Here is a 288,358-nt window from a genome sequence, read left to right as displayed (position 1 = left end):
CAAACTGAGCTCCCCCACCCCTTTCTAATTGCCCATAGCAGTTACTGTCTATGTTATATACTTGTGTACTTTATTTAATTATTCATATTTTTCCCTTTTGTCTCTTTAATTATCTGTAAATGCCTATGTGTATGTGTATGTGTGGAGCGGGGAGGGAGTTAGGTATCCTTTTTAGGATATCCCTAGTGCTTGGTACCGTGCTAAGTATAATAACAAGTTAATGAATGCCTATTGAACTGAATTCAGAGGGGATGTGGAATCAATGTGCAGGTCTGATGGTGATGATGATGATGATGATGATTGCAGTTCATGTTTATTTAGCATGTATTATGTGCAAGACTCTATTGCACTACTATTCCAATTACTTGTTTTTCTATAAACTCACTTAAGCTTCATAATACTATCATGTAGGTATATTATCTGGTTTTATTGATGAGGAAACTGCAGCACAGGAAGACGAAATAATTTAAACAGGTATAGGATGGTCCTAAACACCTAAAACATTTAGTGTCCCAAGTCTTTGCCTTCTAAACACGAGTAGTCCCCTGCACCCTGCCATTGTGAAAACCAAAAGATACCTTCACCCACTTCAAAATGCCAGGGCTGGTCTGGGCTAGACAAATGCCAGCCCCTCCCCCCCCCCCCCCCAAACACACACACACCCAGGAGCCTATTACATACCAACTGGCACCATCAGTAGTCCCTGTAGCTATGATTTAAACTAGATGACCCCATCCCAGGCTTCACGACTGCCGTTGGACCAGGGATGTGTACCTAATCAATGAGTGGTTAATTATTATGGTGAGGCCTACCTAAGAAATTCAAGCTGAGTCAATTACATTTGCTCTCCTGGGAATTTGAATAAAGAACTATCAGGCAGGTCAGAGAGGAAGAGAAGCAGAAACTGCAAGAATGCCCCAACAGAGTATTGGGACAACTATGGTTATGTGTAATCTAAAGTGAAATGGGAGTGGAAAATATGAGACTACAGGGAAAGGGAACTCAGCAGAAAGCAGTCACAGCTGGAGGCCAGAGAAGCCTGGCAGATGTTCACAACTGTCTGGGACTGGGAAGACTGAGTTTGAAATTCGAGTTCCCCAAGTTAGGAGGTTCAGTAAACACTTCAAATTTTCCACCAAGACCTCAGAAGAGCTGCACCTGTGAGTACGCATCACTGCCCAGGGCCAGGGGTCACACCCTAAGACTAAGGACAAAATCCTAACAGACATGCACTAACAGTGTCAAAATGGAGGCCTCCAGGGAAGAATGAACTGCACTGATAGGACAGGTGAAGGAAAAGACAAATCCTGGTAGAACAGACCTGGTCTCTAGCCCAGAGGCAGGCTGGGGTCAGCCACAAAACAGCTCTTTGTTTCTCAGGTGGAGTAAGGGGGAGAGTGAGAGAGGAGGAAGGGACAGGGCATTCCACTTGGATAATTATACCTGCAAACAGGGTTGGAGGGCAGGTGCCCAGTGGGGGCTCAATGAGGAACTTGGGAGGGGACCATGCAAGGACAGGGGCAAATTGTAAGTGGAAAGGAAAAGACAAAAGGTGGGTCATGAAAGACAAAGAAGTCATAATTTATGAGTACCTGCTATGTTCCAGCTATATGATTAAGAGTTTTATTTAGATGATCTCATCATGAGACAGTATTATTTCTTTATTTTACAAATAAAGAATCCAAAACTCAGAGAGGTTCAGTAGTTCCTGTTAGGTCGGAGAGAGCCCAGGATCGGATACATGCAGACATGACAAGATAATGGACTTCCCCTGGAATTTCTCACAGATCAAGGTGCCAGACACAGATACCAGCTTCTTCTCCCTGAATTCACATACCCTCACACAGATAAGAACTTCGTCCTGAATATTCTGCCCATTCCCTGCAGCAGAGAATTCCTCAGCTCATGTCCCCGCCCCTCACCCAACCGCACTATAAAAAAAGCGCCCCCCTCCCTGTTGGCGTGAATCCACGTGCCCTGTCCTTGGGGTACGTGGGTCTCCCGGGGACGCAGAATAAACCTTTTCCTTTCCTTTCTTTTCTGATTCACTGGACTCTATTTCTTGCGCCGCCTCCTGAGCCACCTAACCTAACAGTTCCCATCTAAAGTTACACTATTAGTAAATGGTAGAGCTAGGATTTGAACACCAGGTAGACAACAGACTCCAATACTGGCTTCCTCTCCGTAATGACGAGTTGTGACTGTGTAAGGTCAGGCAAGGCAATGGCGCATGTGCTGTAAGACCACTAGCAGAGAATGATAGAGAGCACACAGATTCTGGTAAAAAAACAAGAGTCTGTTGCAGGCTAAAGAAGATAAAGGTATAAAAAGGGGTGTCGCCCTAGCTGGTTTGACTCAGTGGATAGAGTGTCGGCCTGCAGAATGAAGGGTCCCAGGTTCGATTCTGGTCAAGGGCAAATGCCTGGGTTGCAGGCTCAATCCCCAGTAGGGGGCGTGCAGGAGGTAGCTGATTAATGATTCTCTCTCATCATTGATGTTTCTATTTCTCCCTCTCTCTTCCTCTCTGAAATCAATATAGTTAAATATTGTGTCAATTGAGCTAAATATGAACATATATCAAAAGTTAAGTCCTCAAATATAAAGAGAGAAAATTGCAAAAATAGAAATGATCGAGGTGGAACTGAGCTAGTTTCGGAGAGATCATAGGCCACTTTGCAACACTCGAGAGGAGGGCTTGACTCCTAAGTCAAACAATAAACACACTTTGATTACAGTTAGGAGGCCTAATACAATAAGGAACTAAGGATGGGAAACAAAGTTCATCTAAGAAACAGCTGTGGGGGAGGGGAATAGGAAAGACACAGAAACCAACACCAGGAATCATAGAATCAGACTTTCTTTTGAGCTGGAAGTAATTTGAAAGTCTTCCAATCCCTATCATTTCAGAGCAAAAATGCACTTAGAAAAAAATGGCTAAATACCTGGCCTCTCAACTAAAGTCAGGTTTGGTTTCACTTTTATCTGTAGAAATAAAGACAGAGAGCCTGCTCTGTCCACAACGGTGCCCTGGAAATTCAAGTTAAGTCAAGCCTGTGTTAGGAGACCATGGGATAAACCACTGGCAGTTCCAGGGACCTAGCTTTTCAGTCTTCGATGGCCCCTACCACCAGTCTAACCAGCGAGCCTATTCTGCAGGAAACTTAGAAGAGAAACTTTCCACTGAGGAGAAAGGTATGAGATGGATTTCTCAGATGGTTCACAGTTTCTGACTCTAACCCTTATCCCCTGGTCATTACCAGGACTACCCCAAATAGGCCAGAAAGTCTGCTTAGCATGAGGGTAACATACATCATCAAAGTAAAGGTTTATCAGGGAGTCCAGTAATTGCAAAACCAACAACAGCAAAAATACATAAATAAAAATTAACATAGTTCATTTCAGAGAACTAGAAGAAAGAAGACAAACTGGAAAGAAAGAAATAACCTCTACATAATATGACTCTTAATGTCCCCATTTTACAGATACCTTCGTTTAAGGCTCAGGGAGATGAAATAATTTGAATACCTAACTTGTACAAAGCAAAGAAGAATATAAACAATCTTCTGAATTCCATAGGAGTTTTAGTGCTCATCATTCACTTAAGATTCCTGAATGTCAAGGAACGAATAATTTATAAAACAAAGTTAAGTCTTGCCGAAACCGGTTTGGCTCAGTGGATAGAGCGTTGGCCTGCGGACTCAAGGGTCCCGCGTTCGATTCCGGTCAAGGGCATGTACCTGGGTTGCGGGCACATCCCCAGTAGGGAGTGTGCAGGAGGCAGCTGATCGATGTTTCTCTCTCATCGATGTTTCTAACTCTCTATCTCTCTCCCTTCCTCTCTGTAAAAAATCAATAAAATATATTTAAAAAAAACAAAAACAAAAACAAAAAAACAAAGTTAAGTCTTCTTTCCCACCAATGTCTAAAGAAGTGTGGAGATTCAGAGAAAGAACATGTCAGAAAAGTAAATTTGTGCTCGGTGCCTATTAATGCATTTGCCATCCCCATGAGACAAAAATCGTAAAGTAAGAATGGAAAGATACTTGGGGTTAGAGATGAACTGACTGAACCAAGTAGAGTAAAGGAAAGTTCCTATGAGAGCACTGTCTGATTTAAAGCCATGTTACATGTCTATAGCACTACATAAATTCTTGCTCTAAAGGGGAGGGTGGGGGTAAGGGAGAGAGATCAACCAAAAAACTTGTATGCATGCATATAAGCCTAACCAATGGACACAGACACCAGGAGGGTGAGGGCATGAGTGGGGGGGGGAGGGGGGGGAGCACTGGGGGAATAAGGAAACATATGCAATACCTTAATCAATAAAGAGAGAAAAAAAAATTTTTTTTTAAGTGCCTCCCAAAGGAATTAAATCTCTAAGGTTGTTCTCACTCAAGATACACTTAAGAACTCTGGAAGCCCAGGTTCCTTAAGCACACAAGTGTCCTTGTTATAACCACCCCTTTTCATCTATTTTCATGCTTTATATACTTCGAAGAAGACTGCGTTCTTACCTTGGGTTCTCTTCCTGTTTTGCACAAATTCTGAGCATCTCAGGGTGCTGGGTGCTGTGCGACGGAAGCAACTATTCCTTTTCCAAGTTTCTGGGCCATTTACATTTCTCTCTTCCTCTAAGTGCTGGGTGTTATTCTCTAGTGGGGAGCCCTGAGGAACGCCACAGTGAGGGTCTCCTTGGCTTCCCCTAGTCTGTGGATTCCGCAGCATATCCGGGGTGATCCTGCTCCCAAATGCCATCATTCCTGGTCTGTCAATGCCATTATACTCCAAATTCTTCATCCGATGGGGAGCATCTGTTCCCCTGTAATTCCGAAGTTCATACTCACAGTTTTCAAATAAAGAATCATCGACTTTATTTTCTGTCTCAGAATTACTCTGATCCAGGGCATGAGTCTTTGCTTTGGGGTAGATTTTATCATTTTGATAAACATTCCTGTCCCCTTCATAGTATTTGACAAATTCCTTACCTTCGTTGACACCACTCAAATCCACAGGCTGAGCATTAGTGTAATTCCCAGCAACATGATATAAATCATTGAGGTCACTATAATAAATATCAGTTTCTTTACAATCCTCAAGATTATTATTAAAATTCCTGTGGTCCTTATGCCAGTTTTGAGATTGACCAAAATTCCCCAAAGAGTCATCCAAACCCCTGTAGCCAGTCCATTGGTCAGTTTCTTTAGAGTCCTGGGGACTGTAATTCAGATTCTTACAATGTACGTAGCCGTTTGTCTCTCCATATCCCCCAGCTTTCCAGGTTACGTCTGGGCTTCCAGTTCCAGGGCTCGGGTTTCCATAATCTACATTTTCTGATTTCCAATAACCATCACAACCTCGAGTTCCACTTGTGTGGTGCATATAGTCCTTTCCACTTCCTTTTGCTTCCTCGTAGTCCATATAGCTTGCTTCACTCTGCTCAAAATCCCAGTATCCACAATGCCTTTTTCTGTAGGGCCGATTCCGCCTGGTGGTCTGGTACCTGGAATCCAAGTCATCTTCTCTGTAATGCCCATCCAGCACTGTGAGGTCCCTTTTCTGTAGACTCCTGCAATCTTCGTACTCCCAGCTGGAGCCCCAGTGTCCTTTCTTCTCCGTTTCTCTTTCTTTCCTAACCTCATGGGTTTCACACATGTTCAGTGCGCTTAAAGACACAAGTTTCACTTCTCTCTTCCATGGGCCTGGGTTGGGCTGAAACGTGGACAGGGAGTTTAGCCTAAGGCTGTATCTGTCCTTCTCAAAATGTCTCCCAAAGCTGTAGAGTCACTCTTCTGGCTGCTCCCGTTGGAGCACGGAGACATGTGGAGTTATTTCAACCTCGGGATCCAATCAGCGAGCGCTATATCTTTCCCCACGGAGACCAGGAGATAATTAGTAACTAGCATTCATGTGATTGGAGTTGGCAGCCTTGTTTGGTGTTTCCCTCAAGCTGGTCAAACTGGCTTGGCTACTTTATGAACTAGAAGCATTCTCCTGCTCTAAAGGTTTTGCAGAAAAAGCAGTGGGAAAGAGAAACAGCCCCCTTTAAGAGCCTCAGGTAAGGTCATATATCAGTCTCTTCTGCCTCTTTAATCCTTTAGTAATCAACCAGGGGTATGAATACATGCTTTCATGCGCATGTATTCAAATTGGACCTCAACCTCTGTCCTCCCAGTTCAGCTTTCTAATCATGGGACATCTGAAACTCTGGGACTCCCTTCCCTTTAACTAGAGGCAGAACCCTTCCTCCTTTGAGAGCTCTGTTTTATGGGATTCAAGTTACCAACCAGTTAGTTTACACTCAAATCACAAGCTGTTTAAGCTCCTGCCTGCCAACACACTGGACATCCCACTGAAGGAAGAACAAGCACTCCCTTTTACTCGGATCTGTGGTTTGGGTAATTTTACAGTGTGACACTCTTTGCCAGAAGAAGACAGTTATGTATGCTCACACTTTCCTTGATACTTGTCATGCCAGAGAAGCATCAAAAGCACACATTTCCCAAATCCCTTTTCCAACTAATTCATACAACATATTTACGACCCGGATGGAGAATGAGACCAGAAGTCAGAAAGTGGGGTACAAAAATACCTATTCGACTTTCATCAACGTTAGAGAGATGCCTCATATGTGTGAGGCAGTGCGGAAGAGAAAAGGATGACCTAGTTGGTCCATGCCTCTTAGAATGCAGGAGCAACACACCATAAAGCAGGGGTCCTCAAACTTTTTAAACAGGGGGCCAGCTCACTGTCCCTCAGACCGCTGGAGGGTCGGACTATAGTTTTTTAAAAAAACTATGAACAAATTCCTATGCACACTGCATATATCTTATTTTGAAGTAAAAAAACAAAACGGGAACAAATACAATATTTGTATTTGCATGTGGCCCACGGGCCGTAGTTTGAGGACCCCTGCCATAAAGTAAGACTCAATGTGATAAGTGCTGTAATAAACACCAACGGCAAAGGCAACAAAGCAAAGTCCCGGATGGGCCAACTGGAGGGTTCATGAAGTGGTGGCCTTTGAACAGTGCCTTCTGTCATAAGCAGGATTTCCACAGACTTTCTACATACGGAGAACCAGGAAATGGGGAACAGTTTGAAGGCCGTATGTGGAAAAAGTAATAGGAGATAAGGACGGAGGGGTAGGCTACGATAGATCCCAAGGGACATGAATGCCATCTGTTTCGTTCCATGGATAATGAAGAGTCATGGAAGCTTTCTGAGTAGGAGAGTAACATGCTAAGAGACAGTCGTCGTTACTAAGATTATTCTTTTAGCTCTCCGGTCATGTCTAGGAATGATTTCCTTGAACTTTTACTTAATCCCTATTTGTAAAATAATATAAAGCATGCTGAGGAGACCAGGGTTATATGCTCTGTCGATAATTAGATGTTCACCCTTGGGTAACCCATTCATTCTCTCTGGGACTCAATCACCCATCTATAAAATGAGCAGTGGCATCAATGATGCTCCTCATTCCTTCAGTTTTAAAATCTATGGTTCATGTTCCTCACAACTTCCTTGCACTTTCCTCAAATGCCTACTGTTCTATTAGTCACGCCTTTTGGATTCTCTACTAACAGTTACTGAATGACCCTGCGGATTGTCAAATCTTCTCATTTTCTTTCAAAGTCTTCTTGTTCATTTGTCCTGTTCCTTTACACCTTTCAAACCAACAGCAGTAGCAGCAACAGCTTCCATGCTGTGAGTGCATATTATGTGCTAAGTCAGGGCTACAGCTTGGAATTTTCTTTGATCTTCTCCACCCTGCATAAAGGGTCTCATATTATCCTTATTTTACCTCAGCTAAAGAATCTTTGGGAGTTTGAATAACCTGCCCAAGATCATAAAATCTAATACAAGGTAGGGCCACAATTTGAATCCAGATCTATTTGACTTCATGGCCCTAGCCTAGACCAACCATGTCAAACTCAAAGGCTAACACGGGCCAAATAAACGAGGCATGTGGCTGGCCTGTGGGCTGCAAGTTTGACATGCTTGCCCTAGACCAGTGGTCGGCAAACTGCGGCTCGCGAGCCACACTCAAGGGGCCAAAGAGCCGCATGTGGCTCGCAAGCCGCAGTTTGCCGACCACTGCCCTAGACTATCTCAAAATATAGTAAAACCTTAATTTCCCTTAAGACAAGTAAACAAATAAACTCTATCATGGGCCATTATTTCTGAGGCAAGTTTGCCACACCCCTGCCTCTCTTGATTCCTCATCACCCAACCACAAAGAGCACCTACAGCAGTGATGGCAAACCTTTTGAGCTCGGCGTGTCAGCATTTTGAAAAACCCTAACTTAACTCTGGTGCCGTGTCACATAGAAATTTTTTGATATTTGCAACCATAGTAAAACAAAGACTTACATTTTTGATATTTATTTTATATATTTAAATGCCATTTAACAAAGAAAAATCAACCAAAAAAATGAGTTCGTGTGTCACCTCTGACACGCGTGTCATAGGTTCGCCATCACTGCCCTAGACCTACACAGTAACAAAGACTCATCATCTAAAACCTATTGCCTAACCCCAATAAAGATTTTTATTTGGTTCACCAAACCAATAGGATGGCAACATCATTTAAGAGGACAGCTTTTGCCATGAGTTATACAGAGTAACAGTATAAGCTCAATTTCTGCTAATAATCAACTTGTGGCTATGTTTCACTTCTCTGGCTATCAGTTTTCTTACATGTGAAATGAGAAAGCTAACAGTTTCTCTGCCATTTTAGATCTAAAATTCTATGGTCTTACTTATTTCTGGATATAGAGTACAAGTAAAGATTGATTGTTCCCTGTTATGGAAAACGAAGTTCCCTTTAGCACTTTAGTATCTTTGATAAAGCTAGCATGATAAGAAACACACCTAGTAAATCAACAATAAGAAGAGATAAAAAGAGAGGATAAATTATAGGTAAGGAAGGACGGTAGTTATAAAATGACCAAGCAGAAGAAATTACATGAAGCTAAAAGAAATGATCTTTGGTTAAGTGGAGAGCGAATAGCTGGTTACAATACAGAATACCGCCCTCGCCCCCTTTCCTTTTCTAAATCCTGTTGCCAGAGTTGCATAAAGATGTAAACTGCTCAGCTTTACCACCACATTACTAAAACCCAGAACTAACCAAATCTGTGGATGGATTGCTATTTTCATGTGACAAATCTTGTGTGCAAAGCAATGTGGCCTGAGAGAAAGGAGGGAATAACTTTTCTACTTTTCTCAACCCCCATACTACTGGTGACATTCAACCGTGTAGACCGTCAGCTCTCCCTTGACACCCCTCACCCTTTTCAAAAGCCCCAAAGCAGCACTCCACCCTGATGTTTGGTGTTTGTTACTTGAGGGGAGGTGTGGATAATGACTATCGAGGAGGCTCCCACAGTGGACAGAATCCCTCTTGTAAATAGTGCTAGAAGCAGCAGGATTTAGAGGGAGAGAGAAAGGAGGGAGGAGGGAGAGGAAAGGTTAAGGAAGAAAAGGGAGGCGATAGTAAACCAGCAAGGACAGGTAATTCCCTAAATTCTTGTTAATGTCTCTGTAACTGCCTGTGGGCTAGTCACCCCAAGATGTGCTTCTGTGGTGTGTGGATTGTTTTGAGCTAAAGTCAACTGTAGCTGAGGGCTCAGGAAAAACTTCCCCATCAGAGGTAACCTCTTTTGACTCTGGAGAAGGACAAACTTCTATTCACTTAACAACTGTTCTTATCATTCTCCTCTTATCATTCTTCGATGACCCTTAAGGTACCTTACCCCATCCCTAGCTCACAATGTACCCATGTTCCCTTTCTGTCTCTGAACCTCTCATGCAAATGGGGTCTCTGACTCTCTCATGGATGTGGGGTTCCCATACACACAGGGTGGGGTGAAAGTAGGTTTACAGTTGTGAGCATTAAATTTGGTTATTTTCTCTTGCTAATCTGTCACATATCTATTTGATCATTAGGCCAGAGGAAAGAACCTTGAGGGCAGTTTCTTCTCCCTCACACGCCCATGACCTTCCTCCAATCTGATGATCCATCCTCCTCACTTTCTAAGACTCTAAGACTGTGATTCCTAGAGGTCTTGCTATTTTACAGAGAACTGCAAGTATCTCTCACCTTACCTGGGCTACTTTACAGCCATGGGGCACCTAAGTACTGGATGTGTTCTGCGAAATACATCATCGGGTGATTTTGTCCTTGTGTGAACATCATAGAGTGCACTTACACAAACCTAGATGGTACAGCTACTGCTGTAATTGTATGTGCCATAGTTTTATATATGACTGGCAGCCCAGTAGGTTTGTTTATACCAGCAAAGCCCTGACAGTGGGCTATGCTTTTTGTAATGCAAGTGCCTGACTTAAGCTTTGATTGCTGAGGCATCCACTTCAAAGAAGCATCCACTCCAAAGACAGCCATCTGGAATAAACACAGGGCCAGCCACAGAGGAGATAAGACTCAGGCCACCTCTCCCACTGAGACCCCTTTGTTTTAGAGATCTTGGTTGATGTGATAACTGACACTTTGTCCACTTGTTTTCTCTTCCTGCAATTTAAATTCTCACCAATAAAGAGTGAGCCTGCAGAGCCCTAAGCGCTCTCCCCGCCCCCTGGCCCCGATAAAAGCAGACCCCTAGGCCAACTTTCTCTCTCGCCTCCACCTCTGTGTGCTCACTGGTATGCACCCAGGGCATGTACCCTGATCAGAAATCAAACCACTGACCTCTTGGTTCATGGGTTGATGCTCAACCACTGAGCAACACCAGCCAGCCTCTATACTTTTTTTTTAGTAATCTTATAAAGGTCATGGTTTTAAATAATGTCTATGTGCTGTCAAAATTTATTTGTCCGAAATTTATGTCTCTAGCCCTAACCTCTCCCCTGAACTCTGGGCCTATATATCAAACTGTCTAATCAATACTTCTACCTGGATGTCTTATGAGCAACCCAATATAATCAAAACTGAGCTGTCCCACCTCCTCCACCAACCAATATCTCCTGCAGTTCTTGATATTAATTGAGAAATTGCTGGAAACTCCAATCCTTCCAGTTGATCATCCTCAGGGTCATTATTATATACAGTGTGTGTGTGTGTGTGTGTGTGTGTGTGTGTATTTATATATATATCCTATATAATAAAAGGCTAATATGCAAATAGACCAAACAGGGGAACAACCAGAACAACCAAACAACCGGTTGCTATGACGTGCGCTGACCACCAGGGGGTGTGCGTGGAATATGGCAGGTGTCGGCTGCTGTAAGATGATGAAGCAGGTGAGCAGGGGCGCCAGACCAAGGCGGGGCGCCGGTCACAGTCATCAGGGAGAGCCTTTGGTAGTTACTGAAAATTCTTTGCTCCCGCGCACACGGTCTCACCCGGTGCTTGCACCTGCTGCCAGCGCCAGCCCCGCTCGCACCTGCTGTCGGTGTTTGGCGCCATCTGCAGGTGTGAGCGGCAGCTGCTGGCCGCAATCACCCCTCAGGGCTTCTCCACCTCCCTGTTCCTGAGGGGAGATCAGGGCCAGCAGCCGCCTCTCGTACCCACTGCCGGTGACAGCCCCACTCGCACCCACTGCCAGTGCCAGAGCTGCCACTTGCAGCCACTGCCAGTGCTGGCCCCGCTTGCACTCACAGCCGGTGCCAGAGCTGCCACTCACACCCGCTGCCAGTGCCCGGCGCTGGTCCTGATCACTCGGCGCCATCAGTGGGTGTGAGTGGCGGCTGCCAGCCCTGATCGCCCCTGAGGGCTTCTCCACCTCCCCCTGCTCCTTAGGGGCAATTGGGGGAGCAGCTGCTGCTCACACCTGCTGACAGAGCCGGCCGCAATCGCTCTGAGACTTCAGCAGGTGCAAGTGGGCCCAGCATCGTTAGCACATGGGAGCAGCAGTGGTGGAAGCAGGGCTGCCGGCAGACAGGGGACAGGGGGCCATGGCGGGAGGGGCCAGGCTGGGGCCCGGAGGATGGGCAGAGACCCGCCTCTGTGCCTACTGCAGCCTCACGGCCCACAGTTCCTTTCAAGAATTTGTGCACTGGGCCCCTAGTATATAATAAAAGCCTAAGCAACCGTTAAGGCAGACCAACCAGAACAACCAGTCACTATGATACGCACTGACCACTAGGGGGCAGATGCTCAACACAGGAGCTGCCCCCTGGTGAAAAGTTCACTCCCACAGGGGGAGCGTCACTCAGCCAGAAGCTGGGCTCATGGCTGGCGAGTGCAGCAGTGGTGGTGGGAGCCTCTCCCGCCTCTGTGGCAGCGCTAAGGAGCAGTGAGCAGGCAGGCAGTAAGGAGCAAGGGGTCCTGGACTGCGAGAGGGCACAGGCCGGGCTGAGGGACCCTGCCCCCGGTACACAAATTTTGTGCACCAGGCCTCTAGTATATATATAAAATTGATTTCAGAGAGGAGGGGAGAAGGAGAGAGAGAGAGATAGAAACATCAATGAGAGAGAATCATTGATCAGCTGCCTTCCACAAGCTCCACACTGGGGATCAAGCCTGCAACCCAGGCATATGCCCAGGAATGGAAGTTTGACCTCCTGGTTCATAAGTCAATGTTCAACCACTAAGCCATGCCAACCAGCCCTCAGGGTCATTCTTGACTTTTTTTTCCCTCTGATACCTCATGTCTAATCCACCAGCAAGTCCTACTGGCTCTAACTTAAAATAGGCCTAGAGCTGAGCACTTATCATCTCTCCTCTGCCATCATCTCTTGCCTGGATCACTGCAGTAGCCTCCTAGCTGGTCTCTCGTCTATTAGCAACACAGCAGCCAGAGTAACTCTGTAAAGTTGTCAGATCATATCACTCCACTGCTCCAAGCCTTCCCAAGGCTTCTCGATTTACCCAAATGCTGTACTAACAAAGCCCATGCCTTTGCTCGAGCTGAATTGGCCTCCTTGCCATTCCTCCAACACCAGACACGCTCTTGTACTTATCCTGTCCCATCTGCCTGGAACAATCGCCCCCCACCGCCCGCCCAAAAAAATGGCTTGGCTGGCTCCCTACAGTCATTCAGATCTTCCCTAAAATGTCACTTTTCAGGGAGGTCTCCCGATAATTTTGCCTTCTAATACTAGTACATACACAGTTTTACTTCTTGTTTCTCTCTCCCCATGAGGGCAAAGATCGCTGCTGTAACTTCAGAACACTGTCTGGAATATAGCAGGAGCATAACAATATTTGTTGAATAAATGACTGCCCCTGAGTTTTTAGTCTTTGGGTCTCGCTACATCTGGTAGAAGGAGCAGCACGCTCAGATATGGGCCTGGTGGCATGAATGCTGTGGCTGAGGGGTCCCATGCTAGCATGAGAGGGTCCCTTCACTAGGCACTGCAAAACCTCCATGAAATCTGAAACCGATACTTGAAGTCCCTGGATCTTTTCCAATGTCTCCACCTCTTGGCCTGGAGCTGAGGGTAAGAAAATGTTCTGAAGCCATGCTACAAACTTCAAAGAATAGTGATTCACAGGTTAATCATAACTAAGCTAACTATTCTAAGATACATTTCTTCTTGACATACATTAAAACATCTATCCTAAAAAAAACCTAGTTTCTGTCCTGAATTAATAGTCTACTAATGGCTTCTGACTATGATTGCTGTTTTATACCAAGATAAAGTTCATTGGAAATAACTGAGCTAATTTTTACCGAGGCAACACCCCAAACCAGATGTTATACAGTCAAGGATACTTGCTTGCTTTTTCTTATGTATTGAAAAACTAGAAAGAAAGGTTGTTATTTCTTTTACATAAGCCTTTTTTATTTTGAAAGATCAGAAAATTATTTCACTATTTAAATCTATTATCTTTTACTAATTCAAGAAAGGATTTTTATACCTGAAGCATCCCAAGGAGTCTTCAGAATAACAACTTGCTTCAGTACATGGAAAAACCATACTTTCAAAGTTTAAAAATATGTTTGGAATATTATGTATCACTTTAATATAAAGATGTCATTGTTCCATATCAGTAATTCTCCAACTTGTTAATCTAATGGCTCTCTTTATGGGCCTTAGGTTCCACCAAATATCTTGCTGAAAATGCTAATCTCCTGAAAAACGTATTCTGATTTGCTTTGCAACGTTTAATTTTAATTAAAATTAAAAATTACCCCAAGAGTCTCTGGTCATCCTTCCTCTTGGCATTACCTTAAAGGGAAGAGAGAAGTTTAGGGGCAAGGTTCCTGATGCAGAAGAGGCTGACTCACTCTACAGTTTACCATTCACTGTTCAGAACCACGGGGTCTGGCCCACACCAAAAGTAACTACCACGATTCAAAGGTAGCAAGACAGATAGTGAGTAAATGTAGAGGTTAATATCAGTAAAATCACTAGCGTTTCAAAGATATACAAATATGAATGATACAATGACTGTGCTTTTTAAATTAATCAATGCACAACTAGTGGCTGGCTCATAGTATGTACTCAAGAAATGTTTGCTGAGTAAAGAAATGAATGCACAACTCTATTTGTCAGCTGCAGGCAGGTGAACCTCTCCTACAGACAGAAAAGAACTGTGATGTGCTCCAATGAGATTCTCTCGGTGCAGAGTGTAGTCCTAGTCAGGGCTTCCACAAGTAACTTGTGCTGGGAAATCGGAGTATGTGTACCAACCCTGAATGTTTCCACTGCTTCAGAAAGCAACCCTTTTTATCAGATTTGAGGGTATTATGTTTTAGATGCGTACCTTAATTAATTAATTAGCAATTCATTTGATCTGAAGCTCCTTGAGAACAGAGAGCACATCCATGTTCCTTACTGTGGTATATACCCTGCACAGTGCCTGGCACATGGTAAAAACTCAATGAACAGTTGCTGGATGAATGCGTGGTTGAATCCAGTACCATCCTGAAGCCAACAAAGTGACATTTCACTCTCCAACACACAATCAGAAATGCCTCCTAATAGTCTACGCTGACTACATAATGATTCCAAAATTAAAACACTGGCTTATCTGAAACTACTAATACTAGGCTTTCTATTTCCAATAAAGGAAGTTTAGGTTACTTGAGCCCACACTCTCACAGAAAAACAGCTTTAAAAATTAGAGGAAATATAAAAACAAACAAACTTAAAACTATCAACACACTGACAAGATGGTAATGTACAGGCCAAAACCACAGAAACTGCATTGCCCCAGGGTGCTTGCCAGTCGCAGAAAATGGAACTTTTGGTTCAATGGCTCTCTGGGGAGAAGGGGCCCAAAACTCAATGCCAGAGTGGCAAGGGGAGGAGTCCAGAAGGACACCTTTCATGTAATAAGCTAAGATTCCAACAGATTCCTGAGGGTAAGTCAGAATTGACCAGCCCTCTTGCAAAATTACAGCTGGGTCCCTGGCCATCCAAGCTACCTTAAGCCTTGAAGTCAGTTTAAGGTGGAACTGGACTGAGAGTGAATAGTGTTTCCATGTGGGAATTCCTTCTCGGGAAATTTGCCTTTTTTTTTTTTTTAAATATATTTTTATTGATTAAGATATTACATATGTGTCCTTGTCCCCACGTTACCCTCTTACCCCCCCCGCCCCCGCTCATGCCCTCACCCCCCCCCCCCCCCGTTGTCCGTGTCCATTGGTTAGGCCTATATGTCTGCATGTAAGTCCTTTGGTTGATCTTTCCCCCTTACCCCCACCCTCCCCTACCCTCCCTCCAAAGCCCGACAGTCCAATCAATGCCTCTCCGTCTCTGGATCAGTCCTTGTTCATCAGTTTATGTTGTTCATTATATTCCACAAATGAGATCATGTGGTATTTATCCGCTCTCCAGTTCCATCCATGCTGTGGCAAATGGTAAGAGTTCCTTTTTCTTCTTCCTCTTCTTAAAGAATACCTTTCAGCATTTCATATAATGCTGGTTTGGTGGTGATGAACTCCTTTAGCTTTTTCTTATCTGTGAAGCTCTTTCTCTGACCTTCTATTCTGAATAATAGCTTTGCTGGATAAAGTAATCTTGGTTGCAGGTTCATGCTATTCATCACTTTGAATATTTCTTGCCACTCCCTTCTGGCCTGCATGGTTTCTGTTGAGAAATCAGCTGACAGTCGTATGGGTACTCCCTTGTAGGTAACTGACTGTCTTTCTCTTGCTGCTTTTAAGATTCTCTCTTTGTCTTTTGCTCTTGGCATTTTAATTATGATGTGTCTTGGTGTGGTCCTCTTTGGATTCCTTTTGTTTGGGGTTCTCTGCGCTTCCTGGACTTGGAAGTCCATTTCTTTCACCAGGTAGGGGAAGTTTTCTGTCATTATTTCTTCAAAAAGGTTTTCAATATCTTGCCCTCTCTCTCCTTCTGGTACCCCTATAATTCTGATGTTGGTACGCTTGAAGTTGTACCAGAGGCTCCTTACACTATCTTCATATTTTTGGAATCTCTTTTCTTTTTTCTTTTTCAGTTGGGTATTTTTTGTTTCTTTGTATTTCAAATCTTTGACTTGCTTTTTGGGATCCTCTTGTCTGCTGTTGGATCTCCGTAGATTATTCTTTATTTCAGTCAGTGTATGCTTAATTTCTAGTTGGTCCTTTTTCATATCCTCCATGGTCTCACTATACTTATTGAGGGACTCATTAAATTTATTGGCGGTTTCCATAAAATTCTTGAAAAACCTTATAAACGTGGCCTTGAACTCTATATCCAGTCGTTTGCTTTCCTCCATTTCTGCCATTTGTGACCTGTTTCTTTGTCTCCGCATTTTGGCTGCTTCCCTGTGTTGATAGAGTGGCTTTGTGTGCTAGGTGTCCTGTAGGGCCCAGTGGCTCAGCCTCCCCAGTTACCTGAGGTGGACACTTTTGGTGCACCCCCTCGTGGGCTTTGTGCACAGTCTTGTTGTAGCTATGCCTTGGTTGTTGTAGGATCACTGGGAGGAATTGACCTCCAGGGAAATTGGCAGCGAGAATCAGCTGTGTCTGCAGTGGGAGAACTTCTGTGCTGGAGACACCCTTCTGGGGCAAGACTTGCTTCAGTGGGGCTTTGGTGCTCACTGAGACTGCACCCTGAGTGTGTCCCTTATGGATCTGAGGAGTTGTGATCTGGATGGTTCCCCTCTGACCACTGGGTACAGTGGCTCTTGGATCTAAGGAGGTGCTAATTTAGCCTCTGCCTGAGGTTACACAGCAGGAACTACAAAGAGAACTGCAGATTCCCCTTCCTTTTTTTTGGAGTTTGGAAGTGCCCTGATGATGCTCAGCTGTGTAGCAATGCAAGCCGCTGTGGGGCCGTGGGCCTTCTCTTGGAAGCTCTGGGTCTATCTGGCCCGGCTGCGGTTAGGTAATTACAGGTTGCAAATGGCCGGGGCATTCATATGCAAAAGCCTCTGCCGCAGCCTGGGCGGGGCGGGGTCTCAAGAAATCAAAGGGCGGAGAAAGCAGCTATGGCGGAGCCTCAGCCCCGCCCTAAGGAGTCGCGAGTCTCAGTGTCCCGGCAATGGCTGCAAGCACCTCTGAGGGAAAGCCGCTCTCAAGCTCGCCCGCTGCCAGACAGTCCAGTATCTCCCCGTATGAGTCCTGGGTCCCCAGAGACTTCCCGGAACCGGATTTCAGAGCCGTCGGGAGCTTGTGTCTCCCTCCGGATTCAAAAAGACAGCCGCGTCCTCAGGTGCCAGACCCTTTCTGCGCGTGCGAGCCCCCGTACCTCTGCACTCCACCTCCGCAGCTCCTCCCGCTCGCAGTGTGCTTTTCTTTCCTTCTAGTTGTAGAATTTACACTCAGCCAGCCCTCCTGTAGCTCTGGATGATGTCCACCTTGTGTTTTTGATGCATTTATCGATTGTTGTGGGAAGCAGAAATTTCCCGGTGTTTATCTATGCCGCCATCTTAGTTTCTCCAAATTTGCCTTTTTGAATCCTAAAAAGAATCAGCTGAGAAATCTGGAAACGCAGAGAAAATACTCTAATACTCCTGTGAGAATAAAGCTTAACAATTAGTGTAGAGATGTTCCTAGTTTGAAGGAATCCACATATGTTAAGTTGAAAGAAAGAGCAGAAAATACCCACACAGAGTAAAAGATTAAGATTTCCCGGGACAAGAGTACCTAGGAAAGAAAATAATCAAAATCTAACCAGATTGTTTTGCTGGTAGCTGTTGCTATGTTACGTGTGTGCGTGTGTGTGTGTGTGTGTGTGTGTGTGTGTGCGCGCGCACGCTTGAACAGTGAATCATTCTTACAAATAAGGTAAATATTAACAAGGTTATGTGCAGAGTATATTTTGCACAAATCTTATAAGCGATGGTCCAAGAATATCAAGTTTTAGAAGCAAAACAAGGCCTTACATTGGCAGTTCTGACACATCACTACATCCCCAAAGCCACAGCAAGCCCTAGGATTCTCCATCTACCAGTTTTGAGATATACTTCTAAACTATTCCTGCATTAAATACACAGGTGGCAGAACAAAAGCCTCCCACATTCCAGCCAGCAAGAATTTCTCAATAACGATACTTTTGAGAATTCATAGTGTTTCATAGAAATGTTATGTCTTCTATCCTTAAAAATACCATGCAGTGTTTTTCAATGGATATGTGGGTTAATGGACTGGTACTACGCCATGAAATTGGTATTCTTCTTTATTCAACTGATCTTCTTTTCAGGACTAATTGAATATTCGGTCAGTGTTCTTACTATGTGTTTTTTAATTCTAAAAGATTAATATTATAAAAGATCTACAGTAGGTGGGTAGAGTCTTAATCAGAAAGACTTTTCTTTATTTGAATCCACTAAATACCGCATTCAGTGTATTAATGTTGACTTGATTTTCTTTTTTATATCAATTGCTAATATGATGCAATTACTTATTTCTTACAATCACTGACAGAGCCTCTTAAGGTCATCTTTTTCTGTCTTCATAAAAAGCGTATCCAACAATAAAAGTCCCTTGAAAGAGGAGGAAATTAATCAGTTTAAACACCAGGCTTTATTCCCTGAATCCAGTCTCGTACAATCTCTAATCTTGACATTTAAGGCCTAAGATTTAAAGAACTTTTGGTACAATATTTACTTAATTCTGGTTGGTATTATTTTTAGTGTTTCTGTGCCTCTCAATGAAAATGTTCAGCCTATGGAGAAGACAGATACTATGTATTAATTAGTCCAGGGGTGGGCAAACTTTTTGACTCAAGGGCCACATTGGGTTCTTAAACTGGACCGGAGGGCCGGAACAAAAGCATGGATGGAGTGTTTGTGTGAACTAATATAAATTCAAAGTAAACATCATTACATAAAAGGGTACGGTCTTTTTTTTTCAATAGTTTTATTCATTTCAAAAGGCCGATCCGGCCCGCGGGCCGTAGTTTGCCCACGGCTGAATTAGTCAGTGTGTCACTTCCCACACACTGCAGGCAGTAGACTTATTAAATGCTTGATGAATTGAATTTAGTTTAACTGGATGAAATTGAATTGGAGTTGCTTGTTCTAACTCCCAGAGCTTTCAACGATTTCCTACCTCTACAGTTACTTCGAACTTGGACTACCAGGGGGTTGGGGCTGTCAGAGCAGAAATGTCAGTGAGACAAAGTTACTCGGTAGCAAAATAGTCCAGTTCTGCTCCAGACCCAAAATGAAGTTCTTTATTGTAGCTATTTCTGCTTCCCCTCCTCCTCCTCCTTCAAATAAGAAAATGTATGGGCAAATGCCTTACCATGCTTATCACATGGTAGACATTAAATAGGAGTTTGAGAAATTAGAAGAAAATATTATTAAGAATCATTTCTAATTTAAAGACTTAAGTATAAGTCTGAATCTAGTTAGATCAACAGGGAATAAATACATTGGATGAATTAATTTAAGTATGGCATGATATACAGGTTTTCATAATAGTTCACACCTAAATCTATATTAGTCTTTGGGTCTACACCATTGTTCATGTTGCTCCTTCTAAAGACTATGGAATAATTATGAAGGCATGAGGATTCATTTCCTACAAGTTTTATTTTATATTTTCAAATCTGATATCTTACCTTTTATAGTTTCCTGTTTGCTGCAGATACCTCTTAGCTTGTTTTTTTTCTTTTCTTTACATAGGTAATAAGTAGCCTGGTATGATATTAAGTCTTAGTGGGACTGTTTGTGATGCCACCTGGTTCTCCTTAGTGTGGTTTACACTCCCTGTGTGTCTGTCTTTTACTGTGTGCTAGTCCTAGTGTTTGGAAAACTTTAAGACCTGAGAGGAAGGCACCTCATTCCAGAGAGAGAATTGGCACTTGTTTCTTTCAGTTGTTGGTCAGCAGTTTCTAAATTCCGTAAGGATAGCTCTGGTAGGTTTGGCTCAGTAGACAGAGCGTCAGCCTGTCTCAGGTTTTATTCCAGTCAAGGGCACATGCTTGGTTGCAGGCTCAATCCCCAGTAGGGGGCGTGCAGGAGGCAGCAGATCAATGATTCTCTGTCATCATTGATATTTCTCTCTCTCCCTCTCCCTTCCTCTCTGAAATCAATAAAAATATATTTTAAAAAATAAAATAAAATACATTCAGCAAAGAGAGTAATCTTCGGGGTTCAGGAACAAGAAATTAGAATTCCTGGTAATTCCTAAAATTATAAATTATCCTGTATCTTTAAAAACTTTGTATTTACATGTTCTTAAATGATAATAGTAGTGACCTTAATAATCAACACTGAATAATTTTCCTGTGTCAGTTTAGGATTGTACTAAAGTTTTAGAGATTTTTATATCTGTGTATAGATGAGAAATATATATAAAATAAATGAAGTTTATTATGATGATGAACCAAAATATTATGACAAGATTATATATTTTAATGACATGTAGAAGTGTTCTTTCTTTCTTTTTTTTTTTTTTTACTTCTTACCCAAGGATCCTTTCAGAAAATCACTCGATTTCCAGCCTTCTGATAATACTCCTCTTGGGATTTTTAATTATGTTTTTTCATTCACTTTTAGAAATCTAAAGGACGAGGGAATAGGTATGTGTACTCGGTCTGCCATCTTGGCCCAGTCTCTCTGGGCCACCACTCTCCTGCTTTATCTCTTATTAGTATCCTGCAATTTCTAGACCCGCAGAATACTTTTATTATTCACTTTGCTGATGACATGCAGGTGCAGAGCCCTCGGGCACATGCCGAAGTGGCCTGAGGTCAGGTTCTCCTTGGGTCTTAGAACAACTGCTGTTGTCTCACTCTCTTACTCTTCCTACTCTGCAAATTGTTTCTCCTGGTAGCCTGGTGAACATGAATGAAGTCTCCAGAGGCTGGTCACCCCCAAATTAAGGAACAGCATTTAAACGTCTGAATGTGCAAGGTGGGGAGCAGTAAGCTGGAGTAGTGAAAACCATGGGCTCAAATCCTTGCTCCCTGGACTAGTGACTTAATCTCTACAACCTTCAGTTTCACCATCTATAAAGTAGCCATATGAATTATCCCCGGTACCTTCAGGGTGGCTGTGAAGATTCTTTGTGTATGTAAATGATAGCAAATGCTTATAACAAGCTAATAAATGGAAGTTATTATTATTGTTGAAATCTAGTCTATAGACCATAAAAATACAAGATGCAGTTTTCTCATGAGTCTTAGCCTAGACATCTTCAGTCCTTTAGAAGGGCCAGGTTAAAGGAAGTTATATTTGGGGACTTCCCATCTACATGACTGCTATGGATGTCATAGCAGTATAGGAGGTATAAATGTCACTGAGCTGCAAACAAAGTCAGGAGGCCACAATGGTCAAAAGATACATCAAGACAGAGCAGTCTAATTGTGGTGAGAGAAGAAATGAGGTAATGAAAAAGCAAATCATTCTTTGTCAATCCAAGATGGTAACATATCCCTAAAAAATATGGGTAGGCTACTACTTGGACTTATGTCAAGAAATAAGTATATATTATTTCCTCATCACTTACCTCTAAGCTGCTGGAGTTCCATATTCAAATTTTCAATGTTGCTCTCGTAGAATGCTAGATTCTCCAGGGTCTCTGCCCTTAAGGATTCCTCTTGCTTCTCCAACATTAAGTTTAGCTCTTCGTGAGCCCTGCTATACATATCCAAGTCCTGTTCCATTTCCTGAATTCTCACCAATACTAATGGACACTGGGAAGTTTGGTCCAAAGTCTTTTCGATATTCTCAGGGGCCTCCTTTTCTAGGGTCTCACAGGTGGGACGGTTACAGGTTAGGAGTTTGAGGGGTACCGCATTTGTTTTCTGCTGCGCTGAGGGAGGCAGGGGAGCTGGGCGAGAGGGCCGCACTGCCAAGGGTGGCTGGGGTTTCAGGTTCTGGTCCACCAGCAAATGGGGAGAAGTGGGTGCTGGACGGGGTGGCGGTGGCCTTAGGGCCTTTCTCCTCCCAGGCAGCTCCTGCTGGGTGATTAGCTTTGAGGAACCTCGGACAATATCCTTCTCGGAGCTAAAGTCCATGATTGAAAAGTGGCGCAAAATTTTATCTGGTTCAGTGCCTGACAAGCTCTTCTCAAACTCTATCAGCTGTTGTGTCAACTTCGAATCCAGGTCAACGTTGCCGTCTCCCTGTGGAAGGGCCAATGCATCCACAGCGGGCGCCATGTCTTGCAGACCAGGCTTCATCTCTGAACAAAAGCGGGCAGCATTTTTTTCTTTGAGTGTGTGGTACTTTTTGGTACACCTTGCCTTGCCCGGGAGTTGAGGGCTCAACTGGCTAGGCCTGACCACCCTAGAGGCTGAAAGAGAAGAGCCTTCAGGAAAAGGAGAGGCTCGCTTCGTAAGGGTTTTCGGCTGGGAGTATGTTTTCCTGGAAGGGAGGCTGGAATAGTCTCTAGTCCTTGCTTCTAGAGGAAAAGGGTCAGAGAACTGCCCTGAGCTCGGCTGGCTCCCTCCTGCTCTAGAATAATACTGGTTTTTCTGCAGTTGGGGGTGGAAAGGTACATGAGGTTGGGAGGAAACACCATTGACGACCTCTGAAGAATCCTTTGTGGCAGAGTCTTTGGCAAGAGGCTGTCCATGCCCTGTGCCTGGGCTTCTCGGCGGCCCCCTGGAGGTGCCCTCATCCCAGTGAGAGCTTGTGTTTACTGCATATTCAGAGGTCAGATGATCTGGGGGAGAAGCAGATGTTTCAAAAATAATACAGTTGGACTTCTCTTCTTCATACTCATGAGATTCATGTCCTTCTTCTCCCAGTACTAAGGAGTTCTCTGGGCAATCCAAAGACGTTTCAGGGACCCTGCGAAGGCTGCTTTCCTGTGGCAGGACCACAGTTTCCTCCACCTTTGTTTTAGGACATAAATTTACAAACCGATAAGGAAAGATGCCTGTCCTGCCCTTCAGTGATCCTTCCAGCCAGCCATCTTCCAGGGTCCCCAGAATTCGGATCTTATCGCCTACCTCAAAATCCAACTCATTCGGCTCCAGGGCTTGGAACCTGTAGAGGGCGATTCCGTAGGTCCCTGGCTGCTCGTCCTCCTCTTCCGGCCCTCTCTCCTCTTCTCCTGTAGGGGTGTCTACTTCACCATTTTCCATGCAGTCATCATGATTTCCAGACCTCACCGACTCATCCACAGTCCTCAGGGGCCCCAAAAGTTCTACAAAGCCTTCGGGGAAAATGCCTCTTCGACCCTCTAGTTCCCCTTCAAACCAGCCTGGTTCAGGAACTCCGATAATGGTAATCACATCCCCTTCTCTGAAGTCCAGCTCCTCATCCAGCTGGGCAGAGAGCCCCATCAGCGCCCGGGCCTGTCCCATTGAATAGTCGGGAATCTGCAGCAGGGCACTCTGTGAGTGCCACTGCCGGCTCTGTGAGGACAGGCAGAGCTCCCGAACACACGAGGATGGGAAGAAGCCCCGGGCACCCCAGCAGCTTCGGCCTTGCAGCCAGCCGGCAGTGGGAGTGCCATCGAGAATCACGAGGTCACCTAAAAAAGAGAAGCAAAGATAATGGCCCCAGTTATCACCCCAGAAGAATCTACACTAATAAAAGAGAAACATGCAAATTGGTGTCACTCTGCTACACCCACCAGCCAATCAGAGTGACTCTATGCAAATTAACCCAACAAAGATGGCAGTTAATTTGCATACGCAGGCGCAGAGCAAAGACTGAAGGCTCCGGCCGGAGTGAAGATTGAAGACTGAAGACTGAAGAGGCTTGGCTTCTCCGCTGCGGCCGGAGGGGAGAAGCCAAGCCTCGCTGCAGCTGGAGGGGAAAAGCCTAGCCTCGAGGCTTGGCTTCTCCACTGCGGCCGGACCAAAGGCCTGGGTCCCAGGTGTTGGAGGAAAACTGGTGCCGGCAGCCAGGAGAAGGAAGGCCTATTGTACGAATCTTCGTGCAACGGGCTTCTAGTCCTATATAATAAAACCCTAATATGCAAATTGACCAAACGGCAGATCTATCAGTCACTATGATGCTCACTGACCACCAGGGGGCAGACGCTCACCACAGGAGCTGCCCCCTGGTGGTCAGTGTGCTCCTACAGGGGGAGCACCAATCAGCCAGAAGCCAGACTCATGGCTGGCGAGCGCAGAGGTGGTGGCGGGAGCCTTTTCTGCCTCCACTGTAGGCTGGTGGTAAGGAGCGAGGGGTCCCAGACTGCGAAAGCTTCGGACTGCGAGAGCCCCGAACTGCAAGAGGGATATCTGACTGCTGGCTTGGGCCCGATCCCCAGGGGAAATCGGGCCTAAGCCAGTAGGCGACATCCCCCGAGGGGACCCTGCGAGAGGGTGCAGGCCGGGCTGAGAGGGACCCCACCCCACAGTGCATGAATGTTGTGCACCGGGCCTCTAGCATTTCTATAACTAATACTGTAAACCATCATTTTAAACATTTACCGAATTCAAGGAAATATACACCTAGAGTTTTAAAGCAAAGAACACTTTTGACAACTTAGTGAATTTTGACAATTTGATGACAATATACTGAAAATTCCTATAAAACAGTAATTTTCAAAGTGTGGTCTATGGGATCTGGAGCAAGGGGGCCCCCAAGTTCCTTTCAGAGGGTCTGAGGTCAAAACTATCATATTGTCTTCATCTACTTCACTCAAAACAACATGAAAACAGATACATATCTGAGAATCCAGCTTTATTTTATTAAATTAAACATTAAAGAGATCTGCAAAAATATAAAACAACGTTTTAAGAATCAAATGTTCACTGCTTAGAAAACTAGTTATTTTTGCTAAAAGTATACTATTTATATTAGTATGTCATGGCTTTTAAAAAATGAATAAACATTTTAAAATTTCTCAGTTTTTATAGCTAATATGGTAAAATATAAATAGACCCATGTAAGCAAAGCTCTTGTTGTCCATTTGCTAGTGATTCTTCAATTCTAACTATCAAATAAATGAACTATACCTTCCCTCCAAAACAAGCTCCATGCTGCTAACTTCCTTTTTTCCTCTAATTTCTTCCTTCAGAATATTTATTCCATTCATTACTTGCTCTTTGCTTTCACCTTAGTCCAACTCACGTTATCTCACTCTTATAAATCTTGCCCTTAGACCAGGGGTGGGCAAACTTTTTGACTCGAGGGCCACAATGGGTTCTTAAACTGGACCGGAGGGCCGGAACAAAAGCATGGATGGAGTGTTTGTGTGAACTAATATAAATTCAAAGTAAACATCATTACATAAAAGGGTACGGTCTTTTTTTTTTTTAGTTTTATTCATTTCAAACGGGCCGGACGGGGCCCGCGGGCCGTAGTTTGCCCACGGCTGCCTTAGACACTGTCTCTTCCAGTCTACCAAGTGATTCCTGCCCAAGATTATAACCATATCAATTTTATCATATCCTTTCCTGCTCAAACATTTACCCTGAAGCATGAAGGCTTCTTCCTTCTGTCAAAGGCTTCTTCTCTAATAATCCTATTCTTACTGCCTGGAATATATAAAAAATAAGTTTGCTCTGGATACTCTCTAAAGAGGTTTAGTTACTAAGCTACATGTTTCACCTCAGTGTAACTTGGCATTCCTATCCACTCATAATATCCCCTGCTCCCACCCCCAGCTGTCCAATATATATCACCTATGAGACCCTATTTCACACGAAAGGACTCTCATTGTCTCCTAGACAAGCCTCTTCACCTGAAACCTTAGCATGCCACTCTAAAGAACCTAGAAGACCACATTCATCTTATGTAAATGATCATAGTAAATGATCCATATTACTAATTTTGACACTTATATTTTTATATACTACACAGCCTCTAATGTAAAATTTTGCACTTAGTGGTAGGCACCCAATACATTTTCACTGATTTGATACTGTATTCCTGAAAAATAAGGTCTTGGTCCTATATTTCTATATTCCTTTAATTTATGATTCAATGCCCATTGGTCGAGCTTATGGTCCTGATAACTACAAGTGATTTCCCCTCACCAGCTCTATCAGTGCCACAAGGGAGCTCGCTGGAGACAGCTACTGTTCAGACACAATAGGCCTTTTGGTGAATAGGCCTGTTGGTGAATAAGAATAAAAGCATGCCATACCTCCTACTCTACTGGCTTTGAAATGAACTGGACTTCTTAAAGCTGTAGAATTATAGTATTTTCCTTGTTTTTCCAGATCTCCATGAAAATCTTATAATAAGCCTTGTTTTCCTATTTTCAGCTGGGTGACGATCTTACTAAGCTTTATTACTGACTAGAGGCTTGGTGCACAAATTCGTGCACAGGTGGGGTCCCTTGGCCTGGCCAGCGATCAGGGCCAGCCAGCCGGGGGGAGAGACCTTGGGAGGTTGGCCAGCCAGCCATGGGGGGAGGGACTGCGGGAGGTTGGCTATGGGAGCACAGTGACCACCAGGGACAGCTCCTGTATTGAGCATCTGCCCCCTGGTGGTCAGTGTGCGTCACAGTGACCAGTCAACCCGGTCGTTCGGTTGACCAGTCCTAACAGTCACTTAGGCTTTATATATACAGACAGACTGTCATTCTGTTGGTTGTTTCTATATAATAAAGGTGGGGGTTTTTTAAATCACCATTTAGCTTCCTGAAAAGCACTTTAGAGATCATTGTTCAACACCCTTATTTTATAATCCTGTTTGCTGAATTTTAGCACGAGTCTCTCATTTTCATCTGAAAGACCCATGCAGTTATTCCCCTGGCATCCTAGGTGACTCCTTAGGAATGCAGGCTACCTAGTGGTCATTTCTAGACTTCTGAGACACCAACATGAGGAACTCCTGGTGTACAGTGGCCAGATGTCGAGAACAGAAAAATAAGAAGTGTGGTGACTCTTAGCCTGAGCCTGTCACTCACGCACAATTAATCCCAGAGGCCACACTGCTTGTTTCTTCTGGCTGGACTGTTTTATTTAAACAAGAGCTGCATCAGGAATAAATGAGAATGAATGCAAGTCTTCTTAGAATCTGAATACAAAGAATCTGACTCTGAGTATTAGATCCCTCATTGAATCCTAAAGCCCAGGGCACTAAGTCAGGGGTCCTCAAACTACGGCCCGCGGGCCACATGCAAATACAAATATTGTATTTGTTCCCGTTTTGTTTTTTTACTTCAAGATAAGATATGTGCAGTGTGCATAGGAATTTGTTCATAGTTTTTTTTTTAAACTATAGTCCGGCCCTCCAACGGTCTGAGGGACAGTGAACTGGCCCCCTGTTTAAAAAGTTTGAGGACCCCTGCTAAGTGCTGTATGCAGATTAACCATATATTTTACTTATGTTTACATATGAGCGATATCAGAACCTTAATCCTGATATGTCACATCACAGATTTGACTGATAAATATTTGTAAATAAGTTGTTCAGTTTATTTTTTATTGGTCCTTTTTGAGGGATGAGGAAGTGGCCTAGAAACAAAGTTATAGGCAAGGAATAAGCATTGTGTTATGTAGGGCAATGATTAGTGATATTCATCTCCCACTAATTTCTTTTCTCTTTTCTTTGTGATACTCTCATTTGTATGTGTGTGTAGGGGGGGCAGGGGCTCTCTTTTTCCTCCCTCTCTTTATTTTTTGGTATAGTCAGTGGCCCTGGCTGCATTGATCCTTCTAAGACAGCTGTGGGCAAACTACGGCCCGCGGGCCGGATCCGGCCCGTTTGAAATGAATAAAACTAAAAAAAAAAAAGACCGTACCCTTTTATGTAATGTTTACTTTGAATTTATATTAGTTCACACAAACACTCCATCCATGCTTTTGTTCCGGCCCTCCGGTCCAGTTTAAGAACCCATTGTGGCCCTCGAGTCAAAAAGTTTGCCCACCCCTGTTCTAAGAGATAGACTTGTGGCTGAGTTTAAATATAACTCCAAATACAGGGAACAGTCCAAAACAATAAGATAGCCTTGGGAAAAGGAGAAAGGGTGACATCTGCTGGAAGAATCTCTGGGGTTCTAGTTAGAATCTCCCTGGAAAAATGTACATGCACACAAAACTCCTGCTAATTATTGGGAAACAAGGTCCCCCAAAACACCTCTGTGAACTCTAGGAATCCCAGGTTAAGAATAATAAACATAGCCCAGCCATTGTGGCTCAGTGGTTGAGCATCGACCTATGAACCAGGAGGTCATGGTTCAATTCCCTGTCATGGCACATGCCCGCGGGTTTTGGGCTCGATCCCCAGTAAGAGGTGTGGAGGAGGCACCTGATCAATGATTCTTTCTCATCACTAATGTTTCTATCTTTCTGTTCCTCTATGAAACCAATAAAAAATATTTTTAAAAAAAGAACAATAAAAATAGCTCATCTTTGCCCTGGTGTTTCTCAGTGGTTAGAACATTGGACTCTGCACCAGAGTCTTGGTTTTGATTCCCGGCCAAGGGCACATACCTGGGTTGGGGTTTCCTCCCGATTCCCAGTCAGGGGGCATGGAGGTGGCCCTGTCTCCACACCCTCTGACTGGCCTGACTTGGGCCACAGCCCTCCCGTGGGAGGTGAGTAGGGACAGATGAGGTTCCCCGCCATCGCACCTTGTCTATTCCGCCTGCCTTCCCAGCACTGCTTAGCAAGGAAGTGCACAGAACGCAGGCAGAGTCCCAGTGTAAAGTGAAGTGTAAGAAACTTTCAAATTTGGTTTTGAGATTAATATCGAAATGCAATATGCCTTTCTTCTTACTGACCAAGGGTTAAGGAGGTTTGTGAAGTTTCTCTCTCTCTCTCTCTCTCTCTCTCTCTCTCTCTCTCTCTCTCTCTCTCTCTCTCATACGCAATGTTTAAAAAATTAAGCCATACTCAAAAGAGCAAGTAACAATATTAATAACATATCCAGTAAATTCTACCATTTTGAGACCGTTTTCTGAATCATCAAAAATTGCATTGATATAAGTGTCTGTGCTTATGCAGAAATGCACAGGCTACATCAAGTATACTTGTTGAAACACTTAACAGTCCATCTTTAGAAGGTCACATGTCTATTAGAGCAGCGATCACCAACTGGTGGTCCGCGGACCACTGGTGGTCTGTGAGGTCCGAAAGATAGGCGACCGCTGTATTAGAGTACAAAAGTGGGAAACACTTGGAATATCATTTGAGACCTGGCTATGACTATCCATTTTAAACTGCTTCCTTTTAAACTGGTTCTGATGAGAACTTTAATAATGTTACCGAATGTACGGTAGTAAAATGGGCCTATTTTACATCTGCCTCTTAATTTCCATACCACGTCTGCTGCCCTACTATTAAGCATTAATAAATAATAATGTGGTTAGCAAAACCATATCGGTTTTTATGAGAAAGAAGATATATGTAGTCAAGTGTGGCCATAGCATGGGGCAGTGGAAAAACAATGCTGGACTTGTAATCCACTGAAAGGACTTCACATTCTGAGGCCAAAACTTCTCACCTGCAGGTAACATTGTGTGAATCTCATTTTCATCATTTATTAAATGCAGCTAATAATACCCACTTTGCAATCTCCCAGGTCTGTGTTGAGGATCAAATGAGAATGAAGTTGTGAGGAAATACTGTGGAAATTATAAAATGCTGCTAAAACAGAAGGCATTGGCATTATCAGCACTGTCTTAGTATTGCTGAAGACCTTCCAGAAGTTAGCCACTTGTAAAAAGTCCAAAAAAGATCTATTTGTCAAAATAGACCAACTCTACTGATCTAATTTTTTTTTTAAATATATTTCTTTATTGATTTCAGAGAGGAAGGGAGGGGGAAAGAGAGATAGAAACATCAATGATGAGAGAGAACCATTGATCAGCTGCCTCCTGCACGCCCCCCACTGGGGATCGAGCCCACAACCCGGGCATGTGCCCTCGGCCGGAATTGAACCTGGGACCCCTCAGTCTGCAGGCTGATGCTCTTTCTACTGAGCCAAACCAGCCAGGGCTCCACTGATCTAATTTTAAACAGTCTACTCTTGATCAACTTACCTCGATAGAGGGGAAGACTGTTCAATTCTTGGGATGTGAATTCACAGGTACAGACAAACAGCCTCTCTCCTTGTTTTAGGCTGGGGATGGTCACAATTTCCACAAAACTACTGGGGAACTGTCCTGAAAATAAAAGCAAACATTTTGAAAAAAAATTTTTATGCCTATGTTCCAGGACAAAAATTGTTTTTCTGAGCCCATTAATAGGGCCCAATTAAAAACTCAGTGAGAAAAGGCAATTCCAGCCAATGAATATTTACTGGGTGTCACTTATGCAAGGTGCACTGCAGAGGGGAGAAGGATTAAGACAGTCTCAGCCATGAGAGATCTGAAAATCTAATTCAGACAAAATCTAGTTCAGACATAAACAAAAATTCAATTCTAAAATCCAGCATCACAATACAGGTACACAAATTACTATGTGATTTCAGAGAAGGGAGAGAATGTGTCAGGAAGAATATGAAAAATTTTATGAAAAAGATAGCATTTGAGTCTAAAGATGGGTAGGTTTTAATAGGTAGAGGTAGACGAGAGACAGAGCCTGTCAGTTGGAAAGCATCAGAAGGTTTAATTGACCCCACCTTCTAAATGTCTCTGGTACCTGTCCACTTACCCCCAGACCCCCCACGTTGGGCCAAGCCATCAGCATCTCTCGCCTAGCTTACTGCACCAACCTCCCATCCCGCCTCCCTGCCTTTGGTTTTGCCCCTTGCTACCATCGTTCAATTGGCAGCTGGGAGCTTTCTAAAAATCTGATAAATACCTTAAAGCACACGAATGGTTTCTCATTTCTGTGACTCCTTACCATGGCATAGTCTGTCCTCCATGATCTAACTTCTGCTCATCTCCCAAGCACTACCCCCCTCCTCCACCATTCACACTTCATGCCATACTGAACTTTTCTCAGTCCCTCCGTGTTCTCTCTCATTCCAGGGCCTTTGAACAAGCAATTCTCTCTGCCTATCCTCTTTGCCTTGCTAACTCCTACTCATCATTTTGTCTCAGCTGAGATATCATTTCTACTGGGAAATAACCGATTATCTAACACATGTGGGCTAAGTGTCAACAGGGTCTGCTCTAAGGACTGAATAACATACTCCAACCCAGAGTTACATAAACATATGTAAGTTAGGATGGCATTTCACGTAGACGCAGAGTGTGTGTGTGTTGGGGGGGGGGGGGGAGGGGACTGCCATCTTTCCCTAAGCTAATTAATGAAAGAAATTAGTGGTAACTTATATTGTAAAAAGCAAAAGAAAGGAAACCAGATGCATGGAAAACAGGAGGTAGGTGCCTCTTACCTGTAACATCCTCTTTCTTTCCTAGAAGCCAAAATTCATCCACCACTGCCAACACCTCAATAACATCCCCCACAAAGAGGGGCAGTTCTTCTGATACACTAGGGCAGAAGTCAAAGATGGCTCGAACCACTGACCCAGCCTCCATGTTTTATCACCTGGCCAGAAAGGTCAAAAGAAATGGGAAAGCATAAGTATTTAAGACACTGTAATATAGACAGATATCTTGAGAATGATATAGCTTAAGATATAAAGATACTTATAATAAAGTCAAAGCTAAGCAAATAAAAAGTTTATACTTAAAATTATCAAAGTAGTCTCATTTATTTCTTATAAAATAATTATTTCCTCATACATTTCCCTTGGACATTTTTCATTTGATTCTCAAAGTCATTCTGGAACTGGGGGGGAAAAAATGTGACCTATATCTGTGATAGAAAAGATACAAGTTGGGAAATACAGACTTTTCAATATGCCCGCAGAGGGCAATAAGGAAATTAACAGTTTTCAAGTACGAGGCTACAGAGTATTTTTTTTAAATGCGTTATTTACATGGGGATTTTACATGTGACATTTCATTGACTTCCCATAACCATCTTAAAAATAGGATACTGAGGCTCAGCAAGTTAGAAAACTAATTTGTCCAAGCTCCCAGAGTTAGTTCATAGCAGCAGGGCCAGAATTCAGACCAAAGGCATTTGACTCCTACCTACTGAGAATGTGCCTGCAAAATAAATAAATAAATAAATAAATAAATAAATAACGTAGAGTAAATAACAGCAGCAGACAGTGGCTGAGGTTTCAAACATACTGAAAAAGTAAAAATTCGTAAAAAAAAGCCGAAACCGGTTTGGCTCAGTGGATAGAGCGTCGGCCTGCGGACTGAAAGGTCCCAGGTTCAATTCCGGTCAAGGGCATGTACCTGGGTTGCGGGCACATCCCCAGTAGGAGATGTGCAGGAGGCAGCTGATCGATGTTTCTCTCTCATCGATGTTTCTAACTCTCTATCTCTCTCTCTTCCTCTCTGTAAAAAATCAATAAAATATATTTTTAAAAAAATTTGTAAAAAAGAACAAAGACAGGCTATGTAGATAGCACCTCCAGACCAAACTTTGTACACTACACCAGCTCAAGAATATGTTTTCGGTTCAAAGACACCTATGTCCCAACCTTGCGTAGCATCCTTGCATGGATTCGGTGTCATATATAATTGGTCCCCAATTTCACAGGCTCAAAGAGGTGATGTCATTTGTCCAAAGTCACACAGTAAGTCAGAGATGGAACTGGGAACCCAGATCTGCCTGTCTCCAAAGTCTAGGACAGGGCTGGTACAGCAGGCGCTCTGTAAATGTTAGCAATGATTACTACACATCATTGCCATAACCAGCTACAAGCTCAAATCTGTGTCACTGATATGGCATCACTAGACAGTGTGCTGTTTCAAGTTTATAAACACTACAGAATTTACCATTTCAACATGTCAAAACTTGGACCAGGTTTAAAAGGACACATTATGTATCTCTCGGCCTTCTTCAAAAGACACTGCACATGGCTTAATTCTTTGGCTGATGGATACAAGTGCATTATGAAGACCATACATTACTATACTGTGTTGTAACACATCACACCAGTGCTGTACAGCTTCTAAGTCTTTCTCTTTTGATGTCAGCCTTCCCTCTGCTATCAGTTCATCTTCTCTGTCAACTTTCCCAACCTCTTCCTAGATGGTTGTTTATAATCTCCCAGGGCAGGGGGACCACACATCACCGCCAAAATTGTTCGAAGTTCCCAGATAAATAAAAAGTAAACAAGCTCCAAATGAGAGGCTCCCAAACTCTCCTGTGATGGTAAAATACATGTGTTCCTGCTCGCGTTTTTCAAGTTATTTTTTATGTGCTCTGAGGCCCTGTGCTTAGTTTCTGGCCGGCTCCCAAGGAGCTAAAGCTGCCAGATGTCAGATTTCCACAGAAGGGTGTGTCATAAATATGTGTTTTTTTTAAAACAAACAGAGTATTTTGCAAGCCTCTTAGCCATCTATACATTATTAAAACAACTCCCAAGATTGGGACAAGGTGGATATTATTTTCCTTCTGCTACATTTTCTCACTACAAATTCCATCTCACTATCTGACTAAATACATACCTCGTTCTCTACAATACCAAGTAAAGAATAAGTATAAGCCCTGAGGATGACTGAGAGAGCTACCCATCGCACTGAGGAGTGACCTTTGTCATCTGAAAGAGTTAAAGCTTCTCCCTGAGAACGTCTTTGCTCTACCCGAAAATGACTCAGAAGCAGAGGAGGAGGGTCTGGCTCAATAAATACTTTTACTGACTGACCTCCTACCCTATTGGAATGAGTGCATAATCGCCGAGGGATACACGCCCTGGAAGGGCGCTGAAGTCAGAGCCTGGCTAAATTACAGGATTCGTGCATGAGACAGGAAAGGAGACCTCAGTGTCCTCTGTTTTATGTGGAGTTTCATGAATTTTCTCTCAGTGTTCTCTGCTCATAGAATACGCTATGAAAAGCAACCATCACTGTTCCTATCCGGCCCATTTTAGAAGCCTGAACATACAGTTTTCAAACAATCATAAAGAGCTTATATAAGTTGTTCCACCAATTCCAGATGGAAGGCAAAAGAACTGCAGAGGAAATCAGCACAGATGGGCTTGAGAGAAAGCAGAGGAAATGACTGCCTTCGTGGCGTGGCGTCAGGGGCATCTGAAGTCTGCCGGGGAAACAACACCTTCTCCTGCTGTGAATGCCTGCAGTTCCACTGCTGCACTCATCCCGCATTGGGGACATACAAATCCTTAATTCTTCAGACCCTTGTTGCATGTAAGACTGTATAAGGAAAGAGATTTTTGTCGGTTTTATTCACTGATCTAGAGCAGTACTCGGTACATACAACACTCTCAAATATTTGGTGAGCAAATGACTTACTGAACTTTAGGAGAATACATGAGACTGTTTATATAAAAATCTCTACTTCCACTTATCTAACACTAAACCGTCTCTTCTCTTCCAATTTGTATATAAATCTTCCAGATCAAACATTAAAATCTTAAACTTCATTCATCCTCTGCAGCCCACAGGCGGTACACTAATGAACGGCGACGGCTATTATTTGAGAATTTATCACATGCCAGACATGGACAAGGAGCTTGCAGCACTGCAAGTACAGAGAGACCAAAGCACTAGAGCCAGGCTGCATGGGTTCAAATCCCAGTGCCACCGCTAAGCAATATACTTAACTCTCTAGAGCAGTGGTTCTCAACCCTCCTAATGCCGCGACTCTAATACAGTTCCTCATGTTGTGGTGGCCCCCAACCATAAAATTATTTTCGTTGCTACTTCATAACTAATTTTGCTACTGTTATGAATCGTAATGTAAATATCTGATATGGAGGATGTATTTTCATTGTTACAAATGGAACATAATTAAAGCATAGTGATTAATCACAAAAACAATATGTAATTATATATGTGTTTTCCGATGGTCTTAGGCAACCCCTGTGAAAGGGTCGTTCGATCCCCCCCAAAGGGATCGCGACCCACAGGTTGAGAACCGCTGCTCTAGAGAATAGCAAAGCCAGAACCAGACCTCAGGCCTGCTTGATTCCAATGCCCATGTTCTTTTTACTATAAACACTGCTTCTCTTAAATCTCAATGATTCGTCCTTCAAAATCTTTTAGACTTCCATTTTCCTCTTTGGTTCTCTGACATTTTATTATGAAAAGTTTCAAATAGTGAGGTTAAAAAAAATTTACACCCACCTCTTAGATTCTATCAATATCTTACTGTGCTCCTTGATCACTTATCATCTATCTCTTTATCCATCTATCAACCCATGTTATTTTTGATGCATTTAAAGTATTTTTTATTTTATTTCTGATGCATTTAAAAATAAACCACAGATATTTCTCCCAGTACGTCAGCATATTTATCTTAACTGGAGCTTATTATTTGTTTATAGAGGTTTTTGTTTTGCTTTTTGGAAGTACCATTTTCCTCTCTTCTTGGCCAAGGACATAATTCTTTTCTCCCCACTAATCTGTCAGTGAACTGGTTAATCTTTTAAACTGCCGATTTTTATTGGTTGCTTAGGAATTGACAAGGTCTTCCTATTTTCACATATTCAACAATGTTTATCAAGCCAAATGGAATCAAATTCCCATGCAAGCTAAAAATATGGTTCTACTGGATAGGCTAATCAACTGATGACATTTAACCCAGAATTCTTTAAATACTTATTCTCTAATCCTGTTGGTGGTTGACAAGAGCATTTAGAGACTTCTCTTTTGTCCCAAGCAACCGGACTCCTATCCCAAAGTATCGATCTCAAATCTACAAGATAAAATAAAACCCTGCAGATAACCCGACCATTGACCTCTAACTTCAGAGATTCTCAGGCTAAATTTAGAGAGACAGAGAGCGAGACTGACTTGAGGAAGGCTAGCAAGCATATTCTGTCTTGGAAGGACAGAAAACATGCCAGTATTTGAAAGACTGAGACAGTCGTGCCAAGAACCTTTTTAATCCAGCTTTTCTAAACTTGTCTGGCACAGTATACTTTTTTTTAGGTAAAACTTCAAAAATGTTTAACTATCTCACCCCACTTATTCATAAGTAGTCCTCTTGGTTCAGGCCGATCCAAGCAAAATACTCTCCGCTCCCATACAGCTCTTTCTGTCCAGAACTTGTTCCTTTGTTTTCATGCTGTTTCTTTTATCCATGATGGGTTCTCCTGTCTTTCCACACATTTATACTCCCCACTCTCCACTTCCTCCAAATGATGCCCACCTCGCCTGCTCGAGCCCACCTCACCTTTCATGTCTCAGCGCCTACAGCCGTGCTCTGACATCATCCTGTAGATTTGTGAAACACCAGGCTAGACATGTAAAAGGTAAAACCATGAGAGTGAATGCATTCATACGCAGAAATAGAATAACATTTAAAAGCGTGGGTCATGCAACCTTTGACAGATGAATGGATAACAAGATGTGGTGCACACATACAACGGGATAGTATACACAAAACGTGGTGTGTGTCTACAATGGAATATTATACACAAAACGTGGTGTGTGCCTACAATGGAATATTATACACAAAACGTGGTGTGTGCCTACAATGGAATATTATACACAAAACGTGGTGTGTGCCTACAATGGAATATTATTCAGCCTTTAAAAGGAAGGACAATCTGATACATGCTACGATATGAATGAACTTTGAGGACATTATACTAAGTCACAAAAAAGACAAATACTGTATATCTTCACTAACATGAGATATCAAGAATAGTCAAGCTCAGAGAAACAAAAAGTAGAATGGTGGTTACCAGAGGATGTGGGGGGGGGGGGGGGGGAATGGGTTTCAGTTTGAGAAGATGAAAAAGTTCTTAAGATGGATGGTGGTGCCCTAGCTAATTTGGCTCGGTGGATAGAGCGTCAACCTGCGGACCGAAGGGTCCTGGGTTCGATTCTGGTCAGGGGCACATGCCTGGGTTGCGGGTTTGATCCCTAGGAGGGGACATACAAGAGGCAGCCAATCAATGATTCTCTCTCATTATTGATGTTTCTATCTCTCTCTCCCTTTTCCTTTCCTCTCTGAAATCAATAAAGATATATTAAAAAAGAAAAAAGATGGATGGTGGTGATAGTTGCACAACAATGTGAGTGTACTGAATGCCACAGAAATGTACCCTTAAAATGGGAAAATGGTAAATTCTATGTTATATATATTTACCACAATAAAAAGATCTTTAAAAATGCATGTCATAAAATGTGAGAGTGGGTGAAAGAAGGCCTGGGAAACTTCAGTAATTTTAATAAGCAGCATATCTACAAGTCTGGACATGCTTTACTAAAAAAATCTTCTGAGATCACAAACTATAAACATTTGCTTTGATAAATACTGATATTAAACAACATAAGTAATTTCCAGTTCAGCCTTTTGAGAAAAGATCTGAACCTGGGACAGACTGAGGACTGGATGACAAGCATGTGCTGTGTCTTCCACTTCCCCTCCCAGGTCTGTCCTCCACCCTTCACCTGCTCTGCGCTCCATGAGGCTGACCCATAAGAACTGCATCCAGGTGCCCTTGCCTCTGGCTTCCAGTTGGGTTCAGCCAATGGGTAACACCAGCAGGAGATCGAAGGTAGAGGACAGTGAGTTTGGGCTATGTATCCCCTGGCTGCCTCCCTGCTGGGCTGTCAATTGGCTACACGGTTCTACTAAAGGCCACAGCCACATCAGAAGGACCCCACAAAATAGCTCCTTCTGTTGAGTTAGTGCCCTGCCCCTCAGGCCTCGGGTGGCTCTCCTGCTAACCATGGGGCACAGTATGGTTCTTTGCTATTTTTCCTAAACCTGCCCATTCCATTGTAAGTAAGAGCTCCTCAAATTACCCAATTTTGGTGTGCCTTCTACATTCTGCTGGGCCCCTGAGGGACACATGCCTAAAACGATTTTTAGGATTTATGAGAACTATGCATAAAAAACATGGGGAGAACCTAGAAAACTACAAAATTAGTCCCGAAATCTATCATTCTAAATCCAGGTGAGAGGTAAGAGCTAGAGATATAAATTTTGAAGGCTTTAAAGATATTTAGAAAGATATTGATGCCTCTACCCCCACCAGCCCTCAAATCAGCCCCACTTTTGATGAACTAGGTGCATAGGACCCAGACTTAAATTCTTATTGTGAAATTCTGAGCAATCTATTTTTCTTGCAGAAAAGTAGGGCATAAAAGTGTGAGAGTTTTGAAAATTTACTATATTCTTTCAAACATTCTAATGTTGCCCAATCCATAGCATAAGTCTAAATTCTAGACTTCCAGAAGAAAATATCTGAAGGGGTTTCCTTAGCCGGAAGACGAGGGACTGTGGTTTCTCCTTGTTTGCTTCTACAGAGGGTGCGGGAGCAGCACAGCGCACCTCTGCCTACCTGAGGAGGGCAGGGGGAGCGGGTGCTCCTTGTGGGGACCACAGTATGGGCTCCTTCAGAGGAATATGCGTTCATGGGCATCTGGAAACTTCCATGTCTTGAAATTAAAATCTCCAGAAAACATAATCTTTTGGGAATGGGAATCCATTTTTAAAAAAAAAAAATTATTTTAAATTGATTTCAGAGAAGAAGGGAGAGGGAAAAAGAGATAGAAACATCAGTGATGAGAGATAATCATTGATTGGCTGCCCTTACATGCCCCCCACTGGAGATTGAGCGGGCAACCCAGGCATGTGCCCTGACAGGGAATCAGCCATGACTTCCTGGTTCATAGGTCGATGCTCAACCACTGAGCCACACCAGCTGGGTGGAATTCTTTTTTTAAATTACAAGTCTTAGCAATAAGACTATTTAAACTCAAAAGCAACAGCATAGTTTTCTTACTGTTGGCAATACAAGGCTAAAAAGAACAGCCTCTTTCTTTTGTGTGAAAGGATAAGAGGTGTCAGAAAATGAAGTCTAAATATCTTTCAGGAAGGAAATGGGAAAGGCTAGAGAAACAGCATTTCCTTCTCTGGTTTATGTGGCTGGAGTTCATCTTGGACAGAAGGTCAGCGGTCACTGACAGGTGATCACTCAAAGAACTAGCACCGGGTGGAGAGGAAAAGTGGACCCTGCCCTTCCTCCCCCGATGAGGCTGAGGAGTGTGGCCTGGGCCATATGTCCTCCTGCAGGCTCTTCTGCCAGCTCATACACTCTCCTGATGACAGCAGCGCTGACTCACATGTGCTTTGGCTAAACAGGCTATGGAATGTAGGACTGGAAGAAAAATGGAAAGCCTGTTCTGACTTAGGTGGGATGATTAGAGAAACATGGGAGTAAAAGAAAGGAATCTGCTCTCGGAAACTCTCTTACAATTTATATTATATTTTGCTTCTTTCAAACATCTCAAGTTGGAAGGCAGTAATGTCAGCAAATAGAACAAGATATACATCAGAGTTTCTGTCCTTCAGTCCTTTTCAGGATTTAAGCTGAACAACTCTTGTCTAAAACACCCAGAAACATAGACATTTAAATTAAGGAATTTTCAGGATCAGCTCCTCTGGGATAGCTGTTTTAACCAACCTCAGGATTCCACCCTCACCTCCCACCCCCACATTAAGCTGATGTTTTTAAGCTACTTTTTAAAATTTTGCTTATAAATCTCTACATCAATTTTGTGAGTTTCTTGGCAAAACTGCACTAGTGGAGGAAGGTCCCAAGACCTACCAAATCTGAGGAAATGTACATTAAAAAAACATTTTCAAATGGATCAACCTAAGAATTACTGAAGTATCCTCTCAGATTCACATTTCTTAAATTTGAATGAGATTTCTTGAATCTCAAATATGGGAGGGAATTTAAGAATCACTGATTCATGCCCTAACTGGTTTGGCTCAGTGGATAGAGCGTCGGCCTGCGGACTGGAAGGTCCCAGGTTTGATTCCGGTCAAGGGCATGTACCTTGGTTGTGGGCACATCCCCAGTAGGAGGTGTGCAGGAGGCAGCTGATCAATGTTTCTTTCCCATCGATGTTTCTGACTCTCTATCCCTCTCCCTTCCTTTCTGTAAAAAATCAATTAAATATACTAAAAAAAAAAAGAAAAAGAATCACTGAGTCATAAGTACCGGTAAATACATTGGACATGTCTGAGCTAAGTAGCTTAGTGGCACATTAAAATTAACAGCTCCTTTATGCTGTGTATGTAATAAATGCCCAGATAATACATCCAATAGCAGCTGCAGAAGTGCAGATTAAGATGAAACTAAAATGAAACTTTAGGGTGAGGCTGCTTATAGCAAGGAGCACAGCAAACATGTGAAAACAGGCAGTGTTGAGGACAGCTTCCAGAAAAGGCCAGGCGCACTTACTAACCCAGTGTTCCACGCTGTGAGGATAAATGTTACAGAGATCTGCGAGATAGGCATCTTGTTTCTCTTCCTTATCTGTTTTAAGTACAAACTAGTTTTTCTGCTAAAGAAAAAGATTTAAAAAGACATGAGTTTCCCTAAACTCTGGCCTATCTTACAGTATTAAAGTATTCCGGGTATTTTAGAAGAATCAAGAAAGCAATTCAGAAAACTAGGGAACAACAACAACAAAAAACCTGAGAAAAAGTGGGGTGGGGGTGGGGGGGATGATTTAGATCATTTTAAGGAGCACCAACATCCAACCACCTGGAAAACAGGGACCAGTCGCTTTATACAAACTAATGGCAAAAACTAAAACTTGACACTTATAGAAACTAGAAAAGGAACGTAGAAGGAAAGGAAAATGTACATACAGAATCTTCCAGTTACTATTCAAATGAACCAGAGAGTTATGTGAAGCCACAGCAAACCCACTGAATGGCAGATTCCTTGGATAGTGTCATGAGAAGGATTTAATGTCCTAAATCAGGATGTCCAAACCTAAATTCAACAACGGAGTGGTTCACCTGATATAAAAAAAATCTCTGACAGAAGAGAAGGGGTAACAGTATGATGTAAAGACAATAATAAATCTATGTGGATATCAGGTATATAGGGCTATTCAAATTTTCCATTTCTTCTTGCCTCAGTTTTGATAAGTTGTATTTTTCAAGAAACTTGTCCATTTAACCCAAGCTTAAACTTGCTGGCATAAAGTTGTTCACAATATCCTTTATTAACCCTTTAGTATCTGCATGATCTAGAATAATATATAGGGAAATTTGTGTTTTCTCTCCTTTTTTCTTAGTCTTGCTAGGGGAACTTCAATTTTGAATTAAAATAAACCAAGAATCAGTAAATTGCCACAATTCACAAATCATCCCCAGTTGTCTAAGATCTTTGGCATCCCCTGTCAATTTTTAGTCATTCCTATACCCATGTCCACTCATACCGTGTTCATGTGAGGTTCAGCTACTTCTTGTGCTTATAATATACACTCAGTAGATCAAATTGCTATTCAAAATCTTCACCTTCTTGTAATATAATTATGTATCTATAACCTTTGCCATATAATTATGTAGTGCCTTCCATTGTGGGCAGAGTGAACTTCCCTGAAACATTCTTGTTGGACTTGGCCATGCGACTTGAGAAATGAAGTGCCAGTGGAGATGACATGAGCAGGAGTTTTAAACCACATTTTATGGTTTAGCCTGTCCCCTTGTGTTCCTATAACCTACCATAAGAAGGGCCACTGCCCCTTCAGTCTGCGCCCCTAGTCTGAAGGCAAGGGGAAAAGACTTAAACCAGAATGGAAGCCTATAGAGTTCTGCCTGGCCCAGACTAGATCAACCAAACCTATAAAAATGAAAGAAAATGATTGTTGTGATAAGCAGTTGAGATTTTGTAGTTATTTGTTTATGAAAAAGAGAGAGAGAGAATATAGATGTTGGATGTTTTGACTAGAATAGCTGAACACCTCTCTTCCATCAAATACACATATGTCTCCCTGGCCAGTGTGGCTCAGTTGGTTGGGCATCACCCTGTGCACCCAAAGGTTGCTGGTTTGATTCCGGTCAGAGCACATGTCCAGGTTGCAGGCTCCATCTCCTGCAGGAGGCAGCCGACCCATGTTCCCCTCTCACATCAATGTTTCTCTCTCTCTCCTGCCCTCTTCCTCTCTAAAAATCAATTAAAAAAAAAACAAAAACCTTTAAAATGTACACATAAGTCATCATCTGGATAAACTTCTATGATCTGTTTAGACCCAATTCAAATGATAGCTCCTCTCTGAAGCCTGTGAGATTAGTCCTTACCCCCTGTATGCCCTACAGGGCAGGGATTCTTTTTGCCTCATTTATTCACTGATGTATATCAAGCACTTAATGCACTGCCTGGTACATACTAGTAGAAGGCCCTCCATAAACATTGCAGAATGAATGATTTAACACACTGAACTACTTTAAGTTATATATAAAAATATGTATTCACATTCCCAGTGATCATGCTACTCTTTCCCACAGAGCTGTAAAGGGTCTCATATACTTTAAAAGGGTAACGTTTATGTTATGTGAATTATATCAATTTTTTAAAATGAGTATCTCTGTTTCAGAAATTGCTATGCTTCAAGTAAAACAGTGAAGGCATACATAAATATTTTGCCTTAGAAAAAAGCTAGAAATCTAAATAGCTTATCTATTCTACCCCTCTCCCTCACCCATGAAGTTTTCCTATACTTCATATTTTAAAAAAAGTTCTACACTCGTGTTTTATACTAGCCATAAGCTGGGAATAGGGGGAAGATAATACAGTGTTTTGCCCTAACCGGTTTGGCTTAGTGGATAGAGCGTCGGCCTGCGGACTAAGGGGTCCCAGGTTCAATTCCAGTCAAGGGCATGTACCTTGGTTGTGGGCACATCCCCAGTGGGGAGTGTACAGGAGGCAGCTGATCGATGTTTCTAGCTCTCTATCCCTCTCCCTTCCTCTCTGTAAAAAACAATAAAATAAAAAAATATATTAAAAAATACAGTGTTTGATTACATGGACTTTCACTGGGCAGGAATACACAAAGGGCAAACTTAAAAAAAGAAATCATATATGCTATTAAGTTATATTAAGTAATACTATATTCATTGCAGTGAAGAGCTCAGACTCTAAAGTCAGAGAGAATTAGGTACAGTTGCTGTCTGCCTTTTCTCAAGCTAAGTGACCTTGGGCAAGTTACTTACACCCTCTGAACCTTCCTTTCTTCATCTATAAACTGAAGAAAATGATAGTAATTTACTTCATGGGCAGTTATGAGGATTAAATTAGATAATGTCAGTGAAACATTTAATACAGTTCCTGGCAAACAATAAGCACTCAGTAAAGGTTGGTTACGAGAAAGGTCTGATGACAACGGAGGAGGAGGAGGAGGAGGAGGAGGAGGAGGAGGAGGAGGAGGAGGAGGAGGAGGAGGAGGAGGGGGAGGAGGGCTGTCATCACCACCCAGACCGATTATAACATAAACTAGTACAGATGGGGCAGCAACTTCTGGGTGGGGTGAACTGCTCAAAACTGCCATTGTCTTCTGGAGAGGAAGGGGGGGTACAGTAATCTGTGGTTACTGGACACAAGGACAAGGCAACTGACATCCCCCTCCACCCAAAGCCCTAAGTGAGCTGCGTATTCACAACAGACCCACGAGGATTTGGCCGCGGTTTACAAGTGGGATCCCTGCATTCGGGTCCAAGAAAACCTTTGCCAAATGCCTCCCAGGGATAGAAGAGGGATACGAAATTAATCAATCTACTCTTCTAAAAACATTATCCCGTACTTCTAGGAAAAGTAGTGGCACTACTGTTAAATCCCTTGAGTGCACTGGTCTTTTAAAAATTATTCTTTGGGGCTTGGAAATTACAAATTTGAGATTGGCAGTGTTCTACTTGAGACTCTAGCCATCTCTTCTTTGGGACTGCTGTGACAGCTTCCTAGATGGTAAGTTACCTACCAGTCTCATCTCCCTCTGTTCCACACTGCGACTAGGATCTCTTCTTACATACAAAATCTCAGAACCTTTGCAGATCGTGCAAAGCTCATCATGACCTGGTCCCTGCCTCATTCCTGAACACTCTCCACCTACCACATACCTTAAGCTCTAGCCTCACCCAAACACTGGCAGTTCTCTGCAGGCACAGCTTTATAATACAACACAATTACATCTGCAGATTGCTTCTCAAACATATTATCTCATGTGTGTGTTGTTGCTACCTGTGCTTGGGTATGAATAAGAAGTGCCTATTTTTATTATTAACCGATCACTGCAAGGAATAATATACCAGCAAATCACCTCTGGTTAATACTTTTATTGTGAATAATAATAATATTTTAATTTGTAGATAAGTAAATCCAAGCATAGGTTCACACTTCAACAATTTTTATTCTTTTTACTTTAATATTGAGTCACTGCCCAGCAGAACTATCATATTTGACTAACAGGTCAAGGCAACAAGACTGAAAAAAAAAAAAAAGAAAAGAAACTGATTCTCTTCATGTCTAGAGTGGTCCAAATATTATGATGACTGAACAACATATACATAGAGGCAGCAAAAAGGACAGTTAATACAAATTATGGGTTTAAAAGCGTATGTATCAGTATTATGCTCCACAGTCCAGCTAGCTGCTAAATTATACAGGAACCCAACAAGCACTAACAAAAGTCTGGTTTTAATGTAAACTCATTCTCCTCTTACCTGACCCTCCAGGGATTCTGTTTCCTGATAAGCAGATCTCACTGTAAGACAATAATATCCCAAGGAGGTTCTGGCACTGAGCCCTGCGATCCTTAAAGCAACAAATGCTGTCTGAAAGAAGAAAGCCAGACTACTCACTCACTTCTCAACTCTCTGCCCTAACACAAGGGAGCAGAGACTGCCTTGCCAAATAACAGTTATAAAATTTCTCCAGAGGCAAAATGTTTTTAAATAGAGATGGTCTGCTGTTGATCTCATTCCTAACACCTAGCGCATTTTGGAAGACTCCTCAGAAATGACCTCTGAGCCAGACCAAGCTACGTGGGTCAGCACATCCTTTCTATTTATGGAAGCTGAATAACTTGGAACCTCCTATAATGATCGATAGATGAAAAAGTGAGTTAACTCACCACAGGTCAATAAAGCTTTGTCAAAAGCCACTTAAAAAATTCCAGAATGCGGGAAAGAAAAGCCCAGTTTCTTCAACAAATGTTTTGTAATCAAAACATTCAAATTAAAAAGGAAGGAAAGGAAACTTATCAATTAAAAGCTACTTAAGCTGAATCGGTTTGGCTCAGTGGATAGAGCGTCGGCCTGCGGACTCAAGGGTCCCGGGTTCGATTCTGGTCAAGGCCATGTACCTTGGTTGCGGGCACATCCCCACTGGGGGGTGTGCAGGAGGCAGCTGATCGATGTTTCTAGCTCTCTATCCCTCTCCCTTCTTCTCTGTAAAAACTCAATAAAATATATTTTAAAAAAATAAAAAATAAAAGCTACTTAAGAAACACATAAACTAAATGCAAGGTGTGCACATTTCTTGGATGCCAATTCAAACAAATAAATTGTTTTAAAAAATTGAGATGAATGGGGAAATTTGGAACATTAACTAGATTCTTGATTGCATTAATGACTGCTCCCTTTTTTAGGTGACAATCATGGTATTGTTATCATACGTAAATTAAAGGGAATCTTTTTTTTTTTTTAAGTCATTAGAACCAGAGAGTCTACAACAGGGGAAAGGAAGGTAGAATACAGAAACTAACTCAGTTTTATAGATCTTAAGTTGAGAGTTGGGTACATGGATATTTGTCTTATTATTTTTTATCCATTTTTGAATGAAACACAGAAAAATGGAAAGAAGAAATACTCATCATTATAATTCATAATATACTTATTGCTATCATTATTGTTGTAGGAAAGAAAAAGAGATCCATCTAATTAGAGTACAAAGTGGAGACAGGGAAGTAATTTGAATATATGGTAGATTTGGACCAGAGTTAAGGGCCAGGCAGCAGAGTTTAAGATTTGTTGGGGGAATTGTTGGGTAACAAGTGTCCAGCCACAGAGTAAGAAATTAAAGCAGTCCAGTAACAGTCTATACGGGATAGCACTATGGTGTATGTATGGCAGCCTTATTTTTTTTTAGTGCCCTATACAGTGCAGCTGACGACTTGAGGCCTTGCTTTGTAATAAAGTGAGCGGGCACACGTGGCATGACTGCTCAGCATGACAATCCTGAACCAGGTCCGGAAATGACAGCAAAGCCAAAGGTTTCTGCACTGCTGGGAATGGGAGGGAAGAAAAAACTAGAAAGGGGGAGGGCATGGGCACGAGGCTAGGGAGTTCAGCACAACGCGGCACATCCACTGCGACTTTTCTGCTGATGGGGCGCATCGTTGATCCAGAGAGAATCACCTCAGCAGAACAATGCAGTGTGCTGGGCCTAGAACCCAGGGCCAAAACGTCAGCACTGATCACTCTCCTGGGCCCTACTCCCACCACGTGCTTGTCAGCAACATACACCGCACACATACCACTTTCAAACCGTAGGCTGAGCGGCCAAAACAGATGTAGAGAAATGAGGCCTGTGGCTGGGTTGACGGTTATGCTTACAGGGTCAACGTGGAAATGAGGATTCTACTAGCTTATTGAACCCATGTATTTCAAGGAGGCTACGAGAACGTTCTTTCCTACCCCTCCCTTAGATTTCCCTTCTCTGGATCATAGTGCTGCCTCTTTAATGGTGGATTTGTTTTATGGATCCACCTGTGGAAGGCACACTATGTGCCAGGCACAGCTCACGGTGCTTAAGAGCCATCAGGGAATAAAAGAAAGATTCCTGGCCCTGAAGAACTTTTCCCTTGACTGGAGGGGCAGGCAGACAAGTGCTTTTTGGAAACTGACAGGTGTTCCTGCAAAATGAAGGAAACATAACAAGGTGAAGGGTGGAGAGTGCAGAGGGGAGGGCAGTTTGATACTGAAGCCACCAGCTGATGGAAATACTGACTTTGGAATTCTGCCCCTGTCCTCTATCACCACTCCCCCTCACCACTCATCACACTAGCAAAGGTGGTCGGGGAAACAAGACAATTGTCGGGTTTATTTCAGAGTCAAAAAAATAACTAAATTCAACTATTTCCTCTACACTCTTTTTCTGAAAAATGAAAGCAAATGTGGTCTAAAGAAGGAAGGCACTAACTGAAGTGAAGCAAAGTGATACCAAACAGATTTCTCCTCCCCATCTCCTCCCTACCATAGTCTGTGGCTTGTTGGCATTTATGTCATGAGGGGCCCATGCTGTCACAATGAGCCTGGATCCTTTATGCACAATGGCATAGCCTGTTGGGAGTAATTAGCAAGCTATTACCCAACTCCTATAAACTAATGGTATCTTTCTTATTGTTTTGTGTGGTTTTTTCCAGAGGATCACTCGAAGCAAGTCAAACAAGAGTTGATGGCCTAGCCCTGAAAAAGGAGGGGTGATACAAATTATGTGGCCCAATTCTAAATGCTTTCTCCTCTTCCACAGACATGTCCTCCCACCACAAAAAAAAGGGGGGGGGGCACAGAGAGAGAAAAAAACTATGATTAAATGGGGATTGGTGCTAAAAGGCAAGAGTAAAGATTTGCTTCTCTATATTTTGCAAACTTCTATCATGAAAATGTATAATGTTCACAATTAGGAAAAAACAACCCAACCATATAGAGATACTTGAGAGATAGATGGCCAAAAGATGGCCATGAGGATCAATTGCTCGACACCCTAACACTTCTGATTGCTGAAGAACTACCTGTTGAACTATTCAATCTTTTGTGAGATACTAGTATACACGCAGGTTAGACTTATACCCAGAGTAGAGCCTGATCCACAGAGGAAGAGAACTATAATCTCTCATATCTTATATTTAAATCATGCTGACGACTATAGTTATGATGCTGAAGATGGCTCTCCCATTCTTCACACCAGCTGTTTAAATTTTGACTCTTAACAGCAGGAAGAAAAGCTGATCTAATGGTGAAATAAACTTATACTGGAATCATGAGATGTTTACCATAAATTTATATATAAGGTTCAGAAATATTGAAGACTTATTAATCGTCTTTTGCTTGAAACTTAACCTTGGCATAGGCTTAGGATTTTGGCATGTACACTCTGAGACATGATTCAAAATGGCAACAAAATTATGAAGTGTTTAGAAATTAACTTAACCAAGAATATCCTTCTAGAGTAGACCTTTATAGTGAAAACCTTAAAGTTCTAATAAAAAACTTAAAAATGAGCAGATGAAGTATTTAGGGATAAAGGAGCATGATGTGTGCAACTAACTCAAATGGGTCAAGAAAAAAAAGCACAGAAATGTGGAAAGGGAGTAATAGAGCAAATATGGTAAAATGCTAACATTGGTGAGTCTAGGTGAGGAATATACAGAAGCTCTTTGTACTAATCTTAGAACTCTTCTGTTAGTTTTAAATCTTTTCCAAATAAAACAAAAATTATTTTTAAAAGTTGAGCTGGAAAAAAAAAAGAGAGACACACATTACATGCTCTTGGAGGAAATATGTTAATATCAAAAAGATGTCAAGCCTCTCTTAAATAATTTATAAATTCAATGTAATCCCAATTTAAAAAAATCCTCAAAAATATAATTTTGGAAGAACCTGATAAACTTATTCCAAATGTTATACGGGAAAATAATTATATGAAACAAATCATTTATTCCAGGAGAGCTAAGTAAACTTAAATACAAAGACCAGAAACAGGGCACTTGTTGTGCTGGTCATGAGGACATATTACTAAATCACTGTAATAAAAACAGAACAATAAAAAATATGGAGCAAAAGCTGACAGATTCATGGAACAGAACAGAGCCCTAGAGACGGACCAGTATATCCATGGACACCATATGAGAAAAAGGGTACCACAATTCAATGCAGGCAAGCCTGGGCTTTTTGGAGATGTTATTGGGGAGGGGGGGGGGGAGGGCGGAGGGGAGGAAAGGCTCATTAAATAACAGTAGAGGCTGGATCACTAACACCACATGCAAGGTGGGCTCCAGATGAACTGAAGATATAGCTGTGACCTAGGGGTTGGGAGGGGCTTCTTACACAAAAGTCGACAAGCATAAAACAGTCCAAGAATGTATTTATATGATTACATCAAAATTAAGAAATTTTTCTTGATCAAAGGATAACAAAGGCAACATTAACAGGTGACCAATGAGAAGATATCTGCAAAGTCTATATGTGACAGAGTGATTATCTATATTATAAAATCACTTCTACAAGTCAAAGGCAACACAGATAGCAACGCCAATAGAAAATGAGCGAAGATGTAAGCAGCGGCTGTATCTGAATGCATAAGAGATCCTTAAAATCATTAGTAATGAAAAAAACACAACTCAAAAGGACAAGATCGCACTTTGCACCTATGAGATGAGAAAAGGGAAAGAGCCGCATAAAGCTGAGTGCTGGTGGGACATAACGATAAGGAGCCTTCGAACTCTTGTGGAGGGAGAGAGACGGGTGCAGCGCTTGTGGAGAGGAATCTGGCACTGTTTCCGCAAGTTCTGTACATGCAAACCTATAATCCAGCATCTCCCTTCTAAGTATACATCCCCCAGATAAATTATACGGCGTTATAAGGATACTCATTGCAGCAACATTTTTGGTGTTAGAGAGTAGGGACATTCTGAGTATCTATCACAAAGAGAGCATTTAAGAAAAGTTATTGTGTGCACGCAGCATGGAGGATTCAGAAACAAAGAATTAGATGTACGCATAGAAACATGGATGGATCTTATAAACAGTCTTAGAAAAAAAAAGCAAAATAAAACAGAGCATTAGAAAGATACACATTTAGAAAACAAACATCCCCACTTTGCAAGATCCTATACAGACATAAAACAAAAACAAAACAAAAAAACACCCACATTAACTCCATTAGGATAAGTACCTATGAAGCACAAGGTGAATGGGAAGAGGTTAAGGTGAATTAAAAACAAAAGAAACCTTTTGGACTCCTTGCATGCTAAAAAACAATTCAAATGACCCATGATAAATAGAAAATTAGAATTGTTTCCTTCCCAAAAGTTTCCAACTTTCCCAACAACAAAAGCTACTCTGGTTGCCAGCTCTGTTGATGAGTAACAGCTTTTCATCCTTTTTCAAGCAGGAAGGGAAAATTCAGGGATCAGCAGGGTACTACAGGGATCAGCAGAGAATATTCACGAAAGAGTGTTTTTTGTTCTCAGGACCTGACACCTGACTGGAAAGACCTGATTACCTCTGATTTGCGGTGATTCAGCTACAGGTGTGTCAGCAGCGTCACGTTTTCAGGTCATTTGAAGCTCTCTAATTTTAGAACCTGTTGGCATACAATCCTCTGGCTCCCGTGGAAATGTGCCATACGACTAAGAATCATAAAAATGGAGTATAATTTAGGGTCACACAGCTAGTATGAAAGGGTAGTCCCTTGACCCCCTTCTGTCAATTCTTGCCCAGCAGCTGGAGTGACCCTGTTAAAATATGTCATCATGAGTGCCTTTGTTCCAAGCCCTCTAACGGTTGCTTCCCCCTCACTCAGAGTAAAAGCCAAAGTCCTTCAATGGCCTGCAGTGACGCGCCCCCTCCCACTCCCACCGCCTCTCCTCTGCTGCCACTCACTCCTCACCCACATTGATACAGCCTGGCCTCCATAACCTCACAGTCTCTCACACATGCCAAGCACGCGCCTGCATCCGGAGCTTGGGACTTGCTCATCCCTCTGCCCCCTGCTCTCTCCCTCGTTCACCTTCAAGTCATAGATCAAAAATGATCTTAGTAGAGGCCTTCTCTAACCTCTTTGTATAAAAAGTAACCCCGCCCGCCCCCCTCCCCACGACACACACACACCCTTTCGCACTTAGATCTCTTTCTTTAACGTTCACTGTAAACTTGTGATTGTGCGGCCTTCTATCTGTTCACACAGTTGTTTACAGTCTGCCTCCCCTCCACTAGAATGTCTATTGCAGGAGGGCAGGGCTTTGTCTGTTTCATTCACAGCCGTATCCCTCGCACCTAGAACACTGCCTGGCACATACAGGTGCTCAGTGACTATTTGGTGAGTGAATGAACAAACCAGGAGCAAAACCCATGCCTTCGAACTTCCTAGCACAATGCCCTGTATGCTCCACTGTGCTGCCTGGGTTGTTAATCATATCCTTCATGTTAGAAAACCCTACAAATCTAAAAATGAAATAATACACTTTCAATATTACACTTTCTATGTCTATTTTACCTCCTCCTATGGCTGACTTTTATAGCAGCGAGGATAAAGCCTACAAGCAAAAGCTAAGACCTTGGTTTATTTACTGGCTCTTTCATTATAGACTGTGGTATAATCTGATTTTATGGCTGCAACTTTAGACCTTTTTTGCCTTTCCAGGGGAGAGAGTTAATGATCTCATAATTAACTGCTAATGAACAAGACTAAGTTATCCAATTTTGAATATTAGTCTATTCAAATGTTTTCCTGAGCTAAGAATAATAAAGAAATATTTAATATTAACTGATGTGAAATTTTTGTAAGTATTCTGAGTGAATTTTAAGGATGCTTTAGCTGAAGACCAAGCACACTTGAAAATTTCAGAGCAGATAATCTTGTAATAATGCTATGTTGTCAGTAATTAACTGACTTCAGGAAATGACAGAATAATAAACCAAAAAAATAATTCAAGCCTTATACTTGGCAATAGGCATGCAAGCCTCCATTTGCATTCTGTTTTAATTGTGTTTATCATTTTTTTAAAAGTCTCCATAAAAATTCAACACGGAAGTATCTGTTAATTTTTAAAAATTGCTTTTTGATTAGTTTAGCCCCAAACTGATAAAGTGACTGGGAAGGTTGAGAGTAATAAGGACTTTGAAGGTTCACCACGCATCCTGCAGAAAGGATGTCCCTCTGAGGCAGAAATAAATAACTGTTATTGGCACAGGGAAGATAAAGACCTAAACACCGTCTACCTGAACCAGGGCCTCATGGTGTCTGGCACTCTGTTCTAAAAGTGAATCACCACCATTAGTTTTAGGACATCTTAAGTGGTGACTCAAGATTTACGACTTCCATCCTTTGAGTGGAGAAAATGTAATGTAACTCAGCCAGTGCTTGAAGGAGCTATGAACATTGTCATGTGGGTGAAAGGCACGTGACAAGGGTCTCTGCAGGTAAGAGGGGAACTCAGAAGAAAGGAGCCAGAAAGAAGAAACAGGAGGCAGGGAAGGGTCCGCTTTGGGGCTGCAAGACAAAATAAGTAACTTGCACATAGTTGGACAGATTGTCTATAAAGATTATGGTTATATCTCAGCTGAAAACACACATAATATGAACACTGTTGAAAAGGCATCTTATCACATTTTCTGAGGCAGAATGTTCTCATCCTATTGCAGAAGATATCTGGCCCTGCACAGGCCCCACGCTCGGGTCAGACTTCAGCTGCTCTCCCCCATACACAAAGCGCTCCATTCGCGCCTGAGTTTAAGTGAACTTAACACTGCAGGATCTGTCACTGGAAAAATCACTTTTCACTTATGTTAGCCCAACACTGATAAAGTAACTGGGAGGGCTGAGGAAAAAATAATGAACTTCAAGATTCGCTACGCAGCATGCAGAATTTTAAACCTGTTTTCTTGAAACTTTTTGTTGTCACAATGAGGACATGTTTCAAATTTGTAATATGTAAAATCAGGGAACTTTAGAGGTGGAAGGGGGCGGGGCTTAGAGAGCCTTTAATAATTTAGAGAAAAATGGGTACTAGGAGATTAACTTGCCCACCACAGGGAGTCTATTCATGTTGAGAGTAATCAGTACGGCACTAACTCGGAGAAATCATGCCTGCATGCTGACAGGTACTTCAGTCGTACAAAATACAGCTATGGAGTAATCAGTCCTACTCTCCCCCTGTAACGCAGCTACGCTAACAGTTGAAGCTAAATTATGCGCAAACTCTAAATAGTAGTGCTACCAATGGCTTGCCATGTACAATCAGGAAAAGTTTCCATACACAATGCCCTTCTTACTGTAAAACACACCGAAAGGCAAGGTACCCACATGACAGATTAATGTACCCTACATTATTACATAGATGAGACAATCAAGGATCACGAGATTGCTTTTCAAGTGGAGGGGGTCTCTCTCGCATTTAAAATTTAACCCTATACCCCAAGCATTCTCCACAGCGCCTAACTTGCAGCAGACCTAGCCTGTTCTCAACCCCAATATTTTTTCATTCAACTGCCAGCATCGTCCCCCTTTGCGGGGCTTATGTGCTTTGAGAGACTGTTGCCTGGTGGACATCAGTACCTGTGGCAGGCACGCAGGTGTCTGCTGGTAACTGCACCCCCCCCCCCGCACCCCCACCCCATGATCAACTAGCACCTCTAGCTCAGCAGGTCTCACTCTTGCTTTAGAAACCAGCCCTCCCAGCCTCCGTGACCCAGATTCATTCACTCCTATGGACTGGGTGTGACTCCGGGCTGCAGAAGAAGGTCTCCATCTGTAAACCAAGGAGGCTGGGCGAAGGCTGAATTCTTTCCCAGCTTTCAAATTCCGCCCCATCGCCGGAGGGGCCGGGCGGTGCGGGGCCAGGAGCCCGGGGCTTGCCAGGCACCGTGTAGAAAGCCCACGTCCGCATCCCCCTGACCGCAAGGCCACCGGCCCCTCCGGCTCCCCGGGACCTCGCAGGACCCGACCCGGTCGTGGACCCGAGGGCGCCGAGGAGGAGGGCCCGGAGCCCCACCGCCCAAGGGCGCGCTGGCCCCCGGCAGCGGCCGCCGCGGGGCAGGGGCGGCGCAGGCCGGGCCGCGCGGCGCCGCAGTCCCTCCGGGCGCGGGTGCCCGGTGCCCGCGGCCCCCGGACCAGGACCAGGGCTTCCCGCCCCGCCCCGCCCCGCCCGGCCTCTGACCTGCTCTCCGCCGCTCGGCGATCCCTCGGTGCCGCCGGCAATTGCGGCCGCCCGTCCCGGGCCGCTGTCACCTCCGCCCCGGGCAGCGGCGGGCGGGTCAATCCAATGTGACTCAGAGCGGCCGCCCCGCCCCGCCCCGCCCCCCGCCCAGGCTTCCGCCTCGTGGGCCCCGAGGCAACACGCTTCGCCCGGGCCCAGGCCCCGCCCACCGGTGACGTCAGGGGGCGGTGCTCCGGGACCTCCCCGGGGAGACTGACCCGCTGGTGCGTCCCGGGCGCCCTCTGCTCGCGGGCGGGCGGTCCTGCGCGCAGCTCCGGTGAATAGCAAGTTCCTCTCCCTGCAGTTCCTTCACCCCGCACCCGCCTCCCACCCAAAAGGCACCGTTCTGTTCGGCTCGCGTCTGCGGTGCTACCCGCTGTGATACCCGGGGCAGCTTCCCTGGTCACCGCCCGCGACACGTGGTTCGCCTCTGTCTGTCCCATTTTTCCCTGAGCAGAGACTCCCAGACCATCGTTGAGAATCTAAAAGCGAGGATAACAGAATGCGAGAACTGGTGAATTCCTCTGTGTACTCAATGGCCACGAAGTCGCGCTTGCTTGAATTTCTGATATCTACATAGGAGCTTCTTAGGAATGCAAGAAGTCCATCACTGTGTGTGCATAACAGAGATAAACCTCTACTTCAAAAATCTCACCGGAAAAAATAAATCTCACCGGGACATCCTCTCTCCTTTCCTCTGTTAGGCAATAGGGACACAAAGATAAACTCACGTGTTCCTGAGAGATAGACAACCTTTCACAACTGAGATCAACCCTGTCACAAGCCAAAGAATCACAACCCACATTACCATTCAGTTCCCTACTGTGCTTGGCTAATTGTGATAAAATATACACTGAGTGGCCAGATGATTATGACCACCCCATCAGTACTTCATTGACACTTGCAAAAATACTGAATATTGAAAACTTCCTAAGCAAATACTCTCAAGGTTTTATTACTATTTGCATAACTAATTCACTTCATTGTACTGATGGGGTGGTCATAATCATCTGGCCACTCAGTGTATATACCATAAACTTTATCATTTTAACCATTGTAAGCGTATGGTTCTGTGGCATTATGCACGTTCGCATTGTTGTACAACCATTACCACCATCCACCTCCAGAACTTTTCCATCTTCCCAGACGGACTCCTCATTAAACACGAACTCCTCATTCCTCTCTCCCCCAGTTCCTGACACCATCATGCTACTTCCTGTCAGATCCCTCGCATAAGTGAAATCATACAGTATTTGTCCTTTTGTGACTGGCTTATTTCCCTTGGCAGAATGTCCTCAAGTTTCATCCACGTTGTAACATGTCAGAATATCCTTTAAGTTGGAATAATATCCCGCATTTTGTTTGTCCCACAGCATCTTGTTTATCCCACATCTGCTTTCACCTTTTAGCTATTAAGAATAATGCTATGAGCATGGGTGTTACTGATGTGTTTGAATCTCTGCTTTCAGTTGTTTTGTGTTGTTAACGTAAAAAACCATTGTAACCTGTAAAGAATTTTTGTGAGTTTATTTGAGCCAAACTGTCGACATATGCAGGGAAGCAGGACCTCAACATATTGAGATAATGCTCCGGAGAATGGCGGGTTACATCCGTATTTATACATTGCAATCAAAGGAAAGGGACATAGGTGGGTTACATGAAATCCACTGGTGATAAACTAGAGTGGCGGGAGAAAGCAAAGCAGGGAAACCCCTGGGATTGGATAAAAAGTAAAATGATAGACACATCAGGAATAATTAACATGATAATGAAGGAATTTGTGATATCTGTCCTGACGCCTAGCACATTAGGTTGTGCCCCAAGGGGTCCAGAAAAAGGGAAGTTATAAGTTACCCAGACATTTCAAAGGGTATGTTATTATAGATGCAAAAAGATAGGCAGGCTCAGTTAAGGTAAAGATGAAGATACCGGCCTAGGATGTAACTGCCCACCATAAATGCTTTTAGTTAAAGTTTCATTTCAGACCATCCTTTGTGGTAACTTTAGGTCTTTGAGTTTGCAAGACTGCCATGCAGGCCTTCCCAAGCTTGTCAGGTTAGCATGTGTCCCCTTTCATCCAGAGTGTATGTACCCTGGTGCGGCGTTGGTGGTATAGTGGTGAGCATAGCTGCCTTCCAGAGTGTATGTACCCAGAAATGAAACGGCCAGACCACATGGTAATTCTATATTTCATTTTTTGAGGAATTGCTGTTTTCCTCCTTTGCTAAAAAGAAAAAGCACAACAGAATAAAATCAAATTTTTAATACATGCACATGGGGAATTCACATACTAAGTCAAGTCTACATTAGCCAAACAAAGTAGGGAACTGAATGATAATGTGGATTATGACTCTTTGGCCTGTGACAAGGCTGATCTCAATTGCTTCACACACAATTGTAAGAAGTTGTCTCCCTCTCAGGGAGGAGTGAATTTATCTTTGCGTGCCTGTTGCCTAGCACATAGGTGGGCCTAGTAAATGTTGAATGATTGAGTTTGCTTGAGTTAAGAGTCACAGTAAAATTGAAATGGTATTTAAATTTAATAAAATTGCAATGCCCTTTTGTTGTTTTTGTCCATAACCACCCATTCTCCTTTATTTAGTTACAGTGTTTTGTTTTTTGTTTTGTTTTGTTTTTAAATGGGAACCTGTAAATATTTCTCTCGTCTGTGCTAGAGAGAGGTCGGGTTCCTGAGTAGGGGCGGCTGGGGATTGAGAAAATGAAAGAAAGAGACAGACACAGAGATGGAAGGAAAAAGCTGGGGCCGGTGGGACCACTGTCCTCTGATGGAGAGACAGGGGCTCAGCGCCAATACAATGTGTTTATTTTATACAGAAAAAAAAGGAAGTTTTACTAAAAGTCAAGACAAAGGTGATTATGTGCATTCTTGGGTGGGCCTGAGTCGTATTCATTCCTGGTGCTTGGCTGGATTTAAACAACAAAACCCACCCCCTGGCACCTGGGCTGAAGGTCAATCTCACAACACTCCTGCCTCTGGCAAAGCGTGTTTCCAGACGTGGCTTTGCCAACATCACTGGATTCAGCTGACGATAATTAAAGAAATGCCTGTGTGCCTTTCCAGGCGCTCTCTATAGGAACCAACTGTCCTGTACTATTAGTCGCCCATACTCACACCTGCCTCCCAGGAAGGGGCATATAACCCCCAACTGATCAATCATAGTCAATATGATAGTTTAACGGACAGACACATAACCCAACTTGTGCTATTGAGTCAGGTCACAGAATCAATAGTTTGTTGGTAGGCTGGTAGAATACAAGGTAGATGCTGCCATTGCTCAACTAGTCCTCTCATGGGGAGAGCCAGTGTGAGGCTGATGTCACCACCAAAGACAATGAAATCCAGAAATGGAGATTCTAGAACAGTGGTTGGCAAACTGCGGCTCTCAAGCCACATGCGGCTCTTTGGCCCCTGGAGTGTGGCCACGAAGTTTCAATCGCACTGTATGTGCGCACCCACACGTGGTATTTTGTGGAAGAGCCACACTCAAGGGGCCGCAGTTTGCCAACCGTTCTAGACTACATAACTAGGGCACCTAGATCCAACTGTGTCGGAAACCCCTCTTATCCATTTTTATTTATTTGAGCTACTAAAGGTCCCATTTTTAAACTACTCGGTCACAAATGCCAGTCTGAGATGAATATAGTTACTGTTCCAGCAAAATGAGAACTTTTTTTAGATTATATATTTCCTGACTTTTAGCAATAGAGTACTTGTGAATTGATGGTGATAGTAGATAGTAATTGTATTTTTCTAATCGTCTTTAATAGAAAATTAGGAAGTCCAAAATAGAAAGTTGGTGAACCCTATATCTAACCCTCTGTCTGCTCCAGCTGCTATAACAAATCACCGTAAGGTAGTTTAAATAGGGAACGCGTATTTTTCATAGCATTGGAGACTGTAATCTGAGACCAGGATGCCAGCATGGGCGGATTCTGGTGAGGACCTGCTTCCTGGCTTGTGCATGGCCTTCTTGTTGAAGCCTCACATGGCAGAGGGAAAGGGGTAGCTGTCTTCCTCTTCTTCTAAGGACATAAATGCCATCACGGGGGCTCCTCCACTGCCATTACCTAATTGCCTCCCAAAGTCTCCACCTCCAAATAGCATCACAGTAGGGCTTCAACTTATAAACTTTGGGGGCACAAAAACATTCAGTCCGTGGCATCCTCTATTAAAATTTTGCTATCAGTCTGAAATGCGTTTTCTATAAAGTACAGTGTGTGAAATATACTTTATTTGGATATACAAACAAAAGTGGTAAAATTGCGATCTTTTTATTTCTTAGTTTATTTATACCTCATCTGATTCCAGAAGGGATTTAAAGAAACTCACTCGACTCCTTTGATCTAACGCCCAGGAAGCGCTCTTCATTCCAGAGGCCTCACATGGGACGATCTAAAGGGAAGTCAAGGGGGCCTTTCCTCTCTCCTCCTGGGGAGCAGACATGGATCCAAGTGATCATTTTACTTGCCTCCTCCCCGGGACTGCGCAATAGGAAGCAGTGTGGCCCCGAGGGGTTCTCCTCCACGGCTGGCATCTACCCAGGAATGAACCACGGTCCCTGCTTCTAGGTGATGCTTCATCCCACAAGTGACAGGGCCTTCACGGGGGGCGGGTAAGGAGCACGGGGAGCATGTGGGAACTGGAGAGAGAGAAAGCAGGAGAGGGAAAGATCCTGAGGGGAAGGAGTGCAGGGAGGAACATTAAATGATGAGGGAAGGAATTGGGAAAATAAGAGGGGGAAAAAGGCCTTTATAAATAGTGGAAACTAACTTTTTGGAGGAGGAAGAGAACTGATATTTATTTAGGCACTTGTTCAGGGGGAATGTTTACTCGTGGTTGATAAGCCAGAATGGAGTTAGGGTTAACGTGGAAATATTTCAGGCAGGAGGTGGGCATGACGACTGTCAGTGCAGGATGCGTTGGGGGCGTGTGCATTGTGCAAATCATAGTACAACGTATGCGAAGATGATACTCCAGACACCTGAACTCTGAACTCTCCCATTCTGATGGCAGAGTCCAGGCTGTCCCACTTTCTCAATACTTGTATGTGAAATGGCCAGGAAGATTAGGGGCATTTTCTGCGGACATGGAAAAAGTGAATCTCTTTGGCTCACGTATAACTAGACTTAATGAGGTTTGGATGTTGTCCTGTTTCTTAGACCTATCAGGAAGCTACACACACACACACACACACACACACACACACACACACACACACTTAAACCCAAGAGATGCTGTGGCAAGAACCAGCTGCGCTCATTCCTGCCACAGCGTACTTGAGCTTGCTATTCCTTCTGCCAGGAACTTTTTTTTTTTAATGAACAGATGGGTAGAGATACTTTTATAAAACCAAAACAGTCATATTTCGGATACAATTCTAAATTTAATTTTACGGAGGCCCTTCTCCCAATTCTCCCAAACACACGGAGCTCCTTATGAAGTCAAGTGCCCGTCTGCATCCTGGGGTGACTGCCTTGCATCCAAATGGGCCACAGACACAGGCCTGTGGGTATAGAGAGGACGGAGCAGGGGGCACCTGAAGAAGGAGGAGGAGACAGGTGAGGATGGAGGAGAGGCCACGTGAAGATGAGGGGAGGTGGAAGGGATGGGGCCAGGAGCAAAGGAGCCCCAGGAGCCCCTAGAGCAGCGGTTCTCAACCTGTGGGTTGTGACCCCTTTGGGGGTCGAACGACCCTTTCACAGGGGTCGCCTAAGACCATCGAAAAACACACATATAATTACATATTGTTTTTGTGATTAATCACTATGCTTTAATTATGTTCAACTTGTAACAATGAAATTGGGGGTCACCACAACATGAGGAACTGTATGAAAGGGTCGAGGCATTAGGAAGGTTGAGAACCACTGCTCTAGAAGCTGAGGAGGCAGGAAGGACCCTGCCCTGGAGCCCTCGGAGGGAGCACAGCCCCAGACGCCCTGATTTCAGATCCTGGCACCCAGAATGGAGAGAGCACTTGTTCCTGTTGCTTCAGGCCAGTCTGTAGTCATCCAGCAGCAGCCTCAGGAAATAGGCCCCTCCTTTTGGGGCTTTGACCGGGTTCTGGGAGCAGCTGAGCCCTGTGCCCCGACAGGGGAGACCCCTCACCCCCGCCCCCTAGACCTCTCACTGCAGGGCTCACAGGGAGATCCAACCTTGTGTCTGAGCCTCGGCCTGTCTCCTGCCCCCGGGGGCTCCTCCGCAGTGACAGTGTGGTGGGCACACCAGGCGGCTGCTTGGTGGGAAGCACAGCCACTGGCTCAGGGACTCCCCACCGCCTGGCCCAGGCCCAGCTGCAGGATGAGGCAGCGCTCTCCCCAACCCCGTCCTCACGTCCCTCCCGGGCCTCCCCCAAGGCAGTGGTTCTCAACCTTCCTAATGCCGCGACCCTTTCATACAGTTCCTCATGTTGTGGTGACCCCCAATTTCATTGTTACAAATTGAACATAATTAAAGCATAGTGATTAATCACAAAGACAATATGTAATTATATATGTGTTTTCCGATGGTCTTAGGCGACCCCTGTGAAAGGGTCGTTCGACCCCCAAAGGGGCCGCGACCCACAGGTTGAGAACCGCTGCCTTAAGGAGTCCTGGCTGGGCCTGGGCTTCCTGGAGCACCTGGGTTGACAGGAGCCCAACAGCCGGCTGCCGTGCCCATATTCTAGATGCCAAGACTAAGGCTCAGAGAGGGGAGCAGAGATCCCCACCCCCAGCCCACCTCCCCCTCATCTCAGCCCAGCTGACAGGTGGCTTCCCCAGCTGCCTCCCGGTTGCCATGGTGTCAGCGGAGGAGGTGGAGGGGCAGATTTGTGAATTCATATCCCGGGTCTTTAACAGATAAAAACCTGACAGCATTGTGCTGGGGTCTTATGGTGGTTCAAACGGTGGGAGACTGTGTTTGGCTATAAACGCGGGTTCCTGCTCCCGGTTTTCCTTCCCCGTGTCCTGAAGGCGGACAGAAGAGGGTGGGTGTTATTGTTTATTGATTTTGATCCTTTGGAAAAGAGGGAAGAGCCCTAGTCTCTGGACATGCTTTACATTTTCTCTTGTTTTAGTATTTGTGCCCGTGGTGCTTGTCCACAAGGAAGGAAAAACAATGTAGAGAGAGGGTCAATGACCTGAGGAGAGAATACCCTTTCCAAATGGGGAAAGATACCTTTTCCTCCGCTTTCCTTTTGACCAGAGATGGAGAGATTGGTTGAGAAACAGAAAAATAACGCCGAAACCGGTTTGGCTCAGTGGATAGAGCGTCGGCCTGCGGACTGAAAGGTCCCAGGTTCGATTCCGGTCAAGGGCATGTACCTGGGTTGCGGGCACATCCCCAGTGGGAGATGTGCAGGAGGCGGCTGATCGATGTTTCTCTCCCATCGATGTTTCTAACTCTCTATCTCTCTCCCTTCCTCTCTGTAAAAAATCAATAAAATATATTTAAAAAAAAAAAAAAAAGAAAAAGAAGTCATGTGTGAATCCTCATCTTGAATGGCGTCCGGCAGGGGGTGGCGGTCTCAGCCAGCGCACCTCTGTTCTCTGATGGGCAGGGCTACTTGTTGAGAGGAGCTAACTTGCTCAATGTTAGAAAGGGCTGCTTAGATAGAGGCTAGGGGTGGGGAGTGGGGAGGCTAAGAGGTGGGGGTGGTGAAGCAAGTGGGGGAAACGAACCAGCCCTATCTAACTGAGGCTGAGCCCTGAAATGGGGTACATGCCCCAAAAAATCCTACCAAGCTCTGGGGCCAGGGCGTTGGAACGCGTCATGCCCAGTGGGGGGTTGTGAACTGGTGTGCTGTATGGTGTGTGATGGAAGACTACACATCCGTTCACAATCTTTAGTAACATCTACTGTGCTCAGCGGCACTTTTAGAACAAATGAGTTCGTTCTGGGAAATGAGCAAGAGTGCTCTGTATCGCTGACGCGGGGCAGGGCAGAGCTATTCCCGTTGCATGCCCAGAAAATGTGTAAAGGATGCACAGTTTTTCTCAGAGCATAGGCCCGGGGATCGAAGGGCGGAGGGCTCGATTCCCAGTCAAGGGCACATACCTCAGCTGCAGGTTCCCCAGCCTCGGTAGGGATGCATGTGGGAGGCAACCAATCATTGTGTGTGTCTCTCTCTCTCATCGATGTTTTTCTCTCTCTCTCTCCCCCACCTCCTCCTCCTTCCCTTCTACTCTCTCAAGAAATCAATGGAAAAAAAGTATCCTCTGGTGAGGATTAAAAAAATATATATGCACATTGTTTAACATGTCCATGTACAAAAATGGGTAGCAGTGGGACGAGGTGTTTGTACGTGAAATCCTTTTCTTATCAAGAAACTACTGGCTATTGCTGAAAGGATACTCTGGGATTTCAGATTTGCTCACCGGGTCTTGCTATCGGAACAGCATCAATGGTGGTTCATTCATCGCAGCATGTCAGCTGTTCATTCAGAAATCTTCCTTGAGTACCTATGACGTTGCAGCCTCTGTGCGAGACTATGTGACAGAGTGGCCGGCCAGCCAGAACCAGTCTCTGGATGCATATGGACTGGCACGGAGCCTTCGGGACCTACACCGCCCCTCACAATCGGAAAATCTTACTGAACACCGCTGAGTTTATGTACGACTGCATCAGAGGGCTTACACCTGGAATAGACGGAGACCATCCTGAATTGTCCTGAATATGTTTATATTTAAATATGTCCCAGATGATAAAATAGAAAGAATGCTTCATGTGATCAGAGAGCAGGACCAAAGCCCTTCTGAAGTGCTCCCTGGGCCGCAGTGAATCGCTGAGATTTCCGGCAGGGACTCGGCTGCTGCCATCTCTGTATCTTTTCGCTTGGCTACCCGGGGCTGTACTTGCTTTGGTAAGAGTCTGCCTCCAGGTGCTGCGCCGGGGACTCAGTTACTTGAGGGATGCTTCTCTTGAGTTGGAAGTCAACCTGGAAGAAAAGAAGAGGATGCTAGGAGAGCAGAAGAGGCAGTTTTCGACGTCCTGACATTGAAAGTGGGGGAAGACCTGTCTTGGGCCCTGTTTCATCACAGTCGCAGGTTCGGAGTGCAGGGGACTCAGGAGAATTATCACAGCAACGATCCCAAGCAGCACTCGTGCTGTCATATAGGCTTGGCTAATATTCCCCCCAAAGTGCTACCTAAGGTGACACATAAAGTATACCTGCATGAACTTAATATTCATTCACTTTATATGTATTTGAAAAAAACTATACCTACAACTCAAACCACGATTTTGCCAATACTGTTGCCTCGGACAAGAACTAAGGTTGATGGTGTCATAATAACCCCTTTCCGCTGACTGTGAATCACAGGTGGCGTGCTCCGGCACGCACTCGATTCAGATCCTCAGAACTGAACTTTCTGCCATCATCGTTGAGAAACACAGACTGGAGAGATGAGATAGACTGTTAATATGGATTCTTAAATTCCAAATTGCCGTGCGCATTAATGCATCCTTTCCAGTAATACCTGGGAACTTCGCTTCCGGCTGTGGCACACAGATATGATGGTTTTGACCAACAAGCTGGGATATACTGGCTGCGCAGGAGCTGCAGAACCATCCCAGGAAGTACAGGCAGAGGGAGTGGCTCAGTGTTCTAACCACCCTTCCCTGAGGCACCCTCAGCTTCCAAGCCCCTGGAACAGTGGGAGCTGCTGAAGCCGCTGGGAGTTGAAAAACTTGTGACTAAGAGGGCTCTCCAGGGGACGATTTCTTGCCCCTTCCACAGAAATCTACAGTCAGCTTTTCTGCTAGTTCCCCAAAGTCAGGGAAGTCAGCGCCAACGGCACTAGAGTAATACAGGAATTTAGAAAAGAAACAAGAAGCAACGAAGTGAGAAAAGGAAGAGGGCAATGAGAGAAACATGACATCTAGAAGGCTGTGGGAAAGCAGAGGGGAACCCTGACGCTGGGAGGTGTCTGAGAGGGTCTTAATTGTAACGTGAAAACCACCCAGTCAGGGGTCTCTCCCCACCCCCCCACCCCCGAGCCAAGTGGATCTCTGCTTTAGAATGGGAAGACTCTACTGTGATCACTACGTGGATCCTTAGTTGTTATGGTATCTGGGAATTGTATCCAAGAGACAACATATTAATGGGTTATGTTAATTTATTTAAAGGCCATATCACACAGGAGTTGAAATATTTTGAAGCAGCGCATGTCACTCAAGATTTGCAGTTGGTTGCATTTGGCCCTGAATAGACTTGCTTTATTTTTTTATTTATTATTTTTTTAAATTTAATTTTATTGTTTAAAGTATTACAAATAGTAGTACATATGTCTCCTATTTTTCCCCATTGACTCCCCCCCACCCCCCGGCCCCTGCCTCCCCTACCCTCTGGCACATGCAGTGTCTTGTGTCCATTGGTTAGCGGAGGGTGGGGGGTAAGAGATCAACCGAAGGACTTGTATGCATGCATATAAGCATAACCAATAGACTTGCTTTAATGCAAGACACATGCATACAGCTGCCTAACTGTCATTTGATTTTAGGGTAGGTGAGGAGCAGAGGGTTTCATAAGAAAAAAAGGGAAATTGGGACCTGGAACAGGCTACAGTGGAAGAGTTACTCGGTTTTCTGCATCTGCATGGAAGTCATTTACAATGTGCAGGGGAAGGGAGTGATCACTGAGCCTCTTTGTCTTTAAGATCCTAATCTAATATGACTAGAGCTCAAAAGATTTAGGCTTATAGACGAACACTCTTTGCTTCTCATGTAAAACATGCCATGGAAAGTTGAATGTCAGCTGGTTCTTGCTGAGGCAAGTGGGAAGGAAGGGGTCTGGGCACATGGGGCACCAGAAGGGGGCAGAGTGCCATCTGGTGGTAGTCCTTGCTGATGGCACAGAAGAATGCAACCCCTGGGAACCCATGCATCTGGCAAGGTCTCTGGGACCTTGCGAACTGACATTTGCCAGGCACTTACTTTCTAGGTGTCAGTCACTGTACCGCATGTGCTACGTGCAGGTTCTTATTTCAGTCTCCTGTGAAGGCGGTGCCACTGCCACCAGTTTACAGACCGAAGGTGAGGATGAGAGCGATTGGCTAATGTGTCTACAGTCTGTGGATAAGGGAGCTGGACTGAGAAGCAGACAGTGCTTTTAACCAGTGTGCTGTTAAACCAGGGGTGGGCAAACTTTTTGACTCGAGGGCCACAATGGGTTCTTAAACTGGACCGGAGGGCCGGGACAAAAGCATGGATGGAGTGTTTGTGTGAACTAATATAAATTCAAAGTAAACATCGTTACATAAAAGGGTACGGTCTTTTTTTTTTTTTTTTTAGTTTTATTCATTTCAAACGGGCCGTAGTTTGCCCACGGCTGTGTTAAAGAGAGGAAAAGGAAAAGTCAAAAGGAAGTGGGGAAGGATATAACAGGAAAGTGATGGAAGAAAAATTAGCGAGTGGGAGCAATGAGACTTTTTTATGGCGAAAGAAAAAAGACTGGCAAAGAGTAGAGCTGTGCGACTGGTTGTTTGTGACGCTGTATGAGTGATCTTCACACGCTCGGTAAAAGTCAGCCTAACTCACCCGTTTGGGTTCCCCGGGACCCACGGTCACAGTCACAGTCTTTGGGTCGAACCCAGGTGCCGTGGCAGTGACAGTGTAGGTGCCTGGAAGCAGCAGCCGGAAGTAGTCACCGTGATCACCTAAAGGTTACAAGGATATAACTCAGGCTGCTGATGAGACACTGCCCCAGATATATAGTCTTTATATGAAAAAACGATCTGAGGGTTTCAGCCGACCATAAGCTTGATTTTTCTTAATAGCGTAATGCAGCCGGTTAAGATCTACAGTCACAGGCTACTTTACCTAGAGGAGTATGGGCCTCAGCTTCTGAGAAACAGGAGTTGCCCTGCGAATATGGCGTTTGACTCTAGACCCTGTGTTTTTAAAAACGCATGTCCGGGAAAGGGTCACTGGAGGAAGGTTGAATACCTGTGAATGCCTTTGCTTGGTAAAGAGAATGCGTGCGACCTCGGGTTCAACACCTGGAAAGCCACCGTGAAGAAATAAGCAGGGGGACTTTGGGGTTAAGTTGCTGGGAGGAACATTTTGTTAGACAGAAGCAAAGACTACTGGGACACAGGGAGCTTCCACAAAGGAAATGAACTGCTTTAGGGAATTGTGAGGACTTAGGCAGAGACCGCTGAGGGCGCTGGGGAAGCAACACCGCTGTGCAGTGCACAGCTGCCCCAACGGGCGTGGTGGCCTGGGTTGGACAACCAGCTGTCTCCGTGGTGTCGTTCGCGTACAGTCTTACATTGAGTGGGAGGGCTGGACTGAACGACCACTGAAGGTCTGATTTTGGGAATCCTATTTTCAATATATCTTCCATCACCTCTAAAAGAGAAAAATGAAATTCAAAAAGAGGCCTGTCGCTCTATGGCAGGGCTGTAGCAATTTGGTTAATGACCTCACGTCTCTTTTGAACCAATTGTGACCATGCCTTTACATTTCTTTTTAAGTGTACAGCAATGGATAATTGAAATAAATGCAATTAAGAGTGAGACAGTCCATAAACAGTGAGAAAGTCTCTTTTCTGCCCCCTGTTAAATGTCTGTAATTTACTTTAAAATATTTTAGTAAAAGCAGTGTCTTATTATGCTTATGTTGGACAATTTAAGTCATACCCCAGGGCTATCATTTTCTTAACCAAGGACTCACATCCAGGTGAGGTGGCTAGGACTATATCAGAAAGGCCCAATTCCAATAAAAACTAAACAGTATTTGCACATAAACAGTCATACACTCAAACCCAACATGGTTATTTAAAAGATAGAATACTGAATTAAAGACCCACAGATAAAGGTATCCTTCACCACAGATAATTTGATAGACTTCATCATAAGTAAGTCCACGGGCCCTACTGCTGGGAGCACCAAAATCAACCTCGTTTTCTTTCTTTCCAGTTGACCCAGAGATCCTGTTCTTTCCCTGCTTCGTACTACCATGACATCGGTCAAGAAACCCTCATTGTAACACCATCGTGCGTGAGATGTTCTGAACCATGTCGGAGGTTCTGTCAATCTTGCCCTGCACCAGGTTTATAGGATGCATCTTGCCAGCTTTGTCCTGAATGGAGGTGTCGTGGCACACACACCTGGGTCAGGGACAAGACTAAGCATCCGGTTTACACTCCTTTCTTTCTACCCCTTTCCCACCAGTATGAGAGCTATTACTATTACTAGCTGCAAACCCAGAAAACACCCCTAACAAAGTGACGTGAGGCAGTGGCTCCTGATGCTGAGAGAGATGTGACATTTGCATTTTCCTGGTTCTGGCCTCTTAACTCACCGTTCCCATTTCTGTTACCTTTCCCTCCTCCAGCCCCCCACCCCCAATGGCCTTGATGTCCCTGTGAGTCTCCCTGGCTTACAAGTTGGCCTCCTGGTTATGCTGAAGAAGAGGGAGTGGCTACCTACCTGAGGTGACATCATGGTTAATCCCACTGACAGAAATGACAGCCTTCGGGAGATAATTATTATTCTCATCAAGCACCATTCCCTTGATGCCTTGGTGTACCTGTCGGAAAAAACTTACGGTATAACTGTGATCATGAACATTGTACAGTGTTTTAGAGTCCCCACCGCCCTGTCTCATATGCTTTTGCATTTAACCTCACTAACATTAGCCTAATAACCCCTTAACTGGTCTCTCTGTCCCCTCTCCTTATACCAAATAATCTCTTTTGAATAGAGCAATCAGGATAACCCCATTAAAAGTTAAGTCAAATCGTGTCATACTCAAACCCAACTCAGAGCAACAGTAAAGTTCTTGTGATGGTCTCTAAAGCCACAGCCTCAGTTAGCTGACTAATTTCATCTCCTGCTACCTTCTTCCCTGCTCTTGTAATTATTACAACCACAATAGTGTTCTGGCTTCGTATTTTTTTTTTTATTAAAAAAATTTAAATTGTGATAAAATACATGTAACATACAATTTCTTATTTTAACTATTTTTAGGTGTAGAGTTCGGTAGTGTTAAATATATTCACATTGTTGTGCAAGCAATCTCCAGAACTTTTTCATTCTTTAAAGCTGAAACTCTATACCCACTAAACAAGTCCCGTCACCTTCTCTCTCCAGACCCAGGCAACTACCATTCTACTTTCTGTCTATGAATTTGACCACTCTTTTTAAAAAACATATATTTTTATTAATTTCAGAGCAAAAGGGAGAGGGGGAGAAAAACATCAACGACGAGAGAGAATCATTGATCGGCTGCCTCCTGCACACCCCTTACTGGGGATTGGCAGCAACCCAGACATGTGCCCTTGAGCGGAATCAAACCCAGGGCCCTTCAGCCCTCAGGCCAACGCTCTATCCACTGAGCCATACCAGCAAGGGCTTGACTACTCGTGATATGTCATATAAGTGAAATTATAAGGTATTTGTCTTTTTTTAAAAATATATATTTTATTGATTTTTTACAGAGAGGAAGAGAGAGGGATAGAGAGTTAGAAACATCGATGAGAGAGAAACATCAATCAGCTGCCTCTTACACACCTCCTACTGGGGATGTGCCTGTAACTGAGGTACATGCCCTTGGCCGGAATTGAACCTGGGACCTTTCAGTCCACAGGCTGATGCTCTATCCACTGAGCCAAACCAGCTAGGGCGGGTATTTGTCTTTTTGTGATTGGCTTATTTCAGTTGGCATAATGTCCACAGGGTTTATTTATGTTGTAGCATGTGGCAGAATTGCCTTCTTTTTCTTTTTCTTTTTTTTTTCCCGGTTAATCCTCACCTGACAATATTTTTCCATTGATTTTTAGAAAGAGTCAAAGGAAGGGGGAGAGACAGAGAGAAACATCAATGTGAGAGAGACACATCGATTGGTTGCCTCCTGCATGCAGCCCGACCAGGGCCAGGATGGAGCCTGCAACCAAGGTATGTGCCCTTGACCAGAATTGAACTCAGGACCCTTCACTGAGCCAAACGTGGCTACAGCCAGAATTTCCTTCTTTCTAAGGCAGGATAATATTCCATTTAATGTGTATATCATATTTTGTTTATCCATTTATCTCTCATTGAACACTTGGATTGTTTCCACCTCTTGGCTCTCACGAATACTGCTGCTATGAACAAATATCTCTTTAAGATCCTGCTTCCAGTTTTTTGTTTGTTTGTTTTTTGTTTTTGGGGAGTTTTGTTTTGTTTTGTTTTGTTTTTTTGGTATCTACCCCGAAGCAGATTGTTGGCTCATATGGTGGTTCTATTTTTAATTTTTTTGAGGAACTGTAGTACTGTTTTTCATAGCGGCTGCACCATTTTACATCCCCACCAATAACGTACAAGGGTTCCAATTCCTCCACATCCTTGCCGCCATTTGCCGTTTTCTGTCATTGTTTGTTTTCTAAAGCAGCCGTCCTAATGGGTGTGCGGCGGTAGCTCACTGTGGGCTTGATGTGTATTTCCCCGGTGACTGGTGTGTTGCACCTCGTTCAGTGCTTGTTGTTGGCCTTGCAGTTACTTTTGTGTCCTCACTGAGGTACCCCCTTTTCTCCAGACATCTGCATGGTTCTCTCCCTTCCCTCCTTTAAGTCTGCTTAAATGTCACCTTGGTAAGGCCTCTTCGTAGCATTTAGCATGTTATGAGATTTATTTGATTACTTTGTTTATTGTCTGTCTATCCTCACTAGAATATAAACTCCATATGGACAGGGGTATTTGTTTCTGTCTATGCACAATCCCCAGCATAGAGTACAGTTTCTGATGGATAGTTTTGCTCAGTAATGTTGAATGGATACATTTCATTGGTAGAAGAAGCCCAGATATATTGATGAGTCAGAGCAAAAGTGAGACTTGAGCCACACAGAAAACCTTGCCTGCCATTGGAAAAACCTTCTCTTTCCGGAACCATAAAAGTTAAAAAATTCAATTTTACCTGCTCCAAGAATTGGATTAGGGCTTCCCGATTACCCAGCCACTCGCGCTGTAATTCCTCTTGGCGGGGAAATTTGTCACAACTCAGTTCCAGCGTGATCTCAAAACAGTTGGTATGGAGATAGTTAAAGTCTTGCATTCCTAGGGGAAAGAGCAGGGGCAGATCTGAACAACCAGGTTCCCACCCGACGGCAATTTTAACTCTCTTTAGTCACAGTCTCTCCACACACCTGGTTACCTTCTACCCTACCTCTTGACATTCACTTCCTCCCCTTACCCTTGCTGAGCGAATACCAGGAAGCCCCATTGGTGATGCCATCCGGGAAGTAATCCCCACAGTTCCAGCCATGGTGCATCCATCCATGTGCGTAGGAGTAGACCTTGGCCAGCTGTAGGGAAAGGGGGCAGAAACGACCTTGAGCGTTCCCAACTCACACTGCGATGTTCATACTTAGAAGTTGCGTAAAGCCAAGAAACCCCACTAGGTATAAACTACTGATTATTTGCTTTAGTGAAAGAAAATACCAGCCAACTTAGGGATGGCATGTGTGAGTGTGTGTGTGCAGCGGATTATAGTTAAGCAACCTGAAATCTGATTTTCCACTATCTTGGGACTACATTTCTCCAAGTGCAAAGTGAGGGGTGGCACTAGATGATGTATAAGTTCCCTTCCAGGTGTACACTTTCTTTTTTTATAATTATTTATTTTTATATTTTAAAATTTATTTTTCAATTACAGTTGACATACAATATTATATTTCAGATGGACAACATAATGTTAGACATTAGACATTTCTATACCTTATGAAGTGATCACCCTGGGAAGTCTAGGGCCCACCTGACACATCCATAGTTATTACAATATTCCCTACGCTGTGCTTTAGATCCTTGTGACTGTTTTTATAACTGACAGTTTGTTCTCCTTAATCCATTTCTAGGTGTTCCATTTTCTAGCTGAGTTTTGTCAAAGAAAGAAGCAAATAAGATAGGACTTTGTCAGGAAAAAACTATTTTGAGGGTGAATTGTGTGTTAAGAAAGGAATATATTTAGAATCTCTATTAATTCTCTTTCATTACTATTTTATATCAGTGAAAAAAATGAGATATACTTGCTTTGCAAAGCAAAAACTGGTATTATTCTCTATGTAATTCATTAATTGATAATTAATCATTAATGTTATAATTGTAATAATTAATAAATATTATTAAGTTATATAAATTATATGTTATTAATAATACATTAACAATAAAATAATGTTAATTTTATTCTATTGCCATTTTGAACTATGTGCATAGTCTATTTTCCATTCATATAGCCTTACTACCATAAAATTGCAAATTAGAGCCCCCAAAATTCACATTTAATGCCACTCACTTACCACCAGCACTATTAGTCTTTGGGCATATTTCTTGCTTGTCATTAGCTTAAGTACTTTTTTTACACTGTGGTAATTGTACTCTAAAGCTTTCCTATATGCTTATTTTTTTTCATGACACTTTGGCTTATCACTCAAAACAAAATGCAGTTTTCTAGACTGTGAGCGCCTAATGAGCAAGCAGGGCTGTCCGTTACTTTCTGTGGTCTGTACCTACCAGGGTCCTGTGTTACTGACTTGGCCTGAGTTACTCTCCTGAGTCCCACGTTCCCAGCTGGACAAGCCACCGCTCCGCATACCTTCTGGAAAAGCTTGTCGTCAGGCGTGGGGGTGTTGGCAGTGCGGCGGAAACCCCGGAACCGATGCTCCAGGGACTTGTCATACGGGTAATTGGCCACCACCGCCCCTCCATGGAGATTGGCTGAGAGGACAAAGTTGAGGGAGCGTATCCACTGGATGACGGCCCGAGTCTCAGGTTCCACCTGAGGAGAGATGAGAGACATCTGAATAAGTTTGTCAGTAAGTGGCCTGAGGAGATAGCATGTCCGGATAAGACAGGTCCTACCAGGTATGGAAGTGTAGGTGGGGAAATTTTGACCTTTTGCATGATGGTTTTAAAAAATTAAGTGGATGGCCCTAGTCAGGTAGCTCAGTTGGTTAGAGCATTGTCTCATACACCAAGGTTGCAGGTTCAATCTCTGATCAGGGCACACATAAGAAGCAACCAATAAATGCATAAGTAAGTGGACAACAAATCAATGTTTCTCTCCGCCTCCCCCCCCCCCCCCAGTAACAATAATTTTAAAAAGATTATCTTAAAAAAGTAATTGATGGAGCCCTTTTTCAAAATGAAATCTTATATGGAATCCTAATATATAAAACAGATAAGAAGAGAGCATTTAGTGAAATCATTGTGTATGATACCTGGCAGGATACATGTGTCCAAACCCATAGAATGTACACATGAAGAGTGAACGCTAATGTAAATTATGGACTTTGTATAAGAACGACGAGTCAAGGTAGGTTCATCACTTGTAACAAATGCACCACTCTAATGCAGGATGTTCATGATGGGAAGCGGGGGGGCGGGGGGGGAGTGGAGAACGTATATGGGAACTCTCTGTAGTTCCTACTCAATTTTGCTGTGAACCTAAAACTGCTCTAAAAATAAAGTCTATGAGAGAGAGTGGTGGGGAGGAGAGCGAGAGCGAGAAGGGAGAGAGAGAATGAAAGAGAGAGAGAGAGAGAGAGAAGAGACCAAGCTTGACCCCTCTCTGGCCCCAGGGAAGAGCCCTCCAATTCACCCACTGCTTCAGTGGCTTCGGAGGCACCTTTGCAGAAATTCGGGTTTTGGTGAATAAATGTGGAAAACGCTGGTTTGCAGTAATGGTTGCCAACCTCCTCCTTTCCCTAACACATCTGCTGTGATGGTGACACGGTCATAACCCCAATTCCATGGATGACAACAGTGTAACATGGGCCAGGCTTGGCTAAGAAGTAAAATCCCACCCTACTGATTGCTTATTACAGGGCTAGTGAGTGATGGTGTTCCAAGGAAAGCCACGAACCCCCTGGACTTGCAGTAATTTACATCCTCCCTGTCTTTCCTCCTCTCGGAGTGGATGTGCCTAGAGGTTATGTGGTGTTAATGTGCCTCAGGAGCAGGCCCACCAGCAGGATGAAAGCATTCACATTACCAGGGGTGACAGGACAGGCCTCCTGGGGAGAAAGGCTTGGGACCATCGAATGGGATCCTCTGACTGGAGAGGAAGGGAAATGAGAGTACGGTAAAGTAGTCAACGCTCATATGGAAAGGAAGGAGGAAAAACTATGCATAAGAGTAAGACTCTCTGAATTTCTCTCTACAGCTCATTGCTGATGAGCACACAGTCCACATGCAAGAGAGCTTTCTCTGTAGACAGAGTTCTGTGTCAACAGTATAGGGCAGTAGAAAGAATGTTGGATGAGGAGTGGGGAGACCTGGGTTTTAAACCCGATTCCATCAATTACAGCTGTGAGAACTGAAATTATTTTTTCTACAAGCGTAAAATCTCTAAAACAGAGATGGTAACACTGAGGGTGATCAACTGAGATAATTTTATAAAATACTGTGCAACGTATGACACCGCTTTCACGTCCCTCACTACCATGGCCACTAACATCAAACACTTTGTGAGCAGGTGCCCCTGGGAGGTCCCTATGCTGGGGGAGGGGATCAGTACGAAGAGGCAGTTCTTGCTGCTCCGGGCACACTAACATGGAGCTGAGCTGATGCCTCGTTCTCGCCTCTGTAGTTGATGTGAAGGTTTCCAGAGGAAATTCCAGGTGTGGCTGCACCTGCTTCTGTATGTGAATTTCTCCCGTACCTGGCTCTTCCAGTTGTCTGGAAGGGGCAAGTGGTGGTTGGGGCCTCCGTACTTCTCATTGTAGTAGATGTAGGTGTTGAGGTCGGGGAAGTTGCGGTTCAGGTCCACGCCATTTGCATTGTTTCTGCCAACCAGATATCCAGAAGCGTCTGGGCCCTCGTGGGGAATGGAGAGAGGGAAAATGAAGGTTTCAGACTGAATCCTATATTTGAAGAACCCCTACTTCAAAACAAAACAAAAAAAAGCTTTACTGAGAGAAAACTTATGTACCGTAAAAGTCACCCATTTGAAGTATACAATTCAATTAATTTTAGGATGCTGACAGAGTTTTACAACTGTCACCACATCTAATCTGAGAACATTTTTATTACCCTAAAAATGACCCTCATGCCCTTTTACAGTCACTCTAACTCTTGTAGATTTGCCTTTTCTGGACATTTCACATATGTGAGATCATACAGTAGGTGTTTGGTTTTTTTCACTAGACAGTGTTTTCCAGGTTCCTTCATGTTGTAGCATGTATTAGTACTTCATTCCTTTTTATTGGTGAACTAGAAGCCCAGTGCATGAAATTCTGCACTGGTAGGATCCCTAGCGGCTGCCGGCTGTTGGCCAGGGCCTCCCTCCCTTCCCCCAGCCAGCCCCACCCCCTGGTCCAACTCCTGGACAAACTCCCAGTCGAGGGGACAATTTGCATACTATGCTTTTATTATATAGGATAACTCCATTATATTTAACACATTTTGTTTACCCATTCACCAACTAATAGACTGTATTAGTTGTCTGGGGCTGCCATAACAAATTACCACAAACTAGATGACTTATAACAACAGAAATTTGTTCTCCCACAATTCTGGAGGCTAGAAGTTTGAAATCTAGCCATGCTTGCTAAAGGTTCAGGGGACGATCTTTCTTTGTCTCTTCTAGCTTCTGGTGGCTGCTAGCAACCCTTCCCGTTCCCTAGCTTGCAGATGAATCACTCCAATTCCTGCTTCCATCTTCGTATAGCCTTCTCCCCATCTGTTTGTGTCTCTGTATAAATTTCTTCTTTTTTAAAAAAAATGTTTTTATTGATTTTTATTTTTAGAGAGGGAAAGAGAGAGGAGGGGAGAGAGACAAGGAAGAGAGAGATAGAAACATTGATGAGAGAGTAAAACATGGATTGGCCGCCTCCTGTATGCCCCCTACTGGGGATTGAGCCCGAAACAGGGCATGCACTCTGACCCAGAATCCAGGTGACCTCTTGGTGCATGGGGTGCAGGGGTCGATGCTCAACCACTGAGCAATACCAGCCGGGCAAATTTCTTTCTTCTTCTAAGAACAACAGGCATATTTGATATAGGGTCCACCCTAATCCAGTATGACTTTATCTTAACTTGATTACATATGCAAGATCCTTATTTTTAAATAAGGTCACATTTACAGGTTCCAGGTAGACATGAATTTGGGGGGATACTTTTTCAACCAGTACATGGACAATGGGGTTGTTTCCACTTTGGGGCTATCATGAATAATGCTGCTATGAACACGCATGTACAATTCTTTGCATGAATCTATGTTTTCCTTTCTCTTGGGCAGATACCTAGTGGAACTGCTGGGTCATAAGGTAAGTCTATATTTAACTTTTGCAGAAATAGTTAAACTGTTTTTTTAAACTGCCTGTGCCATGGACACCCCACCATCACTTCTAAAAGTTAGTACACTTGCTTATCTTCTGAATAATATCAACCTCATGCTTACACTTCAGACTTTATCACTTATTTGGTCGTGAATTCATTCATTCTTTCATTCATCCATCCATCCATCTAGTTAACCAACACTTATTTAAGTCCATCTCTGATAGATACTGGGGAAAGATAATGAGACATTATTTTAACATTCTAAGAATTCACAGTATATGTGGAGAGACAGATGTTTATATAAATAACTAAAATAAATTCCATGTAATGTTCTGGGTGGCCTTGGAGAAGGGGAATAGTGTCCACTGAACCCTGCTGAGAGAGTAGAGCCCCATGTGGTGGCTAGTCTTAGAAGGAAGGAGAATGGTTCAGTGCTGGGCAGCTAAAAACTCACAAAGGTACTACCAGTCTCCTATCTTTCCAAGAAATCTATTTTTTCACAAATTTCTTCATTTTCATGGCATCCTGCTTATATTTTATCCTTAGATCTCATTGAGAACATAATGTTTTTTGAAGTTCTCTTACATTTCCTACATCAATGTTGTCCAGTGGAAAACACTTAACTGATTTTTCAGTTTGGAGTTTGATTTTTCACTTCATGAGATAATGATTTTTTCTTATGCCTCTAGGGGTTTTTAACTACTTTTCTATTAGTATCAAATAGCTCTTACCTGTTCATATGAACAGCTATGTTAATTTACCTATCAGTATTACTGCTCACATGAGGCTGTTAGCTAAACAGGCAGGTTCCAGGGATTAGGACTTGGGCGTCTTTGAGGAAGTGGAGGGGGCATTATTCTGCCTTACCCATAGCTGGCTTTTTAAAAAAATATTTTTTTTTTTAATTGATTTCAGAGAGGAAGAGAGAGATGGAAACATCAATGACAAGAATCATTGATTGGCTGCCTCCTGCACGCCCCCTACTGGGGATCGAGCCCGCAACCCGGGCATGTGCCCTTGACTGGAATCGAACCCGGGACACTTCAGTCGGCAGGCCGGCAGGCCGATGCTCTATCCACTGAGCCAAACCGGCCAGGGCCAAAGCTGCTTTCAAGTTTGGTGGCCAGGCTGGTCTTCCACGAAGACAGGTTTCTTCTGGGCGTGGCAGGTAACTCTGAGAGTTTGACAACCTGAGGGGTCCTCTTTGGGTTCAGGCTCAAGCTCTGCTCCTTCTGAACAAGTGCACAGCAGGCAAGCAAAAGGGACTGGCTCCCCAAAGATACCCATAGGATTTAGAGAGCTGGCGGGGTTTCCCCACTTCCTCCCACCCCCACTTCATCCCACAAACGACGTGGGCAGGGAAGGGTCAAGAGAAGGAGAGCAGGCAGGCTGGGGTGCCACCCCCCCCCCAACTCTTTCAAATTTTTCTGCTCTTTTGGAAACTCAGGTCTCAAGGCACCTCTCTGATTTCCAGTGAAGGGAAAAGGTTTTGCTGCTTCATTTGTTACATCAACCAGCAGGAAGTTGGGAGATTGCAAAGGTCAAATTTGTGTTGAGTTCGATATGTTGGCTCCATTCCCCATCCTGTCTCTGCTCACCCCCCAGCCCTACCCTGCTTACAATACTCTTGGTCGTGAAAGGACAGGTACTGTGTGGCTCTACCTGTGCGGGACAGCGTGGCCAGACTCATGGAATCAGAGTGGCGGGTGGCTGCCAGGGGCTGGGGGAGGGGGAGTGGGCACTACTCAACGATGGGCGATGGGCGTTAGGTTTCAGTTGAGCCGGAGGGATCAGTGCCGGGGGTCTGCTGTATGACATTGTGCCTGTGGTTAACAATACTGTACTGTACACCTAAAATGTTGTTAAGAGGGTCGATCTCATCTTGAGTGTTTTTACCACACTAAAATAAAATTAAACAAATTAAGTAAAGCAGTGAATTCTAGTTTTTAAAATGAAAAAAAAATTCAAGCCTGTCCCAAATAAACATATTTTTAAATTTAAAAAAACTTTACACCCTACCCCCCCCCCTCCCCCAAAACAAATCAGGTTCAAACATCGCTTTCAAAGGAACGTGTTCATTGCGTAAGGCAGGTGTTTGGCTTTGCCCTTGAATATTCTAGTTCAGTTGCGGGAAAGGGGTGGACTCTGTATTTCAAAATATTCATTTATGACTTTAATGCACAGCCACAAAAGAATTGCCACTTTAAAATGAGGCACACTGACATTTTGAATTTATGTTCATAAAGTAAAAATCCATAGACTTTTTTTTCTTCTCTCCCCCCTGCAAATGAAACTCTAAAATAAAGAATTAAAAAGTTGAATACTACACTAGTAGAGGGGGGGAAAATCTACAGAAATAAAGTATGAAGAATCTAAAATTAACTCCTCACTTCACAGTTCTGGGAAAAGCTTGATTTCTCTGATCCACCCCCCCCCCCCAAACCCCAATGCAAATGCAGTTAGGGCTCGAAGCTAAAAGTTCCGGGAAGGAGGCCTATTTTGCAATGTCCCTTCATGCCTGCATAGTATTTTCCAGTTTACAAAGTGTCCTCACAAATATTGCCTCATTGACATTTCCAATAAAACCAGCAGGTCAGCTCGGTCGGCGTGTCTCAGTGGCTGAGCGTGGATCTATGAACCAAGAGGTCACGGTCAGGGCACATGGCCGGTTGCAGGCTCAATCCCCAGCGTGGGGTGTGCATGAGGCAGCCAAGCAATGATTCTCTCTCATCATTGATGTTTATCTCTCTCTCCCTCTCCCTCTTTGAAATCAATAAAAATATAAAAGAAAAACAAAACAAAACAAAACAAAACAGGAGGTCCACTGGAAAGGTGTTGAGGGAACTGAAATTCAGAGAGATCCCTCATTCATTGCATAGGGTTTTATAGCCCTGAGCCCAAACCTTCATACTTTATTATATTTCTTACAGTGGCACCGAGAGGACACATTTCTCCTGGCTTTTACTTCATCCCTTAAGATGGCTCTATGCTCTGCACAGCTCGGTACCTGGGCGGCCGCCACCTCGTAGCCATCCGGGTTCATGGACGGCATGATGTGAATGCGCGTGTCCTGGACCAGCCGCAGGATGCGCGGGTTCGCGCTCCGGAACTCCTCGCACAGGAACTCCGACAGCTGCAGCAGCAGCTCGCGGCCCAGCACCTCGTTGCCGTGCATGTTCCCCACGTACTTGACTTCAGGTTCCACTGCAAGCGTGAGAAAGACACGCGGGACGATCAAAGGTGGGGAACGTTTGCAAGCGCCATGGGTGCCTAACTTTGCAAAGGGACCCTTTCCCTCTTTTTCACCAGCGAATCCGAGAAAATCTCATGCTTCGGTTGGGTCTTTTCCAGTAATCCCTGAGCCCCTTTCCAACAAATTGCAATCACAAACGCTACACGAATCCATGCCCGGGAAAATAATGACCTCCACTGACTGAAGCCCTACTGTGTACCAGACATTTGTGCTCACTACTACTAATCTCCACAGAAACCTTGTAAAGGGGTCACTGCTCGCCTCAGGATGAGGGTACTGGGGAGGGGGGAGGTTAAGTAACTTGTCTGAAGTCACCTAGCTCATAATCTGGTAGAGGCCAAAGCCCAGGGAGCATTTACGCAGGCAGCTTGCTGCTTCTCAGAGACAAGTCTTTTAGGATAAGGGCGGGGTTTTCCCCAGACCTGCTCACGTAAACGCTCTAGGTTATACCATTATAGTTTCTAATCATCTTGGTTGAAAACTTAATTTCCCTGGTACTTAGGAAACTAAAATCTCTCCGTAGTATCTGAGAATGTTGTGTTTGAGGCACAGAGTGGGAAGGAATCTACCTAAGTCTCATTCCCTAATCTTCTCATTGGCTAAAGTAACTGCTCAATTAAAGCAAGAACTGAGGTCAGGAAAAGAGCCGCTAGAACCCCTTAAAGAAAATAATTCCAGCCCCTTTTTAAAGGAAGGAGAAACGCTCTGGCCAAGTGATTTATCTTCCTCCCTCTATGATTTCCCTTCCACCCATCTTCCTGTCTCTGTGGTTTTTCTGCTTCTGGACCTCTTCATCTCTGTATTTCCAAATCCCCCTCAACATCCTTGTAGGCTCTGGGGGGCCATCTTGGGCTCTCTCTGCTGTGAGTGAACTCACTGCTGAACTTCCCTTCTATGGTACCTACCACTTTCTACTCTGAGTTTTACCTAATTTTGCATAGGTCCTATTTTCTTTACTGGACCTGGCCTTTCCAATATATACATTTAAACAAATATTTTAGGGCACTTATCTTAGTGTACCTCCAGCAGTCTTTCCCCCCAAAATGTCTATAACCCACAAGGATCATGTAGTAAATTTTCCCTAACGTGTAGTCTTTAATTCTTTGTGCATTTCTTTAATCTTAGATTATGTCTTCCTTACTTTTCTTAGTGTTAAAATATCCCTTCCTTTAAGAAAGGGTGGTGACAGCAGATGGCAGGTAGTATCTTCAACATCCTTGTTCAGTAAAATAAAATTTGGAAAATATATTTTAGTCTCCTCCAATCTCTCTTATTTTAAAAAATGTTTAACTTCTTTGAAATCTAAAAGTGGGCAACTACTGCCCTGTAGAAACTAGCACAGTGCTTTGCCCTTAGTTGGTGCTCCCTGTCAAATTCGTTTGTCGCTACTTTCAATGTAGTATGCGGGATACAACCACTTATAACAACCACTGCTATCGTTTTGGTTTAAGCCTCTACACTCTCACACCTGGATCATTACACTAAATCTCCTACTTGAACTCCCTGCATCTGCCCAGCCCCATTAAAGTGCATTCCCCTGAGTCAACGTTCTGCAAACTTTTATTGTAAAGAGCCAGATAGTAAATACTTTGGATTGGGAGCTATATGATCTATGTCACAGCTCCTCAACTCTTGCAGTCCCAGACAATACAAAAACAAATAGGCGAGGCTATGTTTCAAAGAAACTTTATTTACCCAAACAGATAACTGCTCTGAGTGATCCTTAAGTTTTTTAAGTCAGATCATGTCCCTCTTCTGCTTAAAACCCTCCAGTGACTTCTGGCTTCACTAAAGGAAAAGGAAAAGCCAAAATCTTTACAAAAGCCTGTAAGGCCCTACCCACCCTCCTGTTCTGCTTCCCTGACCTCGCTGCTCTGACCTGTCTCCTGCTCTCCCACTGTTCGCTCTGCTGCAGCGGCAGGGGCCTCCTTGCTGTTCTTCACACATGCCAAGCTCTTACTCTCTTCTCTGCCTGCAGTGTTTTCCTTCCCAATATCAGTTTTAGCACATACTGACATATCACCTAGACAAAGAAGCTTTTTCTAAATAGCACTGACCACTCCCCTACTCTACCCATAGTACTGTATAACCTCCTCTTTCTCTCTTTCCTGGTTTATTTTTTTTCTACAGCACTTACTTTTGTCATATACATATATATATGTAATTACCCATCTATTGCCAGTCTTACCCAGATAGAATTAAAGCCCTGACAGCAGTGTATTCATTTTATTCTCTGTTGTATATTCAGAATTTACAAAAGTGCTTGCATATAGTCATAATCAGTAATATCCTATATAATAAAAGGGTAATATGCAAATAGACCAAATGGCAGAACAACCGAACAACTAATCAAAGCATAATATGGTAATGATATGCTAAGGCTGCTCAACTGCTCGCTATGATGTGCACTGACCACCAGGGGGCAGACAGTCAATCAGTCGCTATGACATGCACTGACCACCAGGGGGCAGATGCTCTGACCAGTAGGTAAGCTTGCTACAGACTGAGCGAGATGAGCCAGACATGCCCTGGAGCCTTCCCGCGGTCCCTCCCCCACCCAATTGTGCCCTGGTGGGATCCCTCAGCCTGGCCTGCACCCTCTCGCAATCTAGGACCCCTTGGGGGATGTCGAAGAGCCGGTTTCAGCCCACTCCCGTGGGCCACTCCCCTTTGGAGGGCGCCAGATGCAGGGCTCATGGCTGGCAAGTGCTGCTGCAGCAGCCTGAGCCTCTCCCAATTGGGACTGATTGGGCGCGAGCCCCCAGCAGGCACAGTGGGGCCGGGATGAGCAGGAGCGGCAAGTAGGAGCTGCAGGTGGCATTGGACTGCAGGTTTCGGCCTGATCCCTGCAGGCCACCCAGAGGGACCCCACCCATGCACGAATTCGTGCACCGGGCCTCTAGTTTGTGGAATGAATAACAAATAAATGAAAGGAACAAGTGGATGAAAAGCTAAGTTACAGGCATCAGAGAAAAGAAGGACCGAAATGAAAAAGCCTGAAGGAAGGCTTGAGTGCTAGGAAGCAGAGGGCGCATCCAGAAGAGGGCATGGAGCAAGGAGGGGCTCACTCCACAATGTCCATTAGCAGCCACAGGCTTCCACAATGGACGCACGACACGAGTAAAAGCAGGTGCTTGCTGTGTAATGAGGCTTCAGAGCAAGGCCCTTATCCTCACTTAATCATTCACTCTGCCTTCCTTTAGCCACCTCCCACTAACCTCCCCCCCCCTACCCATTGGCCATGTAATATTGAAGTGGTCATGGACAGAATCCACCTGGGGTGAGGTTGTCATTGAAGGCCTTTAAGCAGGGGGGTGAGACGATGGTATTAGTATTTAGGAAAATTATTCTGGCATCTCTGTGCTAAATGGAAGGCGCAGAGAGTGGTGGCAGTTCGGAAGTCAGTTAGGAGCCTAGTATAATGGCTTAGGCAGGTTGGGATGAAGTTTGGGCTAGGGGGAGGGTGTGGGAGTGAAGCAGAAAAGAGATTTGAGGTGGACAGTTTGAAGGAGGAACGGACATAACTTGAATGTCACAGTTGTTATAAGTAAAGCAGTCAGAAATTAGAAAAAAACTCAAATGTCCATCAATAAATGAACAGTTAGATACAACCATGCAATGGAATGTTATACAGCCAAACATGATGATGTAGATCTACATTTGCAGACATGGATGCCATTCATAAGAGGCTAGGCAGTGAGAAACGCAGTTGCAGTATGATTCCAATTTTATAAAATAAACCGTGTAAGGGGGTTCTAACTATGCGTAGAAAAAGTCTGGAAGGATATACATCGGTATGTTAGCACTGTCATCTGTGAGTGGTGGGATTACGACTGAGTTTTTTTCCTTGTCTAATTTCTAATTTTAATCCAAACATCACTTGCTTTTATAATAGAAACAAACTAACAACAATAACAAATAATGCAATGACTAAAACTAATACCCCAGACCTCAGACCCTCTCCAGGATACCATACTCTATCTCACCGTCCTTCCCCAAGGAAACATCCCTAAATCCTTCTCAGTTTCCTGGCAGAATTAGAAGGGCTAATGGTGTCTGCTTATGTCTCCTGAGGCATTAGGTAGACTGAGGATGACAGAGTAATAGCCAGGGGGGAGGGGCAATGGGAGGGAAGGAAGCGGGCAGGATGGGGGATGGGAGCAGGGAGGAAGGTCCTGAGCTACTAGAACCTAAAGAAGAGGAACCACCTGGAGCCTGAGCTGAGCTTGCAGCTCCCAGAGGCAGAGGCCATCAGGGCTGAGCAGGAAAAGGTGCTCAGCGCAGGCTGGGGGGGTGGGGGGGGGTGCTCTTTGGTAGGTGGAGGGTCCGGGGCCTCCCCGCCGCCACCCCCGGGACGGGATTTGTAAGGAAGGGTCCTGCCCTCACACTCCAAGGACAGCTCGGGGCTTACGGGGCTCGTGGATCCCAGGGTAGTCGCTGAATTCCAGCACGTAGAGGTGTCTCCCCTTCACGCTGCGCCCCACGCTGTAGACACGCGTGATGTGGGGGCACTCGTTGTGCACCTTGTACAGCGTCCGCACGAGGTCGTCGTAGCGGCGGTGGCGGAAGGTCACCGGGGCCGCCAACTTGCAGAGAAGGAAGAGGTGGAGGAAGACGGAGAGCAGGCCTGACATCTCGCCGGGCTGCTTCCGAGGGAACCGCGCAAGGAGCCACACTCTCCCCCGACCTGCTTCCTCGCCAGCCCAAACCCGGGGGCCGCGAACCAGCTGGGGCCAGCGCCCCGCCAGCCAACGCCCCGCGTGTGCCGGCACCTGGGGAGACGCGCCGCGCTGCGCCCACAGCGGGAAGGCACGTCTGCAGCCCCGGGGTGATCACCTCTCCTGCCCCATCCGCGGCCCCTCCGGACGCAGGAAAACCCTTGGGAGGGTTTCGCACGTCCCCAGGTTCGGCGGCCTCACTGATTCGGGTTTACTGATTAACTGCACTGGAAACCGGCTCCAATAACTAGCTGCTTATAACCCTTTGATTCCCAGAGAATTTTGAAAAACTTGGACGATGCTTGTTCCCTATGTTATAATTTAATGTGTTTTTAAAATGGATTTCAGAGAGGGAGGGAGAGGGAGAGAGAGAAACATCGATGATGAGAGAGAAATCACTGAGGAGCTGCCTCCTGCACGCCCCTCAGGGGAGGTTGAGCCTGCAGTCTGGGCATGTGCCCTGCCTGGGAATCCAACCGTGACCTCCTGGTTCCTAGGCTGCCGCTCAGCTGCCACCTGTGTTATAATTTAAAGCAGAGTCATACAGTAGAGCTGTCTGTCCCTTCCCGTCCATCGCACACACTGCCGCCAGGCCATCTTTCTGAAGCACAGCTCTGTCTTGTCCCTTTTCTCCCCCAAAATCTTTTAACGGACACCACTGAAAAAATGAACAGGTAAGCCACAGGGTGGAAGTAAACAGTCTTAAGTCATATATCTGGTAATATATTCAGAATACGTCAAGAGCTCTTACAACACAATATTAAAACAAACAACCCAAGTTAAAAACGACTAGAAGATTTGAATGGACATTTTATTAAAGTAGAGATATGAATGCCCAATAAGCACATGTGAAGATGTCCAACGTCACTGGTCATTAAGGAAATGCAAGTTAAAACCACTTCGTGTCCGCTAGCACGGCTGTACCAAAAAAAGGCACAATAGCAAGTGTTGGTGAGAACAGGAAGACACTAGCATCCACATATAGTCGTGAGTTCTTGTATTTTTATTTGTTAATTATCTTATTATTTGTATGTATTACGACTGCAAACCTACATTTGACTACCCTGTATATTGCCAATGGGAATGTAAATGGTGCCGCTACTTTGGAAAACAGTTTTGCAGTTTCTTAAAAGATTGAATATGTACTTACTATATAACTCAGCAATTTCACTTCTAGGTATCTACCTAAAAGAAATGGAACATATGTCTACACAAAAACTCCCTCACGCATGTTCATAGCAGTATTATTCACACTAGAAGAAAGTGGAAACAATCCAAATAATCATTGATTGGTGAATGGGTAAACACAGTATGGCCTATCCATACAATGGAATATCACTGACATGAAAAGGATATAACACAATATATCTTATATGAATGAATCTTAAAAATATTATGCTCAGTGAAAGAAGCCACACACAAAAGACCACATATTATATGACCCAATTTATATGAAATGCTTAGAATATAGAGACAGAAAGTAAATTAGAGGTTGCCTGGGCTGGAAGTAGAAATGTGGAGCAACTATAAATGAGCACAAGGTTTCTTCTCAGGATGGGAGATGTGTTTTTAAATTAGATTGCGGTGATTGTACAACTCGGTCAATATATAAAGATTCATTGAATTGTATATTTAGAGCAGGTGAGTTTTATGGTATACAAATTATATCTCAAAAAAAAAAGCTTTAAATGATTAAGAGAACAGTTAACTATAAAAGTTAACTATAAATTTACTGTACAACCCAACAATTTCACTCCTGAGTACCTTATCCAAGAGAACAAAGATAGTTCATTATTTGTTACAGCTTTTCAACATGTACTTAATACACGTTATATAACAAGTATAGGAGGGACTGGGAGTCCAGAAAGAAATAAGGTATTTTCTCTGGCCTGAAGGACCTTATATTTTAATCACGGAAGTTAACACACACACACACACACACACACACACACACACACACACACAACCACCACAACAACAACACAATTATAGCATAATGCCATGTTTGTAGAGAAGCATGCACAGAGTTTTTTTGAAATACAAGGAGTGACACTGAAATCAGACCAGGGGTAAGTGATAGGAAAGGGTTAGAGAAAATGATGCCTGAACTTAGTTTGGAAACACAAATAGGAGTTAGCCAAATGGAGGGAGAGGATATATATGTTCAAAACCTGTCCTCTGTTGGTGTATTTTACTATACTTGTTTTCAAATGGCAAAAACATTTACAGAGACTTTAGAGAGATAGCAAGTTGTTTGGTGTGGTGAGGGGAAAGGAGAGGTGTTGGGGAAGAGGGGCGACCTGACGTTGGAAAGATCATAAACCACAGGTCATGAGGGCCTTGGTGAGGGAGAGAAGTTTGGACTTAACTAAGGAGAATGGAGAACCGACAAAGAATCTGAACAGAGGAAGCAAGTTGACACGATGTGATTGGCTGTGGCTGGCGTGGAAGGAAGACCACGCTGGCTGCAGTGTGACCTGTGCAGAGGGAGGGGTGAAGCCAGGCAGGAAGTCAGGTTCAGGTAAGGATGAATGAGAGCGGGACTGAGGTTCTGGCAGTGGAGGCGAAAAACAGAAGCAGTTAGTTATGAGGATCCGCAAGAGTGGAAACGGAGCGGGCTTAGAGGCTTAGAGGTCGAGTGCATCTGGGACATGAGTGACCAGGAAGAATTTAGAACGGCCCCCAGGTTCTTGACTTGGGCAACAGGTGGTGCCATTTCCCAAGAAGAGCTGCTGGGGGAAGAGATGCTGCAGTCAGATTCAAACAGATGGCATTTGAGGTCCCTGAGGAATAGACAGAAGGGGAAAGCATCCTAGTCAAGGCAGTAAGAAAATAATAAATATGACTACTATATACATCGCACTGGACAGTGTAGCCAAACTGTTGCTGAAAAGCGAGGCAGGCTGAGTGAAGACAATGAGGGGGTGGGGCCCCAGGGGCGTTTGTGTGGGCCAGAGGAGCAGCCTGTTCCTGGAGGGCATTGGAAATCCAGCAGGAGAGGGTGAGCTGGTTCAGAAACTAGAGGAAACCCAGAAGGGTTTACCTTCTTGGAAACCCAAGTAATGGCCCTAATAAAGCAGCACAAAATCCATTAAGGGGTGGCGAGTGGTAAGCTCCGATGTTTTCAACCACAGATTTCATTTTTTTAAAAAAATATATTTTATTGATTTTTTACAGAGAGGAAGGGAGAGGGATAGAGAGTTAGAAACATTGAGAGAGAAACATCGACCAGCTGCCTCCTGCACATCTCCTACTGGGAATGTGCCCGCAACCAAGGTACATGCCCTTGGCCGGAATCGAACCTGGGACCCTTCAGTCTGCAAGCCGACGCTCTATCCACTGAACCAAACCAGTTAGGGCACAGATTTCATTCTTAAGTGGCAATTTTTCAATCCACGCTCTGTAATCTGACACTTAATTTTAGTTAAATTGATCTCTTTCCCACAGTCTGTGCAGGGATGTGTTGGCTCTGTGTTCTCACGGATTAAGTTCAAAATTCTCTTCATTTGGCAGGCATTCTGCAGAGTCTTGTGTTTATAACTTCTCCCTTATTTATTGGAGGGGGAAGTTCCTTTTTTCTTTTTTGATCTTTTATTTTGCTTTCAGTTGGTTTCAAAAGTTGGAAGTCAATTCACAATGTTCCATTCCCACTATCTTCAACCAGAATAAATATTCTTGAATATGCTTTTTCTAAATGCAGCCCTTCGGGGGTTTCCAAGAAGGGAAATGCTTCTGGGGTTTCCTCTACTTTTGGAGTGTGTGTGTGTGTGTGTGTGTGTGTGTGTGTGTGTGTTATCTTCCTTGGTTAAAATATAAGGTTCTTAAGACCAGAGACAATGTTGTATTTCTTTCTGGACTCCCAGTTCCTCTTATACTTGATATATAACATGTATTAAATACAGTTGAAAAGTTGTAACAAATAATGAACTATCTCCTTTTCATTGACATTTTGTTGACTTTAGAACAGGACAGGAAATGATTAAATGGGATTTCAGCAACCCTGGCTCCTCCACATGTCCCCACTAACCCTACTTCCAACAGGGCCATCATTGGCTCAGTGACATGTTGGTTCAGACTGCCCTCTAGCCAATGGAAAGCATGGATGGCATGGACTCTGAATCCATTCTGTGTACCAGTGTTGCCTAATTTGTAAACAGCCTGTACCTGTGTCATCTTCCTTGCTGGAAGTAAAGAGGTTCTTTCTGAGTTTGAAAAACGAATGCAATGTGTGTTCTGATATGACATCATATTGGGTATCAGGGTGTCTGGCAGAGGTTAACTGGAAGAGTCTGGCACAAAGTAATCTGGTCATTGAAAAGAAAGGACTAACATAATTTAGACTCTGAACAGCCCTGTTAAGCAGACCAAACATACTAGGTGGCAACTATATTTCATTGATTCTAAGGTGCTGTTTACTTCACATTTTATTGTCTCTGAAGCTGGAAAATATTTTTTAAAAGATGGCATCTTAGATTCAGAGAAATTCAATATTATCTACACTAATAAAAGAGAAACATGCAAATTGGTGTCACTCCACTACACCCACCAGCCAATCAGGGTGATTATGCAAATCAACCCAACAAAGATGGCGGTTAATTTGCATATGCAGGTGTGGAGCGAAGACTGAAGGCTCCAGCCAGAGTGAAGAGTGAAGATTGAAGAGGCTTGGTTTCTCCCCTGCGGCCGCAGCGGAGAAGTTAAGGCTCCCTGTGGCCACAGCGGAAAATCCTAGCCTCGAAGCCTCACTGCAGCCAGAGGCAAGAAGCCTAGCCTCGAGGCTTGGCTTCTCCGCTGTTGCCGGACTAAAGGCCTGGGTCCCAGGTGCTGGAGGAAAACTGGTGCCGGCAGCCAGGGGAAGGAAGGCCTATTGAGCGAATCTTCGTGCAACGGACTTCTAGTAATAAGTATAAAAGAATTCAACATGTCAATATTATATCAGAGAAATATGACAAATATTAATTGATTGAATAGTGACTAAGCCTTACATTTTCACATTAAACCGTGAAACAGACTGGAAAAAACCATGAATGGCTTAAAAGATAAAATTTGAATTTGCACTGACTATGATAGAATTTTCAACGACTTGATAACACAAAAGCCATCATTTATGAGCCCCTGCTAATTGCCAGGGAAAATACATACATCCTCAACTCCCTAACCTAAAAGGTAGGTGTTGCTAATTTCAATTTGTTTAGATGAAGATCAGAGAAAGTCTGGACCTGCCTAAGGTCACACAGCTAGAAAATGTCAGACATAATCAGCTTTCAAACCTTCTAGCTTTATTCTGTTCTATGTCCATCCTGAAGCAATTGGGTCATCATTGAAGATCAAACATACTCTTACGTGTTAGAAACTAACAGGGAAGATACACAGGCAAGAGGAGCCTGAGCAAGCTTCTTGGACTTGGTCTATAAGAGCCCTGGGAACTGGAAATTTATGGAGGGTTTTCATCCCAAATGACCATGAATATGAAGCTGAATGCAAGTTCACCAAAAATTCAGAGCTAGAACTGACCAAAAGTTATATATTATAACTTTTTGTACTGGATGATGTTAAGTAAGGTCTTTGAGACTTAATATTTGATATCACTAAAATCAAAGATATTTTGTTCTAAACATGTCTTGCTGTGATTGCAAATTTGTAGAAATACTTACTATTTACCACCTAGGACCTATGCATAACTTTCAAGTCATCTCACCCATCTTTCTATTCCATTTCAACATCAGCCCCAATCTAGCCTGAGTTTCCCACTCCCCTAGGAAGTTCTAGATTGAATTGTTCACTCCCCATAAGTAGGCCGATTCCCTCTAGTTATGGTCATGCCTGGTGCTGGGATCTTCCCTTTCCCTCACTGGCCTGTCCCACTTCCATACTGATGTTCCAGATGGCCTTGAGCTGGGATGCTTGAACCTGAATTTTGACTGCTGTGTGCCCTGAGGCAGGGTTTCAAAGATGCCCATTAGCCATAGAGTACTTACTCCTTATTATGCTTCTACTTATTAGGATAATTGTGTTAATTATTAATGATTTTGTGCTTATGCATATGTACTTTTTGAAAAGACAACTTTATTGAGATATGATTTACATCCTATAAAATTCACCTGTTTAAGGATACAGTTCCGTAGTTTTTAGAATATGCAGAGTTGTGCAATCCTCACGACAGCTTAATTTTAGAATACTTTCATCACCCCCAAGAAAATCCTGTGCTCATTTGTAGTCACTTTCTAGCCCTAAGCAACCATTAATCCACTTTCTGTCTCTGTGGATGTCCCTATTCTGAATATTCCATATAAAGGAATCATACGATATGTATGTGGTCTTTTCTATCTGGTTTCTTCCACTGTTTATAGAATATATATGCTTCCCTGTTGAGGCTGAATAATATTCCATTGTACATATATGTATGGTCACATTTTGTTACCCATTCATCTGTCAATGGATATTTGGGTTGTTTCTACCATTCGGCTCTTGTGAATTATGCTCGTAGGAACATGGGTGTCAAATGTCAGGTCAAGTCCCTGCTTTCAGTTCTTTGGGGTATTTACCCAGAAGCTCAGCTCTACTTTTAAAGCTCCCTTCCCCCCAGGGTCCCTGGAGGTGGGGCTGCCTGCTGGTTTTTGAACCATCCTTTTGTGGCAGCTGCTGCTCACAGCTGGGCCACTGCTGGCCTAGTTGCAGCTGTTTTCTGGTCACTGTTCTCTTGGGAATGCTCAGTCTTCCCTTGCAGCTCCTCTTGCTCTTCAACCCCCAAATCCACCTCTCTCCTCTTTCTGAATAGGATGTGGCTGTGCAAAGTTTGACATCTTATGCAAGAAGGCTCTTTGAGCCTGGCCAGTGTGGTTCAGTGGTTAAGTGCAACCTACCAACCAAAAGATCACAGTTTGATTGCTAGTCAGGGCACATGTCTGGGCTGCAGGCTCGATCCCCAGTAGGGGGCGTGCAGGAGGCAGCCAATCAATGATTCTCTCTTGTCATTGATGTTTCTATCTCTCTCTCCCTCTCCCTTCCTCTCTGAAATCAATATAAATATTTCTAAAAAAACAAAAGAAGCCTCTTGGAGCCCCATGCACATCAATAGTTGCAAATAGATGAGGGTGGTGTAGGGAGAGATTTGTGATAGGTTATTGTTTAATTTCATCTACGTATTTATCTTATCCTAAGTGTAGAGGGCCATAACTCATGGAAAGAAATGCTTGAGACTTGAAATAAAGTCAAACATACAAAGGAAATCTATTGTGGAAGTAAGGATTTATTTTGTGAATGTGGTACAAATACTACAATGCTTTCAATTGGAAATAGAAGTCACACACATAGGCTATTAGAGTAACGTCCCTGTTGTGAAAAACAGCAGAAAATCGGCATATGTGCAAAGCCGCAGAAAGAGCGAAGCCTCTACTAAATTGCTAATTATCCCCGACAAAAGCCTTGTGTGGGCCTGGTCTTGGTTCTGCTGACGCGTGGTTTATAAAGAACTGTACAGGGTATGAATACAGTGTTTGTGCCCTTGGCGTTTCCAGGACCCAGCTCCTTTTTGTCAAGGGATTGGCAGATTTAAACAAATGTCCATCAAGTTTTTAGTGAGTGGTGTTTCTGTCCTACACAGTATTTAAAATGAAGAGAAAGACTATTGGGGAGTAAGAGGAAAAGCAATTACTTTGAACCAAATTGTTAAAAGAGGAAAGTTCTTTCATCTAGGAAGAAGGCGCAGCTTGAAAGGCGGGGGAACGTTGAGAAGCCCAGTAACAAGGGGCTTGATCTCTAGTTCCCTGGGCTCCACCAGGGGCTCCAGGGAGAAGTTTTGCAGGATGGTGGTGAGGAAGAGGAACAGCTCCACGCGGGCCAGGCCCTCGCCAACACAGGCCCGCTTCCCTGGAATGAGGAGACATCCCCATTAGTTTGCTCCAAAGGCAAATACAATAAACAGCTCATATTCAGATGCAATGTGCCAACCAAGACAACCAATACAATATGCCCCTAAGAGCCATGGAAAACACTGATCAGAAAAGGGGATTTTATCAGCTGCCAGAAGCCAATTATTTGTCAGTATATATCAAAACTCTCTCAAGAAATGTTCGCTCTTTAATTGGGTTGTTCTCCTTCTGGGTATTTAGCCATAGGAAAGAGAGATGCATCTATTAGGATGTCACTGGCATTGTTATTTATGATATTGATGAGTCAGATGAAAACTGTATATCCATCTATAACGAACTAATGGAATAAATTCTTCTGCATTTCACACAATGAAACCTAAATATGTTAATGTGGAAGATTATTTAACACCACAGTCTGTCTTTTATCACAACAAACTAACTGAAAATAAATGATCAAAGATTGTACAGAATGAATCAAATTTTATTTTTAAATATACATCTATTATGTATACTTAGACAACAGTGGTTATCTCTGTAGAGTAAAATGGCAAATAATTTTTATTTTTCTCTTTTTTTTGCTTTTCTGCATTTTCCATCTTTTACGTTGAACACGTATTATCACTGTAATTAGAAACAAAACATCTTAACTGTTATTTGTTAAATACTTAGCAAATGATTGAATAAGATAAGGAAAAAGAATGTGTGCTGACCAATCCTAAGTTGTCTTTATAACCTTATGGGAAATAGTAACTGGGAGCCAACCAGCTCTTGAAAAGAGGCAAGGGTATGTGGGGCTCAGGTTTCAGAGGGGAAGGAAAAATACGAAGTCGGCAAGTCTCTTTGATGGCCTCCGGCTCTAAGAATCAGAAAGTTAATAATCATTAGTAATTTTAAAAGAAGAAAAAAACGTGTACATTTGTTTTGGAAAAGTCAATATTACAAAGGGGAAAGCAACAGAAAAGAGTCTGCAAAAGCAAGTCCCTTTGTCATCTGGTAACATGTGGCATTTGAATTGGCTTGACTTTGGTTTCTTTAAAAACTGGCATTATACTCAGTTACCCAACAACAAAACAGTCCCTGGGTGACTTCCCTAATCCTACTGGTGCACAGACTGAAGTGGCTCCAGACAGTTACACAGAAACTGTAACAGTTTCACATGATCAACTTCGCTATCATCCAGGGATTACTTAGTTATGCCAAAATCTCAGCGAAGCTAAAAAGCTGTCCGAAATGTGCAGGTGTATGGTGTGGATGGATTTACTTATATTTACCAAGGGAAAAGGGTATGAAGTAATCTGTTTTCCTGAGGCTGCCATTTTTATCCAAAAAGTGGCCTGGGTCAAACGTCTCTGGATTGGGGAACTCCTTGCAGTCCAGCAAGACTGAAGACAATAGTGGAAATACTGTGGTGCCCTGGAACCAGAAAAGAGAGAGGGATTGTACTTGATCGTGCCTATCCTTGATCCATTAACAAGGCTGACACTCCTAATTAGTGGATGGAATAGGACTGAGCACTCTTAAGCTTGCCTGGGGAGTGACTGTCTTGAGTTATGGCTATTTTATACATGCGATTATCATACAATACTTATTGAGTAATGAGATAATTCTCTTTGGGAAGAGTGGTGTCATGATCAATGTGAGGTAACCAGTTATTGCTGATAAGCGGGGGTTTGCCACCCACATTGTCTAGACATGACCTTCACTGGAATTGCTGCCTCAAATCGGAAGAGTCTACTTTTCTACAATTTGTTCCTTCCTGAATTCAGGTGTGAATGGAAGAAAGTGAGATACGCAAACTTGAACCTACTGAATCAGACTCCACTTCCCTCATTTGAAAATTGGGGTGAGGTAACAAAAACACAGGCTTTCCTCCTAATTTACAGATTTCTGTGAGGCTTAAGTGACAAAACAATATTAAAAGCTACCACTGTGCTTAGCTGTTTATAAAGTGTATTTAATTCTCGCTGCAACTGTATCCAGCAGGCTCTCTTCTTGTTCTAATTTATAAGTGAGGACATTGAGATTCAGAGAGGAAAACAGCTTACTTAAGGTTACACTGTTAGCAAGTGGCATACTTAGAATTTGCCCAAGTTCTACCTGATCATAAAGCACCTAGTAAGTGAAAGCTGCCTTTTTTCCATTTTCACTTTATTTTCTATGTCCTTAAATGTGATTTTAGAATTATTGGAGGGGCAATACATGCACATGGAATAAAATACCCCAAAATACTTACAAAAGGGTATAAAGTAAAAATAAGTCTCTCTTCTTATACTCAAGTCCCCTGGTTTTCTTCTTGGTGTAATTACTATTAGCATTTTATGATCCATCCTTTGGGAGATATCTTACGGATTTAAAGAAAGGACACTTATATACATATATCCTCCACTATTTTCACACAAAAGTAGTATCCAATAGTGTGCTGCAGCTTGCTTACTATTCCACTTTATAGAAATAAAGAAAGTGTTAAAGTCCTTTGTAAATGAACATTTGGGGGTTTCCAAATCTTCAAGTATCACAAATATTGCTGCAATAAATATTCTTATTTTATAGAAAGTACCAAAGGATAAATTCCTAGTAGTGGAACTACTCTTCAAGTTGTATGTGTGTTTTGAATTTTAATAGATATTACCACATTGTCTTCCATAGAGGTTACACCAATTTATACCACTAGCAAAACTATATGCTTTTTTACACCCTGCCAACATATTATGATAAGTAAAAAAACTTTTCTTTAGAATTATTATTTTCATTATATTTCATTGTGTGAGTATATTTTTACACATTAAAAAACCATTTGTAATTATTTTTACTCAAACTTTAATTTTGTTTTTCTTGTTCTGCATCTGTTGGTTTTGGGTTTGTTCAAACTGACTGTAGGAGTTCATTTTATTTTTCAGTAATTAGTTCTTTCCTCTTATGAACCATGCAAAACTTCCTCTCAGTTTGTCATTTAGCTTTTGACTTAATTTTTCCAGGCAGATTTTTCTTATTTGCATATAGCCAAATTTATCGATTTTTAAATACAGGGCCCTCTTATTCCCCTCTTTTTTGGTGTTGGGAGTCAATGTTAGAAGTCTTTAAGAACTCTGAAATTCTAGAAGGAAAAAAAAAAGTCATCGCTTTTATTCCTAGTCCTTCTACAGTTTAATATTCTATGTGTGTATATTTTACAAGAATAAAGTTTCATGTAAGATATGAGGCAGGGATCTGTTATTATTATTTTCCAACTCCCCCAAGAGTTTTCTAACCTCTGTTGAATATTCCATATTGTCCATCTAAGGCAGTGGTTCCCAACCTTCCTAATGCCGCGACCCTTTCATACAGTTCCTCATGTTGTGGTGACCCCCAATTTCATTGTTACAAATTGAACATAATGAAAGCATAGTGATTAATCACAAAAACAATATGTAATTATATATGTGTTTTCCAAGGGTCTTAGGCGACCCCTGTGGAAGGGTCATTCGACCCCAAAGGGGTCGCGACCCACAGGTTGAGAACCGCTGCTCTAAGGGGAAGACACCTTCATCAAGTATGAAGTTTTCATGTATAATTAAGTGTATTTCTAGACTTTATTCCTTGACCTGTCTTTTCAGGGAGGTATATTACACTGCTTTAATAACTGTGACTTTCTATTACATTCTAACATTTGGTAAGACCTACCCCTGATTATGTATTTTTTTTTCCCATATCAAATTGAGGATCTGCTAGCTTAGTTCCAAGAAAATCTGGTTGATATTTTCATTGAGATCTCATAAATGTATACATTTTTTGATTTGGGGATAACTGCTACTTTTCTACCCAAATGCAGAATAAATCCTGTAATTTATTCAATTTATAGCTCTCATTAACATTTCAGTTTTCTTTTTATAGATCTTGAATTTTTTTGTTCAGTTCATTCCTAAATATTTTATCCTTGTTTTTATTAATGAAAACGTATCTTCATTATATTTTTAAAATCATTTTTATTTTATATAGGTGGCAATCGATTTTTTTAAATAATAAATTTGTACCTAACCACTGAATAATTGTTTTTGCAATTGTGCTTTGGCTAATTTTCTTTTATTTCCAGGTATAATTATATCGTTTACAAAGTTACTTCTTTGGAATGTTTTATCTCACTATTTTTTTCTAATTTTACTTGCATAATATTAGTACTGGTAGATAGCCTTGTTTTATTCCTACTTAGGAATGCTTTTAATCTTTCATCAATAAGCATGATTGGGAAATTCGTTGTTTTTTTTCTGGCTAAAGAGATGTTGGTCTATTCCTGCTTGATTAAGGGTTAAAAAATAAAAATGAAGTACAAATAGGCAGTTATAAATAGTCACAGGGATGTAAGGTACAGCATATGGAATATAGTCAATAAAATTGTAATAATATGTATGGTGCCAGGTGGGTCCTAGACTTATCAGAGGGACCACTCTGTAAGGTATATAAATGTCTAACCACTATACTAATGACTAAAACTAATATAATATTAAATGTCAATTATAATTTGAAAATAATTTTTTAATTAAAATGGCCATTGAATATTATCAAAAGTATTTTCTGTACAAATGAGATTATCATATGATTTTTCTCCTAAATTTTATTTATTTAAATGGCGAATTTTATTAAACTAGATTTCCTGGTGTTAGACCATTCCTGTGTTCTTAAGGATCTCAATTTCTTGGTAATGTGAGGTTTGTAATGTGATGCTAGACTTAATGTACTAATACACGTTTGCATTGATAGTTTTAAGTAAGATCGGTGGCTGTTTTGTAGTATTTTTTTCTGTTTTGCAATATTTTGATCAGGTTGGCACTTTTTCTTCCTCTTCTATGCTCTGGAACTATTTAAATGTAAAACCTAAGCCCCTAATCACTACAGGAGACTGACTATATCCCTAGTGAGCATGTAAGTTTTGGTAAATGCTAAGTGCCCTACAAATGTTAACTGTCAGGAGCGGCAACATCTCAAATGGCCTATACATAAAGTTCTGGGAGGAGAACATTTGGGTTAAAGAAGATCGACACTGGCTTAATTACCTTAGAGCAGTGGTTCTCAACCGTCTGGCCCTTTAAATACAGTTCCTCATGTTGTGACCCAACCATAAAATTATTTTCGTTGCTACTTCATAGCTGTAATGTTGCTACTGTTATGAATCGTAATGTAAATATCTGATATGCAGGATGGTCTTGGGTGACCCCTGTGAAAGGGTCGTTCGACCGCCAAAGGGGTCACGACCCACAGGTTGAGAACCGCTGCCAGAGTGACCTGAGGGTGCACTGCGTGCAGTGACAGATTTCCAACCACGGCCATCTGACTCTGACTGCTCTCGTCCTGCAATAGAACGGAGAGCCTCTCACGGGCCCACTGAGGGACCGCACCACCCCTCCTGTCCCAGTCCGTTTTCCCAGACACATCTAACCTTGGGGATGACATATTGTCTGAATTTCGTGTCCTTGGTCACGGCATGTGGTAAATTAGACGGAAGGAGGGTGATGTATCTTTGTATCTCATTCAGCACAGCCTCTGTGTAAGGCATCTTCATCTTGTCCTTCAAGGAGGGCCTCTGGTTGTGTCCAATCACACTGTCAATTTCTTCATGAACTTTGGCTGCAGAGACAGGAATCATGAATGCCAGTCACGAGATGTGTTCCTTGGGTACCTGGGAATTACCTGAAATGCTTGCCATGTGCAGCAGAACATGGCCTAGAAAAGGTTCCCAATGTCAAAGACCTGTTGCTTAACAGCCCATTGCTTTGGTCCTGATGGAATTTCTCTTTTCTATTTTGCTGTAAATGCCAGAGACTTGCTGAAGGAAACATAAAGGCTGGATTAACTATGTTCTCAACCTCCTGCCTTCATTGGTTTGTTCTCATGTACGGGTGAGGCAAGGACCTTTGCAGCAGGGATTATGGCTGAGCCCATGGTTCCTGGCAAAGCAGCTGTAGGGGCACATGTTTGATCCTCATTCTAGCGGGAGCTGCTTCTTTGTCACCTTCATCCAGTCTCCTTCTAGTTTTGTGGGGATGGTAAATGCCATTTTGTTGAGCAGCATAAATACTGGCTTTATAAGGCCTGTGCTCTGAGAATGCGCTTGAGAAAATCAACCTACCAACATTTCATCTTTGACTGTTGTTATATCACAGCTAAAAATCCCCCTTGGGAAATCTGGTCCATTTTCAAGTTGGGAAAACAGAGGCCTGAAAGATTAAATGACTTGTCTGAGGCCACACAGCCAGGCAGTGACAGGCCTAGGATGAGCACCCAGCATCGTGACTCACGGGGCCCTCATCTGACAGGGCTTACTCTGTGGCACTGAACCTCATACATAAGATTCAGGATTCAGAAGTTCCTCTGCTTCCAGTTTAAACAACAGCCTTTCAGTTCTCAAAGGTGCTTCCTCCTTATCAGCATTATTAGACAGAGTTCTAATATACAAACGCAAACCACATACATGGCCATTTGCATGGTGCTCTGAAAGGGGCCCAGAGAAAGCGAAGAAGTCACGGTCAGCCGTGTCTTCCCACCCTCGCCTCGTGCCCTGATCACTGAAATGCTTGCTGTACCTTGCACCTCTGGATGTTTCATGAGGAGCAGGAGCCCGTATCTCAGGGTGGAACTGGTGGTCTCTGTTCCTGCCACAAACAAGTTGGATCCACAGACTGCCAAGTTCTCCAAGTCAAATTCAGACATGGGGTTGTGTTTCTCCTGTAGGTGGGAGAGTTAATGGCTATAGGCGTTAAAAAGAAGGCAATGGCTTATCAGAGCTCCATAATCACACACCTTTACTAGTAATTGGCTTCATTTTGTGCACTGTTGTGTAGTGGATAGAAAAAAAAAAGTCAGTTGTGGATCAAAACTCCAAGGTTCAATCCGAGGTTAATCAATGAACAGATGTGAGCCTTTGGCAAGTTACTTTAATCTCTACTCAGTTTCATAATCTGTGAAATGGACATAAAAAAAAATAGAACATGCTCCATAGGCTTATTATAAAGATGAAAAGAGTTAGTGAATGGGTGGAAGCTCTTAGAACTATGCCTCAAATATACAAATACTCAGTGAATGGTATCTGCTTTTATTATATTTAATGAAAAAGACCAGATGATAAACTCTATGCAAACACAATGTAGAGAAAGCACTGGTTTATAACTGGTCTGTTTCCTTCACTTACACTAACTTAGATGCTCTCGGCCCCACCTTCTCCCACATGACATTCATCATTATAATGGCATTTCTAATATGAAGACTGTACTTGTAGGACATTTTCACTCATAATTTTTAAATATATATTTTATTGATTTTTTACAGAGAGGAAGGGAGAGGGAGAGGGATAGAAAGTTAGAAACATCAATGAGAGAGAAACATCAATTCAGCTGCCTCTTGCACACTCCCTACTGGGGATGTGCCCGCAACCAAGGTGCATGCCCTTGACCAGAATCGAACCTGGAACCTTTCAGTCCGCAGGCTGATGCTTTATCCACTGAGCCAAACCGGTTAGGGCACTCATAATTTTTTACATGGGGTCTACAAAGTCTTTAGACAATAAATTGATCCAGGACTTAAAAATAGTGAGTGAGTTTCCTATTTTAAAATGATTCTAGTAAAAATAATAGGGATTAAGTCTTTGTGGATGTATCCCGCACACCTGGCATAAAAACGGGCACTAAACATCTGAATGTTTAATGCTATTACACTAGTTAATAAAATTTCTATATTCCTATATATTTAGATTATTTTCATTGCTGATTATTTTTGGTGGGCTTTTAATACCATTGGTTTTTAAATTTGAGGAAAGTACTAGAGTACTTGTTTTTAAGTTTGCTTTATTTTTAAAACTCTGAATCAAGTTTTTCTTCACACAGTTTCTTTATACTATGTCCCTTCTATTCATTTCAGAATGCAATTATTTCTGCATGTGGAAATTCAAATTTTTAGGCACATTGTCATTTCCTACCTATAGTCCTTGCTGTCTTTATCTGTAATCAAGAATACTGAGTATTTAAAACTCCCTCACAAGAGAAAGTTCAGTTCATTTTCGTTGTTATTGTTGTTTTAAACATTTTTAATGATTTTTAAAGAGAGAGGAAGGGGGAAAGAGAGGGAAACATCAACGTGAGAGCAAAACATTGAGCCTGACCAGGGATCCAGCCTGAAACCTGGAATCCAACCAGGAATCCAACCAGCAGCCCTTCAGTGCATGGGACAATGCTCAACCAACTGAGCAATACCAGCCAGGACAGTTCAGTTAGTTTTTAAAAGTCTTTGCTGATGAAGAGCGTCAGGGAGAAAACGGAAATGTTAACATATATTTTATTTATGTTCTACTTATTATTTCAGTAACTAGGATGAATTTCACTGTTTTATTTAATTCTTAGCATAAGCCAAATCTATTATGCAATAAGATTATAGAGATTTAATATTAACTTAATTTAAAACAGAGTGAAACAAACCTTATAGGAAAGCAGAAACACTTCAAAAACACTTCTATTGATAGTTATCTTACAGGAAAATAGACGTGGAGAGGAAGTTCTATAATTACTGATAATAGTGTGCCCCATTGCCATAACAATCAAGAATTCCCTCCATGGTGTGACTGTGCTCTCATGCACTCGTATGGGAGGGTAAGATGCGGTGCTGGGGAGACGGTGCACACAGTACCTGCTCCATCTTGCTGAGGAAACAATCGATGTAGTCTCGAGGGCTATTCTGATCCAGGGACTCCTGATGCTCCTTCACTTTTTCCAGAATGAAATTTTTAACATTTGTGAGCCTTTTGGAAAATGCTCTGTGCTCTCCAGGGAGATGCTTTATGAGTTTTGGCCACAGATTGTACATCTGAAAGTCAGGGGGGAGGGGAGAGACACTGGAAATTCAGTTTGTGAAGAGGGACCAGAGCTCCTGAATGGGCTGCCTAACCCCCTCTGTGGTCTGGCCAGACACAATCCCTTCCTCCAACTTCCAAGCAGAAGAGAAGGGAGGACAATCACGACATATAGGAGAGCGGCCCTGCCCGTCTCCTTGCTCGTCCCAGCTTTGGCCAACCGCCGAGTCATACAGGAGAGAGTGGCACAAGGCCCTGAAAAGAAACCCAGGCAACTGAGAATGTTTTATCTGTCCTCTTTTGTGTGAGTAAAGCCATAGAGGCAAGCAGAGGGCAACCCTCCAATGGTGCTGGGATAACTGCCATTGCACTCATTCACTTGACATACATGGAGGGAAGGTGACAGTGAATGCTGACATCAACCCTTGTTCCTGGAATAGGTGAGCTCATAGCCCTTTACTCAGCCTGGACCAATGAGATCAACCACCGTACAGATGCAGCCTCAGCCTTACCTGGTTCCATGGAGAGCTTATTTTCTTAGAATTTTCATTTAACAAACTCATCAGGTAAAGTAACTTCTCATCGTCGTACTGGAAACGCTCGTTGAAGAGGGTGGAGCAGATCACATTGCAGGGAGCAAGTGAAAGGATCAAAGTAGGGTCAAAGGGCTGAGCTGACATGAGAAACGAACAACTCTTAACATTTAGGATTTTCATCAAGAACAGCACCTTCTTCCTGCTCAGACTTATACGTAGGATGGATTTCCTCTAAACGTCCCCAGATTAGGATGTAAACACCTTCTAATAATGCTGACACTAGATAGTATTACACTATGCTACTAATAATATCGATTATGTTATTACTAGAGGCCCAGTGCACAAAAATTTGTGCACTTGGGGAGGTCCCTCAGCCCGGCCTGTGCCTTCTTGCAGTCTGGGACCCCTCGGGCGATGTCCACCTACTGGCTTAGGCCCGCTCCTCAGGCGATCAGGCCTAAACTGGCAGTCTGACATCCCTCTGGCAGCCTGTGAGCCTTCGGGGGATGTCCACTTGCAGTGGGGAGCAGGCCTAAGCTACAGTTAGACATCCTTAGCGCTGCTGAGGAGGCAGGAGAGGCTCCCACCACCACCATTGTGCTGGCAGTCATCAGCCTGGCTTGTGCTCAGCAGAGCTCCCCGATGTGGGAGCGCACTGACCACCAGAGGGCAGCTCCTGCATTGAGCGTCTGCCCCCTGGTGGTCAGTGTGTGTCATAGTGAGCAGTCATTCTGCTGTTAGGGTCGATTTGCATATTACCCTTTTATTATATAGGATAGGAATACAGTACTTTCATAGTCATAAGAGCAACAAATGATATTATAGAGCATGTACACGCTGGATACTGTGTAATTGTCTTGCAAACTACATTATTGAACTCTCATTTGGAGGTTTGACTTTTTTAGCTCCGTTTTTCAGATGTGGAAAGTGCATCTTAGAAAAGTTAAGAAACTTGTCCAAATTTCCATGTCCAGTAAGTGCTGAGGTTGGGAAATGAGTCCAGACTAAAGGGTGTGAGAGTCCTACCTGAAAGCTCTGTATCACTTTCTCCCACCCCTTTTCCCAGCCAGCTCCCTGTTAATAGAGCAGGTTGTGGGCCACGGAGTGATTCCGAAAGGAGGAGCTTTGTGGGGGGGGGGGGGGGGTGCAGGAAGCCCCCTTGCCCCCAAAGGGCTGATCAGTGGGATTCACCCTCTGTCTTTCTGAGCTCCTCCACCAGGAACTGGGCTTCCTCCTGGACCCTCTCCTCGATGCTCCTCTTCCCCATCCCGAAGTTCCTCAGGGTCATGAGGGAGAAGCGTCGCATCTGCTTCCACGTCTCTCCATTGCTGAAAAGGATTCCTAGGGAAAGCAAGGAGCGGGATTTTCCTCAAAGCTGATCTCTTCCCAGGGCCCCTTGGCAGGGATTCAGCAAATGGCAATTGAAAAGCACAACCTATTCGGGGTTTGGGTGAAATATTTGTCACAAAGAAAAGAAAACCCATGCTCTGGCCAACAGGGGGCAGAGACGATGGGACGGGGCAGGGGAATCCTTGGCCAGGGGAAAACATTCCCAAACGTGGGAAGAGCCCTCTGTCTGGTTTTCTTAAAAATGGTCAAAAGTGGCGCATGTTCTCACAGACTCCTTTCCTGGGTGTCTATTTTTATACTTCATACGCCTCCAACGTGTGGTGTCGCTCTCGCTGTGATTTTCTCTGAGAGGATAAGCAAAGCAAAGCAATATGGGATTTAGGATCTTATTCTTCTGTGAATTTACTACAATGAATGTTAGCCTCATCCGAATAAGACGAAGAAAGGAGCAAAGGAACCCCGTATGTTCCATACCGATGCGTTCTAATTTCTTCCTCTGTACAAAACCTGTTACTTAGTCTGAACTTCATATTTCTCCTGATGCACCATCAGTTTCATCAGCATGTTGTATGCTCTCAAAAGTCAATGCCCGTTGTCAGCTGCTAACTGATCTAAGGAAATGATCTAAGACTGGAACATCAAAACACACACCAACTGCCGGAGTCCATTCATTGTCTTCACGAGCTGAGTTTAGACAGAGACCCCCCCCAAAAGCTAGTAGCCCTTGAAAGTCCTGGCAAAAGTCAAGGCTTGAAAGTCCTAGCAAAGGTCAGGGCTGTGCATCACCCAGTTAATTAAGACACCACCCAGTTAATCTAGCTAAAGCATCATCTCCACCTTAGTTCACTGAATTTCTTAAATGCTTGTGTAGATCCTTGTTGATTATTGTTGATCAGATACCCTGCCTATTTCTGGAAATTGTCTACCGATGAGCTAATCCATGTGTCATTGAAATCTCCTTACCTAAGGCTACCCCGACCTCAATAAAAGATCGGAGCGGCCTGAGCTTAGGTGGAAGTCCCTCTCCTTGAGTTGGACTTGCCCGCCTGGTCCTCCAATATTGCAAAATTATCTCGTGTCTTTTTCCTCATTTGTGTGCGGCCCCTCTTTCAGTACTGAACCCTACTCTATGCAGGACGTGGAGGGAGTCCTACGCGACAACCAACACCTACTTAAGGACTACGAATCCGAAGATGTGACCTATGAGTGAGTATCACACGGGTTAAAAAAAACATCGTGACCTGTGCCCATCACACAGAGGATCAATAAAAGCTGCCATAACTACAGAGCAGGCGTGGAGAGTGGCACTAATGACTGGCAATTTGACTGTATCTCTCGGACTGATGTTTGGTCAAAAGGAGGGAATTGTTAATAAAAGAAATACAGGCCGAAATGGAGTCACTTTGCTAAGCCAGTCACCAAACCAAAACTTAATAACCTGATTGCAGTTTCAGCCTCTCCCAGGAGAGGAATGTTTAACCAATCAGCACAGAATTTCCTGATCTATTCCAGCAACGTAATCTGCATGATAAAACTCCTGCCATTCCCTTTCTCCAAAACAGTAGACAACCTGGCCTACAAATAATTATTTCTTTCCTTTTGCTATTAACTCCCCTCCCACACGCATCTATTAAAGCCTTCCATTTTGTACAACCTCTCAGAGGTCCTCCTCATATATATGGGGTGTTGTCCAATACATGAACAGCTTCATAAAACCAATTAGAGCTTCAACTTTCCTCAGTTGAATTTTGCTATTTAATGGAATTAAGTTTACATTTCTCTGGGACTTGCAATTTTATAATTTTAAGTGGTTTTTGAGGTATATAGTACACATATTTCTTTACATATATCAAGTATTACACAATAAAAATAAAAACAAAGATGGAGCTGGCTATGCCAGAAAGACCAACTATGGATTTAGAAGGTTGGGGTTTTGAACCGAAGGATATCAACTGATCCCTCAACTTTCAGGGAGTGGAAGGAACCAGAGATTGTAATCAATGACTCAGTCCATCATGGCTATGGAATAGCTCTGGACACCAAAGCCCACGTGAGCCTCCTGGCTGCTGAACACATCAATGGGTAACATTCTCATTTCCAGGGAGAGGACACAGAAACAGAAGCTCTGCATTTGGGACCCTCTCAAACTGTGCCCGCAGTGTCTCTTCATTTGCATCCTTCATATGATAAAACTGTAATTACAAGTTAGCACCTTCCTGAGTTCTGTGAATTATTTTACCAATTATTAAACCGGAGGAGGTCATGGGAACCCCGGAATTTTTCACCAGTTGGTCAGAAGTATGGGTGACCTGGGAACCCCTGAACTTACGGCTAGCCTCCAAAGTGAGCTCAGTGTTGGGGAAAACGCCCTTAACCTATGGAGTCTGCACTAACTCAAAATTACATTGCAGCATTGTAGCGTCTAATCAGTTGCTTGGTGCAGATCAGACACTTACTGTTAGTCATTTTTTTGCTAAAGAAAATGAACCCACATTTTGATTTATACATACCATGTCCTTTTTGGAAATCTGAAATAATTGGAATAGGTCCTCTGCCCAGGAATTCATCGCCATGATCAATCAGAGCTTCCTTCACCGCCTCATATCCATGCAAGACCACAGTGGGCGTGGATCCAACATACAACGTGTAAACAGGGCCGTACTCTTTGGCTAACTGGAAAAAGATTCAAGCAGGTACATAAACACTATTGCAAAATCTCTCCACTGGAGACTTGGGTAGAAATTAAGTAATAATGTACATATAACTTAGACTTTGCCCCATCCATTTCATTTTAGAAATTGAACCCAGGTTATAGTCATGGGTTCAGCCTTTCCTTCATTTATAATATGCAACCATTAAGCAAATATTTACTAAGCACCTGTACTGTGTCAGACCCTGTGTACAGCCCAGGAGCCCCCACTGAATTTAGAGTCTAGTGAAAATGACAGGCAGCAAATGATATTTGCAATACAAATTGAGCATAATTCTATGAAAGGGATAGAGTGCACTATGTTGGATGATAATGGGAAAACTTAACAAAACAGAGAGGTTAGGAATCTACGAGGAGGTAAGATTTAAGGTTCAACTAAAGATGAGAAGGAAGCAGCCAGGACATGAGATCGCAGGAAGCTCAGAAAGCAGATATGAAAAAGGAAGAAGCCTATACATTTCCGATAGCATTGACCAAGAAGAAAAAGAGAGTATCAAACTTCAGCGGGAAGGCAGGGGAGGTTTGCAGGGGTGGGGTGGGGTGGGGGTGGGGGGGGTAAGAGACCAACCAAAGGACTTGTATGCATGCATATAAGCATAACCAATGGACACAGACACTGGGGGATGGGGCGGGTTAGGGCATATGCCAGGGGTGGGGGAGGCCCGGGGGAGGTCAATGAGGGGGCGGAAGGAGACATATGTACTACTATTTGTAATACTTTAAACAATAAAAAAAATAAAACAGCCAACAATTGTGGTATAGTTTTTAAACACCATTCTGCTCTCTACTTCTATAAGTTTGAGTATTTTGGATCCCACATGTAAGTGAGATCACGCCGTATTTGTCTTTCTGTGTTTGATATATTACTTAGGATCATGTCTTCTAGGTTCATCCATGTTGTAAATAGCAGGATTTCCTTCTTTTAAGGCAGTGGTTCTCAACCTTCTGGCCCTTTAAATACAGTTCCTCATATTGTGACCCAACCATAAAATTATTTTCATTGCTACTTCATAACTGTAATGTTGCTACTGTTATGAATCATAATGTAAATATCTGATATGCAGGATGGTCTTAGGCGACCCCTGTGAAAGGGTCGTTCGACCGCCAAAGGGGTCGCGGCCCAAAGGTTGAGAACCGCTGTTTTAAGGCTAAATAATATTCCATGTGTGTGAGACAGAACAGGTGATAGATGATAGATGACAGATATCCCACATTTCCTTTATTTATCCATTGATAGACATTTAGGCTGTTCTGGAGAATATATTCTTGCACGATGAACTGCTGGTGATAATATCTTTTCTCATATTGGCCAAGGAATGAATGTCAGTCAGGGTAGCAGAGCTGGGCTGTCTCAGAGCGAGATGCTGGGGAGGGGAGTGAGGAACACGACACCTCCTCTAGATCATTTAGTGTAAAACAGACGCAACAACAATAATCACATAGAACACTTGACACATTTTTCCATTTGCTGGGCTTGCCTTTTGGAGTTATATGCTGAAGGGATTGGAAGCCTTTATATTAAAGTAATTTCTGATTGCAGAATGTTCTTATGCACTGAAATCCAACCTATATTTCTGGTCAACATACCTCACTCCCTGCTTGCAAGTGTCCAATCCAGAAAGAAAGAGGATATGTCTTGTAATACGAAGTAGACATTCCAAAGTGCCTCGGTGGTGAGTCAAAGAAAGAAAGACTGAAGCCCTACCCGTTTGGCTCAGTGGACGGAGCGTCGGCCTGCAGACTGATTGCAGGCACACCCCCGGCGGGGTGTGCAGGAGGCAGCTGATTGTTGTTTCTCTCTCATTGATGTCTCTAGCTCTCTATCCCTCTTCCTTCCTCTCTGTATAAAATCAATAAAATATATTTTTTTTAAAAAAGGAAGATAGAGGTTGGAGAGCCAGCCTGCACTGGTCTCAGGTGCAGAGCCGGAAGGTGAAGATGGCCAGCCCCAGAATGAAACCCCCTTACCTTGCTGAGAGATGCAGGGATGTCCTTCAGGTTTAGCTGCATCAGATTCCCAATGATGGGCAGGGGAGTGGGGCCCGGTGGTAGCCGTCCCCATTTGCGACCTTCTTTCCACACCCAAAGGAAAACCAGGCAAATGACAAAAATAATAAAAACAGGAGTCGTGGCTCCCAGCAGCTCCATCTCCGCTACTTGATGTGAGGAACTGCCCGAGTGCTTGTTAGGAGGCAAAGTCTTCTGCAGGGGTGTGACTTGGCAGTTCTTGGATCTGGAGGGAAAAAAACGAAAAACCACGAAACGAATGGACATAACAAACCCCTGGAAATTGACTTTGGCTTTATTTACTCTGCTGAAGCTTGAGCTCAAGACTCATGAGCCCTCCCTCTCGTTAACAAAATCTGCAACTTTGGATTTTCTAAGCATGTCCATGGCATATACTTTTCTTCTTACAGCACTGCTGACTAATTAACTATAAAGTTGCATTTATTTTTTATAACTTTCTGAAACTGTTCAAATAATTGAATTGATAAATTTGAAAAAAAATAGATCATATATCCTGAGGTCTGATTTGGAAAAACAGAACTGTCAGAGTCGTCTTCCTGAAACATGCTTTTTTTTTTTATCATGTTTCTCATCAGTTAAGAGTTTCCTATGTCCATCAGCAGATGATGGATAAAAAGAAGATAGTATATATACATACAATAAAATATTAGTCACTTTTAAAAAGGGATGAAGACCCATAGCCAGTTTGGTTCAGTGGATAGAGCATCGGCCTGTGGACTTGAAGAGTCCCAGGTTCGATTCCAGTCAAGGGCACATGCCTGGGTTGTGGGCTCAATCCCTAGTAGTAGGGGGTGTGCAGGAGACAGCAAAATAATGATTCTCTCTCATCACTGATGTTTCTATCTCTCTCTCCCTCTCCCGTCCTCTCTGAAATCAATAAAATATATTTTTTAAAAACTAAAAAGGGATGAAGTTCTAAAATTTGCTACAGCATGAATGAACCTTGAAGACATGATACTAAGTGAAATAAGCCAGACACAAAGTACAAGTATTGTATGATTGCACTTACATGAGGTACTTAGAGACACTCAATTCATGGACATGGAAAGTGGACTAGAAGTTGCTAGGGCCTAGGGGAGGAAGAAATGGAGTGTCAGTGTTTAATGGGTACAAAGTTTGTTTGGAATGATTAAAAAATTCTGGAGCCCGGCCAGTGTGTCTCAATGGTTGAGCATCGACCTATGAACCAGAGTTTACATACCTGGGTTGTGGGCTCAATCCCCAGGAGGCACGCAGGAGGCAGCTGATCAATGATGCTCTCATAAAAAGTTGTGAATGGCCCTAGCAGGTTTGGCTCAGTGGATAGAGCATCAGCCTGTGGACTGAAGGGTCCCGGGTTTGATTCTGGTCAAGGGCACATGCCTGGGTTTCGGGCTTAATCCCCAGTGTGGCATGCAGGAGGCAGCCAATCAATTATTCTCTCTCATCATTGATGTTTCTCTCTCTCTGTCCTTCTTCCTTCCTCTCTGAAATCAATAAAAATACATTTTAAAAATTGTGAATGCTCTTAATACCACTGAAATGTACATCTTAAAACTGTTAAAATTGTAAATTTTATGTATATTTTACCACAATAAAGAAAAAGAAAACATTCACTAAGGTGATTTTTGAAAAATGTTATCTCATTTGTATTTACATTTAAGATAATTAATCTTCTTCTTTGAAGTAAGTCTTACTATTAACAATAATGTTTATACATTATTTTATGGGGAATTTTTACTGTAATAAATCTCTTCCTAAAATCCAAGAAGTCTACTGTGGTTTTCTATTACTTATCATTACAAACATTAAATATGTATGAAGCACAAAAATTCATTAAATGTTTTTTTTTACTTGTTTTCCACTTATTTCAGGGCCATCTCTCTGTATTTCTCACAACAGACTACAGAATTGCTCATTAGCCTGCATTCGTGGATCCATTAGCTTTGGGGCTTCTGAGCTTTTATGGAGCAGAGTCCCTGATGGGTTTGCACAGGGAGAACTCAGGCAGAGGTCATTAGTTTAAGGGCCTCTGATATGTTTCTGTACTCCTTCCAGCACCTTCTGTGGAACCTGTCCACTGATACTTTTGCTAAGTTGTTTCCAGGTATTCATTTGAAGACATTTCACAGTGAGGTAAATTATTGACCTGGAAATGTTTGGACAGTTAGGACTTTAATGTTGCTTTGGATGTTGAAAGTAGGTGAAGAAATATGGTGAGATGTTGGAAACATGTTGGGAAAGGACAGACTTAAAACAATGTAAGCATATCATTCCCTTGCTTAAACATCTTGAAAGGACTTTTTTAAAAATACTGTTTCTTTTATTATTAACACTTTATGTTTTTAGAATAGTTTTGGATTCACAGCAAAACTGAGTGGAAGATACAGAGTTCCCATATATCCCCACCCACCCCCCCACCATCAAAATCCTGCACCAGAGTGGTTGTTTGTTACAACCCATGAACCAACAGCTAAGTCCATAGCTGGCATTACTGTTCACTCTTGGATCAGAGATGGCATCTGTCTTATTCACTACTTTGTTCACTGTTGGTCCAATACTTTATACGATTTAGGTTTCCTCATACATACCAGGCACTCAAACATGGGTTGAATTATGCTTGATATTCACATTGTTTCTCGTATTGTGTCAGGAGGGTAACTGTTTCCATTGGAAAGGTTTTAAAGGTCACCTCCTCCGTGACCACTTGGGCTCCTGCCTCCCACTGGTTGAGGGTTGTTCCTGGAGACAGTTTTGTGCATATCTGAGTTGAATATATGTGCAGAATGCCTGCAGCTTCCATAGTGCGGGAGGATCCCTGCAGTGAAACACACGTGAAGTGAAGGCATGGCACTGTTGGGGCAAAGGGAGACCGTGAATTGCATTTTAAAATATCATCTGGTGCTCCCACTGCCTGGAACACATTACACCATCACCACCTCTCTAGCTGGCTGGCTACCTCCTGTCCAACCTTAGATTTGGCTAAAATCTGACATTGCCTCTTAGAAACCACGAGGCTGGTCTGACCCTCATTTGTGCCCCTTGCATCCAGTGACCACTCGGCAGTGTTATTTACACTGTAAGTGCCTTTTATTTGCTTGCCAGACCCCGACCCCCACCCACACAAGGGTATAAGCCTCACTGTTACCTCGGCAACTAGCACATTCTAGATGCCCAATAATTACTTATAGGAAGAAAGGAAGGAAAGAAAAAATTGAAGAAAAAAAATAGAAGTAGATGGTGTCTTAGTCTGCTCAGGCTGTTGTAACAAAATGCCATCAACTGGGTGTCCTAAACGACTTATTTCTCTTCGTTCAGGAGGCTGGGAAGCCAAGATCAAGTGCCAGAGACTTGGTGTCTGGCAAGAGCCCTCTTCCTTCTTTGCAAATGGCTGCCTTCCTGCTGTGTCCTCACCTTGCCAAGAGACAGGCATCTCTCTCCTGTCTCTTCTCATAAGGCAACCAATTCCATTTACGAGGGCTCCACCCTCACAACCTGTTCACTTCCCCAAAGCCGCCCCTCCAAATACCATCACAGTGGGGATTAGGGCTTCAACATATATGCTTCAGGGAGGCACATTCGGTTTATAGGCGATGGAAAGTAGAAAAATGAATAAATAGGAAAAAAAAGAGAACGGTACCAATTCCAGAGACATGGTAAGGAAAATAAGTAAAATGTCATCTTTGTTATGGTCTATATAATAACGGACACTTGGAGTGAGCAATGAATCAACAGCATCTACAGCTGACCCCTGAACAACATGGGTTTGAGTTGCATGGGTCCACTTGCACATGGATTTTTTTTTTCAATAAACACTCTAACTGTATTTTCTTTATGATTTTCTTTTTTTAAAAAAAATATTTTTTATTGAATTTAGAGAGGAAAGGAGAGGGAGAGATATAGAAACATCAATGATGAGAGAGTCATTGATCGGCTGCCTCCTGCACTTCCCCTACGAGGGATTGAGCCTGCAATCTTGGCATGAGCCCTTGACCCGAATCGAACCAGGAACCTTCAGTCCGCAGGCTGATGCTCTATCCCAGGGGTCCTCAAACTATGGCCCGTGGGCCACATGCAAATACAAATATTGTATTTGTTCCCGTTTTGTATTTTTACTTCAAAATAAGATATGTGCAGTGTGCATAGGAATTTGTTCATAGTTTTTTTTTAAACTATAGTCCGGCCCTCCAACGGTCTGAGGGACAGTGAACTGGCCCACTGTTTAAAGTTTGAGGACCCCTGCTCTATCCACTGAGCCAAACCAGCTAGGGCCCTTAAGATGTTCTTTTTTTTTTTTTTTTTTTTAAATATATTTTATTGATTTTTTTACAGAGAGGAAGGGAGAGAGATAGAGAGATAGAAACATAGATGAGAGAGAATCATCGATCAGCTGCCTCCTGCACATCTCCTACTGGGGATGTGCCCGCAACCCAGGTACATGCCCTTGACCGGAATCGAACCTGGGACCTCTCAGTCCGCAGGCTGACGCTCTATCCACTGAGCCAAACCGGTTTCGGCTAAGATGTTCTTAATAACATTTTCTTTTCTCTACCTTACCTTATTGTAGTAATATGTAATACATATTAACATACAAATATGTTACTCAACTGTTATCCGTAAACTTTTGGGAGGAGTCAAAAATTATATGCAGAATTTTGACTTGCAGGGTTGCTCAAGGGCCAACTGTAGAATCTAAATGCTTATTCAAAGACCAGAGACCAGGAGAAAGCTGATGGGCTGGGGCAGCTTGTTGAGATTTTCCTGGAGGGCTGTGGTCAAGGTTTAAAATCTAGCTAGCTTAGCTCACTGCTGCTGAAGACATAATTCAATGTCTTTTATGATGCACTCGTGTATATATCAGGCCCTGTGCTCTCTCCACTACAGAAACTTAAAGTCAACTCAGAGACAGAAACATGTTGATTCCCATAGAGTGGGTGAACTAACTCACCCAATAATTGCCACTATACTAGGTGCATAAACTCGTTTTGCTGAATCCACTGAGGAGCGAGCACTGCAAGGATGGGTTAACAGGTTCAGAGATGTTTGGTAACTGCTCATTGCTCACATTAAGTCCTGACATGGACACTCTAACCTAACTTCTATGTCCTTTTCCCCCACTAGTCACTTAGCCTGCATTTCACATTCATCCTTTTGTTCTTTCATGCAACACAAAGGAATCACTCATATGGGCCAGGTATTATGTTAGGTATGAGCAATACTACTACCCCAGGGAAGACCATGGTCACAGTCCTGCCCCCTGGAGAGCTTCATTATTTGTGGGAAAGACATTAAGCAGGTAACGTAAGGCGTGTGAAATGTTACGAAGGAGGACATGTGGGGTACTGACCTGGCAAGCATGCAGGGTGACCTGTCTGAAGAAGTGGACACACCATTAGGAGTTAGCAAAGGAAAGTTGGAGCTTTGGGGAAGAAAAAGTGAGCTGGGCAGATGGAACAATATATGCAGAGATGGAGAGAAGGTACAATCAAGGATCTGGGCAAGCAGGTCAGTGGGGGCCAAAATAAAAACAACCCAAAAACAAAAAGCCTTGTATACACACATCTGAGACTTAATCCTGAAGCAATTAGAAGTCAGTCAACATCTGATCACAACATTCCTTCCCCACAGCAAAAAGGAAAGTCTGACTTCAATTTAAGACCTACCAAACACCTAGAGGATAATTGGTTCCAATTAAACTTCCCTGGTCTGCAGTAGCAGATGTAGGATACTATGGGGTTGGATCCTACAGGAAACTGAGTAAAGTGCTGCTGTCCTCAAAACTCCCAATTACCAAGCCCTGCTGTCCCAACATTACTATGAAATTGTCCCCAGAAGGGAATGTCGAGAGCATGGGAAGAGCAGGTCCAACCTGGCTCCTGGGCTAACATCATCATTGCGAGTGATAATGTATACAACTTGTCCTCCCTCTGCTTCAAGGTGTCTCCTCCCTTCCCCCAGCTCTCAGGCAGCCTCTGCAGGGCACACTCCATCCTTCCCCTTCCCCCCTCTGTAGCTGGCTGCATCCCACAATGAATCAGAACATCCTTACTAGGTGTACCGGTTAATAATGCGCATTTTTTCAATAGATGGAGTTACACATAGGCTGATATATATGCGATTTGATATGTATGCTATTTTGTTGTATTGACAGCAAGCTTCAAAACTTCATGTGTCAAATTTTCTGAAGGTGTTAACATCATATTTTTATGCTTAAAAATGTTGAATTTTATGTCAAAAAATAAGAGCATTTGCGGGAAGTTTTAATTCATTACTTTATTTTGAAGGAAAGTCCTGCTGAAAGTTATCATATACTTCAGGAAGCGTATGGTGTACATGCTCCATCTCAATATACTTGTGAACGCTGGTTTAAACGCTTTAAAAGTGATGATTTCAATGTGAAAGACAAAGAACGTCCAGGTCAACCGAAAAAGTTTGAAGACCAACAATTACAAGCATTATTGGGTGAAGGTGCGTGTCAAACTCAAAAACAACTGGCAGAAAGATTAAACGTTGCTCAGCAAACAATTTCCGATCGTTTACAAGCAATGGGAAAGATTTTAAAGGAAGAAAAGGGGTGCCACGTCAACTGAACAAATGACAAATGGAAAACTGAAAAGTCCTCAGTAAAATGTTGCTTCAACAGCAGGAAAGAAAGTCTTTTTTGCATCGAATTGTGACTGGCGATGAAAAGTGGATTTAATTTGAGAATCCCACACACACAAAATCATGGGTTGATCCAGGTCCACCATCAACATCCACTGCAAGGCCAAAGAAGACAACGCTCTGCGTTGGGTGAGATCAGGAAGGTGTGGTGTATTATGAGCTTTTAAAACCAGGTGAAACCGTAAATACAGTGGGGCCTTGACTTATGAGTTTAATTTGTTCCGTGACGGAGCTCATAACTCAAATTACTCATATGTCAAATCACTGTGAGGTTCCTTGCGCCAACTAGCGGTGGGGTATCTGAAGCTGGCTCGTAACCCGAATTTTTTTGACCTTGCAACTCAAAGCAAAAAATCGGCCTAGAGACAGCTCGTATCTCAAAAAAACCCGTTAGTCAGGACACTTGTAAGTCAAGGCCCCACTGTACTGATCATTACCGACAACAAATAATCAATTTGAACCATGCTGTGATCGTAAAACAACCAGAATGGGCCAGAAGACACTGCAAAGTAATTTTGCTTCATGGTAACACACCATCACACACTTCAAAACCAGTTAAAGACATGCTAAAAGATCTTGCCTGGGAAGTATTAACCCACATGCTGTATTCACCAGACCTTGCTCCTTCAGATTACATTCCAATCGATGGCACACGCACTTTCTGAGCAGCACTTCAAAACGTATGAAGAAGTGGAAAATTGGGTCTCTGAATGGTCTGCCTCAAAACAAGAAAAGTTCTATTGGGACGGTGTCCACAAATTACCTAAAGATGGGGGAAATGTGTAGCTAGCCGTCTTGTCCTAGGCTTTTGTTTGCTGGAAGCTTTTTGATGACTGCTTCAATTTCTTCCATGAGATTTTTAGATTCTTTTTGATTGAGTTTTGGAATGTTGTATTTTTCTAGGAATTTGTCCATTTCCTCCAGGTTGTCTAGTTTGTTGGAGTGGAGTTGTCCATAGTATTTTTTAACAATCATTTGTATTTCTGTGGGGTCTGTTGTTATTTAGCCTCTATCATTTCTGATTTCGTTTATTTGGGTCCTCTCTCTTTACTTCTTGGTGAGCCTGGTTAGAGGTTCATCAATCTTGTTTATCCTTTCAAAGAACCAGCTCTTGGTTTCATTGATTTTATGTATTGTTTTTTTGGTCTCTATGTCATTTATTTCTGCTCTAAACTTTAGTATCTCCTTCCTTCTGCTCACTCTGGGCTTTTCTTGTTGCTTTCTTTCTAATTCTTTGAGATGTAGAGTTAGATGATTTACTACCATTTTTTCTTGTTTTTTGAGATAGGCCTGTAGAGCTATAAACTTCCCTCTGAGGACTGCTTCCATTGTGTCCCATATGTTTTGGATTGTTGTGTTTTCATTGTCATTAGTTTCCAGGATGTTTTTAATTTCTTTTTTGATCTCATTGGTAACCCAATCAATATTTAATAACATGCTATTCAGCTTCCAAGTGTTTGAGTATTTTGGGTTGTTTTTATTGTAGTTTATTTCTAATATTATGCCCTTGTGGTCTGAGAAGATGCTTGGTATGATTTCAATCTTCTTGAAATTGGGGAGACTTTGTATGTGACCCAATAAGTGGTCTATTTTTGAAAATGTCCCATGAGCACTTGAGAAGAATGTATATTCCGTGGCTTTGGGGTGAAATGATCTGAAGATGTCAATTAACTCCATCTGATCTAGTGAGTCATTTAGGATTGCTGTTTCTTTGCTGATTTTTTTATCTAGAGGATTTATCCAGTGGTGTCAGTGGTGTATTAAAGTCCCCTACTATGATTGTATTGTTGTGGATCTCTCCTTTGATATCTTCCAGGAGTTTTTTTTTATGTATTTGGGTGTTCCTGCATTGGGTGCATATATGTTTATCAGGGTTATATCTTCTTGTTGTATTGATCCCTTTAGTATTATGAAGTGGCCTTCCTTATCTCTTGTTATGGCCTTCACTTTGAGGTCTATTTTGTCAGATATAAATATTGCTACCCCAGCTTTCTTTTCATTTCCATTTGCCTGAAAGATATTTTTCCATCCCTTCACTCTCAGTCTGTGTGAGTCCCTTCTTCTGAGGTGGGTCTCTTGTAGACAGCAAATATATGAGTCATTTTTTTATCCATTCAGCCACTTGATGTCTTTTGATTGGAGCATTTAGTCCATTTACATTTAATGTTATTATTGAAAGGTACTTGTTTGTAGCCATTTCTATTTTTTGTGCCTGTTTTCTTTCTTAGCTTTTTCTTTTTTCTTTTTACACCAGTCCCTTTAGCATTTCTTGTATTGCTGGCTTTGTGGTGATTAACTCCCTTAGCCTTTTTTTGTCTGTGAAGCTTCTTATTTCCCTTTCAATTTTTAATGATAGCCTTGCTGGATAGAGTATTCTTGGATTCAGTCCTTTGCTTTGCATCACCTTGTAAATTTCCATCCATTCTTTTCTGGCCTGATGTGTTTCTGTTGAGAAATCATTTGATAATCTAATGGGAGATCCCTTGTATGTAACTTTCCATCTCTCTCTTGCAGCCTTTAAGATTCTCTCTTTGTCCTGAACATTTGCCATGGTAATTATGATGTGTCTTGGTGTGGGTCTTTTTGGGTTCACCTTGTTTGGGACTCTCTGTGCTTGTGTGACTTTTTTCTTCCCCACCTCAGGGAAGTTTTCTGATATTATTTCTTCTAATAGGTTTTCTAACCCTTGCTCCTCTTTCTGTTGCTCTATTATTCGTATGTTGTTTCGTTTCATGTTGTCCCATAGCTCCCTGAGGCTCTCCTCCTGTCCTTTAATTTTTTTCTCCAATTGCAGTTCAGTTTGTGTGTGTTTTGTTTCCCTGTCTTCTAATTCACTAATTTGGTCCTCTGCTTCTCCTAGTCTACTGTTGAAACTTTCTTTCTTTTTTTTTTTTTCTGTTCATCAGATTATTTATTCACTTGATTCTTAGATTCACTTGTTGATAGATGCATATTTGTTGTTCATAATTTGTATCTTTACCTTTTTCTTCCTCTTCTTAAAGGATACCTTTCAGCATTTCATATAATCCTGGTTTGGTGGTGGTGAACTCCTTTAGCTTTTCCTTATCTGTGAAGCTCTTTATCTGACCTTCAATTCTGAATGATAGCTTTGCTGGATAAAGTAATCTTGGTTGTAGGTTCTTGGTATTCATCACTTTGAATATTTCTTGCCACTCCCTTCTGGCCTGCAAAGTTTCTGTTGAGAAATCAGCTGACAGTCGTATGGGTATTCCCTTGTAGGTAACTGAGTTTCTTTCTCTTGCTGTTTTTAAGATTCTCTCTTTATCTTTTGCTCTTGGCATTTTAATTATGATGTGTCTTGGTGTGGTCCTCTTTGGATTCCTTTTGTTTGGGGTTCTCCGTGCTTCTTGGACCTGTAAGTCCATTTCTTTCACCAGGTAGGGGAAGTTTTCTGTCATTATTTCTTCAAATAGGTTTTCAATATCTTGCTCTCTCTCATCTTCTGGCACCCCTATAATTCTGATGTTGGTACGCTTGAAGCTGTCCCAGAGGCTCTTTACACTATTCTCGCATTTTTGGATTCTTTTTTCATTTTGCTTTTCCGGTTGGGTGTTTTTGGCTTCCTCACATTTCAAATCATTGACTTGGTTCTTGCGCTCCTCTGGTCTGCTGTCGGGAGTCTGTATAATATTCGTTATTTCAGTCAGTGTACGCTTAATTTCTAGTTGGTTCCCCAATATAACATCGAGGGTCTCATTAGTTTTCTTGTAATCTCATTAAGTTTATCGGCGGCTTCTAAACAGTTCTTGAGAGACCTTAAAAGTGTGGTTCTGAACTCTATATCTTCCATTGACAATTTTGTCCTGTTTCTTTGTCTCCGCATTTTGTTATGCTTCCTTGGTGCACCCCCTCTACTGTTGAAACTTTCAATGGTGTTTTTTATTGCAGCTATATCACTCTTCATTTCTTCTTGGTTCTTACATAAGTTATTGATTTTTTCATCGTTTTCTTTTTGATTCTTACATAAGTTGTTGATTTTTTCCTCCATCCGGTTTATGCATTCTAGGACCATAAATCTGAATTCTTTTTCTGTCATGCTGCATGCCTCTGTATCACTTAGCTGCTTTTCTGGTGAGTCGTCCTTTTCTTTCCTTTGGTGGTTTCTTTGTCTACCCATGTTTGATTTCACCAACATATCTAGATGTTGAGTCATTCAGTGGCTGCTCCCTGGGTTGCAGTGGCTACTCGGGCTGCGGTTGCTCCTCGGGCAGTTGTGGTAGCAGCTGCTCCTCAGTTGGCAGCAGCTCCTCTGGTGCGTGATGTTCACAGCTGTGGTGGCTCCTCTGGCTGGTGGGGGAAGGCTTCACACACAGCTGCTGTTCCCTACACAGAGGGTGTGGTGATCAAGAGACTGCTATTCCTTGGGTGGGGGCGGGCTACACACCGAAACATACTCTTATGTGTTAGAAACTAACAGGGAAGATACATAGGAAAGAGGAGCCTGAGCAAGCTTCTTGGACTTGGTCTATAAGAGCCCTGAGAACTGGAAATTTATGGAGGGTTTTCATCCCAAATGACCATAAATATGAAGCTGAATGCAAGTTCACCAAAAATTCAGAGCTAGAACTGACCAAAAGTTATATATTATAACTTTTTGTACTGGATGATGTTAAGTAAGGTCTTTGAGACTTAATATTTGACATCACTAAAATCAAAGATATTTTGTTCTAAACCTGTCTTGCTGTGATTGCAAATTTGTAGAAATACTTACTATTTACCACCTAGGACCTATGCATAACTTTCAATTCATCTCACCCATCTTTCTATTCCATTTCAACTTCAGCCCCAATCTAGCCTGAGTTTCCCACTCCCCTAGGAAGCTCTATATTGCATTGTTCACACCCCATAAGTAGACTGATTCCCTCTAGTTATGGTCATGCCTGGTGCTGGGCTCTTCCCTTTCCCTCACTGGACTGTCTCACTTCCATACTGATGTTCCAGATGGCCTTAAGCTGGGATGCTGTCTTGAACCTGAACTTTGACTGCTGTGTGCCCTGAGGCAGGGTTTCAAAGATGCCCATTAGCCATAGACTACTTACTCCTTATTATGCTTCTATATATCAGGACAATAGTGCTAATTATTAATGATTTTGTGCTTATGCATATGTACTTTTTGAAAAGACAACTTTATTGATATATGATTTACATCCTATAAAATTCACCTGTTTAAGGATACAGTTCCGTAGTTTTTAGAATATGCAGAGTTGTGCAATCCTCACGACAGCTTAATTTTAGAATACTTTCATCACCCCCAAGAAAATCCTGTGCTCATTTGTAGTCACTTTCTAGCCCTAAGCAACCATTAATCCACTTTCTGTCTCTGTGGATTTGCCTAATCTGAATATTTCATATAAAGGAATCATACGATATGTGGTCTTTTCTATCTGACTTCTTCCACCGTTTATAGAATATATATGCTTCCCTGTTGAGGCTGAATAATATTCCATTGTACATATATGTATGGTCACATTTTGTTACCCATTCATCTGTCACTGGATATTTGGGTTGTTTCTACCATTCGGCTCTTGTGAATTATGCTCGTAGGAACATGGGTGTCAAATGTCAGGTCAAGTCCCTGCTTTCAGTTCTTTGGGGTATTTACCCAGAAGCTCAGCTCTACTTTTAAAGCTCCCTTCCCCCCAGGGTCCCTGGAGGTGGGGCTGCCTGCTGGTATTTGAACCATCCTTTTGTGGCAGCTGCTGCTCACAGCTGGGCCACTGCTGGGATAGTTGCAGCTGTTTTCTGGTCACTGTTCTCTTGGGAATGCTCAGTCTTCCCTTGCAGCTCCTCTTGCTTTTCAACCACCAAATCCACCTCTCTCCTCTTTCTGAATAGGATGTGGCTGTGCAAAGTTTGACATCTTATGCAAGAAGGCTCTTTGAGCCTGGCCAGTGTGGTTCAGTGGTTAAGTGCAACCTATGAACCAAAAGATCACAGTTTGATTGCTAGTCAGGGCACAGGTCTTGGCTGCAAGCTAGATCCCAAGTAGGGGGCATGCAGGAGGCAGCCAATCAATGATTCTCTCTTGTCATTGATGTTTCTCTCTCTCTCTTTCTCTCCCTTCCTCTCTGAAATCAATATAAATATTTCTAAAAAAACAAAAGAAGCCTCTTGGAGCCCCATGCACATCAATAGTTGCAAATAGATGAGGGTGGTGTAGGGAGAGATTTGTGATAGGTTATTGTTTAATTTCATCTACGTATTTATCTTATCCTAAGTGTAGAGGGCCATAACTCATGGAAAGAAATGCTTGAGACTTGAAATAAAGTCAAACATACAAAGGAAATCTATTGTGGAAGTAAGGATTTATTTTGTGAATGTGGTGCAAATCCTATACATGCTTTCAATTGGAAATAGAAGTCACACACATAGGCTATTAGAGTAACGTCCCTGTTGTGAAAAACAGCAGAAAATCGGCATATGTGCAAAGCCGCAGAAAGAGCGAAGCCTCTACTAAATTGCTAATTATCCCCGACAAAAGCCTTGTGTGGGCCTGGTCTTGGTTCTGCTGACGCGTGGTTTATAAAGAACTGTACAGGGTATGAATACAGTGTTTGTGCCCTTGGCGTTTCCAGGACCCAGCTCCTTTTTGTCAAGGGATTGGCAGATTTAAACAAATGTCCATCAAGTTTTTAGTGAGTGGTGTTTCTGTCCTACACAGTATTTAAAATGAAGAGAAAGACTATTGGGGAGTAAGAGGAAAAGCAATTACTTTGAACCAAATTGTTAAAAGAGGAAAGTTCTTTCATCTAGGAAGAAGGCGCAGCTTGAAAGGCGGGGGAACGTTGAGAAGCCCAGTAACAAGGGGCTTGATCTCTAGTTCCCTGGGCTCCACCAGGGGCTCCAGGGAGAAGTTTTGCAGGATGGTGGTGAGGAAGAGGAACAGCTCCACGCGGGCCAGGCCCTCGCCAACACAGGCCCGTTTCCCTGGAAGGAGGAGACATCCCCATTAGTTCCCTCCAAATGCAAATACAATAAATAGCTCATATTCAGATACAATGTGCCAACCAAGACAACCAATACAATATGCCCCTAAGAGCCATGGAAAACACTGATCAGAAAAGGGGATTTTATCAAGTGCCAGAAGCCAATTATTTGTCAGTATATATCAAAACTCTCTCAAGAAATGTTTGCTCTTTAATTGGGTTGTTCTCCTTCTGGGTATTTAGCCATAGGAAAGAGAGATGCATCTATTAGGATGTCACTTGCATTGTTATTTATGATATTGATGAGTCAGATGAAAAATGTATATGTATCTATAACAAAATAATGGAATAAATTCTTCTGCATTTCACACAATGAAACCTAAATATGTTAATGTGGAAGATTATTTAACACCACAGTCTGTCTTTTATCACAACAAACTGAGTGAAAATAAATGATGAAAGATTGTACAGAATGAACCAAATTTTATTTTTAAATATACATCTATTATGTATACTTAGACAACAGTGGTTATCTCTATAGAGTAAATGGCAAATAATTTTTATTTTTCTCTTTTTTTTTGCTTTTCTGCATTTTCCATCTTTTACATTGAACACGTATTATCACTGTAATTAGAAACAAAACATCTTAACTGTTATTTGTTAAATACTTAGCAAATGATTGAATAAGATAAGGAAAAAGAATGTGTGCTGACCAATCCTAAGTTGTCTTTATAACCTTATGGGAAATAGTAACTGGGAGCCAACCAGCTCTTGAAAAGAGGCAAGGGTATGTGGGGCTCAGGTTTCAGAGGGGAAGGAAAAATACAAAGTTGGCAAGTCTCTTTGATGGCCTCCGGCTCTAAGAATCAGAAAGTTAATAATCATTAGTAATTTTAAAAGAAGAAAAAAACTTGTACATTTGTTTTGGAAAAGTCAATATTACAAAGGGGAAAGCAACAGAAAAGAGTCTGCAAAAGCAAGTCCCTTTGTCATCTGGTAACATGTGGCATTTGAATTGGCTTGACTTTGGTTTCTTTAAAAACTGGCATTATACTCAGTTACCCAACAACAAAACAGTCCCTGGGTGACTTCTCTAATCCTACTGGTGCACAGACTGAAGTGGCTCCAGACAGTTACACAGAAACTGTAACAGTTTCACATGATCAACTTCGCTATCATCCAGGGATTACTTAGTTATGCCAAAATCTCAGCGAAGCTAAAAAGTTGTCCGAAATGTGCAGGCGTATGGTGTGGATGGATTTACTTGTATTTACCAAGGGAAAAGGGTATGAAGTAATCTGTTTTCCTGAGGCTGCCATTTTTATCCAAAAAGTGGCCTGGGTCGAACGTCTCTGGATTGGGGAACTCCTTGCAGTCCAGCAAGACTGAAGACAATAATGGAAACACTGTGGTGCCCTGGAACCAGAAAAGAGAGAGGGATTGTACTTGATCGTGCCTATCCTTGATCCATTAACAAGGCTGACACTCCTAATTAGTGGATGGAATAGGACTGAGCACTCTTTTTTTTTTTTTTCTTTTTTTATTTATATATTTATTTTTTTATTTTTTATTTTTTTAATTAAATCTTTATTGTTCAGATTATTACATTTGTTCCTCTTTTTTCCCCCCATAACTCCCCTCCTCCCAGTATCCGCCCCACCCTCCGCCCTCACTCCCCCTCCACTGTCCTCATCCATAGGTGCACGATTTTTGTCCAGTCTCTTCCCGCATCTCCCACACCCCTTTCCCCCCCCAAGAATAGTCAGTCCATTCCCTTTCTATGTCCCTGATTCTATTATAATCACCAGTACATTCTGTTCATCAGATTATTTATTCACTTGATTCTTAGATTCACTTGTTGATAGATGTGTATTTGTTGTTCATAATTTGTATCTTTACCTTTTTCTTCTCCTTCCTCTTCTTAAAGGATACCTTTCAGCATTTCATATAATACTGGTTTGGTGGTGATGAACTCCTTTAGCTTTTTCTTATCTGTGAAGCTCTTTATCTGACCTTCACATCTGAATGATTGCTTTGCTGGATAAAGTACTCTTGGTTGTAGGTTCTTGGTATTCATCACTTTGAATATTTCTTGCCACTCCCTTCTGGCCTGCAAAGTTTCTGTTGAGAAATCAGCTGACAGTCGTATGGGTACTCCCTTGTAGGTAACTGACTTTCTTTCTCTTGCTGCTTTTAGGATTCTCTCTTTGTCTTTTGCTCTTGGCATTTTAATTATGATGTGTCTTGGTGTGGTCCTCTTTGGATTCCTTTTGTTTGGGGTTCTCTGCGCTTCCTGGACTTGGAAGTCTATTTCTTTCACCAGGTGGGGGAAGTTTTCTGTCATTATTTCTTCAAATAGGTTTTCAATATCTTGCTCTCTCTCATCTCCCGGCACCCCTATAATTCTGATGTTGGTACGCTTGAAGCTGTCCCAGAGGCTCCTTACACTCTCTTCGTATTTTCGGATTCTTTTTTCATTTTGATTTTCCGGTTGGGAGTTTTTTGCTTCTTCGCATTTCAAATCTTTGACTTGATTCTTGCGCTCCTCTGTTCTGCTGTTGAGAGTCTGTATAATATTCTTTATTTCAGTCAGTGTATGCTTAATTTCTAGTTGGTCCTTTATCACAATTAGATTTCTTGTACAGCTCATTAAGTTTATCAGCAGTCTCTAGTAGACTCTTGAAAGACCTCAAAAGTGTGGTTTTGAATTCTATATCCAGCAGCCTGCTTTCTTCCCGTTCTGTCATTTGTGTCTTGTTTCTTTGTCTCGGCATTTTTTATGCTTCGCTGTGTCGATAGAGTGGCTTTCTGTGCTAAGTGTCCCAATTACCTGAGGTAGACACTCTTGGTGCACCCCCTTGTGGTTTTGTGCGCAGTCTTGTTGTAGCTAAGCCTTGATTGTTGTAGGTAACACTGGGAGGGATTAGACCTCCAGGCCAACTGGCTGTGAGAATCAGCTGTGTCTGCAATGGGAGAATTCATGTCATGGATCTCTAGGGCGGCGCTAATCTAGCCTCTGCCTGAGGCTATCCCGCAAATGCCTCAATGCAGGGCTTGGGTGGGGCGGGTCCCAGGGGAACAGCAGGGCGGGTCGAGGGAGCAATTATGGCTGCTCTCAGTCCCATCCCCAGAGGCTCTGCCTCTCAGTGTCCCAGCAACCACTGCAAACCTCGAAGAAAAAGCTGCCCTCGGGTTCCAACCAATGCCAGACAGTCCCGCTTCTCCCGTTTGAGTCTGGGTCCCCAGAGACTCGCCCAGAACTGGAGCTCAGAGCCTGAGACTCCATCCTGATTGAAACAGACAACAGTGCCCTCGGCTGCCAGCCCGCTCCATGCGCACCTGTGCACCTTAGTATTTCACTTCTGCACTGCGCCTCCTCTGAGTCTCGGTATGCTTTTCTCTTTCCTTCTAGCTGTGGAATTTCCACTCAGCCAGCCTTCCTGTGGTTCTGGGTGATGTCTGTTCCGTCTTTTAGTTGTATTTTTGAAGTGGTTGTGCGAGGCAGCAGTCTCCAGTGTTTACCTATGCCGCCATCTTGGTTTCCCCCAGAAATAAAGGAAGTTTTAAAGTCCTTTGTAAATGAACATTTGGGGGTTTCCCAATCTTCAAGTATCACAAATATTGCTGCAATAAATATTCTTATTTTATAGAAAGTACACAAAGGATAAATTCCTAGTAGTGGGACTACTCTTCAAGTTGTATGTGTGTTTTGAATTTTAATAGGTATTACCACATTGTCTTCTATAGAGGTTACACCAATTTATACCATTAACAAAATTATATGCTTTTTTATACCCTGCCAACATATTATAAGTAAAAAAAAATTTCTTTAGAATTATAATTTTCATTATATTTCATTGTGTGAGTATATTTTTACACATTTAAAAACCATTTGTAAATATTTTTACTCAAATTTTAATTTTGTTTTTCACGTTCTGCATCTGTTGGTTTTTGGGTTTGTTCAAACTGACTGTAGGAGTTCATTTTATTTTTCAGTAATTAGTCCTTTCCTCTTATGAACCATGCAAAATTTTCTCTCAGTTTGTGATTTATCTTTTCACTTTATTTTTCCAGGCAGATTTTTCTTATTTGCATATAGCCAAATTTATCGATTTTTAAATACAGGGCCCTCTTACTCCTCTTTTCTTGGTGTTGGGAGTCAATGTTAGAAGTCTTTTAGAACTCTGAAATTCTAAAAAAAAAAAGTCATCAGTTTTATTCCTAGTACTTCTAAAGTTTAATATTCTATGTGTGGATATTTGAGCCACCAAGAATAAAGTTTCATGTAAGATATGAGGCAGGGATCTGTTATTATTATTTTCCAACTCCCCCAAGAGTTTTCTCACCTCTGTTGAATATTCCATATTGTCCCTCTAAGGCAGTGGTTCCCAACCTTCCTAATGCAGCAACCCTTTCATACAGTTCCTCATGTTGTGGTGGCCCCCAATTTCATTGTTACAAATTGAACATAATGAAAGCATAGTGATTAATCACAAAAACAATATGTAATTATATATGCGTTTTCCGAGGGTCTTAGGCGACCCCTGTGAAAGGGTCGTTCGACCCCCAAAGGGGTCACGACCCACAGGTTGAGAACCGCTGCTCTAAGGGGAAGACACCTTCATCAAGTATGAAGTTTTCATGTATCATTAAGTTTATTTCTAGACTTTATTCCTTGATCTGTCTTTTCAGGAAGGTATATTACACTGCTTTAATAACTGTGACTTTGTATTACATTCTAACATTTGGTAGGACCTATCCCTGATTATGTGGGTTTTTTTTTCCATATCAAATTTAGGATCTGCTAGCTTAGTTCCAAGAAAATCTGGTAGATATTTTCATTGAGATCTCATAAATGTATACATTTTTTGATTTGGGGATAACTGCTACTTTTCTACCCAAATGCAGAATAAATCTTGTAATTTATTCAATTTATATCTCTCATTAACATTTCAGTTTTCTTTTTATAGATCTTGAATGCTTTTGTTCAGTTTATTCCTAAATATTTTATTCTTGTTTTGATTAATGAAAACGCATCTTCATTATATTTTTAAAATCATTTTTATTTTATATAGGTGGCAATCGATTTTTTTAAATAATAAATTTGTACCTAACCACTGAATAATTCTGTTTTTGCAATTGTGCTTTGGCTAAGTTTCTTTTAATTCCAGGTATAATTATATCATTTACAAAGTTGCTTCTTTGTTTGGAATGTTTTATCTCACTATTTTTTTCTAATTCTACTTGCATAATATAAGTACTGGTAGATAGCCTTGTTTTATTCCTACTTAGGAATGCTTTTAATCTTTCATCAATAAGCATGATTGGGAAATTCGTTTTTTTTTTCTGGCTAAAGAGATATTCGTCTATTCCTCCTTTATTAAGGGTTAAAAAATAAAAATGAAGTACAAATAGGCAGTTATAAATAGTTACAGAAATGTAAAGTACAGCATAGGGAATATAGTCAATAAAATTGTCTTAACTATGTATGGTACCAGGTAGGTCCTGAAACTAATATAATATTAAATGTCAATTATAATTTGAAAATAATTTTTTAATTAAAATGGCCATTGAATATTATCAAAAGTATTTTCTGTACAAATGAGATTATCATATGATTTTTCTCCTAAATTTTATTTATTTATATGGCAAATTTTATTAAACTAGATTTCCTGGTGTTAGACCATTCCTGTGTTCTTAAGGATCTCATTTGTTGGTTATGTGGGGTTTGTAATGTGATGCTAGACTTAATGTACTAATACACGTTTGCATTGATAGTTTTAAGTAAGATCGGTGGCTGTTTTGTAGTATTTTTATTCTGTTTTGCAATATTTTGATCAGGTTGGCACCTTTTCTTCCTCTTCTATGCTCTGGAACTATTTAAATGTAAAACTGAAGCCCCTAATCACTACAGGAGATTGACTATATCCCTAGTGAGCATGTAAGTTTTGGTAAGTGCTAAGTGCCCTACAAATGTTAACTGTCAGGAGCAGCAACATCTCCAATGGCCAAAACATAAACTTCTGGGAGGAGAACATTTGGGTTAAAGAAGATCGACACTGGCTTAATTACCTTAGAGCTACAGACACATTTTCCACTTCCCCCCTTTTAAAATCTAACCTGAGAAATCAGATTGCAGTTCCCGTGAGATTCTCGTTAATGGAAATCACTGCTCCCAACTACATCCTATCTGAGAGCAGGAGGGGCCTGGGAGCCCCAGGTCAGCCCCCCCATTCTAGGAAGGCAGAGGCCGGCTGCAGAGCTACAGAGTGACCGGAGGGTGCACTGCGTGCAGTGACAGGTTTCCAACCACGGCCATCTGACTGACTGCTCTCTTCCTGCAATAGAACGGAGAGCCTCTCACGGGCCCACTGAGGGACCGCACCACCCCTCCTGTCCCAGTCCGTTTTCCCAGACACATCTAACCTTGGGGATGACATATTGTCTGAATTTCGTGTCCTTGGTCACGGCATGTGGTACATTACATGGAACAAGGGTGATGTATCTTTGTATCTCATTCAGCACAGCCTCTGTGTAAGGCATCTTCATCTTGTCCTTCAAGGAGGGCCTCTGGTTGTGTCCAATCACACTGTCAATTTCTTCATGAACTTTGGCTGCAGAGACAGGAATCATGAATGCCACTCAAGAGATGTGTTCCCTGGGTACCTGGGAATTACCTGAAATGCTTGCCATGTGCAGCAGAACATGGCCTAGAAAAGGTTCCCAATGTCAAAGACTTGTTGTTAAACAGCCCATTGCTCTGCTCCTGATGGAATTTCTCTTTAAAAAAAAATATATATATATATATATATATATATATATATATATATATATATATATATATTATTGATTTTTTACAGAGAGGAGGGGAGAGGGATAGAGAGTTAGAAACATTGATGAGACAGAAACATCGATCAGCTGCCTCCTGCACACTCTGTGCTCGCAACCAAGGTACATGCCCTTGACCGGAATTGAACCGGGGACCCTTCAGTCCGCAGGCCCACGCTCTATCCACTGTGCCAAACCAGTTATTGCTGGAATTTCTCTTTTCTATTTTGCTGTAAATGCCAGAGACTTGCTGAAGGAAACATAAAGGCTGGATTAACTATGTTCTCAACCTCCTGCCTTCATTGGTTTGTTCTCATGTACGGGTGAGGCAAGGACCTTTGCAGCAGGGATTATGGCTGAGCCCATGATTCCTGGCAAAGCAGCTGTAGGGGCACATGTTTGATCCTCATTCTATCGGGAGCTGCTTCTTTGTCACCTTCATCCAGTCTCCTTCTAGTTTTGTGGGGATGGTAAATACCATTTTGTTGAGCAGCATAAACACTGGCTTTATAAGGCCTGTGCTCTGAGAATGCGCTTGAGAAAATCAACCAACCAACATTTCATCTTTGACTGTTGTTATATCACAGCTAAAAATCCCCTTTGGGAAATCTGGTCCGTCTGCAAGTTGGGAAAACAGAGGCCTGAAAGATTAAATGACTTGTCTGAGGTCACACAGCCAGCATTGACAGGCCTAGGATAAGCACCCAGCATCGTGACTCATGGGTCCCTCATCTAACGAGGGCTTACTCTTTGGCATTGAACCTCATACATAAGACTCAGGATACAGAAGTTCCTCTGCTTCCAGTTTAAACAACAGCCTTTCAGTTCTCAAAGGTGCTTCTTCCTTATCAGCATTACTAGACAGAGTTCTAATCTACAAACGCAAACCACATACATGGCCATTTGCATGGTGCTCTGAAAGGGGCCCAGAGAAAGCGAAGAAGTCATGGTCAGCAGTGTCTTCCCACCCTTGCCTCGTGCCCTGATCACTAAAATGCTTGCTGTACCTTGCACCTCTGGATGTTTCATGAGGAGCAGGAGCCCGTATCTCAGGGTGGAACTGGTGGTCTCTGTTCCTGCCACAAACAAGTTGGATCCACAGACTGCCAAGTTCTCCAAGTCAAATTCAGACATGGGGTTGTGTTTCTCCTGTAGGTGGGAGAGTTAATGGCTATAGGAGTTAAAAAGAAGGCAATGGCTTATCAGAGCTCCATAATCACACACCTTTACTAGTAATTGGCTTCATTTTTTTTGCACTGTCATGCAGTGTATAAAAAAAAAAAATCGGTTGTGGATCAACACTCCAAGGTTCAATCCCAGGTTAGTCAATGAACAGAAGTGCGCCTTTGGCAAGTTACTTTAATCTCTACTCAGTTTCATAATCTTTGAAACGGAGATAAAAAAAAAAAATAGAACATGCTCCATAGGCTTATTATAATGATGAAAAGAGTTAATTCGTGGGTGGAAACTCTTGGAACTATGCCTCAAATATACAAATACTCAGTGAACGGTATCTGCTTTTATTATATTTAATGAAAAAGACCAGATGATAAACTCTATGCAAACACAATGTAGAGAAAGCACTGATTTATAACTGGTCTGTTTCCTTCACTTACACTGACTTAGATGCTTTTGGCCCCACCTACTCCAATATAATGATGATTGTCAATTCATCATTATAATGGAATTTCTAATATGAAAACTACTTGTAGGACATTTCCACTCATAATTTTAAAAATATATTTTATTGATTTTTTACAGAAAGAAAGGGAGAGGAAGAGGGATAGAGACTTAAAAACATCAATGAGAGAGAACCATCGATCAGCAGCCTCCTGCACACTCCCTACTGGGGATGTGCCCGCAACCAAGGTACATGCCCTTGACCATAATCGAACCTGGGACCCTTGAGTCCGCAGGCTGACACTCTATCCATGGAGCCAAACCAGCTAGGGCTCTCATAACTTTTTACATGGGGTCTACAAAGTGTTTAGACAATAAATTGATCCAGGGCTTAAAAATAGTGAGTGAGCTTCCTATTTTAAAATGATTCTAGTAAAAATAATAGGGATTAAGTCTTTGTGGATGTAGCCTGCACACCTGGCATAAAAATGGGCACTAAACATTTGAATGTTTAATGCTATTACACTAGTTAATAAAATTTCTAAGGGGAAACCAAGATGGCAGCATAGGTAAACACCGGAGTTTGCTGCCTCACACAACCACTTCAAAAATACAACTAAAAGACGGAAGGGACATCATCCAGAAGGCTGGCTGAGGGGAAATTCCACAACTAGAAGGAAAGAGAAAAGCATACCGAGACTCAGAGGAGGCGCAGTGCGGAAGTGAAATACTAAGGTGTGCAGGTGCGCGTGGAGCAGGCTGGCGGCTGAGGGTGCAGTTTTCGTTTTCAATCAGGAGGGAGTCTCAGGCTCTGAGCTCCAGTTCTGGGCGAGTCTCTAGGGACCCAGACTCATACAGGAGAAGCGGGACTGTCTGGCATTGGTTGGAACCCGAGGGCAGCTTTCTCTCCGAGGGGCTTGCAGCGATTACCGGGACACTGAGAAGCAGAGCCTCTGAAGGCAAGACTGAGAGCACCCATAACTGCTAGCCCCGACCTGTTGATCCCGTGGGACCTGCCCCGCCCAAGCCCTGCAGGGAGGCTTTTGCTGGATAGCCTCAGGCAAAGGCTAGATTAGCACCTCCCTAGAGATCCAGGAGCCAGGAAGCCCAGAGGTCAGAGTGGGACCACCCAGTTTGCAGCTCCATGGAACCATAAAGGACACACACAGGGGTCATACTCAGTGAGCACCAAAGCCCCATTGCAGCAAGTCTTGCTGTAGAGGGGGGTCTCCAGCACAGAAGTTCTCCCACTGCAGACACAGCTGATTGGCCTGGAGGTCAATTCCTCCCAGTGATTACAACAATCAAGGCTTAAGTACAACAAGACTGTGCACAAAGCCCACAAGGGGGTGCACCAAGAGTGTCTACCTCAGGTAATTGGGACACTTAGCACAGAAAGCCACTCTATCGACACAGCGAAGCATAAAAAATGCCGAGACAAAACAACAGGACACAAATGACAGAAATGGAGGAAAGCAAACTGCTGGATATAAAGTTCAAAACCACACTTTTAAGGTCTTTAAAGAACTGTCTAGAAGCCACTGATAAATTTAGTAAGACCCTCGAAAAGACTGGTGAGACTGCCAATAAATGAAGTGAGATCCTCAAGAAATCTAGTGAGACCCTCAATGTTGTGATAAAGGACCAACTAGAAATTAAGCATACACTGACTGAAATAAAGAATATTATACAGACTCCCAACAGCAGACCAGAGGAGCGCAAGAATCAAGTCAAAGATTCGAAACGCGAAGAAGCAAAAAACACCCAACCGGAAAAGCAAAATGAAAAAAGAATCCGAAAATACGAAGATAGTGTAAGGAGCCTCTGGGACAGCTTCAAGCGTACCAACATCAGAATTATAGGGGTGCCGGGAGATGAGAGAGAGCAAGATATTGAAAACCTATTTGAAGAAATAATGACAGAAAACTTCCCCCACCTGGTGAAAGAAATAGACTTCCAAGTCCAGGAAGCGCAGAGAACCCCAAACAAAAGGAATCCAAAGAGGACCACACCAAGACACATCATAATTAAAATGCCAAGAGCAAAAGACAAAGAGAGAATCCTAAAAGCAGCAAGAGAAAGAAACCCAGTTACCTACAAGGGAGTACCCATAGGACTGTCAGCTGATTTCTCAACAGAAACTTTGCAGGCCAGGAGGGAGTGGCAAGAAATATTCAAAGTGATGAATACCAAGAACCTACAACCAAGAGTACTTTATCCAGCAAAGCAATCATTCAGATGTGAAGGTCAGATAAAGAGCTTCACAGATAAGAAAAAGCTAAAGGAGTTCATCACCACCAAACCAGTATTATATGAAATGCTGAAAGGTATCCTTTAAGAAGAGGAAGGAGAAGAAAAAGGTAAAGATACAAATTATGAACAACAAATACACATCTATCAACAAGTGAATCTAAGAATCAAGTGAATAAATAATCTGATGAACAGAATGAACTAGTGATTATAATAGAATCAGGGACATAGAAAGGGAATGGACTGACTATTCTTCGGGGGAAAGGGGTCTGGGAGATGCGGGAAGAGACTGGACAAAAATCATACACCTATGGATGAGGACAGTGGAGGGGGAGTGAGGGCGGAAGGTGGGGTGGGAACTGGGTGGAGGGGAGTTATGGGGGGGAAAAAGAGGAACAAATGTAATAATCTGAACAATAAAGATTTAATTTAAAAAAATAAAAATAAGAAAATAAAATTTCTATATTCCTATATATTTAAATTATTTTCATTGCTGATTATTTTTGGTGGGTTTTTAATACCACTGATTTTTAAATTTGAGGAAAGTACTAGCGTACTTGTTTTTAAATTCGCTTTATTTTTAAAACTCTGAGTCGTTTTTTTTTCACTCAGTTTCTTTATACTATGTCCCTTCTATTCATTTCAAAATGGACTTATGTCTGCATGTGGAAATCCAAATTTTTTGGCACATTGTCATTTCCTACCTATAGTCCTCACTGTCTTTATTTGGAATCAAGAATGTTAAGTATTTAAAACTCCCTCAACAAGAGAAAGTTCAGTTCATTTTTGTTGTTATTGTTGTTTTAAACATTTTTAATGATTTTTAAAGAGAGAGGAAGGGGGAAAGAGAGGGAAACATCAACGTGAGAGCAAAACATTGAGCCTGAAACCTGGGCATGCGCCCTGACCGGGAATCCAACCAGCAGCCCTTCAGTGCATGGGACAATGCTCAACCAACTGAGCAATACCAGCCAGGACAGTTCAGTTAGTTTTTAAAAGTCTTTGCTGATGAAGAGCGTCAGGGAGAAAATGGAAATGTTAACATATATTTTATTTATGTTCTACTTATTATTTCAGTAACTAGGATGAATTTCACTGTTTTATTTAATTCTTAGCATAAGCCAAATCTATTATGCAATAAGATTATAGAGATTTAATATTAACTTAATTTAAAACAGAGTGAAACAAACCTTATAGGAAAGCAGAAACACTTCAAAAACACTTCTATCGATAGTTATCTTACAGGAAAATAGATGTGGAGAGGAAGTTCTATTATTACTGATAATAGTGTGCCCCATTGCCATAACAATCAAGAATTCCCTCCATGGTGTGACTGTGCTCTCATGCACTCCCATGGGAGGGTAAGATGCAGTGCTGGGGAGACGGTGCATACAGTACCTGCTCCATCTTGCTGAGGAAACAATCGATGTAGTCTCGAGGGCTATTCTGATCCAGGGACTCCTGATGCTCCTTCACTTTTTCCAGAATGAAATTTTTAACATTTGAGAGCCTTTTGGAAAATGCTCTGTGCTCTCCAGGGAGATGCTTTATGAGTTTTGGCCACAGATTGTACATCTGAAAGTCAGGGGGGAGGGGAGAGACGCTGGAAATTCAGTTTGTGAAGAGGGACCAGAGCTCCTGAATGGGCTGCCTAACCCCCTCTGTGGTCTGGCCAGACAAAATCCCTTCCTCCAACTTCCAAGCAGAAGAGAAGGGAGGACAATCACGACATATAGGAGAGCGACCCTGCCCGTCTCCTTGCTCGTCCCAGCTTTGGCCAACCCCTGAGTCATACAGGAGAGAGTGGCACAAGGCCCTGAAAAGAAACCCAGGCAACTGAGAATGTTTTATCTGTCCTCTTTTGTGTGAGTAAAGCCATAGAGGCAAGCAGAGGGCAACCCTCCAATGGTGCTGGGATAACTGCCATTGCACTCATTCACTTGACATACGTGGAGGGAAGGTGACAGTGAATGCTGACATCAACCCTTGTTCCTGGAATAGGTGAGCTCATAGCCCTTTACTCAGCCTGGACCAATGAGATCAACCACCGTACAGATGCAGCCTCGGCCTTACCTGGTTCCATCGAGAGCTTAATTTCTTAAAATTTTCATTTAACAAACGCATCAGGTAAAGTAACTTCTCATCGTCGTACTGGAAACGCTCGTTGAAGAGGGTGGAGCAGATCACATTGCAGGGAGCAAGTGAAAGGATCAAAGTAGGGTCAAAGGGCTGAGCTGACATGAGAAATGAACAACTCTTAACATTTAGGATTTTCATCAAGAACAGCACCTTCTTCCTGCTCAGACTTATACGTAGGATGGATTTCCTCTAAACGTCCCCAGATTAGGATGTAAACACCTTCTAATAATGCTGACACTAGACAGTATTACACTATGCTACTAATAATATCGATTATGTTATTATAGGAATACAGTACTTTCATAGTCATAAGAGCAACAAATGATATTATAGAGCATGTACACGCTGGATACTGTGTAACTGTCTCGCAAACTACATTACTGAACTCTCATTTGGAGGTTTGACTTTTTTAGCTCCATTTTTCAGATGTGGAAAGTGCATCTTAGAAAAGTTAAGAAACTTGTCCAAATTTCCATGTCCAGTAAGTGCTGAGGTTGGGAAATGAGTCCAGACTAAAGGACGTGAGAGTCCTACCTGAAAGCTCTGTATCACTTTCTCCCACCCCTTTTCCCAGCCAGCTCCCTGTTAATAGAGCAGGTTGTGGGCCACGGAGTGATTCCGAAAGGAGGTGCTTTGCCGGGGGTGGGGTGGGGGGTGGGGGCGGTGTGTGCAGGACGTCCCCTTGCCCCCAAAGGGCTGATCAGTGGGATTCACCCTCTGTCTTTCTGAGCTCCTCCACCAGGAACTGGGCTTCCTCCTGGACCCTTTCCTCAATGCTCCTCTTCCCCATCCCGAAGTTCCTCAGGGTCATGAGGGAGAAGCGTCGCATCTGCTTCCACGTCTCTCCATTGCTGAAAAGGATTCCTAGGGAAAGCAAGGAGCGGGATTTTCCTCAAAGCTGATCTCTTCCCAGGGCCCCTTGGCAGGGATTCAGCAAATGGCAATTGAAAAGCACAACCTATTCGGGGTTTGGGTGAAATATTTGTCACAAAGAAAAGAAAACCTATGCTCTGGCCAACAGGAGGCAGAAACGATGGGACGGGGCAGGGGAATCCTTGGCCAGGGGACAACATTCCCAAACGTGGGAAGAGCCCTCTGTCTGGTTTTCTTAAAAATGGTCAAAAGTGGCGCATGTTCTCACAGACTCCTTTCCTGGGTGTCTGTTTTTATACTTCATACGCCTCCAACGTGTGGTGTCGTTCTCGCTGTGATTTTCTCTGAGAGGATAAGCAAAGCAAAGCAATATGGGATTTAGGATCTTATTCTTCTGTGAATTTACTATGATGAATGTTAGCCTCATCTGAATAAGACGAAGAAAGGAGCAAAGGAACCCCATATGTTCCATACCGATGCGTTCTAATTTCTTCCTCTGTAGAAAACCTGTTACTTAGTCTGAACTTCATATTTCTCCTGATGCACCATCAGTTTCATCAGCATGTTGTATCCTCTCAAAAGTCAATGCCTGTTGCCAGCTGCTAACTGATCTAAGCAAATGACCTAAGACTGAACATCAAAACACAAACCAACACCTATTTAAGGACTACGAATCCGAAGATGTGACCTATGCGTGAGTATCACACGGGTTAAACAAAAACATCGTGACCTGTGCCCATCACACAGAGGATCAATAAAAGCTGCCATAACTACAGAGCAGGCGTGGAGAGTGGCACTAATGACTGACAATTTGACTGTATCTCTCGGACTGAAGTTTGGTCAAAAGGAGGGAATTGTTAATAAAAGAAATACAGGCCGAAATGGAGTCACTTTGCTAAGCCAGTCACCAAACCAAAACTTAATAACCTGATTGCAGTTTCAGCCTCTCCCAGGAGAGGAATGTTTAACCAATCAGCACAGAATTTCCTGATCTATTCCAGCAACGTAATCTGCATGATAAAACTCCTGCCATTCCCTTTCTCCAAAACAGTAGACAACCTGGCCTACAAATAATTATTTCTTTCCTTTTGCTTTTAACTCCCCTCCCACATGCATCTATTAAAGCCTTCCATTTTGTACAACCTCTTAGAGGTCCTCCTCATATATATGGGGTGTTGTCCAATACATGAACAGCTTCATAAAACCAATTAGAGCTTCAACTTTCCTCAGTTGAATTTGGCTATTTAATGGAATTAAGTTTACATTTCTCTGGGACTTGCAATTTTATAATTTTAAGTGGTTTTTGAGGTATATAGTACACATATTTCTTTACATATATCAAGTATTACACAATAAAAATAAAAACAAAGATGGAGCTGGCTATGCCAGAAAGACCAACTATGGATTTAGAAGGTTGGGGTTTTGAACCAAAGGATATCAACTGATCCCTCAACTTTCAGGGAGTGGAAGGAACTAGAGATTGTAATCAATGACTCAGTCCATCATGGCCATGTAATAGCTCTGGACACCAAAGCCCAGGTGAGCTTCCTGGCTGCTGAACACATCAATGGGTAACATTCTCATTTCCAGGGAGAGGACACAGAAACAGAAGCTCTGCATTTGGGACCCTCTCAAACCGTGCCCTCAGTGTCTCTTCATTTGCATCCTTCATATGATAAAACTGTAATTACATGTTAGCACCTTCCTGAGTTCTGTGAATTATTTTACCAATTATTAAACCGGAGGAGGTCATGGGAACCCCGGAATTTTTCACCAGTTGGTCAGAAGTATGGGTGACCTGGGAACCCCTGAACTTACGGCTAGCCTCCAAAGTGAGCTCAGTGTTGTTGGGGAAAACGCCCTTAACCTATGGAGTCTGCACTAACTCAAAATTACATTGCAGCATTGTAGCGTCTAATCAGTTGCTTGGTGCAGATCAGACACTTAGTGTTAGTCATTTTTTGCTAAAGAAAATGAACCCACATTTTGATTTATACATACCATGTCCTTTTTGGAAATCTGAAATAATTGGAATAGGTCCTCTGCCCAGGAATTCATCGCCCTGATCAATCAGAGCTTCCTTCACCGCCTCATATCCATGCAAGACCACAGTGGGCGTGGATCCAACATACAACGTGTAAACAGGGCCGTACTCTTTGGCTAACTGGAAAAAAATTCAAGCAGGTACATAAACACTATTGCAAAATCTCTCCACTGGAGACTTGGGTAGAAATTAAGTAATAATGTATATATAACTTAGACTTTGCCCCATCCATTTCATTTTAGAAATTGAACCCAGGTTATAGTCATGGGTTCAGCCTTTCCTTCATTTATAATATGCAACCATTAAGCAAATATTTACTAAGCACCTGTACTGTGTCAGACCCTGTGTACAGCCCAGGAGCCCCCACTGAATTTAGAGTCTAGTGAAAATGACAGGCAGCAAATGATATTTGCAATACAAATTGAGCATAATTCTATGAAAGGGATAGAGTGCACTATGTTGGATGATAATGGGAAAACTTAACAAAACAGAGAGGTTAGGAATCTACGAGGAGGTAAGATTTAAGGTTCAACTAAAGATGAGAAGGAAGCAGCCAGGACATGAGATCGCAGGAAGCTCAGAAAGCAGATATGAAAAAGGAAGAAGCCTATACATTTCTGATAGCATTGTTCCAAGAAGAAAAAGAGAGTATCAAACTTCAGCGGGAAGGCAGGGGAGGTTTGCAGGGGTGGGGTGGGGGTAAGAGACCAACCAAAGGACTTGTATGCATGCATATAAGCATAACCAATGGACACAGACACTGGGGGGTGGGGCGGGTTAGGGCATATGCCAGGGTTGGGGGAGGCCAGGGGGAGGTCAATGAGGGGGCGAAAGGAGACATATGTACTACTATTTGTAATACTTTAAACAAAAAAAAAAATAAAACAGCCAACAATTGGGGTATAGTTTTTAAACACCATTCTGCTCTCCACTTCTATAAGTTTGAGTATTTTGCATCCCACATGTAAGTGAGATCACGCCGTATTTGTCTTTCTGTGTTTGATATATTACTTAGGATCATGTCTTCTAGGTTCATCCATGTTGTAAATAGCAGGATTTCCTTCTTTTAAGGCAGTGGTTCTCAACCTTCTGGCCCTTTAAATACAGTTCCTCATGTTGTGACCCAACCATAAAATTATTTTCCTTGCTACTTCATAACTGTAATGTTGCTACTGTTGTGAATCGTAATGTAAATATCTGATATGCAGGATGGTCTTAGGCGACCCTTGTGAAAGGGTTGTTCTACTGCCAAAGGGGTCCCGATCCACAGGTTGAGAACCGCTGTTTTAAGGCTAAATAATATTCGATGTGTGTGAGACAGAACAGGTGATAGATGATAGATGACAGATATCCCACATTTCCTTTATTTATCCATTGATAGACATTTAGGCTGTTCTGGAGAATATATTCTTGCACGATGAACTGCTGGTGATAATATCTTTTCTCATATTGGCCAAGGAATGAATGTCAGTCAGGGTAGCGGAGCTGGGCTGTCTCAGAGCGAGATGCTGGGGAGGGGAGTGGGGAACACGACACCTTCTCTAGATCATTTAGTGTAAAACAGACGCAACAGCAATAATCATATAGAACACTTGACACATTTTTCCATTTGCTGGGCTTGCCTTTTGGTGTTATATGCTGAAGGGATTGGAAGCCTTTATATTAAAGTAATTTCTGATTGCAGAATGTTCTTATGCACTGAAATCCAACCTATATTTCTGGTCAATATACCTCACTCCCTGCTTGCAAGTGTTCAGTCCAGAAAGAAAGAGGATATGTCTTGTAATACGAAGTAGACATTCCAAAGTGCCTTGGTGGTGAGTCAAACTAAGAATGACTGAAGCCCTACCCGTTTGGCTCAGTGGACGGAGCGTCGGCCTGCAGACTGAAGGTTGCAGGCACATCCCCGGCGGGGTGTGCAGGAGGCAGCTGATCATTGTTTCTCTCTCATTGATGTCTCTAGCTCTCTATCCCTCTTCCTTCCTCTCTGTATAAAATCAATAAAATATATTTTTTTAAAAAGGAAGATTGAGGGAGGAGAGCCAGCCTGCACTGGTCTCAGGTGCAGAGCCGGAAGGTGAAGATGGCCAGCCCCAGAATGAAACCCCCTTACCTTGCTGAGAGATGCAGGGATGTCCTTCAGGTTTAGCTGCATCAGATTCCCAATGATGGGCAGGGGAGTGGGGCCCGGTGGTAGCCGTCCCCATTTGCGACCTTCTTTCCACACCCAAAGGAAAACCAGGCAAATGACAAAAATAATAAAAACAGGAGTCGTGGCTCCCAGCAGCTCCATCTCCGCTACTTGATGTGAGGAACTGCCCGAGTGCTTGTTAGGAGGCAAAGTCTTCTGCAGGGGTGTGACTTGGCAGTTCTTGGATCTGGGGGGAAAAAAACAAAAAACCACCAAGCAAACGAATGGACATAACAAACCCCTGGAAATTGACTTTGGCTTTATTTACTCTGCTGAAGCTTGAGCTCAAGACTCATGAGCCCTCCCTCTCGTTAACAAAATCTGCAACTTTGGATTTTCTAAGCATGTCCATGGCATATACTTTTCTTCTTACAGCACTGCTGACTAATTAACTATAAAGTTGCATTTATTTTTTAGAACTTTCTGAAACTGTTCAAATAATTGAATTGATAAATTTGAAAAAAAATAGATCATATATCCTGAGGTCTGATTTGGAAAAACAGAACTGTCAGAGTCGTCCTCCTCAAACGTAATTTTTTTATCACGATTCTCATCAGTTAAGAGTCTACTATGTCCATCAGCAGATGATGGATAAAAAGAAGGTAGTATATATACATACAATAAAATATTAGTCACTTTTAAAAAGGGATGAAGACCCATAGCCGGTTTGGCTCAGTGGATAGAGCATCCGCCTGTGGCCTGAAGAGTCCCAGGTTCGATTCCAGTCAAGGGCACATGCCTGGGTTGTGGGCTCAATCCCTAGTAGTAGGGGGTGTGCAGGAGACAGCAAAATAATGATTCTCTCTCATCACTGATGTTTCTATCTGTCTCTCCCTCTCCCGTCCTCTCTGAAATCAATGAAATATATTTTTTAAAAAATGAAAAGGGATGAAGTTCTAAAATTTGCTACAGCATGAATGAACCTTGAAGACATGATACTAAGTGAAATAAGCCAGACACAAAGTACAAGTATTGTATGATAACACTTACATGATGTACATGAGACACTCAATTCATGGACATGGAAAGTGGACTAGAAGTTGCTAGGGCCTAGGGAGGAAGAAATGGAGTGTCAGTGTTTAATGGGTACAAAGTTTGTTTGGAATGATTAAAAAATTCTGGAGCCCGGCCAGTGTGTCTCAATGGTTGAGCATCGACCTATGAACCAGAGTTCACATACCTGGGTTGTGGGCTCAATCCCCAGGAGGCACGCAGGAGGCAGCTGATCAATGATGCTCTCATCAAAAATTGTGAATGGCCCTAGCAGGTTTGGCTCAGTGGATAGAGCATCAGCCTGTGGACTGAAGGGTCCTGGGTTTGATTCTGGTCAAGGGCACATGCTTGGGTTTCGGGTTTGATCCCCAGTGTGGCATGCAGGAGGCAGCCAATCATTATTCTCTCTCATCATTGATGTTTCTCTCTCTCTGTCCTTCTTCCTTCCTCTCTGAAATCAATAAAAATATATTTTAAAAATTGTGAATGCTCTTAATACCACTGAAATGTACATCTTAAAATGTTAAAATTGTAAATTTTATGTATATTTTACCACAATAAAGAAAAAGAAAACATTCACTAAGGTGATTTTTGAAAAATGTTCTCTCATTTGTATTTACATTTAAGATAATTAATCTTCTTCTTTGAAGTAAGTCTTACTATTAACAATAATGTTTATACATTATTTTATGGGTAATTTTTACTGTAATAAATCTCTTCCTAAAATCCAAGAAGTCTACTGTGGTTTTCTATTACTTATCATTACAAACATTAAATATGTATGAAGCACAAAAATTTATTAAATGGTTTTTTATCTTGTTTTCCACTTATTTCAGGGCCACCTCTCTGTATTTCTCACAACAGACTACAGAATTGCTCATTAGCCTGCATTCGTGGATCCATTAGCTTTGCGGCTTGTTAGCTTTTGTGGAGAACAGCCCCTGATGGGTTTGCACAGGGAGAACTCAGGCAGAGGTCATTAGTTTAAGGGCCTCTGATACGTTTCTGTATTCCTTCCAGCACCTTCTGTGGAACCTTTCCACTGATACTTTTGCTAAGTTGTTTCCAGGTATTCATTTGCAGACATTTCACAGTGAGGTAAATTATTGACCTGGAAATGTTTGGACAGTTAGGACTTTAATGTTGCTTTGGATGTTGAAAGTAGGTGAAGAAATATGGTGAGATGTTGGAAACATGTTGGGAAAGGACAGACTTAAAACAATGTAAGCATATCATTCCCTTGCTTAAACATCTTGAAAGGACTTTTTTAAAAATACTGTTTCTTTTATTATTAACACTTTATGTTTTTAGAATAGTTTTGGATTCACAGCAAAACTGAGTGGAAGATACAGAGTTCCCATATATCCCCCCCCACCCCCCCACCATCAAAATCCTGCACCAGAGTGGTTGTTTGTTACAACCCATGAACCAACAGCTAAGTCCATAGCTGACATTACTGTTCACTCTTGGAGCAGAGATGGCATCTGTCTTATTCACCATTTAGTTCACTGTTGGTCCAATACTTTATACAATTTAGGTTTCCTCATACATACCAGGCACTCAAACATGGGTTGAATTATGCTTGATATTCACATTGTTTCTCGTATTGTGTCAGGAGGGTAACTGTTTCCATTGGAAAGGTTTTAAAGGTCACCTCCTCCGTGACCACTTGGGCTCCTGCCTCCCACTGGTTGAGGGTTGTTCCTGGAGACAGTTTTGTGCATATCTGAGTTGAATATATGTGCAGAATGCCTGCAGCTTCCATAGTGCGGGAGGAACCCTGCAGTGAAACACACGTGAAGTGAAGGCATGGCACTGTTGGGGCAAGGGGAGACCGTGAATTGCATTTTAAAATATCATCTGGTGCTCCCACTGCCTGGAACACATTACACCATCACCACCTCTCTAGCTGGCTGGCTACCTCCTGTCCAACCTTAGATTTGGCTAAAATCTGACATTGCCTCTTAGAAACCACGAGGCTGGTCTGACCCTCATTTGTGCCCCTTGCATCCAGTGACCACTCGGCAGTGTTATTTACACTGTAATGCCTTTTATTTGCTTGCCAGACCCCTGACCCCCACCCACACAAGGGTATAAGCCTCACTGTTACCTCGGCAACTAGCACATTCTAGATGCCCAATAATTACTTATAGGAAGAAAGGAAGGAAAGAAAAAAATTGAAGATAAAAAATAGAAGTAGAGGAAAACCAAGATGGCGGCATAGGTTAACGCCGGAGATTGCTGCCTCGAACAACCACTTCAGAGATATAACTAAAGGACAGAACGGACATCATCCAGAACCACAGGAAGGCTGGCTGAGTGGAAATTCTACAACTAGGAGGAAAGAGAATATCATACCCAGACTCAGAGGAGGCGCAGTGCTGAAGTGAAATACTCAGGTGCGGAGTGCACGTGCGGAGCGGGCTGGTGGCGGAGGGCGTGGTTGCTGTTTTTAATCGGGAGGGAATTTCAGACTGAGCTCCAGATCCCGGCGAGTCTCTGGGGACCCAAACTCAAACGGGAGAATCAGAACTGTCTGGCTTCGGTCGGAACTCGAAGGCAGCTTTCTCTCTGAGGTTTGCAGTGGTTGCTGGGACTCTGAGAGGCAGAGCCCCTGGGGACGGAACTGAGAGCAGCCATAACTCCTTGCTCCGCCCGCCTTGTAGATCCCCAAAGACCCGCCCCGCCCAAGCCCTGCACAGAGCCATTTGCAGGATAGCCTCAGGCAAACACTAGATTAGCACCGCCCTAGAGATCCAGCACAGAAGCTCTCCCACTGCAGACACAGCTGACTTTCATAGCCAGTTAGCCTGGAGGTCAAATCACCCTTGGTATTGCCGACAATCAAGGCTTAACTACAACAAGACTGCACACAAAGACCACTAGGGGGTGCACCAAGAAAAGACAAAAAAATGCGGAGACAAAGAAACAGGAAGCAAATGTCAGAAATGGAAGATATAGAGCTCAAAACCACTTTTAAGGTCTCTCAAGAACTGTCTAGAAGCTGCCGATAAACTTAGTAAGGCCCTCGAAAAGACTGGTTAGACCGCCGATAAATGTAGTGAGATCCTCAAGAAATCTAATGAGACCCTCGATGTTGTGATAAAGAACCAACTAGAAATTAAGCATACACTGACTGAAATAAAGAATATTATACAGACACCCAACAGCAGACCAGAGGAGCGCAAGAATCAAGTCAAAGATTCGAAACGCGAAGAAGCAAAAAACACCCAACTGGAAAAGCAAAATGAAAAAAGAATCCGAAAATACGAAGAGAGTGTAAGGAGCCTCTGGGACAGCTTCAAACGTAGCAACATCAGAATTATAGGGGCGCTGGGAGATGAGAGAGAGCAAGATATTGAAAACCTATTTGAAGAAATAATGACAGAAAACTTCCCCCACCTGGTGAAAGAAATAGACTTACAAGTCCAGGAAGCGCAGAGAACCCCAAACAAAAGGAATCCAAAGAGGACCACACCACGACACATCATAATTAAAATGCCAAGAGCAAAAGACAAAGAGAGAATCTTAAAAGCAGCAAGAGAAAGAAACTCAGTTACCTACAAGGGAATACCCATACTGCCGGGGTCCAACCCCAGCGGGTCCAGGGGTCCCCAAAGGTGTGGATGGAGTCGGCGAAGAAGGAATGACACGGAGACGGAGTTCAGTTGATCAGCAGCCTAGCCAGGATCTCTAGCCAGGATCTCCAGCCAAGTTCTGGTCTGGATCTCCAGCGAAGTTCTGCTGTTTATTGTTTTGTTACATCCGCATTTATACCAGTTGATTTTAATCCTGTCAAGTTCTATTACAAAGGTTAGGGCGTTTCTTATCTCCATTCCAGGGAGTAAAGATTATGTAGCTTAAACATGATTGTTTGTAGTTAAAGTGATTAACTACCCGCCTGGCACTTAGTTAAGGAGTTTCATCCCCTCCCTAACTTCAGGGAAAAATTCCTACCTGGGGAAACAACCTTTCTAGGAGAGGCATCCCCTCCCTGACTTCAGGGAAAAATTCCTACTTGGGGAAACAACCTTTCTTGGAGAGGTGACCTTGGTTAAAACACACAGCGCTAAGGGGAGCAAACATATTAAGAACAGTATGCTATATACGCCAGGTCCCTTGAAACATATGCTGTGCAGATGTTTCTTTCCTGCAGCGACTGTGTCAAGCAGCAAGGATGGACCGGCTTCCGGCACCATACGACTGTCAGCTGATTTCTCAACAGAAACTTTGCAGGCCAGAAGGGAGTGGCAAGAAATATTCAAAGTGATGAATACCAAGAACCTACAACCAAGATTACTTTATCCAGCAAAGCTATCATTCAGAATTGAAGGTCAGATAAAGAGCTTCACAGATAAGGAAGAGCTAAAGGAGTTCATCACCACCAGATCAGTATTATATGAAATGCTGAAAGGTATCCTTTAAGAAGAGGAAGAAGAAGAAAAAGGTAAAGATACAAATTATGAACAACAAATATGCATCTATCAACAAATGAATCAAAGAATCAAGTGAATAAATAATCTGGTGATCATAATAGAATCAGGGACATAGAAAGGGAATGGACTGACTATTCTTGGGGGGGGAAAGGGGTGTGGGAGATGTGGGAAGAGACTGGACAAAAATCGTGCACCTATGGATGAGGACAGTGGGTGGGGAGTGAGGGTGGAGAGTGGGGCGGGAACTGGGAGGAGGGGAGTTATGGGGGGAAAAAAGAGGAACAAATGTAATAATCTGAACAATAAAGATTTAATTAAAAAAAAAAAAAGAAGTAGATGGTGTCTTAGTCTGCTCAGGTTGTTGTAACAAAATGCCATCAACTGGGTGTCCTAAACGACTTATTTCTCTTAGTTCTGGAGGCTGGGAAGCCAAGATCAAGTGCCAGAGACTTGATGTCTGGCAAGAGCCCTCTTCCTTGTTTGCAAATGGCTGCCTTCCTGCTGTGTCCTCACATTGCCAAAAGACAGGCATCTCTCTCCTGTGTCTTCTCATAACGCAACCAATTCCATTTATGAGGGCTCCACCCTCACAACCTGTTCACCTCCCCAAAGCCGCCCCTCCAAATACCATCACAGTGGGGATTACGGCTTCAACATATATGCTTCAGGGAGGCACATTAGTTTATAGGCGATGGAAAGTAGAAAAATGAATAAATAGGGGGAAAAAAGAGAACGGTACCAATTCCAGAGACATGGTACGGAAAACAAGTAAAATGTCATCTTTGTTATGGTCTATATAATAACGGACACTTGGAGTGAGCAATGAATCAACAGCATCTACAGCTGACCCCTGAACAACATGGGTTTGAGTTGCATGGGTCCACTTGCACATGGATTTTTTTTTCAATAAATACTCTAACTGTATTTTCCTTATGATTTTCTTTTTTAAAAAAATATTTTTTATTGAATTTAGAGAGGAAAGGAGAGGGAGAGAGACAGAAACATCAGTGATGAGAGCCATTGATCAGCTGCCTCCTGCACTTCCCCTACTAGGGATCGAGCCTGCAACCTTGGCATGAGCCCTTGACCAGAATCGAACCAGGAACCTTCAGTCTGCAGGCTGATGCTCTATCCCAGGGGTCCTCAAACTACGGCCCGCGGGCCACATGCAAATACAAATATTGTATTTGTTCCCGTTTTGTATTTTTACTTCAAAATAAGATATGTGCAGTGTGCATAGGAATTTGTTCATAGTTTTTTTTTAAACTATAGTCCGGCCCTCCAACGGTCTGAGGGACAGTGAACTGGCCCCCTGTTTAAAGTTTGAGGACCCCTGCTCTATCCACCGAGCCAAACCAGCTAGGGCCTTTACGATGTTCTTAACATTTTCTTTTCTCTACCTTACCTTATTGTAGTAATATGTAATACATATTAACATACAAATATGTTACTCAACTGTTATCCGTAAACTTTTGGGAGGAGTCAAAAATTATATGCAGAATTTTGACTTGCAGGGTTGCTCAAGGGCCAACTGTAGAATCTAAATGCTTATTCAAAGACCAGAGACCAGGAGAAAGCTGAGGGGCTGGGGCAGCTTGTTGAGATTTTCCTGGAGGGCTGTGGTCAAGGTTTAAAATCTAGCTAGCTTAGCTCACTGCTGCTGAAGACATAATTCAATGTCTTTTATGATGCACTCGTGTATATATCAGGCCCTGTGCTCTCTCCACTACAGAAACTTAAAGTCAACTCAGAGACAGAAACATGTTGATTCCCATAGAGTGGGTGAACTAACTCTCCCAATAATTGCCACTATACTAGGTGCATAAACTTGTTTTGCTGAATCCACTGAGGAGCGAGCACTGCAAGGATGGGTTAACAGGTTCAGAGATGTTTGGTAACTGCTCATTGCTCACATTAAGTCCTGACATGGACACTCTAACCTAACTTCTATGTCCTTTTCCCCCACTAGTCACTTAGCCTGCATTTCACATTCATCCTTTTGTTCTTTCATGCAACACAAAGGAATCACTCATATGGGCCAGGTATTATGTTAGGTATGAGCAATACTACTACCCCAGGGAAGACCATGGTCACAGTCCTGCCCCCTGGAGAGCTGCATTATTTGTGGGAAAGACATTAAGCAGGTAATGTACGGCGTGTGAAATGTTACGGAGGGGGACATGTGGGGTACTGACCTGGGCAAGCATGCAGGGTGACCTGTCTGAAGAAGTGGACACACCATTAGGAGTTAGCAAAGGAAAGTTGGAGCTTTGGGGAAGAAAAAGTGAGCTGGGCAGATGGAACAATATATGCAGAGATGGAGAGAAGGTACAATCAAGGATCTGGGCAAGCAGGTCAGTGGGGGCAAAATAACAAAAAAACAAAAAGCCTTGTATACACACATCTGAGACTTAATCCTGAAGCAATTAGAAGTCAGTCAACATCTGATCACAACATTCCTTCCCCACAGCAAAAAGAAAAGTCTGACTTCAATTTAATACCTACCAAACACCTAGAGGATAATTGGTTCCAATTAAACTTCCCTGGTCTGCAGTAGCAGATGTAGGATACTATGGGGTTGGATCCTACAGGAAACTGAGTAAAATGCTGCTGTCCTCAAAACTCCCAATTACCAAGCCCTGCTGTCCCAACATTACTATGAAATTGTCCCCAGAAGGGAATGTCGAGAGCATGGGAAGAGCAGGTCCAACCTGGCTCCTGGGCTAACATCATCATTGCGAGTGATAATGTATACAACTTGTCCTCCCTCTGCTTCAAGGTGTCTCCTCCCTTCCCCCAGCTCTCAGGCAGCCTCTGCAGGGCACACTCCATCCTTCCCCTTCCCCCCTCTGTAGCTGGCTGCATCCCACAATGAATCAGAACATCCTTACTAGGTGTACCGGTTAATAATGCGCATTTTTTCAATAGATGGAGTTACACATAGGCTGATATATATGCGATTTGATATGTATGCTATTTTGTTGTATTGACAGCAAGCTTCAAAACTTCATGTGTCAAATTTTCTGAAGGTGTTAACATCATATTTTTATGCTTAAAAATGTTGAATTTTATGCCAAAAAATAAGAGCATTTGCGGGAAGTTTTAATTCATTACTTTATTTTGAAGGAAAGTCCTGCTGAAAGTTATCATATACTTCAGGAGGCGTATGGTGTACATGCTCCATCTCAATATACTTGTGAACGCTGGTTTAAATGCTTTAAAAGTGATGATTTCAATGTGAAAGACAAAGAACGTCCAGGTCAACCGAAAAAGTTTGAAGACCAACAATTACAAGCATTATTGGGTGAAGATGCGCGTCAAACTCAAAAACAACTTGCAGAAAGATTAAACGTTGCTCAGCAAACACTTTCCGATCGTTTACAAGCAATGGGAAAGATTTTAAAGGAAGAAAAGGGGTGCCACGTCAACTGAACAAAAGACAAATGGAAAACTGAAAAGTCCTCAGTAAAATGTTGCTTCAACAGCAGGAAAGAAAGTCTTTTTTGCATCGAATTGTGACTGGCGATGAAAAGTGGATTTAATTTGAGAATCACACACACACAAAATCATGGGTTGATCCAGGTCCACCATCAACATCCACTGCAAGGCCAAATAGCTTCAGAAAGAAGACAACGCTCTGCGTTTGGTGAGATCAGGAAGGTGTGGTGTATTATGAGCTTTTAAAACCAGGTGAAACCGTAAATACAGTGGGGCCTTGACTTATGAGTTTAATTTGTTCCGTGACGGAGCTCATAACTCAAATTACTCGTATGTCAAATCACTGTGAGGTTCGCTGCGCCAACTAGCGGTGGGGTATCTGAAGCTGGCTCGTAACCCGAATTTTTTTGACCTTGCAACTCAAAGCAAAAAATCGGCCTAGAGACAGCTCGTATCTCAAAAAAAAACCGTTAGTCGGGACACTCGTAAGTCAAGGCCCCACTGTACTGATCATTACCGACAACAAATAATCAATTTGAACCATGCTGTGATCGTAAAACAACCAGAATGGGCCAGAAGACACTGCAAAGTAATTTTGCTTCATGGTAACGCACCATCACACACTTCAAAACCAGTTAAAGACATGCTAAAAGATCTTGCCTGGGAAGTATTAATCCACATGTTGTATTCACCAGACCTTGCTCCTTCAGATTACATTCCAATCGATGGCACACGCACTTTCTGAGCAGCACTTCAAAACGTATGAAGAAGTGGAAAATTGGGTCTCTGAATGGTCCGCCTCAAAACAAGAAAAGTTCTATTGGGACGGTATCCACAAATTACCTGAAAAATGGGGGAAATGTGTAGCTAGCGATGGACACTACTTTGAATAAAGCACTTTTTTTGATGTTTCTCTTGAAATTATAGTGCTTTCTTTGGATTACAAAATCCGTATTATTAACCGGTTAATAGTTAATCCGCATTTTAACCGGTTAATACGGATTTTGTAATCCAAAGAAAGCACTATAATTTCAAGAGAAACATCAAAAGTGCTCTATTCAAAGTAATGTCCATCGCTAGCTACACATTTCCCCCATCTTTCAGGTAATTTGTGGATACCGTCCCAATAGAACTTTTCTTGTTTTGAGACGGACCATTCAGAGACCCAATTTTCCACTTCTTCATACGTTTTGAAGTGCTGCTCAGAAAGTGCGTGTGCCATTGATCAGAACAAGTGGTAATCTGAAGGAGCAATACAACCAAATAGCATATATATCAACCGGTTAATCAAATCGCATATATATCAACATATGAGTAAGTCCATCTATTGAAAAAATCCGATTAACCGGTACACCTAGTAAATTCCACGAGTCAAGAATGGAAACTGCTTTCAAAATTCTTATGCCAGGTACTAGCGATCACTTCATAAGTTATAGAAATGTCTACTCACTATTATATAGCTGAAATTAATAGGTCAACTATAATTTAAAAATATTTAAAAATTATTTTAAAATTCTCATACTAGGGAGGCAGTGTTCTGGGAGGAGTATAAGGAAAGCCTCTACAGTTAAGTAAAACTACTAAATAAAGTGGCTACCTAGTGAAATGGGCAAGAAAGCCTTGGAAGCATATTAGGACAACAGAAAAGAACAGAGACATATGGAAAACACAAATCACTGATAGTAAAATAATTTTATTTAGTTTCTTTTTTTTAAAAAAGGTAGCATTTCACATATAAATTTAGACTCAAGATTACAGTATATATTTGCCAAAAGGAACATCCCTGAAGGAGGGCTAGACCTAGTGCTCGAGTGAGCCCAGGGAAGCACACTTCAAGTGGAAGTACTTTCTTTAAAACTTCACCATGTGATTTCCCTGCTCCTCCACTCTGCACCAGGGCTGTGGCTTGAAAGATAACCCACATCCATCACTTTGGGGCAGCAACTTTTAGCTCATGGGAATAGAAAACATCTCTAGTAATGAAAGCACAAAAACCAATGATCCAAGTTTCCCACAACAATCATTATCTGCAGCAACAATATATGACAGGTGAAGAGTTTATTTTTAGTTCAAAAGTTCTTTTGAGGGCCGGAGAACACAAAATTCACTCAAAAAGAGAACGCATACAATTAATGAGCAAAAATGAAAAAATGATTCTCTCCATATTACAAATGCTTTTATAGGATAAGGCCCAAGGAAAAGACCCACTCAAATCTGGGATTCCATTCCCATAAAGTGTTTGGCACAACTCACAACTGTCATGAGACTGAGAGTCAGCTGAGAGGTTGCTAGAAGATCCCATGACTTTTCTGTCTGGCTTGAACAAAGCCTACACAAAAGGTCTTAACAAGCTGCACATACTCAGGCCTAACTATGGGTCACACTTTTTTAAGAAAGTTAATCTTTAAGGAAAAAATGTCCAGGTGAAATAGGTCTCTCATAGCCACAGATTAATGTCATCATCTCATGGAAGATTAAATCCACTGGCTGCCCAGGAAGTCAGTGGAATCCTAATCTCCTAGGGAAGGTGAAGCTGGAGAACAACTTTGATTTCAGCATCTCAGGGCCAATAGGGAAGGAGACAAAAATGACCGCGTTACTCTTTGTTCCACACTATGTAGGCTCCTGATGAACAATATTGAGGAGAATTCGTGTGCTAGTAATCATGGCAGCCTAGAATAGAGCCTTTAGGCAGAGGTACTAGGGCAAATGAATGTACCCCAAATCCAGTTTAAAAACTTCCTGCAGTTATGATACAATACTGTGCAGTGAATGGCTAGGAATTGTATGCTGCTCCTATTTCTGGTAAAGCCCTGTCTTGCTCTTGGCCAGCCAGAGCTGAGAGGTGACTTATAAGGAGTAGTCTGTGACAAGAAACCAAGTACCTTAGTCACACACAGCCTGAGGCAGTGACACAGACAGTCATCACCCAATGGAGGAGAATTCAAATCCCCAGAACTTTGACTCAAAGCCAACGTTTCATCTCATCCAAAACTTGAAACCAAGCTCTATCTCAGCCTACTAATGCAATAAACTAGTGATTAGGAACCTCTACAAGGAATCTGGTTGAGTGGCAAGGCGCATGTCCCAGCAAGCCACCAACTTGACTGTAGGAAAACAAAAAGGTACAAATTGTATCAAGGAAATGGTTGCTCGACTGGAAGATCATTTCCTGGGGAACTTCAGCGGACTAGATGCTAATCACGTGGATGTACACTGCAGACCCTAAAGAGAGCCCGGGTCCCAGGTGCAGTGAGTCTTCTTTACACTTACCACATCCTGGCCATCTTCTCTCTGGCCTTCTATCTCTTGAATGGCCGAGCACACACTTCCCCTGGGACCAATGTAAACATTATTCAATAGATCTCAGCTTAGGAAAACACAGCTTGTTATGTATTTAGTGTTTAACATTCCAGTGCAGGCAGTATCTTAGCATTAGACTTTCCTTCTTTCATGAGTACCAATTTAGCAAGGATCACACACAGCATACTTGATAAAACTGTGGTTGAAAAGACCATTTGGGTGCCAGACAGCTGGCTCTATCCTGGAATCAGCTGGTAAGCCAGGACTACCACAGGAGAGGCAGAACACACGAGCACAGGGAGTCGCGTAACCATTATTCCCATTGAACCCCTTGGGCCACATCTTGATATGGGAGAACATTTCCATCTCTTGCATCAACCTATGCTCTCCTTCTTTTGGACAGGGCTCTCTCCAGAGGGTTCAGCAGCATCCTTCGAGAGTAGAGGAGAGCTTTTCCTTCCAGTCCTAACATCTGAGTATTTCACAGCACAAGAGGCGTCCACGAACATGCTCGGAATGTTGCTGCCAAAGTAGATCTTACTGTTAGAAGCAATGGCCTGGTACCTTCTGAGCTCCAGATACTCCGGGGTCAATTTGTGCTGTGTGGGGGCAAACAGGAGCAGAGGCATCAGGACACTTTGGTGCAATATTCATCCCTCTATTTCCTTACACACATTTCCCTATTGCACTACTGATAAAATTACTCAAATCTGAATTGTTGCCAATGACCCTCTCTCACTTTGAAGTGTGGCTATCACATTAACAGTTATATTCCAGACTTGAAGTTCCTTCAGCAAGCTGTTATAATGTAGAAGCTGTTTATTTTTTAATTAAGAAGAAAAAAAGGTTGGGGGTGGTTTTGAGGAACAATGAATGATAACTCACTAAGTAATGATGATAACATTTCCATAGTGACTTGTGGCTGATGAAGTACTTCCATATGTACTTTCTCATTTCATCCAGCTGAATCAACCTGGGGTCAGTCTGGAATTTCTCCTGGCTCTCCTGATATATGAACAGGTCAATGGATGGGAGTGGCAGAGCTTCAAAGGAAGGGCCTGGGCTCAGAACCTTATAATCAACCACCTTTGATTCTGCTTTTCTTGATCACATTCCAGAACTAGAAAATATCTCAAGAAATCACCTGGTCTGGCCTCTTGCCTCTACCCAGAAACTGGATGTTTAATCTGTTTGTGATGGACAGATATTTGTCAATCATCAGGTTTCTCTCCGTCACAGTGTCTTGTTTAAATTGTGATCCTAAGATATATCCAATCACAATCTCTCTGGGTTTGATTAAAACGTATTCATTTCCAATGATCCTTAAAATATACTCCAAAGCCTCTCAGAGCCTACCCTAGCGATTCTCTCTTCATCTCAAGTCCCAGCCTGTCCTCCAGGCAAAAGCCCATCTTGTTCTTCATAGCCCTCTGACATCTTCCACTCCTGCACCTACACCTTCTCCAGCTGACTCACATCCCTGCTGAAACACTGCCATCCAATCTGCTCACTGTGTATAAACAAATTACTTTCTAAAGTCTTATTATTATAGGTCAATATCTGAATAGCATTTTTCATTTTCAAAGTGACATAAAACTACTTGCTGCCCTTTTGGCATAGGCTGACTTCATGACAAGATCTAGATATTTGTGCCTAGTCAGCCTCTCCCATGACAGATTTGAATTGTTAGTTTTGTAAACTGAAGTTTCTCATCTCGTCTTCATCTTGACCAAACTCCATTCTGTTTCTATAGAGCTGTGTCCTCCAATATGTTAAGTGTATTTCTAAATTCATACTGAATTTCAAGTCTTATCATTTCTCCTGAATACAGATTATTTGGCTATTTTCTAAATCAAAAGAGTTTAAGCTCTGTCTCTACCTTCAATCTTTACTCTAATCCTGGAAACTGTATCCTATACCTTAGCAATCTCTGTCTCCATTCTTCCTGTCCAATCTATTCTACAACTAATAACCTTATAAACCTTGGTTAGATCCTTCCCTTCTCAGAAAGCCATAGGGGTTCTAGCTGCCTCTTAATTAAATCATTCCTGCTAACTAGGCCTGCAGTCTCTAGACCTAAACTTACCCCAGTCCCTAAACAAAAATTGGTCACTCATACATCACCCAACCTCCTTTCTCAAGTTATTACACATAAAATGCCTCATGACTAGAACATTTAAAAAGCCCAGTAAACAAGCAATATTCAGTTGGTAGCATTTGGAAACACGTGTGTGTGAGGGGAGGGGTGGTGACTATTAAAATAATTGGCAAACACTACTGACATTTAGTAGGCGAGGGCCTGGGGTGCAAAATATCCCATAATGCATGAGATGATCTTCAACAACTAAGAACTATCTCACTCCAAAATGCCAAGAATGTCTCTGATGAGAAACACTGCTATAAACGAGCTTACTCAAAAAACCTACCTTCTCTGGGAAGCAATTCTAAGTAAACTTTACTCTTCTGTTCTTTTTGTCATTTCAGAAGCCCCTCAATTTTCTTGATTACTGAATTCTTATATAGCAGGACAAATGAATGGCTATATGGCAAGCATGTCAAACTCAAAGGCTAACATGGGCCAAATAAACAAGGTTTAAGTTTATGTGGGCCGCAAAAAACAAAAGCTTCAATTTTCATAGAAACATAGGTTTATTTCGATAGAGACATACTGAATACAAAGGGCTGAAATAAATGAGTAATCGTTAATATAAAAGAATAGAACATTTTAATAAAAATTGTATTTTTTCTTACCAGACACTGAATATCTGCACAATTAAAAAGCGTAATGCAAATTTCTATTTTTCTTATTCTCTGAAAGCGAACTATTTCCTGTTGTGCACACCAAACAAGTCAGTACAAGACTAATGACATGCAATCAGCTGCTAAAATATTCGCTGCTGGTATTATTGGAGAGAAATGGTGCGCCTGTGCTTAAGGTATGTAAGGGAAATGAATGTAACATGATTATAGTAATTAGTCAATAGCGAATGTAGTAGTTCGTTATTAATAATTATATATAACAGGATATTATAAAAATTAAGTCATGAAATTTTTATTAAATCGTTTCTTGCATACTGTTATATTAGCTGGGCTGCAAAAATGTTCGTTGTGGGCCACACGTGGTCCATGGGCCGTGAGTTTGACGTGCTTGCTATATGGCATGTATTTTTATCTATCTGCTTGCCTTTGTCAGAGCTCCCCATTTTTATATGCAAATATACAAAATTCCCTATCCAATAAGTGTGCAATATATCCTGCCAAGTGATTGGCTGATTCTAGAGGGTGTGACAGTAACTATCCTTTCTTGACACTGGATCAATCTCCTTTATCACATCAGAGCCCCCACAAGAGAAACCAAAACCCCAAACTGTGTTACTAGGAGAGTGGCACAGAGAGCCAGTCACCTTGTTCGACGTGGCATATTTATGTGCAGCATAATATTCAGCATCTGCTTTTGCCTTCTCTCGGGCCAGGAACGCAGCATCTAGCAAAACAACATAGGGTATTTAAAACAAAGGAAACTTGTGATCTATTTCCTCAGCTGGGTAACAAGTTCAGACTCTACTTTAGGTAATAGTCCCATTCTCCTCAGACAGCTTCTGAGGACTTCACTGGGAATACTCTTGTCAATGTTGAACAACTCCCAGCTCAGCTGAGCCCACTTCAGTTTCCATTTAAAAGTGCTCTTTCTTTCCTCCACCCCCATCACCCAAAGCATCACACCCCACCCCACTCTCAGCTTCAAGTGAAATAACTAAATCCAGACACAAAAGCTCTGCTCTATTTACTGAATCACCCCCCCGCCCCCCGCATTTGATCTAAACAATAGAAAGCAGCAGCATTTAAGCAGAAGAGGTTGAATGTTTGGTCTTCAAGGCTATGAGCTAAGAACATCTCACTGTGAAATCAAGGAGTTTGAGAGTTCTGTGAAAACCGTGGCTTCTTTTTTCCCAGCTAATTTTTATGGTGTGTTTTTTTCGTTGACAGGTAGGAAAGAAACTGGTTGTGTTGGGGTTTCTCATCTTATACATTCTTTACAACTGATTATGGGTAATTATCATACTGCCTGAGAACAAAGTAGGAGCTAATAAGCCCTATTTTAAGTCGGAAAAGGAAAGGCTGAATTAGCCAAAGTCACAAACCAAACCAAGAGCTAGATATGTAATGGCAATTTTTAAAAAATTATCTAGAATATCAAGTCAGCCACTTCCTTCAGACTATTCTGTCTATGGCCTTCCTACCCACCATAGAGCCCAACCCCTGGGGCAGAGAGGCAGATTAGGATAGTCAGAGCCTCTTTTTTCCTGATGTACCTTCAATTTCAGAAATGCGTTTTTCAGTTTCTTTCTCCATCACCTTCTGCTGAAACCAAATTTTTGCCACTTGTGCAATCTTCTCTGCTTCTATAATCATACAAAAGAAGACACATTCAAAAACATTTCCCTAGCTCCACAGGAACTTAGAATCAGCAGCACACAGTCTAATGTTTACTTACATAAGGTGTTATGGACTATTTCATTAAGTTTTATCTAACCACATAGTAAACAACTCAATGGAATAGAAGGGAGTCTATTTCCTACTTTACTGTTCTGTTTTGACAGTGCTAATTTTGTGGGAAGGGGAAGACAAAAGTTAACAGTTCCAGTCCTTTAAGGGATTAAATAGCAATGGTCCACAAGCTAATGGGGGGTGGTGGGGGGGAGATACTTCATCAAAGTACTCAACACAAAAAACATAGCAACATAAATGCATGGCAAGGTAGGACAATTAATATAATGTGGTAGGAGAAAGAAAGGTAAGTTACACCAAGGAAGGCCTTCTAGAAGAAATCTTAAAGAAAATAATGGACATGACCTAGGAGGACAAGGCAGAAGGTGTAAACAAAGACAAGAAGGTACGAAATGAGCAAGTGAGAGGTAATACAGAGTCAGCTGACAAGAGATACAACAAAAAGTAAGAATAGAAAGAGGGCTAGAAGACACCTGTCTTGAGTGACAGCCTAAGGAATTTAGGCTTTAATATGCTCAGGATCAACTGTTAAATTGCCATGAAGGAAATAACACGATGGAAATATCAGAGAAGGAATACTGACTGCCATGGAAGGTAAAAGAGAAAGAAGGACAATTCATCTGAGAATGTACAGACAGTGTTGGGAGTGGACAACTGAGCTGCAGCAGGCTGTTACAGGCGGGGAAAACGAGAAACATTCTTAGTAAAACTCTGGCCCAATCAAAGGATCCAGGACCAAGAGAGAAAGACTCTAATTAAACTTTTATTTCAATCACTGCATTTCTTGAAGAACGTTCTCAACTCTCCTTTTCAGACAAAGAAGGTGAATATTTTAACACATTTTATGCACTTCCCAGGGGAAATGCATAATGTTAAAAAAATTTCCAAGTGGTTTTTTCTTTCTAGAAGACAGTAGCCTTTCTCAACTACTTCAGGGCACATTTCCCTATCAGCCATTAAGTCAATTTATATCATACCATCCCAAAGATAGGCTATATTCAACTGGGCTAGAAATTTAGCGATAAGCAGAAACTGAAGATAAAACTTGAATAAAAGGTGGGGGGATCTGGCATCTGCAGCTAGAACCCCGAGACTGGTGTTTCAACATTAGGGAACTGCTGCCATAATCCCATTTAACACTGCTCTTTAATGTGTGTGGATAAAGCCATAAAGAGTATGACTAAACTTCTAGTCTAGAAAAATGGTGCAGTAGGCTAGTGAGAAAAATCCTTCAGCTACCAACACCTTAAAGCAGCAACTTTCAACCTTTTCATCTCATGGCAGACATAAACTCATTACTAAAATTCTGCAACACACCAAAAACTATATTTTTTGTCAATCTGACAAAAAAAAAGGGTATACTATTGATTCATTCATATTGGACAACTATTGTTGTGTTTGCTGTTGTGATTTTTTTATTTGACAATCTAAGGGATAGAGGTCAGTGCTCTGACTAAATATTCAGGTATTAAAAATTCGTACATTAATGGGGGGGATGAGGACACATTTGTAATACCTTAACTAATAATAAAAAAAAAAAGAAAAAAAAAATTCGTACAGCACACAAGTGTTCCTGCCTCTGCACACTGGTTGAAAATAACTGCTTTAAAGTGCTAGATAAAATTTAACAAATTTGTTTTTTAACGCATGACTGAGATTCTAAGTAAGAATTTGTTTTTTAACCCAGGGCTGAGATTCTAAGAAAAAAATGGGAGCTACTCAAGAGACATAAGCAAAGGGAGAGCTGAGAGCCTGCATAGTGGCAGCCCGGGGGTGGTTATCAGACAAGTAAGGGAGAAGAACTTTGGTTATTGCCCAAGCAGGGGGGTCAGAAGATGAGGACTTGAGATGCTGGAACTGAGACTCCTGTATACAACAGAGAGACAGCTACAGAACTGCAACTCCAGTGAGACTAAAAAACTCTATCTTGCCTGACCAGTATGGCTCAGTGATTGATCAACCTATGAATGAGGAAGTCATGGTTCAATTCACACTCAGGGCACATGCCCGGGTTGCACGCTTGATCCCCAGTAGGGGGCGTGCAGGAGGCAGCCGATTGTTGATTCTCTCTCATCATTGATGTTTCTATGTTTCTCTCCCTTCCTCTCTGAAATCAATAAAACTATAATAAATAAAGAAATTAATTAATAAAAACTCTTTCTACCAGCCCAATGAGAAGTAAGCTTTTCTCTACCTGGACACATCATAGTGAAACTGGAGAATACCCAAAGACAAAGAGAAAAATCTTAAAAGTATAAAGAGAAGAGGCTAAACAAAAATAAAATAATACCACCAAAGTAACTAAGAATAATAATTGGATTTAGAATTATAGGCTAAATTATCATTCAAGAATGAAACAAAAGCATTTCAGACCAAGGAAGACTAAGTAAGTTTCTACTCTAAACCTTTACTGAAAAAAACTAGCAGGAAAAAAAAAATGAATTGCCAGAAACAATGGAGAAGAAAAAATTACATAATACATGTAAATTGAAATATTTACTGTAAGAATCAATGATGATTATAATAATGGGGGAATAAAAACAACATGAAACTAAAATACTAGACAATAGTAATATGAAAAATTGGAGGACAGTGATAAGAATTAAAGTATTCTAAGGTATTATTCAAGAAGAGAATAGAATAACTTTAGACTTTGTCAAGTCAGGTATGCTTGTTAAACATTTTACAGGTCATGACTAGTTATAATTCTAAAAATTAAATGTAAAACTTCCAATCAAGTAAAAGAATAAAGAAAATCCAATCAATTCAATATCCATCAGAAAAGAGGGGGAAAATTAGCAGAGAAAAAGATGCATGATAAATAGCACAAAATTAAACAATATAAACAAACCCAAACATAGCAGTAACCACAATAAATATAAAAAGACTAAACTCACCAGTTAAAAGACAGAGTCTCACATTGGATAAGATAACAAAATCCAGCTATATGCTGTTTACAAGAGACACACCTAAAACATAATGACATAGAAAAGTTGAAAGTAAAAGGATGTGAAAAGATACAACAAGAAAATAACTAATCAAGAGAAATTGGTATAGCTATATTATCATCAGAAAAAACAGACCTTAAGCCAAAAACATGTTTGGGATAAAGAGGGTTATTACATAATGGGTGCAATTATCCTGGGAGATGTAACAATCTAAACCTGAATGCTCTTAATGATATAGCCCCAAAACACATAAAGAAAGAAATTTAAGTTAACAAATCCATAGTCATAGTGGGATTTAACACACCTTCCTCAGAAACGGACAGCTCAAGAAGGGAAAAACTGGAAGAACACAGGTGTGAACAACACCAGCCTCACCTAATGGTTATACAGAGAAACCTGCATCCAGCATACCGAGAATGTACATTCAATCTTTGTAGGCGGGCAGACATTTACCAAAAAAGGGCCATGTATTGATAGGCCACGAAGCAAATGTCAACAAATACTTAAGAATTCATATAACAGATAACATTTTCTGACTATTGGAAATCAACACTGAAAAGGTTGCCTCTAAAAACCCTTTTAATAATTCATCAGGCAAAGAAATCATAATGAAAATTTTTTTCTAAATTAAAACTGAAAACCAATAATAAACTACATTTCAAAATTTGAGATACACCTAAAGCAGAACTTAGAAGAAAACATATAATCTTACATATTTTCATTAGAAAAGACTGAAAACTAAAGAATTAACCCAGTAAGTTAGAAAAGAACCAATAAGTAAGCTCAAAAAGGTAGAAGAAATAATAAAACTAAGTGTAAGTGATATTATTTTTTAAAAAGTGACAATAGAATCAACCAAATTAAAATCCAGTTCTCTGAAAAGATGAGTGAAATAAGACAGACCTCTGGCAAAATTGATTCAGGGGAAAAAAAGCACAGTAAATAATATTAAAAATAAAAAGGGAGCAGCATACCGATTTGGTAGAGGGTTTAAAAAAAAAAAAATTCTACAAATTTATGCCCCCAAATTTGAAATAACAGATGAAATAGATAATTTTCTAGAAAAATGTAACTACCAGAACTCAAAAAGAAACAAATATCTGAGTAGGCCTATATGCATTAAAGAAATTAAAACAGTAAGTTAACTATTACCACAAAAAAACAAGCATACAACAAGCAAACAAACAACCAAAAAACAAACGGAAAGCCCACTGGACCAAGATAGCTTTTACAAGTGAGTTCCGCCAAAGCTACAAAGAAGAGATAATATGTAGTTTATACAAAATGTTCTAGAAAAGAAGTGTTCTGCATCTCATTTTGAGGCTAATATAACCATGATACAAAACCTGACATTTAGAAGGAAAAAATTATAAGCTGATCTCAATTATTGAAATAAAAACATTTTACAGCCGAAACCGGTTTGGCTCAGTGGATGGAGCGTCGGCCTGCGGACTGAAGGGTCCCAGGTTCGATTCCGGTCAAGGGCATGTACCTGGATTGCGGGCACATCCCCGGTGGGGGATGTGCAGGAGGCGGCTGGTCGATGTTTCTCTCTCATCGATGTTTCTGACTATCTCTCTCCCTTCCTCTCTGTAAAAAATCAATAAAATATATTTAAAAAAAAAACAAAAAACAAAAAACATTTTACAGAAATAACCAGCAAACCATATAAGGAAATGTATTGGGGTGAACCTCTTCCATTATGACCAAGTGGATTTATCCCAGGAAGACAAAATTATACAATAATAGAAAATCTATTACTATAATTCACCATGTTAACAGCTTTAAAAAGAAAAAGTATATGGTCATTTCAACAGATAAATAAAAAATTCTAAAAGTTTTAACAGCCATTAATGATAAAATCTCTTGTCAAGCAAGAGGCAGAAGGAAACTTCACTAACCCAATAAAAGTTAAGTGAGGCCAACATCATTGGGACTATGTAAAGTTAGGAACAAGACAAGAATGCCAGTTACCATCTTTCTTTTCAACAAGGCATAGCCTAAAGCAGTAAGATAGAACTAAAAAGTGTGGGACTACAAAGGAAAACACAGAACTGATTTGAAGACAGTATGACTGCTCACATGGGAAATCCAAGAGATTAGAAATATCATTTTGAACAAGATTGCTAAGTGAAAAAACCAACAGTGTACCTATACAAAAGCAAAAAAGTCAGAAAAAGTACCTTCAAAAAACCATATTTATAAAGCAAAGAAGTTAACATAAGAAATAAATCTCTAACAAAGAATATGCAAGAACTTTAAGAAAATGACAGTTTTTGAAAGACATTTCTCATAAATGAAGAAATACAACAGATTTATAAGACTCAATATCATAAATATTATAATTCTCTATAAAGTGATATATACAATTCCAATCAAAACCCCAATACTGTATTTTACAGAACTTGAGGCACTGGTTCTAAAATGTATATGGAGGAATAAAGGGCCTGGGATCGTTTTCAAGCCAATTTTAGTAATAGTTAGGAACAGTTAAGAGAAATAGTTAAGGAGAAACTTGCTCTCCCAGATTGTAAGACTTAACATAAAATCTACAATATTTAAAACAGGGTAATATTGGAGAAAGCTAGACCAAGAAATTAAAACAAAATAGAGACTCAAGCAACAGAACAAACCATATATAGAATCTTGTTGTATGACCAATGTGGCATGAGAAACAAGTAGAGGAAATAATGAACTATTTAAGTCTGAAGTCAATTGGTTTGCCATTTGAAAAAAATAAAACTGAATTCCTATGTCACACTAAACACTAAAATAAATTCCAAATGGATTCAAGACCTAAATATAAAAAGCAAAACTACAAAACTTTTAGAATAAAACCATTATTTGGGGGCTAAGAAAGAATTCCTAAACAAGATGAGAAAAGCACAAACCAGAAAGGAAAAAATTGATGAATCTAACTTGTTGAAAATTAAATATATGTGTATGTCAAAAACATCATAAAGTTCAAAGACAAGCCACAAATTGAGAGAAGATATCTGCAGCGTATAAACATGGGAAAGGATTAAAATCCAGAAGATATAAAGAACTTCTACAAGTCAGTTCAAAAAACATAATCAAATAATGGACTGATGATATTAACATGCAGTTCACATACCACAAAAAAAGGGAAACCTGAATGATCAATAACAATATTCAACTTTACAGTATTGAGGGAAATTCAACTGAAATTATGTGATACAATGTCCACCATCAAACTGGCATAAATTTTTTAAAGTTTGATAACTCCAAGGGCTGAGGAGGATGCGCAGAAATGTGATTCAATATGGCCACACATATACTGGAACTCAAATACTGCTGAACAGAAGCTGGAATGGAAAAATCACTTTGGAGAGTGATTTGGCAATAGATTATAAATTTGAAGATGTGTATACTCTGTGACCCAGCAATTCTGCTTCGAGATATGTATTCTAGAGGAATCTGTGGGAAAGCACACTTCTTTTGGGGTACTTCAATCTGTTAGGAATCAATATTTTATAAATTATTAAAAAAAATGAAGTACTAAGAAAAATATTAAAAACAAAAGCACAAGCTCAAGTTTTCAATTAGATTCAACAAACATAAAAAAAGCTGTAGGAAGCCCTAACCAGTTTGGCTCAGTGGATAGAGCATCAGCCTGCGGACTCAAGGGTCCCAGGTTCGATTCCGGTCAAGGGCATGTACCTTGGTTGCAGGCACATCCCCAGTAGGGAGTGTGCAGGAGGCAGCTGATCGATGTTTCTCTCTCATCAATGTTTCTAACTCTCTATCCCTCTCCCTTCCTCTCTGTAAAAAAATCAATAAATTAAAAAAAACCAAAAAGCTGTAGGAATTTTTAAACACCCATTCTCCATTTCTGTAGTCCTCTCATTGTGGATCAGAAACAAAAAGCTGGTGACAAACACTACTCTAAGAAAATGCTTGCATGTGTTCACAGAGACCTGGATAAGGGCATTACTGCAGCACTCTTTCTAATAAGGAAAAACTAGAAACTACCTAATTTTCATTAGTGATCTATCAGAATAAATCAAGGTTTACTCATGAAAATATACAGTAATTAAAAACGAAGTAGATCATGTATCAATATGAATAAAACTCAAACAATGTTGGTTTAAAAAAGCAAGTTGTGACCCTGGACAGTTTGTTCAATGGTTAGAGTGTCAGCCCCAGGACTGAAGGGTCGTGGGTTCGATTCTGGCCAAGGGTACATACCTTGGTTGCAGGCTCGATCCTCACCCCGGACAGGTGTGTGTGGGAGGCAGCCGATCTCTCACATCCACATTTCTTTCTCTCTTTCCCTCCCCATCCCTTCCTCTCTCTCTTAAAGTCAAGGTGAGAATTAACAACAACAAAAAACAAGTTATGAAATAAAAGTAGAGTCTGATAGCATTTTTGTAGTTTAAAAGAATCTGTGAATTATCACATACTTTCAGTGTATGAAAATATGGGCAGAAAGATATACATCATCTTTAGAATAGAAGCTACTCTGTGAAGACGGGTCAAAAAATAAGACCAGGGAAGAGTATAAAGGAGACTTCAAACAGATATATAATTTTCTTAAAGCAAATATGATTTGAGGAAAATATGGCAAAAAGTTAAGCCTTCATCATATTGTTCTCTGTATATTCTGCATAATTGAAATATTCAACAAAAGACTCCTTAAGTTTTCAGCATCCAAGGAACAAACAACTGGGGGCCTAAAATGGCAGTCTAATATACAGTACCCTGGAGTGTTAGGGAAGTCACTGATTCAAAGTGAGCTGTAAGCAATCTTGCTGCTTTCGGAGGTGGTATTATTCATCTATCCAGATAAAACTATGCGCATGTCAGCAGCAAGGATACATACTAAAATCTTGAGCTTTTGCCAAAAACTTCTCTCTCCTAAATCTGTATAAACAAAAACCCTATTCCACAGAGGCTAGAGCTGCCCCCAGATCCTGTCTACTTTCCCTGTCCTTAAAAAAGACAATAGTTGTGGCAGCCAATGACATGGTGGAGAGCCAAAGAACTTCATTACATACTGGCCTCATCTGCTTTTAAAGGCTTTAGAAAATCTGACTGTATAAAGAAGTTTCCAGAATTCTAAATATGAATGATTCAATCTTATTTGAGTCCCATCAATATCTAATATGAAGCTGACAAAGAAAAACAGGACAAACTCACAACACATGTACTTAGAGACAGCCATTTTGGAAAGAAATCCAAGTACCTATAATAGCCTTTTTCCGCTCTGTCTCAGCTTCTTTCTCCACCACCTTTTGTTTCTGGGTAGCTATAAGAAGTTTTGTCTTCTCAGCCTCCCTGTGGAAAAATTATTATAAACATTAGAAATGACATGCAGGCACAGGCAGTAGTTCTGACTCTACAGTGGGTCAGAGAACCATCTTCAACAAGAACTTTCTGAATCATTAAGATAGGCAAAGAGAGGTGTTACCCTATCTGTACTAATAAAAGGGTAATATGCTAATTAGACCAGGTCAACAGGACATCATCTGGATGTCTGACTCCCTTCCGGACAGTTGGGGGGCGACCAGGCCAGCAGGGGGGGTATTAGGGGGGGACCTGGCTGCCAAGGGGGGTTAGGGGACATCCAGACCTGCAGAGAGCAGTTAGGGGGAGTACCAGGCTGGCAGAGGGGCAGTTAGGGGGTGACTAGGCTGGCAGGGGGGCAGTTAGGGGGCAACCAGGCCAGCAGAGGGGTAGTTAGGGGGGGAACCAGGCCAGCAGGGGGGTAACTAGGGGGGGACCTGACCAGCAGGGGGGTAGTTGGGGGGGGGGGGGACCAGGCCAGCAGGGAGGTAGTTAGGGGGGGACCTGGCCGGAAGGGGGGCAGTTAGGGGGCATCCAGGCTAGCAGGGGGGCAGTAAGGGGGTGACCAGGCCGGGATGGGGGGTTACGGGGGGACCAGGCCAGCAGGGATGCAGTTAGGGGACGACCAGACTGATAAGGGGGCAGTTAGGGGACGATCAGGCCGGCAGGGGAGCAGTTAGGGGGCAACCAGGCTGGTGGGGAACCAGTTAGGGGGCGACCAGGCCAACGGGGGACCAGTTAGGGGGCAATCAGGCAGGCAAGCGGTTAGGAGCCAGCGGCCCCAGATTGTGAGAGGGATGTCTGATTGCCGGTTTAGGCCCAATCCCGCAAGGATAGAGCCTAAGTTGGACATCACCTGAGGGGTCCCGGATTGGAGAGGGTGCAGGCTGGGCTGAGGGACACCCCGCCTCCCCCGCACAAATTTCGTGCACCAGGCCTCTAGTTTTATATATAATGAATCTGAGGTTGAAATGTTAAATGATTTGCCCGAAGTTACCTAGAGATAGGAATCAAATTTAGCACCTTTGAATTTTAACTTGACTTTTCCCTCTAACTATATGATGGAAAGGCCTGTGAGTTGGAAGTATCTGGAGTATATAAATGCTCCTTTGTTGTTAGGCCTCCGGCTAGCCCATACAGCAGTGGTTCTCAATCTTCCTAATGCCATGACCCTTTAATACAGTTCCTCATGTTGTGGTGACCCCCCAACCAGAAAATTATTTTCGTTGCTACTTCATAACTGTAATTTTGCTACTGTTATGAATCATAATATAAATATCTGATATGCAGGATGTATTGTCACTGTTACAATTTGACCCCTGTGGAAGGGTCATTTGACCCCCAAAGGGGTTGCGATCCACAGGTTGAGAACCTCTGCCATATAGCATCTCTGGGCCAATTAGCAAAAGGCACCAACTTCTGGGTAGATGCAGTCCTTAGGTGCATGGTTTTGCAAGTAGAACGGGGCTGGATTTCAGTCCCTCCTCAGGCATACACCCTTGTGCAGTGGCCTTATTTGCTGTATAACTAGATGGCAGTTTACTAGGTGGTGAACTGGGGCTCAATGTAAGAAAAATTTTTCTAAGAATCTGAGTTTTCTAATAATAGAAATGGCTAGCCTATCACTAAAAGTATGCACAAGTGGCAACTGGGTGACCACATGGCAGGAATGATATTTTAAAAATTATTATTAGGTGAGCGGTTAGCTTGGATGATCTCAAGATGGCTTTAATTCTGGAAATCCAATAGTCTATAAAATTAGGAAAGATCCAGAATTATCTGAAAAGTAACTCCAATGATTTCCCCAAAACATTTACCCAAAGCTCTCGCCTTTCCTCCTGCCAACACTAATGAAGACATAAAATGACATACTGGATACTATGAGGAATTTGAGAGCAGAGAACACATAGTATTCACCTTTCCATCACCAGAAGCCACCATATTGAAAGCCTAACACCATACTGAGCCTTCAATTAATATTTTTTTCTATGAATGGATCATACCCATGATCTATTCAGCGTGGCACTCTGTGCTTTACAGTTTTTTTTGTTTTTCTAAAATATATTTTTATTGATTTCAGAGAGGAAGGGAGAGGGAGAAAAAGATAGAAACATCAATGATGAGAGAGAATCATTGATCAGCTGCCTCCTGAGCCAGCAACCTGGGCATGTGCCCTGACCAGAATTTAACCATGATCTCCTGGTTCATAGGTCGATGCTCAACCACTGAGCAATACCGGCCGGGCAATGATTTACAGTTTTTAAAAAGAGTTCCTTTTCTACAATGAAAAAAGGGAAAATAAAACTCTGCATAATAAAAGACTGAGGAACAATAGGACTTAGAAGTATATCACTCCATAAAGTAATAGTATTATTACATGTTGGACTCCTTGTATTTATACATCTGTTGTATTCCTAACTTTTACAAAGTTACTTTTCCAGCATTTCATATTTTTCCTCTTAACATGTCAGCCAAATTTTCTAGACTTATTTCGTCTTCTCGGTACTGTCGTATGAGAATAATATTGCCATTTTGACTACGGTAAGTATCCCTCTAAAAAGAATCTTCTAAAAACGCTTAGAAACTAATTTCATGTCAAGCAAGTAACTTGTCATACCCAGTCAGCCCTGGACACATAAAAAAGAAAATAATACTCAGGAGTCAACTCAGGAAAAGCTTTCCCATGGGCAAATTGTAAAGACCCAGGTCTAAATTTAGATACACAACCACATACAAACCAAACCTTATACCAATAAGGAGTCTATTCTTATCATTATAACACAGTAACAAAATGTAGGCATTCTCTTCAACCTTAACAACTAGAACTCTTTTTCTCCCCTATTAATATTTAATTCAAGGTATTATTCACAACACAATTATAGCTCCTTAGGCTTCCAACCATAGTTCTACAGCCATCTGCACCCTTAGTCACTGAAGCTGCTCCTAAAATGTCCATAGAGAGAAAACTAGTAAGAGCTAGGGGGAATTAGGACACTAGAATAGGCAATACGGTGGAACCTTGGTTCTGGAACTTAATTCGTTCCAGAAGGCTGTTCAAGAAGAGATTTGTTAGAAAAACAAAATATTTTTTACCAGTAGAAATAATGTAAATTGAATTAATCTGTCCCAGACCCTCAATGATTCTGTCTTAATCTTTGCTACATACATACAGTACATGTCTAAGGTACTGTTTAAGCTATAAGTAAATACTATAAAAACAAAAAGGACATGAAATGTAAATGAAAATTTAACAGAAATGAAATGAAATATACAGATCAGACATGCAAACACTTCTATCATGCTTTGTAATTATGCCTTTTTAAAACTCTGTCGTGTTCTCACAACTTTCCTTTTCACTTTGCTGCTATCACTTAATTTCTTAGGACCCATGGTGACTTACTGTACGTGTTTAATAATAATAAGCAGCCACAAAAGCAAAAAACATGAAAATATTCACAGCACAATTTCCTGAGATGTTAACAGGAGGTTCAGCGGTAAAATGACCCAAAATTGCACATTCTCTCCTTTGTTGCCTAAGAGATGAGTAACTGATCATGAAAGGGTTGTTGGGTTGAGAACCCAAGTTTTGTTTGACAACTGAGACATTTTCTGTGAACCAAAACTGTTCAAGATGGGAGATGTTCGAGAACCGAGGTTTGACTGTATTACTAGAATTAAAGTATGGAATATAAACACATAACACACCCCAGAGTGTAATATCTCACACAGACATTTCCTTCAGACTGGTATATTAATATGTAGACAGCCCTAAATAAAATATTGGGATCCCATGCACATTACTCACATTAACTCAAAATTTCTTCTTATGGCTTCTGGGATTTTGGGTTTTGTAACACGCACAGCCTAAAAAATAAAAGTGAAAAAGCCAAAGTATATTTGAAAAATGAATCTTCAAACTAAATCTTCTATAGAAGAGTTCCTCAAGTGAGACTAACAAAACAACTACAACATGGCTAGCTGCCTACTAACACCTGTGGGGATCCCACGAGAAAAATCTACTTTTCAGCATCACACCAATAATCAAGGATAAGCTGCCTCTTGTTAAAAAAAAAAAAAAAAAAAAAAAAAAAAGCCTGACTACAGGAAAACCATTCTGCCAGTTGAGGAAATAAACTTCTGTGGGAAAAAGTTCTCTCTTAAAAGACTTTTCACAAAGCTCTTTAGTTGGATATTTTGATTCCTTTTCCAATTTGCAAACCAAAGAAATAAAAGACAGGTAAAATTTCCAGATTTAAATTGTTAAGTAGAAAACAACCAAAAACAAAAATGAAAACAAAAAACCCAAGTGGGCACATGCAACTTAACACAGTGAGTAGTAAATGAATTTACCACTTTCTAAACCAGCAATCACTCAGTACTGGCTATAAACAAACAGCCAAAGACAGAAGGAAAACAAATACCAATTAATAGCTTATATGCTTTCTAGAATCTCACTTTGTAGACACTTTTTGCTAGAAACTTTGTTTTCCTAACCAGTGTACTTTGACATACTTGGGAAGTGTAGTTTTTGAAGGCTGACTTTTCGACATATAGGACTTGATCTCTCACCACATTTTGGTTTTACTAGTTAAACATCCCTCACTCCCTCCTACACTGCAAGCATACACAAAACACTTTGCTGATCTGAAAGTTAATTTTCCTCTGAAAATTCGTTAAACTTTTACTTTTTTTTAAAACTGAGTTTTAGAGAGAGAGGGAGAAGGGGAGAGAAACATTGATGTGAAAGCCAAATATCAATCAGCTCCCTCCTGCTCGTCCCCTACCAGGGATCAAGCTGGAAACCAAGGCATGTGCAGGAATCAAACTTGCAACCTTTCAATGCATGGGACAATGCCCAACCAACTGAGCCACATTGGCTAGGGCTTCTTCACATCCCCCGCCCGTCCTCCTCCCCTCTCTTTGTTTTTCCCTTCCCTCCCCTTCCTTTCCCTTCTTTTTCCCCCTTCCCCTTCCCTTCCCTTCCTTCCTTATTCACTCATTCATTCATTTACTTATTAAACTGGCTAAACTTTTAAGCAACAAAGACTTTAAACATATGCCCTTCTTTTAAGGCATTTGAAAAAAGACTTTTTACAATGTTTAAGCAACATAGCCTCCCTTATGTGAAAGTGAACAGTCAAATCTGCACATAAATTTGAGAACTATCATAACTTATTACAAAAATTAGAGTGAAATGGCTTAAGAAACTGGGTACTGTGGTGAAAACATTCATTATAAGCTGAAGGTGAGGCCTGTAAGACCATAAGCAACAACTCATGGAGATATCCAGAAGACAAAAATTTAGAACCAGAATTGGTGAGAGATGCCAGACTATCAGAAATACTGATGACACATCAGACAACAACAAAAAGCAAGTCATTTTAATATGATTCAAAGAAAAGCATTGTCATATTGCATTTGAGTAAGAAACTAGCTATTTATCTTTTTAGTCTTACAAAAAGAAGCATAAAATAGAACTGTTTTCTATAGATGTCTACCTTGCTATATGAGGCTGAAGAACATACTACATGCTTGCCAATCTTGGGAAACCTTGTCATTTTCAAATATGTGACATTATAAAGACTTGTAACAGATTCCATGAATAAGTTGCATTATGAGATTTAAGAAATAAAAAAAAATCCCTAGCTTGTTTTGCTCAGTGGATAGAGCGTCGACCTGTGGACTAAGGGGTCACGGGTTCAATTCTGGTCAAGGGCTCGATCCCCAGTAGGGGGTGTGCAGGAGATAGCAGATCAATGATTCTCTCTCATCATTGATGTTTCCATCTCTCTTTCCCTCTTCCTCTCTGAAATAAAGTATGTGTGTGTGTGTGTGTGTGTGTGTGTGTGTGTGTGTATACATATTTTAAAAGAATTAAAAATAAAAACATATCCAAAGACACTGACCAAAATTAACATACACATGGAGTAAGGAGAAAAACAACCCCACAAACTGATGAAATAAATTTATCTGTTGAAACTGACCTCTGGGTTATAAACATGTATTTTAAACCAAAAGCCAGCATATAATATAGTCACACCACTAAATAAATATCAAGGATGTTATTTTTCACCACTCTAATTTGCCATAGTAGTTGTTCAAGAAAAATGAGAAGGGAAAAATTAAAATAGCGATTGTTACAGAGAATATTCATTTAACAACAAATAATAATTGGGTACCCAGTCTGTGCCAAGTGCTGCTGATCTAGGCACCTTGGATACATCAATAAACAAAGCAAGACTGCTCTCGTGAAATTTAAAATTTAAGGAGAAAACACATCAGACAACAACAAAAAGCAAATAAATGAACAAGAGAATTTCAGATAATTAGAAGTGTTAGGTAAAGAATTAAAATAGGATGATTTGGGGACTGGGAAATACTAGATTGTGGAAGGCGAAATCAAGATTTTTTTGGCATAATTATGTAACTAAAAAGATCTAAGGAAATTTATAAAGTTTTAGTCAAGCAAGATAAATAGTTCTTGAGATCTGCTGTACAACATTTTACTTATAGTCAATAATAATGTATTAAAAATTTGTTAAGAGGGTAGATCTCATGTTAAATGTTTTTAACACACACATACACACACACCTCACCCTAAGGAAATTAACCAAAAAATTAGTAAAGATGGTGAATTCACCAAGAATCATTTGCATACATCAATGCTTAGAAAAAGGACTACATATTTAACAGCATTAAGACTCATTAAATTCATGAGTATGAATTTAATTTGGCATATGAGTTTCTAACCTAGATCAGAAATTCTAAAAGAAACAAAAATGATGATGTGTTTACATAAAAGCCATAAACTATGCTCCCAATTTTATTTATAATATATTTTTCTTGATTTCAGAGACAGGAACGGAGAGGGAGAGAGAGAGAAACATCAATGATGAGAGAGAATTACTGATCAGCTGCCTCCTGCATGCCCTCTACTGGGGATCAAGCCTATGGGTCGATGCTCAACCACTGAGACACAATGACTGGGACCTATGCTCCCAATTTTAAAACTTATACACCAATTGAGGTACCTGGTATGCCATAAAAATATCAATAATGAAACTCCTCTGGCAGAAATTTCAGCTAACACTGCTGATGAGAGATTATAAGCTGCTAGTTTTACTGAAAGGCAATTTGGCATTATGTATCAAAAAATGCCAAACAGGGCATACACTTTGACCTGTCAATCCTACATTTAAGAACTTATCCTAAGGAAAGGATTTTAAAAGATGTATTTATAAGCTTGGTCATTAAAGATGCATATAGTAGTAAAAATTGGAAGCCATAGAGATTAATTAAATAAAACCATTAAAAGAGATAATGCAGCAAATCTTTATTTTTGACTTGAAAAGATGTTTATATATACTGCTAGTGAAAAAAACAGCTATGGCATAATTCTACTTTAGTTTAACGTTACTTATACTTATCAACAATATGCTTATTAAGAAGAATCTGGAAAGATACAACAAACTCTTATCTCTGCATAGTAAGATTAGTGGTTAATTTCACTTTATTATTCATCTTTTTCCTAATATCTAATATTTTACAACATACTGCATAACATGTGTACAAAATATCCAGAATATACAAAGTTTTACTAACAAATCAGTAAGAAAAATCTAACAGATAAGTGGGCAATTCAGGGAGGAGAATAGGAATGGCTACAAAAATAAAAACTAGAAAGATGCTCACCCTCATTTAATAACTAAGGAAATGCAAATCGAAGAGAGAGATAACTTCAAATCTATCAGCCATTTAGCAAAAATAACATCTGATTGCTTCAAATCTAATGAGTTGTAGACAAATAAGTATTCACACATACTACTGGTAAGAATGTAGAATTGTACAGCCAATTGAAAGATAATTTTTACATATAAGGAGATGTGTCAAGAATGTTCCCTACATTATTGTTTACTAACAGCAAAAAAAAAGGGGGGGAGAACAGGGAACTCCTATATAATAAAACCCTAGTATGCAAATTGACTGGATGGTGGAATGACTGGTCGCTATGACACACAATGACCACCAGGGAGCAGATGCTCAATGCAGGAGCTGCCCCCTGGTGGTCAGTGCACTCCCACAGGAGGAGCGCCACTCAGCCAGAAGCTGGGCTCATGGCTGGCGAGCACAGCAGCGGTGGCAGGAGCCTCTCCCGCCTCCATGGCAGCACTAAGGACCCCTCAGGGGATGTCCACCTGCCGAGGGCACAGGCTGGGCTGAGGGACCCCCTCCTCCAGTGCATGAATGTTGTGCACCAGGCCTCTAGTGGTTATATAATAATGACAAGAAATTCTAGGCAGCTGTTAAAAAGAATGAGCTACATCTCCAAGTAACAAACTGGGCAGAATCTAAGACTCTGTGATATTCACATTTATTATCTTTAAACCTGAAAAGCTACTCCAGCCACAACTGAATGTACAACCAAGAGAATTTTGCAGTTAACTCTGGACATTTCAAATGACCCCTTAACTTTGGTGGCTTCCCCTCAGGCACCCATCAGAGATAATGGCGCAATATGAATGAGGATAGGAAAAACGCTAGCCATCTTTCCAGTCTTGTTTATGTGATAACACACGATCACGCAAAAGTGAATGCACACTCTCAGTAGCAATGAGACAGACACTTGAGACATGTGACACCAAACAAAGCGTCATCTTTAGCTGCAGTAACGTTCAGCACACGATCAATTGATCTCCTAGTAACTCTGAGAAAGGACACTGGAGAAGCCATATTACCACTTCTCGGGTAATCCAGATCCAGAACCAAGGCTTTCAAATGTTATTGACCATGATATGACCACAGCAAAAACACATTTTACAGTGAGACCCAATACAAAAACCTACCCACATAGTTACGTAACACAAAAATTTTACAGAATGACTTAAACTTACTACATGGCATTTACTGATTTATTTTCCTATTTAATTCCATTTTACTTAAAATGCTGGTCATGACCCACTAAAACTGATTTTAGAATCCACTAATGGATTTCAATTAAATCTAAAAAATTACTGACTAAAAAAAGCAGACATATAGCCTCTCACCATTCTATCTCCCAATGCTGCTGCTGCTGCTGCCACTGCCACCACCACTGCTGCTACCACCACCACTAATTTCAGCTGCTACCTTGCCTTTCTTTACTCAAAGCATTCCACCCACTTGAAATACCTTCTTTACTCCTTTTCCCCCTATAAGTCCTATTATTCCAGACATACCTAAAATCCTAACTCAATCACAGTCATTTCTAGGCAGACTCTCCTGCAATGTTCTCTTAAACTCTTACAGCAATAACCCAATCAATTTCCCTGTCAATTAATGCTTCAGGACATCTACTTTGTGTAGAATTATTGTCCAAACCTTATACTTGAAATCCTTTCATAAGGGATACTCTTACACTGATTTATAACCATTACTGTAAGTTAGTAATGCCTCACACTATCAGTATGTGTATTTTATTTCCTTGTAAGAGCCTCAGCTTATCTGTTCCCTCTAGGAATTCATGATTAGCTATAAGAGTATTTTATTTTGGCAGAGACCTAAAGTCAAACTGAGAAAGGTATTCTATAACTCACTATAGCACTTCAACTAAATAATTGCAGAATAAACAGTATGATAAAAGGACCTTTAAATTCAAAGCTCTCAAAATTCCCAGATAATTTCTCTAGGAAAAAGGCTTACCTGTATGGTGAGGCCTGGTGCCATGACATTTAAATCTTTCTGCAGAGCTTGCTTCAGGTTTTCATCTATTTGATCTGTTTTTGAAGCCAAAAACAACTCTCATGACACTCAAAATTTTTTTTTTACATTGTCTTAATATTGAAACAAAACCAATTATTAGATCTAAAGTTCCCATGGTACTATTGTTTCATAGAGCTTAAAGTGCTTCACATATACACACATATATAAACAAATATATGTATAATTATATATATATATATATATATATATATATATATACACATAGTTTTCCTTTTGTGTGGGAGAAAGTGTGAGGAATTATCAAAGAAATTAAGTTGATCCAATAAATAGAGAATCTAGGTCGCTAATATCAATTCATTGTTTTTAATTAACACATGTCCTGCTTCTCATTTAAAAAAATTTTTTTCTTCAATCTTTACAACAAACATCCAAATAACTAAATTTCATTTCCATGGACCTCTGCCTATTACGTTGGATTTAAAAATAGAGAGAACAAGGTGGGTGGAATGGCTCACAGGAAGGTCTTTGAAGCCCACAAAAATGGACAACAGACATGTCCCACTTCATTTGGCCTTATAACTCATGAATTCTGGATCCACCTCAACAGTACATTCACCATTTATTATAAAGATGGGTGACGTGACAAATCAGGACAGAACAGTTTTCTCAGACACCATCCCAATAGTTGTCAATCATTGATGAATCAACTGGTAGATTTCCAAACTGATTAACCATCCCTATGCCTGCTTCTAAGAAATTCACTAAGAATTCCAGGAAGAAGTAAGGAGCCAACAGCAACAACCCAATCACTGGTCAGAGCTTTCACTGTTATAAATTAAAAGTTATTTGTGCAGCCCTGGCCAGTGTTGCTAAATAGTTAGAGCGCTGGCCCGCACACCAAAGGGTCTTGGGTTTGATTCCCAGTCAAGGGCACGTATCTGGATTGCAGGTGCGGAAGGGCATGCGAAAGGCCATCAATTGCTATGTCTCTCTCACATTGATGTTTCTCTCTCTCTCTCTCTTTCTTTCTCTTCCTCTTCCACTCTGTCTCCCAAAATCAATGGGGAAATAATATTGTAAGCGAGAATGAACAAAAAAGGTAATTTATGCAGAAAAAGAGTAAATGTAGGAGGCCTGAAGCTGACATCCTTAGAAAAACCTGTTTGCAAGTTAGCCTTGGCTTGTCACCTGGGAACTGGGACTTAGAGAGGATTTCCATCAACCCCATAATTGATAAGAATAACTCACTGCACCTAAATTGTTCATACAAATAATGTGGTTTATGCTAAATACCTGCTTTCCTTCTGGGAGTCTAGAATTTTGATATATACCATGCAGAGGGTGCCTATATGACCAGCCCCCAATAAAAATCCTGGGCAGTGAGTCTCTAATGAGCTTCCCTAAGTAGACAACGTTTTCACACATGTCGCAATTCTGTGCTGGAGTAATTAAGTGTATGCTGCTTGACTCCACTGGGAGAACACTCTTGAAAGCTTGTGCCTGGTTGCCTTCAGACTTCAACCATGTCCCTTATTGTTTTGCTGTTAATGCATCTTAGCTGAGAGTACAACTATATAATGCAGCGGTTCTTAACCTGTGGGTCGCGAACCCTTTGGCAGTCGAACGACCCTTTCAGAGGGGTCGCCTAAGACCATCCTGCATATCAGATATTTACATTACGATTCATAATAGTAGCAACATTACAGTTATGAAGCAGCAACGAAAATAATTTTATGGTTGGGTCACAACATGAGGAACTGTATTTAAAGGGCCAGAAGGTTGAGAACCACTGATATAATGAATCCTGTCAGACCTCCTAGCAAATCATCAAACCTGGAGGTGGGTCTTGGTAAACTCCAGGACACAGACTTCTAAATTTCCTTAAATTATCTATTAAAATAGCAACAAAGCTATTTTTTAGTAAGTTATCATAGTAAAAACAGGATATAGTGATGTATTACGCATTTCAGAAAATGGATATCCTATATAATAAAACCCTAATATGCAAATCGACCAAACGGCAGAACAACTGGTCGCTATGACATGCACTGACCACCAGGGGGCAGACGCTCAATGCAGGAGCTGCCCTCTGGTGGTCAGTGCACTCCCACAGGGGGAGCGGTGCTCAGCCCGAAGCTGGGCTCACAGCTGGTGAGCACAGCAGTGGTGGCAGGAGCCTCTCTGGCCTCCACAGCAGCGCTAAGGAGCAGCAAGCCCAGAAGTAAGGAGCGAGGGATCCCGGACTGCAAGAGGGATGTCCGCCTGCTTAGGGCCACTCCCCCAGAGGGGTCCTGAACTATAAGAGGGCACAGGCCGGGCTAAGGGTCCACCTTCTCAGTGCACTATTTTCGTTATTCTTAAAATAGTTTGTCTGAGCAACTAATTAATCTAATCATAAGAAATTTAAGCTTAAGATAAAGAATATTTTAAAGACAATTGCTCTATTTTAAATTCAGAAGGCATGCTCAAATAGCATGTTTACTAATTTTGTTATAGCATCCATAAACAAGTTGAACAGGATTTCCAATTGGTTACTTACATATTCAAAACAAGTAAGACACTTACCAAACAATTCAATGTAAACTTCTTGAAGTGTGTGGGCGCTGCAAAACTGGTTCAGTTCGTGGTGGATTTTATTGAAGATTAAGGTCTTGTCATAGTCTGCAGTGTAGTTCCTCACAATATCAAACACTGAAGGAGAGGTACAATCCATGTTTACTCATGTATCTCCTAATTCAGCCAAGGTAAAAGTTACACTGATATTATAATTCTAGTAGGCAAACTTCGAATTCCATACTAAGAAGAGTATACATATCTTAGAGGTATAAGGAACTGACAGTTTTCAAGCGAAGGCATGACACAATCAGATTTGTACTTTGGCAGCAGTATGAAGATGAATTGGGAGGCACAAAGATCAGAGGCAGGAAAGTGTAAAGCAATTACTACAAAGCAAAAATTTAGCTAAGAGGTAAAGAGGGCCTTAACTAATTGAGGAACAGTGGGAATAAAAGAAGGAAGCAGCTGCAGAAGGCCATTTTCAAAAAGGCAGTTTTTAAAGGCTGTTAAAAAAGATACCAGGCTAGAAGGGAAAGAAGTAAACATTTATTGGGCCAGGCTTTATGCCAGGCAATTTACATATATTAGAATTTAATTATCACAAAAAATCTAATTGAGGAAACTGAGAAACAGCATTTCAGAAATGTGCTTAAGGGCACCTACTAATAGACCATACCTGAACCTGTGCTTTACTATTCAAACATGGGGGTTGGAGGATGGGTGAGAAAGGTGAAGGAATTAAGAAGTACAAATTGGCAATTACAGAATAATCATCGGGATGTAAAGTACAGCATAGGGAATATAGTCAATAATATTTTATTAACTATGTAAGATGTCAGATGGGAACTAGATTTATTGGGGTGATCACTTTGTAATGTATATAAATGTCTAATCACTGGGTTGTAAACCTGAAACTAATACTGTTCATTAACTGTAATTGAAAAGTAAAAAATAAAAAAAATAACAACACATGCTGCTTTCTCTGTTCAGACCCAAGGACTTGCTCCACTAGCCTTTCCTCGATAGATACGCCACCAATAAATATTTGTTGACTAATTCATTTGCTTGATCATTTCTAAATGAACTGGTGAACCAATAGTTTCCTCTTTATCTTTGGCCAGAGAAAAGCAATCTCCCTTTCTTCTATTTTCCCAATCACAATTCATCCCACTGATTTGTTGCCAGGGAAAGTAGATGAAAAAGGACAATGAAAATACTTAATCACTGAAAAACAGAATCCAAATCCACTTGGCAGTAATACAGCCTGTTCTCTGGTATGAAATCCTTTTGCTATTTGTGCCTGATCCAGTGACATGAAATTTAGCATGACCTTACATTCCAATATATATTTGGTATTATGTCTTCTTAAGTAAAATAAAAACTGTTTAGGGAAAAGGTTCTAACTTCACCTTTTAAAATTGTTTTCGACAAATACAGTCTCCTGTACATACTGAGCATGCCAATTTTAATAATAAGGATAAAGGTAGAATGGAAGATCTTTCCACTAAAAGAGACCGACGTACATCCATGTTCATAGATTATTCACAACAGCTAAAACGTAAAGGCAACCCAAATGTCCATTGATGGATGAATGGATATACAAAATGTGGTATATACATACAATGGAATATTATTCAACCTTAAAAAGGACATTGGTAATTACCAGGGGCGAAGAGAAGGGGAAATGGGAATTATTGTTCAATGTTTATCGAGTTTCATTTTGCAAAATGAAGAGTTATCAAGATAGAGTTGGTGACGGTTGTTCAACAATCTGAATGTGTTTAATACCACTGAACTGGACCTTAAAAATGGTTAAGATGGCTTATTTTATGTGTATTCTGCTACAAAAAAAAAAATTGGGGGGAGGGTTCAAACCAAAGACAGATTTTCTTACGTTTTTTAACAGTACCCACTCCATCTCTAGGTTTTCATCTTTTACCAAGAAAATGTTTTCCCCACAACGAGGACTTTCAGATTGCTTTGCAAGTAATAGCATAACTCACAACCAGAAAAGATTTTTCTATGGTCACAAATCAATGTGGCCTAGGACTTAATCAATTATAGGTTTTTAGCATGCATGAAAATGATCTCTCATCCTGACTGGATAAAATGCTACTTTCTAGAAATTCTAGAAATAATCAATGACTGTCTTGCTCTTTAAAAACAAAGAGTAACCCATACAGCTGCAGAAAAGTCAACTCTGTCTAGAACAGCCGTGGGCAAACTACGGCCCGCGGGCCGGATCTGGCCCGTTTGAAATGAATAAAACTAAAAAAAAAAAAAAAGACCGTACCCTTTTATGTAATGATGTTTACTTTGAATTTATATTAGTTCACACAAACACTCCATCCATGCTTTTGTTCCGGCCCTCCGGTCCAGTTTAAGAACCCAATGTGGCCCTTGAGTCAAAAAGTTTGCCCACCCCTGGTCTAGAACTTGTAGCCTATTTCTGCCAACATTCTCTCGAAATGGAAAATATTCCAGTGATTATTTTTCTATACATATATAAATAAATGAGGTCATAAAACTTTAAAAGTACCTTTCTATTCTTCAGGGAACCTCTCAGTTATAAATACTCTGATTATAACTTTAAAACAACAGAACAGATCAGTACCATACCTGCATAAGGGGCCAACATATTAACCACTTCTATTCGATCAATATAGATCATGACCCCACCACTAAAGAAAAAAAAAAAGGAAAAAGCATGAGCCAAATACAAATTCTATTATAATCCCAGATCATCAAACATATCCCACAAGATAGAAATTTAGAAGGAAAATCTAAAGACATATATTACTGATTAAAATGACTCCACTAAGCACTACTCAAATAACCCTACACACTTACCCAGTTCCTCTCATAGCAAAGGTTCACCTCTGTAACTGTTGTGATCAATTCAGCTCACATGAAGACCAAACCTATAACCTAAAGCTACTTAGTACTTTGTCCTTATTAACTGGCCAACAGATAACGCAGTGCTCTTCTCAAAGTCTTCCATCAAGAAACCAAGTAAAATGGTTCCTCAGGAGGTATGAAGACCAGCCACACTCTAAAATCCTTTGGGTTTCCTGCTTTATCTTAATAATTAATCGAAGAGTTTTTATGTTTTATCCATATTTATTCTTGTATAAAAAAAATTGGCTCCTCAAGTAAAACTGACACACTAGAAAGATAGGTCTTGTTAATTGGTGGTTCCTATACTTCCTGGGCTACCATGAGGGAGATGTGAACTTCAACTTGAGGTACATGAAATTAGAGATTTTGAAACTAAACAACTAAGCCTTCCTACCAACTTACAATGACATCCCCCCCTCCACAAGAAAAGAGTAATACATGCTCACTAAAAAACAACAAACAAAAACCTGAAAAAGATAGGAAAGCAAAAAGATTAACAGGAAATTTACCAAAAATCTCACTAGCTGCCAATTTTGAGTCATCTCTAAAAGGGAATCCATAAAAAAAAATTGACAGACAGACCTAGAGAGAACTTATCAAATAACTTAAAACACAGGAAATTTGCTCCCTTTTAAAAAGCATGTGTCCTTCCACTTATGTCAAAGCCTCTTTTATATAGGCTTGTAATAAATATTTTAGTCATTTAAAATAAAGCATTTAAAAAATACCTTCAATTTTACATTATTCTTTTGATACAATTTAATGTACTGATTATATTCTAGAAATAATATATGCCTTGCTTGCCTTTCTTTCCTTAAAACTCTTTAGTGTAGCGATTTTCAAAGGTCCTAAAACCAGAAATAGCATTACATCACCTGAGAACTTCTGCTAGAAATGCAAATTCTCAGGCCTCATTCCAGACCTACTGAATCAGAAACTCTAGATGGCTTTTAACCCTTTGCGGTCGTTTGTCTTCTCTCAGCCACCAAAGCTTTTTTACCGTTCGGTCGTATGTCTGCTCTCAGCCACCACAGCAAGGAACCGTACGAATCTTAGTCTATTCATTCATGTATCAGTTCATCATTTCTCTGAAGGCTCTTAAGTGTCTAAACGACCTTGTCACGAACCAAAACATTGCCCCGACAAATCGGAGATATCGAAACTCAATATAAACAAACACGGTCGTTCCACACTCGCCATGCAAAACACCGTGGCGAGTCAGTCGCCTTTTGAGAGTGAAGAAATCGACAAGCTTCGGAAATACTTCGCAGAATTTCAAATAAAGCTTTACAAATTACGTTTAACTGTAATTAGGCATTCTCGCTTGTTAAGATATTTCAAAATAATACTCCAAAATGGCAAAAACAAAGTTACCAAAAGAAGTGTACTGCGAATCTGAAAGTAACGATGAAGAGTTTTATTTTGGCACCTTGAATACTGACTCTGACGTAGAAAGTGATAACGTTTGTAGTGATTCTACTAGTAGTGACGTAGTTCCAAAAAAGAATTAATAAATCTTGTTTATCCTTCATAATCTTGGATGTTATGTATCACTGCTCTTTCAATGGAAATTAATTCCGACCAGTACGACACCCATGTCCAAATTTAATACGACCGCAAAGGGTTAATACTATAGATGACAGGTGAGGCGATTTCATTTTAAACTACCTGTTATTGAGTACTTACTCTGGATCAAGTGCTGGGTTAGGCACTTCATATACACTAATTCTGTCCTTTGGTATAACTGCAAGATAGGTCTTATTACCTGATGTTTACAAATGAGGGAGCTGAGCTTAGCAAAGTCAATAAAGGCATGTGTGGCAGCAAGGAGTATATGTAAACTCTGTTCTTTCCGCTCAATTTAGCTATGAACCTAAAAATGCACTAAAAAATAAAGTCTAGTTAAAAAAACAAAACCCAATAAAGCAGCTGTGGCAGCTGCTATATGTGTGAAGTTAGGTCTGCTGGTTCTTTTCAATAACACCCCAATGGCTCTAAGACAAAAAGCTCCTGCTGGAGACAGGACTTTCCTCATACAACGCCCAGGAGAGAAAACTCCAGGAGCCGCTTCCGTGCCATTTGAAAGATGCTTACCTGACTACAGCTTATGCACAGACTCCGTCTGAACTAAAGGGAGGCTGGTCAGTGAGGAGAAAGCTTACCTTGTTCCACAAGGCACATTTTTAACTTCATCAGTTTGTAGTGTTGTCTGGGGAGGAAAAAAAAATCTCAATACTCAGGACACATGTTGTCAAAGAACTACCGGTGCCAGAGGGAAAACCTCGGGAGAAGTACTGAGAGGTAAATATAGGAGCACGCCAGTACAGTTCTCGTCGCCAAAGATTAGCTATCAAAGCAATTTCTTTTTGTATCCCAGCAGACATGAAAGTTTTGAGACAAAATATTTTACAGTTAATGTTTGAATCAGGATGCACTAGGAAAGTTTCAATGTTCAACCTCTCAGAGTCCCTGATTTGCCTAGAGCTGGCCTGGGATTACAAACTACATGGCTTTCCCACAAGGATACTACTACGAGGACTTGTGCTCTGAACTTTTATTCCACTGCTAATATTACTGCTTATGACGAAAATAAAAGATAACTATTTTATGCATACAACTCAAAGGTACCCTTGAACTGAAAAGCAATCTTTTTCTCTGAAGATGTAGTCAATATTTTAGTTTAGGCCCTAGTAATTTCTCAAAAGGTCTGTTCAATTTCCTTTTTAACAGAACTGCCACCACGAGCGGTGCTTCCTTCCAACAATCTGGTATTTATTTACTTTGCCCCTTTGTTTGCATCCATAATGATTCTCTATTGCACTCTAAGGCCTCCAATAGGTGAACACCTAATGAGTGTATTCTAGACACACTGCAACTTATGAAGTACTCAGCAACATATTACTTTATGGAATACAAAGGAGAAAGAAAGTATAGTCCCTGTTTCCAAAGAGCTCATTATCCAACACAGGAGATAAAATCCTTACAAAGCAATCTATAACAGGTATAAAACAACAGCGTATAAACGGAATTGTTAGGTATTAAATAGCAGAGAGTAAAGTGATAGGTTGAAAAGCTCTCTAAAGTGAAGTATTTATAACTTAGGTCTACAGAGGGAAGAATAAGAACAGACGAGGCAGAGGAACATTTTAGGTTCAATAAATATCCTATTCAAATATACACAGTTGAGAACAAACTGTACATACTAGTACAAGTGACAGGAAGCAGATTGGCTTGCCTGCAGCAGAAGGGGCGATATAGATGAAAGTTGATTTTCTGAGATGTGAACATGGTGATATTAGGTAGAGAGCCCTGCATGTTCAAAGGAGGGAGGGAGGGGCTTGAGCCCTCCCTAATCTATCTTATATACAGCCACAAAATAAACCTTTCAAAAATATGTTTTTCTTTAATTCCTTTGCTCATATGTGGTGCGAATCTCAGTATCCATCATATTTAGAGGCAAGAAAACCAGCTAGGAAGTTAAAGTATTAATTTATTTAGGCTGATTTAGTAAAGGGTGTGGAAATTAAAAGCTGTCAGTCCAGGAGTCATCATAGAGAAAGGATTAAAAAACTGGTTGCATATAAAATTCCAGAAAGGAAGAGAATTGAGTTTAATTCAGGGGTTGAGAAATAGGGTGATGGTAAACATAGTGACAGGTTCTAGGTAGATAGAGAAAAGTTGAAGAGATGAGCTCAATTTAACTGTATTTCCTTCAAAACATTAGTCATATTCTATACCAACACAGAAGGCTATATCTTCTAATGTGTTCCAAAATTTCATAAAAGTAAATATTTCATGTCTCACTTGAATAAGAACAATTTTTAAAAAGGGTTTTATAAATATAATTTTTTTCCTAGAATGTTACTGCTTCACATATTAAAAAAGAACATTCCTATTAAGTCACACTGGCTCCATCATTTAATTTTTTTGTAAAATCAAAGTATATTGTTGACATGGAAATCTCTTTACTAATTTCATTTCCATTAAGTATGATAGTTTATTGCAATATATAAATACAGTAGATCCCCGGGTTACATCGGAGATCCGTTCCTACGGCATGACGTAACGCGATTTTTGATGTAATTCAGAACCCACCTACATAAGCATCTACGTCACTCACATGGAGCACATACATAGCAGTAATGAAGTGAAACAGTAAAAAACATTTAAAAGATAACAATTCCTGACCTTTACTTGTGGTAAATAAATAAAAAACATAAAGCACATATGTACATACGTCGAAATGATGGAACTTTTTTTTTTATAAATAAATGGGAGAAGGCGACATAACCACGAAAAGACGTACGTCGTCGAGTCCGATGTAACCCGAGGACTGTCTGTATACTTGTATACAAACTATACATTGTATTCGTTATATCTGCAATTTAACTCTAAAACCTATTTAATGTTTATTATCTGTATCTCTTCTATATATCTCTGCATCAGTGTGACTCAACATGCTAAGCTCCAAGAAGGCAGAGATAGATTTCCTTGGCTTTGAACAGACATACAAAATACCCTAATCTCTAAAGGTGTGATGCTGCCATTGATAACATCATCATAAACTGTTTAGGCTGTTGGTGAGATCATGTAATTAAAACTCCTTTCTTTCACAAAGGAATAACTGAAGTCTACAGTAGTGAAGTGATTTTTGCAAAGTCATATAATTAATTGGTGTTAACCAGAACTGAAGTCTCCAGGTTTCTGACCCCATGTGTTCACTATACCCTACTGCTCAATTTAACAATGTTCACAAGTAGAAAGGTCAGAAATATAAATGGGTTACAATCCCTGCCTTCAAGAAGCTTGGAGATTTTCTGGAAAGAAAATACACACAAAAACTTAGAGAACAAACAAGACAATATTACTAAAAGAAATAAGACCAAAGGCCAAATTTATAGTACAGACTTTCAGAGCTATAGATTAAAAGAGGGATTTGCGATAAGCCTTAAGAAGGCTGGCAAGATTTAGATAGGAAAGAAGAAATGAAGGGAAAGATGAGGAGAGAAGAGGTGACAGCAGGAAGGAAGGCAAGAGTGAATAAAATAGAGAAAATATGGAAATCAGTCCAGCTAAAGGAAGAACACATTTCACTTCAACAGATACAAATTCTTGCCCTAAGCCACTGAAAAACAACTTGGAAGGAAACCTGGAAGATTTAAGTATTTATAATGAAACTCTCACTTATCAAGAAGACTAGATTTAACACATTTCGTACCACTCAGGAGTTTTCGCGTGTTTCGCGCGCCATCTGTTAAGGACCGCTCACGAGTGTTCTCGTTTTTCACGCCCATGGAAAAAGGAGCGAATCTAGACACTTATGTAAATTTTGTTTGGTCCCTCTTCATAGAGGAAAATGTTTTACGCAGTACCATACGTTAAAAAAGTACTAGGAACTTTAATTGTTTAATTGTTTTTGTAAATAAAAATGTTATAATTATTGAAAAACAACACCTAAAGTGCATTATGATGATTTAAATAACGTGCAGTTTGCCCAAAAACGTGCGGTCCCTGGCGTATGTCTTAGAGATTTCTATGCGGTACGCAATGTGATAAATTCCAAGTTTAACTATAATACATTTTCCTCAGTCCTAAAAAATTAGCAGATAGTAGACAAACTTCTGAATCCATAGATTTATGATCATACTGATTAACCCTATTTTATCATCTTATGTCAAAAGATATTTTACTATTTCCCACGACCAAGACACTGTTCTCAATGATAAGATGCTACTTCAAATATCCTGAAATGCTATCAAAATAAAACATTCCCTAAGGTTCCACATAAAATTGTGCTTAATGTCCCCAGGCAAAAATGTGAGGCAGAAAAGCTGTGTATAAAAATTCAGATCCTCCATGTTAACAGTAGTCCAGGAGCTGGCCCCTATGGAAACCAAACACCGTTCTAAACCAGTAATCACTGGTTTGTTTTTCTAGTTGTGCGCCGAAGACCTGCTTTTATTTTGACAGCAGCAACAGAACACCTGCTGCATACCACTATCCACATGTGAGAAGTCAGTTCTTCCAAGTTGCTGAGCTCTTACTTCTAACATACTGCAAGAGAGTGAGGTGGTTCAAAAGCACAAACTGCACTGTGACACCTGCACTCTGTCCTCTAACTCCTTATTTAAGTAAATACCGCCATTGATTAAGCAACAGGAAACCCGTCTCCACCCACAAATGTGGCAACTGTTCCTGTCACGCCTGTCTATCCAGTGTCGGGCTCCCTTAGAAATCGCTTACCTGCACAGATCTGAACGTAGTAATGAAAGGCAACATGATGTGATAGCCCGGTCCACTGGGGGTAGTTAGTAAAGCTCCTCCCCTGCCAAAAGATGTTTCAAATTGACAAAATTATAGAGAGAAATTCTCTTTCCAAATCTAAAATGCTGTAATAAGTATTCACTTACTCATGCTATTGACCTATTAAAGCCTCACTAATATGAATTACACATGATGAACAACTGCTGGTCCCTAAAATATCTGCCACAGCTAAGAAGGTAAAAAAAATCACATTAAACTGCTGATGTTACACCTTGTTTCATAAGATGAACCAACTATACCTCTGGGTTTCCAGCACTGCTCACAGGTACAAAGGATTTTCAATGGTTTTTGACGGTCTGAAAAATACTTGTAAAAAAATTCTAATGGCTCTCAGTTGCTACATTTAGATTGTGCATAACACTAACCAGATCAAAACATAATACATTTAGTCACCAGGTTAAAAAAGAAGATAACACAAACTTTCAAGGAAGGAGAAAATTTCAGAGGCTCAAGATGCTTTTAATCTACCTGTTATTCGTCTACTAATACATATCACTGAAACTGCATTTGAAACTAGCGTTTCACAGGGAAGACTGTTTCTAAGACTCAGGGTGGATTTAAAAGTAGAAATATCATTTTGGGGGGATGATGGAAACAAGTAAAAAGTTGAAGCCCTTTCCAATACATTATTATCGCAATTTCTCCAGATTACCCTCTCTGTGTCTAGGCCAAAAGGAACCTGTTGAAGGAAAAGCCATTGGAGCCCAACTAGAGAGCAACACATCCCACACAATTCCTTTCCTCAACCTGGAAGGAAGGGTAAGGTGGGAGGAGGGGGGTCCGTCACTGCTGAGTTTCTGTGTCTCGAGGTCCAGGGATGTACAACTGTCATGGTGGCTTTGGCCTTAGAAGCCAAAACCAGACACTAGGTGATTTTAAGGGGGGAAGGAGGGGGTGTAAAGAACCATCACTAATAGGACCGGCGTTTCTAAACGGCATGTAAAGTTCAAACTGAAGGCCTGTACAGGTGTATGGGCTACAACGATTTACCCATCTCTTCAGTTACAGGTGGAGTGGCCACTGCCTGCCTTCATTCACTTTTTCCTGCAAAAATTGAGCTTACAAGGAATAGGTAGGGACTCGACCTCTGCACAAAACACACATAGCACTAAAATTGTCCAAGAGCTGCAGGGTGCTCTGCAAAAGCCTGCCTCGGCCCCCAAGAGCCAGGACGGAAGTCCCTGCCGAGGACGGGAGAGGGCTCCCCCGACTCTGCAGAGGCAACTCCGCCGGGAGTGCGCGCGCAGCCCGAGCCGACCGCACACGCCGCTCACCTGTAGTACACAGCCAGGTGTCCTTCCTCGATTTTGTGGATGGAGGCATAGAGAAAGGCGACCACCACACCCACCACGGCAGCCACCAGAACCCGGACTTGAGTCATATTCATCCTGTTTCTCCTGAACAAGGGAGGAAAGGACGCCCAGCCCCGTGAGAGACAGGCCTATCCTGTGCGGTTTCCACCCTCCGCGTCGCACAACTGGCTCCCTTCCGCACGCCGCGCGGGGAAGTCTGGTGCCCCTTCTTCCTCATTCATTCCTTTTTGCAGGACGCGTTTACTCCCCTACACCCCCCTCCGCGCAAAACGGCCCGCGGGTCGCCCCTGCTCACTTAGCGTCGTGACACCCCCTCTCCCAATGGCCGTCCCGCGGCAGAAGGTACTAAGGGGGCGGGGGGGGGGTGTCCAGCCGCAGAGTCCGAAGGGAGGCCCACCCCTCCACCGCGCCTCACCGATCAGTGACGCATCGCCCCCGCCCCGCACGTGCGGCTGCTTCCCCGGGCCAACCGCCGCCGACAGCCGACCCCGCCCACTCTCTCCGCTCTGCGGCTGCGCGGGCACGCAGGCCGACGCAGTGCTCGCCCCGCGACTCGAGAGACGGGGAGCGGAGGGGACAAAATTCTCCGGCTGCCTGCAGCGCGATTTCCCGTAAAAGTGCGCGGACTCTTTTCTATGCACTGCTGGTTTCCTGCTCTGGAAAACAAGTCGGTCATCTAGAGTGAGCGGGGATGCTGAGTTAGAAGAGGGCCTCTGGAACAAGGAACTGGTCAGTTCTAGTGCAAAAACCCACTGTCTCACTCCAGTGTTCCGTTTGTCTTTTTTGTGGTTTATTCCGAAGCCTACGTGGCAGGCACATGCTTCATGCACGGGTCCTGCCCTGAATTCAGGAGCAGCCAGACTTGTTGGAAGTGGAAGTTCTGAAGAGGAAGGTATTAAATTTAATTGCATAGTCACTCATCAAGTATTTTTCTGAGCACCTATTAATGTGCCCGAAGCTAACCTAGCGAGGACTTGATGGCCATCCAAGCAATAGGAACGGGTCCTAGGAAAATGAAAAGGAACAGGGAGCATTAGAGCGCCTGTGAAGCCATTATGATGGAAAGGAGTGGGATGGTAGGCTAGTCCCAGATTTTGAAAGGCTCAAAGCACCTTTTCTGTAGGGAGAGGGTACTGGATGGCTAGAAAATAGACACGGACTTTCTTTTTACTGCATATTCTTCTCTTCTTTTAAAATAGGCATGATGTGCTTATGTTACCGAACACAAAAAGGATAAAGTTAAAGAGCAGAGAAAGGAATGAGATGAACGAACACAGGAAAAATTAGAGTAGGTTGGGCAGTTATGGTTACTGTAAGCCTTCAAAGGCTAGCAGTGGGACCATAACTGTACAAGTAGACTAGGGTAGGAGGGCTCTGTAACCTCTTGGGCAGTGCTTTAGGGCCGGTGAGTCTGTAAAATGGTTTACAGTGGAGAGAGATTGGAGGCAGGGAAGCAAAGTGGTTAGAAAGTGCAGGTCCAAAGTTATAATGGTGATAACGGGAAATGGGAAGGGGTAAATAGACTTCGAGTCATTAAAGCAAGCCCCCCCAGACCACTCTATCCTCTTCTTTACCTGTGCCATTCATTTGCCTTTTATTACCTAGGATTGTCTGGGACCTTGTCTGTTCCAGACCAACCAGGGGTGGGGAATGTCTGGCCCACAGGCCATGTAAGGCCCACAAAATAATTTGTTCTGGCCCTGCCCAGGCATTAGGGGTGAGTTAAATGTTTGACCAAATATAGCAGGCTAATTTTTAAGTTGATAATTTTCTGTGGCCCGTGAATGATGTTATAAATATCCAAATGGCCCTCGGTATGGGGCTGGGAACTCTCGCTCCTCAGGGGGACCTCTGCAGGTGAGATGTCCTTCCCAATTTTTACCCACCACACGGGGTGTGGGACCAGCCCATTCTGCATCTCTGCTCCTCCTACCGGTCTCGGTCTCGATGTGGCTTCTTTCATCCCCTAGTTGTAGGACTTCATTCAACCGGTTTCAGGTGGTTCTGAATGATGGCGGTTCTGCAGTTTAGCTGAAATTTTGATGTGGTTGTGGGAGGAGGCAAGTATCATGTTTACCTATGCCACCACCTTGCCCAAAAGTCCTGTACACAGTTTTTTAAAAATAGTCAGCCCTTCTTATTTGGTGGTTTCATGTCTGCAGATTCAACCAGCCATGACTCAAAACAGTATTTTCACAGTCCCAACCTGTTAGCTGAATTCACAGATGTTAGGGGCCAACTATAGAAGCTAAAGTGATACTCAGATTTTTTACTGTGTGGGTATTGACGCCCCTAACCCCTACTTTGTTCAAGGGTAACTATATTCATCTGATTTTAATGAAAGGAGAATCAAAAAGTAATTTAAAAATCATTTAATACACAAAGTGAAAAACCGTCTATAATACAAAAGCATTTCACATTTTTAAAAAACAAGTGTCTTCTAAATTACCTAACAGGTAATAGATCCACAATCCTTTATCTGAAATCGTTAGAGCCAGATGTTTTAGAATTATGAAATTTTCAGATTTTAGAAAGGTAATTCAGTGCATACTACATACACACCCAACACAGTCTATGGCAGCAGCTTCCCCACTAAATAATTAAACATGTTAATATTTTTGCAGCAAAATAAATGAAGATTCACACTAGATGGGATAAGTTGATTCAATTGTCAGTTCAAGTTGGATTTGAAAGCAAATGAGTTTTGTCACCAAGCTTATGAAAAACCTTGTTTTCAGAGCTTTTTGGATTTTGGATTTACAGATAAGGGAATGCAGACCTTTATATTGGTATGACAAGACATGTAAGATTCTTAAAACAAATGACTCATTTTTACAAATGAAAAAGACAGATGTTTTCAAATACATTATAAATTAACATTTCTTCTTTGATATTACTAAATGTACATCTTAAATACATATACACACAGCACACTTTGGACAGTCCACTGATATTGAAGGCACAGATGCACTATCCAATGTGTAATAAAATTGAAAATGGGATTGAACCAACTCCTTATGATGCCAGAAAGAGCACTGTTGAGTGCAACACAAGGAGGTAGGGTTTATTTTTCAAGAAGTACAATTTTACTTGTGAGCAATCTCTGCCACAGAAACACAGGCAGACAATGTGTACTTGGAACACATTAATTGAGGTTTCTTCTCTGTATATATTATGTTTGGCCTTATGTCCAAAAGTTATAAGGTATTTTTAGTCAGTTAAATAAGTAATGTTTTACAAAGTTTAAAAACAAATAGATGGCAATGATGCTCCTAACTAGCTGTAGTTTTTAAACAAGTTCACCAACATAAAATTATATCTGTTCAGGAGTTAAAATTACCCAAAGCCAAAATATAGCCTTTGTAAAACCATATGTAGTTTTTGATCACAGCCATTTCTTCCACTGAATGGTGTTTGAAGAATGGTTTCATGGGAAAAAACAAATTTCGAACATGTGCAGCAACAACTTCCATTGGTTTGGGCACAGTGAATAAGTGGTAAGTCATTCTGTTAACCAGCTCCAATCAAGACTCTAAAACCAGGCATGAAAAATTACAATTAGATGTTGACTATAAGTGGTAGGTTTTGGGTGTTCATTTTTGCAAGTTTTCTAAGTATGTCTGTACATTTTATAGTCAAAAGTTTAAAAATTAAAAGCATAAATAAGTTGCAATTAGAATTTAGTTTGCCTTATTTTCTGCTAATTAAAAAGATACTTCAGAGTTTTCATAAATATTTGAAGCAAATAAAGAGGAAATATAAAGAGTTGATGTTGAGACTAAATGTAGTAAAAGTTAATCCAGTAAACATTTTATTGCAGTTTCTCCAAGTTTTAAATCAGTAATTCACAATAACTAAATCTTATTAATATAAATACTTCTATTAATTACAACTATAATTACAGTATTCATTTGTATGCAATAGTTACTATATTTGAATTAATTATAATTCAAATATAAATCCTGCTTCATCTTATTGGAGAAAACTGATTATTGAAGCAGAAAAGTACAAACCATTTAATTTCAGAGATCATATTGCAAAGAAAGTTTATCAATCATTTAATTTGCCCAAAAATGCTACTGTTGAAGATGATTGATGACATAATCCTAGTATATGCACGAGTAAGAGAAGATGGGGATTTGAGGTCAAGGATATTCCTCAAATGCTCTTTCTCTTTCCTCTCAGTTCTGTTCCTCATATGCATCCCAAATGCCAGTTAAGGAAAGTTAAACCCTTTGCAAAATACCTAAAACACACATCCATGTCCATATAAAACTTACCATCATTCTACTGCTCTGCTCCTCATTTACTTCATGAATAATAGTGCTTAAATGGCCAAGACAGTTCACATTTTCTTCTATCATTTGTGCCAAAGTCTCCCTGTGAAATGAAGAAAAAAAAAAAAAAAAAAAGAAAACCTTTTCAAATTCTGCAAAAGAACATATGAATTTTCTCTACTTTTTGGTCTTCAGGGTCAGGATGATCAATGCCCTTCCTGCACCCCTGCATCCCAATGCAGCTGATTCCTGTAGGCTTTAGTTTCCTTATCCTTCCCACCCAGAGGCATAGTCCTGCCTATTACTCTAATTGTTGCCTCTGCCCAGCTTTAACAATAAGTCCACTATAATTCCAATCTGATTTTCCTCTGAAATAAAAGTGACACTTATATACAACACACACACACACACACCCTACCCCAGAAATGCAAACTGGATGGGGGTGTGGGGGTAGGTCCTTGTGGCACAGACAGATAAAAGATCTCTTTTTGTTTCTGGAATATTTCCCTTTCATTACAATTAGGAAGCACATCACCATGCTGACTTTTCAGAGAAAGAAATGCAGGGGAGAAGATACAAAAGTATAATCTGTTCTGCAAAGATCAGGGAAGGTGAAAAGCTGGTTGGAAACTACAGATGACAGCAATGAAAAAATGAAACAAGCAAGCTGATTCCTGAGGAGAGCAGAAGGAAACAGTGTGACAGGGGAGCTGACCAGAACCGAAAAGATTCCTGGAAGTTTACATTTGTAGGCAATCCTGATTCTGGTTTCCACCTTTCATGCTTTCCTCTTCCATATGGCCCCTATCTCGCCTTTTACCACCCCTCAGAGTTCCTACCCTATTAGAATCAGCTTGAGGCTATGGATGATGGCCACTATTAGCTTAGAACTAAATTCTAATTCAGCTCCTTTTCAACAGATGGAAAAATTGAGGTCAACAGTTCCCAATCCCTGGAGGTTAAGTACCACATAATAACTGAAATCAGTTTTTCTTTATAATGTATTCCTACTGAAAAGTATATTTAAAATTCCTGTCGTTTACAGGAATTTTGTTTTGCAAATAACCACAACCTCAAATCTGAAATTCACTGTATAAAGTTGACATCTGGGACCATTAGCATCCCCTAACAAAACTACATGCCTTTAATGAAAGCAAAAAGGTTCGTAATGTATTAAAATTTACATGATTTAACTCTGATTAATGAGATTATTTCCTAAAGTCTATATAATTGATTATAGCCTGTGCTATAGCTGTGGATGTATTATATACCGGGTCAAATCTACAATGACCCCAAGATGTAACCTGGAACTTGCTTTCTTTAAAAAAATAAAATACCTGTTATCAGCTTGCCTTCCTGCCATGTGCTTTTCTCTCACATAAGTAGAGTACAGAATATGTAAACTGCACGACCTCCTGAGCAGTGATGTAACATGGCTGCACTTCTGCAAAACTAATTATGGGCAGAGCTTCCAGGAAATGCTGGTGCTGTAGAGGTCTCCATGAATTGTGAGAAAAGCGACAATACACAAGCTAGCAAAGAGCCACTGGCTCTGGATACGGCACATCTTATGCTGAGAAAAATAACAGAAATGGATAGTCATTCAGCTTTTAGCAGAAGAGTAGGAATTAATAAAAGAAAATATAGAGCTTCAAACTTCAGTTCTTATTTGCAAAACTGGTTTAAGGCATTAAAAAGGTCTGATGTTAGACACACTAAGTTATAAAATAGAGTAGATTAAACTCAATCATTTATCAGAAGGGTGATCAAGACCCCAAAATGATAAATGCAAAAGGACAGCAAAATTTCTCAGAGATAAATGATTATGGGAAGAATAAAGTTTGGGTAAAAGAACTGATAAGCCAATAACAGAGAGAGAACTTAGAATATGAATTGAACTAATAAGTAACATTTGCTGAATACATATTTACTTCCCAGTACTTTACATTTGTTGTCTAATTGACTTTTCACAGCAATTCCCATTTTGCAGATGAGGAAATGTGAACATTAAAAGAGTTAACTTAATTGCACAAGGTTATTACAAAAGGACTGTCAGGACTCAACCCTAGTCTATAGGGCACCGAAGACTATGCCTTAACCACTATGCTCTACTGCCTCATTCCTATCACTGCTTATAAAAAGAACTATCTTGTTACAAAGTGAACCCACCCATCTTGAGGAGTTACCACACATGACAGAGGATGTTCACGTTCTGCCGAAGTCGGGGGCAGCCATGCTGATGCCTGAGGGGTAGTTACTGCACCATCTAGACTGGACCCTACAAGGGACCGAGCCGAACTCTGTGTCTGAAGGGAAAAAAAAGATTATAGACAAGCATCTTCGCTACTTTAAACAACTTCCTACCATATTCCTAAGACTTACATTTCTATCACAACTTATATGTACACCCAGAGTATTTCTGCACAAAACTATTTCCAGTCGTGGGTATTACATATCACTATCCTGTCCCCAGCCCATTCTTCATTGACTAAAACCAAATGTATCTACCCACCTTATTCCACTTTAGTTGGAAGGAAAAAAACCCCACTTGAACAAAAGATCTTTTTGATTAACTAGTCAGGCATGTCTAACCCCAAATCAGGTTGGGATACCACAGTGGTCTAGGGCTTGGAGGTGTATAAAAACATGAGACTGGAAAGGAAAGATAATGAAGGGTGATCATGAAGTCCTTCATCTGAACTGCTGTCAGACACCAAGCAAAGAACACAAGCATCAACCCAACACAATATACACATTCAAGAGGACCCAGGTCATGCTGACAAAAATTCCTTTTGCAGGGAATAAGTGCATATCAATGTCACATTAAATAATTCACTAAAAGTTACTTACACAGGCAATTTTAAGGAGATGCCATATTTCTTTCTGCCTCTTTCCCTGCATAAACATGACAGAATTGTCAGCTTCTTTGATGTTACTGAGGGCCATTTCCACCTTGGGCAGTAGATCAATAATCTTCTGCTTACAGCCCAACAACTTGCTAGAGAGATGAAATCAAAGTCAGACCCTTACACATCCCCCAAGACTCTACAACATACTCCCAAAACCAGGTAAGTAAATAAACCACAATCAGAGGCATATTTAATGTCTGATCTCCAAAGCAATGCACAAAGACAGGACACCTAAATATACACAGGGGTGGTCAAGATACCCAAGACACTGCCAGAACTATTCCTATTTATCAAAAGGAATATTATACTTTGGAAGGAATCTGATAAAAATACTCTGGCTTCTGAATAGGAAATAAAATTATTTTTCTACCTCAGATGACCAAACAGCTCCTTCAGAACCCGGTCCTGACTCTGCACAGTATGCACAATGATCTTCACCATCTCCGTGCTGTCACTGTAGGAGTGATCTATAAAAGACCTCAGTCAGTGGGTATAACCTCTCTTCTGTATGAACATGTCAGCCTCCAAACAAAAATGCCTAAAAATCTGAAACTAGTTTTAATTGATAACATCTCCACTTAAATTCAAAACTGAGATGATTTTAAGATTATATATCTATAATTATATATCTACAAGTATGTGTTTGTGCATACATAGATATATACATTTATCATTGTATCCTCAGCCACCTTTAACCCATACTAACCCAAGCCTCAGACACATGCAGCCTTTTAGCCAAGAGATCAATCTTTCTTGGGTAATAAACATCATTTATTTTGAAACAGGATAACTTTCACTGCCTCGAAGGAAGGAGGCTCTTGCTTCAACTAGATTGCTTGGATTTTCATGTTTATTCATCTGTTCACTGCCCATAAAAACTTAGAAAAAGCTAGCTGACTTAAGCCAAATCTCATACACTAATGAAAGGACCCAGAGATACCCTTCAAAACAAATCAATTTTTAACTAAAGGTTATTATCTTGAAGGTACATAATACTTTTTGTTTCTAAAGCATTATACAATACCACACACACATGCACTGAGTTAGTAAAGCTAGGTTTCAATCCCATATTGCAGAAAAGGGAAAGGAGATGGAGAGAGATTAGGTAATTTGCCCAAGTTAGTTGGCCAGGAAAATGTCCAATCTAGAATTCAAGCTTTCCAATTCCCAATCCAATGTTCTTTCCAGTAGCCTATGTTCAGTATTCAACAGATGTTCAAAAAGAATTGTTTTGCCAATGAAGCAAGCAACCAGTGACCAGGTTAGATGAAAGCCTCATTTTCAAGGTAAATTGCTTTGGCCCAGCACATGAGCCTTCTCTCTGACCATTCCACACCTGAACCTGTAGCATCAACTCCCTACCATCCTCTCTAATCTTTTTTTTTTTTTTTTTTAAATATATTTTATTGATTTTTTACAGAGAGGAAGGGAGAGAGATAGAGAGTTAGAAACATCGATGAGAGAGAAACATTGATCAGCTGCCTCCTGCACATCTCCCACTGGGGATGTGCCTGCAACCGAGGTAGATGCCCTTGACCGGAATCGAACCCGGGACCTCTCGGTCCGCAGGCCGACGCTCTATCCACTGAGCCAAACCGGTTTCGGCCATCCTCTCTAATCTTAACACATTGCGTACCGCATAGAAATCTCTAAGACATACGCCAGGGACCGCACGTTTTTGGGCAAACTGCACGTTATTTAAATCATCATAATGCACTTTAGGTGTTGTTTTTCAATAATTATAACATTTTTATTTACAAAAACAATTAAACAATCAAAGTTCCTAGTACTTTTTTAACGTATGGTACTGCGTAAAACATTTTCCTCTATGAAGAGGGACCAAACAAAATTTACATAAGAATCTAGATTCGCTCCTTTTTTTTGTTTTGTTTTTTATTGTTTTATTGCTTAAAGTATTACAAAGGGTATTACATATGTGTCCTTTTTTTCCCCCCGCCCTTGACAATCCCCTGGCCTCTCCTACCCCCCAGTGTCTTATGTCCATTGGTTATGCTTATATGCATGCATACAAGTCCTTCGGTTGATCTCCTTTTTCCATGGGCGTGAAAAACGAGAACACTCGTGAGTGGTCCTTAACAGATGGCGCGCGAAACACAAGAAAACTCCTGAGCGGTACAAAATGTGTTAAGCAGCACTTATTTTTTCCAACTTTCCCACATTTTCTTGTTTCCTCTTCCTCTTTGAATTCCCCTTTCCCTCTTTTATTCCTTCCTTTCAAGTTTTCCTTAAAATTTTTTTAATCTCAATTTTCTTGTAACTTTGCCTTCCTAATCTCTTAAATTCTCACAAACTAAAAGCTGTTACATATAAATATCTCAATTGAAATACCAAAACTGGAACTTATTCTGCAGCTGTTTTAAAATCTAATCCCTAGGATTTGTTAGGCTGGGGATGGTTTCTTAAAATGCCTTTGTGTACTATGATGAAAGTGTCTTACCTGGAGGTCTGTGCTTTAACTGCTTATACAGATCAATGGCACGCTGTTCCCTACAAAAGAGAAAATATGTTTCTATGTGAAGATAATTTAATGACTCTAATAATCCACAACTTGAAATGAATAATATTATTTGAAGAGAATAATGATCCAATTTTAAAGTATATATTGCCAACGAATATTTTACAGAGAATTTCACTGAGTGATAAGCAAGATCTTAAAATGCAAAGTGTAATACACTTCTTATCTGCTGTGGTCTACCACCACATATCTGATCCTTGCACCAGAAACACTTAAATGTGCAAAAATTATGGCTTGTGATTAGAGACAAATATCTGAAGTTTCTAATCCAAACATTTAGGAAGTTTACCTCATTTAGGGCATTTAATAGGCAATACCTATGGTAAGTAGGGAAATAGTTTGTAACTTAGAATACTTGAAAAATTCTTAACAGTCACATTGAAAAGATTCTTTGATTAAAATAGCAGAGGTCAACCCTAAGAGTTATTTCCAAAATTTCCAGTGATGAAGAAAAAACTTCCCTTTTAAAAATGATGCCAAGATATTTGGGGAAAGAAAAACTATAGAAAATAAACACATATAGACTAAATATGCCAGAAATACACAGAAGGAGTGATCTGCTACAAAAAATTATAAATACCAATACCAACGACATGAGTATGTCCTTACAGAGATTCCATCAAGTCTCCCTGACGTCTCCCATAAGGGCTTTTCTGTAGCTCCATGATTTCAGTGTGCAGGCACATGATCTGGTCCTCCAGGTATCCAATGACACCTACCTACAGTATGATGAAACGTAAAAGGAATGACAGGCTCACCACTACACAATACAGAGAAGAACTCAGACAAAGAATGACTCCTGAAGAGGAGAAATAAATGATTTAATAGGAAATACTGATTTTATGTCTTTTATCTTTCAGATTCTGACAATCTTTCACACGAGAACATACTTATTCCTAGCTTCTCACTTTTCTCTCCTAACAACAGTAAACTACTAGCATTTACTTTCTCCTCCTGAGAAGTAAAAGAATATGTGTCACTAACAACACAGAGAGAAAATGACCATCAAAACCACTTCATCTCAGTTCTATGATTTTCATTGCCTCTCTTCCCAACTGCCTTGAAATAAGAATGATAAAGACACTGGATTTCCCACCCCAGGATACTAACTGTCCCACCTGTGTTGTTAGGGTAAGTTTTCACACCAAGGACAACAACAATTTAGTGGGACCATAGACAAATGTAAGGAAGGAATCTGTCACCTAGAGAATAACCTATACCTAATGTGACCATATAATTTATTGTCCAAACCTGCATAACGTTGACAATGAAAGTACCATTGATAAGTATGGCAAGACAGGTGCAAATGGACTGACCTAGGTAAATCAGGATGTGCAGCCATCCTATCTAAACCAGTCGTATATCACTGTTGTTTTACAGTGATAACTGCCACTTATTACCATTCAATCTGCATAACCTTATTAGAAAAGGTATGTATAGTCCCCATAATATCATATGGAAACTGAAGCTCATGGAGGCTTTAGTTTACTAGTAGTCTCATTTGTCCAACACCTTTATTTTTATCCACTATATACACAAAACACCTTTATTTTTTTTCACTATATCAACTATAGATAGTTGATATTCAGGAATGACATGAAAGATACTCTACATATCAAAACCAAAGAAAGTTTCTAAGGGAGACCTCAGAAATAAGTAAACACACAGAACAAGCTCAGTGATTTTACCTCAGCATAATGGATAGCCTTTTCTTCCATTTCCTTCCATGCTTTTAACATTTTTTCTGAGGCTAAAAAAAAAAAAGTTTTAATTGGTTATTTCAGAAACAGTCATAGTTTTAATTACTGACCTACCCTCCTCCATGACTGTCAACATCAAAAATGGTGTTATGGGTTGTGTCCCCCCAAAAGTTATGCTGAAACCCTAACTCAGTACATCAGAATGTGCCCTTATTTACAAATAGGGTCACTGCAGATAGTTGGCTAAATTAACGTGAGGTCAATCTGGAGTAGGTGGACAGTTAACCCAGTATAACTAGGGTCCTTAAAAGAAGAGAAGAGACACAGAGATGCAGATATATGAAGGGAGAGTTCCATTTGACGACAGAGGCAGAGACTAAAGTGCTACAGCTGCAAGCCGAGGAATGCCAAGGACTGCTGATAAACATCCCGGAAGCCAGGAAGAAGCAAGGAAGGATTCCTCTCCACAAGTTTCAGAGGGATCATGGTCATGCCAACACCTTGAGAGTAGACTTTTAGCCTCTGGAACTGTCAGATGCTAAATTTCTGTTTTTTTGTGTGTTTTTAAAAAATATATATTTTTATTGATTTCAGAGAGGAAGGGAGAGGGAGAAAGAGATAGAAATATCAGTGATGAGAGCGAATCATTGATTGGCTGCCTCTTGCACACCCACCAGGCATATGCCCTGACTGTGAGTCAAACAGGTGACCTCCTGGTTCCTGGGTCGATGCTCAACAGTTGAGCCATACCCAGCTGGGCAATTTCTGTTATTTTATGCCACCCAATTCATAGTAATTTGTTATGGCATCCCTAGGACACTAATACAGATGGTTTTCTCTTTCAAAAGAAGAAATAAAATTATTTAAATGATACATGAAAATGACTTTTTAAAAATCAAACATTATAAAAGGATATAAAAAAGAAAACTCTTCCTCCTCTCCACACTCCATCCTATGGGATCTTAATTTAATGTTATACAGACACATACCCTTTCCTTCACAAGTGAGACTATCTATACATGCCTGCCTTTCTTTGCTTTTATTCCCCAAATTAAAACATCACTGCCATTAAAGATCCAAGTGATCTTTTAATATCAGCACATGTATGTCTACCTCACTCTTTTTTTTTTTTTCAGTGATACCTATGTATTTAATCTTAAATAGAGCTGATATGGATTCTTTCTACTTTACTTTCTTTTAACCGCTGTATCAGATATACAACTGACAAGATAAGTCAAGATAATTTGATGAAATAATGTTTTGCCATTAACCAGAATACCTATAATACATAACTAGAAATAAAACATCAATCATAACCAGCTCTAGTGGGTAAATTTATTCACCCACCTGGACACTGCTGATCACTTATTCTAAGATACACACACCTTATTCAAGACAAGTATACAAACCAGATAAAAAAAGGATTTGTTTCAATGGAAAAAAACAAATAGAAATGCTGGTGGTGACCTCTTCAATTTATTATTTGATTTTAACTCTGCTCTTTACATTTCCTTAATGTATCTGAAGGGAGATAAGCTTGAAGTCAAATACTGAAAAATAAAAAAGTGGGACTTACATAGTAGGTGGTTTGGGAAAAAACACAGAATTATTTGTGTTGTTATTTACAGAAAGATAAGTAGTTTAGGATTTCCCTGGCTAAGAAGTCACTCCAATATGGATTTTGTATCTACCTATCTATATAAAAGCCTAAGTGAATGTCTGACTGGTAGCTATGATGTGCACTGACCACCAGGGGGCAGACGCTCAACACAGGAGCTGCCAAGCTGTGGTGACTTGACAGCTGCAGTCTTGGGTGACACACCTGGAACCAGAGAGGAAGGAGCCCGATTCCGGGGTGCATCACCCAACAATCACACTCTCGCAATCCGGGACCCCTCAGGGGATGTTGGAGAGCCGGTTTTGGCTTGTTCCCCGCAGGCCAGGCCGAGGGATCCCACCAGTGCACGAATCCGTGCACCGGGCCTCTAGTTTTTTTATATGGAGCTTGAAAATCATAAATTCTTAAATCACTTTTGTATTTTTCAGGAGCTAAACAACTTAACTTTGGTCCAATTGGGGGAGGGGAAGATTCTTGTTAAGTTGTTCAACTAAACGTCAAAATAAAAGCTAATATTCAAAACAAACATGTCTCTTATTCTAATCTTGAATGCAAGAGAAACAATTGATACAAGGCAAGGAGGCAAAATAGCAGAGGGCTTCAAAAGACTAGACCCTTATTTCAAATACTTTACCCCAAAACTTACATATGCCGTAAGTCATCTGCTCACTATATCTTTCCAAGTCAAGCTGAATGCTTTTGTGAAAAAACTCCAGTTTAGCTTTCAGTTGCTGAGATGCTGAGATCAAAGCGTTCTTCATTTTTGTCAAGTTAGTATTATATCTAAGAAGACTTAACCTAAACCATAGCCAAAAAAAATTTAAAAATTAACATTTCATAAATATTGAACAAAAATTTAAAAACTATATTGCCATAAGCCCAATGCCTAAGTTTCTATTATCAATCTATGAGAAATAGCTGATCTATAGAATCTAGTCTCTAAAGACTTTCTGTTTGTGGCAACACAGTTTCTTTTATACTAAGATGTTCTGCTCAAAAACTACTCTCAAGCCATTGCAACTGAATGGTTTCATACCATTAGTAAGAAGTCTATAAGTCTGATCAGAAAATTACATTTCAAATTGGTCCAATATTTTCGTATTGCATGAAAAATTATTTGTGAAAACTGGCAAGATTAATTCTTGAACGTTAATGTGCATGACGTTGTCACTGTAAACAACAGAATCCACTCACATTGCTGCTCTTTGTCCCTGAAAGAGCCTGCTGTAGTCCTCTTTTAGCCCAGACACATAGTGCACTGCTTCAGCCCATACTTTACGCAGCTGTATAATTGGAAGCTGTATTTTGCTGTCCCGTACTATAGGTAAGAGAGAAAAAGAGACGAGTTACTTTTTAAGATTTTAGAGTTCATTAATCATTCTTTGATTTCCAATCCTTACAAATATCATTCCTATGGATGCTAGAAAGAACCACTTGTCACTGTTTCATTCAGTTCAACATACATTTACTGAGCACCTGTAATACACAAACCCTGCTCCCGATACAAGGGAATCTACACTAATAAAAGAGAAACATGGTAATTGGCATACGACCGCTACCCTTTTCATTGGCTAATCAGCGAGATATGCAAATTAACTGTCAGCCAAGATGGTGGCTGGCAGCCAGGCAGCTTGAAACTAACATGAGGCTTGGTTGCCTCAGTGACGGAGGAAACCAACATTCCCTGCCTGCGGCTGCAGGCCTCTGAGCCTGCAGTTTGAAACATTTTAACAAATACCGCAGGACTTCAGCCAGCAGATTCGCAACATTGTATGCAAAGGCCAGAAACCTACTTTCAGGAGCGGAGGCCTAAGAGCTGGAGCCAAGCCTCAAGCTAAAGCTGGCCCAGAATAAAAAAAAAAAAAAAAGGAAAAAAGGAGCGTTTGGGAGTTCAGTCACCCCCAGTCTGAAAACAGCCCTCAGCCCCTCACCCAGACTGGCCAGGCACCCCAGTGGGGACCCCCACACTGAAGGGTGTGTGACCAGCTGCAAACAGCCATCATCCCCTCATCCAGGCTGGCCAGGCACCCCAGTGCGGACCCCCACCCTGATCCAGGACACCCTTCAGGGCAAACGACCTGGCCCCCACCCGTGCACCAGGCCTCTACCCTATATAGTAAAAGGGTAATATGCCTCCCAGTACTGGGATCAGCGGAGCCGTGAGGCCTCCCGGCACTGGGATCAGCATGACAGGGGGCAGCGCCCAAACACCCTGATTGGCCCTGCTCTGTGTGTGACAGGGGGCGGGGCCACAACCCCCAGATTGGCCCTGCTCTGTGCGTGACAGGGGGTCGCGCCGCAACCTCCCCATCGACCCTGCCTTGAGTGTGACAGGGGGTGGTGCCCCAACCCCCCAATCGGCCCTGCTCTGAGCCCGACCAGGGGCTGCACCTAGGGATTGGGCCTGCCCTCTGCCACCCGGGAGCAGGCCTAAGCCAGCAGGCCGTTATCTCCCGAGGGGTCCCAGACTGCTAGAAGGCACAGGCCAGGCTGAGGGACCCCCCCTTCCCCCCGAGTGCACAAATTTTTGTGCACCGGGCCTCTAGTATAAAGATAAGACATAATCACTACATAATCCCAAAGCTTGAGATTATTCCTATAATCTGTTTCTTTTTCTTGCTTTCCTTCAACCTGGAATACTGTTTTTTTCTTTTGCTAATATAAATTCTGTATTCTTTCAATTTTTAAATCAAATCCCATCTCTTCCACAATCTTCTATGGTCTTTTCTGCCTCTGAATAATAAATTGTTAGCTCGTGAACTACCAACTCAGCTTCAGGAAAACATACAGAGTAAATAGCAGCTTAATAAGATATGCTTTCTTATCTATTTATAATTCTCTTGCTCTTTCTTTGGTAAAGGGAATACTACTTTCTAAAATCATGGCAAGTGTGGATGTTTGTTAAGTTCAATGAAATGCCATTTTAATGTTTTGAAATTATGTAGATGTGAAAGAGTTATCCTATACTCTAAAGTGGCAATTATATTGTTATTCTTTTCGAATGAAAACTTTCAGAGAAAGATCGCTACACTAGGGTTCATAATGAAAAAACAGATTATCTGAAGCAGACTTCAAAAATATAAAGTTCCATATCTAGAAAAATCTTTGCCTCCCTAATAATTATTAATAGCCTTGATTAATCTTTCTTCTTATATGATCACACTTATTGCTGAGGTTTCCTACAGTAAACAAAACACTTTTTTAAAAAGAGTCTTGAAGGGAAGCCTGGCCAAAATAAACAATTTCAATCTCTTCCCCGCCCCCCCTCCCCCCATAAAGTCTGAAAGGACTTAAGAAATCATACCCAGTAGCAAGAAGCGCACCTAGTGTCCCAATTGTTTTCTAATACTGTTCTCCAAAAAAGGTACCAAGGTATCTTGGAAAAATGGCTGATTCTAGCACTGGGGCAGGAAATATACAAGTTGAGCCTGGAATAGATTGTGTAGTGCCAGGAAGTAAGGAAGCACTAAAAGAAAGAAAATTCTCATTGATAAGGCAAGTAAAAGAGGCAAGGAAGCCAATTAAAAGAGCTTCTCACCCGGCCAGCATAGCTCAGTGGTATGAGTGTTGACCTATGAACCAGAAGGTCATGGTTCCATTCCTGGTCAGGGTATATGCCCGTGTTGCAGGCTCGATCCCCAGTGTGGGGCGTGTAGGAGTCAGCTGATCAATGATTATCTCTCATCATTTATGTTTCTATTTCTCCCTCCCTCTCCATTCCTCTCTGAAATCAATAAAAACATATTTTTAAAAAGTAAAAAAACTTCTAATGGCCAAAGCTGCAGCGATTTTAATAAAATAAACTAGTATTAGATTAAAATTCAAAGTATAAAATAAATATCTATGAATCTATCTGTCTATATAATAACAGGCTAATATACAAATAGACCAAATAGCGGAACAACCGAACAACCGGTCGCTATGATGTGCGCTGACCACCAGGGGGCATGCAGGAACATGGCAGGCGTTGGCCGTGGCAGGATAGTGGAGGAGCAGATAAGTGGGGGCACCAGACCAGGGTGGGGTGCTGGTTGCTGTCATCGGGGCGAGCCTCTGGTGGTTACTGAAAATTCCTTGCTCCCCTGTGCCGCAGTCCTGCCCAGCGCTCGCACCTGCTGTTGGCGCCAACCCCACTTGCACCAGTGATGGTGCCAGAGCTGCTGCTCTCACCCACTGATGGTGCTGGCCCCGCTCGCACTTGCTCTTGGCACTGGCCCCAATCACTCCATGCCGTCAGTGGGTGGGAGCAGGGCTGGCGCCATCAGCATGTGGGAGCGGTGATGGTGGGAGCGAGGCTGCTGGCAGACGGAACTGGGGGCGTGGCAGGAGGGGCTGGGCGGGGGCACGGAGGATGGGCTGAGACCCACCCCTGTGCCTACCGCAGCCTCAGAGCCACAGTTCCTTTCAAGGTGCACGAATTCGTGCACTGGCCCCCTAGGATTGATATAATTGAATAAATTAATAAATGGAAGAGACAAATCTTGTATCCAGAAAAATTTCAAATAAATTATGTAGGTGTCCTACCTTAAAGGAAAGGGAGTATAACTTCCCACTCCTTAAATGTGGGTTCCATATAGTGACTTCCTTCCAAAGAGTACAGCATTGGAAGGAGGATTGGGGGAGACGAAACTACACAGTGGGAAAACCTGACGAACACCACTTTAGCCAAGTGATCAAGGATCACAACAACAGCATACATAATGTTGATGGTTTGTACCCTTTATATAATGTGACTGGAGGCCCGATGCACGAAATTCATGCAAGAGTAGGACTTCCTTTCCGCGGCTGTGGGCACTGGCTTCCCTCCGGCACCTGGGACCCGGGCTTCCCTCTGGCCACCAACAGGCACCGGGACCTGGGCTTCCATCACAGCCCCAGCTTTGTCTGGAAGGTCGTCCGGGAGGACGTCCAGTCTACTTAGCATATTACACTTTTATTATTATAGATAAGAACGGTACTTCTGTGATCTTTCTCTCAAAAACCCATAATCTTAGTCTAATCATGAAGGGGGGAAAATTAGACAAATTGCAACAGAGGGGCATCCTACAAAATACTTGACCAGTACTCCTCAAAACAGTCAAAGTCATAAAAAACAAGGAAAGTTTGAGAAACTGTCACAGCCAAGAAAAGCCTAAGGAGAATGACAACTAAATGCAATGTGGTATCCTGGATGAGATCCTAGAACAGATAAAGGACACCAGATAAAAACTAAGGAAATCTGAATAAAATATGGACTTTAGTTAATAATAAATATTGGCTCATTTATTGTAACACTAATGTAAGATGTTACAAATGAGGAGAGGGATAACATGAGAACTCTGTACTACTACCTGATCATTTTTTTCTGTAAATTTGTCCTTTAAAAACTAATTAAAAGGTAACAAAAGAAAGATTAAATAATTTTAGCCGTTATGCACAATTTTCTTGATTTTACAATTTTGTGCTTGATTTTAGTTTGGGGTAGATAGAAATTGACAGCTACCTTCTTAAAAAGTAAAGAATAATTCTCACAGAATAAATGAAAACAATTGAACATTAAGCAGTATTTATAGAATAAAATGAAATATTTGAGCATGCTTAAATAATGAAAAATAAACTAAAAGTAGGCTTAAAGAATAATGGAGATTCATTCATCCGTGAGAGGGCTATCCTAAGGAAAGTAAGTCTTTTCCCAAATGAGGGATCTGGTGGTGATTTAAAACCTACCTTTTCACATTCCAAACTATAGAAATTTTTCACCATAAATAGTAAGCTAAAGTATGAGATACAAAACAAAAACACCTAAAACCATTTCTACTAATCATGTTCAATCAAATGATATCATTTCAGGTTTAAATCTCAGTCAGTAAATGGACTAAACTTACCAATATAATTTACAGAGTCAGATAAACTTCTGGAAGCAAATGGTCCGTCATATACAGTTTTACTTTTATCAAACAAATAAACCATATAGCTATCACAGCCTCTCTGAAAAACAAAGAAACAATTTTTTTTTAAATATATTTTATTGATTTTTTACAGAGAGGAAGGGAGAGAGATAGAGAGTTAGAAACATCGATGGGAGAGAAACATCGATCAGCCACCTCCTGCACATCTCCCACTGGGGATGTGCCCGCAGCCCAGGTACATGCCCTTGACTGGAATCGAACCTGGGACCCCTCAGTCCGCAGGCCGACGCTCTATCCACTGAGCCAAACCGGTTTCGGCAAGAAACAATTTTTTAAAATACACTTGATAATCATAGGTTCTCCAAGTACCAGTGAAATGCAAATGAACAAGGTCAATGTTCATTAGCATACTTTGTTTAGGAAAAATAAATAACTTTAGTATGGGTTAGTGTGAAAACAATCACCAGACCCAAAAGGACAAAAGCAAAAAGAGTCATAACAACATATACCCATATAATTGGAGCATTATTTAGTAATAGAAAGGAATGAAGTAAAGATTCATACTATGACAAGAATGAACCTTAAAAAGTCTGACACAAGAGACTATAGGTTGTATGGTCCCTTTATGTGAAATGTTCAGAAAAGGCAAATCTATAGATATATAAAGTAAATTAGTGATTGCCTTGGGTGGGCAGAATGGAGATTAACAGTTAATGGACATGAAGAATCTTACTGAGATGGAAATGTTTTAAGGCTGATTCATGGTGATGGCTACACAATTAAGTAAATTTGCTAAGACAAAAACCAAAAAAACCCTAAATTATACACTTGAAATGGATAAGCTATTTAATATTTAAATATGCCTCAATAAAGTCAAATAAAATGAAAAAAGAGTCATGACCACAATCATATTTTATCATCCACCTATCCTCTGGCAGGACCTTTAAGACTGCTGTTCTAATTTTAGGATTCTAGGTTTCAATTACAAAAAGGGAAAAAAAGGAGGAGGAGAGAACTAGCACCAAAGAAAAAGTCATAGCATGTTCAAAATACCAAATGTTCCACTTCTATCTTGCTCATCTTGCGAAGCATTAGGAGAAATGAATGGGATAAAAGTAAAAGAATTATGAGATGTGCATAATCCCCCAGAGGATTTCAAATACACATCCAAAAATGCAGGGCATGCAATCTCTCTATGCAAACAGATTTCTTATATTAGAATTTCAGATATATTAAAATTTACTTACTACTCCATCTAGAACACATTGAGAGGCTGGTTTCCGCGGATCAAGAGAAATTCCCGTCTCTGAAAGAAGCTCTTGAGAAGCAGTATTTATTCCAGTTTCACGCTCAATACGAGACTGCAGTGAATGAAGACTTTCATCAGGTGGTAAAAGAAAAGAAATTATCTTTGCAGAAGTCATATTTAGGATGTGTACTATCTGTATATATAAGAAGAAAGAAAAATGATTATTAACCACCTGCTACATAAAAAATTCAGGGCAAGATAATAAAGGGAATATGAGCAAAAGGCATTATCTTTGTTCTATGCAAGGTTCAATCATTTTCCAAAGTGTAATCTCCTTCTATAATTATAAAATGACATGTGAAAACTCAAGAATTTACTTTTCTACTATAACAAATGTTAGTTCCAAGGAATAAAATTTCAAATTCTAGGGATGCACAAAGTCCTAGGAATGTACAAAACCCCCAATTTAAAAAGGCAACACTTACTTATTCTTAGAAACATTTCACAGACCTGGAAGGAAGCATTCCCATTTATGAAGTACCTAATAGATGCCAACCACAGAGTTAAGTGCTTTATGCTAATATAACATCCCATTAACTAGCTAAGTTATACTTAACATAACACCATGAATTAGATCTTCTAATCTCCATTCTGGCAGGAAAAAAAACAGAACTCTGAGGGATCACACAGCTGATAACTGACTACCTTAACATTGTCTCAGGAAATAATTATGATAGAAGAGATAGGTCTCTCTTTAAACAAGAAGTATTATTAGTCTTATTTTTCAGACTAGAGGCCCAGTGCACGGATTTGTCCAGGGTGTGTGCGGCCCGTCTCGCCCAGTTCCAATTGGCTGGACCCCAGCAGCAAGCTAATCTACCAGTCAGACCATCTGCCTCCTGGTGGTCAGTGCGTGTCATAGCGACTGGTCGAATGAACGGTCAGACATTTAGCATATTAGGTTTTTATTATATAGGATAAGGAAACCAAATCCCATAGCAGTGATATATCTTAAGGGCCCAAAGTTAGATTAAGAAAATATTCTTGAGAGGATAATGCTAAGTGAAATAAGCCAGTCAATGAAAGAAAAATACCACATGATCTCACTCATTTATGGATAATAAAGACCATTATAAACTGATGAACAAAAATGGATACAGAGGCAGAGCAGCATCGAACAGACTGTCAAACTACGGCAGGAAGGCCGGGGAGGGTTGGGGGGCGGGAGGGGGATAAGATATTGACCGAAGGATTTGTGTGCATGCATATGAGCATAGCCAATGGACGCAAGACACTGGGGGGTAGGGGAGGCCAGGGGACTGTCAAGGGAAGGGGAGAGGGGGAGGAAACATATGTAATACTCTTTGTAATACTTTAAGCAATAAAAAAAAAAGAAAAAGAAAATACTCTTACCTAAAGACCCACTGAAGGTAGGGGTAGCCTAATACAGGCCAACTAAGTGTGAAACTGAGTTAGGTGAGATAACCAAGAGTTAGAGGCCACAGAGTTAGAGGTCAGTATTTTTAACATGATTTTAAATCCTCTTCCTCCCACTGTCCTTAGATAAGCTATACAAAGTAATAGCTTTGTTTCTCCAATGCTTTATATTGACAGTGTACGGGGGTGGGAAAAGGGGTTAATAAGAATAAGAATAATTAGAAGTATAATAATTAATAAGGAAATGATATTACAAGAATAAACTCTGTTTCACGTACTCACAATTGTAAACTTATTTTTGCCCACCCCTGTAGATTAAAATTATATCTGCTGGAAATGCTTATTACAGAGGTAAAGCATTAACTTTCCTTTAATATATAATAACCCTTTATGTTTAAAAAAGGTAGAAAAGAGAAGGGAATCTTTAAAGTTGACTTGGTAGGCAAGGAAGAACTATGTTGGTTTCTTGGACAGGGAAATAAAAATGTATTTTTAAAAGATGAGATGGGCAGTTCATGCTGCATGGATTATAAAATGGGTTGAACTATAGAGGCATGTAAGGCAGGTAGAAACCTTTCTCACCAAACCAAGTCCAGACCTAAATGAATGAGGCCCCAATCTGAGGAAGGGGAAAATCCAAAAGATGCTTCAAAACAAAGACCACTTAAAAGTAAAACTGAGAAGGCTTACTAAAAAAATAAAAACACATCTACTCTAAAAAAATAATTTTCTTTTTCAAATAAGCATCAGGAAAAGACTATTAAAATATACTTAATACTAATTTTCCAAATAAACTTGTTAAATTTAATGCAAGTCTTCTGAAATACACCCCATTCATAAGAAACTAACCTTCAAATTCAGAATGTGATCCATTAATATAAAACATCTTGGCTGCTTCAAAGTAAGATCAATAGGTCCTCCTCTCTGCTGAGGATCCCAACTCAGCATCAACTGTAGCCAATTTTCCATAGGTTCTACTATTAAACTACAAAACATACAAAAAAGGGTGAAAATCCTTGTTCCAATATTCCTTTAGTACTGTAAAAAAGTTAATTTTATAGGTTGTCCATTTCCTTTCTCATTACTTGTCTGTACCATTTTGTATCTTACTTTCAAATAATTCATGAAATGGCCCAGCCAGAGTGGGTCAGTTGGTTGAACATCATCCTGGGCACCAAAAGGTTAACAATTCAATTCCCGGTCAGGGCACATGCCTGGGTTGTGGGTTCAATCCCTAGTTGGGATGCGTGCAGAATGCAACTGATCAATGTTTCTCTCTCTCTCTCATTCCTTGGTTAAGGCTAAAAAATAAATAAATAAAAATAGCCCTGGCTAGCATGGCTCAATGGTGAGAGCGCCAGCCTATGCACCAGAGGGTCACGGGTTCGATTCCCAGTCAAGGCACATACCTGGGTTGCAGGTCCTTCCTGGCTCCATTCGGGACATTTGCAGAAGGCAACCAATTGGTGTGTCTCTCTCACATCAGTGTTTCTCTCTCTCCTTTCTCCCTCCCCCCCCTCACCTCCCTCCCTCCCATCTCCCCTCTCCCCCTCCCTTCCACTCTGAAAATCAATGGAAAAAATATCCTTGGGTAAAAATAATAATAAAAATAAATAATTCATGAAATGATAGGGGACAAACTTTTTCCATAAAAAAACAACCCAGCCTGGCCATTGCAGCTCAATTGGTTGGAATGTTGTCCCGACCAGGTTCGATTCCTGGTCAGGGCACATATCCAAGTTGCAGGTTCAATCCCCAGTCACGGTGCATATGGAAGGCAACCGAATGTTTCTCTCTCACATCTATGTTTTTTTCTCTCCCCTTCTCTCTCTAAGAAAAAAAACAACAAACCAAAACCCGCATATGTAAGTTAGCTGCTGGCAACTCCAGAGGCAAGTCCAGTTCTTTTGTCCAAGGGACACATTTACTTCAGTATCCCAAGAGTCTTCTTAGCAACTAAGCCAATCAATTGAATGGCAGCAGTTATTGTTTCCACTAGACTTGTGCTGTCCAACATGGGAGCCACTAGTCACAAGTGGCTATTTGCATTTACACTGAAGTTAATTAAAATTAAACAAAATTTAAAATTTAGTTCTTCAATCATATCACTCACCTTTCAGTGCTCAAGAACCTAATGTGGTCAGCAAATATAAAACATTTCCATCATAGCAGAAAGTTCTACTGGATGATAATACTTGAAACAGACAATTCTACTGCCCTTTTACAACCCTGAAGAAACTGAGGTGAACTGAAATATACTTACCTACAAAGGCTATTTGGTTGAGGTAAATGACTACTAAACCGAACTTCTCCTGTCATCTCTTCACATGCAAATATACACTTTGGATCCTTCTTCTTAATTTTCTCATGCCTATAAAAAACAAAAGCTACCTCAGTAGACAACCTGACTCACAAAAAATCTCTAAGCTTTTTGCCATTTTATTCAATTATGCGTTTAAAAGGAAATTATACCACTTAAAGAGAGGAGAAAAAAAGCAAGTTACTGAAAATTTTCATTCACATTAAGCACACTGAAGTACTCTTCCATTTCTTACCAGGTAAATGGCTGCAGATGATGTAAAAAAGGCCTATATCCAGCAATACACTCAAATACCATGGTCCCAAAGCTCCAATAATCAACAGTAGCTGTATAAGGTTTATTCTCAAAGAGCTCTGGGGCCTTAAAAAGAAAAGAAATGCCTTAAATGTCATATTGTAAGAGAAAAGGAACTTTATTTTTGAACTACTATGTATATTTATGACCTTCATAAATAAGATAATTTGGAATACTTAAATTCAAAGAAACAATACATGTCTTACCAAATACTGCAATGTTCCCACAAAAGATGTACACAGACTTCCTTGATCAACATCTTTGGCATATCCCAGATCAATTATTTTATGTATAATCTACAAAATAATAAGCATTAAATGGTTGAGAAATTTGAAATGGAAAGGCAACAATGTCCTGATAAGGTTCTGGAGAGGGTGATGGTGAAGAGCTTGAGCTCTGGAATAACACAAATGTGATTCAGGCCTGAGCTCCACCACTTAGCTAGCCTTATGATCTTGATCAAGTTACCTAAAGGTCTCTTGATTCCCAAATAATATTACTAACAATCCCTACTTCACAAAACTGTTATTAGGATTCAAAGAAACAGCCCCCCAAAATAATTTAACACAGTGCCTATACATGACAAAAACTAAATATAGATTGGCTATCAATTTTTATTTTGGTATATTCAAAATAAACTTGATCCATTATACTGAAAGGCAAAGGTAAAGGTGATTTCCAAAGGAAGAAGCAGCATATCATCTTACAGTGGATCAGTGTGAGTAAATACCCACCTAACCTCAAAAATATGCTGAAGTCTTTGGATTCAAAAGAAGGGAAAGATAGTTGGTGCCAAGCACACATGAAAGCATCCTAAGGGAGGAAGCATCATCAAGGTTTCATCACTTCCAGCTGACCACCATCTTAACTAACCATAAGACCACACAATCCAATTCAAAGTTTAGAGCAGCCGTGGGCAAACTACAGCCCGTTTGAAATGAATAAAACTAAAAAAAAAAAAAGACTGTACCCTTTTATGTAATGATGTTCACTTTGAATTTATATTAGTTCACACAAACACTCCATCCATGCTTTTGTTCCGGCCCTCGGTCCAGTTTAAGAACCCATTGTGGCCCTCGAGTCAAAAAGTTTACCCACCCCTGGTTTAGAGTCTTGGCTTTACATCTTTATTGGTATGGAACTTCAGTGCTAACAGCAAACAAACGGCTCAAATTATTCTGATAAAAACAAATATTTCAGGAATCAATTCACAATTTTTGGTTCCTCTCAAGTTGACTCATTTAAGAATCTGAGAAATCAAGTTTTGATTTTTAATTAAATATAGAACTTAGGGATTTTGTGGAGAATGAGGTTTTTAAAAAAATATATAAAACATACTTAAATGTGTTTTTTTTCTTTAAGTAATGCAGACCCAGGATGCATGTGTGTGCTTTTTAATGTGCCTTGAAAGGATTAATAAATTATTTACTCACTGCCTACCATTTCTGCTAGATACTGTGCTGGAAAAATGGAAGTGAACAAGACAGGTGCAGTTCCTTCTCTAACGGAGCTACTGTGGCAGCAGAGGAGACAAACAACCACAGTTCAGTATAGTGAGGGCTGGGTAGAAAAAGAGCGCTATGGAAGGGCACCAAACTTCAAAGGCTAACTACCACAGGGATACTGTATTCAACTGTCAGTTTTCACCTACCTTTCCACCAACATCCTGAAGAACTATGTTTTCAGGTTTTAAATCACGATGTATAATTTTGTTTTCATGCAAATATCGGATCCCAGACCCTAAGTAAAATTTAAAATGTAATTTGAGGTAAGAGAAAACACTGAATTAAAAAAAATCATCTCATAATGTGTACTTCTCTAATGCTCAAATTTATAGGGACCATCATAACTACTCAATTAATATTACAGCAGTTAAGATTTTCTCCACAGAAAATCCAGTAATACTTAACAAATACTATAGAAATATGTTCATTTAATTTATGAGAATTAACATTAAAAAGAAATGGAAAAAGCAATTTAGAAAAACCCTATACTTATCCTTGTAGCCTTTCCCTCCCTTTTCAACTAAGCTTTGGCCTCCATGACCCAGGAAAAGAAGCAAAATGGAAATACATAGGGAAACATATTCTTGGCTTTTGAGCTTGCTCTAAGGGCCTATGTACTGATTATTTTAGGGATTTTTCAGGAATTATTGATTAAAAAGAGATATCACCCTAAGAGTTGACTTGACAACCTATTTAACAGATGTAATGCCACTGTTAAATGAAATTACTATGTTAATTAAGGAGGGAGAGAGAGCAAAATTAAATTAGGTCATATAACACCATTTTTGTCAGCAACTGGAGCATCTATTAGCCAAAAATTGACTCCTAACCAAAAACAAAACAAAAAATAAATATCCTAGTTTTAATTTAGCATCAACAATAACACTTAAAATTTTCTGATAATTTCTTATAGATGTTAAAATCTATGCTTTATAGTAGCATATAGAATCTTTTATGAACCAAGGTGGCATTAAATCATGATGGTATTTTTATATTGATTACATACCTATATCACTCAGTAAAGAAAGTATCTGGCTTTCTTTAAGTCCGCAGCAATTTTCTGGTTTGTTGAGTAGCTAAAGAAAATAAAAAAGGACTAAAAATGTATACTGTCAATGCTGCTGGGCAGTAACAGTGACATATTAATCACTATACTCTAAGAAAATATTCAAATAAGAAAATAAGTCATGATTAAGAAAATATAAGAAGGGGGAAAATTACCAAATCCATACAGAGAACATGTAAATTTCATGACAAGGCTTACAAGTAAAGATCAAGTATTTGAAATAAAAAAGGTTGAAAAATCTCACAGATATGTATATAAAAAATCCATATGGCAGATTTAAAAGAAGATGGGAAAGAAAGATTTGCAATACAAAAGAAAAAACTTTTTGAGGAAAGGTGTTGAGGGACTGGGAGAAAGAAGTGAAGGGATTAAGAAGTACAGATTGGTAATTATAAAATAGTCACAGGGATGTAAAGGAAAGCCTAGGGAATAGAGTCAATAATATTATGATAACTATGCATGATGGCAGTGGGGTACTGGAAATATCGAGGGGATTGTAAAGTATATAATTGTCTAACCACTATATTGTACATCTGAAACCAATATGAAACAATATTGAAAATAAGCTGTAATTGAAAAAATACACCTTCATTTTTATTTAAATTTTTTATTGTTGACACTACTGCAGATGTCCCCCATTTTCTCTCCTTTGCCCACCACCACTCAGCCTCCATCCCCTACTCCCTTGGCCCTCATCACACTACTATCTGTGTCCAAGGACTATGCATATATATTCTTTAGCGAATTCCTTTACCTTCCTTTATCCAGTCCTCTCCACCACCACCACCACCCCTCCCCCTCTGATATTTGTCAGTGTTTCATGTATCCATGCCTCTGGTTCCATAGCAGCATTATTTACAATAGACAAGATGGGGGGAGGGGGACTTTTTTATAAACACCTTAAACATTGATGTTTTAATCTAACACCACGAATATAGTCCCACCCCAGAAACACCATCACTAACAAAGGAATGCATGTTCTAAATCAGAGGTCAGCAAACATTCCCTGTAAAGAGACAGACAATAAATAGTTTAGGCTTTGAAGGCCAGTGGTATCTGTTACAACTACACAGCAGTGCCACTGCAGTTTACGGAAATTTATTCTAGATTATCATATTGAATGTGATTCAAACACTGTTAAAGTTTATGATTTACTATCTCATCATCTCAAAACATCCACACTACCTTCCGGAGATCTCCTCCAGAACAGTATTCCATTGCTAGAAGAGGTACATCATTAATCAAAAAATTCAGTTCCTCGGGAACATCACAGGCCTTTACAACATTGGAGTGGTTCAACCTAACAAAAAGGGGAAAAAATTATAATCAACTTTTTTTTCCAACAAAAAGGGAATGGGTTTGAAATGGTAGTTAACTGAGGGGCAGTGAGGAAAGAAAGGTTGGCATGATTTGTATAATTAAAAATTAGTAAATAAAAATACTATCACTATTACTACAATTATACTTCTATATGCAAAGTAGTAAGCACCTTAATATACATTAGCTCACTTACTTGTCATATAATTCTATTATGTGTAGAGTTATTAATAGTCTCATCACACAGGAGAAAACTAAAGCACAAATTGGCTAAGTAACATAAGATGACACAGCAAGTAGGTGGTCAAATAACGATTAAAATCTGGCAGTCTGACTCCAAAGCCTATATACCATGCTGCCTCTCCCATAATCACAGAATTACCCAGAGGTGAACACTATAAAAATTTTGGCAAATTGCCTTCCAGATTTTAATCCGTTGTGCACAAATATATTTTTCAATAAACACTGCATCACATTATACATTGTTTTCTAACATCTTTTTTTAACTTAAAATATATCATCCCAGCTGCCATCATCATCATCATCATCATCATCATCATCATCATCATCATGCAGTGGATCTCAAAACTGCAATAGATTCCCAGGTCTTAGGGACCTAAAGAAACAGAATCTCTATATGTAGAACCTGAAAGTTTATATTTTTACCAAGCTTTCCTGGCAATTCTGAGTTTGAAAAGCATTAAAGTGAATTGACAACAGATATCGAAGTCAGAAAGTGCTTATTTCAAAGCCAGAATCTCCTACCTACCAATTTTATGACTCTTTGAGCTTCAACTTCTTCATCTATAAAATAGCAATAATACCTAAATACAGGGGTTGCTGTGGTAACTAGAAGAATTATTTATGAAGCAGCTCGCATCCTACCCGTGAAGGTTTTAAAATATGTCCACTTCTCCCTTTAAGAGGTTAACTCCTCCCCTTGAGTGTGGGCTGTATTTAGTGACTCATTTCTAACAAATAGAATGTGGCAGAAAGGATGGAGCACAACTTCTGAGGAAAGATCTTAAGGGGTATGTCAGCTTTCATCTTGCTCCCTCTCAGATCATTCACTTTGGAGAAAGCTAGCTGCCATGTCATGAAGACATTTAAGTTTCCCTATAAAGAAGCCCATATAGTGAAAAACTGATGCCTCTAACCAATAGCCATATAAATGAGCCTGGACGTGGATACTCCAGCCCCACTCAAGCCTTTGGATGACTAAAACTCCACTCAGCATTCTGGGATGTTTCAGGAGAGATCTGCATTAAAACTATCAGTTAAGTCATCCCCAAATTCCTAAACCACAAAAATTGTGAAATTCTAAATGTTTGTTGTTTTAAGCTACTAAGTTTTGGGATAACTTTTATAAAGCAATAGATACACTATTTATCAAAACTAGGTGAAACTAAGAAATTAGAATAGTTATTGTTATTTAACTAGAAAGTTAAATAGATGAGCACTGCCCCAAGATCCAGAAGAAACATATTCTGTACTCATAGAGCTGAATCTGATAATACCTAGCTGACTTTTTAAACTAAATTAGTCATAATGTGATGTTGTTATTTGAAATAGAACACATCTACTTAATGAAAAATAGAAAAATATACTCCTAAAAAGATCCTATGAACAATGGATTCCTGGCCTCCTTCTCTATGATGTTCTCTGGCTGGGCTGCAGAACTCGAGAAATATAAGTCAAGTATACTTACTTTTTCATGATCTGGATTTCATGGCACCACCGTTCTCTGTTTTTGGTACTCAGCTCTAGGCGACAAGACTTAATTGCTATTTTGAGATCAAGTTCCTACCAAAATAGAAAATCAACAGAAAATAATACAAATTAGGTTCCTGTGCAGACTTACTTGCTATCAAAGAAATACCAACCTGGGGAAACAAAATTGTTTAGCTTAGCTCTCTTGAATTAATGCTTTTACTAGGTAAAACATGAGAACCAATGCTTTAAAACTGAGCAAACACACCAAAGCACACAAGCAAAGTGACTGATGTTGATCCTATAACAGGTCTCTTCAGAACACTGTCTCATAATATATTGCTAGAAAATGCAAAGACCCTATCTCCCCATCAAACCCCTCTTTGGGCTTAGCCTAGACAGCTAATAAGGCACCAGCCTCTAGCAGAACTAGAATGAAGAGGATAACTCAGGGCTTCCTGGCCTCCATACCAAGTTTTAATATGACCAAACCTAATACAAAAAACTCCAAATTAGTTCCTGCTTTCTTTGCATTTCAAATGACATAAAAAATCCTAACAATAACTACTTCTATTTCATATTTATAAAATGAACCTAACAGCTCTTGCTTATGGTTAGTAATTTACCCAAGTCAGACTAAAATTAAACCCAACCTAATGTGCATTACAGGAAATAGCCAGACTTCATCACATTCTGGCAACAAAAATAATGCAGCCCAGGAACAGCAGTCGGGACCAAACAGGAGGAAAGAAAATATATAGATGAAGAAGCAAGACATAACTTGTATGCGATAGTCTAAATGGGGGTGAGGAGTGGAAGGTGAGAGGCAGAAGCTAGAGATAAGATAGTAGATGTATGGAGAGAGAAGACAGGAACTAAAACTATAGTCTAACTTAGTGGTTCCCAATGTGGGGCACACGCCCCACAGGGGGGCAATTTGATTTTTAAGGGGGGCAATTTGAGAATGTTATTAACATTGAATTTTTTGCATTTCTTATGGTTCTAGGGGCCTCACATACAGTATGTAAATATATATTGTGACATATTTATGCATTTCAGTTCTCAATTATGTTTTAAAACTTTACTTGCTATTTTTTTATATCCCTTCATTTTTTTTTTTTTTAACAATTTCTTAGTGAATTCTTCTTCCGCACTTCAACTGACCTTTTGTACTTTTACTTTTCTCTTTCAAGGATACCATGTTCTCTGTTTAGATCAAGTTAATGGCCTTTTAGGCTTCCTCCACATGAATAGGAGTTCACTTGTTGATAATAAGAATTGTATGTCATGGGGGAGGGGGGTAGGCATCAGGATTTTAGAGATGCTTATATAGGGCATGATCAGTAAAAGGTTGGGAACCACTGGTCCAGCCCAACCACAGTCCACATGCCTTTCAGCCTTTCTTTTGTTTTAATCAGGTACCTTACTGCAGCCAGGTCCCAAGTAAGCTTTTACCACCATGGAAATAATTTGGTACAAACATAAACATTAAACCCAGATTCTCATATGACTGAGGCAGGAAGCTATCTATTTCAAAAAGATCCCATTCTGTAAGATCCTTCAACTCCTTAGCTTCTATTTCACCTACTCGTAAATGCCTTCCTCACTCTACCTTTTCACAAAGAATGTTTGGTGGAAAGTTTATAGATGTCTAGCAAAAAATATAAAAAAAGTTCTGTTTAAAAAAATGGGAATATTCCAGAGACAGATAGTGATGGTTGTACAACAATGTAAATGTACTTACTGCCACATAACTGTACACTTAAAAATGGTTAAAATGGTAAATACTAAATTAAATTAGTTTCTTTACTATAGGAATTCTGAGAACTTTTAATATGCTAATGTGGATTATGACTCTCCAAATGAAGGATTATACACCGAGTGGCCAGAATATTATGACCACCTGACGTTTGTAGGCAGATTAGCCGTACACTGCATCGTATGGGATATGGAAGCCGAAGGCCTGTTAACACCTTTGCTGTCTGCAGTTACCAAGATAAAATGTCTCCAATTCGCACAGGAACACAAGGATTGGCCAGGGGTCCTCAAACTACGGCCCGTGGGTCACATGCGGCCCGCCGAAAACATTTATCCGGCCCGCCGGGTGTTTTTGCCATCGCTGCCTGTCCTGCTTAGCAGCCAACTCGTCCCGGGCCCGCAGTGCACATGTGTGGAATGTCTGAGGGACAGTGAACTGTCCCCCTGTTTAAAAAGTTTGAGGACCTCTGCATTGGACAGTCGAGCATTGGAAAAAAGTCATGTGGTCCGATGAATCACGTTTCCAGTTGCATCATGCAGATGGCAGAGCGAGAATTTGGCAGAAACAGCATGAAAGCATGCATCCCACATGCATAAGTACACCCTTCAAGCTAGTGGGGGCAGTGTTATGGTTTGGGGCATGTTTTCCTGGCATGATTTGGGCCCTTTAATTCGTGTGGAACAACGTCTGAATAGCATAATATACCCAAGTATCGTTGCTAATCAAGTTCATCCTATCATGTTGATGGCCTACGTATCCCAATGGAGATGGCTTCTTCCAACAAGACAATGGCCATGCCACGCTACTTGTATTGTGAAGGAGTGGTTTACCTTGCTTAGTGGCCCCCACAATCACCAGATCTCAATCCAATTGAGCATTTGTGGGACGAAGTTAAAAGAGCCATCAGGCAGCTGGTTCCACAACCATCAAATCTCACAGAACTGGACAGTGCTATTCATCAGGCAGGTGTCAGATTCCTCGCATCACCTTTCAACATCTCGTGGAGTCAATGCCAAGAAGAATCGCCGCAGTATTGAAGGCAAAAGGTGGCCCAACGAAGTATTGATGGGGTGGTCATAATAATCTGGCCACTCAGTGTATATGCAGCATTTACCCAATGTATTTGACCACAGTACCCTTTTTCCAAAGTGTTTCATGGGATTAGTTTTTCCAAACACACTTGAGAAGTGTTGCCCTATTCCCTAACAAGTGTTCTTTGATTACTTTGCCATTCTTCCATTATTACATCGTTAATAGGTAATCACAGTGCCCTTAAAAGTGTTTCTGTGTCTACCATTCACACTAGACTGGAAATCTCCTTGAGGGAAGAAAATACTGTTTTTGATGACTTGGATACCAGCAGCCTCCAGCACAGTAATCAGCTAAATAAACTATCTCAAGTCCTTTTCTCTTCCTCATTATGATTTAAGAGGTGTAGACAAAATACTGAGATGTGGCTTCTACTAAAACACAAGGATCTTGAAAGCTGTAAATGCAAATTGTAAGTCAGGCTTGGAAAAGCAATGATGCTGCTTCCACATCTTATGACAGGGTATTTATTCTTCTTTTTTAAAAGAAATATTTTTATTAATTTTTTTTAGAGAGAGAGAGAGGAAGGGAGAGGGAGAGATAAGAAACATTAAAGGCCCTAGCTGGTTTGGCTCAGAACACATGATTTGTTGGCCTGTGGACTAAAGGGTCCCAGGTTCGATTACCATCAAGGGCACATGCCTGGGTTGCGGGCTCGACCCCCAACAGGGGGTGTGAAGGAGGCAACCAAGCAATGATTCTCTGTCATCATTGATGTTTCTATCTCTCTCTCCCTCTCCTTTCCTCTCTGAAATCAATAAAAATATATTTAAAAAAAAAAAAAGAAACATTGAAGAGAGAGAAACATCATTGATCGGCTGCCTTCTGCACGCCCCCCACAGGGGATCGAGCTGGCAACCCAGGCATGTGCCCTGACCATGACCAAGGAATTAAAATGAAGCATAGTAACCTTCATCTTGGGTAAAAACTGCTGTTTAAAATTTTAACCCTGCTGAAACTGGCTATAATGATCAACTGAACGCTGCCTCCTTGTCATTCCCTCTTCGCCGACTCCGTCCACACCTTTGGGAACCTCTGGACCTTCTGGGGTAGGACCCCGACAAGAGAGAATCATTGATTGGCTGTCTCCACCCTGTGGATCAAGCCTGCAACCCTGGCATGTGCTCTTGACTGGGTTTGAACCTTGACCCTTCAGTCTACAGGCAGACGCTCTATCTACTGAGCCAAACCAGCTAGGGCTGCCTCCCTTCCTCCCTTCCTCCCTTCCTCCCTTCCTCCCTTCCTCCCTTCCTCCCTTCCTCCCTTCCTCCCTTCCTCCCTTCCTCCCTTCCTCCCTTCCTCCCTTCCTCCTCCCTTCCTCCCTTCCTCCTCCTCCCTTCCTCCCTCCCTCCCTCCCTCCCTCCCTCCCTCCCATTTTACAAGATGTTTATTAAAACTGGGGAAGTGAAACAGGAAAGGGCTGGGAACATGAGCCTAGTAGACTGTGCTGTTTTGGCTCACTAAGAAATCTGAGTACAGGGATCCTGGGGTACAGGTTCAGGGAGTTTGCCTGGGATGAACTGCCAATGCCCATAGGTGCCCTGGTTGCAAGCCTTGTGGGGTCTTAACAGAGTTTAGGAGATGCCTGCCTTTGAGGAAAGATGGGGAGGAGGGTGGCGCAGGCATGCTCCTGGGAGGGAGAGTATATCTGCATTAATTCTTACTCCAGTATAAGTGATGTAGGTTTAGCAATTAACCTATTTAATCACCACTTTACTAATTTATTCAAATTAGTTTTAATTTTGTATTTGTGTTCACATCATTTACTTGTGACCTTGACCTTAACCAGTTTTAGATTTGGAGCTCTTAGTTTCCCTTTTCTCTAAATTCTTTGTATTCCATTTTATTCAAATGTCTTTGTAGGTGCTCAATGACACCAACATATATTTAACATCCTAAAATGATAAGTAAAATTTGAAGCAATGTACATTAAAAAAATAATAATAATAAAAAAATAATAATAAAATAAAATGAAATTTTAACCCTGCTATTCTGGCTTCTGTAAACATTTGCTTGCTTAAATAATAGGGAAAATAAGACTACTCCCCATTCCAGAGAAGCCATAAACTATGTCCCAGACAGGGTTGTCAGTGCTGGCGCCAGGCCAGGCCTTGAGATATGGCCTCACAGCCCTATCCTAGCACACAGGACTTTTTCTCAGAAGGTCTGGAAGTCTTATTCCAAATTTGGAAAACAAAGAGCTGAAAAACATATAAAGAGGAAAGACTTCTACCATATTGGGCCCAGAATTTGAGAAGCAAGATTTTCCTCTGGGCCTGCTAGCGCTAGCAAACAGGACTCCAAATAAATTTGGCTTATTGATTAAGGCGTCTTCTGATTTACAATTTAACAAAACCAGCAGCCTCTTGGTTCCTGGGTTGATGCTCAACTGCTGAGCTAAATCAGCCAGGCTCTTCTCTTCTTAATACAGGTTCAGCTGTCAAATGTCCCAGTTTGGGGGAAGTCCACTCTGGACACCCAGACAGTTCCTGAGAAATTTCTAAGATTTTAGAGGACTCAAATCTCTTCCATTTAAAAAGTGATAAATTCCATAGAGACAGAAAGTAGAATGTTGGTTGACAGGGGTTCCAGGAATGAAGAAATGGGTAGTTACTGTTTAATGGGTACAGAGTTTCAGTTTCAGAAGATGAAAAAGTTCTGAAAATGAATGGTGGTGATGACTGCACAACAATGTACTTAATGCCACTGAACTGTACACTTAACATGGCAAACTTTATGTCATATATATTTTATTAATTTTTAAGTGGTATATTCATCCACCCTCAGCCAAGGACCAAGAAAAGCAGCCAAGAAGCATGCCAGCATGCATACAATTTTTTCTGATGGTCAGGCTTTGATAAAAAGGCCACAGTCAACATCCACTGGAAGTACTTGGCTTCCCCCTCTTTTCTCTTTGAGTGCCTTTATGTCCTCTCTGATGGCGAGAATTGCTAAATTTACTAGTTAGTTGCCTGACTGTCAAAGTACTTAATGTCTTAGTCCTCACCTTCCAGTCTCCCTCTCTCCAAGATCTCCTCCTATGCTCTATCTGGAAACAAACCTCACAAAATTTTCTCAGTTCTATCAGTGACATTTGTCATTGTAACTGCCACACAAACGTGCCTATCCCTACCAGGTACACTTCCATCTCCCCTACTTCCCACCCTATATTATGAGCTCTCTACCCACAACCATATGTCTTAAGACAACAAATCATGAGACACACACACAAAAAAGGCAATCAATCATGATTTGTTCTCTTGAACTCACTTCTCCATTCACAGGCCAATTGCAAGCATTTTAGTAATATCTTAACTGCTCATCTTGAGCCATACATTTTTCCACTCAGATTTATCTTTCATACAAAAAAGATATCTTCTGAGAACACTTTTATCTTGCATTTCCTTGTTTAATGTCAATTAATGATGATGACGATACCAACAACACCGCAGCAGCAGGAGCTAACATTTAAGGGCTCATCATGGGCCGAAACTGTACTTAGCTTTACACACATTATCTTATTTAACACTCGAACAGACTCACACACATTGTTGTAACCGTTTTTACAGATGCCCAAACAAAGGGTGTATGGCAGGGGTCATTAGTCCAGGGTCTATACATCACAAAGGTCTGTGGATGTCTTTCAGGAAAGCATGAACTTCCTCAAATGGCAATGCATAAGGTTGCGTGGATGTGCCTCTGTGCATTTTTTCTGGGAAAATGGTTCTGTTTTTATAGGTGCATCAAAAGGTCACACATGATTATTAACTGCTGCTACATTGGTGAGACATTTTTTATTAAATCAATGCAAAATTCCCAAGTCGGATGTTAGCGGTCTTCCATCCTCAATCCATCTCCTTCCCCTGGTGAAACCACGATCATTTTCAACAGTGGCTCCTCATACTGCTCCCCACCTGGAACCCACTCCCGATCGCAAAGCCGATCGATGATCGCAAAGCCGATCGATGTTTCCAAAAGCTTAACTGTGCCCCCCCCCCCCCCATGAAGCCTTCCTTGTCGGCTCCAGCCCCACTGACATCGCGTGGCCTCCAAGCACACACAGGCACACACACACATTCCAGCAGGAAGCCCCTCTCCATTCACAGGGGCACACACACAGTTCACTGTCACACTCGGAAACACCCTGCCCCATCTTGACACTTACGCTATGAATTCTCCCTAATCGTTCTCACACACGCACACCTAGGACCTCAGTCACCTAGCTCACAATCTCTCTCTCTCTTCCCCCCCCCCCCTCTTTCTCTCACACGCTCACAATCTCTCTCTCTCTCTCTCTCTCTCTCTTACACACACACACACACACACACACACAGGCTCACAATCTCTCTCTCTCACACACACACACAGGCTCACAATCTCTCTGTTTCTCTCTCTCTCTCTCTCTCTCTCTCACACACACACACACACACACACACACACACACACACACAAACACACGCGCGCTCCCTGGCCCACAGTACTGCCCAAGGTCTCACCGACAATCTTTCACAAACTGACAGCCGCGGGGTTCCACAGACGCTCAGACAAACCCCCGCCGCCGCCGCTCCCTCGCGCGCCCCGCCTCACCCGGTGCTGGTAGAGGCAGACGTTTCCGAAGCCGCCGGTGCCCAGCCGCTCCCGCATCTCCCAGGGCCCGCCCGCGCCCGGCCGCAGCCCCGGGGGCCGCTCCATGGGGCGGGAGGGCGAGCGGCCTCGGGTTCCACCGCTGTTCCAAGGCCGGTTCCGGGCCGCGGAGGCTCGCGCGTCTCTCTTCTCGCGATATCGACGCGTCACTTCCGGTAACTGCCACAGGGAAAGCCCCGCCCACGTTCCCCTCGGGAGCCGCCGCTAACCAGCGGGAGTGAAGGTGGGGAGGCAAGGAGGGCGCTTGGCAGCCGGTGAGTACCCCGGACGTTTGCCTAGCAGAGAGAACCCACATTTCTTTTTCCAGCCTCCAAACGTGTAAGATCTCTCCAGGCCAGTCTGTCCGTCTTGGCCTGCTAACCTCACATCGTCTCCACCCGTCTGCCCATCACCTTCACAGCTCTGCCGTCTGTTCGGCAACCAGTCACCCGCTGAGCTGGCACTGGCCAAGGCCGTCAGTGATTTAAATATTGCGGAATCTGAAAACTAGAAAGAATCCTGCGCCAACAGGCCCACTGATGCATGAGCCTTCACGGTTCACCTTTTTTAAAATTAAATGATTAATCATCTTCCATAGACTAGTCAGGCTCAGCTCTTCTGCGGGACTTCTATACTGTCCCAGGATATCCCCTGTAAACCCCAACGATTCCAGGATGTGATGCGGTTCCAGAGTAAAGAATGTTGCTTCTGACTTAAGGAGCTTTTCCCCAAACGCCTCACAGAGCTTGCTGTCAAGTTATGGGTTTGCCAGTGCCCTAGTTTCTCACGGTGTGTCATGCGTGATCCAGGGTGCAGAAGCAAGCTTCGGGAATACTGTTGGTGCAAGAGGAAGTGCTTCCAGTGGCGGATTGTTTTAGCATAAGGGAACCAGCTCCCCATTTTTGCTTTGAGTGGGTCATACACTCCCATAATTGGGGCAGCTCCTTAATCACTTCAGGTATGACAATCAGCATGGAATCAAATTCTCTGAAGAAATCAGTTGCGTTGAGTCTCCTTTGAGATCATGTACTCTTGGACTGTCATTTGCACAGCTCGGCCTATGAACTCAGTACTTGAAATTCCTACTGACACTTTGTGACACACGGTTGTGCCACCACAGATGTAAGATGTTTAAAGGTGGGTACACTGTTGGCACCACAGTGTTTTGAAAGCACCGAATCTGCGTCTGGTAGAGCAAATGTGTCTCTTGTCACCAAAATCCTTGAATAGTGCAATCAGATTGTTGAGCATTGCATGATACAAAGCAAGTCGTGTTATAGTTCATCAGTAACATGTATGGTATTGGAAATTCTGGTTTCCCATGTGCTTGGTAGCCATGGAGCTGGAGTATCAGACTTGGAGGTGATTGCAAATGGCACTTCTAATACATACCTTAGAGCTGGGCAGTCTGCACTGATGACTGATGTAGATTGTACTAATAGTATGAGGCCTTCGTTTGCTAGGTGTACAACATATCTAGCACTGGAGTGTCGGACCTCCACAGGTGTGGCTGAAATCTAATTATCACTTGGAAGAGCCAGGGAGACATGCTGAGGACCTGAGGACTCTGATGATTGGGCTGACCCTGATCTTTGCAGGAACCTGGTTTCCTATAGCTCACTCTTTGCACATCCCCATTTACATGGATATTCCATAGGTTTGTGTGTTTTTTTAACTCCTGGGCTGATTGATGGGCTCCATAAATTCAAGTTTGCCCATCTGTTTTTTCGTGCATAAAATGGAGGTAATAGTACCTACCTCACAGATATTTTGAGGATTAAATGAAATAGTGTCTAGGCCACAAGCGCCCAATATATAGGGCAATTCCTTTTCTTTTAGCTCTCAAGATATGGCATTCTCCTGTAAAGTTGGATTCTGCTCCTTCTCCATATACTTGTTGGGTCACTACTTCCAAGGTAGTATTCACTGTATCTTATTTTCATCCATTCTCATAATTTCACTTGTGGCCAATACCCTGATGAGCCCCAAAGCCCTATAACCAATCTAGATCTCCATGAGTTTATAACTATCCAACAGCACACCAAAACTTAACATATGTAAAGCAGAACTCTTCTTAAATCTGTTCCTTATCTTCCTAATTAGACTATAAATTCTGGGACAACAGAGACCATGTTAGGACATGGCTATACTCCTAGAGCTTAGAAAAATGCCTGGCACATAGGAGTTAAGTATTTGCTGAAAGAATGAATAAGCTTTTTTATATCAGTAACATGAATGCTATAAGAAAAATGGCAAAGGCCCTTTTGGGTCCCTTCTCCATCCTAAAATGCTCAAGGAGAAGCCACCTGTGAGATCCTGGGATAACAGCTGGGCCTAAAGCCCTGATACCTCCTATTAGACACACACCCTACTTCATTTCAATGGTTATAGATAACATAAAGATAAGGCACCTCCCAAGCATAGAAAAGTATCTGGATTTTATTTGATAATTTCAGTGTTTTTGAAAATATTGATAAACAAAAGCTGTACTTGGAGTTGGGTGACAAACATGCTTTTTAACATAAAATTTTCATCCTCAAATGACTTTTTCTGAAAAATATTCCATCTTAGGCCTCTTGCTGCAGACAAGTTCCATGGGAATGCATCAAAAAGAGGCAGGGAAACAGTCCCCATGGGAGACTAGTTTCTTTAAAACACAGGCTGCTACTACTTCCTGTGAAGTGCATAAAGTGCCTGTCCCTTTGCTTAGTCATCCAGAGTGAAGTCAAAGGGCTCAAAGTCTTTGCGGAAGCGGCGAGCCAGGGTCTCCTCCTCTTCCTTGCTGATCTGACACTGCCTCCAGTCAGACTTGTCAGGAATATTAAGGATGGCTTCACTTGCCAGGACCTCCCTGCAGAAAGAGCACAAAGAAGTCATAATAGAATCAATTTAACGCTCCCACCTTCCTCTCCTGCCGGAGAGCTTTCCTCAGCATCACCCAAAGAAGGCATGCAAATTCCTCTGACTTTACTCGTACCATTTTCTCTTGTCCTGAGTGCCATCTCTGCCATTCTATCAAAATCATACCCATTTTAAGTGACCAGCTCAGGTCCTACCTCATTAAACCCTCAAATCCCATTTACTTCTCTGAACAACTTGGTACTACATTTATTGGTACTTAGAGAAACAACATGGCACAGGAGAATGAGGGCAGACCCTGGTGCCATAAATATCAGAGACAAGTCCGTTCCTAGTTCTGCCACTTGCTGTCTATGACTTGAACAAATGATTTCATCCCTGAATCTTGATGTTCTCACCTATGAAGTGCAAACTAAGGGTTTTGTGAGGTACAGAGATAACACAATCAAAGCACCAAACTAGCTGTGATTATTACACCCTGTCTTAAACTCTAGTTTTGTCATCTGAATTAGACCATGAGTTTGCTAAGGGCATGGTGCAGAGTCAAGCACCTAGTACCATAACCCACTCTGACTTTATGCCTCCTTTTAGAGGACTCAAGCCTACACAGGCACAATAGCACAGGCTCCATAAAACAAACAAAAAACCCACAACAACTTATCTTGGTTCTTAGAATTAAAAAATAACTACTTACAGACACATATACAAGCTAGCTTTTAATTGTCACTGCTTTATATATATTATTTGTTTTGCTATATTAGAATAACTTTATTTGTGCATTTATATGGTTTATTTTTTACTTTAAAGCTACAATAAATAGAAGAGCTGAAAACAAATCACATGAATCTTCTAAAAGTCAAAGGACCTGAGCATAATTTCTACCTGCCTACGCAAACCTTGAACCTACTTCTCTTCATATGTAAAATGAATATAGAACCAGCTTTATTGTATAACTAGTAGCCCAGTGCACGAATTCATGCACACTGAAAGGAAATTAATTAGAAGAAATATTTTAATATTGTTATTCGCCCTTTCTCTATAATAGAAGTGTCAACCAAATTCACGATCGACAATGGCAGATGGAAACACACGTGTGCAATTGGCGCTGGCGACAGCTTTGTATGTATCGCACATGTGCAAGTCAACTTAGCCTTTTTATATATATAGAATAAACTTAATTAGACCTGCTTTCTGATTTAGCTAAAGTTCCAATGGTTCTCAACCTTATGGCCCTTTAACCCTTTGAAGTCCAATGTTCTTTTTGGAATTCAAACAGTCTGGTCCAATTTAATTGACAGGATTGAATGTTGAACTTTTTTTTTTTTTAATATATTTTATTGATTTTTTTACAGAGAGGAAGGGAGAGGGATAGAAAGTTAGAAACATCGATGAGAGAGAAACATCGATCAGCTGCCTCCTGCACACCCCCCACTGGGGATGTGCCCGCAACCAAGGTACATGCCCTTGACCGGAATCGAACCTGGGACCCTTGAATCCGCCGACGCTCTAGCCGCTGAGCCAAACCAGTTAGGGTGAATGTTGAACTTTTTAATGTTCTTATTGCTCGACGTTGGACCTGCTCCTAGCGCCTGGTCTGTCGAGTCAGCCTCAAGGTTGGACCGAAAAGGGTTAAATACAGTGCCTCATGTTGTGACCCAACCATAAAATTATTTTTGTTGCTACTTCATAACTGTAATGTTGCTACTGTTATGAATCATAATGTAAATATCTGATATGCAGGATGGTCTTAGGCGACCCCTGTGAAAGGGTCGTTCAACCGCCAAAGGGGTCGCGACCCACAGGTTGAGAACCGCTGAACTTTTTCCAGCCCAGTGAAGCACTCCAACTTCTAGTTCAGGAATTGTCAGCAACACAGCAGTAAATATCAACACGAACCAGATTATTATTGTAGATCACGCAGGGAGGACAAAGGGTAAAATATTTAACTGCAGCAGTGTTTGACTATATTCTATTCAGTGAGAAAACCTGAAATCATTTTCAAGGTCCATCATATCTTCTTTTCAGTTGGGTCAAGTTTCTAAGCTTTCTAAATCTCCATTTTCCAGCTAATGAAAAGAAAATAGGATTCCACCAAGTCTCCTATCTGCTTACTCCAGGACTTCTGTGAGGATCAAATGATATGAGACAAGGGAAAATGCTTCACAGACATTTGGTTAAAGTGTAAAATGTTTCCACCTGGCTATAAAGCAAGTAGTGTTCCTGGGCTGAAGAAACTGCAAGGAGGCTAGTCGCTAGGGATTTATAGGGTCTTTCCATTAGGTAGAAAGTCTATTGAGTACTGCTCTAAAGCCTCATTTTCCATAGTGGTAAACTGAGACGCCACTACCTACCTTACAGAATTGGGAAGATTAAATGAGACAATGCATGTAAAGTTCTAGGCACAATGCCTTTTGCAGAGCATATATTCAATTAATGGAGGCATTTATTCCCTCAGGCTAGAATTTTGACATTCCAAAGTTTATCCTCTAAATCTCTCAGTCTCAGCCTCAACCCTTTCATGAAGCCTTTCACTGATTAGACATGAGCTCACTGTCTCTGAATTTCTGAAATACATTGTTTCTAAAAACTTCATTAAGGTACTTTTCACATTACTGTCATATATGTAAATATCTGACTTGCCCTAAGACTATTACTTTCTTAGGGCAAGAATTCTTTCTTTTTTTTTTTTAAATATATTTTATTGATTTTTTACAGAGAGGAAGGGAAAGAGATAGAGAGTTAGAAACATCGATGAGAGAGAAACATCGATCAGCTGCCTCCTGCACATCTCCTACTGGGGATATGCCCGCAACCCAGGTACATGCCCTTGACCGGAATTGAACCTGGGACCTTTCAGTCCGCAGGCCGACGCTCTATCCACTGAGCCAAACCAGTTTCGGCAAGAATTCTTTCTTATTTGGATTTTTATTTAACTGTCCATGCAGCCCACTGCTTTGTTCAGAGTAGGTCTAGTGAAAATACATTTAAAATAAGTAAACTATACAAACCTTCCAAACTGCAAAGGAAAACTCTTTTTAATTCTGTGGAAAAGCTTCTCTCCTGTGTCAAGTTCAACATAAAAATATGCTGCTCCTGGCTGTGCAATCTAAAGTAAACAGAGTTGCATGAGGACATACAATAGTGCTTTAAAAATAAAAAAATAAAATAAAAAAATAAAAAACCTGGTTCATCTCTTCAAAGTTTTAATTTGGCAGAGAATTCAGTCTAGCAGCACAAAGGATGTAAGCAGCTATAGATCCCAAGCCACTCAGTGGAACTCGAGTTTAAAAAGCCAAACTGGCAGATATTGCAAGACCCTCCCAGTGGCACCCATCTTTCTAAGTTCCTGCCTTAGGAAGTTTCTCATTTCTTATTTTTTTCCAGGAAAGCACTGAGGCATTACTGTAATGCCATCTTTGTCTCCAGTCTAATCAATACTTCAAGCTCTTGTTCCAAATTGTTACCTGTCTTTAACATTTTTGGAATGCCTGATGGTACCTCAGGCTCAGTGTGTCAGAACCCAGGTTTTTACTTCTCCCTGAACATCACCTTGCCCTCCTGTTTTACCTGCTTGATGTCAGAGTGCTCTGGGATTTCCAACAGCTCTATCTGCTGCTCCTGTGCCTGGGTAATGAAGGCGTCTTTAATGTCATCAGTAGCGCAGCGGCTGAGTGGCACAGGAATGACCTGGGGGTGGGGGTGGGGGGGTGGATAGGAAAAAGTTTTCACATAGGTCCCAGAGAGGTCATGCCTCCTGCAGTTCCTGAGAAATAGCAAATCCATCATAGGGGTGGAGAAACACCCCTCAGCAGAGATTTTCCTCAGGCCAGACAGGTCCATGTCAGCCTGTCTGTAAGGACTTAAACTTATGAGATAGCCTGCCATGTGGGAGCCAATTTCTGATGTGGGAAAGGCTAGAGAGAGATCTCTTTGTCATCAAGCCTTTCCTAGCTCCTATAGAATATATGTGGCAGAGTCAGGCCCATCTGAAAACTTAACAAATGTGCCAGAAAGAAAACCACCACAACTACAAAGAAATTAGCCATAACAATCTCCAAATGACTTAGCTGCTAGCCCCACAGGCTCTGAGACTGCTTCCTACCTCTGAACAGTCACTCACATTGGGCTTCACATAAAATACCTGATTTCTTCCAAACTCTACCTATCAAGGCCCAAATTTTTCTTGGAACCTTCCTCCACTACCCATTCCTTTTCTAAACAAGGTACTTACTGTCTGTGCACTGACCGTGCACTTCCCTGTGAACTCTCTGGAGTTATCACCAGAGACTCTTTTAACCTTTTAAATGAATATTACCTAAGTATTAATATGAAAATTCATGTTAAAATTTTAAATATAAAACATTTAGTTTTACATTGGAATCAAATATTAAAATATTAATCACAGTAATTCTTAAAATTAACATTATTTAAATATTTATCAATATCTAGGCCCCCATATGGTCCTTCCAAGTTCTTGGGCAGAGACCACCTACCTGTAGCTGGAGGTGATGGCTCTTATAATTTCTCTCAAATAGAATACATCGTTTCCCTCGACTCTTAAAAAACTTCCTCAGTGTAGCCTTATACTTCTCCACCTCTTCCACCACCTCTGCTGAAAGCTCCACCACTGACTGGTAGTGTCCAATGGGCAGGATAAGGACATGATCATCAGATAAGCCTCCTTTGGCCAGAGCAAGGTAGCACTGAAGATAAAGCACACAGAAGCGAGAAATCAATACTGCATGTGTGGTTCTTCAGGGAGAAAGCCTATACGGTACAAAGAGTGAGCCTGGGGGGGTGGAAAAAGAGCTCACAAGGCTACTAACAGAAATTCTCCAACTTTAAAAAGTCTGATTTTAGAGATTACAACAATGTTCCCAAGTACCTGCTGAAGAATGAGATTAGATGCAACAAATTTCTATGCAAGTAGCAAATGAATTGGTAGCAAATGAGCAGCACACAAACAGATTTTTGTCTTCAAACACACCAGAGCCATAAAGGACCAGAACAAACAGTTGGTTTTCCTTTCTAGGCTCCAAACTTAAAAAACAATTTTTTTAGTTACTATTACCTTCAGCCACAGGAAGAGCCCACCCACTCTGCTTTCAAAATGACCACTCTCCCCACAGTAACACCCATCCCACCGCAAATACACACCCAGGCTCACAAAGAGTTCAGGTGACATGATTAGCATCCAATGTCCTACAGCCTTAAGCTGCTGACTAACCTCTATAAAATGAAAGCAAACATAAGACCTAATGGGTTGGAGGAAGAATAAAAAACTTCAAAGTCAAGTGTATCCAAAAAAGTAGAAAACTATTGTCCCAACAATGGATGCTGGCAGCTAAAAAGCAACTAAAAATATATCTGTCAAAACCAAAACATATAAGACCTCTCTGCACTCATTCTTTGAAAGGAAAACAACACTGTGAATAGAGAAAAGCCAATGCATACCAATGCAGGCAAATGCAGGCACCAGAGCTTTAGAAAGAACAATCCAAAGTATACTTTTACTGTGGCGGGTTCAAAGTTAAGGCTGAAGGTAGGAGTTATTTATTTTTCATTTACACTGAGAAAGTCCAGTAGAATGACAATATAGGTAGTGGAAACAAACTAAAGTATGATCATCCTTGATCTCCTTGGCATAGAGAATTGAGTACATCTACAGTTAATTTTCCAGATGACTAAAGTTCATCAAAATCTCATAAGCACTAATGCATTTTCTTAATTTTTACAATAACTATTTTTGGTTGTTTCTTTTTAAAGCTTACTCCAGAAGCCTGAATCTTCTAGAGTTCTTTATATCCAAGGGTCACTGTCATAAATAGCAGTTTTTATATTGTGATGTGCATTGAGGCTACGGAAGCTTTCCAGTTTACACTAACTACCAAGCCCCAATGCAATACCTTACAGTTCTTGTGAATAGTTTCACACTCGTCCAATCTCCTTCCTCCTTTTCAAACTCTCACCTTCTAATCTGTTCTACACTGAATTATCTCAAATGTATAAATAAGACCTAAATGAATGCTTCCCCCATAGTAAAATGTACGGACTTTGAAGGAGTATTTTGGACTTTTAGCAGCTTCCCCTCCTTTTACCAATTTGTGGCCATGGGCCATTAGCATAGGTGTATGTATGTTCCTTGAGGAAGGCCTGGCAAAGACAGAGAAAGCCAGAGGGAAAAAGTAATGAAAGGAGATTATTGCAAACCCTTTGCCAGACACCAAAGGTCACCAGAGGTTCCCAAGAGGTTTCCAACCAGACCAAGGCCAGTACAAGTAAGTGTAGACTGATTACTAGGTAGGTGCGAAAATCCTCCTGGCTTCAGACAATGCTTTCTGCCCCTTCCACCTTCAGGCCCAGATGAGAAACAAACAGGTTTCCTTGATGATCGCCTAGGTTCACGCCCTGGGCAGTAGAAAGGTGACTGGGAAGGGAAGGCCATTTCTTCCTGAGGCCCAGAGCAGCACTGGGTTAAGTTAACATTACAAATCTCTTTCCCTGCATGCACTTGGAGCCTATTGAAGCCTCCAAAATAGAAAGGCAGTGTCAAGCCTGCCTTACCACTCAATGTGTGAGGGAGAGAATGGCATAAACTAGTCCAAAGAGGAAGGGCATTCTTGTAAAAAGCGACATGGTCCAATGGTGTCACAGGCCTTGACCCCGTCAGTGCTCCCCCTAGAGAAAGGAGCATTATTTATGCTAATAATAAAGACATAAAAATTAAATGTAAAAGACTGGGACTATTCAGTCTGAAACAGCAAAGGTAGGAAAGGGATGTGACTTAAAGTGTAAGATGAAATTGAGATTCTAGTCCGGCAGTCTGTAGGAGGCCACAATAAAGGGCCCTCAGATTATCAGGAGAAGCTGAGGAAAAGATCACATTCAAAAACCAAAATTAGAATAAATCAATGAAAAACAGATGAAAGTATCTGTCTGCAGAAGCACCACACATTAAGAAATGGTTTGTAGCCGAAACCAGTTTGGCTCAGTGGATAGAGCGTCGGCCTGCGACTGAAAGGTCCCAGGTTCAATTCCGGTCAAGGGCATGTACCTGGGTTGCGGGCACATCCCCGGTAGGAGATGTGCAGGAAGCACCTGATCGATGTTTCTAACTCTCTATCTCTCTCCCTTCCTTTCTGTAAAAAATCAATAAAATATATTTTTAAAAAAAAGAAAAAAGAAAAGAAATGGTTTGTAAATATTTCTTTCAGGAGCCTCAGGAAACAGCCAGTTCTAATCATGCCTGACAAGGGTGTAACTATAACCCTGAAAATAAGCTTTTTTCATTCAAAGCAGATGAAAGGGATAATGGTCTATATGGTTCCCAGTGAAATGAGGGTCAAAGACTAGTATTATTCAATACCTAATTGAGCCTTGCCCAAGGAAAAGTAGGGAAATGCGAAATAGGATGAGACACACATACTTCATTAGCGTTTTCCACAGCCTAAGTAAAATCATCTTTAAGATGATAGTCTGATTCGGTACTCACCAAGCAACCTTATAACTATTACTAAGGATACCCATGCCAGGAATGTGGATATGGGGATTCTTGTCATTAAGAAGCTATCTCCTCCACTACTATACAACACTGAGAATTTAACACTTTTTAGTAGTATGGAATAAAAATAGAGTTTGAAAAGAATATAGGAGATCCATTCCTATTTATCAGCGAGGGAGGAAAGTGGGGAGCGATCTTGTTCAACTGGCACTATAAAACCGCAAGAGAACTGCTATAATAAAAAAGACAGACAATAACAAATGTTGGCAAGGATGTGAGAAAACAGAAACCCTTATATATTGCTGGTGGGAATCTAAGATGGTATAGTCATTTTGGAAAATAGTTTGGCAGTTTCTTAAAAGGTTAAATATAAATTCCATTCCTGGGTGTCTCTCCAAAAGAAATGAACACAAATGTCCACACATGCCTGCACATGTTCACAGCAGCATTATTCCTAATAGCCATAGAGTGCAAACAACCCAAATATTAATCTGTTAACAAATATATAGAACAAATGTAGTACATATCCATACAATAGGATACTATTTGAAAAGAAATACTGATCAATGCTACAACATGGATGAGCCTCAAGAATATTACTCTAAGAAGCCAGACACAAAGGTCACATATTCAATGATTCCGTTTGCATGAACTATCCAGAAAAGGTACACCCATGGAAACAGAGAGTAGACTAGTGTTTGGGGATGAGGGTGGAAAAGGGGATTAACTGTACTGAAAATGGGCATGTGGGATCTTACTGGAGTGATGGACATGTTCTAAAACTGTATTATGTGATGGTTGTACAACTTGGTAAGCTTACTAAAAAATGTTGAATTGTACACTTACAGTGGGTGAATTTTACAATATGTTTATGGACTCAATAAAGTGATACAAAACAAACAGATGTCTCCTTCTCTGTAAAAGATCCATGAAAGTGCCCTAACTGGTTTGGCTCAGTGAAAAGAGCGTCGGCCTGCGGACTGAAAGGTCCCAGGTTCGATTCCGGCCAAGGGCATGTACCTTGGTTGCGGGCACATCTCTAGTAGGAGGTGTGCAGGAGGCAGCTGATCGATATTTCTCTCTCATCGATGTTTCTAACTCTCTATCCCTCTCCCTTCCTCTCTGTAAAATATCAATAAAATATATTTAAAAAAAAAAAAATCCATGAAGTAACTTACATGTGTGCCGATGTTGACCACCAAATGCTTCTCCACTTCAGGGCTGGCAAGACAAAACCAGCAGGGTCCTAGAGGCTGAGCTTTATGTGGAAGAAAGCCAAATGTTACTGTGGTCCAAACACTCCAGCATATAACCACCCTTGTCTGATCTTTATATCCTGCAAAGACTGGTGTTCAGCACTGCCACAATGGGCTGGGCCTGTTGTGCTCCCACTAGGACCACTACCCCATCACCACTATCGATGAAACTAAACCTTTATTAGAAAAATTCTGAATTTGTAACCATTCCACAGGTAGGTAATCCACAACTGATAACCACATATTGACTAAAGAAGCATGTGACTGGCAACAGGCTGCAATGAAAGAACACTGAACTGGGTGTCAGGAACCCCAATTTTAGCCCCAGCTTTGCCACTAGCTAGCCACATGACCCTGAGCACTAAGCTTTCCCAAGGTCAGATTCTTCATCTTTGAAATGAGAGGGTGGATAAAAAGAATCTCACCTGGCCGGTATGGCTCAGTGGTTGAGCACTGACCCATGAATCAAGAGTTCACAGGTTCAATTCCCAGTCAGGGCACATGCCTTCTGGGAGCATGCAGGAAGGGGCCAATCATGTCTCTCATCAACGTTTCTATCTTTCTATCCCTCTCCCTTCCTCCCTCTAAAGCAGTGGTTCTCAACCTGTCGGTCGCAACCCCTTTAGCGGTCAAACGACCCTTTCACAGGGGTCGCCTTAGACCATCCTGCATATCAGATATTTACATTACAATTCATAACAGTAGCAACATTACAGTTATGAAGTAGCAATGAAAATAATTTTATGGTTGGGTCACAACATGAGGAACTGTATTTAAAGGGCCAGAAGGTTGAGAAACACTGCCCTAAAATCAATAAAAACATACTTTAAAAAATTTTTAAAGCAATAAAAAAGGATCTCAATGAAATAGCCTTAAAGTCTCTTTTATCATTTTGATTATCCTATTATTTTATGAACCTACATTAGTTTTTATAGGCTCTTTAGCTCACGTTTTACAGACATGAATGAAAGGAGCTGTTTCCATAGTTCTCATAGGAACAGTCTCAGACAGCCTCAGAGTCAGGACATTTTTGCATTTTTTCATTTTTATTATTGGTCTAATGACTCATTATACAATTTCCTTTGCCAGAAGAGGCTCTCTTAGTAATGCTGCTTCCCAAACAAGACCCAAAATAACAATTACTGCTCACAAAGGAGACCTCTGGAACTGAGGTACTTACGAGGTTTGCGAGGCTGCTTTGGGTGAGGAGACTTGCTATCTCTGCCTGTAGATGTACGCTTCCTTCCCTGTCTTTCATTTAAATCAAAGAAAAACTGACAGGCTGACTCTTCCTGGAATGGCCAAAGGTAGAAAAGTATATGTTATTTAACCTCTAGACAAGTGCCAACCATTCACATACAAAGGAACATTCCTGCCATGTAATGTCTATCTTTTCTCCCAGCCCTTTCTGCCTATTCTAGAGAAGTGTCTGGACTCAGTCATATTTCTCAGCATTTATCCCAGCTGCCACCAAATCCATCGCTTTGGAAAGGCAAGTTAAAATCCAAGTTATAGAGCAATTCTTGCCTAAAACAACAATATGGACTCATCCAAATTCCTTTCCCTTTCTCTCTCAATGCAGTCCTGCACTCCCCAGGTCAAAGAACTCTAACTGAGATTTAATTAAAAAGATAAGAAGGTTGCTCATAAAGAAAAAATGTCTGAGAAAGCATACTAATTTTCCTCTCATTTGACATTCCTTGCTGTAGTGAGGAGAAATGAATTTCAGGAGAGTTGGCTATTTAGAAATTTCTTCAGAGTGAATCTTATTTACCTACTAGCACTTATAAAATCACGAATTACATTGCTATCAAGCAGTGTTGGGAATCCTTGCCTGAAAAGTTAAGAATAATCAACTAGATTAAAAAGAAAAGTTAAGCTATGAAAAGTTAAGCTCAAACTACAATTAAAACAACAACACCGAGCTTACTTAAAAGCTAAAGCTTTCTAAACACCACCATGTTTTCCCAACAGGAAATGAAAATTTCAATTCTAAGGATTAAACTTATCTTATAAATTAAACTATAACACAAGGGAAATCCTGCCCAGAAAATGCCACCTCTCAATCAGAACATACCTCAGGGGCAGGAACTTGCTTTCCGATGGATGCTTCCTTCCCGCATTTCCTGTAAGGGTTTTCAGTGACATCTGGAGGCTGTTTTACCAGTTCTGCTGCATCCATCAGTTTCATGGGAACGATGCTGAATGCATAAAGATACTTTGGAGAAAAACAAAACAGCATTAAGGGAAATACTGTTTATCCAAATGTAGTCAATCTTTTATTGTGAAGATTTCACAGAGGCTTCTGAAACTAAGTAAAATTCGAAAAGCAGCAATTGATCCATCTGTGGCTCAGAGAATACTTAGTAAATCAAATGCCAATCCAGTGGTGTCTGCAGGGGCTAACCAAGGGCTGACAAGTAATGAGCAACAAGTCAAAGTCCCCGCCCTTACACAAAACATCCATCACTACAAAGCCCAGAAGGCTTTGCTCCATAAACTTCAAAGACATTGCTTCGTCCCTAAGACCTGTATCTTTGTGTACTTCGTCAACAGAACCATGGCACTGCCATTCTTTTTTCTAATGAAAACTAAATTGGACAACTTAGTGTTCGCTCTGACATTACACAAATTCTGCTGTACATGCTGATACATTTTCTTAGTAGCAAAAAGGTAAATATTCATATGGATACCTAGAATTTCAGACTAATTGCTCAGTTATTGAGAACTTTACGTGAGATATGAATAGATGCCTAACCTCACGACTGATCACAGAAATCTAACTAATTAACAATGATACACCATCTTCATCTATCAGAGTGGCAGAAGCTAATAAAAATTTGGCACTACCCAGTGAGAATGTGGACAGGAAACAAAGTCATACACTGCTGGTGGGGGTGTAAATGGGAACAAAATTTTGAGATGAATTTAATAATGCCTCCCAAATTTAAAAAATGTGCATATCTTTTGACTGAAGTATGAGTTGCTTAGGGCTGAGGCTAACACATCCCTGAGAGTAAAGCAATAGACTGAAAATACTATGAGTGATACTCGGGCTTTATAAGGCAGCAAAAAATTTTAGCTATCTAAACTTGGTAAGAATGCACTGGGCTTAAAAGCTTAAGATATTATGGAAAAGACAAAATATATATTCGCTTATCTTTTGCATGTACACTGCGTATGGCATATTATAGTTACTGAGGTGCTGGGACACTGCGATTGGGGAGGAGGGAGGAGAGAAGACGTGAATGCTAAACAGGGAAAGAGAAACACTTATCAGGCAGACAATGATTATTAACCTACCCATAAATACTAACATCTTTACCTTTTTCTTTTCTGGATTTCCAACATTTGCCAGTGCTATGAACCTGGTGGCATGCTGTGCATTTTCCTGTAGAACAATGTGGTTTCTATAATATATTAGAGAGATGACAGGTTACCAAAAAACTTAAAATATGTAGACTCCATGGAGCCATGAAAAGAGTCCTAAGTTCATCACCACCAATAACATAACCTCACATGTTACCTGTCCATCTAATAGGATAATCACCCCCACCTCCCAGGGCTGTTGTTGGGGAAGAATAACATCACAAATCTAAAAAGCATAAAACTCCAACTTTTGGTTTTAAAAGAGTTGTCAAATTAGAAAAATGTTGATAATTGATAAAGCTAGGTGATGGGTACAGGAGGGTTCATTAAACTACTCTCTCTAGTGTAATAAAAAGCTATAATAATGAAAATCAAAAGGAAATGAGTTTTAAGTGGAAAAAAGCATGCTTCAAATAGTAATATATAGGATCATTTAATTTTCCTAGAAAAAATATAAAAACATATGAATGTTTATTTTTCATAGGAAAAAATATGGGAATTGCATATACCAAAATTTTTTTTAGCTTTTCTATGTTTATAAGCATTTGCACTGAGCAATTTACTATTTTTAATTTTTTAAAAAGTTATGGCATTATACATATTTTTTATTTTTTAGTGAGTTAGTTGACCACTAATACAGATGCCAATCCTTAGAGTTCTTTACTTTCCTCATGCCTCAGAAATTTTCTGAATCTGTCAAAAAATGTAATTTTATTTTAAAAATCTAGTATAGCAGCCCTAGCTGGTTTGGCTCAGTGGACAGAGCGTTCGCTTGCGAACTGAAGGGTCCCAGGTTCGATTCTGGTCAAGAGCACATGCCCAGGTTGCAGGCTCAGTCCCCAGTAGAGGGTGTGCAGGAGGCAGCCAATCAATGATTCTCTCTCATCATTGATGTTTCTATATCTCTCTCCCTCTCCCTTCCTCTCTGAAATCAATAAAAATATATCTTTTTAAAAAATCTAGTATACCATCTATCTATATAAAACCCCAATATGCAACTCGAGACCTAACGGCAGAACGACCGGTCGCTATGGTGTGCACTGACCACCAGGGGGCAAACGCTCAGCCCAGGAGCTGCCCCCAGCCCGCAGGCCCCAACTGGCAGTGGCGGCGGGGGGCAGGGCCGGCGCCGCCTGCCAGGCCAGCCAAGGCAGGTGCAAGCAGGGCCCCCCAATTGCCCCAGCAGCTGCCCCACAGGTCAGCCCTGATTGCTGGCCAGGCCTAGGGACCCTATCCATGCACTAATTTTGTGCACCGGGCCTCTAGTTTTATATAAATAAATCCATAAATACGTTTCATATTCACATTATTGAAAGAAATGTACCAAAATATAGTCTGTATATTACAACTTTTTTTAAAATAAATCCATTCATAATTGATAAATGGGAATGATGTCAGATTAAGGTGAAAGTCATGCTATTTCATATACAACTTTCTCCAACTATTTTAAATGATTATAACAAGTTTACTCATAATTAAGTGGAAGCTTTAAAAATACATGAAGACATTAAGAAATATCCTGAGAAATGTATTTTTTTCGTGGAAGTAGTGCAGTGAGCTCAAGAACTGCTAATACTTTCCACTGTTAAGCTATCTAGGTGTAGTTCGCAAAATAATGGCCCCCAAAGACGTCAATGTCCTAATCCCATAACCTGTGAATGTTAGCTTATACAGCAAAGGGCAATTAAGATGACAGATTTAATAACTTGCTAATCAACTGGCCTTAACATAGGAAGATGATTGTGGATAAGCTGGGTAGACTCAACATAACCATAAAGGTCCTTAACAGAAGAGGGAAGCAATATAGAGTCAGAGGGAAGTGGCTACTGAACCAGGTAAGAGTAGTAAGAAGGATTCAACCATGCCGAAACCGGTTTGGCTCGGTGAATAGAGCGTCGGCTTGCGGACTGAAGGGTCCCGGGTTCGATTCCGGTCAAGGGCATGTACCTGGGTTGCGGGCACATCCCCAGTAGGAGATGTGTAGGAGGCAGCTGATCGATGTTCCTCTCTCATCGATGTTTCTAACTCTCTCTCTCTCTCTCTCCCTTCCTCTCTGTAAAAAATCAATAAAATAAAAAAAAAAATTTTTAAATACTCTCCAATAAAAAAAAAAAAAAAAAGAAGAAGAAGAAGGATTCAACCAGAGTTGCTGGCTTTAAGATGGATCAAAGGGGCTATGAGCCAAGGAGTGTAGGTAGGTGGCCCCTAGAAGCTGAAAAAGGCAAGCAAACAGACTGCCCACTAGGGCCTCTAGAAACGAATACAACTTGGTCAACACTTGATTTTAGCCCAAAGAGACCTGTGTCAAACTTCTGACCTATAGAACTGTATGATAATAATTTGTATTGTTTTAAGCTATAAAGTTTGTGGTAATTTGGTATAGTAGCAATAGAAAACTAACACCACAGGCAAACTGCAAGTACACATAAAAAAGTTGGGAAGATGTTTCCCTCATTACTTTAAAATAAAAATGATTGATGCAGCCCAGCCAGCATGGCTCAGTGGTTGAGTGTCAACCTAGGAACCAGGAGGTCACATGTTCGATTCCTGGTCAGGGCACATGCCAGAGATGAGAGCTCAGTCCCCAGTAGAGGGAGTGCAGGAGGCAGCCAATCAGTGATTCTCTTTCATCACTGACGTTTCTATCTCTCTCCCTTTCCCCTCCTCTCTGAAATCAATAAAAATATATTAAAAAATAAAAAATGATTGATACAGAATGCTACCCCCGAATGGTGTTTTTAATCATAATAGCTCTTCAAAGGAGGAAACATAAGACTCACAATACAGGGATGCAAAGCATGGACTGACATAATTCTAGGTGCAAATGTTAGTGGAGATTTAGCTATACTAGTATTTGTATTATGATAATTATATGGTTTTTTGTTACAGCTCTGGTTTAAAAAATTACAGTTTTATTAAGATTTAATTCAAATACTCTATTACTTAAAGTATACAATTTAATAATCTTTAGTATATTCAGAGAGCTATGTAACTATCACCACAATCTGGGGAAAGGCAGGTTATTTTCTTCTTTTCACTCAGCTCCATTTTTTGAACTTTCAACAACATATATATTACTTTTGTGTAAAAAATTATTTTAATAAATTATTTTAGGGATTGCCCATGCCTTATACAGTGAAGATGATTCAGAGTTAACTTTACTTAGCTCTACCACTTATAAATCAATGGGCTTATTTTCTCTGCAATACATCCTTAAAAAATTCTACCTTTAAACTCAAACTAAAAGCATAAATAAATTGAAGCAAGTTCTTGATTCTCAAATTGAAATACTTCTAAAGTAATTATACTAAGATTAAGATTATACAAAGAGTACGGTTTGACCTGATCGAAATAGGAATTACTGTTACATCAAGCTATGATGATTACACAGCATTGTTACTTCAGACCCTCAGACCTTTAAAGGGCTCTATAAAGTGCAATCCCTTATTAGGAAACAAACTCAGAAAAGTTGAATACTTTGAGAGTCACTCATTCAGTGCCCGAGTAACTAAAAAACCCCAAGATGTTATAAGGCTGAAATGAACATAAGAAGTTAACACAAAAGATCCAAGGTAAATTCTTCAAAAAGTCAAAAAGAATGAAATGCTACTCACCGATATGGAAGCCTCTCGTAATAGGTCTTTTCCAGAGCAGCAAAATGATATCTTGGTTTCAAGCCTGTGGCAAGACTGGAGACCAAAGCAGAGCCACATTTTTTGGTATCCACTTCTCCCTAGTAAATAGAAACTCAGTCATCTTAACAGACCCAAGAGTAACCAAGAAATGCAAAGAAATAACAAGACACTTTGAAATTTGTATGTGGATACAAATGTGGGCAGTAGAATTTGCTTAGTAAATTCTATGCTATGGAAGTCAAAGAAATCTCAAACATAAAAATGGAAGTGGGTTACTATGAATGCAGAAACAGAAACAACTGTTGGGAGCCAGAGGTTAAAAAGCAAGTTCTCCATGCTAATACCCAAAACAGGGTGATTAAACCTCTTAAAATATTTTTGGGGCCCTTGCCAATGTGGTTCAGTGGGTAGAGCATCAGCCCATGGACCGAACGGTCAGGGTTCAATTCCTGGTCAAGGGCACATATCTTGGTGGTAGGCTCGATCCCTGGCTTGGGTCAGGGTGTGCAGGTGGCAACCAATCAATGTTTCTTTCTCTCTCTCTAAGTCAATGGAAAAATATCCTAGAGAGAGGATTAAAAACAAACAATCTTTCTTGGAAAGTAAGCTCTCTGTCTGAAGCCCACTATACTTCTATAATTTGCTTTGTTGTGCACCTATAGTTATGACAATGCAGATAGTCAATGCACAAAATAGAACTAAAGCTAGCTTTCAGAGTCCCTAGAACCTACAGAATACTTGGGATGAAATATTCAAGGACTTCATCATATAAGCATGCAATCCTTTATTTTGCTTCAGTTAAGGAAGGTGTAGTTTGTGGACGAGCACATCATGCCATTGTTATAAAGTCTGCCAAAAGTTAGGGTCGTTCCCAAAAAATCCCTCCCTTCAATTAACAACAAATTATGTGATCTCTCATCCATAATGTAAAGATATTAGCTGGAAATCAATTACCAAAGTTAATTTTCCACTAAGTAAAGCAAGAACTCCTTTTTGTTTTATGTTTGCCTCCTTCAGGTTTCTACTGAGGGGCAGGGAATTGGCCTTGAGGTTAGTTGTGGTATCTTAGGGACTGGTGAACTATATTTTCTTCCCTATAAGTATCTTGTATGGTTATTTATAAACTTGAATCAAAATCTTTTTTAGCACCCCAAAAATGAAGGAGCCTCTTTCTTCTCCTTCCTTACAGAGCATCACACGTGTCTTTCTCCCTTCTATCATCAGCTTAACAGTCCTCTGGATCCTCCCTAGCTTCGCTGTATCTTCTCTATGCTGCAATCAGCACTGCCCCTTGAGTTCCAGGTGAAGAATAACCCTGGATTTGTGGAAGGGGGAGAGAGCATTGTCCTTTTGCCTTTTAGCATCGTTCCTGACAATGCCTGGTATCTTGTTGGCCTTTTTGGTCATAGACACATTGTGCTAAAGCGGCAGAGAGTGCTCTACAAGACCCTTTTCTGGATCATTTCCCTTCACTGAAGCTCAGCTGGTGATTTCTGTCCTCACACACAACCTTCCAGGTCTTCCTTAGGCTGATTTCCACCAATATATTTCCCGGTAGCTGTCATTCACCAACCTGATGTACACACTCTTTTAGATTGCTTACAAAAATGCTATGGTGAGCTCCAGTGCATCCCAACATTAAAGCTTTCACATAAAATAAAATAACATTTTTAAAAAGCTTTCACTTGAGAGAAGTACCAAGTTTTCAACATATCTTTTCCTAACTGTAGGGCTTTAGATCACTACCTTTGATCCCATAATGAGTCTATCTAAAAAAATATTTTGATAGCCAAAAAGCTGTAACCTGGAATGGAAGGGAAGAAAATACAACTGCTGAGCTGCCACTTGTTGTAAATCTTTTCACTGAAAATTAGTGAACCCTCAAACATATTACGAGGAAGCTTGAAAGAGGGCACCTGAAACAGAGAATATAATTTAAAGAACCATTCATTTATAATTAAGATTTCAGCAATCTCAACTGTGAATCAAACTTTCATAAGATTGACTTTTGCTTTGGTCAATTAATATAGCTTTAAGTATCCTGAAAAAATTCACAAAAAAATTAAGAGTTATATTAAGAGTTAAAACACTTAATATAAAGAGCAGAAAAAGCCCAAATTAAGCCATTTGCTTTTAGAAATTCCAACTGAACAAGCATTACTCACAGAAGAATTCCCAAAGTTCCCCACATACTTGGGCCACGGGGATGTGAGCAGGATATCAACACCCTTAAACTGAGGGGTCGAACACAGCATTGTTCTCAGGGAAGAGACATCCTTGGGACTAAAACTGTAACCTGGGACTGGCTCATTCAAGGACTCTGTCCCACTGAGGTACACAATCTGCAGCCCCGAGGTTCCAGTGAAGACACCTTTCCGCCCTGGGTTCAAAGAAAAATGGACAAGTTTTAGTCAAAACTGCAAAATGAAATGTCATTATGGGGATCAATCTCTCCCCACGCCACGATTCTGCTACCCCCCTGCCTTCCATGTCTACTGTAAAGCCCTAGAGCCCCTCTGGCTGCTGGTCTCAGTGTCGGACGGCTACAAGGTACTCCTGTTCGGTAAGAGCAGCTGCTGGAGCCCGCTGGTCAGTCTGTTTACCCAGGCGCTAATGAAAAGAGGTGGGAAGCAAAAGGCTTCCTGCCTCCTAGAGGAGATTCTGCATAGATTAAAAGAAAGCCAGACACCTGGACATAATGACAGGCGATGAAAAGAAAAAGCTATCTGCAGTTCTGAGGAAGGTATAGTCTAGAACAGATGTACTCTTCATGCAGGCAGCAGCTGCCAATTGAAGGAAAACGTTTCAAAAGAGCAGCTATTTGGGGAAAATTGGCAACTCTTCTGAATTTATCCCTTGGTTGTGCCTTCAAGACCTTGCTCCATCAGTTTTCAACTTCCTCTCATCTACTAAGTCTCTTCTTCTCAACTGGCTCTTTCCATTCAGGAAATAGAATATTAAACATACTAATGAATATACATACTAATGAAGGCACATACTAATTAATAAACACACATACTAACTGATAAAGAAACCTTTTCCTCTTCATTTTCACATTTTTCAAAAGAGCAGTCCGTCCTAAGTGCTTTACCTTTTAATTAGCTGCTTAACCGACTGCAATCTAGTTTCCCTCTCCCACCATTCTCTTAAAGGTCACTAATCACCAATCGTCTCTACTCCTGAAACTATTCTCTCTTCACTTACTCTATGAAAGATACTATCTTTACCTCTCCCAACACACCTGCAATTACTTTCACCTCTGTCTGCCTGCCTTCTAAGTGAAGATATATGACCACAAGAAACTATCATCTGCCTGCTTCCCTTCTCATATTTCTTAACAATTTGATCCTCTTCTCAGCTTTATTTCTCATCTTTGTGGGACCAGCTCCCCAAAACCTATACTCTCCAACACTGACTTCATTTATAAACTCTAGAAAGATCATGTCCCACTATAAGTTGGATGTTCTGCCAGCACTTCAAGCTCAGTATCACATGTTCACTATTAAGTTCATTGTTTGCTCCTCCTACTGGATCTCAAAAATTCTCTTTCACAGAAATAACCTAAATACCTCAGCTGCTCTTTCCACTCTTGGCACTAACTTCATATGGTAAAATGGCTGTCATAAATATCTACAGCAGTGGCCTTAATCCAAATCTAATGACTACAGTGAGAATTGCCATAAGTCAGGCCCAAAGTAAGAGCTACAACAAAAGGATCCCAAAATGTATTTCTCACAATGGTGGTTAAAAACAACAAATAAAAATCTGTCCCTCGATTTTTTTGCCTAAAAGAATTTCTTATGATTGAAACAAGATGAGATTGCTTACAAGACGGTCATAGTCAGATGTAGGGAATCAAATAAAGGCCAAATGGATTATGGTGGGGAGGGAGAAGGGCATTGACAACAAAGAAAATGTAGAAGAGAAATGAGAGGCCAAGAAGGAGGAACTGTGAAGAGCAGTGGAGCTATTTGAGGGGGAAAAATGAGCTGAATGATCCAAGAGGCTTTGGACTGAAAACAAGTGAAGAGAAAACAAAGTAGCCCGACACTGAAAAGCCACTAAATGAGATGCAGGGGGTGGGAGGAAACAACTTGAAGGTGAAACTAAGGAGTGGACCTGGAACTAGAAAAAGGACAAAGGAAGTGAAAAACCCAAGGGTCGGCACTAGAAGCTTCAGTTTCAAAAAGCTCAGTGAGACCTAGAGCTAGAGCTACTAAGGAATCTATGAAGTAAGCTGTATGTTATATGGTGAGACCACATACATGGATTATTTTAAACATAATTTATACTTTACTCTCTCTATACATAGTCAAGTAATTCATTCCTCTGTTTGGCTGAAAGAGTACGTATTTGGTTGTGGGAACACAAGATTTGAGGGAGGTGGAACAAACCACAAAGGTCTGAACTAGATAATACCCTTACCTCTCCCAACATTCCTGTAAATATTATAGTCTTAGTCTTAAGGGTATAGACACAGACTTTGGGAAAGAACCCCGCTGACCCCCATTCTGTCAGGCAGTAATAGCAGAAGAATCTAGCCACAAATTTCCTAGGAGACTTTCTTATGTTCACTACAAACAAAAAAATATCAACTTACCCAGATAAGTAATGTTCTCAGCTAATTCACAGCCATCAGCATCTTGGAAATATTTTACTGTTTCCTGGTTATTGGCACCTAGCACACATGTCTGAATAGGAGCTGGTGAGAGAAACAGACATGGCACCGCAGTTACCAGATCTGCTTTGGAACTTGAGCAATGCTTCCACATAGGAAAAATAATCATAGCAAAAGTAACGAGTCTGCAATCCTACATGTGGAATATGATCACCAGTTAGCCTATCCTACGCCCAACCTTGAGGCCTGATTATTAAATGGTATCACCAGGATGATGAAGTGAAATCTTAAAGAGGATGGTCAATGTATAATTGGGAAAAATAGTCCCTAAAAAGCTTAAAAAACACATATACTGATACTGGAAAAAGGAAAGAACACATATGATTTCATTTATTCAATTCTGGCCTACTTGAAAAAGAATGATTTTTCTGGAACTAATTCCAACCAAATTCAAAATGTGAATCAGCTCAATGCAGAGCTCAAAGGGAAATTCTAAAATAACTACCATTTGTGAAAACAACCCAAAAGAGACTGTGTAGTCTTAAAACTTTGTAAGAAATCATTTGATAAAAAGAATTTCTATACCTTTTTTGATGCCAGTTTTATACTCCTCCCATTCAGCATCTGGAGTGGAGCCAAAGAAATTTCCTACACACAACAGCAGCTAAAATGAGTTTTTTAAACAGATATATGAGTTTTTTATATCAAATGGTACATAATTGATAGTAACATTACTCAGCTAATTATCCTAAGTAATGGTCTCAAACCAGGTTTTTTTTCCTTAATCAACTTGCAGAATTTCAATACATAATTGTTTAGTAACAGTTGTATAAATTACTACATTTTGTCTTACTGACTGTCAAATTCAAGTTGGGAATGGGGAAGAGGGGGTCCAGAGAAAGATGGAGAAATCAACCTTAAAGAATCCTCTGTGAAAAATAAAACTTTAAATATTAGATACCTTGAGAAATACAGGGCATAAAAAACACATGTGCTGCCTGTGGTCTTTACTCAGCCTTTAACCCAATCAGCATATAATCCCCAAACCTAGAATACTCTCCTGTACTCTAGGAGTTTACAGTCTAGTTGGCAACCACACATAACATTTAAGGCTCTTTGGTTTGTGAAGCACTTGCTCATGTTATCTGACTTAACCTACACCATATATTCATGAAATACATCTGTGCTTCCCAACCCAGTGGTCAGAATTACTTAGGTGGGGGAGGAGGAATGTATAGGGGAGATAAATGGAGATGGATAGAGACCTCACTTGGGGTGGTGAACACACAGTACAGTGTACAGATGATGTGTTGTGGAATTGTATACCTGAAACCTGTATAATTCTGTTAATAAGCTCAATAAAAAGGAAAAAAGAATGATTTAAGGATGTTCTGCTAGTCTGTTTTCATATTTGTGTACATTAATAAAGTAACGAGATTGAAATTTTAAAAGTATAAAAAGGTAAACAGGTCTCCTTCCCCCACTGCTCTGCAGCTACTAAGTTCCTATGCTCACAAAAGGTACCCAATCTAACAACAAAAAAAGGAGCATGTGTTAAATCAAGAAATGAATAAAGGAGCCCAAACTTTATATTTGTATATTGACAGTAAAATTAAATCAGAAAAAGGAAACATCTTACGTCAAAGTTTCCACTTTTCTTCTGAATTGCTCGAACTCTATTGAATAAAACATCAAACTTTCCTTCAACATCTCCACAAGCCAAGCTGCAAACAAGAGATAAACGTTAAGGCAATTCAGGAAACATGAACAGGCCGGCCAGGTCTCCCTGGATCACGCAGACGTGTGATCAAGTCTTCCTGAGGCTACCTGACAGGTTCAGTGCATGTGAACTATTACTGACCAGGGGCAACTTCACCCGTCTCACCAACACCTTCAACTCACCCTACCCAACGTTTACCTTATCTTTTCCTCCAAAACTGAACCAGCTTCTCCTCACTTCCCAAATACTGTGGATCGGCCATTCACCAACCTGGTCACTAAGAATCAAAAATCTCCCCTCCAATCCCCAAATGACATCAATCCCTTTGTCAAAACATCTTGCACATCCATCCTGCCCTTTTTATTTCCATTGTCATTATCTTAGTCCAGAGCTTCAATCCATTCAATAAATACATACTGAACACCTATAATATGCTAAATGCAATATACCAAGTCCTATGCTAAGAACGTATTAGGAGTACAAAGGGGGGTAAGACAGTTCAAACCTCAGAGTTTACAATCAGGGAAGGGACGATACTGTCGTAGTCATAAATTTATACAGGGTGGCTCGGCCCAACATGGCGATGCACAACAAGGCAGCGCCACCGCAGATCCCGGACACCCGGCGGGAGCTGGCGGAGCTCGTGAAGCGGAAGCAGGAGCTGGCGGAAACGCTGGCAAACTTGGAGAGACAGATCTATGCTTTCGAAGGAAGCTACCTAGAAGACACCCAGATGAATGGCAATATCATTCGTGGCTGGGATAGGTATCTGACCAACCAAAAAAACTCCAATAGCAAAAACGATCGAAGGAACCGGAAGTTTAAGGAAGCTGAGCGGCTCTTCAGTAAATCTTCAGTTACGTCAGCAGCTGCAGTAAGTGCATTGGCAGGAGTTCAGGACCAGCTCATTGAAAAGAGATTGATCTGAAGTTAAACAAAAAACCACGAGCTGACTATTAGAAGACGCATTAATGCAGCAGCTTCCAGGCTGTAGAGCCCTGCTTCCCTCCTCCGGCCTCACAAAGATAAACATCCCTTGCCTGAGAGGTGGCCATCCACCTCTGCTTTCCCAGACCTGGTGCCTGTGACTCTGAGTCGCTTGTTCTGAAATGTGGTGACAAGTCATTTCTGTAAGACCACATCGGATCATTTACTTTGTGTCATTCTTAGTAACAGAACTGCAGGAAGACCAAGACCTGGTTGTAATCCCAGCAAGTTGCTAACTGAATCCCTTCTTGGAACGAATATCTCTCCCTAACCTGGCCGGCACCAGCTTCATCTGTGAGAGCCACTGAGAAATGGCCTGTGCTTTTATTTTACGCTGAAAGTAGAGCACTGATCACATTTCATGGGAGGCTGTAAATACCTGTCATTTTCTTATTTTGTTTGTGTTTCATTATTTTTCTATTGTTGTTTTTACCATCTTATTTCTTTTGGGGCTTTTTGTAATGACTTTGTACAGCTCATACCTTCCGGCTGGCATATCTAATAATCTGTTTCACGGAGTTGCCAATGTTCTTAAACTGAAAGTGACCTGGTTTACCATAAACAAAATGGGGAACTTGGCTCTTCGGTTTTTCACAGGGGAAAGTTAAAGAGTGTTTATTTAATAATTACTTATCTTAACTCTTTCTGAGTTGGGAGTAGTTTCATGTTCAAGGAATAGGAAAAGCTGAAAAACATAAGTTTAAATCAGTCCTTTTAAAAATATTTTTATTCTTTTTGTATAAATAAAAATCCACAGGATTTGACTTCTCATGCTTTACTTTTAAACTTGAGATTTTTTTTCACTTATTTATTCATATCATGCCTTATGGAAATTTCTTTTTCCACCTTTTCTCTCTTTGCTGGTATTTGTCTGATTAAATAGTGCTTGAAAAATCACTAAGGCATATGAAAAGGCTCAAAATTGTACTCAAAGCTGATACCACACAGAGTTCTTGAGCAGAGTGAGAGATAGGATCAACAAAAGCCAGTATCGCCCAACAGATCCCCCTTCTCAGGGGGGTGATGAGCCCAGGAACTTGCTGATCATCGTTACTGGTCGTTGTTGCCCGTGGAGCAGTTGTGATCTACCTTGGCTGCACATTGGAATCACCTGGGAAGCTTAAAAAAATACTCATTCCTGGGTCTCACCCCAGAGATTCTGGGCCAGGGTACAGTCTGGAATGGGGATCTCTCTTCTGAGAGTCCCTGGGTTCTGATAGGAAGCCAATTAAGAACCACTGTGTTAGACGGGATGATGCGACTTAAATCCTGTGTTGTGAATCAGTCTAAGCAGGGATGAGACTTGGGGGCCTCCCCTTCCCTTGGACTGTATTTAGTCATAGTCCTTTACTTATGCCTATATCTTTGTTAGAAAAAATATGTTCCATTTGTGATCATATTGGTAGAGCTGAATGTGGGTGATGCTGATTATCAGAACAATTCTACTTTGTCGGATGTACAAAAGCTTTCACTCTTGTTCTCAATAAACCTTTCTTTCCTTTTTTTTTTTTTTTTTTTTTGACCCTGTGGCTATTTAGATGTCTTTGGCTATGTCTTTGGTAGCAGAACTCTAATGTCAGGGTATTTAAGGAAATAGTTTCTTATATGTAGATTGTTCCTTTAAAAAAAAAAAAGAAAAACTAAAAACAGTGGAAACAAAAAAAAAAAAAAAAAAATTATACAGGGTGGATCAAAAGTAGGCTTACAGTTGTCTGTATGAAAATTACAATAATTAATAAATGATAATACAAAAATAAACTGTGTTTCACGTACTCACAACTGTAAACCTACATTTGTCTCAGCCTGTATAAAATGGGCTTCAACAGCCCTGGCTGGTGTGACTCAGTTGGTTGGAGCATCATCAAATACACCAAAAGGTAGCAGGTTCGATTCCCAGTCAGGGCACATACCCAGGTTGGGGGTTCAATCCTGGGTCAGGATGTGTGCAGAAGGCAACCGATTGATGTTTATCTCTCACATTGGTATTTCTATCTCTCTCTAAATATCTATAGAAATGTATCCTTGGTGAGGAAAATAAAGGGGGGGGGGGAGACTACAATAGGAGGTATGTATAAAGTGCTATGGGGCAGGGAGGTAGAAAGTGGCAAGAGCTTAACCCTACCAGACCGCTGTACCGATTTTTCAGTAATTTCCACACAAAGGTGGAATATTGGCGCTAGATGAAAGGTAGACCTATTTTCTACAATGTCTCCAAGTTCCATCTTATCCTAACCACTTGTTTGCATGTAACTAACGTTTTTCTATATCATGTTGGTTTTTTCTCTTTAATGCTCAGGAGCCCAGGTATAGGGGACAGTTAGGTTCAGGGTCTCAGGTCTGGTAGGATTAAGGTTCGTAAGGCAGACTGGCCCTAAGTTGTGAACTAACTTGTTCTATCATATCATTTCTGAATTTTTATAATTCTGATTTACATGGTTTTCCCACTTCTCATATTTTATGAATGTCTTAACATATCTTGAAATATATTTCTTATTGTTTTGCCATTCTCTCTTTCTGGTGTGCTTTTACTGTCCACATCACCAAACATTTTCAAGCTGGGTAGAGACATAAGCATATCTGTTTTAGAAAGATCCTTTCAGTAACAGAGTGCAAGATGGTCTGGAGAAAATTATCAGTGTAAGTGGCAATGTCAAATGAAGATGGGGAAGAGAGAAACAGATGGGAAATTTAGAATTCTGAGGGCCGAAACACAATTTGAAGTGGAGAAGTAGCATGGGAAATGGGGCAGCCACTGAGTCCTGTGATATGGATACAAAGTAGAGAACACGCTTACATTTCTTCTAATGCCTGATCTTCCTATCCATCCTACAAAAAGCCAACAATGTTCTTTCCTCAAAAACATGAAGCGAACTCCACTGCGTGCAGAGCCACAGCCTTCCACACGCCCCTCATCTCTCTTCCTAGAGACTTCTCCAAGTTTCCCTAACAGAAACCTTCCCGACTGTCAGTCTGATCACTCTCTCCCTCTGCCATTCCCTGGGGTTGTTAGATCTCCTAATAGTCCCACCCTAGCCATCCTGGGTCTGAATTTTTCTCATGCTTCAAATCCTGGCACATCTCTCAAGTCTTCCTGACCAGGTCAGGAAGTCACTCTCAAAACTTCGGAAAACCCAAAGCAAGCTCTGCAATAAGCTATTAAGCATTTTTACCTTCTGAGCAGCACCTCTTCTAGGGAGCCCTCTGGTCCCCATCAGTTACCAATTCTTGGTGCTCCCACAGGATCCCGCACTTCCTCTACCATAGAAGTCACATGGAATTACAGTTACTCCTGGGACAGCCATGGTCCAGCTTGTACATCACAGGACACCTCAAAATTCACCGTCTCCTCGTGTGAGCCCTTTTCCAGCGTCTCCTAGCCCATTGAAGAAAGACAAAAATCTAGGACCCCAACAGTGACTCCTTCTTACAACCGAAGCATCTCCAAACCCGGTGACCGTCTCCTCAATAAGCCAGAATCCCTGCACTCTGCTCCCGCCTCGCTCCGTCTAACCCTAGCTGCGGCCCTCCATTGTGGCTCTCATTTGTTCTCCGCGTAGCAACTGGAATCACTCTCCGAAATGAAAATTTGAGCATGCCAAGCTGTCCTTAAACATTTCAATGACTTCCTTAGGATAAAGACAAAAATATGAAGGCTCAATCCTCACGTTAAGCCAAATACTCCTATTATACACCCTCGCGGAACTGTGAACCGTTTCCTCCTGCATTGGTCACCACCGTGGCTTCACATGTCTCTGATTCTTTGGTTACTGTCTCTCGTCACTACAAGTTCCATCCAGGCGGCCACTCCATGTCCCAGTGCAGTGCCCGGCACGCGGCGAACTGTCCCGTAAACGTGAGCTGAACGAGTGGGTGAATGGAAGTCCTCTCCTCGCGGCCCCGGCCGCCCGGCCCTCCGGCTCCCTCCCTCCGCGAGCCGGGGCGGAGGACCCACCCACCACCCGCCGCAGCCCGGGCCTGCAGCCGCCGCACGCCTAGGAAGTCTGGCTTAGTCAACGGAGCGCGGGAGAAAAGAGGGGCCAGTGAGGCGTCGGAGGCCGGAGGGGCCGAACCCGGAAAGGCCGGCGGGAGCTGGGCGCTTCCGCTTCTCTGGCGAGGATCGCCAGCCGTTCCCGCCGGGAGCCAAGCCGCCGGGGAAAGAGCCGCCCCGCCGGGGAAAGACGGGATCGGAGCTCCCCGCCCGCAGAAACGTGGCAGGAGCGCACCCGCCGCGGCCTCGCTCCCATCCCCGCCTCTGGATCTCCCCTTCCCGTCGGGAGAACCCACCCCCCACCCCCGCAGACAGCCACGTGAGCGCACACGCACACCCAGAGGCTTCCGATTCGGGGCCACTCACAGGCGCAGCGGTTTCTGGGCCATCGGTGCCAAACCCCGGGTGGGCACCGCCAAAGCTCGAGACCCGCACCCCGCTCCTCCGGGCAGTGCGGTCGCAGCACAATAAGACGTCAGCGCATCCCCGCCAATGAGGGCTCTCCGACCTACGGGGAGCGGCGAGGGACAAGAAGCCTCTTGCAGGTGCGTTCTCCTCAAGGAGGAATTGAGCGAGTAAAGAGGAGAAAGGGGAAAGAGCACAAAGGAATCCCACTGTGATTTTCTAGTTCCGGGCAATTGGAGCAAGTGTCTGAGCTGCTAGAAAGTTCCCAGCACAATGCTGGGCCCTAACCTAACCATATCACGCTGGAGAGCAAGACGCTCCCTCCACACCCGCTTTTCATAGGTTTCGAACCTTTTGAAAAATTAAAAGAATGGCCATCGCCTTCAAGGCGCACAATCACTTTTATTCTCACTGAATCATCTGAAAGTAAATTCCAGACATCAAGAAGACCTCTGCATGCATTTCCCAAGAATAAGGACCATTCTACTGCATAACCATAACACCATTAACACCTAAGAAAATTAACATTAACTCAATATCACCTAGTACATCCATATTTAAAGTTCTTCATTTGTCCCCCACGCTACACACACACACACACACACACACACACACACACACACACACACACACACACAATTTATTTTATACCTTTATTTGTTTTCGGTCGGGATCCAATCAAGTTTCACACTTACATTCAATTATATCTCTAGTCTCCTTTAATCTCCCATGGCCCACCTACATTTTGGTTTTAGTTTTCATGGCATTGACTTTTTTGGAGAGTTCAGGCCAGTTGGTAGGAGATAGCAATGTTTAAAGACATGGAAACAAAGGTCAGAGAGATCCTGACAATTGAAGGACATGGAAAACTCATCAAGGGGCAGCCAAACAATTCAAAATTAACTAAAACGTAAAGTAAGTTTAAGGAAGAACAAAGTTCTGGTTTTCCTCACAACTTCTGCAATGCTTTTTGGGGCAATATCAAGTTCCCTGCCTCATAAATATTGATGACCCAGCTTCGCTGGCAAACTAAGCATGTGTTTTTCCACTTTGGGGTAATGCAGCACGGTCCAGGAATGGAGATCGACTGAATTTTGAAGAAGAGTAGAAGTTTGCCAAACATGGACGGATAATAATTTCAGAAAGGAAACAACAGTAAGAAATGAAAACGCATCCATGGAATTCTGCATTATCTTCAAAACTTTTTTGCAAATCTAAAACTATATTCTAAAGTAGAAAGTTTATGAAAAGAAAACTCATCCATGGGAATGAAGGTGGATCAAGATAGTTAAACACAATGTAAGTGTAACAAAATATGAAATTTTAAAAAAGGAAAAAAACACAAAAAAAACAGGAGCCTTGTATGCATGCCAAGTTTGGCTTTCGAATACACATTCTTCCCAAGTGCACTTGGAACATTCTCCAGAATAGGTTAGGGCACAAAACAAGTTCCAACAAATTCAAGAAGACAGAAATTATATCAAGTATCTTTCCAACCACAAAGGTGTGAAACTAGAATTCAGTAACAGGAGGAAAATTAGAAAATTGATGAATGTGTAGAAATTAAGCAACACACTCCTAAACAACCAATGGACCAAAAAAATGAAATCAAAAGGAATATAAAAGAATATCTTGAGACAAATGAAAATGGAAACACAACATACCAAAACTTATGGATGTAGCAAAAGCAGTTCTAAGAGGAAAGTTTATAGCTATAAATGTCTTTATTAAGAGACACTATCTCAAATAAACAACCTAACATTACACCTCAAAGGAACTAGAAAAAGAGTAAACTAAGCCTGAAGTTAGAAGACAGGGAATAATTAAGATTAGAGCAGAATAACAGAAACAGTCCAGAGGAGCAGAGTATAAACAGTGGTGGTCTGGAACACAGATAGTGGGAAATGATGGAAACAAAGTTAAGAACTGTTTTAGGAGATTGAATTGAGGACCTCACCCACCTTCCTAGCTAACACCCAACTATGGATAAGCTTGCCTGTCTTCTAAACTACACTGGTCAGTCATATTATCCACCTACTGATGTCCTTGGTCTGGGAGGAAGATGATCAGGTCCCCAGGAGCCCCCCTCATCCTGCAAACAAAAGTAGGAACATATTTTATAAAATGCTTTTTTTTATGAGTGGCAGCCCCACCTGCCCCACCCCCACCTCATACATACATACGCATACACATCCTGTCTTTGTCTTTATCACATTTCCAAAGGGGAATACATGTCAAGATGTCATCCATCCTGAGACATCTGATTCACACAAAGAAGAGACAGGAGGGCCCATGGTATACACCAAACTATCACAACACTCCTTTCACCATTTCTGCTCAGTCTAAAAGACTCGGCCTGAAATTATTTTAAGATTTTTTTATTTATTATTATTTACTTTTACAGAAAAGTAAATTACACAAGATGAGAAACTGAAGAAGTTTGTTTTATTTTCCTTTTTAAATTTAGATTCCTGTTAGCAATACATTAGCTCAAAAAAAAACACCAAACAAACAAACAAAAAAACCATTTACACAGTAACTCAAAATCCAGCCACTTAGAAAATAAGCCCTCTCATTTGATTCAACTGAAAAGCCCAGGTTTATCCTGAACTTTGAGAGACTTGGTGTCCTAAATAGATAATTAAACATTCAAGTAAAAGGTAGGGGGTGATAAGTGTGCGTTTCTGAGGGATGCTGCCCCAAGAGAAATTCAGGAGTAGCCACAGTTCTCCAGTTTACTCCAATGGCGGGATGCTTCTGGGACGGCCAGCATGGTTTCCTTTTGAGGAGTTGTGACAATTCATCAGCCTCAGGATTCAGGTCTCATTCTTCCACATTAAAAAAAGACTTTGTTCCACAGGAATAAGTTTTTCATCGCTTCTCCAGCTTCTTGTACTTGGCTTCTGCGAGGGTGAGAGTTATATTTAAAAATGGCTCTTACAAAGATACTTCTTCATTAGTATTTCCTAGCAAGTTCAAAAATGTTTATTACATTTTAAAAAAATTTACTAGCCCCAATCTCATCAGCTGTCCAAATTGTAGGCACACCATAAATGTTAACTACCATATTAGCTAAGGACAGATATTTGAATATCTATCTAAATTTTATTGATAGGCACAGCTTAAGGTAAGAAGTCAAACACACACATAGAATAAAGAACCCGACACAAGTTCACTATGTTCTAACCCTGTCAGCAGCACCTGCTCAGATGGCTCCACAGGGAGTAAGCAGATCTACGGGCACTTGAGCCACTAGGAGCGTAGGAAATTGCCTCTCCAGGCACTGTGCCAGGCACCCTCTGGGAGCCAGACTGGAACTCTCAGGAAGTATAAATATATGTTTTACCTTTTATTGTCTTATCCCCAGAAAGCAATTTTGAAAGATACAAAGATTTAAAAGACCATCAAATAGGCTTTTTAATGGAGTGGATTCCCTTTGTCTTTAAAACTTTAAAAGCACCTTAGTACAATGCCACCTATATAGTTAGGTTCAAGGTCACCATTCAGAAAATTTAATTTTAGACAATGAAACTGTGAATCACCACCCACATCAAATCTCAGTCTGCTACAAACTACTCTCTCGAAGTAGTCAACAATTGTTTCTGATAAAAATAAAATAATCTGTAAATTATATCTAGGATAAAAACAACTTTGTTATTTTTAGTCATGGTTATAAGAGCCAGAAACAGTTAGTAAGCCATCAACACTAAAAGTACTGTTTCCTCCTTAAAGAAAAAGTAATTATTGAAGAAAACCCTTGCATAACTATCCTGTTTATTAAGACATATGTATCTACATTATTAAAGATGCTCTAGCTCTAGCCTGCTGAACCACAATTAAGAGCTTGAGCTTTGTAATCAATCAGACCTGGTTTGGAATACAGCTCTTCCACATACTAGCTTTGTATCCTTATAAGCTATTTATCCTCTTCAACCAGTTTCCTCCTCTATAAAATAAGGATAAAAATCATGTACTTATCTCATAGGTTATTGAGAGGATAAAAAACATAATATATGTAAAGCACTAAGAACAGTGCCTGATATATCAAATACCCAGAAAATGTTAATTACTAGTACTACTAAGAAATTATTCTCACTAGGTTTTTGTGAAGATTAAAATAAATCATTGTAGCCCTGCCCAGATGGCTCAGTTGGTTGGAGAGTTGTCCTGTGCACCAAAAGGTGACAGGTTTGATTCCCGGTCAGAGCACATATGTCAGTTGCAGGTTCAAACCTCAGTCAGGGCACCTATGGGAGGTAACTGAACAATGTTCTCTCTCATATCGATGTCTCTCTCTCTCTCTCTCTCTCTCTCTCTCTCTCTCTCTCTCTCTCTCTCTCTCTCCCCTCTCTCCCTCCCTCCCTCCCTCCCTCCCTCCCTCTCCCTCTTCCTCTCCCTCTCCCTCTCCCTCTCCCTCTCCCACTCCCTCCCTCCCTCTCAACATATCCTCGGGTAAGCATTAAAAAGAAAAAAAGATCATTGTAAACACCTCATCAATATTAACTATCATATTAACTAAGGTCATAACGGCAGGTACTCTTATTAAGCAAAACAGAAATAAAAAGGGTTACCCAGTTTTTTGGAATATGCATCCAATTTGTAGGCTGCCTGTTCAAGAGCTGCTACTTGCTCCTCAATTACATTGATTTGATCCAGATAAGGCTGTAGTTCAGCATCTTTGAAAACAAAGACAGGCCACATGTTTCTATGGCTTCAACAAGTGGAATAGAAGAGAGTGAAAATGTAAGAGTGCTAGTGTCTCTCCAGCTCTGCCTAAGACACACAAGGTGGGATGACAAACGCTTTAGACGACAGTAACTAGCTGATCAGGCATGACTGTGACCTAGACAAAACAAGTCTCTCTCATCCATTAACTTTGTCTCTTAAATTCCTTATTCTATAAGCAATCTTTCCATTACAGATTCCATATCTTGGGTACTCCCAGACCAGGAAAGAGACAGGGAACACAAATATAAGCTAATGGAAAAAATATAGTCTACCAGTCTAAATGAGCATTTTCCATTTATAGATGTTCTGGTTTTCTGTTCGTAAGAGTAATCCTTTATGGATTTCATTGTTAAATCAATTCACTGATTTCACTGTTAAATCAGAATCTGGCCACCCTTTCTTTTCCCCATCACTTTTCAGGTATAAACTGATCAAATCAAGATTCAGAAGCAGAAATAACCATACCACCAAAACATGCTCCTCAGAATGGAAGAAATGCACCTTAACTTTGTAATTCACTTAGAAAATGAGCTCCCTGAGTACAGAGGCCATGTTCCATCTCCTTCTCCATGGCCCCAATCATAACAGAACATTTATTACAAAGGTGTAATTATAAAAATTATTACTTACACTTCTGGTTTAAGTCCTTTAAGTTTCTACTAATGTTTATAGCAATATCTTTCATTTCAAGATACTTCAGGCTGGTTAATTTATTCATATTTTCCAGGAGCTTATAGTCTTCGCTGGTGGCTTTAAAACAAACAGAAGATATAATGCCTTTAATATTTGTCTTGGATAATTGGAATGTGGAATTAGAGGCCAAATGGTGGTTCAAGGCAGGATCTAGGGAATGTCAAAGGAGCAAGCCACTTTTTTTTTTTTTTTTAAATATATTTTATTGAGTTTTTACAGAGAGGAAAGGAGAGAGATAGAGAGTTAGAAACATCGATGAGAGAGAAACATCGACCAGCTGCCTCCTGCACACTCCCCACTGGGGATGTGCCTGCAACCAAGGTACATGCCCTTGACCGGAATCGAACCTGGGACCCTTCAGTCCACAGGCCGACACTCTATCCGCTGAGCCAAACCGGTTTTGGCAAGCAAGCCACTTTTGACCTATGACATTTATACTCAGCCTGTGTACTCTAAATGTCTAAGTAGAAACTCAGGCAACAATCAGCAAATTATTTAAACCAAATAAGATCCATAAACTTCAGGATCTGGGTTAGAAAGGGATATGATAAACGTATGTCCTAAGAAAAGGGAAGTGAAATAGACTTGGTATTTCTACAGTGTGAAAACATGTAAACTGGGGAACTGCACCATAAATATTATTTGTATATACAGTCAACTAGGACCTTACCACTTCTTAGTAACTCACTTATTACTATGTGATGATTCTACACTGCATTTTATGCACTGACTTTTCCAAACCATTTGACTGCTTCTCATATTCTCAATTCTTTGCCCCATCCCTACTCAAAGCACATGGCTTCTACTCCAATTTTCTCAAGCTGCCTCAGCCTTTTTGCCTCACTTAGAAATTTCTCTGTACCTTAATATCTTCCCAAGAGGAACAAGTGCTTTATTCCTGCCAAGACAACTCCACCTGCTGTGTTCTTGATCCCCAACTCTTCTATCTCTTCAGGGCCTCTCTTCAATCATCTCCTTTCTCTTACATTTCCAAACTCTTTCCATCCTGGATCTTCCTCTCTATTAGAAATATATCCAGGATTCCTCCAGCCCAAAAGTGCTCATTTGCTCAAGAAAGCAAAGGAGCTTCACTGCTAACTCTTTTGAAAGAATAGTTTACACTCACTGCTTCCTCGTCCTCACCATTCACTCATGTGAACCCCTGCAGTCTGGCCTCTGCCCCTACCATCCTGGGAAATTACATGCCCCAAAGTCTCCTAACCATGAAATTCATAGTTCTAATTCTCCTGAACCTCTCTATAGTGTCTGACACTATGCTCTCCCTCTCTTCAGGAAATTCTCCCTTGGCTGCTATAGAATTGTATACTGTATTACAATGATTTTTAAATCTCCTTCTAACTGTTCTGGTTTCTATGCCAGATCCTTTTTAAACCAACCTCATTAACGGTCAGTTCTCAACTTTTCTCAACTGTGACACATAACTGACGTTTACACGGGTGGCACATTCCCATGGTAGTTCCTTTCAAACTCAAAAAAGTATTTATGCAAGTAAAAATGACAATCGGGAGAAATTACAATCTGCTTAAAATTAATCAATCAGCCCTAGCTGGTTTGGCTCAGTGGATAGAGCATCAGCCTGCTGACTGAAGGGTCCCAGGTTTGATTCTGGCCAAGGGCACATGCCGGGGTTGCAGCAGGGGGCGTGCAGGGAGCGGCCGATCAATGATTCCCTCTCTCATCATGCTTCTCTCTCTCTCTCCCTCTCCCTTCCTCTCTGAAATCAATATATATTTTAAATTTAAAAAAATTTAATCAATCATCTGAAAACTAGGTACTTAAAATACTGTTATTAAAAGCAAAGTAACTGCCCTATGCCGGCATTCCCTGAGATTTTAGTCAAGGTGCTCTGATCTACCTCTAAGCTCTTCCTTGCCAATCTCATCCTGCACAGCCTCAGCTCACAGCACTATGCAGGTGCCCCACCCCCCCCATAGTAAAATCTGTTTCTCCTGCTCTGACCATTCTTTGAGATCTGGACTCATGTGTTCAAGTCACCTGAGTGTCTTAATAGTAGTCAACTGAGTGTCCTGGTAATATCTAAAATCAGCCAAGCCCAAACTGAAAATATTATTTTCACATTAAGCATAGTTCCTCTTTCCAACTTCCCTATTTTGGTTGATGGTGCCACCCAGGCTTAATAGCTCAAATACTAGTACATCCATCTTGGGCTGCTCCCAATCCCTCAACACCCACCTTAACAAGTTCTACAAATCCCACTTCTATAATGTTCTTGCACCCATGCCTTCCTTTCCATTCCTTTTACAGTCACTCCGTCACACTGGGCCAGACTTCACCTTTTGGACCCTCCTCAGCACACAGATCATGTGTTCATCTGGAAATACACCAGGAACCAAAACCTAAATCACCCAAGGGGTGTCACCAAATCCTCTGGCCAACCTAACAGGTCCCCATTCCCCAATCCCCTTTTCTCTCTGCCCCAATAAATACAACTGTTTTGGCCAAACACATTACTCACTTATACACACACAAACACGCACTGGTTGTTTCCCTCCTTTTGGGCCAATCATTCCCTTCACAACCTGCTCAAAATGCCCTTCCGCCAAGGAGGCACTTCTTGATTCTTTTTTGTTTTCTCAGCGTTAGTCTGCAATACGGAGGCCTGTTCAGTTGTATTAAGTATTCTTATGTGTGTGGTTTTTAAAAATATATATATTTTTATTGACTTCAGAGAGGAAGGGAGAGGGAGAAAGAGAGACACATCCATGATTAGAGAGAATCATGGACCAGCTGCCTCCTGCACGCCCCCTACTGGGGATCGAGCCTGCAACCTGGGCACGTGCCCTGACCCCCTGACCGGAACCGCACCTGGGACCCTTCAGTCCACAGGCCAACGCTCTATCCACTGAACCACACAGGCCGGGCTTCTTATGTGTTTTTGAAGGCAGTTCGTGAATTTCTCCAGGGAAGGAATGAACCTCTTTCCTTCCCATTCATGACGGCGCCAAACTTCCAACAGGCATGTTTCTGGGCAGGTGGGGTTCGGGAGAGGGGGGCGCAGACCGAGGCTGCGGAAGCACCTCCCAGGTCCCCCCCACGATAAACCGCAGCTCCGGCGAGGGGTGCCCCGCCTCACCCGTCAGTTCCCCCGTCAGGTAAGTTGCCATCTTGGAGAACATGTCCCGGCAGAGCTCAGTGATGTCAGCCTCCGCGGGCTCCTTGGCCTCCTCCGCTGTCTCCACCGCGGCATCGTCTGGGTCAAAGGAGAATGAATGGCCGAGTGTCCTGCCCACGGCCGGTCCCCATCCAGCCCCGGCATCCGCTCCCGCGTCCCTCCACCGGCCCTCATTCAATCGAGTCGGCTAAATTCCCCATGAGCCGTACTTTCAGGCCCCTCGCTCCGTCCGGGCCGCCCTGACACATCAGCTCTGCTCCCTCGCACGGCTTCGGCGCCCACCGACTCCGCCGCCAACCATCTCACTCGCCCCGACCGGGCACAGGACACGCCTGCACACACGGGTCCGCCCCTCCGACCCGCCCGCTCCTGCCAGGTGACCCCGGCATCCGGGCCCAGCCCACATTCCCAGGCCTCCCTCCGGACACTTCATCCCCCTCCACTCGGCGGACCTCTAACCGGCTCCTCTCGTTGGCTCGCAGGGACACCTTCGGGCGCCGCAACCGCCGCCGCCGCCGCCGCCGCCGCCGCCGCCGCCGCCATGCTGGGCCCCGCGCCGCTTCCGGTTGGGGCGTGCCTGCGCATGCGCACCGGGAGCCCTGGGTTCGCCCTGGGTTCGCCCTGCCCTCTCTCCGCCAAGTCTTGCCGCGCAAGTTTGAGTAACAAAATGTAAGCGTGAAGCCACCGTTGAAGCTAAGAAAGGCTATCGTGAGTGGATCCACTGCCAAGAGTCGCGACGTCTGGAACTGAGGATGCGCTCCTCCTAGACGGGTCACTAGTCTGGTGAAACTCGCGACCCGTCCGGTCGGTCTGAGGATCGAAGGCACCGGAGACCGGTCACCCCTCCCCGGAGACTCCGCGCCCGGCTGCTGTGAGTTGCCAACGACTGCTCGGAAAATCCGTGCTTTTGGACGTAGTCGCACTCAGGCTTAGGGAAACCTTCCGGCGTTGATCCCTGCGCCGAAATACTCTCCCTTTCAATGTCCTGGATTAAACCCTACTCCTTGGCCCCTTTTTCGTAAACTGCAGGATGGCACCTCCTTCTCTTGCTGATGCAGCCTTTCTATAAGAAGGCTTAGATCGTAACTTTTTTTAGGGCTGAGGATAGACTGTGGTTCTTTACTGCGTGGTGCTGTTTCACAAGTCTCCTAGGTATACAGAGTGTACTTGGTGAGATGGGTGACGGAAATGGATAAGAAAAAGCGACTGGGGAGCAATGGGAGGTGCAAAATGAGGAAGGGATGAGGATCACAGGGGAAGGGAAAGGAGATAGGTAGGAAGTCCTGAGATGCAGACCTGTGCACCCAAAATCTTGGTGTAGAAGTTTTTGGTCTTATCCCTGGTTATCTTCCATCTGCACCCTCTCACCCTCCCCCACTTACCAACTACCCCCCCACACACACACACACACCAAAGTAAGGGGGCTACCTTATTCCCTTCATTCTGAGGACCAGGTCTCCTAGGTGACTGTCTCCAGTCTCTAATGGTACAATCATAGTGCCCACCAGTTCAAACCATTCCTATGAGCCAGATCTTATTTCAGGACTCCCGGAGCAGCCAGCTCCTTCATCTTGCCACTGCCTCCACTCCAGACCTCCCAGCAGGGATGAGCTGTCCCCACCCCAAGTACAAAGTTGACTCTCAGTTCCAACTCTTTTCTTCCCCTTACAGTCCCAGAAGCAAGTGCACAGACTTGATTTTCCTAAGGATTTTTATTGATAGTCACCAGGGAAACCCACACTGTCCAATGGAAGAATAGAGTCAGAGCCTAGCACATCTTAATCCAAAGATCACTGAATCTTGGGGTCAGTTCTTTGCCTGATTTTCCTCAGGCTCCAACTTCATCCTGGTTTACATTCCCTTCAGTTCCGTGTTCTGGAGGAGGTTGGGAGTAGGACCCTCCACTGGGCGTTCATGGACTGTCTCCTCAGGCTGGGGAGGTAATCGCTCCAACTCCCCTGCGACATTGTCATCTCCCCACATGAGTCTCCTCACCTGTATGACTTCCCCTTCTCTTCTACAGGGAAACCCTATGGGGGAAGACAAGAACCCAATAGGTTCTCGAAGAAGGTCTCTAGATGTCCAATGGGTAAGACTCACTGGTAAGTAGGAAGACATCTAGATATTGCTACTCTTGGATGCTATATTTTTCAGAAATCATGACTATCCAGATGCTTGGGGAAATCATTACCCTCCCTTCCTTTATTCTGTTTGTTACTGACCTCTTTGATGGTTTGTTTAATCGCTACAGCAGAGATGGGGAGCACAGGGTGTGAGAGGCCCAGTGGGAGATACTATTTCACAGAGCTATGCAGAGCTGCAGAGCCACACACAGGAACACGGAGTCACAAGCCTAAGCATGACGCTGAGTTACACACAGAAACGTGGGCTTCAAAGGCCAGACACAGGGTAGGACTTGGCGGCAGCAATGGTGGGAACTGTTGCCCTAGAAATAGAGGGAATGTGCAGAGGGGGCCTCTGGGAAGGCAGTGAGAGAGGAGCCTGCTGTCTGATGCTTTTGGAGCCCTCCCCCACCATTGTCCTGCCCACCTTCGACTCCCCAGGGGGCTGGAATCACAGCTGGGGCTGGCTACAGGTGTTCCCAAATGCCTGCTCCCCCTGTTAGAAGAAAAAGGAACAGACAGGTCATTAGAAAGAGGACTTTGTCTCCCACTTTCCTTTTATCTGGATCTGATTCTCCAATCCCAGACCATCTCCTAGAGGCCAACGCATCCCTCAGGCCAGAGCAACCACCTGTAGGCCTTGCCCCCACCCCTAACCTCCCCTATGCACTGACTACTGTGAAGCACATGTCACCCCAATAGCCTGAAAACAGACCTCTCAAAAATGTTTTGCCTCCACCCACTGAGTGGAGAAGATGGTAGAGTTCAACTGTGGGGAGCCAAGAGGACTCGGGTGAAGGGCCACTCACCATGCCTGGGGAGGGAGCCAGCTGCCCCTTCCTCTCCAGCATGCTTAGCTTTGAGCCCACAGCATCAACCTGGGCCAGGACTCCTTCCAGGACAGACTCCAGCTGCAGAACTCTCCTTGTGAGCCTGTTCAGGATTTGAGAGAGACCAAGGAAGTAGAAATATGTGCTTGGGGGATTGAGTGTCTGCAGGGGAAGGAGAACAGAATGGTGTGTGTCTAGCTGGAAGAAAAGAAGGTAAGACCCAGCCTTTAGGGAGAATTAAATGGGGGAAGAAGTTCTTCCTAGGCTAGGACAGACGATTAGAAGGTTGTGAAAGAAGTTCAAGGTAGGATATTTAAACACAGTCAGCCCTCGGTCCCTGGCTGCACGTACGTGTAGAATTCTTCTCCTGAAACCCAGTCACCTGCTCCGGTAGCCTCTGGACCCAATTTGCCTGGTGAACTCCTCACAATGGACCAGCCCAGGTTCTCAATTTCAGCATTGAGGGCCACCTGATCAGGAAGTCAGAGGTCAGAGAGGAGAAGATGACTCTGGGAAGCCATCAGCTCTTGTTCTAATTTGCTTTCAGGAATAGGCCTTGGGCTATAGTTCTTGCTATGCCCCCCTTCCCTCTCAAACTCTGGAGACAATGGAATCAGAGTAGTGGCCCTGGACACAAAGCTGGCCCAACCTCTGGAAAGGAATCACAACCCAAAGAAACAAAACGCAAGCTCCTTGAGGCCTTGATTAATGAGGTGTTCACTAGAGGCCAACTCAGTTTGGGAAAGGAGGGACAATACCAGAATTCCTCGTACTGTCCCTCCTGCCCTTGACTTTTTGGTCTACACTAGAAAGGGATGAAGCAGGAATACTATTGACAGCTAAGGATAAGAGTTTGAAAAATCTCAAAAAGAAGGAATCATCAGGGATTCTTGAGCAATTGGACCTTTCCCCCTAAAGACTATTTTAGAGCAATAGTTCTCAACCTTGGCTATGCATTGGAATCACCTGGGAAGTTTTAAAAAGTACTGATTTCTGGGGTCCCCAACTTTCACACACAGTGATTCTGGTCTAGGGTGTGGCCTAAGTATAAAGATTTTTTTAAAAGCCTCACCCAAAGATATGTTTTTTATTGATTTTAGAGAGAGAGAGGAAGGCGGGCGGGAAGAAATATCAATGAGAGATAAATATCGATGGGCTGCCTACTATATGTACTCTGACCAGATATCAAACCCATAACCTTTTGGTGCATGGGATGATGCTCCAACCAACTAAACCACCTGGCCAGGGCTGAGTATGAGGACTTTTAAAGGCTCCCATGCATTCTAATATGCAGCAATTTGAGAACTACTATTCTAGAGAGCTCTTTCCTGCTCATCTATTGGAAGGTTTTCAGTTTGGGTTTGTGTTCTGGGCAAGTTGACAGGGAGGGGAGGGTGAGCAATTTCCTTATACTACCTCTCCACCAAGCAGCTGAGCTCACCCTCTCCTCCTCCAGGTCCTGTTGCATTTGTTTTTGCTCCTTCTCATCCAGGACATGATTCCCATCTTGGTCGAACTTGGTGAAGGTAGCTGCGAGCTCAGTGATCTCGTGCTCTCTGTGGCCCAGTCTGAGGAGAACAGGATGATGAAATAACTTCTGACAAGCTGTGGCTGTGATCTCTTGATTATGGACTCCCTACTCTTTTAGCCAGATTCTGGCAGGAGTCTCATTCTCTAGGGAAGAAAGGGACCACCTCATAGGAAAGCCGGGATCTCCAAGGTCTAGCAATTTTACCCCCAAGAAATCACTTGAGTCTATTTCTTTCATTCCTGTCTCCTGGTTCGAGCCCTTGTGATCTCCTACAATGCAAAATCTCTTTGCCTTAAATAACCTGCCCTCCATTTCCTCAGCCTCCCCTTTACTCCCTACTTGAAATCCATTCTCTCTAATGCAAGTAGGGTAATTGATCTTTCTAAAGTATGGGTCTAAATGTACCCCTTCCCTTCTTAAAATGCCTCTTGAGCATCCTATCCTTTGGATAGAGTAGTAGTGTTTGAGGCTTTTCCCAATGTGGTCCTTGCCCATTTCTATGGCCTCACCTCCTGCTATGTCCCACCTTTCACTGGATACCTGAGCAATGAGCAACTGCTTATTATTCAGTGCCTGGCCTACAGCTGGTACTTATAATATATTTCTTTAGTGTTTGTTAATATGTTTAACTGGGAAGCTGGGAGAGCATAGCTAAGGAAATAAACCAGTGTTTGTGGGGGAGCATGGAACCAAGATCAGAGTTTTGTGGGAGTGAGGGATGTATACAATGATCATGGAATTATATTACATTACTCCCAAGAGTTGGTTCAACAAAGTCCACAACATTATAGAACATGGTCATAGACCTTTAAACCAAGGGCACAATTCTGAAGGACAAGATCAGAGACATATAGGCCAAGGTCAAAAGCCTATTAGCCAAGGGCAGAGACCCATAGGCCAAGATCAGAGGCTTATAGGCAAAGGATGTATGGTTGAGGGTCAAGGATTTATAGACCAATATCAGAGAAAGCTGGATCTCTGATTGCTCACTCCCTCAAGGTGTTTGTGAAATCCTCAAACTGGATCTTCTGCTCCCCACCCTGCAGGACCTTCTGCACATCCGAAACCTGTTTCTTCCTGAGACGCAGCCTCAGTAGGGTCTTGTTGTAGCCCTGGAAAGGGAAACAGGCACCAGTTCCCACAGCCTCCTCCTCATCCCTTCCCCTCACCCCCATCCACAGGATTCCAGGCTTCCAGGGACAGATTGAAAGGACACAAGAGCACAGGCCCCTACATCAGTCAGGAACAGACCAGGACACAGAGCCTTGGACATGGGCCCTGATGTAGATATGCAGCTCAAGGAGACTTAGTAGTTACCTGTTTCAGGAAGTCAGAAATCTGTAGCTCATCCTTCTGTCCAGCCAACTCCTCCTTGACCTCTGAATATGTGTCATTGATGATGGCAAGAAACATGTTCTGGAGGGTAAGGCAGGGATGTGGGTCCTTATGCCCAGACCCACTAACAGCAGGGACCCCACTGGCCCTATTAATGATCTATACATGTTCTAAAGGGGCCATGCTTTCAACCCCAGATCTGCAGCCCACTAACCCCTGAATCTCAAGGTCCCCAGAGCCCAGCCTTTCAGCAGTCCTGTTAGTGATGGATCATGAAGTGGTGACCTCACTCCATTGCTACAGTAACCTGACCAGAAAGATACCCCAACATATGCCACAGCCCCTTCATGTAAGGGCCCACCAGGCACTGAAGCCAGAAACTTTCCAAGGCGTTAATATAATTGTGATCTCTTTATCATCAATCCATGTCTGTATCCCTATCTATTGATCAAATAAATAAACCTGCTACTTTGTTAATAAAAATCAAACCCAGATATTTTATGGTTGTCAGGAAGAAAGAACAACTACACAACAGTGGTAGTAAAAATAACTAGTGATCCCCACAGGAAGGGGAGTTTTGGAGAATAGGCATGGAAGCTTTTAGGTGAAGCCCCTTCTAATGAGGCATTTTCCTCTCTCTTTCCATCCTTGGAGAATACAGGTTTGATGTTAGTGAGGTAGCCTGTAGATTCCCTTATACTGAGTAAACTACCTGACCATGCTGACCACACTGACCAATCATATTAGCCAGCTCTCAGAAGATCCAGCCCACCCCCACAACACACTCCCCATCTTTGATTTAAAAATCTTGAATGCAGCCAAAACCGGTTTGGCTCAGTGGATAGAGCGTTGGCTTGCGGACTGAAAGGTCCCAGGTTCGATTCCGGTCAAGGGCATGTACCTGGGTTGCGGGCACATCCCCAGTAGGAGATGTGCAGGAGGCAGCTGATTGATGTTTCTCTCTCATCGATGTTTCTAACTCTCTATCTCTCTCCCTTCCTCTCTGTAAAAAATCAATAAAATATATTTAAAAAAAAAAAATCTTGAATGCAGAACAGGGTCGGGGGGGTGTCAAAACCCCACCTTGCAGGCCTTCTACATCTCCCCCCTCAGGTCCCAAATCCCCACCCTGTTCTCAGAAGGACCCTCACCAGAAGCACGAAGAAGACGAAAAAGACATAGGTGACAAAGTAGGCAGGTCCCAGGATGCGGTTGGCATTGTCGATAGCATTGTAGTCAAAGTCCCCAAGGATGATTCGGAACTGAGTGAAACTGAGAGACCAGGTTCTGGGTTTTACCCAGAGCCTAACCATAACCCTGATCCCAACCCATACCCCATCCACTTTCCTAACTGCTCGTTAGTGGACTCAGACAGACGCCTCACTGCACCTCCAGCCCAATCCGATGGAGACAGGACAGGATGCACAGATACTTGAGCGCACGCATCTGGGCCTCCAGAGACCCTCACACAGATGCTTTAAGCACAGACATGCCCACGTGAATATACCCAGCTTCCCCAAGGCTACATACACCCATGGAGTTAGAGGATGAGGGGCCAGGGAAGAGGGAAGGAGACAGGACACACACATGCACTTGATGAAAGTACTAAAGTTTTCCACTTGGGTCCCGAAAAGCAGGTAGCCGAGCTGGGCATAGGCGAAAAATACGATGAAGAACATGACAGCGAAGCCCAGGATGTCTTTGGCACAGCGGGCCAGCGTGGAGGAGAGCTGGGTCATGGTTTTGTTGAAGCTGATGTACTTGAATATCTGGAAGGACCATGTTGAACCAAGCAATTAAGAAAGAAAAGAGAAAATCTTTAAACAATCCACTTCAGGGGACTATGGAGGTCACAGGAGTTGCCAAAACAGGCAAGGAAAATGAGACAAGTATTGAGGAAGGGAGAATGAGTGCACTGAGGTGAAACTGGGAGTAAGGAGTCCCAGGGTACCTTGATCCAGGCAAAGAAGAGGTTGACGGCATTCATGTTGTTGTACTGTGTCTGCCAGAAGGCGAGGAACTCGAAGTCGGCGTATGTATTTGGCTGCTGCAGGAGCGTCCCCATCAGCCTGTTCACCTCAAGAGTTCGGAATATGTGAAAGCCCACGGCTACAATGGAGAGCTGTCACCACAGGGGTTGGGGGGTCAGAAAAGTCAAGGAGATCTCAAGGGAAGGTCAGCGATGAAGTCATAGGGGTAACACAGGTGGGAAACAAAACACGCTTCATTGCTGAGTTCTTGACTATCCCAGGTTCAAATGGAACTGGATAGGATTATTGGGGAGCGTCTTCAAGCCCAAGAGAAGGTTCTGGGGCCAATGGTAAATACCTAGGTTATAAAGGACCATAGAGAACTGGAGCCAAGTAAGTTTATTTCCCCCACCACTTCCCAGCCTTGGTCAGGAAATCAATGTGTCTTATTAATAGTAATTAGACAAAGATGAAGAGGCAGGATATTTTAATATGAGAGAAAAGGCAGGAGTTTCAAAGGGGATCATAAAGGCAAGAGACAGATGAGGAACAGAGTGTCAAGTACATAAAGAAAAGAGCAGAGTCTGGATTAAAAACTAGAGGGAGGAGGGAGGTGGGAGACAAGGCTTTCCCAGGGCTGAGTCAGGGAAACATCAGCCTCTTGCTCAGAGAGCTGTTACAGAGGGATTTGACCAGAAGTCATAAGGAGGACTTGGGACTCTCAAAGGAATAACTCGGAGCCCCTATCAGGGTTGATCCCCCATCTCCTCCCAATATGTCCCAAGTCCAAGATATCTCTTCCTCACCAAAATGACCACCAGGTCCAGAATGTTCCAGATGCTGCTGAGGTAGCGAAGTCGGTGGACGTGGAGCTCCAGGATCTCCTCCACCACGTAGTAGAAGATGAAGATGCAGAAGATGATCTCACAGCCAACGATAAAGAAGTCCCAGTTGCTGACATAGCGAATCAGCTTAACTGTGCGGATTTGCCAGGATGGGATGGCACCTCCTGTGGCTGGAAACTCCACCACCAGTCTGTGGGAGGAGACTGGTGGGGCCTGGGCTGGGACAGTTACTCCCATTCCCTTCTCTCCCTATCCCCAGCACAGGTTACATGCTTAGGGAAGGGCCTCGAGCAGAGAAGAGAACCAGGAATCATGGATGGAGGGATGCAGTAGGGAAAGGGGACCCACCTCAGAACACAGAAAAGATTGACGTTGGCATTGTAGACTGAGAAGTCGATGAAGACCACCCGAGTGCCCCTGTCTAGCCACAGGCTCTCCTGAAGGTCCCGGAGTGCCTCCGCACTGCCCTGCCGGGATCCCGGAAGGTCCAGGTAGTAGCCACCTCCACTGTAGCTTGTGAGCTGGCCCCAGTGAGAGGAGCCCCCCAGCTCATCCTGTGAGTGGTATGTCCACCTGCCGAGGAAGAAGCCATCTAAGCAGATGTCTGAGTCAGCCTGACACTGATCTCCCAAGGCAACAGCAATACTTTATGATTATCCGGGCTTCACAGTTCCATACGTATTATATATACATTCACATATATAAGGTCTCCCAAAAAATGTACACACACTTTGAATAAGTAATTCCAATGTGTCTTTCTTTTCTGATTTAACCCATTGAAATGAATAAGTATACATTTTTGGGACACCCTGAATGTATATTTCACATACATGATCTTGTTGGGTGTTTAGCATCGGTTTTAGAACTGACGATAAACATTATCCACATTTTGCAAATGAGGAAACCTGCCTCAGAGGTGTCTGAGATGATCTAGCTAGTTAGTGGCCAAACTGAAACTCAAGTGTAAATCTCCTAATTTTTCAGATGTCACCCAAGACTAGGGATCACATACCCAAGCCCCACTTTTGACCCCACCCTGAGTAGGCCCCTTACAGGAAGCACCAGGCCCATCTAATACAGAAAAGTCTCTTTCTGTTCTTGTGGTCATGTACCTAGCTGGGTAACCTCATGACTGTTCTGATTACAAACTTTCTACCCTGGACCCCTTTCTTTCCTGTCCTAGCCATACTTTCTCCCTTTCTCCCCTAATTTGTCATCGATACTTGATTCCTTGCTGCTCTCCCTATCAGTTCCAAGGGTTGGACTGCCAACCCTGAAGCATCGATACTGACTCATATGACAGTATCGATGCTTCGTCAATTCTCCATATTCTCAAGTGACTTCTGGGCAAGAAAAAAAGTGCTGTCTCTGGCAGGAATGCCTCCAGAGTAAGGCAAATGTGACTGTGACCTGTATGTGGAAACAAGTCCTGAGGCTAGGGTTCAGTCTGCTAATGTACCTTCTCTGTTCCTGAATGACTCAGACCAAAGTCTCCAAACAGCCAAAGTTGGGACTTGGAGAAATCCCCCTCCCCATTTCTCTGAGTACCCCAAGGCTCTACCTCTACTTTTCCCTATGACTCTGTGGAAGTGGTTTCCAAACCTTGGGATGGTGTCAGGCCCAGAGGGGCAAGCCCTATAATATTGGTGTGGGAACTCACGCTGTGCCATTGAGGGGCCCAAAGGGGAGCTGCTCTTCTTTGTCCGGAGAGTAGACGTCATAGCAGCTCACAATGTCCTCTCGGAAGTCCTCATGTACCACACAGGAGTCATTGCGGACCCTCAGCTGCCGCAGCCTTGGAACCCCCAGCAGCAAGTTCTCATAATAGATGAAGGAGTGGGAGCCACGGCCCAGGCTCTGGTTGTTGTACCATTTGGTCCAATACAAACTGTCCAGTAGTGGGCCCTGGGCAAACTAGACCACAAGCAGGGTTGAGTCTGACCCAGCCTCATCCTGACCTCTACCCTTAGAATGACCTTTGCCCTCAGTCCCTGTTCCCCCACCTTGTCTCCAGTCTGCTTCTGTTGGACTCCTCAGCTGACCCATGAACCTTAATCAGATCTTGACCTAATGTGGCCTTACTCTTTATTTAATATGTATTTAGAAGTTCAGTCTTACCTCTGACTTCCAATACTAGTCTAATTACTGGCTTGATGCCCTGATCATCGTCCTGATCTCTCACCTACCTCTACCTTAACTCTAATCTGACCCATTAATCCTTTCATGACTCTTTGATTCAGCCTGATACTAGTCTCTGGATATGGTCTCATCCATTGTTTGACATACCTGAACTCTGGCCTGTATGTGGCCTCATCCTTCAGGCCATTGAGAAGGAGAGGGAAGGGTAGAGGTCATGTCATACTTACATCCCAGAAGTCTGCCATGCTGCTGATGGCCTGGAAGGAGACTCTGGTGTCTGATGGGGTATGTAAGAAGAGCTCAGACATGACTTTAGTGTAGTAATAGGCACTGGAGCTTGTCATTCCATAGGTCACTAGAAACCGAACCAAAAGGCATCCTTCTCACTGTTCCCATCTCCATTCTCCAGAAACAACAACAACAACAACAAACACAGGAAAACCCATTGCCCTTGGGCCAGCAATGCTACCTAGATGGAAGTCTATCAGACCCACCCCCTAGCGTTGACTGGGGAGGCTGAGGGTGGCACTGGGGAAACCAGGGGCTGCATTAAGGAAGAGTGTGGCTACGAGGTCTCCTCCTTCCCTCCTAACTTACCTCAGAGAGACTGAACTCCACTCGGTAATGGTCTCTTGACATTGCCATTCTGAAAATTCACGTTTCTCTTCCTGAACCAGCTTAACTTCCTAGTTCTCACTCCCTGGAGCCAAGAAGATGTCATCTTCTGCGTCAGATAGTGCTTCATTTTATTTGCCTTATATTTATGCCCTTGGGAAAGTGCCTGCAAATTCTAGAGGACCCCAAGGCCTTGGCCAGACACCTTACAATGGAGATGTGGTCTCCTGGACCCTGGAGTCAGTTTGCAGCCATGGGGGTCAGAGGTAAGCATGGCACCTCTGGCCCCATTGCATCCTGATGGGCACAGCTGTCTCCTGAGAGAGGAACTCAGAGCATCTCCAGATTAAAAAAAATTAAAAAAAAGGGACCTGACCTTTGCCCTGAAGGACTGGATCTCCACCAACCACCCTAAGACAGACACACAGTCTAAAGTAGGGCTGTCAAGGGAAAGTATAAGTTTTCTGGTTAAAAGGCAGAATTTGAAGAGTATAGCCATTTATTTTACAGATTGACCCTTAATGGATTCTTTTTTCCTGTAGTTTGTAATTTGCTAATATTGTGATTTATTTTGTTGCTAAATATTTTAGCTAGGTCATGAAAGAGAAAGAAAGATTCAAGAATAGTTGTAGATTAAAAGAAAGTAAAGAAACATGACAACTGAATGCAATGTGTGCATTTAGTTAAGATTATATACTGGACCATATTTTTTTCTTTTGCTATGAAAGCTATTAGTGGAATAATTGGTGAAAGTATAATAAGGTCTATTCATTAGATGATAGTATTGATTCGTGGATAATTTTCTGACTTTGATAAAAGAATGTCCTTGTTTTCAGAAAATATACATTAAAGTATAGGAGTAATGGGACATCTTTGTCTGCAATTTACTCTCAAACAGTTGTATGTGTATGTAGCTAGATATATAGAGAGAATGATAAAGGGAAAGCAAGCATGGTAACATGTTCATATTTGAGAAATCTGGGTGCATGGAGCTCAGAATACTTTGTATTACTCTTACAGCTTTTCTTTAAGTCTGTAATTACATAAAAATGTTTAAATAGGATTTACTGGCCTCTAATGAGCAATTCCCTTTTAAGAATTTTCCTCTTCAAATCTTGGGTTACATTTTCTCCTACCACCCCATCTGGAAAGGGCATGACTTGGGGTGGACTGGAGCTTGTTCATAATCTTGGAGGGAAAAGGGGCCACTATGGCCTCAGATGAGACACAAGCAACATCATACTTTTCCAAGGGGGACATCAGCAAAGAAGGAAGCTTGTTACTTCACATTTCCCCATTTCATTCAATGAAGTCCAATAAATGACGTTACTTCTCTTTAACCCATATCTGTGATTACCTATCCTAAGTATCTGGAAGACTCGGGCTCAATTTTCTGGATCTGGAAAATGGGCTGGAAAACAAATGTCTGCCTCCTGAGCCCATTCCATTACACAGTTAGAGAGGACGGTCAGTGAGCTGAACTTTTCCTAATGACAATAGGCTGATTAAACTGTTGCGCCTTCAGAATGGCCACTAGGTGGTACTGGTTGCCATAGCTTTTTCTCTAATTCTCCAAATCTGTTACTGCTCAGAATTAACATTGCTCTGAACTGGTTGTCAACTCTTTTTTTTTTTTTTTTTTTTAATATATTTGTATTGATTTCAGAGAGGAAGGGAGAGGGAGAGCGAGATAGAAACATCACTGATGAGAAAGAACTGTTGATTAGCTGTTTCCTGCAACCCCTGCATGTGCCTGACTGGGAATCAAACCATGACCTTCTGGTTCATAGGACAACGCTCAACCACTGAGCCACTCTGGCTGGGCTAAATCCCTATTATTAAGGTTGAGCTGGCTCAGATCACTTCACCTTCATATGAAAAGAACTTTATAACTCTCTGTGTCTGGGTGGGCCATGGTAACTGAATATGCTAGGAAAGGTGTGAAATCCTCCTCCTATGTCCATTCCTAATCTTTGGTGACCACTTCTAGAGGGCTAGCCTTTCTGATCCTTCATAAGTGTTATTCTGATGCTTTCAAACAGATCTCAGTTTTCTAGAGGGTTAAATTTTACTTTTCAATATTTTTAGAATTTATGCCTTGATGTGAAATGACAACTGATATTTATTGAAAGCTCACTTATGCTAGGCACTATACAAAGCACCTTATTTGTTTTTCACCAAGCTCACATTATTCTCATTTGATATATAAGGAAATCAAGGCTTCCAGAGATTTAAGTATCTTGACCTATCTTGCCAAAGGGCATGGCTAATACCAAGTTAACAGGTTGTACTATCAGATAAACCAAGGCATCTTATTCCAGATTCCATGCTCTCTCCATTACCATTGTGCCTTCACTAATGTCATAGTTCTATGTGACCAATTATTTTCTGCCATCATTATGTAGCTGTGCCACATAAGAAATAGAAGCTCAACTACAATTTCCTGAACCTCCAATATACTTCTGTTCCTCCCCTTGTCAATTCTAAGAATGCTCAGTCAAGAAAGATAACTTCAAATAAGAGCTTTTCTGAAGGTTCTTCAAAAAATTAAATATAAAACCACTATATCATATGATCTAGAAATTCCACTTCTGGGTAGTTATCCAAAGAAAATGAAATCACTGTCTTGAAAAGATATCTGCACCCCTAGTTCACTGCAGCATTATTTACAATAGCCAAAGCATGGAAACAACTTGTATATTCATCAACAGATAAATGGATAAAGAAAATGTGCTGTATATAAATACAATGGAATATTATTCAGCCATCAGAAAAGGAAATCCTACCATTTTCAACAACATGGATGGACTTTGAGGGCATTATGTTAAGTAAAATAAGTCAGACTGAGAAAGACAAATACTGTATGATTTTACTTATATGTGGAATCTTAAAAAAAAAAAAAAAAACCCACCCCAAAACACCAAACTCATAGATGCAGAGAACAGATCGATGGTTGTCAGAGGCAGGAAGTGAGGGGGGTGGGTGAAATAGTGAAGGTGGTCAAAAGGTACAAACTTCCAGTTATAAGATAAAAAAGTCCGGGGGATGTAATGGACAGCATGGGGACTACAGTTAATAATCCTGTATTACATATTTGAAAGTTGCTAGGAGAGTAAATCTTAAAAGTTCTCATGACAAAAAAAGTTTAACTATGCATGTTGATGGATGTTAATTTATTGTGCTAATTATTTTGCAATACATACATATATAAAACCAGATTGCACACCTAAAGTTAATACAATATTAGATGTCAATTATATCTCAATAAGAAAAGAAAGTCATCTTCTTCCCGATCTCCAAGCTTAGGTCAACCTCTTTTGTTAATGCAAGATTCTACCAATCGATGGACAGAACCTTAAAATCCACTAAAAGAAAGTAGAATGAGCCTGGCCAGTGTAGCTCAGGGGTTGAGTATCGACTTATGAACCAGGAGGTCACAGTTCAATTCCTGTTTGGGGCACATGCCTGGATTACGTCTCGATCCCCAGTGTGGGGTGTGCAGGAAACAGCGATCAATGATCAATGATTCTCTCCCATCACTGATATTTCTCTCTATCCCTCTCTTTTCCTCTCTGAAATCAATAAAAATATATTTTTTTTAAAAAAAGAAAGTAGAGTGATAATAGGCAGGCATTTGCTTATAACCAGTGATGGATAAAGAGCATCCAATTGATGTTAACTGGCATGTAGTCACAAGTCACAAAGGCCAAGGGTCTCTGCCCTCCTCCCCAACTCCATGGTGATCAGACCCAGCCTTGTCCTGGCTCAGAGCCACTCCTATACAGGGCCAGTCCCAGGTGCACCTTTGAGATAACAATACTGTCTCCTAAAACAAACAGCTATTGTTTCCACACAAAGACCTTCAATGTTTCCTCCATCAACAAAAGGCTACAGCCTTCCTGCCAAGAAGACAAAGGACTGGAAGCTGTTTCATAAATGTCCTGATGGTGAGAGGGGAGGGGTGGAGGCAGAACGACCATTCTCCAGCACTTTCCCTGCCCAGGAATAGGACCAACTCCACCTGTCAGGGACCATTCTGAATTATTGGTCATTCCTCAACTACTTATAATGACAATAATAACAGCTTCCTAATCTGTGGAACAGAAATAATCATATCTATTTCTTACAGGTCTGTTGTCAGGATCGAATGAGATAAGAGTTGTGAAAGCTCTTTGTAAGGTTTAAAGGGTTGCATACTGATAAGGTTATTATGAGAAGACTGATGGTTCACCCACATTGCCTGCATTAAAAAAGATAGCTCCACTTTAGCCAGATGAGATACCAAATAGCCCTGGCGTCTAGTTCCGCCCAGTTCCTAGAACAAAGCATGAGGGAGAAGAAATGTGGTCGGTATGGCTGGCCATTATAATTTTCGAGGGCCCATCCCAGGCCAAATCGCTGTGCCCGTGATGTCTAACTTCCTTGGCTGTTTGCAGCCCCAGGAACCCAGATCCTGGAAAGGAGCCCCCTGGTGGTTGGTCCCACACCTACGGTCTAATGCTCCAAACTTCATCCCCCAACTGCTTCGTTTCCCCTTTTAATACTTACCTTCCTAATGCAATTAACACAAAAATAAATGCACACAGTAAAATTAAAACATGAGAAAAGTGCCCATCCTCACTAGTGATCAGGACAAATAAGGCAAATTTCACCATTTGATGCTTATTTAATAATTAAAACTATAAATGAAAATATACAATATCGGTGACCTTGTGACAAAATTGGTACTGGCAGCATAATAAATGTGTATGGTCCCTTACAGAGGCAAAATGACAACACACAGAGAAAGCACTGAGAAGATATTCCTATCTTTTGGCCTAGTAATATCTCTCCCTGGAAATTCCCAAGGAAATAATTCAACAAAAGTAAAAAAAAAGCAGCAAGGATAGGTATATTTACCTATAATAGGCAAATACTGAAATAACAAGTGAAATGCTTTAGTTAATTGTGGAATGAGTGTAATCATTAAAATGAAAATATAAAAACTACTTACAAACATGAGGAAATGTTTATGATATAAATGTAAGTGAAAGTGCAAAATATGATACAACTAGGTAAAATATGTAAATATATGGATAAGGACTGGTAATATGAAAGTATCTTTGGTGTTGTGGTGGTGAATTATAGGTGAATTGTATTTTAAGATTTTTTTAAATGTTTATGTCAGCTTTTAACATATTTTATTTAGAGAGGAAGGAAGAGGGAGAGAGAGATAGAAACATCAATGATGAGAGAGAATAATTGATCAGCTGCCTCCTACATGACTCACACTGGGAATTGAGCCCCAAACCCGGGCATGTGCCCTGATGGGAAATCAAACTGTGACCTCAAACCACTGAGTGACACTGGCCAGTCTATATCAGTTTGTAACTACAGCAATACAAAGAAAGGAAAGTAATCAGGTAGTAGAATTCTATCAAGATTCTGCTTCTGTTATGGTAGGGCAGGGAGCTGTTCTTGCTAAGATGTTGATGGGTGTTGAGACTCATGTGTGACACATCTTCAGAGAGACTGTAGTAGACTCTAGCAGATAACAGCCTCAGAATTTGAGTCAGGCCAACAGACACTGAATCGGATTCCTGCTTCTGCCACTTAATTGCTGTGTGGCTCTTGACAAACTATTTCGCATATCTAAACCTTTCCTGATATGTACAATGGGAGTGATAACAGAACCAATTTCATGGGCTCACCCGGAGTAATCAATGAGATAATGTAGATAGTATAGTGCTAGGCACATTGAAAAATTATTCAATAAAGGCTTGTTGTTTGTGCTGTTAATGATGATGGTGGTGGTGGTTGTGGTGGTGGTGAAAAAAATAGGGTCTTCTGGAGAAAAATGCCTTAACTTAAAGGTCTAATGTCAGAAGTGGATGCTGCTCAAATGACACGATCCCTCTATGAGGAGCAAACTACAAACCAGATATTTAAAAATAGACTTTACCTTTTTTTAAATATATTTTATTGATTTTTTTACAGAGAGGAAGGGAGAGGGATAGAGAGTTAAAAACATCGATGAGAGAAACATCGATCAGCTGCCTCCTGCACACCTCCTACTGGGGATGTGCCCGCAACCAAGGTACATGCCCTCGACCGGAATCGAACCTGGGACCTTTCCGTCCACAGGCTGATGCTCTATCCACTGAGCCAAACCAATTAGGGCAGACTTTACCTTTTAAAGCAGTTTTAGGTTCAATGCAAAATTGTGTGGGGGGTACAAAGATTTCCTATACACCCCTTCCTCCAATATAGCCTAGCCTCCTCCACTATCAAAATCCCACACCAGAGTGGCACATCTGTTACAATCAGCGACCCTACAATGGCACAGCGCTATCATCCAAAGCCCATAGTTAACATCAGGATTCACTCTTAATGTTGCACATTCTATGGGTTTGGACAAAAGTTCAACACGTATCCATCATTATCATATCATAGAAGTAGTTTCACTGCCCTAAAATCCCCATTTATTCATCTCTCCCTCTCCTGGACCCCTGGCAATGGCTGATCCTTTCACTATCTCCATAGTATTTCCTTTTCCAGAATGTTATATAGTTGGAGTCATACAGTACATAGCCTTTTCAGATTGGCTTCTTCCTTGAAAGGTATTTTTACAACCATCTAGAAGCTCAAGTGAGTGTTTTGAAATTTCATTAGGTAATACAAAGATGATTACTACCAGTGATTGTGTTAAAGTCTTTGTACATGTAATCTCCATAATGTAAGTGTTATTATCCTTGTTCTACCAAAAAAGGAACTACCTACGGTCACAAAACCGGTAAATGGCAGAGCTGGTATCTGAATCTAGTTTGTCTGACTTCAATGTTCACATCTTTTCATTATGCCACAGTGTTTACCGTAATACCGAAAACGGGCCCTGGAGCATCTGAGCCCATCACAGGAGCTGACAGAGCAAAGCACACTGGTGAAGGTGCATGTCCAACCACATGGCACTGCAGCTCTTAGAAGACAGCATCCTGATAGAGCAACGCAGCAGCCACCCTGCAGACCTGCATCCCTATCTTTTTTTTTAATGTTTACTATTTTTTTATTTTTTTTATTTTATTGATTTTTTACAGAGAGGAAAGGAGAGGGATAGAGAGTTAGAGACATCGATGAGAGAGAAACATCTATTGACTGCCTCCTGCACACCCCCTACTGGGGATGTGCCTGCAACCAACGTACATGCCCTTGGCCGGAATCGAACCTGGGACCCCTCAGTCCACAGACAGACTCTCTATCCACTGAGCCAAACCAGTTAGGGCTGCATCCCTATTCTTAGGCAGCAGAGCTTAGTCAGTGTACCTTGTCAGAACATTACTAGCCAATTTAGATGGGTCTAGTTACGTGCTTCTGAACCTTTTTGCATTATTCCCCAACCCGAGAGCCTCTTTAGACATTTTCTTTTTAATCATACCCCTCCCCAATTAACTTTTAATACCACATATATACTCTTATTTGCTTGTGTGTGGTGGCCCTTTCAGAGGGTCCAAAACTATTATAAAACTTAAGTTATTTTGCCTTTGAAGAAACTATTTGCACCCCCTTAGGATTTAGGGAGGCTGACAGGATGTTGAGATGTCAGTGAGGTGAGGTTAATGCCCAAGGCTGGATGGTGTCTGAAGATTTGCCTGAAAAAAATGAAGAGGCCTGGAGAGGGCGGGGGCTCGGAAACTAGTATTAGTACTCTTTTACTGAATGTTGTAGGAACCATCAGAATATGAAAGCCTCCAATTTCTTCTTCATAAGAAAGTTCTTGAGGGGGCTGGTACTTTGTGGACAGGGAATTCTCAAAGTCAAAGGCAGTTAATGACACATCTTCAGGTGGTTTAATGGTTTCGAGGTCTTTTGCTAAGAGCCCAACTCCATAGGATCTGGAGGTTTTCAGAGGTTTAAAGGTATCAGGTTAATTCTCTATCACCCTCCATTACATGTTGGATTCGGGACACTGCAGTATAGTTTTATGATGTCTGTTGTGAGTTAAAAATAATAGTAGATATTATTTATCATGTGCTAGGCACTGCACTAAGCATAGTAGTGGGCCATTTTATTTAACCTTTACAACAGTCTTGTCAGCCGGGTATGATCATTCTCCAAGACTAACAGAGGTTAGCAAACTTGCCCCAGATCACACAGCTGATAATTGAAAGTGCCAGACCTTGAACCCATTCGGGCTTCAGAGAGTCACATGGAAGTAGATGGCTGAAGAGAAGAAAGTTCTAAAGAGAAGAAGGTAAACCCCTGAGAGGCCCAAGAATCAGCCATCTCTGAATCCCTCAGTCCAAAATCTGGCACAGAGGATGGGGCTCCATGGATGGATGGAAATAGAGCTGCCCTGCAGTAGAATGGGTTCCCCATGAAACAGTGAGATCCCCATGGATACTCCCCACAATAGGGCTGGTTTGACACTAGATAGAGCACCATAGAGCAGCCATGGGCAAACTACGGCCCGCGGGCCGGATCCGGCCCGTTTGAAATGAATAAAACTAAAAAAAAAAAAAAAAAAAAAAGACCGTACCCTTTTAAGTAATGATGTTTACTTTGAATTTATATTAGTTCACACAAACACTCCATCCATGCTTTTGTTCCGGCCCTCCAGTCCAGTTTAAGAACCCATTGTGGCCCTCGAGTAAAAAAGTTTGCCCACCCCTGCCACAGAGGGATCACAGAGAGGGGATTTTTGCATCCTTAAACTTGATGCCCTCTAAATCTCACACGTCCTGTAATTGTTGGACTGAGCCTACGACTCAGACTTTGGAAAGTCACAGCTCACCTAGCATTCAGCAGTGCATTAAGGTCTTAAAAAGTGGAGAACATGGGTAGAAAGGATTTATGGGCTCCAGAACCCACACTTCCAGAGGAGTCAGCGTGGCTCACCGTAACTCTGGGGAGCTAGGAACCTCTCAATCTTGCTCCAAAGGCTAATCTGGAAAAACAGACGTTCAAATCATTTACTCAGAGAAAGGCTCTGCCTGTGGGTTTCAGCTGCTGTCATGGGAGCTGAAAAAGAAGAGGAACACTCCTTCCCAGCAGATGGTGAAAACAAAAATCAGTATGTCAACAAATGAGTTTCTGACAGTTGTTTGCTGAAAGCGATCAAATGAGCCCCACAAAATGCACACTGTAGGGTTGACCATTGTTCCCCACATGCACTGTCTCTTTTCAGTCCGTGCTGAGGGTCCATGGTAAACACTCAGAATTGCCCGCTCTGTCCCCATGGGGTGAGTCCCAAAGTACAGGTAGGTGCAGGTGCTCAGCTTCCTAGAGGGCTCACACAACTGTGGTGGCTCACAACGATAACACATTTATCTGTCAACACTGATATCAGACCTTCAGATTCCACTTTCAAAAGAGTCATGCAGCCTAAAAACAACAACAACAAAAACCAGAGCCTTCTGTGGGGCATAAGGTACCTATTGATGGAGATACGTTAGATGTACAAACCAAGGAGCAGCTTTAATCAACACACACACACACACACACACACACACACACACACGCACGCACACACACATACACACACGCACACATGCACACACGCACATGCACACACACACACACACTTCTATGAAATTAGCCAAACCTCACTTGTTGTGCAAGTTTTTAAAGAAGGAATTACCTGAGAACAAAGCACCCTTATCTATAGGCTTCACAGAATCTGTTGGGCCCAACTTTATTATTATCCACATTTCTTTGCTTCTATCCCTTTGTGATTCACCATTTTATCTTTTCACTTGCTTCCCTCAAAACCAAATCTCCTCAGTTGTGTCTATAGCTAGAGCTTCGAATCCCCTGTGGCCTGGTGGTCTCTTGTGTGGGAGAACCTAGACTGCATCGACCATCACCACACCATTTGCATCTCCAACCCTTTTTTTTCTTCAGGGATCTGAGCTTGGAGAGCTGCTGAATCTTTTTCTTCCTGCCTCTACAGAAACATGGAGCAGACATAGTATAATAACTATGTGAAACCCACCGAAGTACATTTCCCAAACAGAAAGGAGTGGCCTTCTGCTCTTTACACAAGGGTAGAAACTCCCACCTGCCAGTAGAGAACAGTGGCTGCTGAGTAGTTTCAGGAACTTGAATTTAAAAACTGGGTTCCGCCGAAGCCAGTTTGGCTCAGTGGATAGAGCATCGGCCTGCGGACTGAAAGGTCCCAGGTTCGATTCCGGTCAAGGGCATGTACCTGGGTTGCGGGCACATCCCCAGTGGGAGATGTGCAGGAGGCAGCTGATCGATGTTTCTCTCTCATCGATGTTTCTAACTCTCTATCTCTCTCCCTTCCTCTCTGTGAAGAATCAATAAAATATATTTAAAAAAATAAATAAATAAAAATAAAAAATAAAAACTGGGTTCCCCTTGTAACTCTGGACAAAGCAACTTCTGTTAATGGCTTTTAAACTATCTATCTGACTTCTCCCAAACTCAGCAACTTTTTAAGCATAATATCTTCAGCTGAAAAGGTCATAAATAGAATTTTGTTATTAATATCAAGATCCCAGGACACAGCCTGCTCACACAGATAGATGCTTCCCCCAAGATGTTCCCTGCAGAAGTACGTACACAGATGCTGTACACATAGATGCTTCTCACAGACAGATGTTCTTGTACAGAGACAGATGTTACTCACAGAGACAGATGTCCACCAGGAACACGATGTACACCAAAAGCTCCCGCAGGGTGGTCTTGACATAAAGTTCCCGGTTCTCAGCTGTATTCTCAGTCAGGGCTGTCCCCCAAAGTCCTACGAGGCATTGGAGAGATGCCCAGGATCCCCAACAGCAGGGTCCCTCCCAGTGATCCCCACCCATCAGTTCCTGTATGTTACTCCCATTTCCATCCCAGCCCCTTTCCTCACCCATCATCTTATCCCTTGGCCGAATCTAGCTACTCTAACCAGGACTATCCTCCAGCAAAGTCCCCAAATGAAGGCATGGAAAGACCCACTTGTTCCAGGTGGGGCCGTCTAGAGCAGTGGTTCTCAACCTTCTGGCCCTTTAAATACAGTTCCTCATGTCGTGGTGACCCCCAACCATAAAATTATTTTCGTTGCTACTTCATAACTGTAATTTTGCTACTGTTATGAATCGTCATGTAAATATCAGATATGCAGGATGGTCTTAGGCGACCCCTGTGAAAGGGTGGTTCAACCGCCAAAGGGGTCGCGACCCACAGGTTGAGAACCGCTGGTCTAGCGCATCATCACATCCATGTCTTTCCTTAAACTAGCTCCCATGTACCCTTCTGGGCCCCCAGGTGATGACCGTGCCAGGCTTCCCCTCCGGGGAACACGGGCTGGCTCCTGTGTTCTAGGGCCTGCAGTTCTAACACAGACAATTCACAAACCTCAACGAGGCATGAGAGTCCACCTCTTCTTCAGATCACTTCTCCCCACCAACAAGCTTTTGGTGACCCCTTCCCCTGACTCCAGTACCAGAGGAAAACCCTCCTCCACCAGCTACCTCTGATGCCCCGACGAATCTGGAGGCAGCAGGTGGACACCAGGGTCCTGTGTGCCTTCTCCTGGGGTCTGTCTTCAGGCTTCGTGGGCTGGGGCTGGGGGGGCACCGCACTGGAGATAGTGCAGATCCTCAGCGGCCCATGTGGGGAGGGAGGGCCACTGTAGGCGGGGTTGTCCCAGGCTTCGCTCCCCAGATTTTGCAGCTCCTGCCCCACGGGACTTTCGATCGCATTCATGGGGAATGAGGTGGGGACCTGACACCTCAGGTATCCACTCTCACCTGAGAAAGAGGGAGCAAAGGCCCAGCCCAGCTAGGCCAGCAGAGGGCAAAGGGAGTCTGAGAGCAGCTGGTCTCGCACAGCCTCTGCCTCCTGCCTTTTGTAGGGGAAAATCTGTGGCCTCTGGGGGGAGGGAACAGAGGAGGCGAGGGGAGGGGTGGGGGGGGAGACCATCAATCCTGTCAGCGGCTCGCTTTCTATCCCTTCTGCTGCAGGTCCCAGGGGAGAAGGAGAAAGGGGTGGGAGGGGTCTGTGAGGCAGGGGTTTGATGAACTGTTTTTTTGAGAAAAGGGAAAATGAAGAAGATGTGAAGACTCGGGTGGAAGGAAGGAGGGGTGAAAGAGGCGAGTGCTGGGTGGCGGGGGGGTGGGGGTGGGGGGCTGATTGCAGATGGGGCCTGATGGAGGGATGGTCCTGAGCCCAGTGAGACAGAAGAGGTGCGGAAAGAGCAATGGGAGGAGCTGGGAGAGCAGGAGGCTGGCAGACTCCATTGTGGGTCTGAGCTCATTTCCACTAAAAGCTCCTGCAAGGGCTGACATAGTTTGGGAAGTGGGGGGAGGGGGACACCACAGCCAAGGAAGAGAGACTGAAAAGTGCTGCCTCCCTAACAGGCTCAGCCAATGGTGTCTGGGGGTGCTTTACCCTCTGACCTTGAGCTGTCCCCTGGTGGGATGCAGAGGGGGAGCTCCCCTCCCTCACTTCACCCCATAGCTGGGGGGAAAGGATAGTGGGAGAGGACCCCCAGTTTGCAGATACCTAAGCGACAGGGTCTCTGACTGCTGATGAGGAAGGGAGAATGTCTGCAGAGTTTCAGGTTGTATCCTTTTCCCTGAGGTCTGGTAGAAAGTTCTCATTTCTCAGCTGTGCTCGTGGCTTGGAGAGAGCTATACCTATAGAAAGGTGCCCCTTAAGGATGTGGGTCTCAACCTGGGGAAAGGCTAAGCCCTGATTGGGAGGATGGATAGGAGAGGACAGGGTGACCTGGGACTCCTTAAGGGGAGTGTATTACTGGGCCCAGCTCAGCTGACAACCTTACCTATGGCTCTGCTTCTACTGGACCTGGAACTGTGTGTGAGCACAAAACGGAAATATGAGAGAGATCAGGGCTGACCTGCTTTCCTTCCAATCTCAGGTCTCTGAATGTAAACCCTGGCATGAGCCCTCAAGTGCACCTCTGACTAGGCCCACATCTGGCCTCTGACCACCTGCCCTGGCTCATATACAGGCATGTGCTGTGGCCCAGAATGGGGCTGGCCCCACGAGTGCGGGTAGTTACCTCCTCCTGATGGCTGGAGTCGGGGCTACCCTTCCTCCAATTCCTGGCTCTCTATCTGGGCTACTCTATAGCTGCACTGGCCCGAAGCCCCCGTTTCACACTCAGTAAAACATCAGCCTGGTGGACGCCACCAGTCCTGAATGTCCTCATAAAGAGATCCTGACTCTAGACAACCCAGGGCGGGGCCAGCTCCTTGATCAATAAGTGCAACCCAGCATCTGCGGCAGGGCTGAGTAAGCAGCAGCTGTCCTACCACTGGGGCTGCTATATGGAACTCCTGCTTCAGCCCAGACACTGTTAAGGGAACGGACTCTCTGCCTGGCCTGGAGCGAAGGCCTCTCTGCGAGCCCTCCCAGATGGAGTTCCCGTCTCTCCACTTTATTGGCTAGTGAGACACCTTCCAAGGTGCTCGTTTTCTTTCGGAAGACAAAAAAATAAGGAACGGTGCCAGTCTTGACTATATTGTGTAAAATCAGCTGACTTTGTGCTTCTTACCCACAAGCTTTCAAACAATTGCAAAAGGATTCCGGCTTGCAAAACTGAACATTGGGACAGGGGTGATGAACAGGGTGAGTAAGCTAACAGTATAGGCCACAGTCAGTGGGGAGGGGAACAGGAGATGGTTTCTGATTTCTTTGGGGATAATTCTATATCCTGAGGGAGGTCTTTGATCAGCAGGGCTTTGGGTAGACCCATCATATGACAGGCCCCATACTCCTGAGAGCTTATGGCCAGAGCGGGACTGCTTTTATTTATGGTCGTCTACCTGAACAATGCCTTTTGCTGCTCAGTCCTGAGCACTCTCCATGTGTGTGGATCAACCCTTAGTGCCCCTAAGAGCGCAGGTTATGTAACAGCTTGAGAAATTTCCTCCCAAAATGCTCTTTATTTCTAGCATATTTAGTCTTACTCAAGAAGTTGCTGATCTTGTAATCAAGTGGGATCTCCTAAAGATTTTGTGCCCAGCAGTTCTCCAGGTCCTCAAGTTTCTACTGACACTTGACTTTTCTTGTGTGACCCTATTAAAGAGGGCAACCAATTTCAGAGGAGTCTCATGGCTCAGACTGCAAAACCCAAGAGGCTTGAACTTGAAACCAAAACTCCCGGGTATAATTCTTGGCTTAGCTCTTTACTAACCATCTGGTTCTGGCTCAGTCCCTTTTGAGACTTAGTTTACCACTCTGCGAAGTGTTGATAATAAAGCCTGCCTTGCCTACCCTGAGGACTGTTACAGGATTAAAACAGTAGAATATAAAGTCTTTTAGTGTACTATAAAGCACAAAACACATGCATCTTACCATAGCATCCATCCTTGCGCATTCCGCTCATGCACAGCAGTTCAGGTTTAAGGTATATACCTTCATCCAGGACTCTGCTGCTGTGTTCCCAGGGGCACAAGAGTCCCAGAACTTTCTGCATCCACTCCCATTCCATTTCAGCTGACACCAATGAGACAGAATAAGGTCATTTCAGTGTGAGGGTATTATAAAAGTCCTGGAATGAAAGCACCTTTTTGTTGCCCATCAAATTCCAAAGACATCTTAATGATGATGCCCCTTAGTCCACTTGGTGCATTGGTCCCATTGCTTCACTGGGATGAATTTTTTGGTCACATGCTATCCTAGTTCAGGCATTGAGAAGAGAATTACCCCATTTCTACCATCACTGTGCTCCCTTTTCACACAATTCCCCTCCCAGACAGATTCTTTGTGCTATTTGGTTCTACTGGGCCCTGACAAAGAGCCTAGGGACATCAAAGTCTGTAGGATAAAAACTTGTGGTCCACCTCCCTGTAAATTCTCCATATAAGTTCCCCTGGAATAAGTCACCTCCCATATTCTAGAGCAAGCATGTCACACATGCGGCCCACCAGCCGCGAGTTTGACATGCTTGTTCTAGAGCAGTGGTTCTCAACCTTCTTAATGCCGCGACCCTTTAATACAGTTCCTCATGTTGTGGTGACCCCCAACCATAACATTATTTTCGTTGCTACTTCATAACTGTAACGTTGCTACTGTTAGGAATCATAATGTAAACATCTGATATACGAGATGTATTTAGGCAAC

The 288,358-nt window shown here is 41.8% G+C and overlaps 10 protein-coding genes, 2 long non-coding RNA genes and 1 other non-coding gene across 53 annotated transcripts in view; 3 read left to right on the top strand and 10 right to left on the bottom strand.

Annotated features, from left to right (window-relative positions):
- LOC118669864 (dynamin binding protein) overlaps window positions 1-53,970 on the bottom strand; it is a 96,282-nt gene extending 42,312 nt beyond the window's left edge. For 4 of the 13 annotated variants that reach the window (XM_036336367.1, XM_036336366.1, XM_036336356.1 and 1 more), the window contains exons 1-7: window positions 53,859-53,955; window positions 50,204-50,330; window positions 36,340-36,403; window positions 34,129-34,355; window positions 31,511-31,665; window positions 30,210-30,332; window positions 21,816-23,792 (exon numbers count right to left, since the gene is read on the bottom strand). In XM_036336367.1, the coding sequence (XP_036192260.1) occupies window positions 21,816-23,792; window positions 30,210-30,332; window positions 31,511-31,655 (2,245 nt within the window). In that variant the 5' untranslated portion in view covers window positions 31,656-31,665; window positions 34,129-34,355; window positions 36,340-36,403; window positions 50,204-50,330; window positions 53,859-53,955. The other 9 variants (XM_036336357.1, XM_036336359.1, XM_036336358.1 and 6 more) reach the window with 9 other exon arrangements.
- An 8,130-nt stretch (window positions 53,971-62,100) lies between these two features.
- Window positions 62,101-83,316, bottom strand: CPN1 (carboxypeptidase N subunit 1). Its single transcript, XM_036336355.1, is given in 10 exon segments — window positions 62,101-62,794; window positions 62,797-62,833; window positions 65,434-65,552; window positions 67,329-67,428; window positions 69,793-69,932; window positions 70,069-70,180; window positions 71,467-71,649; window positions 73,534-73,689; window positions 78,160-78,356; window positions 82,817-83,316. Coding segments are annotated over 10 exon segments (1,443 nt in total). The 5' UTR covers window positions 83,040-83,316; the 3' UTR covers window positions 62,101-62,618.
- Window positions 83,317-90,352: 7,036 nt separating this feature from the next.
- Window positions 90,353-109,100, bottom strand: LOC118669862 (cytochrome P450 2C44-like). The gene is made up of 11 exons (XM_036336354.1): window positions 108,998-109,100; window positions 107,437-107,497; window positions 106,368-106,632; window positions 104,200-104,362; window positions 101,531-101,680; window positions 100,316-100,476; window positions 99,641-99,817; window positions 97,549-97,690; window positions 96,405-96,592; window positions 92,266-92,407; window positions 90,353-90,992 (listed from the first exon to the last, which is right to left on the bottom strand). Exons 3-11 carry the CDS (start codon window positions 106,545-106,547, stop codon window positions 90,811-90,813), a joined length of 1,485 nt encoding a protein of 494 aa, XP_036192247.1. The 5' UTR covers window positions 106,548-106,632; window positions 107,437-107,497; window positions 108,998-109,100; the 3' UTR covers window positions 90,353-90,810.
- A 10,286-nt stretch (window positions 109,101-119,386) lies between these two features.
- On the bottom strand, window positions 119,387-139,006 carry LOC118669861 (cytochrome P450 2C44-like). 2 transcript variants are annotated; one of them, XM_036336351.1, is made up of 10 exons: window positions 138,952-139,006; window positions 137,884-138,148; window positions 135,728-135,890; window positions 133,568-133,717; window positions 132,788-132,948; window positions 132,113-132,289; window positions 127,852-127,993; window positions 126,443-126,630; window positions 121,291-121,432; window positions 119,387-120,017 (listed from the first exon to the last, which is right to left on the bottom strand). In XM_036336351.1, the coding sequence occupies exons 1-10, from the start codon at window positions 138,960-138,962 to the stop codon at window positions 119,836-119,838; spliced, it is 1,581 nt and encodes a 526-aa protein (XP_036192244.1). In that variant the 5' UTR covers window positions 138,963-139,006; the 3' UTR covers window positions 119,387-119,835. The 2 variants fall into 2 exon arrangements, with proteins under 2 accessions (XP_036192244.1, XP_036192246.1); XM_036336353.1 differs by having other exon boundaries at window positions 119,949-120,017; window positions 126,502-126,630.
- A 9,495-nt stretch (window positions 139,007-148,501) lies between these two features.
- ERLIN1 (ER lipid raft associated 1) lies at window positions 148,502-186,211 on the bottom strand. Of its 11 annotated transcripts, none has more exons than XM_036336335.1 (12): window positions 186,101-186,205; window positions 185,647-185,769; window positions 184,292-184,373; window positions 180,211-180,257; window positions 177,770-177,831; window positions 175,160-175,285; window positions 172,574-172,647; window positions 166,701-166,759; window positions 162,795-162,886; window positions 154,445-154,534; window positions 153,536-153,615; window positions 148,502-150,730 (listed from the first exon to the last, which is right to left on the bottom strand). In XM_036336335.1, exons 2-12 carry the CDS (start codon window positions 185,757-185,759, stop codon window positions 150,506-150,508), a joined length of 1,050 nt encoding a protein of 349 aa, XP_036192228.1. In that variant the 5' UTR covers window positions 185,760-185,769; window positions 186,101-186,205; the 3' UTR covers window positions 148,502-150,505. The 11 variants fall into 11 exon arrangements, with proteins under 11 accessions (XP_036192228.1, XP_036192229.1, XP_036192230.1 ...); XM_036336336.1 differs by having other exon boundaries at window positions 185,981-186,123; XM_036336337.1 differs by lacking the exon at window positions 186,101-186,205 and having other exon boundaries at window positions 185,647-185,962.
- Window positions 186,212-186,221: 10 nt separating this feature from the next.
- On the top strand, window positions 186,222-191,314 carry LOC118669859. Its single transcript, XR_004972159.1, has 2 exons — window positions 186,222-186,414; window positions 190,486-191,314. It is a non-coding gene; the product is annotated as an uncharacterized LOC118669859 (long non-coding RNA).
- CHUK (component of inhibitor of nuclear factor kappa B kinase complex) lies at window positions 188,043-223,439 on the bottom strand. 9 transcript variants are annotated; one of them, XR_004972155.1, is made up of 22 exons: window positions 222,947-223,051; window positions 215,510-215,604; window positions 213,670-213,784; window positions 212,425-212,494; window positions 211,565-211,653; window positions 210,120-210,209; window positions 209,855-209,979; window positions 209,563-209,670; window positions 208,149-208,284; window positions 205,861-206,055; window positions 204,590-204,692; window positions 199,920-200,043; window positions 199,372-199,523; window positions 197,096-197,157; window positions 196,017-196,126; window positions 195,330-195,379; window positions 193,242-193,338; window positions 192,813-192,960; window positions 192,132-192,268; window positions 191,300-191,535; window positions 189,966-190,065; window positions 188,043-189,217 (listed from the first exon to the last, which is right to left on the bottom strand). XR_004972155.1 is itself a non-coding variant. In XM_036336322.1 (22 exons), the coding sequence occupies exons 2-22, from the start codon at window positions 221,978-221,980 to the stop codon at window positions 189,188-189,190; spliced, it is 2,214 nt and encodes a 737-aa protein (XP_036192215.1). In that variant the 5' UTR covers window positions 221,981-222,133; window positions 222,947-223,436; the 3' UTR covers window positions 188,043-189,187. The 9 variants fall into 9 exon arrangements, 6 of the variants coding, with proteins under 6 accessions (XP_036192215.1, XP_036192214.1, XP_036192213.1 ...); XM_036336322.1 differs by lacking the exon at window positions 191,300-191,535 and adding an exon at window positions 221,903-222,133 and having other exon boundaries at window positions 222,947-223,436; XM_036336321.1 differs by lacking the exon at window positions 191,300-191,535 and adding an exon at window positions 221,903-222,085 and having other exon boundaries at window positions 222,947-223,436.
- Window positions 223,440-225,540: 2,101 nt separating this feature from the next.
- Window positions 225,541-253,424, bottom strand: CWF19L1 (CWF19 like cell cycle control factor 1). 6 transcript variants are annotated; one of them, XM_036336330.1, is made up of 15 exons: window positions 253,282-253,409; window positions 252,098-252,300; window positions 247,860-247,944; window positions 246,806-246,868; window positions 246,203-246,304; window positions 243,768-243,982; window positions 241,582-241,700; window positions 237,924-238,008; window positions 236,676-236,816; window positions 235,779-235,890; window positions 234,521-234,600; window positions 230,335-230,544; window positions 229,409-229,528; window positions 228,850-228,947; window positions 225,541-225,833 (listed from the first exon to the last, which is right to left on the bottom strand). In XM_036336330.1, the coding sequence occupies exons 6-15, from the start codon at window positions 243,855-243,857 to the stop codon at window positions 225,689-225,691; spliced, it is 1,200 nt and encodes a 399-aa protein (XP_036192223.1). In that variant the 5' UTR covers window positions 243,858-243,982; window positions 246,203-246,304; window positions 246,806-246,868; window positions 247,860-247,944; window positions 252,098-252,300; window positions 253,282-253,409; the 3' UTR covers window positions 225,541-225,688. The 6 variants fall into 6 exon arrangements, with proteins under 6 accessions (XP_036192223.1, XP_036192221.1, XP_036192225.1 ...); XM_036336328.1 differs by lacking the exon at window positions 252,098-252,300 and having other exon boundaries at window positions 246,806-246,884; window positions 253,282-253,424; XM_036336332.1 differs by lacking the exon at window positions 252,098-252,300 and having other exon boundaries at window positions 246,806-246,884; window positions 253,251-253,366.
- On the bottom strand, window positions 229,723-229,870 carry LOC118670376. The gene has a single exon (XR_004972285.1). It is a non-coding gene; the product is annotated as a small nucleolar RNA SNORA12 (small nucleolar RNA).
- Window positions 248,510-250,574, top strand: LOC118669858 (chromatin modification-related protein MEAF6-like). Its single transcript, XM_036336350.1, has one exon. The coding sequence runs from the start codon at window positions 248,518-248,520 to the stop codon at window positions 248,866-248,868; it is 351 nt and encodes a 116-aa protein (XP_036192243.1). The 5' UTR covers window positions 248,510-248,517; the 3' UTR covers window positions 248,869-250,574.
- A 2,319-nt stretch (window positions 253,425-255,743) lies between the features above and the next one.
- On the bottom strand, window positions 255,744-262,465 carry BLOC1S2 (biogenesis of lysosomal organelles complex 1 subunit 2). 4 transcript variants are annotated; one of them, XR_004972158.1, is made up of 6 exons: window positions 262,348-262,465; window positions 261,857-261,973; window positions 258,679-258,798; window positions 257,892-257,996; window positions 257,188-257,266; window positions 255,744-256,223 (listed from the first exon to the last, which is right to left on the bottom strand). XR_004972158.1 is itself a non-coding variant. In XM_036336347.1 (5 exons), exons 1-5 carry the CDS (start codon window positions 262,436-262,438, stop codon window positions 256,192-256,194), a joined length of 465 nt encoding a protein of 154 aa, XP_036192240.1. In that variant the 5' UTR covers window positions 262,439-262,465; the 3' UTR covers window positions 255,744-256,191. The 4 variants fall into 4 exon arrangements, 3 of the variants coding, with proteins under 3 accessions (XP_036192240.1, XP_036192242.1, XP_036192241.1); XM_036336347.1 differs by lacking the exon at window positions 257,188-257,266; XM_036336349.1 differs by lacking the exons at window positions 257,188-257,266; window positions 262,348-262,465 and adding an exon at window positions 262,105-262,328.
- On the top strand, window positions 262,383-280,329 carry LOC118669860. 2 transcript variants are annotated; one of them, XR_004972161.1, is made up of 3 exons: window positions 262,383-262,766; window positions 263,919-263,997; window positions 280,128-280,329. It is a non-coding gene; the product is annotated as an uncharacterized LOC118669860 (long non-coding RNA). The 2 variants fall into 2 exon arrangements; XR_004972160.1 differs by lacking the exon at window positions 280,128-280,329 and adding an exon at window positions 266,305-268,197.
- Window positions 264,140-284,974, bottom strand: PKD2L1 (polycystin 2 like 1, transient receptor potential cation channel). The gene is given in 15 exon segments (XM_036336327.1): window positions 264,140-264,508; window positions 264,821-264,951; window positions 265,200-265,318; window positions 266,290-266,416; window positions 267,370-267,491; window positions 267,697-267,795; window positions 268,866-268,986; window positions 269,302-269,483; window positions 269,666-269,836; window positions 270,491-270,719; window positions 270,878-271,102; window positions 272,190-272,443; window positions 272,896-273,023; window positions 283,908-284,021; window positions 284,740-284,974. Coding segments are annotated over 15 exon segments (2,424 nt in total). The 3' UTR covers window positions 264,140-264,341.
- Between the last annotated feature and the right edge of the window lie 3,384 nt (window positions 284,975-288,358).

This window comes from Myotis myotis, unplaced genomic scaffold (assembly GCF_014108235.1).
Source record: "Myotis myotis isolate mMyoMyo1 unplaced genomic scaffold, mMyoMyo1.p scaffold_m19_p_15, whole genome shotgun sequence".
Classification (NCBI taxonomy): domain Eukaryota; kingdom Metazoa; phylum Chordata; class Mammalia; order Chiroptera; family Vespertilionidae; genus Myotis; species Myotis myotis.
This window is presented reverse-complemented; position numbering and strand designations above follow the sequence as displayed.

Bases quoted from the DNA above. Each gene is read 5' to 3' on its own strand.
- LOC118669862 (XM_036336354.1), bottom strand. From the start codon at position 106,547: ATGGAGCTGCTGGGAGCCACGACTCCTGTTTTTATTATTTTTGTCATT. The intron at 99,818-100,315 runs GTAAGGCTGAGG...CCTGACTTTCAG, and splicing joins TAAGCTCTCCATGGAACCAG to ATGTACAATCTGTGGCCAAA. The intron at 97,691-99,640 runs GTACTGTGTGCA...TCCCACCTACAG, and splicing joins TCCTCAGCAAGATGGAGCAG to GAGAAACACAACCCCATGTC.
- LOC118669861 (XM_036336351.1), bottom strand. The intron at 132,949-133,567 runs GTGAATCCCACT...TTCTCATGTCAG, and splicing joins GGAGCTCAGAAAGACAGAGG to CTCAGCCCTTTGACCCTACT. The intron at 120,018-121,290 runs GTAAATACAAGT...TCCTCCTTCCAG, and splicing joins CTTCATACCCTTTTCCCTTG to GGAAACGGGCCTGTGTTGGC.
- ERLIN1 (XM_036336335.1), bottom strand. From the start codon at position 185,759: ATGAATATGACTCAAGTCCGGGTTCTGGTGGCTGCCGTGGTGGGTGTG. The intron at 177,832-180,210 runs GTAAGCTTTCTC...TTTTTTCTTTAG, and splicing joins AATGTGCCTTGTGGAACAAG to TGGTGGGGTCATGATCTATA. The intron at 172,648-175,159 runs GTAAGTGTCTTA...CTTCAAAAACAG, and splicing joins AGTTTACATTGAATTGTTTG to ATCAAATAGATGAAAACCTG.
- CHUK (XM_036336320.1), bottom strand. From the start codon at position 223,051: ATGGAGCGGCCCCCGGGGCTGCGGCCGGGCGCGGGCGGGCCCTGGGAG. The intron at 213,785-215,509 runs GTAAGTATACTT...CCTTTTTGTTAG, and splicing joins GAAATCCAGATCATGAAAAA to GTTGAACCACTCCAATGTTG. The intron at 206,056-208,148 runs GTTAGTTTCTTA...TTATATATACAG, and splicing joins ATCACATTCTGAATTTGAAG to ATAGTACACATCCTAAATAT.
- LOC118669858 (XM_036336350.1), top strand. From the start codon at position 248,518: ATGGCGATGCACAACAAGGCAGCGCCACCGCAGATCCCGGACACCCGG.
- CWF19L1 (XM_036336328.1), bottom strand. From the start codon at position 253,304: ATGGCCCAGAAACCGCTGCGCCT. The intron at 247,945-253,281 runs GTGAGTGGCCCC...TCTTGTTTGCAG, and splicing joins GCCCAGAAACCGCTGCGCCT to CTTGGCTTGTGGAGATGTTG. The intron at 235,891-236,675 runs GTATGTTCTGAT...TGGCCATTCCAG, and splicing joins AGCAAGTTCCTGCCCCTGAG to GAAGAGTCAGCCTGTCAGTT.
- BLOC1S2 (XM_036336347.1), bottom strand. From the start codon at position 262,438: ATGGCGGCGGCGGCGGCGGCGGCGGCGGCGGCGGCGGCGGTTGCGGCG. The intron at 261,974-262,347 runs GTCCGCCGAGTG...CCTTTGACCCAG, and splicing joins ACGAGAGGAGCCGGTTAGAG to ACGATGCCGCGGTGGAGACA. The intron at 258,799-261,856 runs GTGAGGCGGGGC...TTTGTTTTAAAG, and splicing joins CCTGACGGGGGAACTGACGG to CCACCAGCGAAGACTATAAG.